Genomic DNA, 236275 nt, shown 5'->3' on the forward strand with positions numbered 1-236275 from the left:
CGGCGGGCCGCGGGGACCGAGCCCAGGGGCGGCCCGGCCGCGAGGGGGGCGCCCTTCTCGCCCGGGGGGTTTTTTAAGTTCCTTTTCACGGTCAGCCGGAGGGACAAAGCGTCTTCTTCCCCTCCTCCCCTCCGACCCCGCCACCCTCCCGCCGACCCCGGCCCCGCGCCTGGGGGTGGTCCTTCCTCCACCGTCCGGTGTCACCGTCCCTCCGTTGGGTCTCTCCGTTGCCGCCGCCGCCGGCGCCCCGCCGGGTTCAGCTCTGACCCGGCGGCCGCTGCCGCTTCCTGTACCGCGGATCCGGTCCCTGCAGGGCCCGCGCTCCTCACGGAGGGCGGCCTGTATTTATTATTAATTAATTATTATTAATTATTATTATTACACGGTCTACGCAGTTTTTAGGCATCTCCGTTAGGGTTTTCTAATTTTATTTTACAAGGCACAAACTATAGCCCTTAGTTGAATGTCGCCAGGTATGCTTTCTCTTTTTCCGTGTCTTTCTACAACTGTGTTCTGTGACTCAACTGTATAGTGTTAATATCAGTACAGACTTGTCTAGTTGACCGTAAAAATAATGTTTTCCCTTCTCGTAGTCTCTATGGCGTGTCTTTATGGAGAAATAAGGCTCTCACGGGTTCGGTTCCCTTTGCGTTTAGAGAGACCAGGTTCAGGCAATTATATATATTTTTATTATTGGTTGCATGTCGTCTCATTTTTTTTTTTCTTTTCCCTACCTGTTGGAATATGTTTGTGAGCATAATGGTCATAAATTATGTTCAGGGTTTCCAGATTTATTTATATGTGGTTAAAATGAATGCTTCTATTTAAAAGGGGAAATATTTCTACATGTGCATATAGTTTTCCAAGAGTGTACCATTAATTGATTGTTGATAATAAAAGCCAAAAGCAAACATAGTTACGGTGCTCTTCTGACTTCTTATTAGGGCTTTATTTGGGGGGAGGTCTCGGGGTTATTTCTGAGAGACATCCAAGGCGCATGTCGCAGAACCCGAACTGTGTCATCAGGAGAAGATTTGCTCAGTAGCGTCAGGAAGACCGTAACTGCCCGTCCCATCATTGCTGCCTAATTGTGCCCTTATTAATTATTTGCAAACAGGCTGACTGGGGGGAAGAAAATGTATCAGATTTGACCTTTTGTCACTACCTCGGAAATTGGAGATGGACAATATTAAGCGATATCCGTTAAAAGGAAAAAAATCAGGGCAAAACCCCCAGGCCCGGTTTCGCTTTCCGGCAGAGAGCCTTCGCCACCCTTAGAGCAGCACTTCTGCTGAATCCCTCTGCCCGCAGCGAGGGCAGAGAGCGGGGCGGCCGCGGGCTGGGCTCCAGCCGGGCCAGGAGCCACCGGCGGCCCCACACGCCGGCACTGGGCTGCGTTTAGCGCCCGGCGGCGGCAGGGAGCGGCACGGGGCAGCGCCCGGCCCGGCCCGGCCCGGCCCTGCCCCGCAGCCGGAGCCGATGTGCCGGGGCCCCGAGGGGCACGGGGCGGCTGAAGACACCCGGCGCTGCCGAGTCGAGCAGGAGACCCGTTCCGTCGAAAACCCCCGGGCAAGGACAGGTTCCCTCCCCGAGGAGAGCCGGGGTCTCCTCTCGGCGCGCCCTGCCAGGGCAGCGCTTGAAGCCGGGCACTCGCGGGTTCGCTGCAAGGGCGTCGGGGCGATGAACTCTGTCTGACTCTGGCACAGTCCGTGGAAAAAAAAAAAAAAAAAAAAAAGGAAAAAAATGTCTGTCGGTTTGGCAGAGAAGCAAACTTTGCAAGGGCCTTGTCATCTGCAGCGCGCAACATCTGCATGGCTGGGGGGCTGGGGAGAGCACGATTAAAAATGTGCCAAATGGAGCAAGTGCTGTTTCGCTAATAAAGTACTTGAAACATCGGGTTTAAAATGCTACAATAAAATATGCAGTGCATTTTCTGGAGGAAAACAACTTGAATGCATTTTTTGAATATATGTTTTGTTTTATTGTGGGCAGATTTTGCCATTTTACTTTTTCTTCCAGAAGTGATTCTACGATCTAAGAATACCTTTGTTAAAAGTAAATGGACTGTCTCTAGGAATTAACCAGCTGTGCACTGCCGAGCAGTTCTGCTAATAGTGATCTGCATGTAAGGGTTTTCCTGCTGGAGAAGCTGCAGTGCTCAATCTGCTTTACCATGGCTGAATCAACCCCTGAGCTTTTAGAGAAGGTCAGACCTGTATTACCAGTAAAGCAACCAACCAGCCGAGGGTGATTTAAAGATATCTCTCCTGGACAGGCCTTGCTGTGTGAAGATGATGAGGTTAGATTTTATGGCTTACAGTTGCGCTTCGAAATCATCAAGGGATGATGACACACTACTATTTTTTGGCCAAGTTCACTATTTTGTCTACTAAAACTTGGGCTTTATTTCTAATACAGAGGCTTCAGCTTCCTACAGTGGACCTAGCTGCCTATCTGCTAGACCTCTCTTTTCTCACACTGTAAACTGGCTTGCATTTTGATCTGTCCTCTTCCTGGTAAGTTAAATAGAGTGTGTTCTTTACATCTCCCACAATCCCTAAGGCTCAAACTTCTATGAATTTTCCAGACATGGAACCACTCTCTCCTGTTTCTGAAGATGCCTTGCAGAAGGGATACTAGGTTAGTACCAAACAGTACAGTGTCTCTGCAATAATGGTTCACACAGAGCTAAGATCACCTCTGTATTTCTGATCACAATTTTCCACTTGGGTATTTAAACTTATCATTAGTCCTTTTTGGAAACTTCTGTCACTGACACATTATTCTTTTCCCAAGCCACTGCTTTCCATATTCTGGTCACCCCCCACAGCAAGGGGAACCATGAGGTATGTGACACTCCTCATTTCCAAGGACCAGTGGGCCTGTGGCAGATACGTTGGAATGGTTAATTCATCAACCTTCATGATTGCTCAGTCAGGTAGAAATGGATAGTTTGAAAATATACAAAGATTACTTCTCCTGCCTGTCTGAAAAGGCAGGAGCCTGAAAAAGGAGTTAAATAAATAACCTAAGGATTGCTGCTGGAGGAAGGCCATGGGGTACCCAGCAGGAGCCCAGGCAGAAGGAGGATGCCAAAAGGCTGCTCACCAGCGGCACCGGTGAGAGCTGAACAGGCAAGATGGTCCTTAACACTAAGATGTTCTCTGGGGCTCACAAAGCAAGGAAGTCTGGACAAAAGGACCTAAGAAGCCAAAAGATGCTCCAGTAAAGAAATGAATGTAGGGGGTTTTATTTTCCTTGGGTTTACCCCTTCACATTGTTCAAATAAATGATAATTCGTTATACAATCCAGCTCAAATTCAATATGATCGTATTGCATTTTGAAGAGTTTGGAGGTAAATTCACATTGTGTGTTTGGAACAAATTGAGTGTTTCATTGTTTGCTCTTCTAAATACCAAGAGTTAGAATTCAGGTCTAATGTTGAATTTGGCTCTTGCACACACTCTCACTTCCTTCTCTCCAATACCTGAACAGAAAAATTAATTCCTGATTGCAGTATGAATCTCTTTGATGGATGCATGACAATACAAACATTAATTTTGCTACTAAGGAATACGAGGCCAGCATACAGGAAAATTACAATTAGTAAAAACAATCCCTTTCAATGATAAGTGTGTCTAAATCCTTTAATCTTTATATATTTGCACTTATTTAATAGAGTTATCAAACTGTTACCAACCAATGGGAAGAGTATTTATCATGATAAGTGCCAGTGGTCCATCAATATATTCTTAAATACTCTTTTCCTCCCACCTTTTTTTTTTGACACTGTTGAAGTGTACCTGGCAGGAATCCCCAGTCAAGATTGTCAGCTTACTGCTGCGGTCTGAAGCATGAGCTCTTTCTGAAGTCAAAATCTGGGGTTTCTTTACATGGAAAGCATCCCCACTGTACAGAGGGGGAATGGGACACAAAGCTCACTGGTAATTCCTAGACACCTATGAAACTAGTACCTGTCAGTTCCTCCCAATGCACATTTAGCATGAATCATTAAGAGTCAAAAAAAATTAATGCATAGATTACCCTCATTATCAGTAAAGCAGATCAGCACTATGAAGGCTATATATCAATGGGAGATGAAACTTTCTATTTCTGCCACCAATTTAATTTGTTCTTTTCCAAGCTATCACCCAACAACTGCTATGAAATGAACTGGTGGCTTCAACCGGAGTGCTATTAAAATCTGAAAATTAAATATTTTAAATCTGATTATTTTCATCTTAGAGAAACACCTTTGTCCCTCGTGCTTCACACAACATGTAGGCCAAGGAACAATTTGAGAGGAAACCCATTTTCTTGATTTGTGGGAAATTAATCCAGAAACAGCTGAAGAAATTTTAGACATGAAAATAAAGCTCATGCTTTCATATGTTAGGATGAAAATTTCCTTTGGAGACAGGAAATACTCTTTTGGGTTGATCCTTTTCATGTCTATCATATCAACAGGAAAGAAAAACATTTGCACTTAAAAAGAAGTATTATTCCATACCAGTATGACAGGCTAAGGCCTACTTATTCCCATTTCTTTCTGAAAGAGAGGCAGTAGGGGAATTCCAGTGGCATCTCTTGCTGGTTCAATGAGTGTTTAAATTGCATTTGAGGTCTATCAACAGTATTAGATAAAAGTTCAAGCGGTCTTGGGAAGTACAAGTGAGCAAAACTCTGCCTTTCCAGCAGTCTGAAATCTGATGTCAGCACTGAGGCCTCTATCATCAGGCTTAACACATGGATGGGGTCTTCAGAAGCATTCACTTCAGTATTGTTACACAGAAAGATGTCTATAGAAATAGAATCAATATATTGATTTCCCCTAAGAGGAAAGCCTATCTGGGGAACAAAGCACATATTTTATGAATTTCTGTGGTTATTTATTACAGAAAAGAAGTGGAGGTTGTGAAACCTGTGGCTAAGAGAGCTGGTCATCTGGCATGGACATGGTATTCAGGAAAGTTTGGGTTGCTCCTTTCAGAGGCACACATCACCCAGAGCACCCAGATGGAGCTTGGAGATTCAATGCCTTTGAAAGTGAATTCACTTCTTGAAACATCCTGAGAAAATGCCTGCAGCAGTCCCTGCCCAAGGCATAGCCACAAACACCTGTGCTTGCAGGGCTGTTAAAAACCCACCTATGGTCTGAAGAGCAGAGGGTGGGGCTGCTTCACCTTGGGCATGGCAGGGAGCAGGAGGTTTATGCAGCCCCAGCCCACTACACTTTCCCAGCTCACTGCCTTTTCTCCCGATGACAGGGAGCTGAAGCTGAGCTACCTGCAGCCAGCTGTGGCACCCAGCAGTTACTGACATTCTGGGCTCATTTCCAACAGGAGCCAGGACAGGCTGGGTTGGGCTCAGCACTGGCCTGCTTTCCTTTTGTGATGCTGTCTGCAGCTTTCCACCACTGGCTTCCTGGGCCTTGTAGGACTCTCTTCTGGAGAACAAGAAAGAATTCAGCTTCAGTGAGTTCTTGTGTCTCAGCAGAGTTGCTACAAGGTAGAAATTTTCATTTTCATTGAGCTTTATCATAACTGTGTTAGTGGAGCTCAATGCAATGTACAGATACACAGATACACTCCACAGGCTGTCACAAGCTGCACGTTATTCCTGCTCTTTTTTTCAACTTAAAGAGGCTGACATTACAATTTGAAATAATCTCAAAACAGTATTGTCAGGAGAATTCAGAAGCTCTTGGCCCTGTCTTTATTTCACAATATCAAACAGTTTCTAGAAAGAGCTACCAAAATATTTGTGCTCTATTATCTTTAAAAAGGTTACCAAAAGGTGTGAACTCCGAAAAGAAGCAGTTCAGGAATCTCCATAGATAATATCGTAAACAAAATGCTGCCACAACTAGCATGCCAATATCTGAGGAACTCACTTTAATGACAAAGTCATACACTTTATTTAAAGACTGTGTCTCTTCACTTTTAATAACAAAATCTCCCTACATCTGGAGGAAGAGATAGTTAAAACTCTATCTGCTGCTACTGCATGCACTTGTAATGCATTATGTGACAGCCTATCTAAGAACAGCGATGCCTGAAACATCCAAATCTGATTTTCTCTAGGACTATCTCTATGGAGACAAAAGGTTAGATAAACATGGTGTGGGTGGTTTTGTCTTGCTGCAGGAAAGGAGCATGCTCTAGATGGACATCTAAGTCCTTCACTCCCATCATAATCAATTCCCACTGGGAATGTAGCACTCTTAAAGTACTTCCGGCCTGAGTCACTGATTCTCAGACCTGGTGCCATTCACGGGAAAGCGGTAAGAAGGATCAAGGGCACATATCATTCAAGAGAAGTGGAGAAGTTATTTGAATTAATAATTTGTATTACTCAGTGCTGTAGTGTATAATATGCAGTGTGTGCATACTAAAACACTGGAGAAATTAGACCAGTCCCTTCAGGATTTTACTGATGCAATCTCACCTCTCAGCGACTGCATCACTTGATTTCCTTCCTAAGCTGGTTAGGATGAAAAAAAAGTAGGGTAACACACAACAGTGTGATTGTTTGATTCCTGACTCAGCTTAGCTTAGAACCAGAAAAAGGGGGCACTCCCAATCACCAGACAGTCAAACTGAGACTCATGGCCATAAGATCGGGTTGATGTGAGGATTTTGACTGAATTCTGAAAAAAACGTGAGCTCTTAAATAAGAATATGTGGGTGGTACAACTTCAGTTAATAAAATATTCTGAAGGATTTATGACATAAACTCACCTATTTCAGAGTGGAAGCCAATCTCCACTTATTGAAGGTGAGATCTTCAACAAAAATTTTTTACCAACAAGTTTCTTGTGTGTTCTGAATCAACTGTTGCTTGAAATGGATTTATGAACAGTAGGTCACAAATCCTAGGCTGTACTCCACTCCTTATTTCAGTATTCTAATAGCAAGTTACAGTGTGCCCTCTCAGCTTTCCCTCATTTACATGTCTTTGTCTTTTTGTTTGGTAATAGTCCCTGTTATAGTCACAGGGTCAACTTCAGTCCTGGCCACAGTACATTCCACAGCTGAAGTCAAATAAATCTTCAAAAGTGATTAATTTTTCCTATTATAGCTGATTACTTTCACTGATCAATACTTTCACTGGTGTATACCACTAATACATTTAAATGTCAATGTGGGAATCAATTAACCTCAATTATTTCTTTTCAAAGATCATGACATTTTGTTGTTGTTGAAATTTTAGGATATATACACACAAACTTATGGCTACATTTGTCTTTAAAATTATCCAGAATGATATGTACAAAACCTCATAAATATAAACTGCTTTTAAAGAATTCTTACAAAATATTTAAAGGTAATAAAAATGAAAATATTTAAACACAAAAAAGTTGGCATATTAAATCCTCTGTAAATTCTAAATCCAGTCATATGTGAGTTCTGAACAAAAAGGGGTTTCTCTAACCAATGAAAAAATATTAATGATACAAGAGAAGATTCAATTATATAACTGTGTATTGTAATTCTCTATGATTTATAAAAGACAAAATTCAGATATGCTATAAAATAAATTATCATTATGGCGCGACTACACTTTGGTCTAATAGAATCCCATTATTTAGAAATGGAAAAAGAAACCCCATTAGATTATAGGCTTAATTCCCTGCCAGTGCTGAGGTCACTGCTCTTGCACTCTCAGCCTTGTCCACGTGAAAGCTGCTGGTACAGTTGGAGAATCTTCTTGAGCAGGTCGACATACAGAAAGGCAAGAGGAGTTCTGTGTCGATCTTAGCACTCCCGTGAAGGAACAAAAATAGCTGAAGTGGGTAAGTAATCTTAATTAGTAGTTTTAAAGAAGAAAAATCTGTTAAGATCTGGAGGGCAAATACCCCAAAATGGCAATACACACCAGTATTGGCAGTATGTGAGGATTAAGGGTCAACAGAAGCAAAGCCACAATAGTGCTTTGAAATGAAAGTGACGCTAGCACAGCATGAAGAGCCTTGGAACATACCTGAATGCATGAGATTTTTATGGACCTACAGCTGTTGAGAAGTTTCAGCAAATACTGGTTTCAATGGGATCTACTCAGCATAACTTTTAATAATAAAACCACACACTGGGAATCACCTAGTTTTATCTTGAAGCTGAAATGAAGTAGGAGGAGAAAAGCTCTCTTATAGGCATTTACCTGTAATTGGGGTAGCAGGGAAGAGAGATAGATACAACAGATTAATTCCCCAAAATCCCCCAGCAAAATTATACCTGTTGTGGGCAGAACAGGTGAGAGACCTTTCAAGACTCTCCTTTCTGAGTCCTCAGGCAGAGGAGAAGGTAAGGGGAGATGTGCTGCTGTGTGTCTCTGAAGGACTCTGATCCCACTGAAACTCAGCTGTGCCAAAACCTCTCCACGGCCTCTGTGGGCTCAGAAACTCCTCTGTGTGTCTCTTTTGCACTTCCCAGATCAGTTTAGGTTCTGTGATCTCCTTTTCACGCAGTGATTAATTACCCACCAGGGATGTGCTTTCTGAAGAGGCTCCTTTGGCACGGCACTTTCAGGCAGGGGAGCACTCAGATTTCAGCTGGGAGTGTCCTGCCATACAGGGGGGAGTCATGTCTCCCAGATTTTTCTGCACAGAGGTAAAGGTGAGACATGTGTCTTTAGAGGTGTGTTGGGTTTTTCTTACAGGGGACAGGTGCACTAGAAATGCAATTTATTCTCCTCCACAATAACTATGTCCTCTGTTGCAGCAACCACGGTCTCCATCCACCCACAAATGGCAGCAGGGCTCCAAGGGATTGCCCAGCAGCACATCAAACCTGCTTTTACAAGTCATTTGTTTGCTCGTTGAGGTTATGAATTGTCCCCAAACAGTTTTTCTTCATGAAAGCCATTCAGTTCTCTTTTCCATGAGCACCTGGACCCTCCTTTTCCCCCAGGAACCAAACTGCCTCACAGTTTAGGGAGCTGCAATGAAAGGTGTCAAAATGCCCAGGTGCTGCCATTGCTGCCAACAAGCCTGGGCTGCTGACAAAACCACCACCTCATGCTTCAAGGATCTGTGCAAGAAAAATTTGCTTTCAGCAGAAGGACTTCTATTTGTGGATCATTAAAAGGGATTCGTGACTTTAACAAACTGGGTATTAACCATGCTGCTGGCTGTCAAAAAAGTATATTAAAATGATTGCTTACTATCAGTGGTAAAGCTGTTGAGAAGTAAGTTTTCTGTTACTATGTCAGGAGGCACAAATTGCTTAATCACTTGTGTCATTGAGTGACACTAACATTAGTTATAAAAGCATATCAGTACTGCTGATCAGTGCAGCTCCAGAGGAGACAGTATTTCAAAACTCACATCAATTTCATGCTCTAAGAAAAAAACTTCAAAATGTTTTTTTTTCTATTTAGTTGCCAGAGTATATTTTTAAATTTTTTAAGTCCTGGGTTGAGTAGTTAACTCACTAGCATACAATTCAAACAAATGAGATATCACTGATGGAAAACTGATGGAAAAGAAGATTTGAACAATTATACAGAACAGATAAGCCATTAGCTTCTCCCAGGACCTAATGATGAGCTCTGCAGGATCATTCGGGCTACAGCCATAATTAAAACTCGTTCTGAGTCATTCTGTTGCAGCAGAGAACATTAGCAAAAAGGGAATCTCTGGCAATCTCCAAGCAAGGGAGGACTAGGATGAGACTGGTGTCTGACACAAGTAGGACTGAAATGTTTTTGAAATATAAAGCTATAAAAAAGAATTGGCATTTTATTACTATTTTATTTAACAACCTACTGTTTGGAAGCATAATCACAGCTGAATAAAGACTTGAACATGCTTTTCCACCTTGTGTCACCTGTGGGAAGGCCATTATTCAGTTATGCAAAATGGGTTATATTATTCTATTTATTCCATGCTTAAATTACTCAGCTGTTTCAACGACACTCTTTTATCCCGTTGCTTTAATTAGTTGATATATGTCATCTCTGTATTTGACCTCCTCTTGAGGAAGACACTGACAGCTGCATTTTTGCATTGGTTTCTTTTTTCCAGCTGAGAAAAAGATTTTGTGATACATGAAGAGTGAACCCCATTCCTCGTGGCCAGTTTGTTCAATCCATCTCAGAAGCTCCTTGTGAAGTAAGAAGACCTGCTGGGTCTGTGCTGCCAAAAGGAAACCATTATGACTGTTTATTGAAACCCTGGGCCCCTTTAGAATTGCAAACACAATTGCTTTTAACCATTCCAATTTAGAAAGAATAGGCATGCATGCAAAGGTGTTCCTAGCTGTAGGCTCATTGCTATTTAAGCAATCCCAACCACAATCCTCAAAGCAGGTGGCCTCCTTTTGGGCCACCCCACTATTTTCAGGAAACAACCCAGCTTCCACTGGTAGAACACTATACATAGACTCAATAGAGCTGGTTCCTGGTTTTGCCCAGTTGGTTTTGCCTTCAAATTTTCTGTGTTCTGTCCAAAATTTCATTCTAAATTGCCTTCCCAATGGCTTACCTCTGTGAAACATCTTCTTTATGCACAGTACTATGTAAATTTTACTGCAGTGGCCAGAGTTAAGAAAAACATTCACTTTTATACCATTTCTTCTGTGTTTTGCCAAATCAAATATTTGACTAATCAACAGCATCTGTTAACATGCTAATAACTGGATAAATAAACCGAATGCAGGCTAAACCTATTCTGTAAACCAGAGTACTCCTGAAGGACTTTCTGTTATCTTTAAAAGTGACTAAGGGAGCATTAGGAAAAAAACAAACATGAAATGAGCCCACCTAATGGAATGGTCCCTGCTCCAAGATATATATTTAAAAGTTATGTAATATTTCTTAAATATTTTGATGAAAATGTATGTTTAGTTTCATTCTACTTCAAATAATTCAGCTGGTAATCCTTTTTCAGAAAGCAAATTATTGTTGCTGCCTCACAGTTCAAATTATTACCCAAAGTAATAAGCTTGGCAAAAAAGCCTATTATTTCAATCCTTGAATAAGGACTCCGTTCACATGTCTAATGCCCTGTGTAAGAGCATTAGCAGAAACTCATCTCAATGTGGTTTCAGAAGAGGAAACTAAGCAGACAGCCTTGTTAATTTAGCATATAGACTTGGAATAAAGTACAACATCCATCATCTCTTGAAATTCAATTAAAAATTGGTCTTGTGTCCAAGGAGAAGGAGCCAATTTTCTGCTGGAAGCAGAGTCTTGGAAGATCACTAAAACCCTTAATGGTTCTTTCATTGTGGGAGCCAATATGAAAGAAAAAACAGTTTGGGAGTTCAAATTACCCCTCACATTAAATGCTACAACATGTGCAATCTTCAGTTTGGGCCTGCTGCTGTTGATGCAATGCTTTCTGTCACCCTGCACACACAGGGAATTCCAGCTGTGTGTGTCTCCTGGTCCTTAAAACCTTCCCATGTGCCACTGGATGCTGCAGCAATGCTGAGGAGGCTTTTGCATGCAGGGTGAGACACCCGTCCTTACCATATGTCAGGTAGAGTTCTCATTCTCTCACAGTAGGTTTCTATGTGTGATAAAAAGATGCTTGCAAACACACTGAGATTTAATATCTGGGGAAAGGGAAGCCTGAAAATATGTTAACAAGATTTTCAGCATTAAACACAATTTTGTTTCAGATTTCAGCTGTTAAACATCTTAATTTGTTTTGCTTTTTACTCCAGTAACATAATGCTAATACACTCTGACAGCTTGTGACTCCACGCCGAGGAGGTTTCGCAAACCAATCTCTTTACTTGAAATTTGATTTACAAAGTGCCTCAGTCCTTTAGCTGTGTGGCAGCAGTCACCCTCACAACACTTGCCATGACTTAAAGTAAGAGCACAATCTGGGCAATTTTTCCTTGTTGTTTATTTTGTCCTAGAGAAGGATTCACTGAGATGAAAAAATCCTTTTAACCATTTAATGTTCTCATCCATCAATAAACTCAGTCCAGAAAATAATGCCACGTAATGTCTGGCTAAGTATAAAGGAAAAGGGAGGTTTTTTTGTTTTGAAACACATATTAAACTTCTGGTGCTGGTAGCATCTATGCAGTTTATTTTTTACAATGTTTGTTTTGGATGAGCTGATCTAACAATTAATGCACAAATCTTTTGGATTCCATGTTCTCCTTCCAGCCCAGCCTAGCTTTGGCTACTCCATCCAGCAGGAAGCTCAGGTTACTTTCCAGGTGCTTATCCTACATACAGCTGCAGATGACTACTGAGCCAGCAGGACCACTTGTTCAGCTACCTGCCATAATTTTCCTGGGAAATCAGGTTTTTACATGTGAGGAGTACATGGAGTGGCACATCACATCACAAATCCCTGCAGAACTGGCAACAAAAGCAACAGATGACCACAAACATCTGCTCTCAGAGGCAGCCCCCCAGGCTGCCAGCATCCTGGCCAGTATAGAACCACCTCCACATAGAAACCACCTCCAGAAGATGAGCCCATGTGGACTATTCCTTTAAGTCATTTTATAATTAACTGGAAAAGCTGATTTGGTACCAAAACTTAGAGAAAAACCCTTTCTTCATCTCCGTCAGCAAATAAATGTTTAGATTTTTTTACAATTATTTTATTAAGATAAAATATCTGTTTTTCTCCAGGCAGAAGGTTGTGGAAACAGCAGTTTGTGTGGTTGTTTCCATCTCTCCTTCCCCATAGATGAGACATATGAAGCCAAGGTAACATCACCCAGCTGAGAAGTCAATCTTGTAAAGAGGACCAGAAAATAAACAACAGTTCCTGCCCCACTGTGGCAGGCATCGCTCATGAAAACAGCCTGCTTACAGCTTTTAAATCACCTTTCTTACAGAAAAGGAACATCTTTTGCCATCTTTTCTCTCAGAAGGGCGTTTCCCCAGCAGGGTTCAGCCTGCCCCACTGGGCTCCGAGCACAGGCAGTGATCTCCCAACAGAGCTCTGTGCTCCCTACAGCAGCGCCTGCACGGTGATGCTGCCTGGCTCCAGCGCAGCCAGCTGTCCTGGGGCTCTGCTGCAGGCAGGGCAAACTCTGCTGCTGCTGCTGCTGCTGCTGCTGCTGCTGCTGCTTTGTGTGCTGTGTTTCTAGACAGACTGACTCCACACTGATGGGCTTCTTGCTCTGGTGATTTTGCTGCAGCGCTCAGATAGCCTGGCCATTCTGAACTCCACAGTCGCTGTGCTGTAGTCACAGTAGCAGGTAAATGCATGAAAAATGCTGTGGTTTGGTTTTCCTCTGAGTTTCAAGCACATTTATTGTCAGGTTGTAGGCTAAATCATTCTTTCTCTACACAAATTAAATGGGTTTTGACCCATGTATCCATTTATAAATACAGGTAAATAGTATTTTTCTGTCTTACAGTGGTGTTTTTAAATCTGATTCAATTAACAATTGAAAAGGGTTTTGTTGTTTTCTGGTGATTATGAGCTCTAAAAACCTGAAAAACCAAGGTTAGGTACCCGTGCTTTCACATAAGACCAGTGGCTCTGTACCTGACTTGGGGCCTGATAATGATGTCTGCATATCTGTGAGTGTGCATCAGGTGTCCTTGAACATTCAGCTGTTTCCAAGCCTCTGACATTTTGCACTCATGTGTTGTGGCACTCTAAATTGTTCAAAATCTAGTCCAAGTCATTTTATATTACTGCAATAATAAGGAAGTAACTAATATTTGTATTTAAGCTTCAGCTCAGTACTGTCAAAAGAGACACATATTGTCTTAAAACTGTAAATAAATAAAAATGGTATTTATTCCTTGAAGAAAAGCACTATGGCAGCCATATTTTCTTACATTTGCCTCGCTAGCTACCAGGTTTTAATAAAGAGTCTCAGTGCAGCATGCACACACATCTTTGCCACACTTGGCTGCTCCAACCATTTTGTTATGCACCCATTTGTGCTAGAGCGCTCCCCCAGCAGGCAGGGCTGCCCTGTTTGCAGGAGTCCTTCCAAAGCCCACCAAGCAGCTACGTTGGTTATTTTACAGCCCTTCGTTCTGACTGCACAAGCGCAGGAAGCAGCTGGGAAATGCTGTATTGATCAACTGAAGAAGAATTTCTTGCTTAAAAAAATCAAAATCCCCAGCATCTGAGGGAAAAAAATGGAAACTGTCTGTAGCAGATGCACAGCAAAGGTGCAGAGAGAGCAGCAGGGCCCCGAGTGGGCACCTGTGCAGAGCTGGCTACAGCCAAACGAGCCTCCTGGCAAGCTGGGATGGGCCATGGGGGCACAGCTGGATTTAACTGGTGTGCAGAACAAGACTGAGAATCTGGTTATGTCCTAGGTTGAGAACAAGAGGGAAGAAGTGCTACAACTCCACCATTTAACTTTTGAGAGCTTGATCCTTGTTGAAGTAGTTTTCTCAAGACAGATACAAGTTCCTGGAAGTTAGGATGCTCTCCTGCATCCAATGATTTATTCGTCTTTTCATCTTACCTTGCCTATATCTGGTAGGAACTAAAATTGATCACTTTTTTCATCAAAGTTTACCAAGTACGATGTAAGCCTTCAGCTGCTGGGGTAACAACACACAAGTGTTACTGTCAGGTGGAAGTGTGTGAAAACAAGCTACATGCTTGAAGAGCCTTGACGCAGTAACAAGAAAAATATCTACATGTTTAATTGTATTCATGCAGATTTTAAGCATTCAAGATAGAGATATTGAGAAAACCAAGTATCAAGTGATTATATTCCATCATAAACTGTTTATTTGAACCAACACCTTGTTCAGTTATTCAGCTATTAACACACAGCCCTACATGAAAAAAACAGCTTTGAAGTTATTGTACCACCTACGTCAACTTGAAGAAAAGCAATGACTGTGAATGTCACTGTAGATAACAATGCAGGTTCTTTCCCAGACATAAATCCAACTCCATGGATGACTTGCAGCTTGTGCAAATGAAAATCTTGCTCCTTCCCCTTCATCCCCCACAATGAAAAGAATCACTGCAAAGGCAGTGCCACCACCTGAGCTCCTTGGAGTTTGGCTTTTCCGAAAGTTCCTCAGAAGTTCATTGTCTGAAAAAATGATTTAATGAGGTAAGCCTTGCAATAAACTACAAGCACCATCCTTTTCTGTGTAAAATGGAGTGCAGGGAGTGCCTGTGATGATTTTGATTTTGATTCACCACTGTGCACTGCTACCAGGTGGGATACGCTGGCCCTGGTGTTGCAGAACATTGTGGTGGATGGGCTGCCACCACAGGCAGAAAAGTCAGCTGTCATTTTTTTGAAAGGTGCTTTCAAGTATTCATTATCAAAACACATGTAATTACACTGGACAGTATCATCCAGTCAAGTAAAATATTGTTTTACTCAGAGAGAAAAAACCTTAAAGTTGCCTCTTGGCTAATGACAGGAGGATATAAAAATACCAATCAACAGTTCCAGGAGAAATATAAGAAGAAAGCTACCAGAAAAAAAATTGCAAAAAATAAAGACCTCTATTTATCTAATAAGTATTAGGAAAATGCAGCTGGTTTTCCACAAGGTAAATACAGCTGATTCTACAGCAAAATCTTCCCGTGACTTTCCACATTGCTGTGGGCAAAAGCACATTAGTCACTACTTTTGAAAGAGATAATGGCTTTTCAACTGCTGTACCCTGGTGTATCTGTGACAAATGTTCTGAGAGATAACAGCTTTGGCAGAAGCAAAGTGGAGGGGATGAGAGTTCAGGATGGTTGATTGGCCTCTGCCACTAATTCCCAGCATTGCCATTGTCACACGGATCCATACTGGACATGTAGGTGGCATTCCAACAGAAATGGTTGGAAGTGTGTTTGTGAGGGTGCAAGTTAATTTTAAAATTCAGCTTCAGCCCACTGGAACAGATTTGTAATTATATCAGTTAGTGGCATATATCCCCTCTTAATGTCATCCTACCTGTCAAAATAACAACAAGATACAAAATGCATTTAGGAGTATGGGTAAGATATGTGTTAACTGGCTTCTTTTTTACACAGAGTGCTGTCCTTCTATCCATCCATTTTAAACTCAGCTGAACACCTGTGAATACTTAGAACAAGAAGACAGAATGCATTTCATATGTCTATCTAACACAGCTGTCTTCACATTTATCCTATCTAAAGCCTAACGGGGACATGGCTGGGCACAGAGGGTTTGCAGGGTCATGTCTGGCTTCAGTGCAAGGCTTTTCCTCTCCAGACTCTGTGAGCAGTGTCTTCCACTCCCCAGAGACCATGACAAACCATGGCCACTTCCCTCCGCCCAAGAATGGCTCCAGTATAAACCCATGGAATCAGGAAGGGCACAAAATGCATCAAATATGAGTCAAGCCAAATGTTTTTTAGAAAACCTCCAGAACACCAGTTCATGAAACAGTTCAGAGAGCTTCACCCTCAGGCTGGAAATTATCTGAGTGTTATCACTGTGTACCAGTCAGGAAAAACTTTAAGACCTGCATAATTGCACAAAGTCCAACACAGAAAGCCCATGCTGCAACCCAGTCTACTTCAATGCATTACTATTAATTAATACACCACACAGATGCCAAATCACTCACTGGAATTCATTTTTCCAAAGAAAAATTTGTAATTAGATTTTTAAAAAAACCCTACATTTCACATCTTTTGGAAAAATAGCCACTTTGTTCTCACCAGGCAATGTTTAGATGTGGTCCCAGGAAAGTGCATTTGGAGGTGACATCCTCAATTTGCATGATAGGGACATATTGTTATATTGAGGATTATTGTAACACCCCCTTCGAGTTGTGCACACTCACAAAGTTTTATGAACCACCCCAAAGACAACCAAAGAGCACTTGGCCACTGAAAAAAGGGGATAGCCATTGCAAACCCCCAAGTCCAGGTCCTTGGAACAACAGTTCCAGCATTACTACACATAGTTTCCAGACATGTAGGCAGCATGTCTCTATTTCTGTGCTTGTAATTGGAGTGGTTTTGTCTATAATCAGATGTAACAGAAAAAAGGAATTTTTGAAATCTTGCTTTCTTTCCCCATTTGATAAATTCTGTTATTTCAAGGAAAGATTTGCAGTTTGGTTAGTTTTGATTTAGTTTCTAGACCCATGACTGGCTTCTGCAGTTTTTAACCAGCAGGTCATCTGCTTAGGAAAAAAATACGTCTGTGAACTATGGATGCGGCATTAGCTAAGAGAACTTACAGTGCATCATGTGCAGTGAAGCAGATGGACTCTATGGATGAGTGAACAGTGACTTATAAGATTATCTTGAAAAATGGAGGGTTCTTTTTCCTAAATGACTTAAAACCCCATATGCTTTGGGGTTTACCTAGCTTCACTAGTTACTCTTGCAGAGCATGAGACATTCCATAAGATCTACGGAGCAGCAGCTCCCTCTTGCATGTTTAACTCATGCTACATTTTATAAAAAACACGAACTAGAAAATAGACACCCCCCACAATCCCTCAATTACCAACCCCCCACTGTACTGTAGAAAGAGTCACATCCTGTCCTGTACCTTCTATCTCTTTTTTTGGGCTCTTATTACTTGAAAAACTTGAGCAGCTTCCAGTTTAGTCATTTCCCCTTATCAGGAAATTCAGATGAAATTACATTCCTACCGGAGGCTTTTAAAACTGTATAGGAGACCTGCTTGCCTTTACAGGAGATTTATTTTACTGACATTTTTGTTTTCCCATCCAAATAGTGGTCATCTGCTCATTTCGAGCATTCACAACCCCTTCTGATTTTCACTGCAGATGTGTCTCTGTCATCTTGTCATTTTGTTCCCCAGTTACCCAAACTGGTAAAGGGCAGGCTTCCTCTCTGCAAATTTTATTGAGTAACTACTTGACCAGCCTTCCATTACCAGGAAGGGGACCATCAAGACCCATATCTAAAGCTAATTTTCTAAACAAAGTGGTAGCTGCCTGCTTTTAACTGCGCTCCAGAAGAGTTCACTGGATCAGGATCAATACTCACAAGGTAAACAAGCTACAGATGTTCATCACCTGTGCCTAGAGCCTCCTGCAGCTACCAGCACCTGTCTGTGCTCACTGATGACCTCTGCACCAAAACACCTGCTAAGGAGAGAAAAAAATGAGCAAAACAAAGTGGGTTGAATGGAGGAAACTGAGAACTTGTCCCAACAGTCTATGATGGGGGAGAGGGATGGAAGCATCACACCCAGACAGGATGCAGAGGAGGCACAGAGCTCTCCTGGGGTGCCATGCACACATCCCTCTTTGTGTGGGGTATCCTCTGCTCTGATGTTTGAACTCCGCTGTAACAGCCCACTCCTCTCTCCCATCACCTCCTATTTCTCCCATATGCCCTCAGCTTCATCCCACTGCTCAACAAGCCAGAGTCCTCTCCTGGGGCATGCCAAGGCCCTGTGAGCACCGTGGTTTCCCTCGGGGCCCTCCAGGCAGCCTTTGCCACCTGCAGGTGAAGGTCCTGGGGAGGTGACCAGGTGACACAACTCCCCATTTACAAGGTATTCAAAATTATTTTGCCCGGTGAATGCACCCCAATGGTTCCCTTTTAGGATCATAAATGACTGTGCAGGTCACATTCACCAGGAAATAGTAATAATAAAAATATTACAAAAAATCATACCAGGATTGCCACCATTTCCCCCGGTCATAAGGGTCACAAACAGTGTTTGTCTGTGTGCCAAGCAGCCTTGGTGCAGAGTTGCTGGAGCAGAAATAGCCGCCTGACTGCCTCCAAATCCAGCCTCAGAGCAACCTCCAGTGGCAGCAAGCTGCTCCCACAGACAGGGCACCGATGGCACTGCTGGGAATCCCAGCATGCCTCTGCCAGCACAGAGAATGCTGGCCTTCATGGACACGCAGGAATGGTGTATGACCACCACCACTGCCATTAGGGAACCAGGATAAAAATGAATGAGTGAGTGAATGAATGAATGAATGAATGAATGAAAATTAAATTGTCTGTACATCCCCATGACTCATCTAACAACCAAGATACTCTATTGGCACAAACCCAAACTTGTTATCCACTTAAGACCCAATTAAAAAGCAGAAAAAGGGGCAGTTATTAGTTTAAAATTTTGGATGAACTTTCTGCTGGTGACTGGACAAGTCACACCCTTGTTGCAATTCAAGAATTAGTGAGATACCTCAGCAAGTGCAAAACTAAGCACAAACTCCAGGATCTTTGCTATGTGGAAATGGAATTAACCAAGCACATATTTAGCACTGCCATATACAAAATGCTTTGTTGAGTGAAGGTCTGAACCACAGTCCACCAATACTGATGAAAGATCTGAGGACTTTGAGTTTGCCTCTCCACAGAAAGCCTTTTCTGTTGATATTTTACCACAACAGGCACACTTGCTCTTGTGAATAGAGGGCTACAGCTTTCATTGGCAATCCACAGTGTATTTTGCCATCTCAGCTATGTCTTTTTTATTATCTTATCTCATATACTAATTCCTGGGGAACATAGTTTGGCTCAGTGAAGCCCAACCAAGCAGAAGCCTCTACTCTGCAGTCCCGGTTCACACAATAGAAGTTAGTTAGAATAAGTAAAATCAACACCACCAAAGGTAATCAACATTTTATTTATAAACATACATTTACTATAAAAGCTGTTGAGTTTTAGACAAGTTTTCCTAATTTCCAGAGGCATTTTAGAATAAATAAAATAAAGGGAAGATTAGCATAATTGGTGTTCAATATTAGCCCCAGCTAGGAGAGCAATCCTTGTCCCTGAATGGACATGCAGATAAGGATGGTCCCCTTCTGGTTCACCAACCTTTACGACATTCACTGAAAACTACAGATGTACTGCATCAATAACACTACATAGCAAGAGTGAGGAAAAAATACACCATGAAAATGGGCTTGTAAAATACAGATGGGTTATGACACCTGTTCAGGTTCTCTGAAGTAGTAAGAGGCTAAATAAATTCCAAAACATCTAAAACCCATTACATGTACTGTACTTGCTCAGTAATAATAAATCATTTTTTGGAACAAACACATTTACATTGCAGTTCAAATGTAGGAAAGCATTATTTTTTTTCTGTGCTCAAAGTTCCTGATTAGAAATGTATAATGGTAATGTGTTTAAACTGGAAAAAAAAAAAAGAAAAAAAAAGAAAAAAATCATAGCCTGAATGAATTTTTCATGTAAGATTCCAGAGGGAATATAAAATCAAACATAAGAAGTTGGCAAGTACCATTTAGAAAACTGTTGGAAATTATTCTGTGCTGGTGAATAGATGTTCATTAGGGGAAAAATGGTCATCATTGAGCGCTGCTTCATTTCACTTTGAGTACAATCAACTTTGCTAAAACATGCATATACAAAACTATCTGATAGACACTGGGGTCAATTTCTAAGCATCTCCAGAGACCCAGTGATGTGTCTGCAGTGCGATGCAATATCCCTCCCCACCTCTTTCATGCACTTTATCCCAACCATGCACCTAAGCCCTTTGGGCGCTTACCCCTACATGAATGAGAAGCGGACCTGACCTCTGAGACAACCAACCTTTGATACACTTGGGGACTGATTTGCACATCTAACTCTATCACATGGGTGAAGCAGTGCTAGAGACTCATATCGAATAGATGCACAAGCATGCACAGTCTCGTTTAAAAGTTAGGTTCAGACATTATATATTTACATATCCTTAATGCAGCGTATGCAGTTATACATATGTACCACATCAGTTATGAAATCTGCTTCTTGAATTTCCATGTTACACATTCTTTATGGGAAAATGTTATAACAACCACAAGCAGAGAGTAAGCATCCTGGTTATCAAAACCTTTAAACAGTAAATCATGCAGGTGGTTGATCAAAATATAGGATATCACTTTTAGTTCCAAAACATTTGTCTGATTAATTTAATTTTTGCTTAAAAATATTCCCCCGGTGAAGTCCATGAAGAACTCCAGCTTTTTGGATTTATTGCATCCATAAGTCATTGCTGACTGTGTGCAACAACTTTGCATTTTCTAAGGCACAGTATTAAGGAAGTAACATGTAACTTTCCAGAAGATAGTCACAATGTCCTCCAATGACATCGCATGTGTGTGTTTGATGGCATGCAGCTTTGCATGGTTATGCAACTCACATGCAAGCAACTGTCTAGTATTTCAATAAATAATTGCTATCTAGAGATCAACTCAGAATTATTGCTTCCCTAATAACCACTTCATTTCTATCTACCAACACATCAAAAGATGACAGATACGCACATAGATAAAGGAAATCTCTATTCATTTAGTTTTATAGTGGTTTTAAGGCAGAAAAAGATTTTTTTCCCTCCATTTGAAGATATTTCCAGTAAATGTTTACCAAAAAGTGCTAGTTTACAGTTGCAATACATTCCCTAACTTTGTTTGTGTATTGTAGATACCTGCTGAACCTGTTTCAATGAGCTGCTGGATCACTTTAGTAAGGAGCACATGCTTTATCAAAGAGCACAAAGGAAAACTGTCCCAAACACAGGCAAGGTAGTTTTTCTGCCTGTGGCTCCAGCCTCCTCCCTGCCCATCTTCCACACTTCTGGGTTTTTCTGACTATTTTTGGATAGTGGATGGAGGAACACAGGCTCAAGGATGTCTAATTCTCTACCCTGGGGGGTACCAAACCACAAGTGTTTCTCTGCGTGAGAAACCATTTCAACCAAGTGTGATGTTTGCAAGTGAATGAGCAGATGTCCAGCCCACTCAAATCAACTGGCAAGTTACAAGCCAAAGAGAAAAGCTTCACCACAGCATCAAACTGCAGCTCGGAGACTCACAGCTCCACTGGGTCTGCCTGCTCGGCTGCTCTGCCCCACATCACCTCCCATCGAGTTTAATAACAGCACAGGCTGCTGGACTTACTAAGGATTGCTCCTGATGGGAATTTTCCCATTGTTAATGGTATGCAGTCTTTAGGTTTAATGAAGAAATCTTTATTTCAGAGAATATTAAGCTATAGTCATGAACATTACTTGAGGTACACAAACAAAAAATCCTATGACTAAAGGTGCAATAATTTATTTGTTTAACTTCTACCCTCCATTGAAGGTAATATAAACACAAAATGCTTCAGAAGTACAGGATGTATTATCAAACTAGTCTCTGTATAAAAAAAGTTATAGCTTCAGTTATAACAGAGAAGTCGTGCTGTGATGTTTAGTTTTTCAAATGCACTGATTAGATACTATCTCAAAATTACTTCTCAGCTCAAGTTGGCATATGCTATAAAGGTTCTGTAAACTTAAACTTTTTAATTGCTAGAAATATTAAAACAAAACAGCTTTATTGCATGTTTATTCTCTTATTACTTTCAAAAGAACAAGATAACAGATTGGGTATCATAAGCATACCTGAAAGGTGTTTTGTTTTTTTTTTTATATAGTACTTAGGCTTTGCCTTCCCAAATATGGTCTTACATATTTTTCAAATTTCTTAAGGAAGCAAAAACCAACATATTGCATTTCAAAGGAGCAGGTGCAGCTTTTTTGTGAGTTTTTAAAAACGAGATGAGAGCCATCATGTCCATGGATTCAAGCTTTTACAAGTGATTGTCTGGAGGCAGCCGATACATATGAGAAGAGAGTTCCTTCTTGAAATTTATTAGGACTGAAAGTCATGTCACAATGTAGTTGGCTGTCCAGCAGCTAGGTAAAACAAAACCAAAACAAGTAATTGGTTACAAATTTTAACAAATACAGACTTTTCTCTATATGATCTCCACAATGAAAAAAAATGTATCTGGAGCTACATATATTTGTGGCCAGTTTTTTTTCTTTCTCCTGCAAAGCTGGGGCAGTAACCACTACAAAGATTCAGCATAATTCCAGTGGAAATACATTGCCATGTGTTGAATGCATTCTGCACGAAGTTTTATCTTATTTTATGCCCAAAGTACTCGTGGGTATGTTTATTTCAGGCTCTGAAGTGGCAAAATAATAAAGTAAAGGACTGCTGAGTCATCTTCAGCTGTGCCTAGCTTGTGCTACCTGGTACTACAGACTCCTTGTGTTATTTGGCCATATAGGGAATCTCATGAATTTACTTCTCACCTTTGACACTCATCAACCTGTGACCATTCCCTGTGTTTGACATTGAATAGAGAATTTCCTTCCTTGTGAGGTTTTGTTGTATAGAAACAACCTACTGATAAAAACCCCATCTACTTTTATCTGAAAACTAAAAATATTTTGGACTCTGGACCACAACATAATCCTTAATGCTTTTCTAGTCATCTTTTTTGACTCTTTGAGACAGAATTGTCCATTTTTTCAGATAAGCTTCTGGGAGCCAAAATATTTCATCAAGATGTCCATAAGTGTCCCAAAACAATACTGACTAACCCTGGGTTAGGCAGAGACCATCACTTCTGCCCACTGCTGCATGGCTTTCATGGGGACAGGAAGGCACAAGCCATGCAATCAAACAACTGATTTGACATTTTGCAGCACTATTCCCAGAACTGAAAGGCAAAACACTGACATTGCACCAGTTTATCCTTAATTTCAGGTGTGCAGTGCATCAAATTTTAGTTTAAAAATAACAACTAGCAATATTTGCAGTTCTGTCACAAGCACTCCCTTTGAATTGTCAACAACAGTTACTGTAGCTTAAATTCAACTAACTGGATTTTGAGATTTTGCATGACCAGTGGACACAGCAGGAAGAGGCAATTTGTTGTAAAAATTAAAACCCACTTGCCATTATTATTTTTCAGTAGCCATACATTTTGTCAAAACCTACTTCCTCTGTCATGGACTTGGTTACCATTCTGCTGGGTATGTACAAATACAAAACATTTTTACATGAAACACTGCACACACCTCTCTAATGCATTTTCTAGTAACACTGCTGTAGAAATAACGATGGAGAGAATGATTTCTACAGCATATAAGCAGATAATTTTTGAGCCTTTATCTATCCTCAAGGGACACAGATTTTTATTTAAGCAAAAAGGACTAAGAAGAAAAGGAAATGATAACTTTTAGATATTCCTCTCTTTTTTTTTGTGGAAAGCTGGATATGCAAATCTGCATTTTAAGGGTCAGGACCTCATCCACATGAGGAAGGTTTACAGTATCAAGCACAAAGGGAAAAAGCTTTTTCTAAATATTTCAGGTTAAATAAATAATAAAAAGCTGATAACATTTCTTAGCAGAATTTAAGGAAAAAAATCGCCAAAAAACCAGTTATACAATAGCACCCTCTAGCTCTGCTAATGGAGAAGTATCTCGTTCCTGAAGCACCAGAGCAAAAGTACCCATTTTGCTTCTGGCAAAGGTAGGGAGGTACGTTTCCTACTCCTGAATTTTTACAGCCAGTGCTTTTGAGAGAGGGCAAGGGAAATAGTAGGCAAAAAGAGCTCTAGATGTCCACTTATCATTTGGAACTGTAGGCAATGAATATACCAAATAATATTTAACAGGAAGACAACAATTACTCCTATTGTTTTGCATCTCACTGTTTCCACAAGGTGGAGACTAGCATGAGCACTGACCATCACTGGTGACACTGGAGCAAAGCCAAAATATTCTAGTAATTTGGTATCAGTCACAGAAAACCAGGACTTGGAAAGACATTTATGCGACCTGCTCTAAGGCAGAAAAATCACAAAGTTTTCTTTCTGACATGCAATTGTCTGGCTCATTATTCAAAATTTATGGCAAACAACACTATTTAGCTTGTATCTGGGGATACCATCACAAGGATTCACTACGAGTTACAGAATGTTCTTAATATTTTACATGACCATTTTGTCCACAAAAGGGAGGCCTAGAGATTTTAAAAATGGGAACTTCTCCAAACATGGCCCAGGGTCCTAGATTGGGTAGAATTATTAGCATTGTATCATGTGATGTGAAATATCCAAGCCTCTGGGTCATGCAATGAGTGTGCATAGTACAGGAGTTTATGTTTATGCACAGAAACAGCCTTTAGTCTAATAGTGCTCAGCAGAGATCCTCTGGGAAAATTTAATGGGTTTGGAAATATTTTCTGATATGAGAAAATCATTAAAATGGTGTGGGAAGACTCCTCTTCCCAAGGTGAAGCTACACCTGAGTGTCAGAGCGGAACAAATTGCCAGTTAAAATCATGGCCACAGGACTGTCAGAGCTGCCAGAATTTGGTACTTACTTCGGGATTGGATATAACAATCGTTGCAGTTAAGAAGACCATTTCTAATCCTGACATCCGTGCCACTCGCTGCATCTCCCAGCTGGCCCTTGCAAACGCCACACTGTCAGTTGAAGAACAGAGAAAGTAAGAGAGACCATGCCCTACTATTTGTCACAACTCTTCCCAAATTTTTACTTTTGTTTAAGTAGCTCTTGGAACGGTGAGAAAAATACCTGCCTAGAACCCAGCTCGTACTCCTGGGGAACACTGCAAACCAGTAAGAGGGTTTTTATATATTCAGAAGTGTTTAGGACTGGATTTCAGCAGCCTCTGCTTACACAGAAGTGAAGACTAATTCTTGTATGGGACATCTGACTTTGAGGCTGCATTCTGGAGGCAGGTCAGTTGTAATGGATAAAGTTTAAAGAGGCCAGAGATTTAGTCTGGGTAAATGTCTAAAATCAAGAAAGTCTTCACAAATGTCTAATATCAATTGAGCCAGAGATAATGGAAACAGATACTTTCTGATTTCTCTGTAAAACACTTCAGATTATTTCCAAACTGAAACACTCAAGAACAGTCAAGAAATATTTCTGGTAGAAGCCAGAATTCACCATTCATTCCACAGTGACAGCTTTCCAACTATGGGGCAAATCAAAGATGGCTTTGGGACTGATCACGCTTTTGGAAGGAAAAAAGAAAAAACACCTAAAAAACTCACAAATAAATAATGTTATATTTAAAAACCAATGAGCACAATAGAGAAATTATATGATGCTTCCCCCTTGTAAGTACAGAAGCTAAGTTTGCTTGCGTGATCACAGGTTTTAGTCTAGTTAATGTGTCTGACTACAAAATAACACATTAGTTGTGTTACATCCACTTCTTTACAAACATGCTCAGACATAACAGTCACGTAAATCCCCCGATCCTCTCAGGTTCAGTTTCACATCTACTCTCTACTTGCACTGTGCATGACTTGAGGTTTTCCTTAATAAAGCAAGAACCATACCCTGAAGCACTGAATATGGAAATAAAGACCGAGTGTTTCAATAATCATGGCAGCTCCTTTTCCAAGAGGGAGACCACAGGTAGAACAAAGCTTCTTCCCGCTGACAGACCTAGGAGGCAAACATGGCTGTGAGAACGCTGCAACTGATGATAAAATGAAGCCAAATATTTAGATAGGTTTATCAAGAGGGACAGAATGGGAAGAAGGAGCACTGGAGGAGTTTATATAAATACACATTGACCCTTCAGCCATGTTACTGAATCCACCTGCACATCTACCTTCCAGATAAGCAAGAAAGGGCTTAAAATGCTTCAATGCACAGCAGCTCAGACACATTGCACTGCCAGTCTGCTGTGCTAGATCAAGGGAGATGCAAGCCTCCTAACAGAGGCCTGGGTGACAGGGAACCATGCCTGTGGATTCACAGAATCGTTAGGATTGGAAGGGACCTTAAAGATTATGTAGTTCCAACCCCCAGCCAAAGGTAGAGAACCTTCCACTAGACCAGGTTATTTAGAGCCCCATCCAAACTGGCCTTTAACACCTTTAGGGATGGGGAGTCCACAGTCTGTCTGGGCAATCTGCCTCAGTGCCTCACCACCCTTACAGTAAAGGTTATTTAGACCTAGTCAGTGCCACAGCAATTCACACAAATTACCTGAGTCAGACTCTCAGCCTGGAATTTTTTTCAATTTGTTTACAAATGGACTTGCTCACTGCAAGTCAGAAAACAGGGATGCTATTCTTGCACCCAATCAAGCTGGTGAAGCCAATAGTGACAGCATAACTACAGTAGCACAGACCAGGCACTGGCTGACTCATTTCAGTCTGTGCTGCTGCAGCCACTTAAGATTATAAGTAGACAGGGAAAACCTGAAATTGGATCTCCAGCTGCAATGCAGAAAATACTTCAACTTGCACCTTCAGCAGTCCTGAAGGACTGTCTAGACATCTCTCCTAAATCTGCTGTTGGATGACAGGTGGGTGAAGGTTCAGAGCCCCAGGAACAACTGGTGCCCTTTCTCATAATGGTTTTAATAGCAGTGCAGGTGCCCACTTTACAGGTCTCACGCTCTTCACGTCTCTCCCACTTAGCAGCCTGCCAGAACTGATGCTTGGCCTAGTGAGATGAACCTGAGACCAAAAGGGATCCCCTGTCATTCTGTGTCATCCATGCTTTTTTCAGCCAGGGCTGAAACCGGGAGAGAAACTCTGTGATACTTCATGAGTTTTGAAAAGACAGTTTGATGAAATCCTACTCAGATAAACAAATTTACAATCTCTTGCTATAAGGTTTTGATGCAGCAACATAATAAGCCACCAACAGAGAAAAATCTGAACTGCAGCGTGACAAAAGAGCCATTTAGGGGAAAAAAAAAAAAAAAGAGAGAGAGACAGAGAAAGAGAGACAGAAACAGCAGAAAAACTCATCACAATTAGAAAATTGTCCTTCCTTCCAATTATTGAGCCCACCAGGTACACAGGAGCACAGACATATGACCCTCTTGTTACTTCATTATTATTATTCCTTATTATTATATTTCCTTTTCGAATAACTTTGCTGGGTATTTTTTTTCTCCCCTCCTACAGCCTTAACCCTTCTGCTTCTATGTTATTCCTGAGTTCACTTTTGTTTTTACTTCTTCTCCACTATTAGAGTTACTACAAGGGCAAATTAAAGTCTTGGGTCTCAGGAAATTTTTAAGAGTTTTCTAATGTTTTAGTGAAAAAATGAATTAAATCCCATCTATTGTTTACAAAACTAAGATTTATTTCAGGAAAAGATCATGCAAAAGATTCTCAGATCAGAATATAGCTACTTAATAATGTGAAGTAGCTATCATAACTAGTGACCTGTAGCAGGGAAATGATCTGCAATTCCACCAAAACTGCAGCTACGGTTAGAAAAACATAATAAATTTTATATTGTATAAAATTCCCAATAGTTTCACATCAATGCAAGTGATATCAGAGGGCTTTGCTCTGAAAAGTGAAGAACAATGCAATTTAAAAAGAAAGAAACTTGCTGTGTTCTGTGCTGTATTAATTTATATAATAAGCAAACTGATTTTAATATATCCCAGATTATCAGTGATTTAATCAGGCTACATTTATTTAGAGTTGGTACACATAACTCACTGAAAAATGTACAGATTGCTTGAGAGACTGAAATCTCTAGGAGATTAGCATGATTATGGACAAACAAAATCAGAAAAAAAGCAAATAGGTTTCTAGTTTGGAAATGAAAGGAAAAAATTATTTTTAAATCAGCAAGTGCCAATGTCTAGAACATATCTTACTCCTGAGCATGTGACTATTCATAATGAAGACATTCTTTGGCTTAAGTGCTCTGAGTTCACACTTTGACTGAGGTTTGTACTGTCCCATTTCAATTTTATTGAAACTTCAGTGATCAAGCAGAGTTCTAGAGCTGCTTTCTGAACTGTGTTATTTGAAAATGTAGCACCACTGAAGATGGCAAAAAACATGGGACAGGGAGCTACATGTTTATCCCAAGGACAGCTAGGAATTGCAACATTTAGCAGACTTAATAGTGCATCCACATAATACTAATGTGATTTTGACTCTGGCAACTACCAGATGTGTTTGGTCTGCAAAATTCCTTATTGACCTTTAGTACCTGTTGGGTGACTGACTGAGAGCAGCAGGAGAGCAGGGAGATGATGGCCCAGATCGGAAATTCTCATGATAGCCTGCCCTAAAATACAGCAGAGAAGATGCATTACTACAGCTGAAGAACAAATAAAAACAGGTTTTGTGTGGAGAAATTCCAGTTAGTGAATTTCAGGATTTTTGGTTCTGAGTCTTAGTCTGCTTGCTGCTGTGCAATCAGGTAACTCACACGGTAATCAGCCATGTGGAGACTCCTGCCCACCCCACCAACCCACCAGAGCTCCCACCATGATGAGGGAGGGTTAAGCCAAGTCACGTCACGGCACACTACACTCTCCGTTGGCCCTTTACTGAGCAAAAAGGAAGCTACCCACATGGAAAAGTAGCTTATTTGGTTAATGGTTATTTTGTATCTATGCTACTCTGAAAGAGCTTGGTAATCCAAACCGTGGTTTTCGTTATCAGAAATCATAGGACTGATCCAAACCGTAACTGCTTAAAATGGTTTACAGACTAAATAACAATTTTCTCAAACATACACACAAGCAGTTTATAATGAGGAAGAGGTAATCAAACCTCAATCTACATTAGTTTTGACTAGATACAACCTTAATAGAGGTAACAGGTTCTGCAGAAGTCTGTGCTCATATATATGCTAATGAAAACAGATGTTCCTTTCTCATTGCAGAGCTTCTTTTTGTAAATACCAGGCAAACAGATTTCTTATTTACCAAAATAACTGGTGTTACCATTCAGTAAGACTTACTCAAAAAGCACAGGCAAAGCAGCAAAGAAAAAGACCTCACCAAAATACAGCAGTAGGCAAATACTACTCTATATGTATCTTCTTTTAAAAGGTATAGTCTTTAAAGGACTAGAAAAGTAGCAATCAGTATGTGTTTGGAAGATGGGGAATGAAGCTCTTGGATACCAGAGGCATATATATCCTGACATTCCCACCCTCATATTTAGCTACTTATTAGCTATAAATGTTCATCTCAGGCAATTAAAACACATTAAGCACATGAAAAGTTATGCAGATATGTGCTGAAAGAGCTATAGAGAAAGAAGAGGGAGGCATGCAGGGGGTGTGCTCCCTCCTGAAATTAGTAACCGCGGTGCCTGTAATGAGAAATCAAGTAGATAAACATTAGCAGTCTCTGTGGGAAAGCCAGACATGAAAGGTGTCTTCACACTGCAGGACTCATCAAACCCAACCAATAAAGGATGCTGAGCAGGAGCATAAGGCAGAACAGAGCAAGTAGGACTTTTCAATCTCTTCAATAACCTTTATGTTCTCACCTCCTTGCTTCCCCTGCAGAGCTTGGTTGCTGTCCCACAGTCTGGCCCAGGAACAGCCTCTGTCGAACGTCCTCTGCGCACTGTGGAGATCGCTTTGTCAGCAACTGCTGATTCCAGGAGACATCTACAGCCAGAGGTGGGGAAAACTCAGTATTTGAGGCAAAATGCTTTTGTCAGTATTTATAAACCATCATGGATTGTGGGCACACAACAAAGGAGAGAGATGTACTGTTCCTTAAAACAAACTTCTCAGAAACCCCCACAAAGTCAGAGACAGGTTATGCTACAGCAGGAGACCTCTATGGAACACCATTCCTTAGCATTACCCTCACATACACATGATCTACCCTGCTGCTGAACATGTTTCTGAAGGGGGAAAGGGCAAGGTCAAACAGCCGTCCACAAACAACACTTGGGAAAATACTGTACTGTCGTAATGAAGAAAGAACCAGAGACTGGGAAACATCTATGGTGCTGGAGGATCCAAACTTCTCATTAGCAAGAGTTAAGGGGATGGTGTATAGCCACTGCTCTCCATAAACCTGCTGATGAACAGTAATTCCTTTGTCATTTTCTTCTGTGCTTCAGATGGCTCAGTGACAGCAACAGCCTCACAGCAAAAAGCAACAACCTGTGAGACACCCAGGCAGCCAGCCATCCTGTCTTTGAGAAACAGTGCATTACCTGGACCCTGCAGGATGAATTTTGTGGCTCACAGCTGGAGAGAAGCCTTACCCTGCCATGTGCAAACCATCTGGTTTAGAGAATGAAAACTTTGCTGGGGCCTATGAAAGGCCTGCCACCTATTTTGATATCAAAACAATAAATCCACACGCTTGATTATTTAAGGGCTTAAGGAGGGGGCAAGGATGGGATGCTTTAAGAGGAAAGAAAGGAGCTGTCAGAATACTTGCAGAGGACCAAATTGTTGAAAAGAACCTAGGAAAACCCTGAAGCAGGGTTATTAGCAGACGTAGTTTTAAATTGCAAACCTGTTACATTTGCTTAATTGCTACTACAAATCCCCAAGGCTGCATTGCTGGATAATATACATTCTGCTTTCTTTCTTTCTTTGTGCAACTTTTATCAAAGCACTAGGAATGCAATAAAACTGAGACAAAGAAAACAAACTACTAAGTTTAGTAGACTGAATTTGCATTTGGAGCAAGTAATAACACTGAAAACCTTTCCATCCACAGACACTTAATTTTTTAGAATAATGAATTTTTATGCTGAACTGAAAACAAAAATCTAAAACTTGATTTCAGAGTTTGCATTCACTTTCTGTCTTTAGTTCTACTTATTTACTTTCCACTGATCACTTGTATTAGATAATGATGCTAAATTCATGAATTTGCCCTTTTTTTTAGGGGGACCCTCATGGCAGCAATGCTTTGGGGAAATTCTTTCCTTCAAAAACATCAATACTTATGGGAGCTAAAAAAAAATAAATTAGACATTGCTAATGACAAAATTGAGGCTGATGTCGCTTTAGGCTTGATTTGAAAAGGTTACATATCACATGTCGTTATTTTGACTGGACTGAAATGGACATGAAGAATCTGATTAGCTATAAAAACACAAAATAAGTATTGGAAATATGCTCTTTGTATCAAGATAAATCCCATATGTATGTAAGATTATGTAAAAGATGGAAGATAACCCTTTTAATTGCTAATGTGAACATGCAGGCCTACAAACGAGACACCTGCTGCAGAAACTGTCACCTCTGACGAAAACAAGAGGAGTTTCACCTTAACATATTTATCTTTGCTAACATAAAATAAATTTTTATTCTGAGACATTCCAGTTTTGAAGATATATGCATACTGTCCAAAATTGTTTGAGTTAGGCTTCTGCCTGATTTCTATCTGCAGAAGAACGTATGCACAGGAAGAGTCTTACTGTCATCCTGGGCCAGTGGCAGGCTCAGTCTGGCAGGTGAGCTGCGCTCCATCACCAGCATGTGGTGCTCCTGCTCACTTCCTCCTTTCAGGATACCAGTCGCTGGGTATCCTGAGAGCACTTTATTTCCACTGCCAATAAAAATAAGTCACATTGTATGAATAAAGCCAGGAGACATGTCACCTAGAACATAATGGCTAAATCAGACTTTTGAATATCAGTCTATTTTTTACAAAGATTTTTGTTATTGTGTCAATTTTGCAATGACAAAGCAATGAAAAAACTGATGAATTAACAAGTTTGTCTCCAAAGAGTCAAAACCTTTCTGCTTACCTCAAACTGCCACTTAGATGTGCTGAAGATCATTTTGGATTTGTAGAAAAGGGCTTCTTTGACAGAAAAAAAGCTTTAATCCATGTTCTCTATACACTGCTCAGCATCATCAGATGCTTCTTCTCTTTTGTGAAACCTGTTAATTAGCAGCTGAGCAAAGTCCAGGACTTCAAACACCACCTGGCAAGATTGGGTATGGCATTTCTGAGACAGCCAGGCAATTTCACACAGGTTCTGAGTGAAAACAGCTACTCTCCTTTAGTCCTTCAGATGTCTTGTGAAATGTGAACAAGACACAGCGCAGTGATGTACACAGATGTCTGACCTGTCTAAGGTCTGATCTGGTTGCTGTGACAGCCTCTTTGCAAAGCCATACAAGGAAAATGCAAGACTTCTGATATGCACAACTAGCACTGTGCACTGTCACACGTGCATCTGTGTGTGGGGCCAGTGAATCCTGGTCAGGATATATTGTATCAAGGCCACCAAGTGCTGATGCTCCAGCATCAATTGTGGGCACATGTGATATCCCAGAAGCCAACAGAACACAAAGCTCCACAGGGTTATGAAATGCTTAGGGTTAATACATACCTCCTCTTTTCTTGCCAGAGTTCACTTTCCTTGCTTTTCAGAGATGACATACTGTCCTGCTCCCAGAGCAGCTTTTTCTGCTTTGTAACTTCTTTTTGCTTGCCTTCCCCTGGACAGCTGTTTGAATCAATTGAGCTCTAGAAGACAGATGAAGAAGGAACAAGGATCTCCCTTTGAATTTGGCATTGGTACACACATGGGAAAAGTACAGGCTGCCCCTAGATACATTGTGTTGACACACCTTATAGTCAAAAAGAACACCTCACATTTATACAGTAGAACCATTTGAACCTGGTAAAGCTAACTTTGGATTTAATTAAGATTTTAGCTGAAGCAACAACTGGTTGGACTAAGCTGAGCATGAAATAAGTTAGGTACCAATTATGGCACTAAGGATGGCAAATTAAAACTTCCCATTATGTAATCTTTGGCAGAAATCCTTGAATTATTTTGAGAGTCTAGACAGTCTCCCACTGGACTTGTGAGGACTTTGTGAATGACCTCAGCTTGATGTCACTGCCTAGGAGCAAAGCATTATTCACATGCACTGGGCATACTCAAAGGGCAATGCCAGTACTACTTCCAAAGTGGTACAGGAGTGGTTCATACCTCACTTGTGGAGCTTGAAGAAGCAATGGCATGAGATCCTTTGCTTCTGGGTGCAGGCAGTGTCCTGACTGTGGCATAAGCAGCTCCAGCAAGAAAGTTACTGCTATACAGCCATGTGGAAAATTGGCCATGTCTGATGCCTTTGCACAGGGATGAGTGAGAACAGGGGGGCAGGAAGAGTGAGAGGAGAAACAACTGATACAAGTACTCCTAATCCTGAAGTTCAATGGAAAAAGGCAGATGACTGGGTGCAGGTGCCTTAGGCAAAAGAAAATTACATCTGTGAATCCCACATTTACTTGACTGTGATCTAACCTGGGGTGTCATTCCCTGATCTCTGCAAACACTAACTTAATCAGATGCTAGATGCATTGAATTAAACATTTTTTGCTGCATGAGTGAAAAAAATAGCCAGACAAACAGAGAGACTAAACATTCCTCTGTTTGTTTTGCTGCCTTCTAGGAGGGATGATGGTAGAGAAAAGGAGGAAAATTGGGGAGGTAGGATTCAGTCTTATCTGAGATATATATAAAAAGCACTATTTTACACTCAAGGTTTTGTATTCAGGCAAACCACTTAAGATTTTGTTGGCTTTTGAAGAAAATTAACATTTCACAGCACTGGCTAAGGAACAGAGCAGTTGCAGACAAAGTATCATTCTCTGCTCTTGGTAAAAATGGGATGATAGCAGTTTCCTTGGGAATACAGCTATTCAGTGAAAATCTGTACATTACAGCACTCTGAGGCATCACCAGTTAGAGATGGGACCCAGGGAATACCCTTACCCTTACTGCTCCTGGACTTTGACAGCCTTTAGCAAAGGATTAAACATTGCACTAAAGATGGCTTACTCTTCAGTGCCTTACTACTCCATGAGAAACTTACCACTGTCTTGTTTCCTTCAGTGGTGGAGGAAGAAGAGGAGAGGAGCTCAGCAGAGTTTGAAGAAACAATGAATGGAACTACAGTATCCTCAATTATCTTTCGTTCCTGAAGAAAGAGGATCAGGAGAGAGTGGGGGTTAAATATACAGAATGTAAACAGTGAGCTTATGAAACATAAGAAAAATAAGATTTGTCTATATGCCAAATTTAGGTGGCTAGATAAGGACTTGTGGTACCAAGAAAAATGGTAACACCTCAATTTTTAATTTGCTTCAAGGTTTTGTATTTCCATTCCTTTTACCATTGAGATGGAATTTCCAAACCAGGAAAGAATATTTCACTTGCATAGAACTATTGTTTAGCCGAGCACAAGTATATTAAGTTTAATATGAAAGTATGAAATTACCCTTGGTACATGAGAAACTTATTCTGAAAGTTGAAAGAAATTCTTGTTTAGACCACAAGTATGTCCCTCAAGCACAGATGAGAAACCATACATTTACATAATGCATATACAAACTTATAAACATTTTCCAGTTTCCTTTAATAATGACCCACATACAACAGAAGAAAACCACTATCTTCTAGATTGTTAATATTCCACAACAGCAAGCTTTGAACATCTCCTGTGGATTTTTTTTCTTAAGGCCAGTTTCAAAATTCCTCTATGATCAAACCCAAGGCAAGACAACAATTTCACCTGGAGTTTCACCAAGTCTAGGCAACAAGTATATGCCAAAATACACAGGGCTCTGCCTCTGCAGGGAAGTCTGGGCGTGCCCAGACACAGCTGTACTGACTCACCCAGACTTGCACAGCAATTAGACACCTCCACCTATGTGGAGGTGCTGAGGATATATGTCCAAATATTTAAATATTCTTCCTCAACATCTATGGCAGTGTTTAAGAGAAACAGTCCTCCTCAGAATTTAGCCTTGAAGAGGATTTTCATTAATTAATCTTGGTATGGGATGATTTTTTGGTGGTGTTTTTGCACCCAAAGTGGGTGCATTTAAATACAAAAAAAAGCCCTCCAAAACAACCTCCTCCTTTGAGCCTTATACCTCCTCATAGTATCTACGCTCCTCCTCTTCAACTTCTCTCTGGGCCTTTTCCCATTCCTCTTTCAGCTTGTACTGCTCCTTCTGATACTTCTCCTGTACATGGACACAAATGCAGATAAATTCAGAGCACTCAGTATTAAGAGTAAATTCTGTAGTACCTCCACAGCAAAAATTAATTTGCTAAGAGTGATTTAATCAGAAATAGGATTAAATAAAAGGATAAAAATTGGAAACATCCACAGGTGTCAAAAAAAAAAGCTTCTTTTCCACTTTGCTCATTTTTTCCTAGGACTTACATTTAACACCTTCAAACTTCAAGGAATTTTTGACACATTAGAAGTAGTTTAATTTCGTAGAATTTTTAAAATATTTGTTCAGAAATTAAGTTGGTACTCAAAAATATTAATAATTTCTTGTGTATCTTACTGTATTAAGTTTCAAAAATATTTCACAGAGCCTGAAACACTGAGACAATGGTTGTACATTAAAAACTTCAGCAAAGTAGCATATAAATAAGCAGGTTTTGCAGATACTGGGACTAATTTAAGAGATATGCCAACAGGACTAATTTAAGAGATATGCCAATAGGACTAATTTAAGAGATATGCCAATACAATTTAATGAATGATGAACAACTATGCAAGTTTAAGAGATAAATAGTGTGCAAAGCTTTGAAGAGAGTAAGATTATAATTAGCTAAATATATTATTTTCTCCCTTGAAGGGATGATTTCTTAAGAATGATTTTCACAGAGTTTTGGACAAAAAATTATCTCAAAGAGGTGTTTAAAATTGTTTGCCAGAGCTGGTTTGAATATGGAGAGGAATGGTGACTTCCATTTCCCTCTTACACCAGTTCCAACATCTGTTCAGACTGGTAACCACATCTGCCTATTACAGAAAATAAGCATTTACTGTTGAGAGAACACCCCCCTCTGCCAGAAAAATTATTATGAAAATTTTACACTGTTTTAAGAGGTGCAAAATTAGATGATCTCAAGAAAGCATAGAGATACACAAGTCCTTCTTAAAGGATTAAAAGATTTTATTATTCTCCATCCTTGGACAGTTGTTTGCTTTTCTGTGAGATGTGATATCTTTGGGATCAAAGCTAGTCACAGTTTCAAAAGACACTCCTGACTGACTGGGAGATTCAGGTTCTCATGTCCATTGCATTTCTTCCAACTAGGACACAAATCTAGAATTTTCAGAGTTCACTGTACCATTAGGCAAAACTAATGGTTGTCTTGAAGATATTTCCCTCTCTTACAAAACCCCCTCAAACCCAAGTCCTTTCATGTCCAAGTTCAGCTTGGTATTTTCCAAGAAGAACCTGTGAACAAAGCAGACTCCTATGAAAAGGAGTCCATACCATAATTTTAAAGAAGAGTTAAAGAAGAGGCATCCAGGCTAGCAAATGTCAGTCTTGACAAAGAGGCTCCAAGTAATTAAGAGTTTTGCAGTTTATGCTCAGCATAATTTAAATATAATTGAGGACCAACATATTCCGTTTAACTCTGCACTGGATTGCAGGACCAAGTCCTTTTGGTCTTTCCATGGAGTGGGGAAGGGAGACATGAGAGTCCCTAAACCACACAGAATGTGTGTGGTTCTCATTTATCACTCAACTGCCACAGAATTTGCTCAAGCATCCACAGAGGATGTGGAAAACATGACACAAAATGCTCAACTTTTGTCCAAAGGAACAATCCAACAGCTGAACCACGCAGTGGAAGACATACAGTTTCTTCCCTACCTGAAGCAAGCGTTCTTGCTCATGCTGCCACCTTTCCTGGCGCTTTCGCTCTTCTTCTGGATCCCAGGACCAAAAATTGAACCGCTTACATGAAGGAAAACCAAGCTATTAGACTGTGACACCACACTTCACATGGCTACCAGAGAAAACTGCACTGGGCCTGATTAAGTCATGCCAATGACGTTACAATGGGAAACTGGGAACTAGATACAGGTTCTCTCAGTTAGCAAACAATATTCTTACCTTCACTGACACTTGGGATTGCCCATTTGTAGCCACATGATAAAAGAATTATTTGGTTTGCAAAGAAAGTCTTGGGAAACTTCAGGTGAAGGTGGGCGGCGGGGGGGAAGGTCTTAAAGAAAGCTCTAAGCATTACTGAACAGAGTCACCTCCAGGGACTCAAATTTAAAGAACATAAGTATTTTGCTTCTCTAGAATCTTCTTTACAACATGAAAAGCAACTTTAGGTTGCAAAAAATATTCTCTCATTTTATGTCTGCCAGCACAAAAACCTATATCCTTGCTTTTAATTTTTATCCATGATAAAATAAATCCTCAGGCTTCACTAAGGATCCTATCACATGGTATGTTTAAAATCTTTATAATCAAGGGCAACTTTAGATACTTCCTGCCATAACCCTTTCCACTACAAGTAGTATTTGAATATCATAGGAAGAGATGATGTCTATTTCTATATGACAAACAGAATGTGAAATACTATGTACTTCAGAGTAGAATTTGTGGTGTGTTGGGTTTTTTTGTTTCATTGAGGAAACAGTAGTATTGTGAAGTCCTTTAATTTATATGCATTTAAAATACAATGGATAATTTAGAATTACATATTATTTAGAGATTGTGAAGCTTTAGTGGCTCCAGCCACCACATACTGTATAGCTAGCTCCAGATGAGCGGAGAATGCATGAATTCCAGATTCAGACAATGTCTTGATTTGGGTTGTACTTTTCCTCTTACATGTCCATGAGAAAAAAATTCTCATTCTGATTTAGGGATGTCACAAGAGAGTTTGCATAAAGCATTAATTTCTGCTAAACACAAATCACTAAACCAAACAATAATGCAAAAAAGGTACTCACATTTGATTTATCACCAGTATCAGAATCAGCTATTAAAAAAAAAAAACAAAACAGAACAATGAGAGATTAAATTTAACATAGCAAAATTTCCTCAGCCTGTAAATAAATCTACATTATATCTGCATGTTAGTTTCCTATTTACTCCCACAACCAAATGCAAGGACTAATTGCAAGCAAATAAATCAGAAAACCAGATTATACCCATCACCAACAAAACTACTTTTTATCTGGGTTTAAAGGAGCACAATATTAACTAATATCAGGTTCTACTCTACCACTAGCTAATGCCATCTACTTCTGGCCACAGATGTTAGCAGTGTTCAGACACTGAATCTTACCTACCTTGATCTACTTTTCCCTTCATGATTCAGTGCAAGGAAGGAAAAAGTACAGCAATGCTAAAAGGATGGGACTACACTACTCAAGAGCCACAGTTACGAAGAGAACCATTGCCATTTTCTATCCAAATGTCTTTGAAAATTAGACTGATTAAAAGAAATTAAGAAAAAAGGTATTTATAGGCAAGGGATTTCTTTTGGGTGCCTGAAACCAGAGCATCACAACAATGTGCAACCCAACAGCTCTCTGTCAACTGTGCAGCAGGAACAGATATTTTCTACGAAAGCGAGAGGTAGAACAAGGGCCCGTGATGATCAGCTTTCACCCAGCGCCGTGTCCAAAGACACCTGTGGCTGGAGAGCAGGAGGGCTGGAGCTGTTCCCACGCCGCATTTACCTGACTGCGAGAAAAACTGCGAGCGCCGCCAGTGGTTGCGGACCCTAAGCGGAACCATGGCCCCGCGGGGCGGCTCTGCAGGCAAGGGCACGGAGACAAAACAAGAAACAGCGTGGTGAAAAGGTGATGACGGACTCTCAGACCTGAGCCACCTTGGCCACAGGAAGGATTTGGCTACAGTTGCTTTGGTCCATGGCGATTTATTTACAATGGACTTGAAGATCACACGGACTGTGTGTATTTAAATACACTTTTGCAACATGGCACCTTTTGAGTCTTTGTACGGTGCTTGCAGTCATTCCTACTGCAGATACAGGTTTTAATGCATTTTGTGATCCTTTCAGTGCTCTATATGCTGTGAACACTAGAGAGCAGCCAAGTGTTTCAGCACCAGTCAGAAAACTGACAAGGCAAGAGACCTACAACCTTTTACTTGCTATTTGGTTAGATTTGCTTAACATAAAATGATATTGTTCTCAAAGTCTGCTTGGGTTGCACCTACCCACTAAAACATGTGAGAATTCCATTCCTTTTTAGACAATCATAGAGTGGTTTGGGTTGGAATGAATCTTAAAGATCATCTAGCTTCAATTCCCACTGCCATGGACTGGGACAGTTTCCACTGGATCACATTGCTCAAAGCTTCATCCAGACTAGCTTTGAAGGCTTCCAGGGATGGGGCACCTACAACTTCTCTGCGCAACTCATGTTAAAGAACTTCTTCCTAATACCTAATCTAAATCTACCCTCCTTCAGGATAAAGTTTTTGTTCCTTGTCCTATCACTACATGGCTTCGCAAAAAACTCTTCAGTTTTTTCAAACTGGACCACCTTCAGTAGTTTTAACCTTGCAAACGGTAGGCTGATCAGTATATTACCTACAGATTAACAAGCTAGGAAGTTCTTACGGGGAAAAAAACCCTCAGTCAAATTTTCTCTTTTTCTTCCACAACACCTACATTTATGCATATTTAAAATAAATATAAAATCAAACTACTAAACATTATCAGTCTCAAGCAAAACTTTGTTATGAAGGCAATGAAAAAGGCATTGTGAGAACTTGTGTTGGGCAGTGGTCAAATTCAAGGATGTGGTCAGATATGTGTATTGTTCATCTATGAAGACGAGCTCCACAAGAGCAGCTCAGTGCAGAATTTATCTCCAGAAAATTTTATTGTGAGATAAAGCCAATTGCTAAGTAATTTTCATCTGTGAGCAGCGGTATGTAACACTCATTAACATAATACAGCCTTTACTGCCAGGCCAGGTAAATGCAAGATACAGCTCTCCCTCTGCTGTGTCAAATTCCTGCTGTTGTGTTTAAGAGGAATAGCCAGAAGAATCCTTTTCATCACAGAATCCACACTACCAGTATCAGTCAATGAAATTAGAAAATTACTGTTTTAGCTCCAAAACCCTCCTAAGTGGTGGATTAGGCACCTCTCCCTGAACACCACATGCCCATATTCAGCTGCTGTCTGGCTGAGTTTTCCAAATGCTTTTTGCTCACCTTGTAGACTAGAGTTATGCAGAGTAACTTGGCTGGTTTCGGGTAGTTTCTTTAAAAATGGCAGCACTACACTCCCCTTTTCTTCCAGGGCTTTTACTTTAATTGCCTGTTCAGACATTTGGGAGCAGAAAACAACACTTAAAAAGGAACAGGTTCAATCAAAGGTCAGCTGAAACCCTTTCTACTTATTTTCTGAAACAACATTATCAAAGATGAACCCTCTATCTCCAGAATGACAACGGGGAGTTGCAGTATTGAAGTCCTGTAAGTAACTGGTAGCTATTTCCTGCTGACATTCTCACTGCCCTGCACAGCAAAGTCAATCCTCTATCACCATCTGACTAACCAACATCTGACTTACCTGAAAGAACAATATGGTCACAGCTGTTTACCTCTGCCACCACCAGCACTTGTTCAGCACCTCAGGAGGACTAAGAGGATAAGTTCCACTGTCTGCACCACCTGGATACCCTGCCCTCCCAACAGGTGGTGGGACTGGGGTTTGTAGGTTAAGTTCTCATTTCTAGTCTCACCAGTTTACAGGTTCAAATGCTATAGGCATGTACTGTGGAGTTCCTTTTGAGGGGGAACTCTCTGATGACCACACGATTTGGCAGCTGAAACCATCCTTCAGGGTCATGTTTTGAAAGAACTCCTGAAGTGACATTTTATGGAGAAAATTACCAATTTGCACAATAAGCATTTCTATGTAAGATATTTCTCTTTCTTTTTTCCTTTTTTTTATCCCCACTCCCTCTTTTTCTTGCCTGTACATACCTCCTGTGTAGAAGAGAGCTCTGTTTCCTTCTGCTGCTCTGTTTCAGCTTTCTTCACATCTTTCTTGCTTGAAGCATTTTCCTCTGAAGGGACAGGACTGGGAAGAAATTCTAATCTCTTCACAACAGGGCTGGAACAAGCTGCAGTTGACTTGAATTGCTTTTGATCTAAACCCAATCCAGACACATAAGAGATAATGTTGCAAGGTTAAGATACTTTTTCAAATAAAACATGCCTATTTCTTACAGTCCAGTTTCTTACTGGACGTACTGTGAGCCCATTTACGGTATGTTTTGAAAAAATAAAATTTCTTCTTCAACACTGGAAAAATTAATCTCTCAGAGAAGACAAGACTCAAAGAATGAAATTCACCTATCAAAATTTATACCCTTACACTTGACTTGGGCATCATGGGACACCCTTCATGGTCAACCAAAACAGAGAAGAAGTCCTTGGGAAAGAATCACACAAACTTTTATGTCAGGCACTCCTCTGGGTAAGATGAGCTGTAACCTACAATTGGCCTACTGAGCTAAGATCTCTTTACTTATGTGATGAATCCTACCCTAAGATGTTACAGAGATAAGTAGCTATATGACCTGCTGTCACTATCAGCACTGGAGGATATTTCATATTGCCTAGTTTCACTAAACCTACCACTTCCACTGACAATCAGTTAAGCATCAGACAACAAACTGCTAACAGGCAGCCTTGGACTGGAATAACCTAGTTGTCATCTAATTCTTAAAGAAACCCTACAAGTTGATGCTGGTTCCTGGGAGAAGGGCCTAGAAGCACACAGGTCGACAGCTGTGACAGCTGAACTGCTGATAGCTGATACCACCACTGGAAGCAGAGCTGTCACCAGCATCTCAGGCACTAAATAAGCACCCAGACATCTCTCCAACCTCCTCCAGGAGAAGCTGCAGATCCTGTCCCCTTTCCAACCACAGCAGCATTGGCAGCTTCTGAGTACACCTCTTTGACAGGCTGGGAGAATAAGCTAAGAAAGAGATGCAGCTCACAACTCCACAAAGAATGTGGACAAGAAGAGACAAGAGCTGCTGCTGTCAAGGCAGATGCACCCTCCTCTGGAACCATTCCCCCACCATTAGAGGCACAGGGGCCACAGCATGGAAGTGTTTGGCTTGTACTGAGCAGCAGAGGAGGTTGGTTACAAATTCACACAGTTTGGACCCCATCCATTCCTCCAAGCAGACATAATGAAAACTCCATGTTACTTTATCATTTCGATTTTAGCAATGCTATGTCAGTTTTCCTTGCCAGACAATATTAAAATTTGCTGTCAGTACTTAAGGTTTAGCATTTCTGACAGGTGGGGAGCTGCAGCCAAGATGGCTTTGTGATTTGTAGACAGCACCAGCTCATCACTGTTTACTCTTGAGAGGAGAATTTTGTCATTTCATTACAAGATTGCACCTTCTACATTACCTGCCAGATGCAATTCAAAATTGTTAAACTATGTACTTTGGCATCTAGGAGCCAAAGTAATTAAGGCAGCTAATGAGCCCTTGCTAACAGCCCATGTGCTTCTAATCTTTGGGGAATGGTACCTCACTGATGTTTGAGGGCAAAGCTCAATTGTTTAAGTCACATTTATCCTCAACAAATAGGAGCATTATTCTTACATACCAACTACAGCCAGTGATCTCATTTAAACACCTACTTGACATAGTACTTTTTACTTACCCATTCCAAGCTGAACTTTAATAGACACATTTTAAAAAAATGAACAACAAAAAAATACCATGACCTTGTATAATAGCATACAGCAAATAAAGTGCCTACTCAAGACAATGTTTCAGAAACACACTTTTGAGGAAAACAGCTTAAAATTCTACCAGCAAATTCCTTTCCTCAGATTAGGAATCATGCATAAAGGCTTTAAGGCAGAAAATTAGAAGTCTGCACAATACTGTCCATTTAAAGCCCCTAGGGGAGCGAAGTGCCCCTTCTTACTCTTTGTCCCCATTCCTTAATGTCTTGAGGGGGAAAAAATGTGCCAGAAACTATTACTGACTGGTAGCTTCTGCCCTTGCTGCTTTCTGGTTACAGCATGCTGTGGCACTGTCTTCTCAGTCACACAGATGACAACTCAGGTGTGTCATTTCAACTACAGAAAGACAGAACAGTCCAGGCTGGAAAGGGCCTCAACAGAGCATCTAGTCCCACCTCTTGTGGGAAAGGGAGCCAGAGGAGATTCTTTAGCACCCTGTCCAGCTGCACCTGAAAAACCTCCTGCCACAGGGGCTCTAGTGAATCCCTTGGGAGGCTGCTACAGTGAATGATGTGACAACAGACAACTTCATTTTATGTTAAGATTACTGACATTTGCAGCATTTTCTAATGAGTCCTGTTGGTGCTGCTGGCAATGCTCCTAGCGGATTCCTGCCACAGAGTGTGCCTCAGCCCGGGCCCATAAGTGAGGAAGGGCAAGGGCAGGGGTGAAGCACACCCACCTGGGGACAGGCAGGGCAGGGTGAGGGCAGCAGCACACCCACCTGGGGACGGGCAGGGCAGGGTGAGGGCAGCAGCACACCCACCTGGGGACGGGCAGGGCAGGGTGAGGGCAGCAGCACACCCACCTGGGGATGGGCACTCCGGAGGGGCAGGTGTCACACTGCTGGGGCTGGGCTCGGCTTGCAGGCTGTCAGCTCCATCCAGTTCCACTGGGGAGGCCTGGAGAGAGGAACACAGCATGGAGTGAGTACAGTGGAAATAAAAGTATGTGCTAGTTCCTCAAGGCAGTGCTTGCTGCTCCTTTGTAGTGTGTCGGAACCACATCAGTGTGGAGCTCAGCAGGGCGTTGGGGAGAATGTTTCAGAGCAGTATGTGCCCATTCTGGGATTGAATGGCTGTGCTTTAATCTCCTTTTCAAATCCCTCATCATCAGCCATTAATGTTGTTGGTTTGGAATAGCTCCTACAAGCTTTTAAAACTGTAGGATATCTTGGATTGTGTTAGCTGGAGATAAGCACACATTTCACCCCTAGTTTCCCCTTCCAGAATAACACACAAATGTATGCATTAGTGAACAGATAGCACATACTAGGGTTTGGAAAGTGGCAAAGTAATGAAATACTTCCTTTATTTCACGGTTGTCTAAACAATCTGTTATCTGAAGGGAAAAGCCAGAGTTTGTATTAAAGGTAATGAAATACTTGAAACACTATTAAGAGAGGACTGAAAAAATATGGTGAGACTGTATCAAGCCAATAATTCAAATGCCTTTGAAAAGCAAGCTTCCTGACCTGGACAGGGCTGTTGCAGAGTTAAAACTACACTGTCAAAACAAGGGTAACACTTCAGCTGATCTATTCAGCAGCTTCCACCACACATCTGCTTTTCCAGAAGGCAAACCAAGAAAAATATTCAGCAAAGCTAATAGCGATTGCTGATAGCTTGTGCTTCAAATGCATCCAAGATCTAAAAAATGGCACATTCAATGGAGGAAAATAAAACATGCAGACTAATTTTTGAAATAAAAAGTAACATATTTCAGAAATAGCCTGTTGTATACTCTCTTTCCTGTCCTCCTCCCACTCCTCCATTTTCTTAACAGCTGCAAAGGAGGAAATCTGATCAAATTTCCTCTTTTCTGCAGGCAGGAATCAATCCTCACCTTATGTATGGATCCTGTTTCCTATCCCTGCAGGCCCACATAAGCCTATGGCCCCTTATCTGAACATGCCCCATGAAAAACAGGCCTGGGCTCTCACAGCTCCGTCATAGGAGACATCTGCTGGCAATGCCAACAGGATATCAACACCTGTGGGCACCCCACAAAGCTCCAGGGAACTTTACTGCTGCCAAAGCTTGTGAATCCCTGCCCTGTCTCCTCTGTGGAGGGAGACACGCTCTCAAGAGGGGCAGGATCATGTCTAGGAAGATGCCCTGCAAGGAAAAGGTGCAGACTGGTGTGGGGCCATGGCCAGGGCCAGTGACCCAGGCAAGCCCAGCAGGCAGCCAGCAGTGCTGGGAACAAGAGAAGGGTCCTGCAGCTGCCAAGGGCTGTGCTGCCACCTCTCAGCAGGACAGGCGCCAGATCACAGCCACGAGTCTCTAGAAGCGGCAGCGCTTGCTGGGGCTGGCTGCCTGCCATCCTCGTCACTGCCACCACTTTCCAGTGCACCCTCACCTCTGCCATCCTCAGCCTCTACCCCAGGCAAGACATGGAGACACATCTCCCACCTGCCTAAAAGCTGGTCTTGAACTGGATGAGGCAGAAAGTGAAATAGTGTCTCCAAAAAGGTAACATGGAAAGTTTCAGGACTTCCTCTCTACCATGTCCACCTGTGAATGCATCTATACCAAGAGTGAGGAAAGCACAGACCTCTCCCTCCGAGTCTCACACACTCCCAGGAGGGATGGTCACTGGAGATGAGGCACAGACTAAAACACAGCCCCAGAGAAATGCTCCAAAGACTGCAAGTCCTGTGGCCCAGAGGTTCATCTCTTGCCACTTAGTTGCTCTTTTCTTTCATATAACCCACCTCTCTGTCCCCCAGTTCATCTGGATGCCAGCCTGGTGTGTCACTGGGAGTTTCATCACAAAAACCCCAGCAGAATTCTACTGCAACTAAAGAAAATTCCCCCTTCAGCCTCAGTTCTGGGTCTTGATGCAACAGCTGTCAGGGGAGAAGCTACAGGAAATCCTTCCCAACCTTGCTTAAAGCAGAAGTAAGTATTTCTTTTCTGCATGAGGACAGGCTAGCTGGGTAAGTTGTGCCAACTCTGTCCTCAGAGATTTTCAAGTTTTGAATGATCAAGCCCTTAGCAACCTGTTCTGATCTCATGTATGATACTGTTTTGAGCAGCAGACTCAGCTAGAGACCTACAACCTGAATTATTCTATGTCATTCTACAACCTACAAAACTCTGTTAAACCTAAACAAATGGCTATTATTGAGAACTCAGGATTTGCCTTAAACAAGGTAGGTTTCATGGAAAAGCAAGAGGCTCCACACCCACTGGTCCAAACCATAAGCCCTCCCAAAGAAATTGTTGTAGATTTCAATTACTGATATTTACTTTGATAATATTTCTGGCAAAACAGAGGAATTCACCCCTTCACTCTCAAAAAGGAACTGTCCAAATTGAAAAATTAAATAAATAAATACATTCAACTTTAATTTCAACCTCAGAGGCTTTAAAGCTATGAACTGTTATATTCCCGGGGCCAATACAAAAAGTGTTAAACTACCAAGAAAGTCAATTGCTGATGTCAGCTGCTGCTGGAGAAAGAGCACAGCCACTGTGGCCTCTCAGAGGGGCTAAAATTCACTGTTGCTCAATGAATGCTGCAGGGATGCATGATGCACAGACATGATGCATCTGTATCACCTCTGGGTCTGGAGTTACCTCAGGAACCCAAACACAGTGCTGTCATACAGCTGTCCTGCACAAGCACAATAACTAAACCTACCCATAACCTATATCCAGGAGGCTGAATCAGACATAAATGTTATTTATAGAAAAAAGAGCTACTACTTGCTGCAGGAAAATTGACTTTCCAATGGCATGCTGCAGAAGTTCCGTTCCTGCTCATGAGACTTGACTTTTTCTCCTCCCTCTGCTGAGCAATTAAATAGTAGTGACATACAGCTAAAAATATAAAACTGATTAATAACTAATTTATAAAAAAATTAAGTCAACTTCACTGGGGAACTCTCTTATTTCCATTAAATTTAATTCTATTTATAACACCAAATTAATGTAGTATTATCTAGTACTTTATCCACAGGTATATGATACACTTAAGAAAATTCTGGTGCTGATACAATTGATAAAATATCTTTTCTACCACACATTATCATGCTTCGCATTTCATAAATATTTGTAATCAAATTATGATGTTATCACTGAACATAAAAAAGGTGTACAAACATTTCATTACACCTAAGAGGACTGTATTTTGACTGGAAGACTTGGTAACCTAGTGAGTGACATTTCTGAGGTGCTTCAGTTCTGGGTGGAGCTCTCATGCCTTGGGATGAAGGACTGATGTAACCTCCCAGCACCCTTCTGTCATTTGTGTCTGTGGGGGCAGAGGTCTCTTTCTGCAGGGCAGCAGAGCCATTCAAACACAGGCTCTGCTGAGGTGCCTGTGAGGGAAGGTCACACAACACCACCACAGGCAATGAAGCCTTCAAGAGGAGTACGGAAAACCTCAGTGCAGGGGGGCTGTGATTATCTCTGCCCACACACCAGCCTGGTGTCCAGACTGTCCTATTAAAACTTCTAAATACTGAAGAATGCTGTCTACTTGGATGGGTGTTTTGATTGTCCCATGCATCTGGATGCCTAGGAGTTAAAGTAAGCTTCCCCATTTATGACTTAGCCTTAATTAATGATGGAAAGTTAAATACTGTGATGGCAGTTGTGGTTATGAGCACATCAGTACAGAGGACAAAGCAACACCTGTGCTCTGCTAAAGGAATTATCCGTTTAACAAAGACACAAGCACAAGCATACAGTGTTACCAAACACCTATTAGGCATGAAAATAAATTAGTTCAGCTTGTGAGAGACAGGATTTTAATCACATAAACTAGGATATCAGTCCAAGCATTTCTTTGATTAAGATCATGCAAGCCAGAAATGGCCATATTGGCTACTGCTGTGGCAGAACTTTACACCCTTAATAAAAGCCTAAAAACACAATAAACAGAAATACCTAGCACACAAACTATCACAACTTCTACAAGAATACAAACTCCAAAGGAAGTTGCAGTAGAACTTTATTAATCCTTCTTGTAAATTAAATCAAAATATAGCTCAGTTAACACTGCTTGCACACAAAATCATGTGAAATACAATATATTGTTATTGTATTTTATATGAAAGCATCACAAAACAAGCTGTCTAGAACCACTGAGAATGCAGAGATATCAGACAGAATCAGGTTAAAACTACAATTTAAATTCCGTAAAAACATTCAGGAATGAAAGTGGTTGCAACATCAATAGCCACATGTAGAAATTGTCTGACAAATCACAAAACTTCTGTGATTAGAATTCTACACATATCACTGACTAAAAATTTTTTCTACAAAGATTTCCTCATCAAAATTAATGCTGGCAGCTGATGTGAGTGGTAATGATGGCACAGCCTTGGGCTGCCACAGCTTGGTTTCTTGCATGCTATGCCAGATATAGTACTACAGCCAAAACACTGCTTCAACAGGTTAAGTCATCTGCCAGCTATATAATGCTATATTCAGGCCAGCTATTTACAACAAAAGATCTGGGCAATCAATAACTGACAGAGAAGTCTTGAAAATGTTGCAAGAAAATATGAAGTACTCCTCATAGTCATTAGAGTTATTACTGCTCAACTGGGGTGTAAAATCAGCTTCTTTCACTGACAGACAGTGAAAAGTACATGGCTGCCTGAAGGACAGGAGACAGGCATGTTATGCTCGTAACCTGCTGAGCAGAGTTCCCTTCTAGCTGCTTTGAAGCTTGCTGCTCTCACTTCTCATCCTACACCTTTTTCCCTTCAGGTAGTCCAGCCCTCCGTGCATCTTTTCATGTGTGGTTCGAGGCAAAGCTGTCAATCTGGAACAGACAGACTTACTCTACGAGTGTATCTCATAATGAATCAAAGAACAAAGACTTGTCTTACCGGATATGTACAAACCAGGATTTCAGCCCTGCTCTCCTGTAGCTTGGGCAACAATCCTCAACCACAAGAAAGCTTTTACTTTAATCTCAGTTCAATCAGTGAATTTTTCCACATGAAGGAGAGTGTTACTTGGATAGAGAAAACAAGTGCACTTTTTGCCAAGCGTGCAGTGAGTAGAAATGGACAAGTTTAAGTTAGCTAGAGAGAAATTAAAAGAAAGCTGTCTCTCCCCACCACCACCTCACCCTGTCTCTTTTAGGTTGCTGCCTATATTTATTTTATTTTTTTTTTTTGGTTGATCTGAGCAAAGTTATAGTTAGAGCTGTAGGAAGCCAACAATTTCTACGTGCTTGCATAAAGATTGGTTAAAATAAAGTGATGTTACTTACTTACTGCCAAATTAATTCCCCTACACTAAAATTTGTACAAACACTGTTCTAAAACAAAATATTTACTTTGCCAACTTCTAATTCAAAGAGCTAGCAGATACAACTTCTCAGCACTGGTAGTGTCTGCCACTATTCTGTAAAATGGGAAGAAAACACAGCCTAAATGGCTAACAGGTAGGACCAGGATGAGGAGATGATTTTCACCTTATTGCTGGTATTGCCACTGATTGATCAGTCTTTGGGCTCGTGCCCCAGTTTTTCCAACTGTATTGAGAGGTATAGGTATGCTTTACCTACCACCACTCTTAGCACCACATTGCTCCACAAACACCAGTGGGATATTTTCCTCCTGTTTGTAGGTCAAGTTTATCCTTTTTAGCCTTTAATCATAGGCAAAATTTCATAAGCTGCTTTAAGCAAAGGTAAGTCTCCTGTAAAATCACTTATACACTACCTATACTCTACCTAATACCTATACTCTAGAGATATAAGTAAATTTTTTGATAATATTTTTCTTTACTGTCCTGCCCACCTGCTGCAGTTTTTTGCATCTCATTTCATAGTAGATTTAGGCAGGATGTACATATGTCTCCCAGTCAATCTCTGGTTGCCAAACATTATTTGATTCACATATAGATGGAGTCCTTCTCTTCTCAAAAAGACAACTGACACTGAGGTCTCACCCACAGGAAATGATCTCTGCACTTCCCTAGCTCCTCAAGAGCCTCAACAGTATTAGTGTTTTAAGTGGTGCAACTTAAATAAACTTCAGACCAAAAGCACTGTTGGAGTACAGTTGCATTGCATCTTCCCTTGTTGCAGACAATGCCTGAGGGCAGCCAGACAGATTCAAACTAGGACTACAGAAGGGACTTCAAAGGGAAGCCTGCCAGGCTGAGAGAAGACAGAACTCATCCGTTTGACAAATGAACAGAAACAGCAGGGGAGCAGCCCTATGAGGGATGAAGGAGGAGGAAGGAGCATGTAAAGAACAGGAAGAGAATCAGAAGGAGCGGACAGGAGTGCCATAGGTAAGGTGTATATGAAAAGAAATAAATATTTCACAAAAGAGACCTGGAGTAGAAAATTAATGAATAAAACACAAAACCAACTCAAATCTACAAGCAACTAAAGGGGGAAAAAACAAACCTCTGACTCATAACTTCTTAACAGAACTATTGCCTGTGAATCTTATTCAAAGCCTGGGAAGGACACAGCTAACAAGAACTGAAATATAAAATATACAAATAAGCACAGTGAAAGCAAGTTTAGAAATGGCTTTGAAAATATGCTTAATTTGTAGAAGTCTTCTCAAGGCAAAAGAGCTTCAGTAATTTCTTCCACTCTAGACAGCTCTTCTTCATCTCAGCTGCTTTTCTATGCTTGTTTCTGTCATTTTCTCCTCCTCTTCTGGAATGTCAGAAGGGTTAAGCATCAGATAAAACCTACAGCCTTATTTTCTCCTTGTGGGAGGTGATAGTGGAGGCTTTCAGAAGGCTTCCTTACTTCTAAGAATATGTAGCTTGGAAGTCCCATCCCTGGAGCAAACATCACACCTCTTTTTCTCTTCTGGAATGCTGACAGTGACAGGTAGATGCAGCATCCTACTGATCAAGAGGTCTCATTTTATGGGGAGTGGAACAAGCCCAGAAGGATTTTATACTTCCTAATCTGGATTCCCAACCTTCCTAGGAGGGGTTACATCATTTAGCCTTTCAGGGTCTGCAGATGAGGCTGACATCATCTTAGTTGTCCAAAGTCTGAAGTAAAATAAGTACAGGGAGAAGGCTGAGTGAAGTGAGTCCAGCGTAGCTCCCTAGTTCTTTCAAACAAGGCCCCAGACCAATCACATCCATACCAAGGTGTCTATAGCAGTGCTCGTCTGTGTCCCAAGACCCACAGTGGAGAAGCCAAACCAGTACCCTGTCCCATCTCTGTAACCTTGCATCTAAGCCCTTTCCATCAACAAACCAAGGCTCTCCTGTATGCTCAATAGCTAAGATACTGCCCATGCCTTAGTCTGAGGCATGGAGACCTGTAACATTAAAAAGAAGCATTTGGGAAAAGAGAAGTAAACTTCCAGAAGAAACAGAACCTGAAATCTTATTTTAGGCTGGTAAATTCTCTTCCAGTGACAGGCAAATCTTCTTGTCTTCTCTCTCATCACATTCATTACATTCCACCTGTTTTCCCATGCAAGATCCCCCTCAAAGCTATCTGCTCTCCTTCCTCTGTCCTTGACACACTTAACACACATACCTTTGCTTGAAGCTGAAGTGCCAGGAGTAATTACAATAATTTGCACTACCCAATCACATTGTTGATGGATTTGTGAGGCTAGTGATATAAAATTTGTAGTTAGAGCACAGACACTCTGTCACTAGCACCATTTTGGTGCACAGTCATTCTCTCTTGTAGGCTTCATCATTAAGTGCATTCAAGCTGACAAACCAGGAGCTATTCTGTAAATGTCAAGAGTCACAAGGAATCTGAGTCAAACTCTTCTGCCTCCTTTGCCAGTATCACCACAAGAGCTAAGAATTGGAAGGAGAAACTAGACACAGAAAAATTTGCATTCAGCTGGCCATATCATCCTCAAAGCTGTAGAAAGGGGAGGATGATAGGACATCAAACAGATACAAGCACACTCAAGAACTAAGTGACTTCTGCTGCTGAGATTCCTCATAACTCTAACTAGGCCTGAAATTCCTAAAAAAGGAGACATTAACATTTCCACTTTGCTACTTTTCTGATTGTCATTGAAATTCTAATCTCCAGCAAGCTGAGGTTCTTTATTCTCCAAACACTCCCATTACCTGCTCTTCTGTATCAGATGCAATGCTTACCTGGCTTTTCCCTCGCAGCCAAACTGTTGTGACAGGAGCAGCCTCAGCCCTGCCCTCCCTGCAAATCATTAACTTTTGACTCAATACTAGCTCTCTCTGACAGAATCAAGTCTGTGCTCATGACACATTCCAGTTGCCATGATTGCTGCAGGCTCCATGGTTTGGTTGTCCATCGCTAGAGACTGGCATTAAGCAGGGGAGTAAAACACAAACCCTTTCTCATGAATGAGCCATCATGCCCCAGGACAGATCTCTGACTGCTCCCTGTTATCCATCTGGCCAATGCTTGGATGAAATCAGAGATGAAAGAAAAAATTATCATACTCCAACTCTCACCACATCTCCAATTCTCTTTGTTGTTACACAGGAAAAAATGGTGAGAATTCCCTCTGCTGTCTCTTGCTTGCAGCCTTTCACATGCTCTCTTTTCAATCCTCTCCTTATTTCTTGTTTTGTTTTTACTATCTACTTTTATTACAGTTTTGTAGCATCTAGATGCCTGCTGTGATATGCTCTAGTTTTACTCCTGCCTTTTTCTCTGGGGAAGAGGGGGAGAGATAGATGAAAAGGTAAAATTAATTTGTTTCTCTGATAAGACAGTTAAGAAGCATGTTGGCCCCTCTGAGCATTTCAATAGCTTATCCCCTTTTCTAATGTTTCTGAGAGGGGAATGAAAACCAAATGCTCAAAACTGCCAGCACATCCACATCCTCTTTTGAAAACTGAAAACTGAGACTAATTATAATGGCTCACACAGTCCAATTATGTTGCTGATCTAATCAGCTTACATTAGAAGAAGCGCTGAATAAACTTGCACAACGGCTGGGACACTGAATAAATTTCTCCCTGGCCCAGCACATTTAAAGCATGCTTATCAGCTGCATGGCATCTGAAAAAAACTCCAAAACAACAACAAAAAAGAAAAAGACAAAAAAAAAAAAAATCCCTCCAAAATCCCCAGTGGCTGCAAAAAGTTTTTTAAAATTTACCCTCCTATTTCTCTACCCACATACAAAAGGAAGAAGCCTTTAATTTACAAAGGACTTGGGGTTTTGCTTATAGTTTTTTCCTGGTCTGGGCACACCCTTTTGCAATAAGGCAAACAGAGGCACTCGGGTATCATTAGTTAGTGATTAAACACATCATGAGACAGAAAATTGGCACAGAAAGTAAGGCTGGTTTGTTCGTGTTGGTCTTACTGTTGGCTCTTTGTGCACACTCTGAGTGGCAGGCCTCTGTAAACTGAGCTCAACACTTGGGGGTTCCTTCTTCAACTCTGCCAGGGGCTTGTCCCCTCTGGCTACTCCATCAAATTTCAGAGATCTGGTTGGTGAAGGAGTAAATATTACTGTTGTACATTCTTTATCCTTTTCTTCCATGCCGTTGACATTTTCTCCATTCATGCTGACTTTTCCATCTACCTGCAGAATACAGTTAAATAAATATGCTGAGACAAGTAACATTCAAAGGAATTTAGGAAATTAGGAATTCAACATGATACTACAATCATGAACACCGTCTGTGTTATCAGTGAGGGATGAAGCCAAGCACATATCTCATTCAACAGGCCAAAACAGAAGAAGACCCTGTGACCCTAGAGGGCTCATAAACAAAATACAGGCACAAGGAAATAATTTTTCTGGATTTCCTGGTTTCCCACATTCCGTTCTCCCAGTAACATACAGACACTCTTTGTGGGCATCACAGATCAAAGGATGCTTAAAAAAATCAATTTTTATGTTAAATTTAGACCAAAACTGCTGGGTTTTACATGGCCTTATGCAAGGGCTAAGCAGGTTCTCCAGGACTAATTATGCTGATGAACCGTTTATGTACCTCAATGACCTCACCACAGTATTAGCAGTCTGTACTTTTTTGAAGCACTGCCATGTGAACTTTGAAGGGACAGGAGCAGCAGAGTTCATCTGCTTGTTTCCTTATTGTTCATAACAGGGAATCAAGGCACCAGCAAATGAAACTAGCCATTCCACCCTCTCCATAAGGCAGTCAAATAGATAGGTGCTTTCCTAAAAATTAATTTACTCAATCTCCTTGAAAATGAGAGTGTCGAAACAGTTTAACTACCTTTTTCTCAGGGTCAAGCCAGATCCTTTGTGGCCATATATTCCTGCTAAGGAACTTTTAAGCAAAGAAGAAAGCACAAAATATGTTTTGGCTTCTTCCTCTGAATTGATACAACTTCTTGGCACTTTTACACTGGACTTCTGAATGGAGGTGGCAGGTAAAGACTCCCTTCAGTTTGAAGAGCTCTTTGTAGAAGCATATAGGAGAAGTCTTGCTACAGAGAACTCGCTAGCCATTCACCTTAAGTGGGCCCAGGTGGAGAGAGACCAGGAAAGGACCATGTCTTGTACCACCACATTGCTCCTGTGCTCCTATCTGGCCACAGCACAGATGTTTACAGGCTTGTCAGCTGGCCTAAGGAGGAGTAAGGAGGGCTTTGCTACTCTGTGCACAGAGGTTCTTCCTTATTTATTGAGTGAACAGCTTGGATACCTCAAGAGTGGCACTCCAACTTAGTATATATAATCAGAAGCAGGCTAAGGGCAAACTCCTTCCATTGACTTCTTGTACATGTGCATCCAGAGGCTTGTTCTTTATAAACATGATTAACTAAGAGGCCATCTCTGAGCCATCCTTAGCTCTGCCAGATGTGCAGGAAGGTGGAGGCAGTTAGCCCTTGCACAATCAGCTCCACCACCTGTTTCACTCCTTCTGAGTGTTTTTCAGATGAAAATGTTCCCTCCCTTTCTACACTGACATCATCCACTTAACACAGTACCTCTCTTAGGGTTTATTTCCAAACACAAGTGTGAGCCCCAAGTCTTCTGGAACTGTGTGCTGGATTATCTGCTAGAGAGCCAGGTTACGAGAGATCTCAAAAATAAAAAGTCCAGGAAAACACTGGCAGGCTGCACCATCCATTTCAGTGTCTCTGTTTAGACTAAGGCATTTCTCTATTTATATTAAGGAGGAAAACCAAATGTTTGGATGAACAGGACAGATGTCCTGGCTGAAGAGTTAAACAAACATACTCCTTTCCTTCTGATCTGGAGGAAGTCAACACATTGTCACCAGAGCCAAGAATCATTGACAGACTGGTGTTTCAAGGGAAAATAATGCAACAACTACATGTGCTAGGGAATAATTCCTACTGAGACAAATCAGATTTTTTCACATCATGTGAACAAGATTCAAACATTTTTTTGTGGTGGCTCATGGGGCGTAGGAGCCTTCATGAGTTTCTTCCCACATATGTGAATTATATATGCAATAACATTATGATGATATACATACATATCTTGGTCCCCTGTTGAAAAAAGTGGCAAGGATCAGAAAAAAACCAAAGATCCATGATTCACTGATATCTAAAAAGTAAACTCGGGGCATACCAACCAGGGTATAGGAGAAACAGGAATTATCAGTTTCTTGTTTCAACTAGGAAACATGGTGGAGTGTGGTTTCCACAGGAGCTGGGACAGACTTCAATAAATTATACATCACAGCATACTTTTTTCACTAGCTACAAAGAGCTGACTTATTTTTTAGAAAGTAAACAACCTCAACATACTTAGAAGCAGTGCTACTGGGATATCAGCAGGCCTTCAGGGACCCTTGAATGCCACTTGCAAAGTATGTGCAATGGCAGACAGAAGGGAACACAAACTCTAGAGACAGGGGGCATCCATGCCAGTAGGATTCATTCATGCTGTTCACAACATGACTACTATGAGACTTAGGTAAGCTCCAATTTTGGTACAGGCACTGTGAACAGCAGATGTTTTCAAACTTGATTTATTCTGGTCTGTTCTTTTTAATACATCCCAGTTTTTTGCTTTTTCCATCATTAGTTCAGTATCTTACTCTCATTCTCCACAACCACCCAGTCAAAAGATACACTCATCAGATTTCATATTCTGGTTTTAGAATATTGTTTCTTATTCTTCTCCCACAAATCATAGCTGACTTATTCCCAGCACACTGCTTTCATCCAAGTTTTCTTACTTGTCTTACTCTCATAGTCTGCTCACGGTTCTTGCGATCCAATGGAGCCACTCTCCCTCTCTCACCATCAATTTCCAGTTACTCTGCTACCCCAGAACCAACCTGCTTCACTAAACCTCCATGCACAAGCTAAATCCTCTCTTTATGCCTCTGAAGCAGATTTCCCCACTCATCCTTGATGAGAAGCATGTTTAAGACAGCATATCTTTGGGCAAGCTGGCTCTCGGCTCTGAAGGAGTACACCAAAATTGTTTGGTTACACCAAAATTGTTTGGGTACACCAAAAATCAGACCCCTGACACAAAAGTCAGTTCAGGTCTTGCTTCAAAAATCAGGGCCTCCATACTCTCTGCACCTTCCATTTTGCTCAAAACCAAAAAACATGACCACATACTCTTTACTAAAAACTTTTTGAGGAAACACCTTGCTTTTTTCTTAAATTCCCCCTTTTCCCAATCAAATTTAGCCTGATTTAAAATGATCAGTGCAAATATTTCAGTCTGAAGAGGTCAAGATTCTAAGAAAGCTGGTAAACATGAAGAAACCATTAAACCAGAAGCTGCACAGAGCATGAAGCTGAATTTTATAATATCAGAATGCTGCCACCATTTCTACATAATTGTATTAAACATTTATATGTTCAGATGACTCAATCAAGATCTCTTTGCCTCCTGGTTGACTTTGGGGCATGTGATGTATCCTACCTTAAAGTTCTTTAAAACTTCCTGTGTATTTTTGGGTTGTGAATAAGGCTTGGGTGTCAGCATAGGCACAGCCTTGGAGATACTTTTGCTGGGAGATGTGCGTCCTGTTGAACTGCTGGGCTCTAGTTCAGTGGTGGGAACAATGGTTGCTTCAATTGTGGCAGTGAATTTTGGAGCAGGAAGTGACTGTTGCCTTAAATATCTCAGAGGATTTGGGTCTTTCAGTGGGGAATTTGGTTCCACTGAATGGCTTCTTTCTAGAATTTTTGGCATCTGCAAACGCTCAAGGACAGCTTCACTGATAGTGAATCTTTCAGTGTACTGCTGGAGGATGCTCTCAGCCTCCTCCTGTGTCTTTGCATTCTTGTATGCCTCATGAAGCTCCCGCTCCCTTCTCTCTCTGCAAGACAACACAAGAGAAACCATCACATTAACACTGGAAATCACAGCCATTTCCTCTGCTCCATCAACATCCTCCCTCTCCCTCGCTCAGGTCTGCAGGCATGGCTGCCCACAGTTACCTATCACCTATGGAGCACACAGCATTTTCAGACACGCCACTACGCTCCACTAAAACAACGTACTTCTCCTCCACGATTTCTCGGTAGGTTTTGATGCTTTTCCTGCGCTCATTTGTTCCATCTCCAGCCAATAACCTTTCCATTTTCTTTCTCTCAGCTTCCTTTTTAATCAAATCCTGTGAAGCACTCCTTCGACGACTCTTCCACCGAGCCAGGTCCTGTGAAAGAAGGAAGACATCAGAATGCAGAGCTGCAAATAACTAAAAAGTGGCCACAGGTAACAATGAACCCAACCAGCTGGTTGCAATACTTGTTCTTGCCTGTGGACTAGGCTCCCATCTCCTGCAGGCAGCACTGTTCATTTCAATGACAAAAGGAGATCATAAATGAAGATGTTGTCTGAATTTTCTGCTGATAGAAGGATACAGTAAAGATTTCATAGCTTCACTGCTTACTTTGCTTTTGGCAGGAAATTTGGCCTAAAAGGACCAGTCAGGACACTCATTTTCACTTAGGCCAACACTAGAGACAAAATTCAATTCCACTGCTTACTTTGCTTTTGGCAGGAAATTTGGCCTAAAAGGACCAGTCAGGACATCATTTTCACTTGGGCCAACACTAGGGACAAAATTCAATTTGTCAGGAAGATTAAGTAAATACATTATGTTTGGTGGAGAATTTTAATAATCAGACATATGGGAAGTAGGGGTTCATTAGAAGAATGGATGTTGTTTCACCATGAGCTACAGATGCACTGTTGGCCTTGGAGAGCTTATAGTTCCATACTTTGCCCATGCTATCAGTCAGCTACATGCAAATATGGTTGACCAATGATGCTGGGTTTTTTGATAGAAAAGTCCAGTGCAGCATCCAAATTAAATTCTTCATCATGGCCACCCTGCACTATTTTGGATCCAGATGTGAGCAACAGAGATTAGGGAGTGATGAGGCTTGTATCTGGCTGGTGTGAGGGATGATACAGTAAAAAGCCTATGGTTTGTATCTAGCTATATAGAGATGTTCTTGTTGAAGTAACCATCTCAGTCTTTTTGGAATCTCCCTGCCTGAAATTGTGCAGAAGATTGATTGAATCTGGTTCTCTGCCTTTTCTGAAAAACTAGTCTGATACTAAACCACAGAGTCACAGGAGGTACCTGTTATGGGCCCCTGTGATGTCTTGAATCCTTTATGAATTCACAAATCCTGGAGGATACAGAAGCAAGATCTTTTTCACAGTACAAGTATTACAGCAAAGAAGTTTTCTAAACTGCAAAATTTCTTTTCAGACAACTAGCAAAAGAACAAAATTTTACATGTAAAAAGTAAGTACTGCAGAACTTCTGCAAAGAAAAATAACTTCCTAGGAAACTGGAAGGGAACATTTGTCATTAACTTTTCCACATCAGGAGACTGGTATACAGATTACATTTTGTGCACTCTAACAATTTTTGGTTTTAATAAAACCCAGATATTCATAACACATACTCAATTCAGGAGCTATTTCATTAATTACATGGTTTCCCAAATATTTTAACTGCATTTTTATTGGTAAACAGCAGAAGGTACTGCAAGTATAACTTATTTTATTAAAATCAGGAAAAAACATTGTCACTTTTAATTTAGCTTAAATCCACAAATTATTGATGTTACACTTAAGGGAATGTTCATTAAAGTACTTCTTCACATGAACTACATATATCAGTCAATAATCCCCTTTATGAAACGTAGGCCTATCATTTTCCTCAGTTACTAATTATTCTCATTGAAGTACCGAAGTCTTTCTTTATTCAGCTACTTCCACTGCTCTCTATTGTTTGAAAATTAGTTTTTCATTAGCAAATTTTCTAGCATAAGCCTTCCTTCTCTTTTCACAATTAAAAACCAGACATGTTTATATTTTCCAGTTCTGGTGCTTTAGAATAACAATAATTTTACAAACCCATGAAACAGTTAATTGTTGGCAAATTCATAGCATGGGCATCTAAAATATCAGAGCATGACACATGTCTCTATAAAGCCCTCAGAATGCCAAGGACATTCTAATAAAGGCATTTTCAGTACTTCTTCAGAACTTTTAGTTCATGGCAGAAGGTGCTGAGGGCCTGAAAAATGCAAGAACTTTAGCTCAGAGGATTTTCAATTCAACAGCAGAGTTCTCAAACTTCTTGAATGCCTCTGGATTTATTCTTATCTCTGCTGGGAAATTATGGCTTCCCACACATAAGGACCTTTCAGCTGAAGTCCTTCATTGTTCTACTATAAAAAGTCACTTCTTAGCTGTATATACAACTTGTTTTTAACTTTTCCTTAAATTTTTTTTTCTACCAAAAACCTCTCTGAGGTGTTCCACAGAAGCTTTCCTTATAATGAGAAACTACCATACTTGAACTTCTTATACTAACTTACCTGCAGATCATGTTTTTCTGTCTTTGCTAATTTGCTGTAGACAATACCAAATATTTGGACAGCTTAACAAAACACATCAAGGAAAGAGGGTTTGGAAAGGCCTTATAAACCAAGCAGGATATAGCTAACATGAAGTGGTATTTGTTTGCTTGGACAAGATGGAAAACATTAACATCTTCTGTATCTACACTAATTTATTAAAGAAAAGGCCAATCTATTTATTCCCTGTCCTACTTAGTCTTGTATTTTGTCACTTTGGACACTGACTGATTAGAAAGGTTAGAGAAGTCAGCAGTTCAAAGTTGTTCCTTCAATTTTTTACCTAATCACAGTTTCTTTACATTTTTTTTTTTTAATCAAAATGCCTGGTGAACAGGCAGAGGGACTGGAAGATCTTGTATTCGATTTACAACACATTATGAACTTCTATGGTTAGCAACAATCCACTGAGGGGAAAAAAAAGCTCTCATTATTTTAAGCACTTGACAGCAAGTGCAGATTTAGCAGGTTGTCCTGTTTTTGCCCAGCTGTCTGACCTCAGTGCCTGCCAGCACTGCAGACAATGTTGAATGTTGTATACTCACATCTTGCCACCTGGTCTCGTCCTCTTTCAGCTGGTTGTGTATATTCTGCAGCTTCTCATGGCGAGCTTTGCTGTGAGGTTGAGCCACAGCGTCTTCTTCACATCTCATGTCAAACATACTCATACTCCTAAACAAGGGAAAAATAACAACAGGCCCAGTCTTATTTAGAGGCTTATACTCCTTCAGCTTGTAAGAGCTGAAACCACATGAGGGTGCTACAGCAGAATCAGACACCTGCTCTGTTACAAAGCTTCCAAAAGCAGCAGTCCTCAAGTTGGGCTTGTTAGCATCCCTATGGCTCCCACACAGTACTTCAGGCATTACATTCCTCAACTTCCCATTTTGTTAGTCAACTACAACTTTATATCTCACTAAGAAACACTACTGACTTTACACTTCCATCAACAGCTCTTATTAAAATAATTCTATCGTTCAGAACATTTTGCTTTCTGAAGATTTGTGCCCAATGGGTTTTCAAGATCACTTTGATTAACACCACAGACAGAATTTTCCATTTCAGGGTAAAAGAAGTCTTGAGAAGTACATCAGGGGCAGCATAGCCAGCTAAATGCTATTGCTACAAACTCAGAAAAGTACAATCAGTTCAAACTGCATGGTACTTTCTTTTATTCCCTTTCCTCCCCTCTATGCCTTGAAGAAATCCAATGCTACCAGCACCAACTTATTAATACAGCTAACCTAACAAGGAAAATATGACGTCCAGGACAAAAAAAAAAAAAAAAAAAAAAAAAAAAAAAAAAAAAAAAAAAAAAAAAAGTTTTTTTCTATTTATGTCTTTGACCTTTAGAGAGCTAAAGGGAAAAAAAGGTTATGGTTTGATGTTATACATCTCTTTATATTATATAAAGATTTTCACACAAAGATAACATGCTTACTACTCCACCTCTACTACCTATTATTAGTAAAACATGACCTCAGTTGTGCCATTCAAAGCAAAAAAAAAACTTAAAAGAAAGCCATGCAGTTCCACATGAAGTGATTTCACAGCAGTCCTCAAATGATCACCTGCAGCTTTACGTGAGCCAATGAACCAACTAGCAGGAGAAGCACCCAATGAAGATAAAATTGTCGGCAACTGTGTCCACAGTATTCAAAGTGAATACTCACGGAAAGCTGTGCATATATTTATGAGCCAGCATTTGTATTCAGGCAAGCAAAGACGGGAATGCCACTCTCAAGAAAACAGTTGAAAGGTCTGGACAGTGTATGCAAAAGGACATGCACAGATTCCATCCTGCTAAGTAGGTATTTACTCAGAAATGAAGGACAGAATAAACATCCTATTGCCTTTAAGCATGAACAGTGAAGTTAACATATTACTGCGCTTCACCCCTTAAACAGAGTGCTGAGGGTTACACTAATTTGGGTCGTTTACACTAATTGTGGGTAGTTTAACAGTTGCATTGTCCAGGATTGGATTAGAACATTCCTAAATAACAAAACCTAAAGAGATGGCAAGTGCTGTTTTTTAAAACTTAAACATCAGTCATATTGGCAGACTGGTGAGGTAGGTTGGGAGATGCAGAACTTGCAATAAAGTCACTCTTATAGGGTTTATTCCAGTTTAAGAGCTTTTGAAACTCACACTAAGAATGCCTTTAGTGTTCAGTATTTGATACCTTGTGCCTACTGGGTAGCTACTTGTGTAGCTCTTCTCTTGTACTCTTTCCTCATGTCAAAAAATTTTTCATTCACATGCAGTAGGAGAAAAGGTAAGATTTGAAATGGTGGTTACTGGTCCTAGTAGAGTGCATGAGTACACACTCTCCACCATTTGGGATGGAAGCATTTTGTTTTTCTAGCAGGAATACCTGGATTTCCTAATTTAAGTCTAATATATGTTCCCTGATTTCATGCAGGTCTCACAGGGTGCACAAAGTCAGCAACAGGTTTTATAACTATTAACAATACAGTAAAAAAAGTTCTCTGGAAAAGGCTTTAGCCTTGGCCAGGAGTCAAACTATACACTACAACCCCAGATGCACCTCCTACTCCAGCAGTCACCTCCAGTTGCTGGACCTTCATTGTCATGGATAAGCAACTGGGTGGGTTCAAACTTCAACTCTGCAGCAACAGGTTCTTCCACAACAGTATCTTCCCAAGACAGCAGCCTGAAGGAATTCCACCTCAAAGCACTGTGCTCCACTCTGACCAACATGTAATAAACACTTAGAGGAAAAACCTCCTTTTCTGAGTATGTGGACAAGGCCAGCTGAAAGGTCTACACCAACTTCTCTCTCTGACAATTTCATCCTTAGAAAATAATCTAAGAGGCCAAAACTCTGAGCTTCTATCCAAAGACACTTTTCACTATGAGTCCCACATAATTGCATTCTATTTCTGTCTTGTACAATCTACAAATGACTCCAGACAATCTCTAACACCTCCATGAACAGAACTAGATTTACTTCTCCCTTCAACCACATGTGGGGCCAGCAGGCACATAGCACACAAGTAGACAGGGAATACATAACTGGACCAAATTCAAGTTCATTGACTTTCTGCCATTAGCACAGCTCCAGAGATTGTATACTAACTCTGTCCTGAAGCAAGAGGCCTTTCTGCTGACCAGTGTACCAGACCTGCCATTCTGACAATGATCTGGGAAAAAGCACTGTGCAGACTGATAGTGTATTTGGGATGTTGGGATTTTCAAGCTACACTGCTTTATTATCACAAATTACAGTTGTTGCTGTTAGTGATATCATGCAACAATTTCTTTTTTTAACAAGTCTAAATAAATTTTGAATTAAAAAAGAAATCTGAAGTACTTCAATGTTCAGATTAATTAATTTAAAAGTGAGAGATAAGGTAAAAAACCTTCTTATGAGAATATGTTAACAATCCTTATGTAAGGCATTTATTATGTGGCTGCATTACCATTTTACAGTCATATTAAGACTTAAGAAACTCCAATAAAACATAAAAAACATAAACATAAAAAAGGGACAGACTGGCTCAAAATCAGACTAGTAAAGAAATACTCAAAAATCTCGGCTCACTATGAGCCTACACTCACGTTGGACTATCATGGTACCACCAGAATTCTCTCTCTTTGGGAGATGGGAATGGGCCTTGTCAGCAGCAACACACTAAGTGTTGCCTCTTCTGGACCCTGAGACAGACCAGGGCTGAAGACAATATCTAGTCTTCCTCTAACTAGTGAAGGGAACTTTGACAGTCTAATAAGAGAGTCCTCAGTTTTGCTGCTGGAATAAAGAGCATCTAGTCTAAGACTGAATTCAAGTTACAGTTTTCCATGGGGACTTGACAAACATTTAAAAAGTATTTTAAATGTCAGTTCAATTTATTTTTCCTACTTGAGAACCAAGTCTTAGAGTCTTCATAAATGCTTTGTCTTCAGAAGGGAAAACAGTCTTACTTTTACAAAAACTTAAAAGACAGTATAGGAAAATAGTTGCTCTGTAAACTGTAGCACATTTGGAAAGGATGACAATGAGGCTTGAATATTAATTGTTTTGCCTTTTAAAATAAAATAATAATCAGTATGGAATAAGCAATATGATATACTGATCTTTGCTACTCTCATGTTATACCACCAAGACCACTGCAACGCCTCTTTGAAGGCATCTCCATGTACCTTCTCTCATTATTGCACTTAATACAGACATACATAGATGAAAAAATCAATCATATAAGCATAATGTCCCCACTGTTAAGTATAACACTTCTATGTTATATTACTCTTTTTATCTCCCCACTTCATTTGACTGGACAGATTCCTGCTGCTTGAAAATGATCATGCTTACTCTGTAGTCAGAAAACAGAGGTTTTGCTCAGCGTAAAGGTATTAAATAACTTGTAAAGAACACTTAGTCCATGATTCTAAGTTTTATCATTAGAGGAAAGAGTGAAAAATTGCATATAAGTCTCTGTGTACGCTCATTATAAAACCCCACAACTCTCCAAAATGTTTATATTTTGGGATTCAATCTGGGACACAGACAAGGTCATGTGCATTTCTGTGAACAGAAAAACATTAAGGATATTATTGTGTGTGTAATTCCCAACTATTTCTCTTCTAAACAGCTAATACTTCCAAAGAGCTTTCCAAATGAATTGCATACTATTCTGTACTATAGTTTGTATGCATACATGAACAATTAAAATGTTTGAGTGCAACAAATGTCAATTCTACTCCTTCTATGCATCGAGTGATGCATCGAGGTGAAGAGCTTAAAAACTGAAATTTAGTACATTATTAAATTGAACCTAACTTGGAAAGGATTGAATATAAAGCTTTAAAAAGAGAATAAAGGCTCAGTTAAAGATGTATCTTTCTGGTAATTATTCTGAAGTTCACAATGACATTATTTTGCTTTGGGCTTTCTTTATTTCTTCCTGTTCTTCCTCATACTTCTTTTTTTTCTTCAACACCCAGATTCAACCCAACTCCTTTACCTGTAGCTGATTAGAGGCAATGGAAATTCAGAAGAAATCCAAGACAAAGTAAAACAAAAAAAGAAGAAACAATACTTTAAGCAACAGCTGGACATTAGTGTTATGCTTAGTTTTTAAGGGCTTTTATATAGAAATTATTTTAACTGCAATGTAAGCCATATCGCATTCCATTTTTCAGTGCTGTCTGAAAAATTTATTTGCCAAAACACTGCAAAATAATGATGATGCATCAACTGCATTTTAAATTAGTAGAAAGATGGGAAAGCATGCAGTGTAAGTTGTTTAAAACAGAATCTTGTGAACACAAGACAACTTACTCTGCGTCATCAGACACAGCAGTTCTGGGGCCGAATCTACAAGACCAAATATAAAATTAGATTGTGGATAAATTCATTAAGTAGTAATTTCAAGTGGACCTGTGTAATTTGCACAACTGTCACTTCTACTAGTAAAGCTGACCAAAATAGAACCATACTGTTCAGGGATTATGTATTCATCAAACAAGACTTACCTGATCATCCTGAGGTCAAACTACACGAGAACACCACCCATCCCTCCTTAAACACATATATATGCCCCACATTATAAAAATCTGCTGAAGTATACCTAAAATGTGTATAGAAAATAGTTATTGAAAATAGACTATGTCTTAGCATTTACGTTGTGACATACATGCAATTAATGGAGACAAAACATAACAGTTACATTCCACAGCAGTGCTTAGTACCACTATTACTGAAGCATGAAAGAGACAAATATTATAGTCAGAAAGCGAGTCACAGGATTTCCTTTTTCTTTTTGTATGTCTTGTTTTTGTGCTTGGGGATTTCCTTAGTGTTTTTGTTTGTTTATTTGGTTCTTAGTTGCTTTTTGTTTATGGTTTTTCTTTTGTTCATTCGTTTTGTTATCGTTTTTGTTTGGGTGGGGGTTTTTGGGCTTTTTATGGTTGGTTGGTTGGCTTGGAGTTTTTTATTGTTTTGTTTGCTTTTTGGTTGGTTTTTTTTGTTAGTTGGTTTTGGTTTTCTTTCCTCAGAGTGGGGGAGTATAGCTGAAAAAAGTTACTGGTAATACACAAACCAGCAGCATTCAGTAAAATTGTAGTCTTCTTTAGAGCAATGCAAACCACATATATATATATGGGATTTATCAGAAAAGAGCATCATGTGCAGAAGTCAATACTACAACATTAATCATGGGAGAAACAGAATAAGCATCTCTCAATGAGCAGAGTCCATTTCAGCATCTCCTCTTCATAAACTTTTCTCACAATTCAACATATATACTGTAATCAAACATTCCTTTCACTTAGCTTCAATTAAATATTTTTTAAAAATCAAAATAAAATGCATTACACTACTATTATTTTTGTTTCTAAAGTGTGTATTACTGACATACAGTGTTGTAGTCTGGATTGAAAACACACCAGGCAATGCACAATCTGAACTCTGAAGAGTGCACACAGGGGTTTACAAGCTGCGTGATTCACACCAGAAAGCTCACGTTTGCAGATGCTCATCCTTGGATGAAAGTGCTTCCATTTTGTTTTCCTCAGGGACCTCCTGAAGCTTAGATGTTTGAACAAGGTGGACTTCGTTGTTGCCATCTTCAGCCACTTGGGCAGTACTAATAATCTCATCTTGTCCTGCAGGTGGGAGACTGTCCTCCTGCCCTTGCTGCTGTTCTTGTGGTGGTTCTATTGCAGGTTTTCCAGAGCTATTAGTGTAGACTTGTGGACATTTTTGAGGCCTGAGTGAGCCAAAGGCAGTAGTGTAAAGGGATGTATTAAGCAACATTTCAAAAATCACACATACATAATGAAAAGCATGACTATAAGTTAACAAACAACCAGCACCTCCAAATCCAAATAGCTGACACAGGACAAGCTAAGAGGGGCAGGAGCAAACCCCATAATTTTAAGAGTTAAGTGTTTGTAGTATTCTGTTAAATCAGAAAATAAACTGTCCAGAACACCACTGAAAACTAAACACCAAGCCGCTGTTGAATTCTATGGTAGATGACAGGTTTGTTTTCTCCTGGCTGAGATGAAAGCTAGTATTTCATCCATGTCCGTACAGGTGCATGCCTATTCTTCTCCTCAAGTACTCTGAAGAGGCTGATGAATGAGAACCTTCCCACTCTTGCTTGCATGTGGCTCAACCACCAAATGATAACTCTGTTCCAAAGCTTCAACACTCACACAGCCTCAAACATTGGAACAGAGGTGCTCAGAAAGACATTGAGCATTATCAGGAAGAATCTCAGAATCTCTACATTTCCTGTTCGGAAGTCACTGACACCAGTTAAGCCACAGACAATCATCTAACCTACCAGATCCAGCATCTCCATTTCTAGCTGGAAACATTTGTAATGATTACCTCATATTTAACCAGAAACCTCTACAAATGTAATGCAAATGTAATTGCTACACAGATCTGTTTCCACATGTTGTTACAATTTTGCATCTGTAGAGCTTTGGTCTCAGTCTCCACATGAGTTTTCTAAAAGGGTCAGAAACCTTCAACTGCCTTCTACTGAGCAGAAAGAATTAGCAGAGAACTGAGGACAAGCATGAAAATAACCACTACTGGGCCACCAGCAAATCTTCCTGATAAAGAGATCCTGACAAACAGCCCACGGGTCTAGCTAAAAAGGACAGAGAAAAACACAACTTTCTTACCTCGTGGTTTTCTTCAAAAGTTCTGTGGTTGTGCCCTGCTTATTCTGCTGCTTTGAAAAGGGCATGGGAAGGAACTGCTTAACATTGGGCCCAAGCTGTTTAAGAAAAGCTCCAGTTCTTCTGGCTAACATGTCATCTCTTTGAGGGTCTGGAAATTTCATTTTGTTTTCTGTTCCATCACTCTGCAGCTGAGGGATTTCAAGGTGTTCTTGGCTCTCGTCTTGTGTGACAGTACTGCTCAGAGAGACAAGTGACACTGTTCCATGATCATGCTCACTTGTACAGGAAGTGGCTGCTCAGGCAATGTGAGGTACTGTTACTCAAAACAAAGCTGAGAACGATGGACAACTAGACAAACCAGGCATCTTTAGCCACAGCACAAGGAGTAAGAGGAAATTATGTTGAACCATACTTATGTAGGTGATTTGTTAGAAGTGGGAATTGCATACACATCTATGCAACGACTTATTCACTTAGGAGCTGGCATAAAAATCCACACAAAGCACTATGGTTTGCAAAAGAAATCCCCCCAAAAGATAAAAGACTATTTTCATGCTGAACAGCAATTAACAACTGAAGTACTTAAATATTATGAAAGAAAACAGGCTGTTTTATATTCATAGGATACATTCTTGTAAGTGATTTTACAAAACAAAACACAGGCCATGATGATTGAGTAAAACACATCTTTAAAGCCCATGTGAAGAATGGGACAACACTGCTGACTGATCCAAGCTAACACCACACACAAACCAGGCTCAGAGGGATCTGCTTTTGTTCTCTGACCTTTCTCCTTCCTGCAGAGTCTTCATATCCTTTTCACGAGCTACAGCCTCCTCTTGCTGCTGATGCTGCTGCTGCAGCAGATAAGGAGCTACTGACAAGGGAGGACAATTTACGGGAATGGAGCTTGTGGTACGCCTTGGAAAAGTTCCCATCCTTCTAACCAACATATCATCTCTCTCTATATCTGGTAAATTCCTGTCACATTCTTCCTTGGCACTTTCTTGCTGTTTGCTCAAACTCCGTGGGGTTTGTTCCTCAGAGATGATATCAGAAGCTGGTACAGGTGATGGAATTCTCTTGCAAGAGTCATCTGTACCTGACTTGACTTCTCCCTCACTAGTGATGAGAATGAGAGGAGGGGTGAGACAGACAAAACGTTCTCAGGTCAAATGAAAGGTATGAAAAGGAGTCATCTAACTCAGTTTGCAAATTTTTTATATACACACAAACCTAGCTGAATGAATTGCTTGCTAAAAGCATTCATTAAAAGTTCTTGCTGCAGCCACAGATTGATTATGCCAAAAGAAATATAAGATCTGTTAATGTGTAAATGACCCAGACAATTCTTCTCCAGATAAATGCCAGAAACAGAGAGCAGCAGTACACCATCTTCAAAAAGAAAGTAAATCCATTAGGTTTGAAAAAAACATTTTTTTGAAGATCAGTACGGCCAGCAAGCTGAATGACAAATTCCTAATGTGCTGAAAGCAGGCAGAGCAAAACTACTGGAATTGAAGCAGCAGAAAAATCATGAGTGATAGCTCATCCTCTGAGACAGCAGTGACTTCACTGCCCATCAGAAATTCTGAGCAAGCGTTCGGAAGACCTGTGCACAGCGTTTTGTGCAACCCTAAACATGTCAAGATACTCTGAAGACATCAGATGTTTTCTGAACAAGGCCGTGCGCATAAACAGCTCTTGGGTTTATGTTGCAGTTCACTCCCATGCAGATCAGCATCTGGCAAGAACAGGCCTCATTTACAGCTCAGCAGCACTTCCTAAACCACACCAAATACCTGGACCCATTTTCTGGCTCAGATACTCCACTGCTGTATTCAGCAAACCCAAGACTGACAGTGGTTGGAGGAGAGCTTTCAACACCAGAGAGACTTTCCACACCATCTTGCTTGCTTTCCTCTTCTGTTCCACTCTTGGATGAAGCTCTGCCAATAACGAGCTTGTCCCATTTCTGTTGATCAATCTCAGTTACTGGCCCAAAATGCACAAACTTCTGCTTGGGGCTACCAGCCTTTCTGTTTGCTCTGGTTTTGCGGACAGCAAAATCATCATGGGCTACCGCTTTCACCGTGGTATCAGACGGTGGCAGAGTGTTGCTGGAACATCTGAAATCTTCTTCACTGGTCATAACGAGGAATAAAAGAATGCCCCCAACATGAGACCCTCAGAATAAAACAAATTAAATGCTCCTAAGGTTTTGAAGGGGTTTTATTTTAAAATTCGAGGACACAGGTATAAACAACTGTGGCATACTGAGTCTCAAATGACATATGAAATGCAAAGATACTGCAGACCTGAGGGGAAAACATGGAAGCACTTCCTAAGGGCAAGGAATGTAGTATATGGCTGTTCCAAATTCAGTTCTTCACCTAACAAAGCCACAGTTTCCTTATGTGCTCACATATACCCAGGCCACACACTATATGTTACTATGGCACTAGAACGCACTTTAGCACGAGGGAGTTACAGTGGCATGGGAGTAGTAGCAAGGGCAATTCACTTACCCTAAACCAAGCAGACTGAATCCTGATTTTAATAAATCACCTCAAAAGTAACAGAGAGATTGCTAATACCTTCAGGACGAAAGATTGATTGAGTTTTGATTTATTAGAGCTAAAATCACATACAATAACCACATTGTTAGAAGAATGCCAGAACAGACAGCCATCTTTAATTGCAAAAGGGCATGCACCTAAACAGGAAGGCCAGGAGTTGTTATCCTTTCCTATTGGAGTCACAAATCACCTGCCTATGGTTATAGTCCACCTCCACAGGGAAACAGCTTAGAATAACTGCTTCATACTGGCTCCCTTTGTAGAGATTTTGTTAACAACAAGAGCATACAAACACCATACAGTGAGGCTCCTGAAAGCCCTGCTGCAACAAGAAACAGTGGTGGTGTACAGCATTGGAGTACTATTGTTGTGCTGATGTATCAGCTCAGGTCTCAAAATAGCACAGAGACATTAATGCAAAGATGCTGATCCTCAGATAATAGTCCCAAGGTATAAAACACCCCGAGTCCTGAAGACAGCTTGGTAAGGAGCAATGTAGTTGCTAGCGTATTAGCGGGTACCACTTGGAACTTTGTCCTGTTAAACTTCAAGCACTTTCGAAGCAAATTCAGCCACATGACAAGAGGGACCTTTCTGATATTGTATTAAGAATATCTACAAGAAAAGTGACTGTGAAACTACTATAGTGCTCTAAATGATGGACACATTTTCTTTTCATGACAGACAGCATATCTGTACAGATTTTTGGACTCCTGAAAACGGAAATAGATAAGGACTGGTTGTCAACAAGGCATTCTTCAAGTTTAAAGTCACAAGTACACACAGCATATTTTGGCAAACTAAACATGCTTCCCAGGGTGCCAATCCTGTCCACAAGCAGAAACCATACCTGGGCTCTCCTGACAGTTTCAATCTTTTCCAGGTCTCCAGATCTGCTTTTGTTATAGAGGCGTTGACAAAAAGCACATCTTCTTGTAGCTGAGGAAGGATGCTTTGAGATTTCTGTTTTGCCAAATCATTTCTCTCATTATCAAGCTCTTTCACCTGCTGTTCCTCCTCTGACTCAGTCTTCTCATTTTGCAGAAGTGGGCTCTCTTTGCTTGTAACTGTTTGCCTTACTGATGTCATGTGCACCCGTCTTCTTCTAATTTAATGCACATTCCAGTTCAGCAAGGAAAGATATTTTGAGGAAGCAATTATAAATCAGTGTCAAAAGAAGAGGCTCAGAGCTCAAGAATATAAAACTGAATTTATAATATTACTTTCACATTAATTTTAAGAAGTAAACATGGAATGAATCATTTGAAGTTCAAACCTCTCAGCTATGCTACCCCATTCATGCACTACTGAGACCACTTCTTCATGTGAACTTCTATTCCCAGCTCAAGTAAGAAAAATCTTTATGTTATTACTGAATTAAGCATTTCTGCAATAAGCTTTCTCTTAAATAGTTACAAATATCTCATCTAAATATTATTCACACAGTGAATTCAGGTTTTGCTCTCAAACATACTACACAATTTCTTTGATCTTAAGAATCATGTCAATAGCACTGGACTATTAAAATTTTGTTAGGTGCTCCTCAGATGTCCTGCCAAACTAGTAATTAGAAAATGTTAATATAATCAGATGACCAGCAATTGAATGGCACATTTGACATTTGAAAATTGAAAAGAGCTCTTAAATATTAGAAGAAGTTTTCTGAACATATCAGTTGGTACAGTTAAGGGTCCCTGTAATGTGTATATAATGGTTTTATCTAGAATCACATCTGTTTGCTCAAATAAAACAGTTTCCTGAAAAAGATCTCTACCTAGCAAATATTTGTGTTCAGCAATTTCTTAAAGGTCTGTATCACTGAGCTGAAGAAAAAAGAGATTTTCTAGGTTGAAGTCTTGTAACCCCCGATCCACTTCCCAAACCAGTGCTGCATAACACACATTAGGACCAGGTGCAACATTATTCAGTGCAGTGTAGCAGGCATATATATTCAGTGCCTTCACTAAAGACTCATCTGGTCCGCGTTTCATGCAGGGTGTTAAAAGAGCGTGAGATGAAAGAAATGGATCGAAAAACGGGCACTGAATGTGATCAGAAAAAGAGCTGAGATGCAAAACATATTTTCTAAGTTTATTCTCCAGTACTCATGCTCGTGACCTGTCTTACGAGTTTAGATAACAAAAGTGTTCCACCTTTATCTTATTTACACTCACAGGCAATTAACACTTCTCCTTGTACTGCAACAAAAAAATAGTTTGGTTCACTTTATGATAAAGCATTTGCATTTACTTTAACCTGTAAGGTGTTTTTCGTAGCCAAGACAGCTTTAGGCCTATACAGCAATATATCATGGTGAAATTAAGCATTGTAATCAAAAGAATAAGACTATGAATGCACACCTTGCATGTTCCTTTTTTTCCATCTGCAATGGCTTTTTAGCATCTTCCGGTTTCCCTTTCTCTTTACTTGTATAGGGTCCGACTAAAAAGGAGTTAAATGGAACTATGTGCTTGGGTTGATTCATTCTGGCTCTCCGGGTGGCAAAGTCATCCTTTTCTAAATCAGGAACTCTGCTGGCTGCTTCATCTTCTGAACCAGAATCCTTTCCTTGGTAATGTGTCATGAAGGGGTTGTCCTTGCGAAGGATGATGTCTGGGGTGCTTCCGCTGTCTTCGCATATTGGCTTTTTACTGACACAGAGCAAAATTAAATAAAGCTCTTGATGCACCAGGGGAGGAGCGGGCAGTGCAACACTCATCTCCAGGTCAAAAAACAAGCATTGGCAATCAAATAAGCTCTGAGCTGCTGTTAGATTGCACAAAGCCTAGCTAGAAATAAAATATATCATATAAAGTGGCAAATCCACAAAGACTTTACATATAAAAGTCAGCATGTTGGACCTTTACTTTTTTTAGCTATAGCTGGAAGAACCAGTAAGAACAAATTTTAGCATATGAGATGCAGTGAATGTAGTACCATAACTGGCAGTATTAAACTTCTTGAGCATTTCAAACAAAGGAAGAAATGTGATGCAAATATCTGATCCCTGGCAAATGTTGTTGAGTTTTGAAATACCAGATATTTGGCACTTTTCTTAATAGTTCTATTAAAAAAAAAAAAATCCAGAAAAAAAAAAAAAAACCCAAAAAAAACCAAAAACCCATCTGAGTAATCACAGAGCCTGTCTACCCTAGTATTCTTAACTGTTTTCTTCTCACATGCATCATGATTGATTCTTTTCCTAACTAACCTTTCCTTTCCCACAGAATAAGCCCTCTATGCCAATCCCTCTATGCCTCTGTGCCATCTGACATACAGTAGCTGCAATGATAGCACACCAGTGATATTGGCATGCCAGAAAATATTGCCACCTGCCTTCGTCAGAAACACAACTGCTATCAACACAGCCTTGCTGTTACTGAAGATTATGACAGTAAAGACACTTGACAGCTGGTACCCATAAATATTAAGTTTATTTTAACTTGTAAGGGTCAATACTCTTAGGCAAACTGAAAAGACATATGGCAGGAGCTAGGCAACTCTCACATTTAAAAATCAAATTGTTCATATTGATATTTTTGGAAGTTGGGCAGCAAGGACTGTTCCATGCAATACTTTTGTAGGCATTTGCTCATTCATGCAGCACACCTTGCTACACAAAGCAAAACAGAGGGGATCAAAAGACTGGCATTAAGAAAGCGAATCTAAATAGCTCAGAGGTTGCTCTGACTTTCTTTACTATCTTAAATTTAAAGACTGCTTTTTTAAAAAACATTTTAAGTCCCTGCAAGCCCACTACATACACCACTTATTTTACATTCTCAGCTGCCCTTTCAAAGTACTGTTCCACAAAGTTGCTGGAGAAAATTATGGGGAAGCCATAAACCATGCCTGGCAGACCAGCCTGGCTCAGGCTCAAAGGACATATGAAACTGTCTGCCTTTGCCTTCTCATGCTGCAAAATACAGGATCCCCTGTTAGTGATGTGGAGAGTATGGTCTCAAATTAGCTAAAGGCAAATTTTTCCTTAGATCTCTCTGAAGGATGAAAATTTCACTTAAAGCAACAGAACAACACTGGCCAATAGCATTCCAAATGGGAACTGCTGTCCCTTTTCCTCATGAATATTTGTGCTCACAACAGCTTCAGAAACAGCTGGCTCACCAAGTGATTATTTAGTAAAAACTGATGGATTTTTCTGTCTCATGTCCACCAACAGCAGTGAAGATTGAGAGCATCAAATGTAGCATTTCTGAGAGCAGTGATTTTGGCAACAAAGATATACTGAGTTATAGTACTCAAAAGTGCAACTATGAGTCATTGCAATAAGAAACTCATGGCTTTTAGTATGTAACTAGACTTCAGTAATCACTTCCCAGGTTGAGAATATTTTCCATTCATTTACTATTTTTTTCATGGAATCAAAGATTAGCTGTGACATTTTGGTGTCCCCTGACACAGTTTATCATGATCTCAAAAGGGTTTTTTTAAGGTCAGTTTACCGTAGTATAGATAGCAAATACTAAATAGGAGATTTAGCTGCAAATTGCTCTTGCACACCCAGCCCCAACTGTTGCAGAAACAGTAAATGGGTCGATGCTGGTATAGCAGGTGCTTCCAAAGGGACTTGCAGACATTTGCACTCCCTGAAGCAAGGTCTCATACAGGCTTGTGGATCCTTATATTGCATTTCAGAACAATGGAGGGATATTGGATCCCTATGCTCTGTCAAGGTAAGAGTCCATGTTATTTTAACGAACATATCATAAAAGCTTGCTCACATTTCTCTATTAAATTCCCCTCTCCATCATCGCTTTAAAAACACTTAATTATTTTCTTTTTAGGGCATCGCCATGAATGGGATCCCTACCTTTCATATACAACACAGTAATTAAGAGACAGATGTGCAGGCAGTAAGCAAGCAAGGAGGATCACATATCAATAAAACAACATGCAACAGAGACAATTTACTCTTTTGGGAAGGGGAATTACTTTTTGGCATGCATTTGTATCACATCTAATTCAGATAACTAAAGCAGCTCTTTCCTAGAACATGTTACAGCAATGGAGATAAGCACTTACACTTCAAGCAAAAAATACATTTGCATACAAGTTCAAATCTTTCCTGTTCAGGACTCAGAAAAGTCCCCTACTGAGTTTAAGCTTTAGGAACAATTAGATGCCTTGTAGAACTCAAAAGTCACAGTGGGTGTCCTCCAGAGGCCATTAAGCTGAGAGAAAACAACTCACAGGAACTAAAATAAAACTGACAACCTCAGGTGAAAAAACAGAAGAGAGGCTGGTATCAGAGAAAGATGAGGAAGCAAGAAGGGTGAAAGAAAAAAATCAGAATACATAAACAAGAGGGACTGAGAATTGCTGAATGCCGTTAGTGCATGGGAAATTGAACTTGATGCCAAGAAGAGAGATAAAATGGAGATGTTCAGAGAAGTATAATAAGACATTAAGAAATATGGTTAAATGTATCCTAAAGTGTCACTACTAAATTCTTCCCTTCTCCTCACCCACTATTCTTCCACTTTCACATACAAAGAATTTTCCTTACAGACTTCTGTCCCCTGTGCCTTTTCTGCTGTTTCTTCCTACAATCCCCAGAAGCAGGCTCCTACTTTGCTCCAGTGATGCTTGGGTTACAAAGCTCTGCTCTTTGACCTTTAGCTGGAACAGAAAACGGTCATCTCCTCCTTCTTCCAGCTGCCAAATTCCACAAGTCATTTCCACTGAGAGCAAGGAAGAAAAATTACTTGTTATTTCTCCTCCCTTCTCCATAAGGGCTGTAAGGACAACAGATTATCCAAGGAAAGAACCACACATTTGTTCACACATCCTTCCTTTGTGGACATCAAAACAGCAGATCAAGCACAGAGTTGGAAAAGGGTCTCTCAACATGGTGAGCATCCTCCAAATGGAAACAGACCTATTTGCTATGCACTGCACTGCTAAACACAAGCAATGACTACATTTTATTACATATTACTACATTACCACCATTAATATTACAGCCTTGGACTCGGAATAGAATTATGCTAATACCCCTCTGGTTTATGGACTCCCAATCGACTAGCACACTAAGTGAGGTTGAAGAACTAATTTATGCCAGACAGCTCCTCATCACTGGTACTGGGCTTTGACAAAAGTAACACCACACAACCAGAAATAAACACTGGTTCAGTACAGCTCAACAACAGTGAAGTAGACCTGAGAAGAGGACCTGTGAGAGCATATATTCTGTGACTATTTTACCTGCATATGGCACATCCGTATGTGGCTGCACAGTAGCTTCACTGCACCTACAAATAAACTGTACCACATATGAGCTGCATTTCTTCCTACTACATTTCAAAGCCCAGACTGTAGACCAGCAACTGATAAACTACTTACTGTTAGGATTTCATCCCACAATCCACAACAAAATGTTTTGGACAGAAGGACATTTGGACACCTACCCTTTCGCCAAACCATTTTGATTGTTTATAAATGCCTTATCTTCTGACATGTTAGCTAAAACTCTGCTTTGCGGGTCATCCCCATGAGTAGAAGAGATTGAGATGATGGAAAGGCATGGACTGTGAACCTAGCCATCATTCAGCTCTCAAGTTAAAGAATAGGAAATATCCAAATTGAACAACATCCAAAAATAAATAACACAGGTAATAACTGAATAACTACATATATTCCATTCTATAGTCAGGCAAATTATGTCTGCTAAACTATGCCTAAACTGGTACATGTGATAACAAGCACTGTGTTTTTATAGTTCCTGCCATCAAAAATAAATGTATCATTTACTAACACAGCTAAAAATATCAACTACCTAAAAAGGGTGGTTCAGTAAACTAAACCATCCCACAGCAACAAGTAATGTAAATTTCTGAAACTTTTACCTAAACTAGGCATTTAATGTGATTTCTATATATTTTTATTAAATACAAGAAAGGATTAAGTGGAAGGTGACAAGAAGTCTGTGTAGTAGTTTTCCTGGAGCCTGTTTACATTATGCCGTAAGACAACAAAATTTCTCAACACAAATGCAGTTAGCATCATACAACTCTGCAATCCACAGCTGCCACATCACAAGCTTTTTCAAACCAAGACCTTCACTAGCAATTGTGAGTGCTTAGCAGGCTGGATTTTTGTTAGATGTGAAATCGCAGCGGATCAAGGAAGCCCACACTTCAACCAATCCTACAACCGTGAAGCGTGCACGATTTCCCACACCGTTGGGCTAACCTGCCATAGCGCTGGGCTGCTGACATGACCTTAATACCAGCTTGTTCAAGTCTTCTTAACTTTCTGATCTCTTCCAAATCTTTCTCCTTGGGTGCTGATGTTTCTTTTGCACTACATGAAGGAGACTGATCTATGGAGTTTTCTTCACTTTGATTTACACCTAATTGATTTTTAAGGGAGCTTGCTTCAGGAGCCATGGAGCCCACTTTCTCCTTCTCACACAATCCTGATGTTTCATTCAGCTCTTCTTCTATGGTTTCAGGGTGGGGTTTGCTATTGAATTATACAAGGTAGTTTAATGTAGGCTGTGCTTAAAACATACATACTTATAAGCGTATTTTGCTGAAGTCAAGATGCCAAAGGATGAATTCTGATGAGTAATCGGGGAAGATAATTATGCTCTTTAAAGGAGGCTGTTTCTTAGTCCAAATCAAAAGTGAAGTATTAGTTGACAAAACCAGCATGCAGAGTCACACACAGAGTCACAACTATATAAACCATACTGGTGTATTACATACAACATACAAATAAATTTACTTTACAAAAAAACACCCACAGCAAAAATATTATCTATTTTGATTAAATATATAAAACATTACTTTTAATTATCATTTGTCAGTAGTTGTCAGTAGAGAACTGAAACAGATTGTCTAGAACAGTTTTTCCAGCCTTGGGTTGAGTCAAACATCCACGTTACTTACATTAACAATATTTTCAAACAGAAGCTATACATTGCATTGTATGGTAAATCACAACATCACAACAATGATTTTCCACTTGTTGCTTTTCTACTAGCTTCACCAATTGCTAAAAACTACTTATCAGTACCACACCAGCAAGAGATTTATTATAGCATCATACACCTTGTGAAAAGAATGAAAACTGGGCAAGTGTTAGAGTATCATCAGTGAGGAAAGGAGGAGGTGGGCGGGCTGGTCTTACCTGAAAGGTCTGTCTCCAAGCGGTGACGTCGCTGTGCTCCAGCTCTTTCGGTACTCCTCTCGCTCAGCTTTCTTCTTCCGCAGAGGAGCAGGTACATAGAAAGTCTGATTGCTCTTGTTTGGGAGGTACTGGTTAAAAGGCACAGCTGATTTAGGTTCACCATGTGAGGTCCGCCTCGCCAACATATCATCTTTTTTCACATCCGGCATCTTTCTGTGTGGCAGGTCAGTTTCCGAGTCACTTCCTCTCCCTAGTGAAGAAGGAAAAAAAAGCTCCTTCTTATTTTCACTTACATCCAGTTGTTCAGATTATTTTTAAACTACAAATCAGAGAAGATACCACCAAAAAATTACATTTAGCCACTTTTACCTGTATTTGTATTTTAAGATCAGTCACTGAAGTTAGTAGCCACAATATCTATATAGCCAGTAAACTTTTTTCCACCATTCCCTGAAAAATTCAATTTCAGCCACAGACTACATCAAAAAACCTTAGGTTAAAACTCAGCCAGACTTGCCAATCACATAGGACAGAAGTTTACCTAAAGCCCAGATGACTCCTAGTTGTACATAAGGGCATGTCTGATCTGATTCACGGTCTTGAACCTAGACTAATAGGTGCCTCACTCAAGCACAATCAAAAAAAGGTTCCATGTTGTATAGCTACAGAATGGCAGGAATATGTGAATGTTCCTACACACACATTAACACAGCAATTTGAACACAGACAGCATCAGCTTCGGTCAAGACCTGAGAACAGTAGCTGCTGCTGTGAACCAGAAGGCTCGATGGTCTCTCTCCAGTGTCACTGGTTGCCTAGTCAGTCAGTCTAGCACACTGCAGAATAGACAGAGACTTGATCACCAGATGGACAGATGCAAGGACAGAAGGAAGTGATCTCAGGATTTAGATGTTAGATCAGTACAGTGAAGAAATAAAGTGGCAGAGAAAAATTGAGAGTTTGGGAGAATAAGATACAAGGCTAGCAGAGCTGGGCAATCATTTGATTTTGTTCAAATGAACTAAACTTCCTGATATTTACAATGCATTTAAAACACTGAAACTTAGGCAAGTTTCTGACTTGAAACTCCCAAATTGTAGGAGAAACACCCTAAAGAGCATTTGCAGTGTGGAACTTCCCATTTTGAAAGCCTAGATTCCCTGCACTATCACGAGCCTTTAAAAATAATTCACAAAGAAGTTACGCAAGTAGTTTTCTCCCAGCAGTGTAACCTTACCACGGGCCCTGATATGAAGAGTGAAACAGAGTGCATTCAGCCATTTGTCCCATCAGCACTTGCATGTTCTCCAAGCTCTGGAGAGCTGGATGTCTCCGGTCCTTGGCCCCTTTGCAGCACTTGCATCTGCAATTAGCTGTTCCCCTTTTTAGGGTGAAGGGAAGCCACTCAGGTTGTGTCCTCTTGTTAATTCAAAACACTAGTGAATTAATAGCTAATTTGCTGTGCTACATACTGAACAACTGCAAACAATGAAGTCATAAAAATCACAAGTAGTTTGTGTATAATTCAAAGTGGGGGAAGAAAAAAGAGGTCTAAATATGCTAGGAATGTTATTTGCAAAGAGCTTTTACAGTAGATTGAGTTTTTAGTGATTTTCTTGGAGAGAGACGAAGAAGAGTGAAAAGGAACAGTAGAAAAAGACCTGACACAATGGAAATGAATGTTAAACAGAAATCACAATGCATTTTTTTGTCAACAATCTTTTGCTTGAACAATTTTTATTAAGAACTTTGACAACTAGCACCACAATTGATACTCTGAATCTATGTCTAAACAAAAAGTGGAGATACCATCACAGAATCATGGGTGTCTGAGGACAGCTGAGGTTTAAAGGGCTGTAATGTCACTACAGAAAGCAGGGCACAGAGTAAGTAAAATATAAGAAAAAAATCCCTCACTTTTATTTGCTATTCTGATTGCTTTTGACTTTGCTCTGGTGTCTATTCTTGTAACACATCAAAACCAGCCTTGAACTGGCAGACAGATAGGCTGAAATAGATAACCAGAGCAGCAGAGGAATTAGAACACATTCCTCTTGTTACTGATGTGCCTACCAGCATCCCCAAGTTGAGTACTTCAAAGAAAAGAAGCTTCTTTAATTATTCATATCTTACTCATGAAATTATTTTCAGCTCAAATTTGCAAAAGAAGTACTTGAAGCCAAAGTACCGAATGGAAGATGCAGCTGTGCTCTACATTTATAACCTAAAGTTTGTTGTTCTGCATTTTCAAGTAGAAGCAGCAGCAGTTTCCACAACTAGTAACAAGCAATTATACACTACAGACATGCAAAGATCCTTCTTAAAAGGATCCATGCACAACTGCTGGCCAAGCAGAGCATTTTATTAATTGGCAACTCTAAAGACAGTTCAGTCTGCAATTCTACTGTGTTTTAAATAACTGTTTTACTCTACCACTGGTTTTGTTTGTTTTTTGCTAAGGGACAGGCTCTCCATGGGACACCAGAGCGGTTCCTCAACAGTGAAAGTAATCACAGATGGCATTTCTGAAGGTAGTATTATGTACTGCTTCCACGTAAACTAATCACCTTAGCATCATTTAAATAATGTCCATTCAGGCTTTTATTTCTTCTAGGAGCAGAAGGAATCATAGTTTTACTTCACAATAATATTATGTGCTTTATAAAGCTCCTATTTGAATGGAGAGAGAAGTAATGAAAGCAAAATGTTTTCCTCCATCCAACTTTGCATATGGAATCACAGAATTGTTTAGGTTGGAAAAGACCTCTAAGATCATTGTGTCCAATATACTGTTTCTGTCAAAAACTACTAACAGCTGAGTAAAACTGGCCTGCTGGGACCACAGGAAGAGGTTCAACATAAAAGAGGTCAGCCAAGTTACACCTCACCTGCAACTGTTGGAGGAGACAGCTGTGAAATTATGGCAGTAGTAAGCAGGGAAAATAGGATAAATTAGAAAGTGTTGGCTGGACAAGTCGTACATGTGCGCACAGCATCTGCACGCACCCTGGTTAAAGACTGATTTTTCAGAACAAGCTTTGTGTGCTTTCATCTTATTTTGTGTTTGTTACGCACTCAGGAATGTGACAAGATAGTATGTCTTAGTAAACAATCTGTGGCAAACAATCACAAAACCTTTCTAACATCTGATAATATGGCAGAAGTTGACAGGAAGCATCTACAGGACACATGTAACTGGCTGTCTAGCAGATCCAAGTAAGCAGGGACACTGGACATCCCTTGAGCACCCAGGGTCTAATTTTCGATTAGGACATGTGAGGTGTTCCTATTTGCCAACACCATGCTTGTCTCATTTGAGAAAGCAGAAAAGCATTTTATAATGTGGAGCCTATACTCTGCTCAGTGTCTGAAAGGTCATGAGGCTGTTTCAGGGAATCAGCCCCAGTAGCTACTTCTGGATGGTCAACCAGTAACAGCCTAAACACCACAGACTACTCAGAGCAGCAGAGCTGATCTTAGCTCTGATTTTCCCAGGGCTCTTTCATAATTCTACTGTGACACCAGCTCTCTCTGCCAGCTTTCCAGTTCTAAGGAGTTCCCCATCACCTCAGGAAATCTTTCATGTGTCCGGTTATGATTAGCACCAGTTTCTTTCAAACTGCCAAAAGCAGTATGAACATCTGGTTCCTACCAAAAAAATCTTCCTGCCTTTCCTTTTTAAATTAAATAAACAACATTACTAAGGAAAAGTGATTCATGTGTGCAACATAACTTCATCTAATAAAGTTTGACTTATTCATCTGTTTATCAGGAATGTAACCGCACAGAAAGAGCCTCAATCACGCATCCTTTTGTCCTAAACCAGAATCCTACTCATGACAGGTCACCTAAGAGCATGCTCCACACCTGTTCCTAGCAAATCCTTCTTCATCCAGCGTGCTCTGTTTACAAGCCTCTGAAAACCTGCTGGAATCAGAAATTAAAGGCAGAGAAGCAGCAGCCCTTCTGTATGCCTAGAGCTGCCTGTCCTCTCACAAACGTGTACAAAGCTCTGATGCTGGGATGCATTAATTTACCCAGTTTTCTAAATGCCATAAAAAGATATATGACATTTGATAAAGCGCTAGCATTCAAACCTCTGCCAAGTATCAGACATTCTCAAGATATTTCTATGTCATTTATCTACCCTGCATTTACTTAAGCAAACATTTTATTCACTACAATTCACTATACCCTGTTCCTGTAATTTTATGTCTTGCTTCAGCCTAGTTTGTAAGTTAAAAGAGTCTGCATAACATCCTCTTACACCAAAACCCAGAAAAACACTCTTCCCATCATAAAATTACACTTCAATGACGTAACTTGTTTCCCAGTGCTACACTATCTTGAGAGAAACTTCAGGTAAGCTGTTAGCAAAGTCATCTACACCTCAGGGAACACAGATCAGCATTCACAGAGAAGTTCTCCCACCGGATTTGCCCGATTCAGAGGCTGTGTGCAGCTTCTGAATAGCACATTTATTCCAGAAATGCTACTTCTATGTCACAATGTTATGCACGTGCCCCACTGTGAGTGGTACTTACCATCACTACTCCCTCTGAGCACTACATCTGGAGACGGTGTCTGCTGCGAGCGGGAGCCAAAGGAGTCCAGACTGTCAAAGGAATCATCTCTGCCGTGGCGAGGCGGGGAGAGGGAATCACTGCGTTCAGAGTCCCAGCAGTCTATATAGCCGCTGTCACGAATGCTGCGCTTGGGGCTCTCAACATCCTCTGTTTCCTACATGGAATACAGCAGGAACCTCTCCATAAAGAAGGTACTGACATACTCGTGAGATGCATTACACACTAAAAGCATCTTCCCAAATATTAAAAATCTCCTCCACAAAAGAGGGTTTTCTTGGTTCTTGCCCCTTCTTCCCTTCAAAACAAAGTGCAAGCTTGCAATAAACCAGTTTTATGCTGTTTAAGAAGAAACTACTCTCATTAGATTAGTACAATGAACTGAGACAAAGTTCCAATAGACCAGTTAATAAACTGATCAAAAGCGAAAGCAACCTGAAACTTGACTTCTCGTCCACAGTCCATAGCATAGCCAAAGGCACTACAATTTTAACATCGTGCCTGCATCAGGTTTAAGTTTGTTGCTTTCCAAAAGATCCCCCCGCCTCTCCTTGCCCATCTATTGTATCTGGCCAGGACCCCAGCAGACAGCATTTGTTGCTGCTTCAGCTCGGCAAAATAATAAAGCAGTGTGCCCCAGCCTCCGTCTACCTTGAAGAGAAATTCCTGTTATGAAAGAGGGATGTCTTTCTCAAGAAATCAGCAACGAAAAATATGCAAAATGCTTTTCCCGATGCCTCAGAAGAATTCAGTTGTGCTCTTTACTCTTTGCCAGCTCCTGGCTCTGGGGGATATGAAAGCACTTGTAGCTGACCCACATGTTCAGAGCAGGGAGAACAATGGTTGTCTTTGACAGCCCTGTGATTATAAATTCTTTCCAGTGCAAGCAGCACATACTAAAACACTGAAACTCCAGCAGAGGGAAAGGTCAATAGAAGCCATCCTCACCCTTGCATTATAATAAATTCCTTGTTTTAGAGAGTGTCTTAATATTAATTACAATCGCAGACTGAGAGAAAACAAAAATAACTAAGTTTGTTCAGAGATAAATCTGTTTTTTTCTTCCCCGACAGTAAGTAAAGTCAGAGATGTGGGTGCCATTATCAGACTGACATTTTGTGACCCAAAGAGTCTGGAATGTGGTTTTTTTTTTTTTCCCCAGAAGCGTTTGAATATTAATTCCTAATTAAGAAGCACCCCCTGCTTACCACAAGCTGAAGCACAATGGCTATATTGAGCAGAGCTCCCAGTGTCCCTGATTGCTGAGGTTTTACCCGTCACTAGTATTGCCAATGAGAAGATCAATCAGGAATATCACAGGATGCTATGGTGGGCCACCTCCACAAAAAAGCAAACAAGTGATGGAGAGTGGAGAGCCCTGCAGTAATTCACCAACACTCCCCTGCCGAACAAGAGGGAGGCTTGAAGCGGGACTGGGACATCAGACCAAACGCCCTGCAAACTTTTCAGGAAGAAGGCCTAATTAGTGCTACTCACTACTAATCTGCCAAAATACCACATTAAGGCCAGCGGCAAAGGTCGCCTAAGGCCAAGCTAAACTGTGGTAATGCCATTAAGTAACCTCCCAGTAAATAGAAGTGAAAATATATTCTAAAAACAGATAAAATGCATCTAAAAAAAGCTGTAAAGAATCCTATGTATTTTCCTTTTCCAGTTCTGCTTAGTGAACTAAAATGCTGGTAGAAACAATAGACAACAAAAAATCTGTCTTCCTGAAATCTGCACGAATTACACACAGCCAAGAATAAATCTACAAATCCTATCAAAATCCCGTTTGTGACATGATCCAAAAATCTTTTAAAAAATCCAAATTCCTTAAATCCGCTCATCCCTTCATACCAATCAGCTATTCTCAATCTTTAGGCATACTTCCATTTTCCTAAATTACTGTATTTGAATGACACAGAACTGCTCAGCAGCTACAGGGACTTCAACTGGGCAAAAAGCCCCATCCCGCATTCACTATCTCCCAGAGTTTGAAAACAGTCCAATTGTGAACTAATGAGTTCTGCAGAACCTACTTTCAATGGCCTGTTTATGTTAATTTTGCTGCTCACTAGGAATTAGGAGGCAGGCACCAGGACAGGATCCTAGACTTCTGTAAACATGTTCTTTACAGCTTTCCCCTTGGCAAAGACACTCTGGCAACACAATGCCATCACACAGACCGGTACTTGTGCTGCCTCGAGCAAACGTCATCTCCCAAATGCTATCAGTGGGAATGCGTTTATCTGTGGGACTGATAACACCACGGCATGACACACAACAGTGTATTAGTCTTTCATATTATCTAATTAAAAACACAGTATGTCACAAAGCAGCAGTTAAAGTATGATTGCCAAATACAAGATGCATTTGTCCAGGAAGTTACACCCACTGAATATAATCAAAAAGCCATTGACATTTTGTCATTGGGAATTTCTAGTTTTAAAGCAAAGAAGAATGAGTACTCAAACAGTTAACAAAATTAAAAACAGAGTAGCATGAATAAAATTAGAAATTAATATCCCCTTCAGCATGAGAAGTAGAAAAAGATGAGTCCAAGACAACTTACATCAGAGCTGTCTTTTGATTTGCTTATTAAAAAATGAGGGCAGAGACGATTTACAACAGAAAAACTAAACCACACTGAATTTATGGTCGATTTAGTTATTAAAATCTGTGGAAAAAACGCCAGTAGAGAATTTGATAAAGTGTCTTTTCATCACTTGAACTTAGCTATAAAGAACATCAGAGTGTTGCACAGCATGATTAACATGTTATATTTTACAACCAAATCCTCTTCAAATCCGGTAACATACAAACCCACAATTGCCAGTGGGAAGTCCTGCAGGGATACAAGAGTAGGGACGGGATAAAAGAAGTTACCAGCATCTGTCACAGCAGCATCACCCTAAATAAGACTATTCAGGACTGCAAAGTGCTCTGTTCATGCATTAAAGGCATATATAGCTTTCAGCTCTTATGAGACCTCTACTCTGCTCCCAGCTCCAGCATTTGCAACAAATCAAGTACCAGCCTGTTGCTTAATTTGCAGCACTCTGCAGTGCCCAGCCAGGCACTTCACGACCACCAGCTCTTTGGAGAACACTTCCTTTTGCCTCTAGCCTATTTCATCCCACAAAAGGGTTCAAGATAGGACCTCCAAAATGCTCTGGTGATTAGTTTCATAGGTAAATATCACTTGGAAAAAGCGGAGCCTTCTCGTGTGAGACTAAACATTAAAAAAGAAATCATGATACCATGCAGCACTAACATTGTGGCTACCTGCGCTTCAGCAATTTTTCTGTGCTAGCTATCCTTTTTTTGGGTTTGTTTCACCTTTCAGACCTTTTGGAGTGCAAACTGTTCCTCCCCCGCATCTTCTACTTGTAAACTACTAACTTAACTACAACTACTAACTTAATCTTTTTATTGCTCAGGCTCAGTCATATCACTCATGAGTCCCAAAGTCCCAAGTGATAAGCACAGGTCATTAAAATGAAGACTAAAATAAACTTCTCCAGAGAAGCAGGATGTTCTCTTTTCCTTTCCATTTTCACCTGCTTGTTCAGAAGAAGTGGGCTCACAAACAGGAATTTTACCCATCTAGTTAAGGTTCTCTGGTCACACCAGGGTGTAGGAGTTGCTATCAGTCAGACAAGCATTTCTTCCTCTCCAGGGGTGCTGGCCCTGTGAGATCCCAGAATGAAGACCTGCAGCCAGCACAGCTGCAGCAGCACAGAGCTGAAGGACAATTCATGTCCACAGAGTCTCCCACGGTCCCCAAACCCTACTGCTTGTGATGACATGGCTATTAGATGAGGTGGGGAGGGAATAGCAGGCACAAGGCTTTTTGTGGACTACAGAATGTGTCTGCACAGCCTTTCTTGAGCAGTATGTCCTACACACATGGTGCCAGCACATGGTGTTGCCAATCTTCTTCCACACCCGCTCCTTGCCCCTTCCATCCCAAAGAAAGGCAGGTTTGGTTGTCAATACTAACCATTAGCATTAATCATGAAGTTAAGTGTCTGATGTCGAGGTTCAGGGCATGCTAGAATGCTCAACCAAAAATCCTCAAACCGTCCTACAGCAATCACAACTTTTCCAACAGAAATCAGTTCATCATAAACCACCAAATATGATTTCAACCAGAATTTAGAGCTTGGCAAAAACAGATTTATCCTAACTATGCCTTTGGTGAAACATAATCTCCTTCTCCTCCACTTCAGCTTTTTTTAAATCCTTTGGTTTGATGTTTTATGTTGCAACACAAAACCAAAAAGCTGCCCATGAGACTGAATGTTTTAAAGAAGAAAAAAACTATGTTCTTGTGAGTCCTACCACATTACTTTTGAATCTCAGCTCTTCAAGCTGAAACTTGGTGTCATAAATGAAAATAATTCAAACCAAAACACATGGAAATTAAGATGAAAGAGTCACATGACAATTCTGAAGTCCTATTTGACATCACTAGCTGCATCACTGATGCCACCACAAAGCTGGCTGCCAAAGTGGTTTTCAGTTTGGTAGAATCAGAAACATTTTTTGATGTAAGTAGAGGCTTACTAAGGAATTTGCATTCCAGCCCCCCTTCTCTCATATTTAGAAAGAAACAGTTTATTTATCAGAGTAATAATTTGAAGTAAATTTCCATTCTGAAAACATAACGAAAAGATACCTTTCTCATTTGTGCCAGGAAGCCTTCAAACTCCTTCAGGTTCAGGGTTGATCCACTATACGATGTGCAGCTGTTTGCTGCTTTCCCTAGCCAATAAATGGTGACTAATACCTGCAGAAGTTAATAAGAATTAATTTCAGCCATGTACACAGTCCTGTAGCTAAATTTACTTCCCTGCAACATCCCTCATTTATTCTAAACTGCACAGCAGCACAATATTTTTTTTTTATAAATCAGAACTGAAAGGGAAGTGTCTGTCAAATGTTAAACATAAATACATCAGGAAACTATGAAATTTTAAACAGTTCTAAAAAATATGTAACAACATATTATCTCTCTGGTATTATAAATAAAAATAATGAAAGTGTTATAACTGCCTGGAAAAATAAACAGAAAAGATGGATCTGAGTAGAAAAACTGGACAAAGAGATGTGAAACTTCTAGAAGGCACACATAAATACATTTGTTTGTAAATTCAATACAAAAAACTCCCTAAAGGCTGCTAATATTAGTAGTCATTAATGAAAACCATTCAGACCAAGGTAATAAACAAAGTACCTAGAATGTCTGCCTGCCTGCCTAAAAGCAGCTCAAATATGTGTCTATTTCAAGGTCAGAAAAGGGAGTCCCATTTTTAATCATCAGTAACCAAATGACACAGGACCATTTTTTTCCAGGCTTCTGCTAGTTTAAGAATTTCTTAGCCCAAGATTAATCAAAAGCCATAAGCATCTTGTTGTTTCTATCAGACTACAGCAGAAAAGTTAGTGATTTATTTCAAGTTCTGACTTGATACCTCTCCATAACTCAAAAGTCCCTTCAAAACTAGTGAGGGAAAAGACCAAGAATTGCTCTTGCAAGTAGCAAAGATACCTGACCTGACACTGATGGTGTTGCACTTGTTTTAGAAAACGAGAAATTAAGATGCTTAGGATGGTCAAATCCAATACATCCAAAAATGCTGACATGTGTATCATGCAAGGAAAGGCCTTTTCTGCACCCACATATGTCTCCACTTAGAGTTATGTCTTTAATAATACCTGTGCAGCTGCTATTTGGACTGGAAACTGCTCATCAAAGGAAATTCAATTCAGTGTTTTGCACTGGTTAAAAATTACAAACCATCACCCTAGAACTGAGGGCTTTTTCTCATTTAATGCTCATTATTTTGGTATATTCCATGGCATTGCAAAGTATTTGACTGCAGAATGAACAGGAAATATTTTGATGAGGAAAAGAGATGCAACCAATAATAAATAATAGTTGCCACTAACTGTTTCAAAAAAAGATTCATGAACTGAAGTATAGTATTTCATGCTTTGATGGGACAGGACCATATACTTCATGCTATATAGTGAACTAAAGGAAACAAGACTAACAGAAACCCCAAAGGGCGATTTCACTGGGAACAGACATCTCTTGGACTCTTCTTCCCTAAAACATGCTTCCACATTCCTCCTCAGCAACATGATAGAGTTTTCTTATCAACTTGCACTAGCATCCCCATTTTTCATTTAAGTGCAATGTCCAAAATTATGCAGCACTGCAGCTGAGGCCCTGTCAGAAAAGGATGCAGCATCATACAAACCTTCTGTTTAAAAGCAACTGTGGTACATAACGTAAAATATGTATTTGATATATAAATATAGTTTATATTTTTCATCAGTTTACAAGTAGTATACATGTAAGGAAATAACTGAGTCACATTTTTAATAAACTTCAAAAACATTTCCCTTTTTAAAAAAATTTCATCCAAATCAATACTACTGTGCTGAATGAAAGGAGGTGGTGTTGCTAGTCCTGATTTTTTGTCTTGAAACAACCTTTATCTGAACTGTTTTCCTTCAACCAACACCACTTGACAAATTTAATGCAAAAAAGTCTTACAGTATATGTTCTCAAATTAAATGAAAATATTTGCAAATAACAGTATTTCTAGTAACCAGGAAACTGCCATCAAGTCCATTGATGAAGGTTACGGTATTTTTTGGTATTTTTATTTATTTCTGCTAGCATTTAATCACATTCTCTCCTCTTCCTTTCTTTATTTGGAAAAAAAAAAAGGCAGAAAATTTCACATTTGCAAGCAATTCCGGCTGGCTGCCAGCTGAGGCTGCAGGATCATGCACCTGGAAAGCATATATTGCCTACAAGCACATTCTGGAGGATACTTTTGAAACTTCACCTTTAAAGCAACATATCTGTACAAAGTTGTTTAACCAGTGCCCACAAAGAGTGTTAAAATACCAAAGCTGGATTCTTCCCCGAAAAATCTGTATGCTGGGTGCAGAAGATACTACTCTACTGCTTATGGGAAAGACAGGATGAAACAATTTGCGGGGGGTGGGGGAGGTGGTTTTGGTGCTGTTTGGGCTTTTTTTTTTTACCTCCAGTTATGGAAGTTATGATTACTGGTTTTCAAAGTTATTAAAAAAGATCTTGGCATTTCCTATCACGATATAGGGATGTGAGCCAAACAAAAATTATACCAGTCTACAGCTAACTAAGGACAGGCAGCTTGCTAGGTTTTAAAATGAGACCAGCAAAGGTTAGACATTTTCTTTTCTAGTTAACGAGCACAGGGTGCCTTTAGTTTAAATTAAGAGGAAATTGAAGTTAAATAGAAAGACTTTCTGGGGAAACACTAATTTATTTGGAAGAACAATGAGAAAGCTAGCTAACCTCATGGTAAGGCCTTGCATCCCAATTTAATGGCCATTTTGCTTCATTTTAAATGGTTTGTGCAACTGTACTCTCTGCCTATATATTTGGGAAGGGCTACAAAAGTGTGGCTTCATGGTCGAATCTGACCCTTCCCAGCAAACACCACACTGGACAGTACTCATCTAAGAGTATCTAAAAAGAGACAAATGTTCTCCATTTTATTTCTTTTGTAAGGCTGCTTTGCCATAGCAGCTCTACCTAAATTTCCAAAAGAACTCAGTTATGTTTGTATTAAGAAGGACTTTTCAGCAATACTCATGTACTCAGTTTTTACTGACATAATTCTTGATCAGGCCAATAACAGAATTAACCAGACAAAAATAACAAATCCAAATGATGTACTTACATTTTTCAGCTTCCTACTATAGTCAATGTTCCTGGTTGCACACACAAACACATACAAAGATAAGAAAAAAACAAAAAAAGGGGAAAAAAAGGGAAAAAAATCAGAAAGTAGACATACTTTCCAAGAGGCTGTATGCAGCAGATCACATTTTCCCTAAGAAAAGCCTGCTGAATGCTTCTGCTGTCTGGAAATACATGAAAGCTAAGAAGATGTAGTTCACACATTCATTTATTCATAACATGGAGTATTTTGTCACCATTATTTCAATCATTAAATTAGAATTCTGCAAGTAAAAGAAGAAAATGTGTTTATAATGCTCCACAGTAAAGTAGGACAATGCCAAAATATTTCCTTTAAACAGAGTTGCTGATTTCTTAAAAAAGGAAGACAAAAGTCCTCACTGCTAAAATACATTCTGCAGTTATCCAACAGTCAGATTCTGCTCTGCAACCCATACAGATTCTGGAAGCAACTGAACAAGCATAAGAGGCATCAGCAAACATTAAGGAAATATTGCAGGTGCTTCTGTGGAAACAAACATTACAAAGAACAAAGTGAATGGACGAAGCAACAAAGACCCTGCCATTTAAAACAGAATGCGGCATGGAAAACATTTATTTTTCAGACGTATACTTGAGCATTCAGACTGAACATTGGCATCATCCTTCTCAATTTATTTTTTTCTCTTATGTTCGTGGAAGAGTGGCAGTTTTGTGTTAAAAACAACAAGGTGCAAAGTTTGTGCAAACATAAGCAACATTTCAAAATTCAGCAAAGAAAGCATTAAAAAAAGGAAATACATATCATATTTAGGTGCTAAAACCTAAATAAGACTATTTGAGATTTAGTAAAGATTGTGTCCTGAATATTTACAGTGGAATTGTCTTATACTCTAACAGTAAGTCCACTCCATCATTAGAATTTATCTGGCAAAACCAAATAAATAATCTGTTATAACAACAAAAGCCTAAATATAGGCAATGGTAAACAAAGTATTTTTGATATTATCTTTTTAAGCCAAAATTTTGTCCACTAATACCCACATGATAAGAAAAATAGAACAGTCCTGGGTTTTTTTCTTAGAAAAATAACAGTGGAAAAGACACTTGCTTAACTAGTCACAAAAAAATTCCTTACAGTCTTAGCTCATAACTTTTATAAGCAGTGTGATCCAAAAAACATATCTAATACATGCCTCAATTAACATCTGTATGGAAAAAAAGAAGGGTAAAATGTCATCATCTTAAGCATGTGCAATAATGTCATACTTATCCTTTACCACAAATAATATTTTCACCATGTTTAAAAAAATCATGCAAAAGTCTTCAAAGAGGGAAAAAATCACCTTCATGCTTTGGGAACTAGCTAGCAGAACACAGCCTTCAACATATTTCTCTAAAACAGTCATGGACTTGGCTTGTACACCTCAACTCAGTTACTCAGTGTGAACTTGGACAGTGCTAGGAAAACATTTGGCTCATTTCCACAGCTGCTTTCTCTGAAGTCCTCATATGCAGTGGAGGCCCAGGCCAGCTCTGTGGGGTTTATGATGCCAGGTTTAACTTGGTGACAGCTTTACTTTGACCTTCACCCTAGTCAAAGCCTCTCAACCTGCCTCCACCAAGGTACTCCATCCATCCTCAAACCCAAAAGATGAAGGTTTTTATCAGAAAGACTCTTCCTCTCTGGTTTCATATGGAGATTAGGGTTTTATATGAAGATTATGGATTGTTTTGCAACTCTCATCAATCAATCATCATAATGATTTTACGGGGCGTCATGAAGAACCCATTTTATCAAAGTATTATCAGATTCAGAAGAAATTAATGACATAGCCTCCACTCACTGCCATGTAGAGGGCAAGAAGAACCTCATGTTAGAGTCAGAAACTTGAGAAAGATCAAAAAATGGTATACCTTAAAACAAGGACACTGGCCAATTCAATTTCTCTAGAATAGATATGTCTGATCAGGATTTCATTAGTGATCTTTTTGGCCAAATGAAATTAGACCATTCAATCAACTCGGCAGCATTTGATTGTCTGTAGAGCAATAACTTCTGTTATAACTGTAACATGACATGATAGACCCAAAACTTTCAGGAAAACTTCTAAATACCAATTTAGAAATTAAGAAACACCAATTATAAATTTTGTTAATTTTGTGAAAGTGTGGGGTGGTTTTGCTTTTAAAAGGTGGGGGCCTGTACAATTTGTGTGGTAGTGGGTGTGTAGTTTTGGTGAAAAACTACCTAAATTGTGGCATTTCCAGTTCACACAGACTTCCTCAGTCCAGTTACTGTGGGTCTCAAGCCATAGCTGTTGCAGGGAACTGAAGAGACCATGCTTATCCCTGCATCTCATAGAATCTGAGAGGCCTCTAACTGTCCTATATTTCACCATCAGAACAATTTAATCTGAAATAACAGAACTGTGCCTTTTCTCCCAGACTACAATATTTTATTAGTTGTAAAGACAAAAAAAGAATGTCATCAATTTAGACTAGGAAAACCCCTAAGTCCCTCAGAATCTCATTGCCTAACTAAGACAGTATTTTCACAAAATCACAGAATAAACTGAGTTGGAATCCACAAAGATCATCAAGTTCAACTCCTAGGCCTGCACAAGCCATCCCCAAGGGCCACACCACGGGCCTGAGAGCATTCTCCAAGTGTTGTCCTATTTTGCAGAGCTGTGGTTGATGTCTCTGGGACAAAACCTGTTGAATAGAACAATCTATTCATCCCAACACTGAAAGTTTGCCAAACTTCTGCTTCCTATTTGCCTTACACTAATTACAGTTCTATAGCCTTTTTGCTCATTCTTAAATATTTGCTATTGCATCACATGCACTTGAGGCTGTAACATGCTAGTCACAAACTGCTGTTGTACTTACTTGATGGTTGCTCTGTTTGATGTGTCCTGCAGATCACCAGGATCAAAAAGCTGAGATTCTTTAAGTCCCAGTTCTTTGCAGCCTCTTAAGAATAATATGATATTATCCTGAAAAGAGACAAAAAGCATAAAATCTCAACACTTCAAGCTCTCCTTAATTGAAACAAAAAAAAAAATTTACCAAACCAACTTCTCCTTAATTCACTAACTGCTCATGAACAGTCATACCATTAACTAAATGAAGAACCAAAGACATTTCCAGTCACATAATTTAAGAAGTCAGTGTAGATTTTGTTTGAAAACCAGATACCTACAGATGTTGGCAACTTTTTTAACTGAAAAAGGCCCACTAATTTCTCCACCTGGAGGCTGCCACACAACTTCAGCATGTTACAGAGTAGAAAAGGCAGGATTTTTGAAGGGAGCAGGAAGAGTAGATATGAAACAGCCTGCCACCATTTTAACACGCAATTTGTTCAGAAAACACTTTTGCATGTCAGATACAAACAAGCCAGTTAACACAACTGTTCTCTTGCCTCTCTAAATGTAACCAGTCATAAGCCACTGAGAAAAGAGATAGGTGCTTTCTCCTGAAATAAAAAACTTGAAGCTACACTTCATATGGCCACTGTCTCTAAGAAGAAACAACACCAGTTTTGTAACACTTCTTATTGAGGATTTACTCTTTGCAAAGTGTAAAAATTAAAAGTCAGTAATTAAGAAAGGCAAGTAAAAACTGATATAAATCTCTTTCAAACCAAGTCCAAGCGATGACGCTTTGGTGTCATCCTTTGCACCAAGGAGACTGAATCTGCGCATGTGCATATACAGTTAATACAGGTTTTATACATATGCATGTACACCACTCCCCTGTTACAGAACCGGGGAATATGTTCTACACGGATAACTCTTGCAGCTAGTAGAAAACAAGTTTTTAGATATATATGTTTCTAGACCAGCAACTGCAATCAATGGCAGATGTGTGGACAAGTAAAGATACAACGTACAGCTTGACACTCTTTGAGGAGTCTCATCTCAAACCTAAAGCTAAGCTGCCACATGAAGAGTTACCGCGCAGCAGAACCACGGCATATGGTGGAGACCTGTTTTCATAAAAACTGGGAAGCAGAGGAGCCTGGCGGTGTTCAGCTCTTACCCACTGCATGACAGAGCAGGATTGGTGAGCAGGGCTCACACATATCTGCTCCCAGCCTTTCCCGGGGCTCGGGGAGAGCAGCCCTGTTTGCTCTGCGAGCAGCATGCAAATCGCCGTGGCTCTCGGCATGCCAACACTCTTGCACACAAAGCTTGCCAGCCACACCACAGAAAACAGAGACTTAGAAATTCAGAGGAGTTCAAATCTCCCTTTCTTCCCTGGCTGAAACTTAACAGCTCTGGAGGGGAGCCAGGGGGGAAAGGAACAGCAGTTGAGAGAGCAGAGAGCCCATAACCCAGAGAGACAGCATCATTCATGACATGAAAAGATGCCTGTAAAATTTTCCATCTGGCTTACTGTTTGCATTATACTTTTTCCAACTGCATCATGAATAACTCTTATGTTTAGTCTTTGATGGAGGACAGTCCTGGTCATTCTCAAATGGTTGGTGGAGCAATGCATAAATCTAATATTTCAAATAAAAATGCAAAAGCATCAAAAAAAGTTCCTAACAGTAGTTGCAAATTTAACAAGAAATATACTGGACATAGAGATCATAGTAACCTAGTAGACTTATAAAACAATCAGAGGAGGAATGCTGAAGATAACTAATTGCACCTATCTTTATGCCAGAAGTTCACATCTGAGTTATGATAAGCAGTAACAAAAATACCAGTTATCTGGCAGCCAAATAGTTTGGGAACTTGGCTCTTCTGCTGATGAACAAATGCCTGCTTCTCAAAAAACCAGCATCACCTACTCCTGCTTGGCTACATGCTTTTATTTGATGGTCATCATATGAATAATGTTTGCCAAGTAACTAACACTATGACCCGAACAATTCCTCAGAAAGCTGGTATCTTGTATGGGCACAAATAACCACATGTGCCAACAAGATGCAATCAGTGAGCCCTGAAAGAAGCTTCTGCTTTTGCTAAAAATCTCATAATTTTTATTTCCAAATGGTTCTAAAAATGGCACTTGTTTAAAAGGACTGAAGAAAAATCCAACAAAGAAAATGCTTCCAAGTGATATATTTACTCAAGGACACCTGCCTAGGCTGCCTAACCCCAAGCCAAAAAACGTATCCCATACTACTGCAACACTAAACTTTCCCTGGTTTGCTATAGTACAGATGAAATTCACATTTGTTAGTTCCATTGATTCACTGGAGAAAAGCACTCCTAAGCCACTAAGGGCAGAAAGAGTCTTACAGTTAAGACACAGCTCTCAGCAAAGCTTTCTCTCAGGATTACTACACTTTGCATTGACCAGGTCCTGATTTCTTCAGTTCTCAGAAAATGTTTCTTTTCTCTTTCAAGAGGATTTATTGTTCAATGTCTGTTAGCTGAAATTATGCACTTTTTTAGTCAAAAAGCCAGTCTTTGTCATTGCTGAAAAAACTGAAGAAAGCAGAAAAAACAGGTTTACAAGTAGCAAGATATAAAAACCATACTTACTTTAAATAGGTGATTGAAAAGACACATTTAGTGTGCCTGCCCAGTTCCTTACAATTTGGCAGAATTAAATAGGTCATGCAAATGGGTCACACTGCAGTGGCAAGGATCTCAGGGTGGCCAGCTGCTGTGCCTCAACTAACAGGGTGGTATCTTTTACAGTGGTCTCAAAAGACACACGACCAGAATTTGGTCCCTCTGGCAGTCCCTATGAGGCACTATTACACAATTTCCTCAATATCTTAAATGGAGATGATACTGCTTTTCTCTCAGCCACTACTTTCTGCAGCTGCAGTGTTGGAGTAGACAGAGAATTGGTCACTTGGTCAGCACATTATTTCCTACAGCCCCAGAGGACCTGCAATTGTCTCTTGCTGGCTCCTCTTGGTTTCATCCCACACCACCGTATAATCAAAAATCTTCTTCAGGCTTTTGTCCTTCATAGACACAGAGGAAGAAAAAGCTGATAGTTTATAGCCTAAATTTATTTTGCAAATTTTCTCTATCACTTTAATATATAAAATTTTATGGCCATAAATATCTATATTTATATAGATCTGTAAGTTATAAATCTGTAATCTATAGATATCACAGATAGCTATACAATTTTATCTGTGCTTAATCTACAAAATGACAGAAAGCCTAAATAGGCTGTATAGAGAAGATAAATGCTTCAGTATGGTGACAGACACAGGGATACAGTGATATGTTAAATCCCAAGCCTTTCCTGCTTGCCTCAGCAGAGTCCTGACAGTTACTGTTATATCAGCACTACAAGCAATGTCATTTACTTGTAAGTACTAAAAACCAAAAATTATTAATGTAAATGTTTCAATATACTGAATTTCAGAAACAAAAAATTAACCAACACAAAACTGCAAACTCCCAGGCAAACCAGCCATGAACCAGTAAGAAGGTTCATGGACAGATAAGGGGGCAGAGCAGCCAGCTCCAGGAGAACTTCATCAGAAGGATGCATGGGAAGGAAGGGAGAAATGCTCCTTCTCTCGCAACTGCATTTCAACACCATCACCTTTTCATCCTTTCTGGTGTGTAATCTGACAGACTCACCACTACAAAATCACCTTGCCAGGACAATCACCTGAAGATAATGCAGAGAGAGTAGGTGGCAGAGGAGTTACACCTTTATGAAGGTTGAGGGAGGGAATAAGAGAGGGGGAAAAGACAACAGACTTCTAATTTTTTTTTGTTTTGTTTTAACCTGAGTGTTATAAATATGAAAAAATATTCGCTGTATAGCATTAAGTAATTTTCCTCATGCATGAAGTGGAGCACAAAATCCTGAACCCTGTAAAAAAACCCCAGAAATTGGCAGTTGAATAGGACAGACACCCTGGAAAGCCACTGCAAATTCACACAGTAGCACTGCCAACACACAAGACAGTTCAAGCTAGCGAGAATCAAATATTCACAGCAGGCAAATTCTCTCCATAGGATCTGCTGATCAGATGCAATGGCAAACAGCTTGAATTTGGCCCACTTCCATTCCTTTCATCCTCCACAATACATACAAAACAGTCTCACTGTATTCGCACTGCAAATCGATTCTACAGCTTAGCACTGTGGAGCCATCTTTTTTCAGATGTGCTACTGCATGGCCCGGATGAGATATTCAGATAAACTTGGGGAAAATAAAAGCAAGCCAAGCTGTATATGTGTCCAGAATACTGAATAAAATGCCAAATACATGCCACTTCTGCAAGCTGGAGATATTATTAGCTGCCAGTAGCACTGCTCTGTTTTACAGGACAGCTGCAGACAAACAGGTGGCCTTTTTCATTTCTGGAATGCTGATATTTTCCCTGCTCCAGAATAAATGAGAAGATCTCTAAAATTAAAAAAAAAAAAAAAAAAGGCAAAAAGAAAATTTCCAAACTGCTTTTCTGAGGAGTTTCCAACAGACTCTCAACAGCCTTTTGTTTGGTTTCAACATTTCTTCCTAATTCCCTTATTTTTCCATTTTATGTAAGTAAGTAGTGGTGATAATTTATCTATGTAAAAGCAGTGGTTCTTGCCTGATTCACAGGTTCATAGAAATACTGAAATATTCGATTCAAGTCCAACAGGAAAAAAAAAAACTTCTATAAGAAGCGCTGGGAACTTTTATCATATATATATATATATGAGAGAAAAAATATATCTACATATATTTTAACATACACATATATGTGTGTGCATATATATATATATATATACAGAGATACACATATATATACACATACACATATACATGTGTATATGTGTTATTGTTTCTCCAAGATGCTCTTCTGTGTATGTTTAACTATATACATATGTTTGACAATATATATGTGTGCACGTGTCTATGTGTGTTTTACTGTTTATCCAATATGCTTTGCTGTATATATATAACAAAACTACATAAAAGATTGTTTTCTGTGGCAAACCCCAAATCAGTAAATTTGGAAGGAAATGGATCATAGTTACAACACATTCACTTAGAAGCTCAGGATGGTTAATCTCCAGACGAGGAAGGCTGACAGCACATCAGAATTGAAGGCACCTCCCAGAACAGCAAGTGGAGACAGGGCTGCTCACATCCCCAAAGGATTCTGGAGCACAACAGCCTCACCCACGAAAATTAAACGCTAGAGGGGGAAAAAAAAAAAAAAAAAAAAAAAAAAAAAAAAAAAAAAAAAAAAAGCCAACCAGAAAGAGATGATCCCTGGGAGCAGGGAGGGGAAGCAGGACTTACCAGCCCGCCAGCCGGAGCGATCCTCGCCTGCCCCGGGCCGCGGCCCGCGGGGCGGCAGCGGGCCCGGGGAGCCGCAGGCCGCGGCCTCCGCCCTCCGCACGCCGCTGCCGGCAGCCGGCCGGGCTCCGAGCGGGGGGACCGGCACCGCCGGGCGCGGGCCGTGTGAGCCGCGAAGGCAAGAGGCAGGACCGGAGAAAAAACACCGCGATGATCAGATTGAGTCAGGAGGAGCAGGGATCACCGGGCGGGCACGGCACTGCCCGGCTCCACAGGTAGAACTTTCCAGCGCACCCCGGACAAGCTGGTGAAGGCTGCCTTTGCTAAGAAACCCCAGCCTTCTTCTGCTCCTTTTTAGGCAGTCAAGAAGGAAAAGATGGGTCTCCTTCCACAACAGTCTGGCTTTCTTGTCAGAAAGGCAAAAATACCTTTAAAATGTTGTGAAGAAATGGACCAGTTGGTGCTGTAGTTCAACTGCACAAAACACACCAGAAACCAAATGTGGCTCTAAGTGACCTTCAGGTAATATCTAAGTCTGCCTGAAGATAAAAGTAATAGAATCATAAAGTCATCAAGGTTGGAAGAGACCTTCAAGATCATCCAGTCCGACCATCCACCCAGCACTGCCCTGTAAACCCTGAACCACTAAACGACATCCCCCAATGCCAGATCCAGATGCCTCCTGAACACCTTCAGGGATATGACTCCACCACAATGTGACTCCACCACATCCATGGGCAACCTGTTCCAATGCCTGATCATCTTACAGTGAATTTTTTTCTAATACCCAATCTGAATCTCCCTTCTCTCACCTTAAAGTCATGCCCTTTAGCCCTCTCACCGTAGGCACAGCAGAAGAGACCAGCCCCCACCTCACTACAACCTCTTTTTGTGAACTTGTAGAGAGCAATGAGGTCCACCCTGAGCCTCCTCTTCTCCAAGCTAAACAACCTCAACTCCCTTTGGGTGTCTCAGTACCTGATTCCAAAGATAACTTAGCTGGAAGTGCCAAGGTGCTTAGATCCTGCTGCTCCCAGCCAGGCTCACTAGGGTAAAAACCTGCAAGTGCCTAGAGCAAGGAGATAGTGCACAACTTTGATGCTGCTATTGATAGTATAAAATCTTATAATTTTTCAATAATGTGAATGGAGGCTGAGCAGAGGAGAGAACATGAGCAAGAGCAACCCAACAGGCAAAAGCAAACCACAGGAGGGTGGGAGGGACACACAGAGCATGAGCACAAGGCTGACCCTATGACTTCACTAGTGAAGTAGGTCCTGATATTACCCCTTGCTACATCAGGTCATTATCCCTGAAGGCATGAATTAAACATTTAAACAAATGGGGGCTCAGTCAACTTCCATGTCTTTGGGAGAGAGAGCAGATGATGATCAGATGATGTGAACTCCCTCAGATTTGCCAAACCCAAGATACACCCTTAAAGATGGCTTTGTTTACAGCAGTGAAGACAGAACATAGGCAGGCAGGGAAAAAAACCCAAAACACTTCCAGGCTATTCACTGGCTCTGATGCTGATGAAATCACAGCCAGATGTCAAACAGATGTTAGATTGTATCAGGTCATGAAGAGGGGATGCCTATCTGATGCCATATTCTATGGTAACAGCCATGCTATGGCCAAGGAAGAGGATAACATTTCCTTTCCACCCCTCCTCTGCCATTCACTCTCTCAGCTTTTTAATACAAGATGATAGTGTTTGCCTTGTGAGAGGGATTTGGTCTCAGTTTTACGACTTCTTCTGTTACCCACCTTTCACTTTTTTTTTCTTTTTTTGTTTTTTTTTTTTTTTTTGGTGAAAGATGTTCACAAAGGGTTAAAAACAAGTTCTCACAGAGTGAATTGTAGTGAAGCACTCCTAGAAGTCACTGTGAATTCACCTTGAAAATCCAGAGCCAGATGGCCAAAACACAAAACCAGCAAAAACGTAAGGCATGGTTCCTTTTGCTGTGATAGAAATGACTGTTACTTATCTCACTCTGCCTTCTTGGTGCAGCTATGAAGTGGGTCAATGGAAAAGTTATTTCAGAGTGGTTGGGAAAAGAGCTACAAAAGAGAGAAGAATGAAAGAAACATCACAACACCATGCTCTGAGGGCAACCTGTGCTCTGTGTGAGGTACTTCTCCATCCACCGGGCAGTAGTTGTGTTGTCTGTCTGTCTGAAGGGGAGGAAGAAAGGTCCTGAATACAAATCTGACCTTTATTTGCACTCACATTATGAGTGCAGGAGTATGACTAACTTAAACACAGATCTCTACAGTTTCAACCCTAAAACCACAGCTAGTGCCACAATGGTTCTGTCAGAACATCCTCTGGGGAAACTGGACACTTTCCTTTCTCAGTACATCCCTGCAGCTGTTGTCCCCAAAAATAAGGTCTACAGCAAAATATAAAAATGGCAAGAAATTCACAACTAAGTTCAGGAGACATGCTGTTACCTAAGTTTGGTTTATTTGTTTGAATAGACCCAAAGTGTCAAAGAAAGTACAGAGTCTGACTATGGATTTATAAGTACTCAAGACAGCCATCCCAAACAAACTGCTTAAAGAAAACAAAAATACATAAACTTTAAATCTAAAGTTCTAAATCATACGAACTACTACACCAGATACTGTGAAAACAAAATTTAAGTAAAGGAGACCACCAAAGAAATTAACCTGAGCATTGAATATGGGAGAGTAGTTGTTTTGGGTTTTTTTTTGCTAGACATACTGTTAAAGTTTCTCATTCTGCATACAAAAAAAAAAAAAAAAAAAAAAAAAAAAAAAAAAAAAAAAAAAAAAAACCCAAAAAAAAAACCAACAAACCAACAAAACCAAAAAACCACATAAATAAAGTTGAATTACCTCATGAACAATATACCCAAAAGGTAAAGCCCTAGGGTAGTCCAAAGGAGCACCACAAATAGCTTAATCTCCAGCACAAGTAAGTCCTTCATATGTTACATATAGTCATCAATTAAACCAAGCAGTGCTGAATAAACCTGTGCTTTTCCAGACCACTGTCAGGGCAATTGTGTGTTAATCCATGGCAAAAAACATACTTTTAAAAAACTATTTATGTGTTTCTGCTAAAAGGGGTACTTTTTTGGTAAAGATGATTACCTATGCAAAGCAAATATATGTGCTAAGAGTTATTCAATGTCTACATTAAATATACTAGCAAGTCTACAAAAGATAGTACCTTTTTTTTTTCACATAACCTGTCTTCTTTTCTCTGCCTGCAGAGTCCAAGCTTCATGGGATCCCTTTGATCACATTTGATATCCCAGGGTACTGATACTCAACACCTGCTTTCTATATTTTGACTTGACTGTAGCGAAAATAACCTTGTTTTCCAGGAAGAGCAGTGTTGACTATTCAAGGGACCCAGCTCCAGGAAATCATCAGATTCAACTTGCAAAAAACCCTTTGGGATGGAGTGGGTCTTGCAGAGAAGAAAATGAGGAAAAATGTGCATCACAAGCCTGTCCACCTGAAAAGGTGCGTCTGATGGTATTATTAATTATCTGACCAGCATCATCTATTATAAACCAGTACAGGTAACACAAAATATAATCAGTGCATCTGCATGCAGCTTCAGAGATTACTATCTGAAAAAATACTTCTCAAGCTGTGATCACTATTGACTGCTTTTATTTTTTCACTGTGACTACATCCAAAGCAGATGCAAGGACGAAAAAATAAAGGAAACAGAAATGAGCAATAGTGAGAATTAATTGTAATGCTTTTCAGATACACAAGAACCTGATGAATTAGAGATGCAAAACTGTATTGGAGGTATAGCCTCAATTCTTACCTTCCCCGTGTAATTTATCATCTGTCTTCCCAATCAGGCACAGAAGCAGATTTCATCACAATTGTATAATCCCCAAAATACAGTTTTAAAATATGTGCATGATTAACATAATCTGAAGTTTTGTGACATCCAGGTATATTGGGCCAGCTGAGAATTCAGGGCCAGAAAACAGCTGAAATTTTCTAAAGTTTATTTAGAGAGGTTTAATATGACATCAAACCTCTAAAACTGAATGTGTGACCACCACTTGGCAGCGTCATAGCACTTTTTCTAATTGCAGTAACTACTCACTTCTAGAATGACTTTACTTTCTTGCCCCTTTTCTTTTACATGGTATGTTCCCTTTTGCTTAGTATATTAAGTAAATCTATCTTCCATTTAAAGCCAGAAAATTGTAATACTTGTCAATATTTGGACTTCTCTCAGTAGACAACAATTCACCTCAGGGATCAGGACACTTTGCATCCTGAGCTGTTGGAGGGCCTCTTTATCCCTCTGTCCAAGTACAGCTGCTGTAGGTGGGCCTCAAAAGATGCAAGAAAGCTGCTTGTGGGGGCCAGGGGCCTGGCAGTAGCTGTTAAAATCAGACCAAATCTCTATTCCCCAAGGCAAACAGCAAAACAGTGAAACCGCCAAGGAGGACTCATTCCTGGTCAGTTCACGACCTCTGCAAAAAAAGCAACAAATTCCACTTCTCCTTTCAAATTAAACATCTACTCTTTATTGCCAAGGAATATGTTTTACTAATCTGTGGTGCTCAAGGTTTGATAAACATCAGAAATCTTTTTGCTGCTGTTACACGATACATGACATACTTTTTCCCCCCACTCACAGCTTTGCATTTTCATGCTAACATTACATAAAACATATTGGACTTCTTAAATGTACAGGTTGGGGTCTCCTTAAAACACTTCTAAAAGAAGCTGTTCAAGTCCAAAAATCACTTTTTTTTTTTAAATTGGCTATTTCTACTGAACGAAGTTCCAGCACATTCCCCATGAAAAATCTACCTTGTTGGTTTTACTTCCACTAAAAAAATAAATAGAAAGCTTTCATATTGAGGTGTCTAGAATTACTTTGGTGAAGAAAAGGAAGGGGAAGAAAATGCATAATTTTCAATTTTCTGCAAGTGAATTTTACAGACAATCAACATATCTGTGCAAAAATATGCTCAGTAGATCAGTGTCCATTCGTGACTTTGACCATAACAGCTTGAATTATTGAGTACTCAATACTATATCCATGTATATGTTGTTTACTTCCCAGATATGAAAACATACATTTGGTGTCTAGATGGCATGGCCATAATTGTCAGTGATCTTGAATATCTGCAGCCTTGGTGGGTTTTTTAATGGTAAATATTCATGGCAAGATGAGCTACCCAATAGTCTGGCAGTGATTTCATTTCCACTCCTTTTCAACTATCAATAAGCAGTCTCTAGATTCAAGAAATAGCATGACTATTCCTAAAGCTATCGTAACTGCAAACCTAGATTAACTACACAGAATAGCCTACTTAAATTACTTAAATTGCTACTGTTCACTAAGTCTATAGTGGTCATGCAAGCATGCCTTTGAAGAGGCATTTGGAAATCAGGATTCATGGATTACATCTGGAGGCCAGTGTAATTTGCAGTTGGGAAGACTAAGTTTCAGGACAAATAAAATGTAGCACAATAATGTAATGTATTTAAGAAGCAGAATTTCCTTAAATTAATGGAATAAAATCAATGATTAAAGCAAGAGAGAATGAACAGAAGTTTTCTTTAATATGGTGCATTCCTATTGCAAATCATTTTCCCAGCTCTTTCACAATGTCTTTGTTTTTTTCCTCTGGACAGCAGAACAGAGGATGGGAAAGGATGTGTCCTCTTACAGGACTGATATCCCTGCTGTTCAGTTTTCTTCTACACATTAGAGGTGTACTACTGCAACACTCTCTCTCCCCTCAGAATACACAAAGCAACAAAGGTGGGAAGATGTGTTCATCACATGGATCACACCAGTCTTTAGAAACTGGATCTAAGCAGCAAAGATGGCAGAAATAACTTGTATTGTTTGTTGGTGAAGGGAACAGAAAAGGAACAAAAATTGGCTATCACTGATAATTTATTCTTAAAATTTCAGTTAATACCCTACTGTCTGTCCTTGCCAGACCTGAGAGAAACTTTTGTTTGTTAGAAGAAAAGAGCCAATCATGCTTATAATTCAGCTTACCTGGATATAACCAGTGGCTCCTGCTCACAACAGTCACAAATAAGGCCAGCAGAGATGTTCATATACGATCAAACAACAAGCTTCCAACTCCTCACCTGCTAATTCTGAAAACTGTTTCAATTTAAAGCCACATAAAAATGCAATAAAATTTAGCTGATGTGACTGTATAAATGAAAATGATAATTTTAATGTAAATATGATTTTTTTCCTTTCCCCAACCAAGGGCCAGCACTCAGAGTTGATCAGAGAGAGGTATATCTAGACAGCAGAACCAGTAGAGTCTAGCAAGATTATTAGGAGAGGCATCAAAGACCATGAAAGCAGCTGTACTAGCTCCAGCACCAATAAGAAGTTGCCAGCAAATTAGCTGATTTAAAGCACTGCAGAGTCTCAGTCCCCGGCCAGCTCACATCTCCAAACCACTCCCATAGGTGCAGATTTCTGGAAAATGCAAATGTTACACATGGCTACCCAAAATCAGCTCAAGGCCAGCAGCACTTATTGGCTTTGGCAAGCACTTCTACACTGCCCTTCCTAGTGACTGGAGAATACATTCATCAGACACAGGACTGCTTTGCTTCAATGCACTGACCCAGCTCAGCACTGTGCTGAAGCCAATCACCCCTTAAGTATGGAGACCCTACTGGGAGCTGCCTGGGGTTTACAAGGTCAACAGATGTATCCCCATCCAATACAGGGGCTACAGAGCTATTCAACCACCTTAGGTGATGCAGGAACACTGCCCATACTGCAGCACAGGAGCCCACCCACTGAGGAGGCACCAGACTCTGGTCACACATATTCTGCATGCTCTTTGTGTACATGCCAGCCAGCCCAGAGCTGCTCAGGGGCTTCAGCATGCCTGTGACTGCAGGGACTGTGAAGAGTCAGCTAGCACCTGAGAAGCACCAACTTTCTGGGGCTTTTTGGCTACTTGGAAAGGCCTAAATGTGCTGTGCTGCACTGCTAAGGCCATTTGGGCCATTTGCCCTCAAATGGGAAAGGTACTGGCATCAAGCTGCTCTCCTGCAAGAGTTGATGTGGCTGTCCTGAGCAAGGGTGAGAGCTGCCAAAGCCAAGTAGACTGTTCTGTGAGTTGCCCACACCCACACCACAGAGGTTATCCAGGGTTCTGCATTCTCTGGCATATCCTAAACTCCACCTTACATTATTCTGAGTAGTTGACTGTTTTTCCTTTTATTTACTTCCCATCCTCAGTCTGGCATTTTTATTTCTCCAACTTGCAAAGTTATAGAAGACAAGAATATTTCTATGCTGCTTTTAAAAGAGAATAAATTATATTGGAAGCTGTGATGGAGAACACTGACCACAATCTTTGAAGTTCTTGGTGTGTAATTTACTTACATAATAGTTTGTATTAAGATTTAAGTGCTGGATTTCTAGTATTGCTCATCAAATTTCAGCCAAATGAAAAAGAGCAACAAGGTAAACTACTCTTGGGAAGATAAACTATCTGCAAGAATTTTTGATTCAAGTGTGAACTTGAACACTAAGAACTCTCAGTTCTTAAAAAATATGTAAAGGTCTGGAATTCAAGGAGTTTCAGTTCTCTAGGATCATAATTTAGAAAATAAATTTTAATCAGGATTGGGTGGCTCAACAGATTGGGTAATAGTATTTAAAAAAGCAAGTGATTAATCTCTGATCAACCAGAGAGTAAGGACTAAAGAGCATTTAAGGTCTCAAACACCCCTGGGAACTAGCCAATTTAGTCTAATTCTGTGGGTGCTGACTCTAGGCAGATTTTGGTTTTTCTAACACACAGTCCTTGTGCTTATGACTAGGCACCTCTAAATTTCATTAGAACTATTCCATCATTCTCCCCAAAATTCTGCAGTAGTTATGCCTTTGAAATGCCAGTGTCAGATAGATACTGAGTTTGCTGATAACACTGTGCTGAGAAGTTCCTTGTTCCTCTGTTCCTTTTTACTGCACCTATGTGTTTTTTCTTAATTACAAACTCCTGAATCGACTTGAGGTGCCATATAGCATAACAGGGAAGAGGAGATTCATATCAGCAAGGTGATACTTTGCAGGAAAACGGATTTTGGTCAGTGCTGACTGTGTCACTCAAAGACCTGAGGTGCACAAAAATGGAGGCCGGGCAGGTCTGAAGATACAGCTCCTAAACTCCCTTCAAACGGATCATAACATTGGATTGAATCTTGCTCTTTGGTTTTTTTCAGACAGAATGAAAGAACAAGGAAAAACTGGTGTATTTTTGCTGAAGATATATCATCACCCATTCTAAAATAATTCTGCTAATACCTTGCTTACTCAAATTTTTGTTAGACTGCACCAGTTGTCCAAGAGGATGTAATTATCTTGCTCCTTCCTTGTCTAAAATTCTTGTCCACTGACATATCAGATTCCACCCAGTCACTATTCAGCAGTATAAAAATAAAATACAGGCATGTACACTATGGGAGAACAATCTAGCCTGACTTCTCAAAACATACAGAGCAAAACAAAACTCAGCCTCCTGTGACAAACTTTATGTCATGCTACTTTTTTACATTAGTCTGTCACTAAACAGTGAATTTAGTTACAAATTTTATGTCTTCTTTTGGCCCACAACATTTACTTATGTACTTACTTCTCTTTATCTCTTTAGAGGCTTTTGTAAGAGCTCTAACAGCACTCCCTGGGAACCATACTGTTTTATTTACCAGTTTGCAACTAGTTTTGTCAATAATTGATGCAATTCCTGCATTTGTTCATAATTTTTTTTCTGAAATATCAGAAAATACATTCTTTCCAATACGCAGTATCAAGCCTGTAGTAGTAGTTATTAATTTTTTTTTAATCTGCTTGTTTTTTCTTTGAAAAGAAACAAACAGTACAGCCGAACAGTGTATCTGTGTCTCATGCATGTGGCACTCTCAGAACATTTCAAGTTTTCCTTTTCATGCAGTTGCTATAGTTTAAGAAGCAACTACTATCTGACCTCCCCAGGGGTAACTGGAGAAACTTAATGAAAGAAAACATCCAGGAATTGTAAAAAAATAAGGGCTTTTTTTCTGCTTCTGCAGATGTCAAGTGAAAGTTGCATGAAATATTTTTTTAGATCAAAAGTTGAGGTATTTTATTAGCTGGTGCTACTGACCTGTGCAGACAGTCTCCTGGCACAATTTTCACAACTCGTTTACAGTATCACCTCAGTTATCTGGAACTTTGTGTTATCCCCACAAGGGTCAAAATCCTGACATGTATTAATTACACTGAAAATTGCCCTGGATTACTTGAAACCTCAAATAGCTGAACCTATCCACTATCCTCCCTTTTAAATAACAGAGGACAAACTGTATGGTGGTGCTAATACTTCGTGGCTGATCCCTGTAACTCCAGAAATTAATACATAATCATCACACTTCTTATGTAGCAGGTCTGTCAGCTTTGGTCTGAAAACCAGGCTTGAGAGGCAGAGAGCATTTACAGCATGGTCCTATTCACTGCTGTGGGCTGCAGGACAGGTGGAGATAGGAAGGACAGGAAGGTTAAAACCAAAAAACCATTGACCAGCATTCCTGATCCATGCACTGCTGGCCAAGGAAACAGACCTGCTTCACAGTTCAGCTCTCTTTAATTGCCAGAATGACCTTGGATCCCTCCTGTAATCAGCCAAAGACTGGGTGCTGCCTGCACAGTAAGACTATGTCTCACTGACACTTGAGGTTTTTATTGTGCTGCATCTTCTTGTGCCCATTACCAGCAAGTCAGGGCTGCAGCTTCTCCCTGAAGGCTGCACCAAGCAGCTTCACAGGAACCTCTATAACTTCATTATATCAGGGCTTGAATGGAAAGATAACAATTCAATGACCTACAGACAACTTAGGTAATTTAGCCAACAGCAGGCATTAGCTCTAAGATCCCTAATGCCGTTGCTAGGCAGGAGTGGTAAAGTTAGGAAGGGTTTTGGAAAAAAAACAGCAAGCCTCTTTCCAGCCAAACTAGAAATGGTATTCAAATGACAACAGCAGCGAGGCAGCTTTCTTTAAGAAAAGGTATGAGAAATATCCAGGAATTTTTGGTAACACCCATAGGATTTGCTGGCTGTGCAGCCAAGCTACACAGCACCCATCCAACCCAACAGTTAAAAATGGCAAGCAGCAAGAGCATCAGCAGCCTGGGCTATCACTTTATGGCCTGAAATTTGTTGCCCCACAACAGGTGCAAGGGTAAGTATCACAATCTGGCACTCAGTCCAACATGCCTCCCAACACACCAACGCCACTTTGCAACATACTAAGTCAAGTAACATCTCTTTAGCAGTAAAAGGAAACCAAATAATACCAATACTATGACTAAAAAAGAAGAGAAAGGGGAATGGGGGAAAACATCATGTTTACCATTGGCCTTATAGGGTAACACAAGCTTGGTTCTAAACTGTGCATGAGAACTACTAGAGTTCAAAAGAGAAAAGCTGAGGTAATGGAATAGCATAACAGAATGAACTGAAAAAAGCTGAGTTGAACTCAGTACACACTTGGATGCATGCACACATTTAGCAAGTTCAATACTCTCCCCTTATTGAAAAGCCTGAAAAGAAACTCCCTTTCACACATTATGCAGTAATAAATCAGTGTGCACTATTGCTCCAAAGAAAAACAGACATTCACCATTTAATAGTGCTTCCCACATGATGATGAGGAGGCAGAAACAAACAAATACCTGGCAATAGTGAGGACTTTAACAGAAGGATACCACTGCTAAGAGCTGAGGATTGCTTCTGTATTGCAATATTAATTTTCAAGACCATTAGTTATATTGCTTGTCTATAAATGAATGTGCAATTCTCCTAATAAGCTGTGGGGCAGATTTGCACATGTTATCACAAGGTTTTTCAGCTTTCAAAAGGTTAATAGTTAATGATTTTGATGTCCTTCAGTCAGACAGTTCAGCCTATCTCTGCATTTTCCATAAGCAATTAACTAAGCTGTTTCCTCTGCAGCATTAATTTTAACAGGTTTACAATAGTATCATTAGACCTCTGCGCATTTAAGAGGAAATGCATTACAATTGGAAAGTACCATGCCAAGCAGGAAATAAGTGGCTTTAATCCAGGAGCAGAGAGGAATGCAGAGACAAGGAGAATTCAGTGTCAGGTATTTCAGGCCTCTATTAATTCTTGACCACAACACCAGACTACAGAATTTACTGGGCTCCTAAACTGAAGAAATCACTTTGCATGGATCTTTAAGGCACCAGTTTTCCATTAGTTTGCCTTTTTGCTTGTTTGCTTTAAGTCAGGGAAACAACTGCAATGTGATCTTTGGAGCAAGACACGTTCCATCATCTGCATTCAGCACGTAAGGCTCCTGCTAGCAACATGCACATCATCTAAAATAAATCCACTTAAGAGTACCCAGAAAGGTTTTCAGCATAGAAACAGTACAAACAGTTGCTAGCAGACATTAACTGCAATAGACTTCATCAAGTTGATTTGCAGCCAGGGAGGGGATTAGAGACAGCATTCTTCTGCCACCATCTTCAGCCCAAGGGCCGGGGTCACAACAGACTGTTGCTTGCTCTCTTTTCACAAGAGAAGGTCAAGGAAGCTTGAGCTTCCCTGGACCATTTTGAGGGGGCCAATCTGTTGGTCTGACTAGACTGAAAATTCTTCCTGCTTGCCACCCAGAGAGTTCTCAGGTTAAGAGCTTTTGGGAAGGTATCCTCCCTTTTCACACTTCCAGTGCTTCTGTTATCTGGTTGTCAACATTGATCTAGCTGTTCCCTGCAGCAGAGGCTACATGTCACTGAAAAAGACAGTTGGGGATCAGAGATGGTATTTATAGCGCAGACCTACAGACTCCAACCTGTGAGAGGCTTTCCAGAATTAGGGAGTGAGAATACTACTAAGTATAATTTTAAACACGGACAACCTTTAAATGATGGATTTAAGGTTGAGACTTTCCCGGATTTCTGTGTCCTTTGCTTTTGGCCAATACCTTAAGGAGTGCATCTAAGTTTAAACTCTGCAGCTGCAGTTTCGAAACTATTTTAAACTGATGGAATGACACCTCTTTTCCCACCTTTGCGAGTCTCTACCTTCCCTCCTGCCTGCATTTCTGTTCATGCTGTAAGATGAAGGGTATTGTTTAGCCAGGTCAGTTGCCCACTCCAGCTAAGCCAGGGCTGTCATTTGTAGGAATGCCACATTCAGGGTAGCTGAAAGGAACCATAACCTCAGGTCTAGTTTTCCTTGCTAAGGACAAAAGCTGATACTTATTTAGCTTCAAGACATGGACAATTGTAGCTCTGCATATTTTATGTGTGTTGGCCTAAACACTTGCAGTACACCAGCTCACTGCTTCTTTTTATATCCTCATTGCAAACTAATCAATTTTTCAACAGAAGACACACAAAAATTGCAGGCGACTGGATAAAACTGCTACAGTGCTACGTTCCCCACAGGACACAGGTGACACATTCACAGACTCAGGGCATCCAACTCCTTCACTGAAAACTCCTGAAGATGATACATGTCTCCAGAGCATGTGGTATTTGTTCAACTACTAAGAGAAGTCATAAGCTCCAACAGTGGGATTTGTTTTGAAGAGTATAAATCATTGCTCAGGAGGCTCTTTGTTTCCAAGACAGCAGCTCAAGGAAGGCACTGATCCTTCACTTCATTAAGTGGAAATTTAAGCTACATGGCAAATGGCATTGGTTTGTTAAACTATTATATTTTCTGATATTTACAGATAGTTAAGAGATTATTCTTCAAAAGCTTGCCATTTCTGAAATACTCACTCACCTCAGTGTCATTAAACCAATGTAATGGAAGTCCTGGCTGAACTTGCAGAAGGACTCCAGCATCTAAAAGCAAATCTAACAGTTGTTCCCGTAGGCAACCTACATTTTTCATGGCTACAAAATGAGCTCTTCCTGGAAGCCAGCTGCCCTCCCCAAATCAAGGAAAGACCCTGTCATTTATAGTATAGGTTAATGCAATTATAAGGTCAAGTTTACAGTACATTTCAGCTGCCTAGAATTATCACTTCATCACTTTGTTTTGCTATTTTCAAATGTTATTCCTGGTATCCTTCAGTTTACTAAACTTCCTATGCAAAAAAAAAAAAAAAAAACGTCGCCCCAGTTTTATATATATCTTCTAGGAAAAAAAAAAAAAAAAAAAAAAAAAAAAAAAAGTAAACAATCATTATGATATTTTATAAGTAACCTCTTTGAGAAGTCACTTGATTGCCCTAAACAGGTAGACTTTTTGTTTTTATTCTGACACTTTTTCCTAAAGCATGCTAAGGCTGGGCAAGCAAAGGGTGTCTTCATACAGCAAAAAAAAAAATTCAAAAAAGGACATCCTCTGCAGTGATCATCCTCTCTTGGTTTTATCGTAGAAAAGGTTCCCTTTGCCTCCAAATTTGCATATTAACATTCTATATTATTCAGTGTAAATAAAACGAATTATGAACCTACTGATTAAACTCACAGGTGTTGAGAGAGCAGTCTAAAATGAGACTGTGAATGACATAGGAATGCTTGTGATATTTTTGTAGCTGTTATTTATTATTTGTATTAACATACTGTCTAGGAGTCCTGGCCATGGAGCAGGACTCATGGGGTGAGGTGTTAGACAAAAACAGACTAACAGATGATCCTTGCCACAAAGAGCTTACAAGTATTATTAGCATTTGGCCAAACCAAGTCCTGACATTCTCAGCAGCAGAGCTCAGCAGGCCGAGGGCACAGCCTAAGCTGTCTGTGAAAATGCTGCACCTTTGAATCCTAACCAGTCTTGCTTCAGAAGAGGTCTCAACAACATAACCAAGTTTGCACATGTCCACAGCAGCTATGGATCACAGCCATCCTTCACGTGTCCTACAAACATTTACCCATCTTGGCTGGTGCTGTTCTGACTCAACAAGGAAACTGTTCAGAGCACCCTAGGTACTGAGAGACTTCATCTTGTAACAAGAGATAAACTCCTGAATACTGGCAGAAAGGGCCAGTATCCTCAGCGTGACAAGGAGTGGTCCCAGCCAACAAAAAACTCAGCTTATTGAGTGCACTGTAAGCACTGCAGCCAAGGAAGCATCCCGACGATGGGACTTTAGGGCCACCAGTGAGATTGGTTTGCCAGAGTCCTGCCTGGGTTCTGGCTGGGGCCAGTGGTGCAGGAAACACACAAAAACCCCTGAAGGATCAATAATGGGCAATTTGGAAGCAAACAAGGTTCTTAATTTCAAGTTTCACCTCCAGCCATCATAACACAACAGTGCAGCTGGCAGCTGGGGAAAGAAGTGATTGCCCATGGTTGTTAGGGACAGCTCATGAGCCACACAGAGGTGGTGAACATGAAGACTACTAGGAGTTGGTTGAACTCACTTCTCTGAGGGTGTGTGTTACAGCTAAATGCAGCTCAGACCTTCACAAACAAATAAATAAGGCAGGATTGTTTACCTCCCTTTGTTTTGCTTGTTCATTTTTCTAGAGTACATGCCTTTTATTAATTTTCTATTATTTCAGCCTCTCTTGCATGCATACACCAGATTATAGTACACCTTGGAACCCAGGCAACACAGGCTGAACCCAAGTGCAGCAGTGGAATATCTCCAGTACATTTGCTGTCAGATCAATTATTAGTTTCCAGCATCAAATATTTGAGAGTTTTGGAACCAAACCAAACACACCAGAGTAAGCACAGCCATTTTAATCAATAAAATACTAAATGAGATGCCAGCATTGTATTTTCCATTTGTAATACTAGTTTAAATGGCAGGAGAGCAATGCTTCCTGGACAGCATTTGTATGGTTAATCGGAAGCAATAAAGACCTTCAATCCATTTTAAAAAAGAAAAATAGCTGAATTTCCATATAAACTTTTGGGTTTTATTTGTCTGCTTCTCATTTCCACCCCCCCCCCCCCCCCCCCAATACTGCTTTCTCTGTGCTTCCTGACAAATTTGAACTGATGGCTGTTTTCCTCTTCTGGGATGAATTAGCCACAGCTTCACTGCAGATTGTTCCATACAGACTCTGTTTACAAACAATGTGGTTAAGAAACACCTGTTAGTTTGCTTTTATATTATTTGTGTAACTTAGAAATGTTTATGAATACAATGTACAGCTAAATTAATTTAACAGGAATTTCATAAGGTAATTCTGTCCAGCTCAGATGACACCCAAGGCAAGAAAGTCTGAATGAAAAATCAATTTGAAGGCAGTCTAGAAAGCTAGGGGAATAAAAAAACCCAAGTAACATAAAGAATATAAGGACACAATACTAATCATTAATTTTTTTTAAGGATACTCTTGCTTTAGTAAAGAGATTCATTATATATTACACTGTGTGATGAGTCAAAGCACACAGTGCTGCTCTTAACTACTGGCTAGACCCTAAATATTGCATTCATCAAACATTCAGATTTCAGAACTGAAAGCAGGCACAAGAGGTATAGAGAAACCAATTACTATTTAGCAAGGAAGATCCACAGAAAACATGGCAGAATGGTTTGCACAGTATTTTGCTATGCTGTTGACACTTTATTTTACGTCAACACCCACAAAAATGCTTTTGGAATGTGAGTGCCAAGAACTTATTGTTTTTAGATAGACAGGAAATTTTGCTTCTGTTTACTTCACATGTACCACAACTTACACAAGCAAGGCTTTTTTATGAATACAGTTTTGCTGGGAAATGAATATGTTCAGCAGAGAATAGTAGTAGAAAACAAGAAAACAGAAACTATCATATATTATGAATCAATATATTACAATAGGAGCAGGCTTTTTCTAGAAAGTACTAGAACTAAAGGGAGAGTGATAAATTTAAAAGAAAAAAAACCAAGAAGATAATTCTTCAAGAAAAAATTAGTAACAAGGAGGTATGAATGAAGAGAGTGATAAAAATAATGCACATCTGTTAAAGTTTTGTGTATTTATATTTGCTAATTATTTTTAATGGTGTGAAACACACTTTTTTTGGGTCTTGTAATTTTATTTTGAGGTTTATATCTGCATGAAGAAACAAGATCTCATTTGCTGAATTTAATTAGTAGCTCAAACTCCTGAAAGCTAACATAAGGACAACATTTCTTTGGAATAACATATAAGATAGAAAAACCCCAAACTTCCAATTTGTGCAATATTACAGCATAAGAGCAAGCTAACAGCACCAGCAGACAGATAGCTGTTCTTAGTACGGGTAATAGCAAGCTCTCAGTGAACACTTTGCCAAAAGAAACTTCCTGGGAAAATAATGAGGGGAAAAAAAAACCAACCTCGCTTTCAAAGGAACAAGTTTTCTTAAGCAGCACATTACGCCTCTGTTCATCTTGGTGCAATAACCATGCAACCAGGTGACTTCTGCAGGTCTATTTTTTCCAGTGCTATATCATACATATGTCACAAAGTTAAGGACCATAAACAAACTGAAAACTGGATGCCACAGTAAACAGATTTTTTATTCAGTAGTGCTGAAACATGAGCCAAGACCCAAGCTAAAGTTCATCTCTCCATCTTTGTCTTCACTACTTCCTCCTATTATATGTGAGAATCGTTCACACAGCCTCTGAAGTAAGTGTCTGAGCTCCTGTGGGGATTGTTCAAGGAACTGAAGTAATGCTATAAACTCCCCTAAATCCTGTCAAACAAAAGATAAGGCAGAAACCTTTTATTTTCTCACAGAGTGACATTATTCAGGGACAGGAAGCAAAAGCTGGAATCTTTTTAAGGGAAAAAGAAAGTCAACATACAGTAGTTAGTATTATAGAGCAAACCTTACCTACGGTGATGCTGGTAATTTTTCATAGAATAGATAATAAAGTACAGAGGTACAAAATTACAATTAGTAGAAACCTTAAAAATTAGTTGTATTCACTGTGAATGTCATACAAAATGACAGAAACCAACAGCAACTCACTGAAAAAATTGCTGGTTTTGTAAAAGTCAATTATATTCATCGTACTCTAATACATCTTTGCAAGTCTTCTTCAGCTCCAGATGGTTTTTTTTATTAATAACTCAGCCCACTTCTCCAGCCTTCTACAATTAAATACATTAAATGATGGTGCTGGAAACCTGACAGTCTTAGAACAAAGAAGCTCAGTATCAATTTTTTACATGAGAAAATGTTTTCTGTTACTTCTACCTAGGCCTAATATGTTCTTTGAATGCTTTGTGAATTTGCTATTTGGTGGGAGCATAAGCTTTCAGGATTAATGAATACTGAACAAGAATGAGAAAACACTTCATCAGATTTAATACTGTAAGTCTGAATACCAAAGCAGTGGTCCTACATTTTCTTTCATTAAAGCAATGTATCATTTCTGCTGTGATAACAGAAGCAGTCGGCACTTCTGGAGATCAAAGCAAGTTACAAACAAGCCTGCCAAGCTGAACATATGTAATTCTATATGTAATGCTGCATACAATCCACATCCGGACTTAGACTTGCAACTAGACAAAGATCATCTTTGTGTATTTGTACAGCCTGTGCTAAGTATGGTGGTGTTCAGATCCTTGAGTTCTTACTTTAACACCACAGCACTATAACCGATAAATTTTACTTAAATGATTGGTGTTCTGGTATGCAAGATCTGCAAATAAATTATTCCCTCTTAAAATACATGAGCAAGTCACTGGTGAGAATTTCAGAGTAACTGCAGATTCATCTGGTTTTAAATGCCAGAAAAGATTTGAAGAATTCAGTCTGTCAACACTGAACCATTTATACATAATACTTACAGAAGTGTTGTGACAAGTCACTCAAACTTGAAATATAGGCAAAATTTTTACACCTGATAATACTTCAAAGCAAACACCTCAGTGTGTGTCTGATATGGGCTTCAAGTTCATTGTTATTTTCCTTCAATAAAGGACACTTCCTAATTTTTCCTTACCGTAACTAAGGAGAAAAATAGACTGTCATCTGGAGAATTAGACTCAAGTAGACATTTTGTAGAGGTACGTAATATATAACTGTTTGTGTCTCTGGAGGTTAAGGATGAAACAAAACGCACTTTGAATACTCCACAACTACTCATAAGTTTTAGCTCTTACTGTGCATAAAAAAAAACGTACCTCTCTCTCCTAGTGAAATAAAAACTTTTTCTAACAGATACAGGAAATACATTAATTCTGTTACAGTAATTCGTTACACATTTTAGGCAGAAGAAGCATCTAGGATTTAAAAGCACATATCTCATGCAAGGAAGAAAAGGTACTGAAGCTTTCACAGCATTTCTACTTGTACTTGAGGAAATCACACTCACTGGGGTGAAGTAACTGGAAAGAAGTAACTACTTAGTACGTCAAGCCAACCAAAACTAAGATAATAAAGAAAAATCAGCAACCAATAAGGGAATGTCTCACATGTAGGGTCAACTACCTAGGAGATATAACTGCTTCTGAACTATTAATTTATTTTTCAGACACATAGGCATGGTACAGGTTAGTGAAAAGAAAAGGATACACCCTGTGCTCAAACACACCCCTGATGGCTGTACTTTTAAATGATACACCATAAATAAGCATAACAGACTAGATAGAGCACTTGATCATTTAAATTTGCATACAATCCTTAAAGCAGGCACTTACTCACCACTGTAACTACAAATGGCAACAAAAGTCAGCAGGTAGGGAACCAGATGTCTTGGAAAGCAAGGGAAAATTTTGATTGTTTTGTTGGGAGCGATTTATTCACAGAACAGTATATTAAAACATTCATTGGTAATGTTCAAGAACTCAGAAATAGTAAACTTTTTAAATAGCCTAATTATTTATTAGGAAAAAGAAAAGTAGTTACTAAAGGAAATCAGAGGACATGGGTACAGAGATAATAAAGTCACTTTACAACACAAAAAAAGATCCACTGTATCATTAGTAGCCTGAAAACTTATTTTTAATAATGCTTTGAAGATACACATCTTGCAAGAGAGCTTTATCTCAAGGAATGAGAAAAATACACACACATAATGAATTTTTTCTATGTCCTTCCTAATATAACCACCTTACCATTGGGATTTTACATATGAATAGGGAAAAAACCAAATGTAATTCAATATCATCTTTTTAAAACAGTCATAACAAAAATTGAGTCTTTCCTGAAAGCCAGCCAAGGAAAAGAAAACTGCACTACTGGTACTTTTTTCAGCTGTTTATATCAAATATTCCTTTCAAATAGGACAGCAAAGGAAGAAAACTAGATGGGTTTTAGGGCAAAAGATAGGCACTCAGGGAAACTTTAGAGAAAGGGTGGTGGGGATCAAAAACGAGATTCTAAAACCAAATGCTATTCATGCAGAAATATCCTTGTCAATCTACATGCTGAAAGACCCAGCCTCAAAGGCTATGCAACAACACTGTAGAGCTACTTTAACAGCAAATGTAACATGTTTTCTGATACACCAAAACATTTTAATGCTGTTTATACAAAGGAATGTTAACTTCAGCTATTAACAAGTAATGTATTCTGAATCTTGTATAGGCCGCAATGTGGACAGTGCCAGAACACAAATGAACCACATATCCACATGATGAGTCTAAATAGGGGATGGCCACTTTCCACATGCTCAAGGACCCTTTTATTCCCAATTACAGCTGAAGGTAAACTCAATATAGCCATATTTCTATGTATCTAATCCTGTTAGACCCAACAAGCACCCACCTTCTGCCCCAACAGCAAGCACGGGACTGTGCCACCACTTGAGGTGACCCCCGGAGTACCCAGTGCTCCTGACAGCCCAGGAGCTGTCAGCACATCCTCTGTGGTCATCCTTGCTTACAACAGAGTATGGCCAAATTTTGCTCTGCCCTTAAAGTCAACATGAAACAGTTCCCCAGATAGCCCCAGAATGAATGTTATCTGCAGACTGTGGTATTTTGGGGAAAGGGTAAATGAGACAAAATATACAAGTACAGTTTTCTTCCTTTCCAAAAACTATCTTTTTGTGGTGGTGGCTTCTAATGCATGCATTCCAATTTTTCTACAGCTAGTGCCACAACTGAGAGGTGATATATAACCAAGAAGATCATCTTCCTCTAAAAATATACCCTGACACTTGAATACTGCCTACTTCTGGAAAAAGAAAAGACTGAAAGATCTTAAGGTCACTACACAGAGCATTCCAATTTCAGAGGGACTGTTTGAGTTTATTAGGCTAGAAGAGTTCAAATTACAAAAATAACTGCTATCTGAATCCCATAGTCAATGTCAAGGTGTAAAAAGCAGCACTGAAATATTTTCCTCCATTTGATATACTCACCAAACCTGCAATGGGGGTTGGTAGTCTATTGATCTTTTTTACCAATCCTGGCTTTATCGCATTCAGCAACCTGTTATGAAAAAGGAGTATTTTATGAGTGGTAAGTCACAAAATCCAAATTATCAAACATTTTCCCCCAGCACATAAGGATTTCAGTGTGACTGGAAAAAAAGAATTTCCCCTTTCTCCCTTCTGAAAACATACATGGACACCCAAATTTGATCACTGAAATGAAGAAAGATGAGGATGAATATCCACAGCACAGTAACTCAATAGTATTTATTTTAAATTCTAAATTGATCTAGACCACATCAGTGACCCAGGCAGATTCTGGGTGAATTTTGACACATCAGCCTGCCTTACCTGTGTAAGGTAAGGGTCTGAGAGCAGAAACCTAGAAGGCATCCAGGTCTGCTAGTTTCTGTACTGCAGGAAAGTGAGAAAGTATGTACACTTTATGGGTGGCCTATTTTTTTTTTTCATCTTAAGATGAAATTAAATGTCATCCTTCCATATATTGTGTTGAATGAAGGGCCCCATAAATCATAAATGAGAGAAGACAAATAAAAAGGGAATTCATAACCCCCCCGTCTCATCATGAAAACACCATTAGGCCAGTGATACCACAGCTGAACATTGTTCAGTGTCCAAAGATTAGCAACCCCCCAAATTCAAGTTCCTCACCACCCATGAGCATGCTATGAGATGTGCTGACATGGCTCATTGTTACAATACTCAAAAAAATGACCAAGCCTCTAAAAGTTGGGAATTTTAATTGTAAAATCCTGTTGCAACAAACACTGTGTCTTCACCACCCTTTCCCCAAGAGAAAACCATAATGCCTTTTATCCAAAGAAAAATTCAACCAGTTCCATCCACTAAGAAGAAAATCATCAATTCAAGAAATGGACTTAAAATTCAAGATCTTTGAAGAGAAAAAATGATGTCTGCTTAAATTTAAAACTTTCTGAAAATTAGAATAGCTCTATGGAATATAGGAACCTAATTTTGGGCTGACACGGTCTCCATTCAAGAGCAGACTCCTGTGGTAGTAAAATTATTCATACTTAATATTTGAGAGGTCTGGCTGAGAAGTTTATCCAAATGAAAAGAATATTCCTTTCCACTATAGCTAACAGTCTTTGATGGTTTCCTGCTCCCTGCTTCTGAGTTAGGATAACAGGAAGTGTGCCACTGCTCAGAGATCTACCACGAGCCATCTCTCCATTGTAGCACATTATTTGTTGCTTAATTCCTTAGGACTGTGGCAGTTTGCAAGTTCATGAAGGTGTTCATCCCTCCTGGAGTGAACATCTGATTTTATGAACATTGAAGTGATCACTTTTCCTCACCTCTTTTCCTTTGTGTCTCCCTGAAACAGTATATAGGTTGGTTTTCTGCAATCACTTGGTTCTTGAAGTTCCTACATCTCCAACACCATTATGTATTGGGAGTAGCATCAAAACAAATATGAATGATACTTTTGGGAGTTGTGGGTATTTTTTTAATATTCTTGAAGTTAAAAACTCCATAACCCAAGCTCATACAGATGGCTGTACTATTCGTCTTCTGCTTAAGTTACAATCTAACAGTAATGTCCTAAAAACAAATTAATTAATATACTTTTATTTACAAAAATATCACTTTTCCCCATTACATGAAGAGAACACCAATAAAAGAATTGCCTGTCTTCTAGAACCATTATTTTATTCCACAGATGGAAAAAAAATTACTTTTTCTTCCCCCAGAAGATACTATGGTACTTTTCAACCTCACAGAGCAGCAACTTTATAAAACTACTATTTTCCATTTAGCTGCTCCACCAGGCAATTTAATTTTTGTTGTTGTTGTTGTTGTTGTTTTTTTGTTTGTTTGTTTTGTTGTTGTTTTTTTGGGTTTTCTTTTGTTTGTTTGTGTTTTTTTTTTTTGCCAGAGGACTTCTTTCCAAATACTGTAGCCCTCTTGTGATTTCAGTCCTCAGTCATCCTATGCTGTTTCAGGAAAAAAAGAATATATTAGCTGAAGCATCCCATTTTCTTTATTACTCAAATGTGAATGTATCAGCACCACAACCAATATTGCAGATGCAGATTAAAAGTCACAGGCAATAATAGAAGGCAAAATAAAGAGCTTTTATTGGAAACCTCAAATGCCAAAACCCATTCTAAATAAATCTTCAAAATGGCTTGTTCAGACTTCCCTGTGAAACACAGGAGAAGGATAAATTGAGAGGAAGGAAAGGAGTAAGTAACAAACAACATTTTAGGTCACCACTTGGAGGCTGAAGAGAGAGGAAATAGGATGGGGCAAGATGGAAAACCCTGAGGAAGAAATTAAAATTATTATTAAAAAGTTTGTCTCCTATTGGAAACATTTCTAAGCAGTCTGGCACCAAAGCCCTCAGGACTTGCTTGCTGCAGAATATGTCAAAGGGAGGTTTCTTCCAGAGCAGACTGACTGCTTCTGAATTATTGCCTCATCTAGAGCAACAATCCAGTTGCCAAAACATTGAGTGGTTTAAGTTTGCTCTGCTACCAAGCCAGCTGAAAAGTTGTGCTGTTTGTGCAGGGTCTCAATGGTCTTCTTCACTCTCACAGTTACAATCCATCCCCGCGTCTCAAAAATCCACTAACTACACCTCTTGTGACATAGGCTGTATAAACAAACTAAATTTTCCGTGCCAATTTAGACTTTCATAGAGCATGTGTCTTGGTATGTAAAGTTTTATCAGCTCTGGTGAGTTTCTGTTGAAATACTGGGCAAACAAGACCAATCACCATTTTGCATTAGGGACCTGGCACGAGATCCTCAGCCGTGGCCCAAGGGACAGACTCTGCAGGTGAATGAAACCCACTAACTCACACCTTCTCCTAGAAGCCCCTGACAACTGCAGTCCCATGCTTTTTTCCCCACCAATCCTAACCAAGGGACATGGCTGCCCTGGATTTCCTGTCCCCAGCCATGTCCTAGTCTAAAGAGTTTTCAGGAGAGAAAATCTGCACCACATATCTTCCTCTGGCAGCCCCAACTGCATCTGCAGCTCCAGCCTGTGCCCTCTACCCCAGTCCAGATCCTAATCTTTGGCTCATTTTGAGTGATCCCAACAATCCCACCAAACACCCAAAAGACATTAACCCAAACCAGGATACAACTAAGAATCTTCAGGCTCCATCCACAAAACTCAAGTCTCTACATACACACAACCTACTCTCAGACCCTTCAAGCTCTCTGTCGGTATTTCTGCCCACCACCCCCAGCATTTATGCACCTGTCCTGAGTCAGAACAATCCTCTATTTTTCTCAAAGTTGTCTTGTAATTTTCAGTCCAACATAGAGTAATCAAGGTTGGAAAAGACCCCAAAGATCACCAAGTCCAACTGTTAAGCCAGCACTGCTGGGGATGGTAACTCGATCACTTCCTGGGCAGCCTGTTACAGTGCCTTACAACCTTTTCGATGACAAAATTTTTTCTAATATCCAATCTAATCTCCCCTGGAGAAACCGGACACTCATCCTCCCTTCCCCCTGTGCCAGGTGTTGGCTTGGACTCTCCAGTAGCTACCTGTTAAATGAAGCACAGTAAGACACTGCATAGAAGCTAAAACCTTAGACCTGTCTTACATTATGGAAACAACAGGGCATGATGGAAGTGGAAAACTGCTCTAGTCCCATGCATAGGGAGAAGCTAGGTCACTTCCTCCCCTGATAAAAACCAGCTCTCATAGGTACTGAAGAATCAATTGCTCTACTCATGCTGTCCCCAGGGCTTGGCATCCCAGGAGATAAGGTATCTCCACAGCTGGACAGACGAGCTGAAATCAGTGCTAGCCACTGTGTGACTAATTTATTAGACCTTTCTGGGGTTTTTTATCATGAGTTAAGAATTTGAAAAGCTTCTGCCAGGAAGAGAAGGCGTTTCAGGCAACAGTTGATAAAAGATCTAATGAAAAGCACCAATAAACTGCCCATGAAATTCTTGCAAGAAAGCGTCAGTTAAAAAATATTCAGAGGATGGCTGACAAAACCCAGCCTCCAAAAAGACCTAAATTCTAGTAGGAAGTGGAAGAGAAGCATTTTCAGAGAATAAGAAGAAAAGTAATGCTGAAGTGATGTGTGTTCACAGATCAATCCAGGCTGGAGGGAGAGGTAACCAACAGTGCTCTTTGCTCAAGTAACAGATCATATTCCTAAAAAGAAAAGCTGACTAATGATCTGATCTAAAAGTCAAGGGGCATTTCATATTTGAGAATTCAGGAAATTCTATCCACAGTAAACTTTCACAGAGACATTTCTCTCTTCAAATTAAGTTTTAAAGACTTACATTCAAACAAGCAGTCTTTCAGCACTTGATAATTATTAGCCTAAGACAGCTTCAGTATCCACATATTTTTAACTCATGCTCTAGTGGCAGCTCCAAAATGCCCCCAAATATTTTAAAAGGACAGAAAAATCCACTACTAGTCTTAAAGATGAACAAATCACCTTGAAACAGTGAATAATGAAAAGTCAAAATATTTTGTTGCAAAAGACATGGCTAAGAAGTTTCAAAATATAAACATGTTCCTGAGGTCACAAAAATATTTTTGGGAAAACATTCCTGAGTGATTGCTAATGATGCCACTGACATCATTTATTTAGAATCAGATGAACAAGGTGTTTTTATAACAAGCAGGACAGAACTGACTTTGTCTTATAAAGGGCTCACAGTCCAGTCTAATATGTAAAAAGTTAATAAAGACCTATGCAAATATGTAGTATTGAGAAAACAATATTCCAAACACAAGACTGCATTAGTCTTGCTCTGCTAAAAACTAAAAATATGAACAAAATAGAGGCCTTGCAAACAGCTCAAGAAAGACAACAGGGAAGAATGTAACTTCACAAGCTATTTATACAAAACCTACAATCACAAGGACTGAAGATGTGAACAGCATCTCATGCACCTATAAATTTACAATTCATGCATAGTTTTTACACTGAATAGCAATGGCCATGGATGTGCTTTCTAAAACTGCTAAATATGCTTTCTTAAATATACGCTCTTGAAAAGCTGAAACTTCTCAAAGGATTACCTTGCCTTACATTTGAGCAACACTCCTTTGAGTGGATCAGTGTTCCACAATCTCCTGCACTGTCAATAACCAAGCATCAGTGAAAAACCTCTACTATTCAGTCTGCTGAAATGCATTTTTTTAAAAACATAAATACAAGGACAGGTTATTCTGTCTGTTCAAGCACCCCCCTCACTGTCAATTCCCTCTTGTCATCACAGGGTTAGCATTATGTTACCTTTGGCCCCTTATCTAAACCATATTAATAAATAGCTCTTCATTATGAAACAGCAATAAAATTTACAGATTAAGGACTCTGTATTCATATAAAACTGTTTCAAATGTCCTCAGATGAACCTAAATCTTAATGCTTAATGAGCCTTGGGGCCCATCTCTCAAACCTGGAGACATGCCAAATTCATGATGCTGATAATGTTTTGGCTTTACAGCACAGAGCCTGAAAACCACAGGAAAACACCAATTCCTTCACACCTCAAAGCATGGGTTACATTCAAAACTTGAAATATGCCTGTGAAACTCAAATACCTTCTTAGTTTCCAAGAATAGGAAAGTCAAGCAAAATACTAATTAAGCATAAGGTCTGGGCATCCACTCACTTCTCCACTGTTCACTACACAGCCAAATGCTGAACTGATGCCAGACCCATAATACTAACAGACAATTAGAATGATATATCTGAAAAATCCCAAAATCTACAAAGACTATCTGTTCTCCCCTACCAGATGACATAAGTGACATTAACTTGCAAGAAGAATGACTGAAACACCATATATACAGCAAAGGCTGTTCTACATACCTCACAGTATCACTGACTCAGAGCACAGAAGTTTTATTATTCCACAGCATTACACTTGTACATATCTGGCACATAGCCAGCCCTTGTTGAAAACTGCAGTTATGTCAGCTCAAAGCTTGGTCAGATGCACCAGAACCAGGATGCACATCCAAAGAAACTGCTCTTTGAGAAAATGCAGCTCATTCATCACCATCAACATGAAGAACACAAGCTAAGGGTTTTCTTACTTGTGGAAGAAAATAATTCCCTTGACAGAATAAATGATAAATTCCATTAAGCAATTCTTGGTCTTAATCACTTTCAGTTCGCTCAGATTTATAGCCACTCTTCATATTTTCTTTAAATACTATTAAAATAATCTATGTGCATGACTAATTTCTCATCTTTTTTATTTAAAAGTAAAATCTAAAAACTTTCTTGTGTGTTTTAAGAGCATATATTCCAAGTATGCACAGCAGAAGAGAAGTGACTTTTCTATATGTTGTCCTACAGGAGAAAAAGTGTACAACTTTATTTTAGTTCACTGTACATATACAATTTTACCAAGATTACTTAAAAACAGTAGAACATCTTTGTATCTCCTCTTTCAAAAAACAACACAAAAGTTTCAGAGTCGAAGAATAAGCATAGTTTCAAAGAATAATCATAGTTTCTACACATTTTACGAAGTTACATAATGCCATGTGCTAATAGATAAAATAACTCTCTAAAAAACTAAGAAGATCTTAGGAAAGTGCTCATAAGTTGCTTTCCAGAACTGCACAGGAAAGTGACATCCATCTTTAACCACAAACAGTTAGTCCTTTTTCATTTTTATATGTGCATGATACATAATATGCAGTGAAATATTTGTTAGAACTTTCATTCATGAGAAAAATCAGATTTATTTTGCCTGCATGTACTGCTCTAAATTGATTTTAATACATACATAAACCAGACACACAGCTAAAATGTTCTACATACAGAACTCAAGGTATTACACACAATCATAACCTTGTTAGACTCTACTGCAAATAATTTCTGCTAATATCCAACTGGATATTCAGTTTTAGTTCATCCTTTAAGGTCTTTTGCCCAGGATCCATATCCAAATTGTTGTTGTTATTCTTCTTTATGGTCTGGTCCTGTTCCTGACATTAGAATCTCGTTACTACTAATACAAACTTTGAGGGTGACTGGATTACTTGGTTCCAGAGAAAGCTTGAGAGAAAATACGATTCCAATTGCATGTCAGAAGTTCTTAGAGAAATATTGGATATATCGCCTGTTTGGACAATCATATCAAAACAAGCAATTAACTCAAATTTTTGAAGTCTCACATCCCTACAGAGATTTATTTAACTACTGAATACCCAACATGAAGGAAGGAATCCTGCAGTAGCAGAGCTCGACATGGGGAGGTGGGCAGCAAGGAGAAGGGCAAAAAAATTGAAAACACATTTGCAAGGATATTAGAGCAGAAACAGCTGGTCAAGGTTGCAGCAAGACATGCATTTTTTCTTCTTGTAATAATTTTTAAACTTATTAATAGCAATTGTTGCATGGTTAGAAATAAAAGCAACCTTGATTTCCTTACCTGCTCTTTCAAAAAACACAACAGAAATGCCCAAACCAGCAGGGCAGACAGAGAGATGGGATATGCACTTTTTTTGGCAGTCAACCTTCATTCAGATGTCTGAATCCATAGAATAGGAACACCTAAGCATTGCAACAACCAGATCTAATTTATTTCTGATTAATCCTCTAGCTTCTTATGATATCTGGGTCAAACCTAAACATGAAAGCTATGTAACAAGGGAAAAAAAAAAAAAAATGAACATGTGCTGGAGCAGCAATAGGGGATTTCCAGTGATATTCATGCTACTGGTGTTGTATTCCTGCATTATATAGCTTTCAACCATGACCCCAGGAAGGCATATTTGCCCACCCATGCAGGAACTCTTCAGTCTTTTCATACGAGAATTTAATTCACAAAGCATGAACAGAGAAAGAACTGCCTCTGCCTATATAGCTATTATATCCCTGCTGAAATCACCATCTGCACTGATGTCAGACAGCTATGCTAAAAAAACATGAACTCATTTCAGACAAACAGAAGTCATAGTCACTGGCTTCTCAGCACAGCTGGGTGAGCAATTAGAGTCACCACTGTCTGGGCAACTGCACAAGTGGGCTTTCGAACAGCCAGAAAGAATAAAGGGCTTGTGTTGCTCTCATCTGTTGACTTGTTGCTTTATGGCATCCTGCATTGTTTAAATATGCCCCTCAGCTCCTCAGATGAGTGCGTCAAGCTATGAAGTTGTACTGAGGCCAGATCGAAGTGGCACAGCACAAACACTCCCAGAGAGGCAGGTGTAAGGCTTGCAGGTTCCTGTGGCAGGCATACACATCTGCACTGCTCCACAACCCATTCATCCCAAGAGCCTGAGCTTTTGGCATTGCATTCATTTTCACTTATTAAAATATGTGAATGAATCATTTATAACCAGGGTAGTGATGTCTGCTTGTGTCTGTAGGCTGTCTAGGACATCGAGATTGGGATCAAGTGGAGGTGGGCCTGGCATTACTGTGTATAAGGGTCAAACAATCCTGCTACAGAGACAGAGATTCCCCCTGCACCCTTTTGCATAGACCAGTCTCTCTGGGGAATGGACTCTGGCATGGTAACTTCTCCATTCCCTTTTGCAAAACACCTGCAAAGCCAGAAGGTAGTCTGAGATATGTTTGGGACATTCAAGGCATGCTGACTGTGTCCCCACTCCTGACAGCAGTTTCCAGTCCTGTAGCTGCTGCCATCCCTCAGAGCCCAAGCTCGCTTTCAGTCTTCCTCACAAAATACAACAGGAGAGAAAAACCCTGAAACAGTCACATGGAAGTTAAGCACAGCTATTCCACATTCACATGGACATCACCCACATAAATGTCTGGCTATGAGTTGCCAGTTAATGCCACTTGCAGTGAGTACTGTCCTGTGGATGAAAACAGAGATAAGTTTGCTTTTCCCCAAAACTTCAACAAATCAGATAAAACCTGACTAAAAACCATGACTTCTACCATCTTCACAAACCAAGACAGCTATAATTTATTTCTTGTCTGCTGAAGTTGTCAGAGACTTAGATTTTCATCTACTTGTTGAAGTCAGCTGCAATGAGAGCACGACAGACTGACAGGGAATGAAGAGAAAGCTTGTATACCATTACATTTCTTTCATTAGGTACCCTGGTAATTTTCCGGTAAGTCACAAAAAGCCTGTCTAGAAAGACAGTATTGCTTTTGGCAGCTTTACAGTGTTCTTCACTGAGCAACAGATAAAAAATTAACTATCAGTGCTTCACTTGCCAAAATACTTTTTGAAGATATTCTGGAAGTTCTCAGTGACCCAAAAATTTCTGTTCTCTGTTTTACAGTGGACTTGGAACCAGTGAGGAGTACAGTTCTGCTGGTGCTATAGTTTGTTTGTCATCAAGAAACCTTTCTCATTAATGTTCTATAGCCTAATAGAGTTTTACACACTAGTTACAACTTGCTAACCAAGAGCGAGATGCAATACAGACTTCATGGCTTTTAAGATTTGAGGCTGAGGAGACAGATTCCTTTAGGCTGATTTGCACTGATCCACTAGTAGTAAATGAGGACAAGCAATTTGCCCAGTATCACAGAACAGTTACGTAGTATAACCAAGTGCTGTCCCTTGACCTGGTTATTACTGGAGCTCACAACCTTCTAAGAAATACATATTTATTAGTCTCATTAGCAAAACATTAGTTAGTTAAGCCTTCCATCTTAAAGATTTACAGTATTTAAATCAGACTACCTCTGCTTACTTGCAGATAAGATTACAATCTAATCTTGAAATACACAGCCCTTGCTTTTCATGCAACACAATTCAACCTTAACATTCAAAGAGCACTGAGAAGTGATTCAGCACACAGCACTTCCCTTCAACAGACAGAGGAGAGCGATTTTGTGTGAGAGGCAACCCTTAAATACAAAGAGGGTATGCTCCTTCTGAGTTACACAACAATAACAACTATTTCCCTCCTCCCAAAGCCACTCCTCAGCAAAGACATGCAACTGCAATCAAAATAGATCACATCATTTCCTTTATATTTTTTCACCTTTAAAAGCTAAAGTTCAAGCTGTCTGATTAATGACACCAGTGAGATATATAACAGTATTTACACAAGTAGGTTTCGAATCTATGGTAAGCTACCAAGGGCTGAGTTACAGGATATTAGCTCAACTCTACTGCTGAAAACAGCTTCCAAGTTCCAGTACCTGGAATAATATAAAACATTACCAACAGCTGCAAGTGTCCAGCTACACATCTCCTTTGTAAGTATGGATTCACTTCTGCACAAGCTTCATCATTCTGGTGTGCAAAGATGGCTTTTATCAACTTCAGTAACAATCCTGCATATCCAGGGAAAGAAATTGGTCCATGCAGCTGATTCAGATCAGCAGATTCTCCCAAATGCCTGACAACCTGATTTCCTCAGGGCTAGGGGCATTAGGGCATATTTCCAAATTGCTCTTAGAAGTCACCAGCTTTGGCATGTAAACATTAACAAGATTTTGGAAGACTCTTCCTAAAAACTAGCTATTAGAACTAGAGAGGGAAATGTGCAAAAGCTAACTTGTGTCTCTCATCCAAAAATTACAAAACACGTCATTGAAACACACCTTTAGGCAAAATTTAGAGGATACCTAACCTTTCCACAAACTATTAAAGCAGCTGTGTATTGATGGTATTCAGATGGCTAACTCCTGACAGCATTCAGACTTGGAGTTGGTCCAAAACGCCTCATTGTGGCAGAGACACCCACAGGCAGGTGTAGAACACTGTTTGCCAATCTGTGGTTAACAACATTAAATAAAAGGAAACCAAAAACAAACAGAATCTTTTTTGTTTCACATAACTCAGCTAAGGACCAGGGGTGGAGTGAGGGAAGCACTTCATAAAACCTGTTTTCTTTAAGCCACATTTCAACCCTCACCATAACAATACCTTGGCACTGAAATGACACTGCAGTGAAATACCACTGTCCGCAATGTCAAAAGTCTCAAAAGGAAATCAGCAATGGGACATACTAGCTAAGGTTCTTTTCTACTTTAGTCAAGATTGTATTCAAGACTCAAAACTGTAAGCATTACTTACTCACACAGAAGAATGCCGTTTTCTAACCCAGAACGAAAATCTTTCTCACCAAAACTTCTGCCCGTCACTTGCTGCAAAAGAGTAGAGGGAAACAAAAGAGTGACATCTGTTAGAGAATGAGCTTCACAAGTGCAATTCATAATATTCAGTTAGAGCGTCTGCTGTGTAAGGAACATTTGAGCTTTACATGCCTTGCAAAAGACTAAGCAATGTCCATTTCTCTTTCCCATTTCATCAAGCCATTTAACATATAGGACAAGATATTTGCTCCAGCCAGTGCAATTGCAGTCCGCAATTGCAGACTGTTTTCTAGAAGCAAAAACCAAAAATGACGAAACAAAAACTAGAATGTAATCTTCAGAATATTTTAGAAGTTTTATTTTATAGTGCTTTGAATGTTAAAACTATTGCATTTAAACAAACTATGTATTTTTATTGCTTTTTTTGCGCCACGTTAAACATTTTGTATCAGCCTTGAGCTTTAGTCCTTAACTTATCACCTTTATAGAATATGCAAAGACAACTGAAAGCAATGGCAAGAGTTACAGCCCTTCAGACACATGCCTCAATACTCCTGGTTGTATTAAAAGATACTTCATAGCAGCAATTCAACCATGAATGTTAAGAGAACACAAACTCAGTGGAAGCTTAGGTTCTCCCCAGGTACACTTGGACCAGGAGGTACACTTTGCCTCACAAGACCTTAAGCCATTCTATGCTGCTTAGGGATGGACCAGCTAGAAACCTTCCAGCAATCCCAATCTCACCTGAGAGTGCTGGATGCTACAAGCATGACTGAGCCCCCATTTATGACTCCACTACTGTGTTGACAATGTCTTGCCATTCATCCTCATATAATTCTCAACAGATAGTATGTTCAGTTAAAAGTAAAGAATACTTTTTATTGCAATCACAAAAGATATAAAAATAGTTACTATGTTTAGAAAGCACTGAACAGAAACAATACAAAGAAAAAAACAGTTTTAATTGTCCTGCAGGAGGTCTTCTCTTTACCCAGACAAAATATTTACCGGATGCTTAAAGAATTCTCATGGCTTTCATCCAATCTTTCAGCAAGACCCTTGCTCTGGGTGTTGCTTCCACCATAGAGAACAGTGACTTGGGGACATATCTGTCATTATGTCCCTGTTTTCTCCTTGCTGTTATATTCAGATATAAGACCCTTCCCCTCCTAGTTTCCTGTCATAAAGACAGCAGTTTATAAAAACTGACAAGTTGCAACTGTCCCACAGGATTAGCAAATGCATCCGTTTCAGAAATGCTGGTTATAGCTGGGCAGTCTTGGACAGAAAGCAACACTTTTTAAATGGCATATGCATATGCAAAGCCTAAAATCTAATCCTTCACTAAATTATAAACATATTGTTTTGCTCAGTGTGGAGGAAGTTCTCCTGTACTCTGAAAAATGTATCATAACGGCATCAGTGGACAATCATATCTTACACAGATGCATGAAGTAGAAAAATGTGCTCATATCTCTGAAGAAACCACATGTAATTTATAATGACCTTTAACCATTTAAACTATACCTAGTCCTAGAAAATCATCTCTAATCTTGATCTGCTGGGACACGGGGAAATCATGACAATAAAATAATTAGCATTTGGGATGAATTATAGGTAGAGCATATCAAAATTGACTTTTGTTTCATCCACAAGTTGTAGTACAGAAAGGAGCAGGAAGAGCTATTTCATAGCAGCCTGACTCCAAGTAGTTTTTTCATCTGTGAAAAAATTAAAGAAAAATTATACTCATCTTATTTCACTCCTCAACACCAAATGTCCCAGATATGAAGATGAGTCTTCTTATGCATTTGTGGAAGACCCTCATTTGTCAGGGAGCAGTACTGAAACTGTTACCACAATTCAGGTAGGACTCTACCTGCCAAAAGCTGTCACATGATTATCACTGTTATTACTGATGACGTAGGAAGGTTTCATACACTACTTCTGTCTGCACAAATAAAATCATGAAATACAGATGCACAGCTGGCACACGAATTCATCCAGTGAGAGGTACAACACACACTGACAGGAGGTGTGGAAAGACAGGAAGGTCCAGGAACAGTGCACGTCTGTTTGAAAAGGAACTGGAAGCAAATGAGGCATAGCAAGATTTATGCCTGTGCTAGATGATGCAGCTGCAGGGGGAAAACATTAATCACCTACAAGTCTCCTGATTTACTCAATTAAAATGTAAAAACAGTTCAACAGAGAATGGCTAGAAACTAAAAATAAACACAAAGATGACATAATAAATGACAAAGATAAACCCAGAATGGGACTGAGAGAAGCAAGAAGCTGGATCCACCTTTTCCAGAGGAAACCAGAGCTCCGTTGCTTGGCGTATGCACACACATACACCTCCCTCTCTGCAGAGGCCACTTTGGGTCATACCCTCATGAAAAACTACTGCAGGCCCACAGGCCAACCTTGTGCATATTGCTGAGATAACCTCTGCTCAGTACACCCAGAGCAGGAGGAGACAAAGGGACTTCAAGCAAAAGGATTGGCACTCTCATATTTGCACACAAAGAATCTCACATAGCGAAGTGCATACTTTACCCAAGCTCCAGTAAAAATGGAAGTGTGTGCATTAGCCACAATATCACAAAAAAGCTGCACACATCACAGGACTGTGTTCATGTTATTGATATAAGCAGTGGTCTGTTCTTACTAGCTTATCTCCCACCTCAGGAAATAAAACCCTCCAGTTTGCTGGATGAAACTCTGAAAACACTGACAAACAAGAACTAAAGGATAGCATTTGCAGTGCTTCTACTGGGCTTCACTGGAAAAAAAGGAAATTGTTCATTTGCAACCAGGTACAGAAAACCGCAAAATGGAAGAACAGATCTTTAGCCCATCAGCTTTCACAGTACAGAGAATTGGTGTTCAGAGCTGCACCTGCACAAAACCAGTCATGAACAGATGCAAGGTACTCTGTATTCTGGAAAAAAAAAGAACAGTAACATGAAAACCTAAGATGTTAACTGAGAGAACTTTTGAGACCTGACCTTTTTTTGCAAGGCCAGGCTTCCAGACTGCCACATCTTACATGCTTTGGAAACACAATTCCATCTTCCACCTTGCATTCTTCCCATCTCACTGGTACAGACCAGCACACTTAGGCAGTGCAGGAGGACACAGGATAAATGGAAGAGTTCCCTATCCACTCTGCAATGGCAGCATACTGTAATTATTGTGGTGCCAAAGTTAGAACAAAGTGCCTTAAAGACAAAACACAAACTATATCTTGCTAATGATTAGAATAGCCTCTCACTTCTTTAATAAGCTGTATAAAGCTGAGTGGAAAAAAGCTGCATTTCCCTGTCATATTGGAAATTAAAAATAGAGAACAGAAGCAAAACAGTACCATTTATTACTGTGTTCTTCATTTATGTGAGGAGGCGTTGTTTTTATTCATCATCTGGATGATAGTTTCTTCTCTGTAAAAAGCTGCAAGTGTCGCAACCAGGGCAATTATTTGAGTGCCGGGTGCATTTCTTAGTTTCCCTGTCACTTAACAACAGAAAATGAACCTAAAATGAGTAATGAAAATTCTTAATGGCAACAACTTCAATACATATTTGCATACAGTAACACTTGGTATATATTGCATTGTTGCTGATTAACTCTTTTGTTCTTTGTAGTTACATATGCTATGAAATTTATATCATCAATGATGGCTGCCATCCAGCCACTAACCATTGCCATATTGTACAACTTTATTTTCCCAAAGCTTCAGTTTACATTGTTTTCCTTGCATTTTGTATTGCTGCTGAGATGGAGCTTACAAAGCTTCTCGTGTCAAAACAGCTTAGGGGCACGAAAAAGAAAAGGTGACAAATTAGTGAACAGATGCTGGCCCCAGGTGAAGTTTATCTAGGCCAACAAGGTATAAGTAGCTGAATAAACACTTGGTCATCAGGGATAACACACTGAAAACACTTTGTTTCATTTTCTATGTGCACATCTGAAAATACCATGTTATGCAGTGAAAAAAATTAGAGACACAGCAAAAAGAGGTCTTTGTTTCTCACTATGTGTTTTTGAGAGTTTATGAAGCATGACAGTAAAGAGAAGAAGATTTTGGAAGCATTTCATAAGCTGTTCATTGCTTTGTATGTGAGTATGCTGCCTTTCCATTTTGTGCTACTATTATTTTCCCGTAAATATTTTTTTCTTAAGTGGAAAAATCAGGTCCTGCTACTTGACTAGGAAGATGTAAAAGTAAGGCTTAAACTGTAATAATCAGGTATGTATATAGAAAGCATTGGATTGTACAAGCAACAGGGAAAACTAACCACCAAAAGAAGCAAGACAGCTTTTAGGGCATCAGGATTTGGCTCCTCTAGAGTAATGAATTCCTACTTCCCTGTTTCTGAGTTATAATGTGATCTAATAAGATGAATACACAAGTTAAATTCCATTTTCATATAGCATAAGCAAGGAATTTCTGAACTAAACAAACGCTGACCAATCAAAGCCAGCTTTACCTTTGCAGCCCAGAATTGTACTGCATTGCTGTGACAGTGTGATGGAGCCTGGAGACCCTTCACTGGCTCCTGGTTTGGCCACCTATCAATCATGCAATGTCTCTGTCTGCAAAAGTGGACACAACACATCATCTAGGCATGATTTCCCTCTCTCTTATGTCACAGAGGCATTTAAATTGCTAAAATCATAGCAATACAAACCAGTCCCTTTATTACAAATACTAGGAAGCTAGTTGATTTAGTTCAGAGAAACTTGAATATTGCATGAGTGGAGTTTTCCAGGGGCAACAATCACTGGTCTAACATACCTGTCTTCCAGTAAAGCTGAATGATGACAAGCACACTGCTCAAAGCCTTTCAAGGCTTTAGAGTGTAGAGTAATTTACTACTGAAATCAGTAAAAGAGCAAACAAATATCTCTAGTGTGTTATTCTACTCTCAGGGACAAAACCAGCACAAGCTCAGAATGACTAATGTGGCCAGCAATGAATCACCTGAAATTCTGTGATACAGAACTTGAAAATTGAAAGAATGTATGGGAGAATGAGGGGAGATTTTCACACAGGGTAGCAAGATTAATCTGCAAAGAAAGCACTTAACATTATTTTTAGGTCTTCCACTTCCTGGTCACTTAAAAGTTTAACTGCAATTTGCAAAGTTAACTACCTGTACTGCAGTGCCTTTTGCTCTTTTCCTCTGACTATTCATTCTCATATTATTCTTTGATGAGACAAAAAGCTTACTTGCTCTTTTAATACTTCATATAAACTTAATTTTTTCTAGCAGCAATAGAATAAAATAGCATATTCTCCCCCATTTGCTTTAAATTTCCTTCTGCCACACTTCTGATCACGTCAGCTGACAGTTCAGTGTCAACATATAGCATGGAAGAACCATATCCACTGGTACAAACACACTCCCCTTTGGTGGGCCCAATTCTAAGTCCTCACTAAAGGAATAATTTATTTACTTAGGGGTGCTAGTCACTGCCTTTTGTTTTCCATGGAGGGAATAGCAACTGAAAAAACCACAACAGCTGGTATTTTTTTCTGATCCTTTGCATAGATTAATGAGGACATGAGTCTGTGAATGGACACTTGTATTTAAAGTGTAGACTAAACTGGCTCAGTTAGTACTTTGTTTAGGAGACATGACAAAAAAAAAAACTGAAATAGTATATACCACCAGGAGCAGCAGCTATTACCCTACCTAAGGCTTTAAAGCTAAGTCTGGGAAGATTTTGTCTTTGCTAAGTCCTGCCCACCACTAGAGCTTTCCACACTGAAATTCTGCATTGCTAACAGTAGTATCAAACATGTAGGGTTGCCATACGTTGCTTGGATTTATGATCTTACAGAGCCGTGCACATTTCTGCCAGGACATCTGGTAGTATAATCCCGTTTGGCTGGCAAGCTGCTAGGGAGTGTTAAAATTTAATGATAGAGTAAAATCTGCTTCCTTTTCATCTCTTCTCCCTAACACTGTTTGTATACATTTCCAGGTGCATTGCCAGATATTGCAGCCTTCCCTTTGGGGTGAGGCGGGGCAGAAAACATTTCAGTCAAGGTTGAACATTTTGTGAAGAGAGAAAAGAGCAAGAAGGGAACTTTAAAACGACTTCTGTCAGATTTCTCTTGGCTGCAGCGCATGCCCTGAAAGCTTCACCTAGCATCAGGTCATCTGTTACATCTAATTTGTATTTGACAGTCAGTAGATTGGCATTGCATTGTTTTTTATGGGTAACCAGACTCTTATCTCCTGTGTTATCGAAATTAGGTACTAGACGACAGACATGGCAGACCACCCTAGGGTGTTTTTAATCAATTGTTCAATTTTTGTTCAATTTAGGGTTCTTTTTATTACTAAAAAAAAAAAAAAAAGAGTAATCCCTTATAGGAAACCATCATCCCTTTTTAGTTTTAATGAGAATTAAAGAAGGGGAGAATTGTAGGTTTTTGACACAGACTTACCAGTAAAATATTCATTCTACTTGAGTGGGGAGAAGGAAGATGAAGCACTATTTCAGGAAAATAACTTGTATTTGGTGGAAAGTACATCTTACCATAACGATACATTCTTTAGCTGTTTGCTGTTTTCTGTAAAAAAACCACTCCATGCAGATGGTCAGAGGAGCAGAGATCAGAAGAGCACATAGAGCACATATGATGTGAAGTCAACAGGTACAAGAGACTAGAAGACAAGCATGCACCTCCTCAGTCCAAGGCCCTCATTTAATCTAGTCCTGTCTGTCTGGAGAGTCTGGCCTTACTCTCTACACTGCCTGGAGAAAGCTCCCTGCTCAGCTGTCCCCTTAACTACTGCAGAACCTACCCCACTTTGGGGTGCACCAGTACACAATGGCAGCTCCTGCACCTTTGAAGGAAAGAGAAGCAGATGCCTTGTAATTACTATCATGAACACCCTTTCCCAAGGTCTTACTTTCTTACCAATCCAGGCTAAATAAGCAGTCTGCTCACTGACAAATGAAAGTCTAATTAAAGTTATCATGAATTTGCTTTTTGTATGATTCCCTGGAGCTTTCCATGGACAGACAAGCATTCACACTGCCTTTTATTGTACCTCCTCAGTTACATACAGAAAGAAAAGTGTATACAGGGAACTAGTCTCAAATGCAGAAACTGTTGATTCAGCTCTTATTTTTTTCCTAACTAATTCTTCTTGAAGCTGGAATCAGTAGTGATGGAGGAGTAGCTCTCCCACCAACAGCCTATTTGCCTCACATTTCATCACCTAGTCAAAGATGTTTTTTAGCAAAGGATGGAAGAAATTTTTTCCTTTGTCTCAGGTTGATTACATTAGCAACTTTCCAGCAGAACAGAAAATTGGGTTTCTGGTCATGTCTAAAAGAGCAAAGAATTAAAACAGACTTTTTTTTATCCTTTGACTCCTTTTTCTAGGTCTAGAAAAGGTTTCGCATGCTCTTGAAAAACTGCTCCTCCAAGATTTATGCTATGCTCTATCATCTCTATGTTGAAACTGAAGCATCTGTTAATAAAACCCTCTATTTTCTCTCCTCCAGCTTTAGAAAGTTTAAGCAGTCCTGAATCAGAAGTGTTTAAAGCTCTGTCACGACACGACACAGGCAGCAGACTCCTCGTTGAACTCAACATCTTGTCTCACCCTCAGAGCAATGAAGAGATCAACAGCTCTGTAGGAGATGATAGGATCACTGCAGTATCTAGATTTGCTAATCCCCACTTTACACTGCTTTAACCTATTTTACATTAATCGCTGCATTTATATTTTACAAGACCACTGCAGTACTTCTTGGACAAGCAGTTTTTGACACCAGTGTGTTGCTTTCTCCCAGGAATTTGCATCTTGGCAGACAACTTTAAAACTGCACACATTTAAAACTGCACAGAGACAGGAATACAAACATATGAGATGCTCTAAGTTAGAGGGGCCCAGCACTAGAAGCACTTCAGCCTGTCATTAACCACTGTCAGAGAGACCACCAAAGCTCAGCACTGTTACTGAGATTTTGCAATGAAAAATGTCCGGTAGGAGACACCAGCTTCCCTTTCTGAAAAATTAAGTGTTCACTTGAGCAAAACATTAATAAATTTAACCATCCATTTAAAAATGACACTCAGTGTCTGAGGTCTCAGTGAAGCCTCTGAAATGCCAATGATGAGCATCAGTAGGCACCAGTCTACCCTGAAGCTTTTAAATTTAATACCATCCAGTTGTTTCAAGGCAAGTCCACATGTAAAGTGTCCCATTTACAGTCTGTGCAATTTAAATATATATATCTCTATATATATAAAAGTATAGCTCAGCAAGGCATTTAAGACTTGATTTTCCAGACAGTAACTCTGGAAGCCCAGAGCAAGCAAAGCAGGAAACTGTCCAGGGGGAATAGAGACGTGTCATACAAACACTGCTGAAAGGTGTAATTCTATCTGCTATCAATACAACTCTACAAAACTTTGCTCCTTTCAAATAAAAGGGAAAGAGGTAAACCACAAGTCTTTTGAGAACAATATCTGAGCTTCTTGGATGTTTCTTCTGGACTCTGGGTCCACCCTTGGCACATTCTCCAGCAGGAACAGGGCTGCATGCCATAGTTTTGCAGTCACTTGCAAACAAACTGCAGAACTACCAGCAGGTAGCTCTAAACAAGAAAAACAGTGCATTTCAAAAATCACAGACTGAAAAAAAAAATTATCCACTTTCCTGCAGAAAGGAGGTTAACCTTAATTCAGTCATATACTTTTGAGAGCTTTATTAATAACTCTTTGGAAGAAGATCTACTTTGCCTCTCTAGAGAAAGAGTTAAGGAAAAGCATTCCCACTCTGAATGCTTTTCCAGCTAAGCCAATTTTTAAACAACATTTGGCTACCAAGCATGAATAAAACTAGACTCACAAGAATTTAGGAGGGTACAGAGTCAGGACAGCTGATCCCAATACACCCAAGGGCTATCCCATGCCATATGGATCATGTGCAGCACCAGAAGCAGAGGGAAGGTTGGTGGGGAAGCTGCTGCTGGGAGACTGAGTAGGCACTGGCAGGTTGTTGGTGATAAATAGTTTTTTATTGCAAAATTTGCCTTTTTGGGGTTTTATTTATCACTCTTTGTTATCTTCCCATTCATTGCGGGTAGGGTTATTTTATTTCTATTATTAAACTATTCTTATCTCAGCCCATTAATTGTCTGACTTTTGCCTTTCAAATTCTCTTCCCCTGATCTTCCTGGAGGGGAGGAGTGAGTGAGCAGCTGTGTGGTTGCCAGCTGGTATTAAAACACAACATAGCCACAAACAGAATGGTGCCATAAGTGAATAAAACCACCAGAAACTAAATAGGAAGGTATGGTGAAACAGAACAACTATTTCTCTCTAAATTATGACACTACATGCAGAAGGAAATCCCACTGCAGCCTCTACTGGGAAAAACTGGTTTTCTGTTCTCCCCAACTCTCCATGGCTCCTTTGACCCAGATCCTGAAGCATAGGCAATAGCCCTGCAAAAGGGAATACTGACTGCCATTAATGCTCTAGACAAGAGAAACACTACAGACTGTCTAGAATCAGCTGATGTCTTAGAGCACATGGACATGAGATGTTGATAGTTTTGACTGCCTATAAATAGACAAGGAAGTACTTCTGCATTATTTGAAATAACAGCTTACTCTTGAAAAGATACTTCCAAGAGCCGTCAGCATCTTAAGCAGAACTAAGAACCGTTATTTATTTCTCTGTCCTTCTCCTCCTTCTCCCAAAAAGTACAGTTTTCCCCTATTAAAGAATGTTTAGACCTATCTTTCAACAGATTGCTCCTACAGGAGCTAGGGATCTTGCAGTGCATTATGAGTACTAGACTGAAAGCCATTTTTCATTCATCTGATTTAGCTGGAATAGGGCAGCTAACAAATATCAGTAACTAGTAAGAGTTTTCTGCTGAATGGAATTCCTAAATCAATACTGTTGTCCCCTGCAATGACAAACATGCTGTCCACAGATCCCGAGCATCAAATCAAGACCTATTTACAAGGCTGCCCCTGAGACAAAACCCAGCAATGTTACACAGGGTAAGTTGTTGCTCTTTTCTCCCCTGCTGCTGCAGATATAGGGAGCCTTTGTTTGGAGGACACAGAAAGCAGAGGGAGAAAGGGAGGAGGATTGATGATGCATACAACAATAATAAACACTGCTCTTTTCTATTACTGGAGCACCTGCTGCCTCCATCAGTTCAGGCTCATCCATTATGCAACACACCAGCCCTGACCGCTCCAGAAGCACCAGCTCTGAAGACATGATAGACCTGACCAGGAAGCAAGACACAGAACGAGCACCTCTTATGATCAGATCAGTGAGCTGCACTGGTGCTCATTCTCTGCCCTGTTTATTGTTGGGTGAAACAAATACTAGGAACAATTAGGTTAAGCATCTTGTTCAAATATACTCAGAGCAATAAAAGAAATTTGCCTTCTATAAATTGTAACAATTTAGCCTTGTAGAAAATAAATTCCTGAAGAGGAAAAAAAACCCTGACAATTATTTTAACTACTGTTACTTTTATTTTTACTCATAGTGGATATCATGTAAGGTCTAAAATGGATTGAAAGGAATGCAATTATTTCACTGTAATGCTTTAATACTAGAGAAGGAGACTATTAAAAATATGCTTAACATTTCCAATCTAAACAATAAGAACTGCAAGTTTCAAAACATTTGCTACATTTCTACAATTCCAAGAAATCTTTTCAGTCAGCCACTTCCCTGACAGAATTAGACCTGTCCCAAGGACATTTTCACTCTTTCTTACCCATCCAGAGTATCCCACTCATGTCAAGAGGGCAACTCAAATGCCACATTAAACATGAAACACTAGCAGGAATCAACACTGAAAAGAATATTTAAATATCATCAGAGCTGGATTGCAAAGCACTTTTAAGAATTAGTTAATTTACAGTTTTCAGATGTCAAAATGAGAGGAATTTCTTTATCAGCACATTGGTTTTCCATGTACCTCCTTACACTCATGTACAGTCAGCAACCTCCTCCTAATTTGAAATTTCAAAAATCCATAGATCTTGAAACTCATCATTAATTAATGATGTGAATATATAAAAAGGTAAATATTTTCTTTAAGTTACTTTCCTAAATAGGTTGTTTTCAAATTTCACATATTATTCAAAAATATTATATTAAAGGCAAATAAATATCATCAACTTTCTCTGTTCCTTTCTAAAACCATATAGGACTGACAATGTTATGTAGCATTCATCAGTAATATTGTATGTGCAGCCATGGACAAATACTGTTGTCATACAAACTGGAAAATTAACCAGAACTGTCAGAACAAGAATACCTGCCTAATCTACAAGGAAAATTATACACAAAGAAGGGAGAAAAAAAATCAAACAAACCCTACAATTTATTTAAATAATCCAGATATTCTGTGTATCAACCACAACAGTCTTTTGAGAAGGCATTCATTTACAGAAATTGTATTTCTCTCCTGTTGTTTTTTAATGTGACAACATATCTGCATGACAGCAGGAGCTTTGTTGTTGAGTTCACATGCTCAAACAGTTTTTCAATCCTGTCTGCCTGCAAGTGCACCAAAGCCATATTAAAACCTGAGATAACCCCTGTGATGTTTTAAAAGGGAAAGCTCAGGAAGAACTCAAAGCTTCTTTCTCTGGCTAAAATTAAAAGTGTCTCTTGCAATCAGCTGACTTTATTAGGTGCAAATTCTAAACTTCTCATGCTAAATATTGCCCAGCTTAGTCTGGAAGAAGCAGTCACCTACAGCAAGCTACCAGGAACAGCTGTTTGATAACAACCTGTCATCTGGAATTAAGGGCAAGTGTTTAAGACTTCCCATGAGAGGGGGGAAAAAGAAAAGGAAAAACACAAAAAAGAAACTAACACAGGTTTATTTGCTATGAAAGCACCATTGACGCCTCCCTGATATTTGGACAGTTTCACCTTAGCAGTCAATGCAGTTTCTGAAAGTTTGCTTATTTTTCACTCCCTGACTAGGGGCTCAGCAGAATATGAAAATGTTTATATGGAGTTGGAGAGGCTGCTGGAAACTCAGTGTTATTTTTCCAAGACTGATCTGCTGAGACATTTGTGACCACCACATGATTTAACTATGCCAGTTAATCTGTTTTAAAGCTAATTTGTCTTCTGGTATCAAGCCCACCATTGCTGGTTTTGTAGATGATGAGAGGCACCAGGTATCTGTGTATGAGCTGTCTCATTTTAGCTAAAACAGTAATATCAACACACTCTCCAACCATCTGTTTTTGCCATACCCTGCAAAGTTGGCCGAATAATTTTAAGTCCAGTACTTTTGTCGTGTTTTGCATACTCTGCACGCTGACTCCACAATTTAAAAAACTGTTAAGAAAATTTCTCCCAATTAGCTTGAAATTATGCTTGTTTATACTACCTTCTACCTACTACCATTCTCTACCTTTCAAAACACCACTGATTTTTACCACTCAGCCATAAAGGATATTTTATGTTAAAACAAAGAAAGTTAGTTTTCCTGCTGCCTCAACACTTCGTGGATGAGAGGCAAGGGAGCAGAGGGAAGAGAAGGGCAACCAGTGGTCGATGCCTTAATTGCATAGTATTGCATCTCATAACTTTTGTGCATTTCACTTTCAGATGAAGTCTCATGAATTTCTCTGGTTTCTTAAAGTTTTGACTTGGGCAAAAATAAGAGAAGACCCATGAGGATAAAAATTAAGTTGCAGACAGAAAGTACTTTATGCAGTAGGAGCTACACATTAAGTCTGTTTGATGCAAGTTAACTCCTGCAGAAAAGCACAGCTGCTGTCTCCAAGAGTTAGAAATCCCACATTCATACAAACTCTAGCAGCATAAGAAGAGACCTCACATCACCTATTCGAGTGATTTCATTTTTATCTTGATGAGCTGACACCACATAATGCAAAAGCATTTGCATTCATACAAAATTATCAAGTTAAATAAACTCTGTCTCAAGAGCTGATTGTCTCTTACTGCCTGCCTGAAGAATCATTATATAATGGAACAAAATCGGATGTCTACTAATATGAAAAAAACAGATCCGACATCAGAAAAAATAACACTATTTTTGTATGTTTCACATCCAAACCACAAGCCAGCAAGTATTCGAATTTTTTCCAAGACTAATAAAAGTTAAATTACTTTGCGGTCTTTGGTTACTGGGTTAAAACCAGATATAATGCTTTAAAACTTTGTCTTTACGTAGCAGGGCTTACAATTTAAACCAGACAGCAAATTCAAATGAACATTGAGACATCTGAAGCCAGGTTTTCAACACTGTTCGGCACCCCTCTACCTAGGTCTGAACAAAAGCACATTCTATGATTCAGTTATGCCATTTTGTCCCACTCCCTCTCCAGCTTAATTCCATTCAACAAGGCCCATTTTGGCCCCTTATTAGAACAACTGAAGCAGGATTCTCTAGAGACAAGCATCAAATGAAATTATCTTGTTTTTTTCTCATTTTAGTGGTTTTCTTTTGTGCTTCAGATAGCAGGGGAAGATGGAATGGCTCTGTAAAATCAAACAGGCAAATTAAATAGCAAATATACTCTCCCTTGCGACATCATCAACAGACAGTGATGTCTTTTGCAGACATTGTATGTAGAAGCAGGCCACTACATCTAGATGCACAAACTGCCATTTGTGTCTTCTATAACACTTTGCAAGATAACCTTTGCAAAGCTGTGCAGAGGTGCTTACTAAGACAAAAGGCAAGGTCCAGACTTGTGCAGGGGAAGTCAGTGACCCACATGATCACGCAGCACCCATTACCCTGGTGATTTCTTCTTATGAAATAAACTGCATGTATATAATGAGAAAAAAAAAATCTCCAGAAAACAGAAAGACCAGAAATCCAAACTGATGCCTTTAGATGAGCTGTAACAACACTGTGTGGAGGAGATAAAACCAAAACTGAAAATACAAAGCTTGTTTCAATCTATTCCTAATGCTAACTCATGATCCCTTTACCAACATTGCCATGACCCTCTTCAAACAGCTCTGGTTTGCTTTGTCACTCATGTACCATTTTCAATAATTTCATTCCTGCTATTACAGTCACAAATGCATTCCTTCTAGTTATCCCATTTTCTACGCTAAGAATAGAAAATAAGTATTTCCACTCAGGAGAGAAAGCCAATGTCTAGGTAAATATCCCTCGAGCTTCCATTCTGGTTACTTGTTCATTTTGAGTTAGGCATGTGGTATTTGATCCCAAGGTAATAACAACTATCCCAGCTTCTATTAAGATTAGTGAAAACTTAGCTATTCAGTTCTCAATAGGGAGCTAACTGTGCCTGGGCCAGTTCAGCTATTTGCAGACCATTTCTGTATCAGGGTTGGAGAAGGTGCTACGTCTGTAGCTAATAACTCCCACGCAGGGCAAGAAGGTTGAGACTTGCTGCTTCTTTCAAATGCCCTAAAATAAACAAACCCCTTTGTTCCTTCCCCTTGTAGTAACAGAAGTGACCAGATGGGAAAAGTGAAACAAAGGTTTTCCTGATTATATCCATTTTATTATAAACAGCTGTTTTTCTCAAAGTCATTGTTAGATCTTGCACAATTTCATGATGGTCTTATGCACAAATGTCTATCAACAATCATTTTTATATCTATGCATGTAAAAGGCTTTTAAGTCTTCATATTGCTGATTTGCATTCATTCATCAGCTAAATACAACTAACAATTTAGCAGACAAGATGATCTCTACAGCTAACACATTTAACAGGTTTTATCAGTTTGCAAATTCACAGAGCAGCCTCCCAGGGACCAACACGTACATGTCTCACAATCAAAACAAACAACATCTGCAGTCCTCAGAAGATAGTTAGTAAACAAAACAAGGTGTGTGCTGACTGCAGAATTAGAATAAACAAATGCCACTAAAATAATTTTTTCCCATACTTTAGAAGTCAGAACTATTTCCAGATTCTCAGGAACGAAACACAACCTGAATCTTTGCTCAAAGTCACCTTAATGCTGGGAGATCATCTCCTAAAAAAGGATTCTGAACCAGTACCTTTCAGAATTTAAAAAACCCTGCATTTTGACATAATCACCAAACAAGATATTAATGAGGCTGTTTGCAATTAGCTCGGAAAAAAGAAACATCAGCAATAAACCTGCCAAGATCTTAGGCTGACTGCAACCCCAGAGAGTAGGAGAGAGCAGAGCCTCTCAGCATAAAGACTGAGGGTGTGAGAAAGGAGAGGAAGTGGAAAGGAAAAGGGTGATGGTTTGCCAGCCCCTTCCAAGATTTTTGTCTGCAGAGTATCTGTACATGTTAGCGAAGCCCCGAGGTTACACTGCTGACAAACAAAGTGTGACTAAACAGACCCTGATGTACCACAGCGGGCAGCTGACTCAAATCACAAACTTCAGTCTCACCAGTATCAGGGTTGGTTACCACATTTAAGCTGTGTTAAGTAAATTAAGAATGTTTAATTCTATTTTTATATTCACTGAATCATTAAAAGCCAAGCAGCAAATTTACAAAGTCTGAAGAACTGGTTTTGAACATTCAACATAACCTGTACTGAAGATTTTTGAAGGAAGCTGCAAAATAAAAACAAACTTAAATTTTAAAAATGTGTTTGGAAACATTTCAGCTGCTTTTCTTTCTAGTATTTCACATGTAACTACTTGTGGTTTAGCTAGGAATTTTTTAATATTCATTTGATTCAATGAACAGATGCCAAAGCTTCATCTCAAAATTCTCTGTAAGAGTTTAATTTATTTTTTAAAAGGAGGTAATAGGTTTTAAATATCTAACTCTTCTTCAGAAAAAAAGCCCAGAAACAAAACTCAGCCAAAGGTCAGGCTTGTTAAACACATATATCTATGTAATTCAGATCAAAACACTGCTTCCTGCAATTAAAACATATGCCCCATTTCCCACTGGGCTCAAAATTCAGTCCTTTTGCTATTGAGACAGAGGGCAAAAATGAACTCTTTTCTACAACAAAAAGTTTAGAAACATCCAGCTGTGCAACTTTTGAGCTACACAGAGCCACACCAAATATACGCGTGCCCTGGAGAGGTCATCCTCCATGTTACTCATATGACCAAGGGATGAGATAAAAACAGTTTTCTGATCCAGAAGTCAGGAAATGCAATTCCCAATTACACTCTTAGCCCAAACCCACATTCCAGCAGCTCCCTCAGCCACTGCTGGACCAGCCCAGCACCACCCAGAGCACTGCTGGAGGCCTTGCTGAGCCCCTGCCACGCCAGCTCCCACCCCCATCAGAGCTCCCCTTCCCACTGCCACCCCAAATGCTGAAAGGAACTTTGCAGCCACTCCCAGCCTGACTGTGACATTGTTAAGGAATCCTAGAGAAAAGTGGAACTCAGCAGAAGAAGGGCAAACATTACAGCCAGAACAAATTTCCCCTGGAGTTATGGTGCCTAAGACACAGGTATCCAGGTCCAGTTTGCACCTCAGCCACAAGGTGCTTGATTAGACAAAAATCCACACATTTCTATAGCATTTCACAAACCCAGCTTCTTGGCCTGGATTTTCAATCTCTCTTTGCATCTTTGTGGATATTTTTTTTTAATATATTTGAGGTTAGCTATTTAATCAGCATATTGTTTAACAAAACAACGCACCTCTCATCAGCTTTTAAAATCTAATTCTTTTTCTGGACCAGTCTCTCATGTAGTACAGTTACTTTGGACAAATCAGGACACCCAATTTGCAGGTATAAGCACTCACATATTAGAGATGGAGGCAGTCTTGACAACATAAAATCTGTTCAAATCTGTGAGACTACTCAGGACACAAAAAGAATGTAGGAACGCTGGAGTAATAGTTCTAATAAAAACAAATGCTAAATCTCCTCAAATGTGTTTTTAATTAAAAATAAGCCACTTCTGAAAATTGAGTATTTATTTGAAAGTTCCCTAAAACTACAGAAACAAATAGAAAGCTTTTTCTACAGTTAAAAGTTAAAATTTCTTCCCTTACTTGGAATACAGTGATTATTTTGTTTTAAGAAATTAATCTATTATTCAAAACAAACAACTCTCAGTTCCTGAGGCTTTTGTTAGTTGTGCAGCTAAAAAACAGGAATCCAAAGAGCATGAAATACATTTCATGAACCAATTTGCATTTGCCAGCTCAGTTACTCTCTCTGGAGATGATCTTGTCTCTACTTCTCAAATCAGAGACACCAGTAACCAGCTTTTTCCCCCACATTTTTCTTCCTCTCTCCTCTCAGAACAATTCTCACCTTCTGCAATACCACTTTTCAGTCTTTCAGAAAACTGTATAGAATTCAATTCAGTAGATTCTTAGATCAAGTCACAGCTGATTACAGCATCTTATTTATCCTAGTGCATCTGTGACACAAAATGCAGTAAGCTGGAACCAAAAGATGTAATGGCAATCTGCACATTACCTTTTGAAGTAAATGCTGTTCCAGAGAGTTAAAAGGAACATTAACGTAAGTGTTTCCTCTTGCACTATCATGGCAATATTGCTTTATCTTGCATTATTCCCAGATGGCCACTTGTGTCATTTAGAGGCTCTACTGGAAAAAATCCCTTATGTTTGAAAAGGCCCTTAGAGACCAAATAATTTCTGTCTCAAAGTTGAATCAAACATTTTAAATTCAAAATATTTGAAGTTTGTTTAAAATCAAATTCAAAAATATTCAAATATTTTTACATTAGCCATTGCCAAGAACACCCCTCAACAGTGGTGGTCATTCTTCCCTTAGTAAATCCAAAGAAAAGCCCTCTAAAAATAATAATTCTAAATATAAAGAAATAAGTTAAACAATTTTTTCTGTAATTCTGCTCTAAGCTTCTGTACTCTCAGGGAACCTAGCTCTGACATATACTGACTATTTGTTTTATTAACCTAAAAACCTCACACAAGCAGTTATACTGATGCAGAATAACCTGAAATCACGCTACTCTGTCTTAGAAGGAGACCACAGGAGGATGCATAGCAAGCACAGACCACTGAAGCCCATGAGTCCTTGTCTGTTCAATGACATGGAAACCAATAAACAGCCTCTCTCTGTAGCAGCATTAGATATGGATTTATTACAGACTGTATTAAGAATTGGCTTCTATTCTACTCAAAAATTTCACACTGAACTAAATGAGCTTTTTTTATAAAAAAAAATTACTGTTATGCAATAAATTATTTAGTCTGCTATATGCGTGAATTAAAAACTAGCAGCTGTCTAAATCAAGTGTTAGACGCAAAGACGGCTAGCAGCAAAATGCCAAGGCCACTAAGCCACCGGATCAAAACCCACACATTACAGCTATAGCAAGAAAAAACGCCCCCAAACCTCCTTGAGCTTTGAAATGCTACAAATAAATAAGTGATAGAGCAGAATGCATCATCTATGGAAGTCCATTTGCATAACATAGGACTTAACAGGTTTAAAAAAAAAAAAAACCACCAACAAACCACCCAACACCAAGGAGCAAAAAACCCCCAAACAGTATGCTATGAAAATTTAGGAGGTGCAGAGGACTAGCACACCCTTGAATTTCTTCATGGTACCCAAAAACCATGCTGCTTTCACTAGTAAAGAGGCCACATGCCTGATGCTGAGTGTGCCTCGTGCTGCCTTTGCGGTGCCTGGCTCTGGCCTGTCGGGCCGGTTACCAACAGAGAAACAGTGGAGCTCCAAAATGTGGTGACTGCAGACACACCAGGACTGTTCACAACTTACTGATGGGCAATTGCTGGCCAATGAAGAAAAGCAGCCTTGAGAGCCTGGAAGAGACTGCTTAAAGCTGACAGCAAGACAAGGAACAGTAAAAGGCACTTGATCCGGCCTAGGAAGGAAACATCATCCACACCACACAGTACACAGGCCATGGCCTGTAGGCAAAAGGACAAGACCCGTCTCCAGGCTCCACATCTAATGAAAGGACAGGATCTCCAGAACAAGTGGGAGACACGTAAAGGAGTTGTCATGGCAGTGCTGGAGCTGTGCACCAGCTCCTGCTTTCCCACCAGCCGCAAGGAGCTGCCTCTGCACCTGCATGCCCAGAGAGGCTCCCCCGCCCCTTCTCCAGCCAGCCCTGCCACGGCCATCCAGAGCCACACACAGGCGTGTGGGGGGTGTTCCCCCAAAAACTCTGGACTGGAGTTAAATTGAGTTTAAAACCTACTTGTTCAGGAATGTCGTCTAAAATGGTCCTTCTAAAAGCAGATTTTAAAAACTGAGGTACATACAAGTTGCTGTTCCTTTCTGCCTGTCCCTTATGCACGTTCAGAAGTGGAGTTTAGCTAGTCTGTGTTTCCAACGGGAGTCATAAAAACCTTGTGCTGCAAACTCTGGTGGTAAGGGAGAACAGTTCTTACAGATGAATATACTCAGCCAGTTTAACTGCAAGAGACAAACAAAAATACAGAGAAAAAACAAAGAAAAGAAAAAAAAAAGGCTGAGTTGCTCTTTTTGTATCTCATGCAATTCTTATTTCTCCCTTGATTTTTTTGATGACCAATGAACTCTGCAAAAAAGTTCTGGTGGCTACTCTACCCCTCAATTCAAGGCCATAACTGGCAATTTACTAGAGCAATTATAATTAGCTTTGGGAGATATGAAGTATTTACCATGTATATCAGAAGGACTTGCTATTTGTCCCAGGGAAAGAATAGTAAAAGAGCAGAATTGTTCCATGCAGTACAAATGAACATGAAAGAATATCTGTTTAGCAGTCAAATACACCATGGTTTTCATATGACAACCTTGGTCCAAAGTACATGATTAAAAAAACCCCAACAACATAACAAACAAACCTATGCACTTTTCTTTTTTACTCACCTTTCAGCAAATGTTTGCTAATACATTCTGTTTATTCCATGTCAGACAAAATCAAAGCACATAAAGAAAAAAAATCTACATTTTCATTTCCTACATTCATTAAAATCTTACTATTTTTTTCTATCCAAATAGATAACTAATTCCTCTGCCTTGAAGATAAAATAATTTATACTCATTCAAGTGTTCTCAGTCCTATTCTCTCCATCTTAAACAACACATTTAAAATTTTTACTTAATTTTTTCCTCACCAATATTGTTTCACTTAGTTATGATACCCTAAATATTACCTGAATCCAAACCAGCATTTACTTTACTTCCATTCATTTAGTGCTTACTTCCCGAAATCCATGAAGGTGGCTGTCTGATAAAACAGACAGGGCTCCTTAACAGAGGCTCATCTACAGACCATGGAAGTCACAGAGAATTTTCCAATGCCAAGCCAAAAAGAAATATCTTTTCATCCTATTGTCAAATTATCAGGTTAGACTGCATATTTTGCAAACAATTTTACACAATTAATATGTCACCAGCATGCTTTTGTTCTATTACTTGAGGGGCAGTACAAAAGATTTTTCAATTTCAAATTGTCCAGCAGTATCTCAGCCTGGCTAGGCACATCCCAGATTCTCCAAAGTGTTTTATTTAGAAGGCAGTGTTGTAAAATGTACTCTGGCACCTTCAACCTACTTTTCACACTACAGAGCAACACTAAAAGGATTAGAGGATTTTACCAGGATGCAGAGATGTTTACCTAGGAATCATCAGCAGCAGTATAAAAAGACTAAAGCTGTGCTCTGTGTGTCTGTGTGTGTGTTTTCATCCATCTGAGCCTCCTTATTTATGAAATTAATCATCCCTAATAGCAACTTACTAGCGAATGCAAGCTGCTCTTGACAACATGGGAAGGACTAGTGTCTTGATCTCAAGAATCTCTGAAACTCCACACTAAGTGGATGCCCTTTTAGTAATGACTAACTCTTCCCTTTGCCAAACAGACTGTGGGTGGAGGGTGGAATGTGTTGCTCTTTTCTTCTGCATTCAGGCAGTTCTGCTGGAGGAATGCTGAAGAAATACCAAGCTTCTCATCACGCTCTCAGTTACATCGTTCTCTCAGGCAAAGTCAATTGTCTACACCTGCTTTAGCTTGCAGAATAAACACTAAACATATCTCAGGTAAGGATGTCATCTAAAACTAGTAGTCTCAGTAAAATAATGGAATTGATTCTGAGTATTATCAGCTTCATTTTGTATCACATGTTTACACTACCACTCTGCTGATGCATATAAAGGACAAGGTATACTTCCTACATAAAATCTGCCATTTGTCATGTATCACCAACTACTTCATTCAGTTTTCCCCAATTAGCAGTGTTACTCTCCATCCAATTAAAAGAACAGGATATGTTTCATTTATGGACCATTCTAGCTCACCAAACAAAAATTCTTTGTGATCAGTGAGAAGATTTATAAAGAATGCATAAAGCATATTATTTTGCATTATGTGTGAAATTCCAGATCATTAACCTCTTAAGAAGCAAGTCTTCCAGACAGCTTCCCTGGACCGAGCTTCACACAGGTCTTTCTTACCCGCACTAAAAGTAAATTAGATCATCATCTCAGGAAGCAGCCTGCCTACTAGGGAAACAAGTTGTCAACCACACATATGAACATCAACCTATTAATAGGCAAAACCACAGTTGCAAGGCAATAAATACTGTTCTTTACAATTCATGCTGTTACAAGTAAACATAAAAGACAAAGACAACTTCACCTCCCAACAATTCAAAAGCCAGTTCACTGGCTGTTGAAAAGTCTTGCTGTATGAAGAGTCAGGAAATGAAGGGCTTGGTATCCACAAGCAAGATAAACTGAAAAGCAAATTCCCTTGAAACATAATTTCAGAAAAAAATGGAAATTATATTCAGAATTGGAAAGTGGTATGTAATCAATTTTTTACATATAAATGAAGTCTTTAATAGCCGTATATTTTCAATTATATTTCAGGGATGGCCTATTTCTGGTTTCCCATTACAATTCATGTTAATAATTCTCCAATGAGCCTGGGGCCGAGACAGCACCTCTTCCTACATGGAATACATTACACTGTAATAATTATACATACACTCATTCTGTGAGTTCTGGTTTTTTCTCTTTTTTTTTTTTCATTTTTTATCAAAAGATTCCCAAGGCAGGGCTAACTGCTAGCTCACCCAGAGAAATTGTTTCTACTCTTAACTCATTCAGTCTCCTGTTTTTGGAGAGCTACATGATCGTTAAACAATGAGGAGCATTTGGAACCAGAAGAGTTTTAAGTCAAAGGACAACATTAATACAGCAATAGGCACAGTTGTAGATGCAGTCATTGATATATGTTTAAAATATATGTTGAGTTTTTTATCCTCTCTAGTCTTTCATAATGAGATCTCTTCACAAAAACTATCCCAGTGCTGACAGCAGCCAAGATTTTGGCCACATCCATATACAGCAAGTCTCCCCTCACAACTACTGTAGACCCATGAATTTGTGCAGTGCTGTGTGCCTATGCACTCTGAACTGCAACACACTGATTTTTGCTGGTAGTATCTCAAGTCTGAAATTCAGAAGTGAATGAAAATACAATTGTGCTTTAGGTTGTGAAGCACAGTCAACTCCACTGCAGAGGAAGGTCTAACAGGTTAGATAAGAATAGAACCAATACAAGGCAAGCAGTTATTTTTCTCCTGTCTGAACTCACATAACTGCTCAGGGGTACTGAAATATAATAAAAAAGACAAGGATAAAAACTCAAAACAATAAATTAACAAAGTTGTTTTCAGCAACATGTTTGGACACTAAGCAATAATCCTGGAGTGAATACACACACCAAATAAAGATCAATACTGACCAGCTGCCCTAGCTCTGTGCATCTTATACATTGAAAGAAAAAAAGACTACTAAAAAAAAGAGAGCCTGTGATTATGTAGGTAAAGACCACAATTTATGCTGCATCTTAGAAGTAAGACCAGAGAGGCAGACTAAACACTAACACCAGCTTTTAAGTTCTTACCTTCAAATTCACTCCATTTTTTTACTACTGCAATGCAAGTTATGTAGAAATATTAAATATAAATTTAGAGACTTCTCATGAATGTAACACCCATATTAGAATGTTGATTAGAAGTTAATATTGGTAGATCTTGTTTGAACCATGGCAGAATTTGCACACAGAAATCTGAACTATTCAATAAGCCCTAACAACTGCAAGAAATTCAATAAGCCCTAAAACCTGCAAGCTAAATTAGGCAAATGGCTAATTCTTTATAAATCCTTTGAGAGCAACTCCTACATACAAACACATAGCCTCCCAAACTATTTCTGTATGAAGTGCTTGTAATTCTAAGAAAAAATGTCTGAAATAAGCACACATTTCCTAGAGTTGTTCTGAAATGCCAAGTGGACAGCCCATGTCTAGAACAGGTAGTTTAGATATTTTGAAAAGTAAATATGAGTTACCAAAGAAATCCTCAATTCTGCAGCAGTTTTGCTTCATGAAGGACAAAAGTGTTCCTTGAAAGATGATGTGCAAACACAGGCTGAATTGCCAGATCCTAGACATCTATGTTAGAAAAGGTGGTTCAGACAAATTCTGCTGCAAGCAGCTTTAAAAGTTGATTTTAGGCTTTAGGTAAAAGAAACTGTGTGCACAAATAATGAACCTCAAACACTTTACTAGTCACAAAAACAAAGTTGTGCTTCAGGCAAACAGCAGTAGAACAGCTGACGAAGCTGGACATACCTTCAATGCATTTTATGTCCCATTTTGGAACAAACAAAAATCCGTATATGACATCACTGTGGATGAGTTGTATATGAAATCACTAACTCATCAGTTGTGGATCAGTTTACACATGAAAGTGTGAAATCACTTTTATGTTTTATCAAAATAGGTTACAGTAGGCACCACATTCCCTCTGATTCCACATTTTGGTGGTTATTCACAGTAGAGAGGAATGGAGAATCACAGCCTCTTTTTAAATGAAGAGGATTGAATAGACCAAAAAGTTCCTGACCAAGCAAGCCAATGCAGTTGGACAATTGAAAGTCTGTTGCAAAGCTCCACAATCTAGCTCACACAAGGACTCTTGGCCTCATCTCTCAGATTCTGAAGCTGACGTCTGTCAGCTGAATGCTCTGAATGCTCTGCTCTGCTGTTTGAAGACTGCTAAGAAAACCTTGCATCTTTCACTAGCTCGTTCTTTTGCACTAGTCATCATCCAACACGTGCAGCAGCTGGATAAACAGAGGTTTGCACTGAACAGAAAGATTTCTTTTGATTTGCAATGGAAACCATTACCAGCCATCACAGCTCACCTGATATGGAACCAATAATAGTTTTAAATGTCAGGCATCAAAGGAGTCTAAGCACGGAATCGAGCCTGAGTTCTGGCATTTATGCCTCTTAAAACACATTTTCAACAGAGAAATACCTCCCACTTTTGCACATGTAACACTTCTCATACCTGTGTTGCAGTCCTGACTAAAACAGGATCCAAAAAAATACTAGCCCTAAACCGAGAGTTAGGGAGAAGTATTTTGTTTTGTTTGGGTTTTTTCATGAGGAAGCAATAATCCTCCTTAAAGGAATGCATTCTCTTCCCATTTCCTTTTTTTCTGGAATTTTATTACATACCTAATGGACATCTATGGGCAACTGACATCTTCAACCACCTCATTCTCAATTAAAGGCTTAAAGGCTGCTTGTGGACAGGAGCCAGAAAAACCATGTTCTGGTCTTTATGGTCTTTCTTGTCATCCCTTTCTGCCTCACAAAATAGGTGTCCCTAACAGAACCAAGATGTGTGAAGTATCTGTGAACCTATACAAGCCCAGCTAATGACAGCTACATAAAGTCAATGACAGCAGTGAGTCAAGGTGGCTTTTTGTGTAGCATGGTGCAATCAATCCGATGCATTATGTACATCTTCCTCTGCATTTAAACAAAACAATTTTATAAATCGCACCAAACAACCAAAATGAGCTCAGCAAAATATACTAGGTCCTATTACTGTGTATAAGGACTAAAATGTAATGTAAGGCCACTGCAAAGCAAAGGACTGAGGACACATGCAAGATGTACAGTGAAGCAAAAAGCAAAATTCAAAGCACTACCATCACACATGTAAAGAAAGCTGGGTGGCTGCCAGCAGTGATAAGGGAAGAAGAGCAAGCATGGGATCTCAGATGAACCAGTGTTAATTATACTTGTCTGTGGCTGGATGGATACTGAGGTATCAGCCAGGAAGCCCACAAAGTCCCTGACAGAAAGCTACATAGCCATAAATCTAGGCGCCTACAGAACGACACGAAGAATGGAAGGACCAGCCTCGGTCACAATGTGCATCTGCTGAAGAACACCAGCAGTAAATGGCCACCAACTGAACTAAACAGTTACTAGGCAGTGGTTATTCTGTCCAGTCAGTTCTCTACCTATCCAGCAGACTTCACTCAATTGCTTTCTATCTTGACTAAAAGAACACTATGGGAGGCAACATCAGAAATCAAGGAAAAGAACATTCACTGCGCTGCCCTTAGCCACTGAGCCAGTTATCTCACCACATAAGGCAAGCAAGTTAGTCAGCCAAAATTTACCTGTGAAACTTCAAGCTGACTCTTTCTAATCGCCTCCTTGATCTTCATATAGCCTCAAACAGCTTCCAAGATAATCTGTTTCTGCCATAATCTTCCTGCAGACAAAGGTTAGCCCAGCTGTGTCACTCTCCTTCAGATCAGCCTCTTATGGGAGCACTCCTACCAGCTTCCTGAACAAGCAGAAATCTGCTCTCCTGAAGTCCTGTTGGTTCCATTATTATCTTTCTTTTCACTGACAATTTTAAATGTCATCATTTCACAGCTGCAGCTGCCAAATCTGTCAGCCCAAAATCCATTCTTAATTACTCAGGAGTAGTAGGTCTGACAGAACACCTCTGCTTGTTCAGAGGTGTCAGCTTGTTCAGCACCAGTGTCAAAAGACTCAAAAACAATAACCAGGGATATGGGCTGCAGCTTCCAGCAAACAGTTCCATCATATGGAAAACCATATTTCTTTGCTTAAGATCTGGTGAGCTGACAGTCAGAAAGCACAACGCTCTAACTTTGCTCTTCTCTCATGATGCGCAGAGGAACCAGCTTTATGGAATAGAAGATTCAACACCCAGTATTTCCAGGACACATCTTCAGGCATGACTTCCATAAGGGTCCAATGTACTTTTAGCAGCCATCTGAATTCTTTGGAGGATAAAGACCTTAATTTAAGTGCATCAGAAACATGCACTGACATCAGTCTAGCTTTTCAGTATTCTTAAGAAAATGGAAAGAGAAGAAATGAAAGAGGCAGTCATGGAATTTGACAACATAGTCTTTGTTTATCCTTTTGAGAATCTCAATCTCTGGCACACACAGAATTTTCAGAAGGATTTGACTGTCACAGAGGGAAACAGGGTCCAGATGTCCACTACTCAAATAACAGAGCCAGTGTAGAGTTGTTGGGGAGACAGAGTGAAAGAAATCTGGTATATTTATGTTCTGTTTGAATATTAAAATATGATTGTCTAATGAGGAAGCTGAATGAATGTCTGGATTTTGACAACAGAAAGAAGGACTGAAAAACTGGAGACTGCTAAAAACTACACTATGTCTAGACTAATGTTCAAGTACTTTTTTTTTAAGGTCAAGTGTAGATCAAGCAAGGATAAAATATGGAGGTCATCTTCCATAAGATCTTCGTCAGGAATCCTTTCCTCAATCTATTCAAGTGTCAGAGTTCTGAAATCACTTAGAAGGCTGTCTCCTCTGTTTGCATGGACACTCATACTACTGTGGGTCACATTATCATGTTTAAAGGTCCTACAGAAGGCTGCAGCATTTTACATAGTTGGCTGATTTGGGTCTTTGTGGACAACATGTTTCAGCTTCTTAGGGCTTCTGCTCCCTGCCAAGCTGTCTTATCGTTAGCTAGGAGCAGACTGTCAGGAGACATGCACACTCTTTTTCCAAAGTGGTTTAATGTCTGATCTTGATAGTCTACAATACAGACCATTCAGCTGAAGAGAGGGATTTGCCAATGTTATTTTTCAGTCAATACCTTTCCCAACCAAATGCTGGCAGCCCTAGCCATACTGTGAGCTTACTTTCCAAAGCAAGAGAGCTGTATGGGAGTCAAAGGTGAGAAATGAAACTTCATACCATACTCAGTATGAAAGGTTGTGTGACAACACTGAATCATCCAGTTTAAAGTAGACCCAACAGAGACAACAGAAGTCCTCCAAGAGGACTTCTGGAGCAGCTGTGCACAGAAACACTCTTTAGTATGTCCCAAGCTACCTTCCTGCTACTAAAAGTCCACACTTAAGGTCCAAGGTCGAAGTTCAAAACCAACTGCACAGATATCAGTGACAACTACTGAGAATTTCAAGAATGCATAATCTTTACTGACACCTGGCAAAATAGTTGCTAATGCTAACCTAGAAATCCTTGCCAAAGAGGCTTAAAAATAAATAAATAAGGAACTTCAGTCATCTGACATGCATTTGCAAAATTGCTGTAGAAATAACAGAGTTGTCCCTGTGTTCTGCCCTCACAATGTATTCTGTAGCATTGTAAGAGTTGTATCAGGCCCACAGAAGCACTGTAGTTTGGGTGCAGCTCTGGAAAAGAAGTTTAAGAAGGAAAAACACTGAATGAACAGAAGGAAGGACTGGAAAGCTTAATTATAATGCCCAATAATTCATCTAGGTTGTAGCAGAGCATTGCATCAGCATAATTAGTGAGCAGAGCTGGCGACACGTTTCATACAGACACCTTACCAGACCCCCAGCATGTGATAACAGTTCTACATGCCCTTGGTCTTTGCTCTGTGGAACAAATAATGCTTTCCTTAAGGACAGAGTAAGTTTACAATTTATACTCCTTATTCCGCTCCTATACTGCATGTATTTGGTCATTAAAGTAATAGATTATAAGAGATAAAGCTCTGTACATCTATGAAGGTTCATCTGTAATCATGAGGACACAATTCTATTCAAAAGATGTGTAACACCCCTCATACATTTTTCCTCAATAGCATCCCTTCACAATGAGGGAGAGAAAGACATGGGCTTACTTCTACCCAGTGACTGTCCTTCATCCCTTATCTCACACAACCACCCTTATCATGCAGTATTAGCAAACAGTTTTTGAAACTTTCCAGATCCATTTACAAGCACAAATATTCTTAATAAATAGTTACAAATGTGTGGTCACAAAACTCACAGAGAATGTGGTGAAGGGATTGAAACAAAAGCATCAAAGCAAGTTGAAAGGCTACCAGATATAAAGGAACTTGAGAAAAAAGTTTTCTTTCATGCAATAACAGGCACGACTTTTGCAACAGTTGTTATCACTAATTATTGAAAGTCAGATAAATAACATATTTAATAGTATTTCATCTTAAAAATTACGTTCTGTCTACTCAACTTCATCTGAATTTGCCCTGTGGTATTAAACCAGTTGTATGTTTGAGTCAAAGTGTTTACAAACCTGAGAAAGAGATACACAGTATTGAAAATGTCTTCCACTAACGTGGAAAACCTACTAAAACTTGAGATTTTTAAACAAGAAACAAAAATATTGTAGTTTCCTTTTTTAGGAAATAGAATAGAATTTTCTGAGACCATCTTTTCAACTTAGTTATGACTGTAACATTTTCCTGGCTTATACAGGCATTCTGATATCATTACACAGCCAGTTGCCTGTTTATTTTCATTTCGTTAAAACCAACCAAATTGTCTTGGGGTTGTTACATTACCAAAATGCTTACATGGCACAGGAGAAGGCTTCATGTGTATGCATTAAGATGAAAAGAAAATTAAAATAATTCATAGTTTAAAAATTCATGCAATACCATTCAGAAATGAAAAATCTAAATCTTCTAGTTACTAAGCTGTCAGTACAGGGGACAAAAATAAAAGATCAAAGCTCAAATACAGTTTGAATGCAGCACCTGAGAACTATCTGAGCTCTACTTATTAAATTATGTAAACTACACAGAGAAAATGTTGTTAAAATATTTTGATGGCTAGTTAGCAATACAAACAATGTACCTGTCTCATAGACACAGCAACTTCTGTAAAAGGCAGAAACAAGCTATGCCAACATCTGCCCACCTTCAGCCTAAGCTCAAATCAATGGAAAGTCAAAATAAAATATCTTTATTTGGATTTAGTAGGACAGGACTAAAATATACGCTTTACAGTGAAATACAGTTGCTTATTTTTACCCTCTGTAAAGATGTAAGGTAACTCAAAAAAGCTCCAAAACCAAAAGTGCTGTCAATGAGGTCTTTGCTCTCCTGTCTTTCTGCTCCTGCTACGCCCAAGACACAAGTCTTCCACAACATTTTGCATGCAGCCTGATGTACCCCAGAAAACAAACCTCTTCAAAAAATTTTCCCAGGAAATGTTTTTGGCATGCTAGTGACAATTTCCTTTTCTTGACAAGCACTCCCTACCCAGCAAAAACTCTCGTTTGGCACAAACACCAGAAAACACCTGTGCTTTTTGCTCCGTCCAGCAGATCCAACACTACAATCAGTCTCACTGATCCAGCTACCCAAGCTGTACTCAGATGACAAAACAGCTGTTCCACAATTTTCTTCCACATTATTTCAGGTAAAATCAGCAAGTGTGCTTTGCATATTAAAAAACTCAAGAAAGGGTTTCTATTGAATCTCCAATACCCCTATTGACCCAAAAATGGGACATCCTACTGAATTTAAAACAAGTGCTAGGCATGTCTGCTGTCTCGACCTTAAAACTAAATTTAGGATTAACAAACCATACGTTTTAAAAACCGTCTGATGCCAAAACACAGGATTCAAGTGTGGATCAAGGCTTGTCCCTATCATGATGCAAAAACAATGACCAAGCTGCAGAGAAAATAGGTTTGCCTCAGTGATATGGTAACCTTTACAAAATTAACTTGGACAACAAAATGAAAATGTTACAATTTGACCAGGATTTCCTGATGCCCATATAACAGTCTCAGTTCATGCTAGCTCAAAGCTGAGACTTGAAGACATGCTACACACCAAGACATATGTGAACTCAGACTTTCATAAAGTTTTTCATTGTTTATACAGTTGGTAACCATTTAGTGCTAAAGGCAATATGCAGTAAAGGGGTTTTTGTTGAGGTTTTCCTTTTTCTTTTCTTTTTTTTTTTAATGAGTTGATACCACATGTTTTCACAGACAAAAGAAAAAAAATTCTTTAAAAGCCAAAGCAGTCAGATTCATTTTGGAACGAAGCTTGCAAAACCCAATGAACCACATCTGCAGAGTAACTGCAGCAATGATATAAAATGATTCTCACTCGTTCATAGTTCTGTGTACTAATGTAAAAGTTTATCCCTTTGTTTTAACACAGCACTGTCTCTGAAAAATGCTCTTCCTGCCTTGGATACCATCTAATTAGTTTACTCCATACCCTATTAAAACTGGTTGAACATTTCCACTGCATTCACCAAACCAGAGTCTACATCCCATGAGAGTCTCTGTTGACACCTCTACAAAATTTAGTAACTCATAAGAAACTGGGGCAGGCAAATGAATCACAAATAACCTGTAACTCTTGCAGTAAATTTCACTGGCTTGGAAAATTAAATATCTTGGACTAAAGCAGTTCTACAATGATTTCAAGGAGTTGCACAAAAGTGCAACTGACTCCATCTCCCAGCTCTGAGCAGTTAAGCTGTCTCATTTCAAAGCAATTCCACAAGCTGGCTCTAGCTCTAAGCATTCCACATTTTAAGAAGTGTTGGAGTTTTTTAACACAAGCCTGCAATAGGAAGCCACACATATTCAGAAAGTGAACTCTGAAAACAAGTCACAGACTTGACCACAGACTACTCTGAACCAAAACATGGAAGTTTGACAGGAAAGCACAGTCTATCCCTACAAAAGAAGGGCTTCAGTGTCTTACCAAAGAAATCTCTTGGGAAATCCAAGAAGCCTGTTTTGTCTCTCACTTCATCTGTTCATTGTAGGGGGGAAACATTCCATCTGTGCATAGAAAGTTCTCAAATCCGGCACTACAGACTGCATGCTGTTAAATTAGTGCATTCATTAGTAGTGTTTTGGAAATGTGCCTATACATTGTGTGGGCAGGAGGAAGGATCTTTCTTTTTTTTTTTTTAAATAGAAAGAGACAGAAAAGAATTGCCCCAAGCTGATCTATCCTAACATCTCAGCACCACCAAAATTTATCATAGAACTTCCCCTTGTGAGCTTTTACGCAAAACAGATGATCTCAGGCATCAGAGTAACTGGTAGCACAGTTACAACTTGAATATCTCCTGAAAAAAAGAGTGTGTATTATACATCTTCGGCATATTGTTGACTTCTTTGCTTTCCTTTGAGATCTTTTCCTAGCCTTGCACAAGTAAGGACAGCTGTCCCTGCACACACCTGTGGACACATCACAAGGAATAAAGCTAGCTAGATTTTACATTTTCAAAAGCAACACAAGAAAGCCCCTTTCTCAGCACTGCCATAGGTACCTGACCCTAGCTGTCTTTCCTATTGCATTTCACCTACCATCAAAAACTTCTGTTTTTTACACTTTTTTGAGTGTGATCATCTGGCATAAGAAGTCACTTCTCCACTTTTATCCATGATTTTGAAAAATTACTGGTTACTTTCTCATACAGCCATTTAAAATAATTAGTGAACTTGGGTTTTACCACCCCTGGGAGTTGCAACCTCTTGACTATACTGGCTATGTTTTGGCTTGGCAAGATAGGTGACTCCAACCAACTAACTTTGCCAGCTAACTTTAAAGAGTTTTCTGTCAGGAGCTCAACCAAAGGAACCCAACCCCACTGACTTACAGGCTCCTAAGAAAACTAATTATTTCCTTTTCTTAATGCGCCATATAACTTAAGGCATCTAATATTACTTAGCTTTCATTCTTCTCTCCCCAGCTTTAAGACCTGACACTATTGATGTCCATATTTCTATATGCATAAATATGCTTAAGATCTAGGTTTATGTTATTTTTATTTCAGCCTCTGCCTATCCCATAAGTTTAAAACGCCTGCCTCCATGTCTTCCATCTGTGGATCTGAGTTTAAAGAAGATGAAGATCATCAGCAAAGTACTACCCAAGCCTGAATCTGCAAGCACTAAAACACATCAGCAGTTTTCCACATAGAGATAGAAGTCCTCTGAGTGCAGCAGAACTACTCGGGTGTGTAAAGTTTCATATGTACTTAAGCACTTTAGGATCTGTCCTCAGTTTTTAAAGCAAGTTTTCTGCCAAAATGGCAAGGAGTTCCACAACAATCAGCAGTTCTTGGGAGATTTCTTCTTCTTGTTCTAAATCTTACAAGAACAGCTGTTCTGGAGAAAACTTGGCCATTGCTGAATGTCCAGACAGGCTCCAAAACCACAGGTGCAGGCTCCAAGCCAGGGATGCATATGTTAAGTATTTCTGAAATTCAATGAGATTCAGGTTTTCTCCATTCTCCAAGTACAAAGCCACCCACTACAGAAGGCACAGTGATCAACAGCAAAGCTTCAGCAATGAGCAGCAATTTGCTACTCACATGGTACAGCCAACATTATTAATGAGATTTAGAGTTGAGACAGTTTAGCAAGACTTTTTGCACAGTTCTCACTGACTTGTCCTGTTGCACTAAGCTTAGAGTGTTTCAGTGCTGCAGGTCAGTAGGGAAACAAGAAAACGAGACCATGTGTTGTGTGGGCAAGGTTCTTGAGGGCAGAGGGCTACCTTGCTATATCACTAGAAAAGGCATTTGTTCAAAGCTTGATTACAGTCTTACACATAGTATAGTACCATGTTTGCTGTTATCAGCAAACACCGGCTGGAACAGCCCTGAGAGTAATTCCAACTGAAGGTTTTGTTCTTTGTAAGCTTTACAGTCAGCACTAGACATGAAGCAGACACTCCACTGACATTAAAGTCATTCATAAGATCCATAAAGTCATTCATAAGATCTATACAGCTATATTTTTATTTTTTTTGGCTCTAAAAAAAAAGTTTTCTCACCTACAGTTGTAGCAATTTTTGTACCATATTTCAGCATACCTGTCTTTGATCTCCTCCAACAGAAAGTTTGCAGTTAGTGAAACTTTTAACAAGTGAGACATTTTTTCCTGCCTTCTACACTGAGAGCAAATCTGGATAGAGTTCTTTAAATCCTTCTTAATTAATTTATATTAATTTGACAAAAATTATATCAATTTGTCCATATTATCCTATTCATGTGTTGTAAGACTTGAAACCATGTATTTAGTTGCTTATTTGAGTCTTGTACCACAAACACCTTCTCTAGAAGTCACCACAAATATATGTACACAGTCACAATCTAGGAAGTGGAAAAAGTGAAATTATTTTATATACTAAAGTTTACATTATGATATTACTGGCTCTGTGGCTAATTTGTTCCTTTAACCATGTTTTGCTCAGTCAGCTCAAGACCAAATTTGTATTGGAGGGTGATCTTTATAGTCTTATTATTTCACAAGACCTCTCAACCACATTCATAACACTAAACATCACCAACCATGTTTTGTTAAAGGCTAAAATAATATTCTATTTTATGCAATATGACCCAAGCCCGACAAACAGAAGATATCAAAATGGCTTGGTTTGAAATAACCATTAAAAAATCAACCCTGAAAAACTGTTTATTCAAAACTTGAAACAGTCAGGTTTGGAGAACGGCAGGAAAAACTCAAATTGATCAGAAAAATTAATTTAAAATACTCTCTAAGTCACCTTCCGACATCTATGAATTATTCACTCCTATATACAAACCATTTTGAACTCCCAGGTAGCACCAAACTCCAGTACAACAGCAGTGCTGTCTTCACTACATGAGAAGCAATTCCTAGAATTTTGCAACTTGTAAGGTGCAGATGGAGAACATAAAGTGGTCTCTAACGCTCAAACATCCACTTTAAATTCCTTGTCTGTTATTTGTTTGTCAGAGGAGTTCAGTAATCTCTAAGGGAATAACTTCAGCAAGGATCAGAAAAACCTGAGTAAAACCCATGATGTTTTTCATGCTCTTAATTGTACTTTGTCTTCCTTAAGGTGCAAATTGAACTGTATTTTAAGATTATTAAAAGTCAAGAGAAAACAAGTTCTCAACTCTCTAGAGCTAATGGTTCAAAACAAAAGCTTAGGGTTCATGGATTACTATAGAAGCAGCAGATAAATGCATTTACTGACACCTCTATCCCTTGATAACTCCCAGTCAACAGTGACTAGCAATGGACAGTCCAAATATACACAAATAGACTGGCTGTCCATTTATATATATTTACGCTATATATGGCTGGATTTGTCATACCTAATTGCAGTGGGTTTCTCCTGTCATCTTGTAGGTGGGAGCTAGCAAGGATACCCTATGTGGGATGACTAATTAAATTAAAAGGTGTCCAAATAGCCAAATCATTTGTCTTTTCCATTATCCAAACTGATTTTGAATCAGTGTTTTCTTGGCTTGCAGTTTTCTTCCTCTGCTTCACGGAGGCACTGCTAATGGCAAAGGGCAAAATCCACACAGTGTGACAGTAGCACAGGTACTGCAGGTGGGAATGCATGGCAAAACCTACTTCCCTTCTAAAGGATAAAGGTTCTTCAGGAACTGTGGGGTGTGCATTTCTAACAAAGCCTTCACCATAAAACTGACATGAACTTGAGAAGTCATGAAGAACTACAGGAGCAGGTTAGAAAGCAACTGTCTTTAAAGTCAAGAAAGAAGCTTGGTTTTCCTGTCTTTGCTGAACAGGAAAGCACAGTTTGCTATCCCAACACAGCCCCCATTTATTTTGTCAATAGGAAGAGCATTACATAAAGAATGAATCTGATGGAAATAAATGTCAAGATTATGACAATGTGAAGATTATGTCATCTTTAAGCTTTACTGCTAGGGAGGCTGATTTTGTTTCCATACAGAGCTCCAATCATTTCACCCTTTCAAAGCATTAATTCCAAATATTCCTCTGCTTTTGACTTCCATGCTAGAAACAAAACAATGCCACCCACCAAAACTTAGGCATTGGTCTCATTCTAGACCACAATGAAATTCTGTGGAGACATAATGCTAATGGGATGAAAATCAGTCAGGATCTTTCATAATTTTGGAGGGAAAACAAAAAATGCAGACAGAATTGCCCTAAACTTTTTTAAGAGTCGTAAAATTTAAAAAATATGTTCATTCTAGCATTCCCAAAGGTCATCCTGATGTATTTTGTTTAAATACAAGTAATATTGGAGAAGGAGAGAGCAGAAAGGAAAGTGGACATACCATGTGCATATATCTACAAGTGGCAACACTCCCAAACCTGCCATATAGATTTATTGCATCATCTGTGGCTCAGTCAAAATTCATTAGCTCCATATGACCGTATGTGAGCATGGGAGAGTGTGCGCGTGCATATTCACACATCTGCTTTCAATCGTTACACTGAGGAAATCCTACACAGTAGACACATGAAATGTCTTTACAACCTGTACCAAAGTGTGAAAGAGACAAAAAGAATGTAAGAGAGGGAGAATTTTTTTCTCCCAAAAGGAAGACTGAGCTGCAAAAATGAGTCACTACATACCAAGATTGTTTCATATTTCTACTAAAGCGTCAGTAAAATTTTGGTTTAGGGACTGAATGCAGTATGTTAGGATGAGGTAAACAAAAAATAGGTGGTTTTTCTTTTGGTAGGAATTAGCAACTGCTATCATACCAGCTTGTTGAGAAACAACTCAAAGGAAGCTCATTTGTGTTAACCAAGTCCTCAGTGAAGCCAAGTGTGGCATGTGATGCAATGTTCCATTGCAATAAGCAAGAAGATTCTATTTTCTATATTCAGCTATGACTATAATAAGCAAACAGAATGTGTAAGGGAATGAGAGAAGCCAAATACATAGCTCAAAATCTTAAGACCTAGAAGAGGCTCCAAACGACTCTGCACTCTCTATTCATTGAATCTTGTGCCATGTAATGGGCCGATTCAAGTTCATGTGCCACGTACCCCAAGGACCTAATGAAGACAGTAGTTCCCAGCTCCAGTCCCCCTGCCACGGCTCTTTGCTCTACCAGAGGTACTAAGTCATTCTGATTCAAAGAACAAGGCCAAAACAGTGCCTACAAATGTTGTCTTTCACACCAGAATGCAAAAGAAATTACTACTTTGATCACAAGCAACCTGCAAGTCAGAGACAGTCTTTAACTTCCATCCCAGCCTTGGTGGCAAGAGCATCCTAGCCACAATTCTTACAAAAGAGTTTGGGTAGATAAACTGAAAGACAGCCACTTTCATCTCTCCATAAGTCATATAAAAGGGAGGACTCCTTCTTAGCTGTAAGTCTTCACACAATGTAATTTTGTAGTTAGTGAAAGGTCAGAGAGCTGTCCCAGCTCTATGTACATTTAACAAACTTTTGTATTTCTGCCCTGATTTGAGTTTTGAAGCAACACAAATAGATCTGAAGAGGAATACAACATATGCAAGTGGTGTTTTACATAATTTTATTGGACAAAAAAAAAATTTAAAAGACAAATAGTATTCTACAAAACAGTAGCTTGTATCTATGGATATCCATGGGTCTCTTTGCTGGTTGTTTCTTACATTAACTGTGTATTTAGCATTGCCATATCTTTTCACATTTGCAGTTCTTTTTGAAGAGCTTCTATGCCAACTCACTTTGAAGATTAAATCATAAACTACTTGGGAGGGAATTTTTAAATGAAACCAAGTAAGAAACAGAAGGCATTTTCAAAGCTACTAGAATTCTACAGAACAATATTCATACAACCATCTCCTCAGTCATTTGCTCTTGTGAAATAGCTTTAATTATTAAAATTTTCCTGGCAGAACAACACTCCTCCTTTAGATGTTTTCCTGTCTCATATGAGCCTTTTAGGACAGTAACTACAATAACTATAAATAATCAGTGTATATTAAATTCTGGGAGTCGGTGATTATTCTAGATTTTTGCCACTGTGTTTTCTTTTGTATTTTTCCAAACACTTTTCAATGTCATGCAGAGATACATTTTCATACAGAACACTTAGAATACTGAAGAAGAAACATAGTTAAGCTGCTGAAAACTGGATACTTCCCAATATCCTCGTGACACACTGTTAGTGGTTTCAGACAGAGATAATGCCACCTAAAAAATGTTATTCTGATAATAACAAGCTGTCACATTTTTCCATATCAGTGTTTTGTTTAGCGCAATTAAAAATTTATTTGATCTTTATTTCCATTTATTATTTGAAGATGATAATCAATATTCCAAACAGGGCAGAGAGAAAAAAATTGATACATTTTTCTGTATCTGCTGTACTACAGATATTTTAGAAGTGTGCAAATAAGGATGATTTTTATAGTAAGGAAAAGGAAGTGGGCAATATTAATGTACTACTTGAAAAGTTTTCCCACAAAAAAACTCTACAGGGAAGTAATTTTGCTTGACTACTCTAAATGGGATATTCTTGTCCAGGTCCTCTATCATAACACCATTCAACACAAAACAAAGGAATACCTTTCCAATCCTGATACTTGTCAAACACAACTTAGGCCAAAATCACACTTTTATCAGCAGTGCCATTTTTCCTGTCCAGTGTAATTTCCTGTCTCTCCCTAAACCTGGGACCCTTCCTGCCAACACGTACTCTGACCTGTAGAGCTGAGGAAAACTAATATACTAGCATAAATTTGTTGATGGCATTTCATAGCAGCCATTAAAAGATGGAATATCCAAGTACATAAAGCCTCCAAATTCTTTTCCAGAGGATTTAAACAATTGTGTTACAGCTGATCAGAAATGTTAGTAAGATACTGATGAGACAAGATTTATGAAAAGTCAAACTACTCCAAATTTAAAAATGTGTTTTAATTTATAGTCAGAGACCAAATATAAATCTATCCTTTTTTGTTTGGCTGCCCCTTCCCCAGCAGGAGATTTGCACAGTGCACTGCAAGAGACCATTCATGGTAGGGCCATGAAGAGCAGCAGAGTATTTCTTGAATTATTTTTTTTTTAATGAAACTGAGAGACAGATCCATAAGATTTTACAGGAACTATTTGCAGAGCATCCAATCTCAAACTGTGTTTCCTCCATGCTCTTGACAGGGCAGATGTGTCTGAAGCAGAATAGTTTCTTTCCATTGAATTTCCAACGTCTCCTTTCCTTTCCTGTTGCAAAATTTGGAATATGTAAAATTTACTTGGGAAATAGTGTTCTTTGATGTTAGATATTTGTGTGCTTTCAGGTCTGATCAGCAGGAAGGAAGATTAACACTTGAAACAGAGAGAAGGTAACAAGTAAACTCTAAGTGATGCCTGGGTGTTAGAAAATCAAATTACTTTTTGGTAGAATTGCCATATTAAGGTTAAAGGATTGATGTTTCAATGATTTCAGACCTAGGCAGAGGTTAACAAAGCTTGGAAAGAAGGATGCCCACAGATGATGGACACAAAGAATTCAGGGGCCACAATGATATTTGGCAAAACTCCCAAGATAAGGAAGAAACTACTAAAGCCAACTCAGCAACTGTGCTGAAATCAGCTCTGACTTGGTAAAAGGTAATTCTGGCAGGTGGAGATCATCACCACAGGCTTGTGACCACCAACCCAAGAAACTCACTGACTCAGGAGAAAGACTGAGCATGGGGACTAAATATCATGAGAAGCAAGTGGCCAATGAACACTAAATCCTTTATTTGCCAAAATGTATAAATAATAAAAAGTTTAATAAAAAGTTGCTGTGCTTGATTTGTGGAATACCCAGGCTGGCACCACTCCACAAGAAATAACCAATGTCTCTCTCATGTGTGTACTTACTGACTTGTTGCACACCAGGTAACAAATCTGATTTTTATGTGGGACTCAATGCCAAGAGCAATGTTGCTAGGTAAAATCTGTTTAATAAATACAGCAACCTTCAGCCTTAAAAAAATGAGAAAATTCAGCAGCAACAGGGCTGTCCCAAAGCCCATCCAACCTTCATTAACAATGAAAATGTATTAATGTTATGGTTTGAAAAAATACAGTAAAATTTGGTTGCTAGGAGTACCCTTTAATTGATGAGCCCTGTAAAGCTGAGTGGGAAAAGTGCACTTTTGAAATGAGTCTATTGCTAATTTCTAAATTAATCAGTGACAACCCTTGTGTGAGATGGCTGGCACCTGTATATCCTACAGCTATAAGTTAGAAGAACTCTTCCAATAAACTGATAATATTCAACAGTCAAGGAAAAAATAAAATAATTCTTTGTTCAGTAAATCTGTGAACAAGAGCTTTTATTTCCCTCTTGCTTAAGTAAGAAGAGTTAGAAAGCAAAAGGATCACAGCATCAGCCACAGGGAGAAAAACTGCATAGTAATGAAAGCTTTCAACATCCCACAAGAAAGCAAGCCAGGAGAGCGCAGGAAGGTTTAAGTAACTGCAGCTTAAGAGTGGTTTTTCACATCACAGACTCAACACAAATGCTCACTAAGGATGTCACTTAGCTCCAAAACCCTGATTTACAGCCAGACTTTTTGAATTTCTGAAGGATTTGATTTTTTCTTTTTTTGGTAACATAGACTTTAACATCACATTCTGCAAATAGGAAACTTTTGCTATCTCAGTCTTTCAGTACAGTATGTGCATGATTTTGTTGTTTTTAGGAACTGGCAGAATATTAAACCACTAGACAGGTCTATAGGAGTGAGGAGGTTGAAACATGGAGAAGAAACTTGGGGGTGTGTAGCATTCCATAGATCAAATGGTATCAAATATATCATTGTGCAGCCATTTGTTCCCAGTTCTATTGCATGCCACAAGCCACAAGCAACATGATAGCAGTTTCTAAATTTGTCCAGAAAGAAGCAGCCATTTGGACTTGTTGCAAAAGCTTAAGGATAGAGGACTGAAAAAAAACCTCCAAACAACAGAGTTGAGACCTGAACTATTTTGAAGACCTCCGGTAAAAGATAAACAACGCCCTTTGCTACCAGATTAATTCCACAACTAATTGAGATAACTCAGCCCAGCAGCTGTAAGCAATGTCACAAGAGCACACCACTGGGCTTGGCACAAGGCAGGACTACCTCAGCTGCCCTCCCTGGCACTGACAAAGTAGTTTCGTGAACATATGTATATATATGCAGGGGGGGAGGTGGTTTCAGGTAGACTGCTACAGGAACCCTAACCCTTCTTCTTTGCTATTCAGTGATGAAAATGAACCACACATATCAACTGCATATAAGAATGCCCAGAAATGACAAGAATTTCATAACTGCCCTTTAAAGGGGGAAAAATTAAAGCAGAAGAAAGGGGGGGGGGGGGGGGAAGAAAGAAAAAGCCACATGCAAACACAACTTTTAGAAAAAGCCACATACAAATATAGATTTCAGAAGGGATGGGGAGGGGAGCATGTTGATTAAGAAAATGTAGAAAAATACAAGACCAAACCCAAGAATTCCAAAATGGACTGACCCTGTGGAGTGTTTCTTGAACCTATTGCAGGCACTCACTTCACTGCAAAATTGGAATCCCTGAATATACATTGCCTCCAAATGACTGATGTGCAGAAGAAAAGGATGGAGATATCTTTACCTTCCCTGAAAGAACACTGGGTTGTTTTGTGAAGACAAAGCTGTAGTTTTCAAACTATGTTTCCCTTAAAATCTGTGTATGCCAATCATCATACTGCAGTCCTTTAAGTTCTGAGTTTGGGTTTTATTTTTCCCACAACTAATTTTTTCTCATTTTTTAACTAAACAGAAAAATCCAGAGAGCCCACTTGTAGCCCCAGGAGCCCTGCACAGAGCTGAGCACCACAGCTGTGCTCTGAGGTGAGCCTCAGGCACTGAAAGGCTGGGCTGAAGCAGCACCTGACAGCTCATTTGAGAGCAGCCACTCCTTTCAACCAGACTGCCACTGCAGCACAGCCTTCACCTCATAGCTCTGAGAACAGCCAGAACACACCATTTTTCTGGCTGTACTTGAACACAACAAAACTTTAAAAATGCAAATTTATGTGCCCTTTCTTTGAGCCCATTGCCCCTGGGAAACCTAGAGGCTTAGTCAATAATCCTGTCCACCATGTTCCCTCCTTGATGGATGGCATTACAGCAGTGGAAACAATCAAACCAAATATCAGTTGCAATGGAATCAGGCATTAAATACTCATTCCGGTGTATTTTGACCTATTAGATGATCTATTACATTTCCAGTTGACACTTTTTGAATGATAAAGCCCTGCCTGGATGGTGTTGCAGGGCCTGCTTAGCATTAGAGTGGATCAGCCCATCTCCAGGATGGGTTTTGGCTGAGCTAAAAAAGGTACTGAAGAGTGCAAGCCATCTCCATGGTATCGATTCTGATGGCAGTGTGGTCAGCACTTAAAAACAGAGGGGAAACACTGCGAGTCTCACGGTCAGGAAGAGTGGCTGACACCAGGTCTTTCTTGGGGCCAGCAAACCATTTGGATGAGACAGAGGAGGAGGGAGAGAGAGAATCAGGAATTGGGTAGAGAGGGAGGAGGAGGAGGAGGGAATTCCAGGAACAGTTGGACGTGACGGGATATTTGGTTTCAGTGTATGTTTTAGAAAAGGAATGGCATGCTTGAAGATGGCCACAGGCGTCACTCAAGCTGTGCTCTCAATATAGCCTTCCCCTTCCAGAGTATTCCCCATTGAGGCGCATCAGTGATACAGCTGGATGAGTTTTGTCACCAAACTGACAGGCCAGGCTCTGCACTGCAGGCACTCAAATGTCCCCCTTTATTATAGAACATTTTCTGGGCACCATAGCTGGCTCACCTCAGATATCCTAGTTCAAAAGGCACATTCCTAGGTCCAGCTGGAGACAGTACCCAATCACCTGTGCGCCTACCCTGGAGGCAGACTGTACACAGAATGCTGGAGCAGTACAGCTGTTCCCATAAATGATGCCATTAGTGCTGTTTGGACAATGTCAACTAGGAACAAGTGTTTCGTACTGATTATCTGTGTACGTACACCATGGGGTAACAGTTATCAGGAGCTAAAGGACTCATCTACTTAGCTGTGAACTAGGACCTATTTCCACTCTAATATGAACTAAAATCTACAAAGCAAGAGATAAGGAAAAGGTGGGGAAAAGGGGCAATTCTGACACAGAGAAAATTACGTCCCAGAGGAACCGGCCTAATAACACTCTTAGGGGTCACAGTTGCAAGCCCTGAAACCAACAGGGAAATAGTGCCACAGGGGTTCAGGGGCTTGGGGGGAAGAGCTGCACACAAAAGATATCCTTAACCTTACTGAAGCATCAAAGCTCTTAAAAGTGCTATACAAAAACAGCACCTAGGGGCCTTTTGAGAGCCAAGTTAGGTCAGAAATCTGGCAGATGCCCGGTTAGAAGCCAAGCATGTTCAGGTTCAACAATGATGAGGAGGATCTCTGCTACAGTGTTAAAAAAGAAAATCCACAAACAAGCTATTTTCCAGGATGCCAGCCAAGTACAATGGAAAAGGTTGCTGGCTATGCTCAGACAGCCTCACCTCATAGCAAAGGCCATCTCTGAGGTCAGACCTCAGAGAGACAGGTGGTCTTTTGGCTAGAGATGAGGGCCAGCCTACGTCAGGTGACACAAGCTGCCTCCAGCTGTGTGAAGCTGGTCACCATCTTCATTCCTCTAACCACAAATTCTTAATGTAAGGGACAGGGATGAAATGGGCAGGTATCCTGCACCTGCACATATTCAACATTGTATACATGGCTAGATGGAATAAAACCCAGCTGAAGACTGACAATCAAAATCCTGCTTCAGTCCCTGTGTGTCATCCTGACTCATAAATGCCTGTGAACAGTTGTAAAATGAATTTCAACTCAATTTGTCATAACATTGTTATGTTGAAATTCATTTTCCCCTGAAATAGAGATGGCGATGCTCCTCATGCTGGCAGTCACAGTAATCTCCACAGGAACTGAATTTGCAGAACAAATTTAAACTTCAACACCATCTTGCCCAGTCAAAAATTAATATGCCAAGCAAATATTTTACATAAAGCTCAGATATTCAGTTCATGTGAGACAACAATCTAGTTTTTGACAAAGCCAATGAAGAAAAAATCTAGTTTTAGAATTTTCATTCACTGCCCTTATATAAGTACTGGAAAAAAAGGTCATCAAGTTCTTTGAGAGGTGATAAGATACTACAAAGTTCTGAATCAACTTTGTTTACTCAAATCTATCACTAAGAGTTTCTTAGCATTTTTTTTTCATGTGTATATGTCTGCTTATTTATTTCCTCCCAATTTATATTTGTTTTCAGAATCTGGGATTTCAGTAGCATCTAATGAGTGAAGTAAGTATCAATGAAACACAGATTTTTACTCAAAATGCTTGAGAGACAAGATTCTTAGGTAAATGCTGTGAGACCCTATTCAGAGAAATCAAAGGAAAAATTAAGAATGCAAAAACATATCCTATTGCCCTAAACCACGACCCTCAAGTTTTAGAGTAACTAGATAAACCCTGGTAAATTGGGGCTGCCTTCCATAAGGATTTCTGCAAGGGCACCCAAGAAAGCACTTGGGGAGTTAGCCAGCTGCCCACTCCCACGCTTTGCAGAACATACAGCCTGATTTTCAGATGGCAAACTGATGGTGCTCACACAAAATCAAAGAACAGGAAAAGCAAAAAAACTCCAGATATGATGATCACAATCTTGCCAGCAAGATGTAAGTACCTTCTTTACTTTATATGAGGCTTTATCTAGAGACCCACAATATAATGTCTGGATCAAATTAGTGCAACAGGCACACTCCAGCTTCAAAAATCCTCCTTCAGGTTCATTCTGCCAGCTCCTCCCCTTACTTCATGGTCAGATACTTTGGGGAAAAGGGTATATTTTCAGTTTTTCAGAAGCCACCTGGACCTACAGGATTTAACATAAAAAGGCATTTTTCTTGGTGCCTGGTTATCAAGTGTCTGCCATGCAACTTTCCACGTTCTCTTTGCCATCAACAGAAACTTGCACAAAGCTACCTTGTGCTAAAATCTCAAGTTTCTTCTCTTTTTCCACAAGAGACACTAGCTGCAAGCATTTTCCCAGGGTTCCAGCCAAAACTTTTATTCTGCTTACCTGTGTCCCCATTTGGGAGCCTATCCTCCACTTCTACCCACTGTCATAGTGCAAGTATTGTTCTGAGAAATGATTTCATGCCAACACACCAAAAGAGACTTGTATGATGTAGACCCTGTGCTTCAAAGACAGACAGATAAGGTTTCCTTTCTGATCAACACTTATCTTGTAAAAATGGTAATAGGAGTCTTACAAATGCCATCCTAAAACTTAAATATATAGCTTTCTGATTCCCTGGAGCTTTTTATATCAGATAAACCAGCTCCTGTTACAGTGACAGCACAAAACCAGATGCAAACTCCAAGCTTTTATCATAACATTTAAAGGGTCACCATGTCCTTTGCAAATAGACAAATTTTTTTAAAACTTGAAGGGTCTCCAAGGCATGAATGATTTCACCAAGATGAGCCAGAAGTTTACCTTCCATCTGAATGTGATACTATCATTTTGTTGTCCCTAGAGCCTTCCAAGCAGCAGAGAAACAGGACATCACTTTGACTGCATGGTTGTTGTGCCTGTGTGCACATTTAACCCACACTTTCTCTTTAAGTCTCCCAGTTCCATGAAGAATCACCAGCTAGTAGGACCTGAACTTATTGACAATTGGCCTCAAAAATAGGTGGCATATTTTACAACTAAAGGGTTTTATGTTGAGACAGTGCTATCCCTTCAACTGCATTGACCTTCTGAATTGTAACAGAACTTGTACATGCTCAAAGTCCTATGGGGTGAAAAAAGCAAAATAGCCAAATAGAGTTGTTTGGATTATTTTGCACTATATTCCTTTAGGGATCCTTATTTTGCCAAATACCCCTACCTATGAACATTTAGCACATTAAGCTCAAAACATTATTGTATTGTGGCTTATATCAGACATACCACTTAGACTCTAAGTCATCCTACTTCCATGACACCTAATTGATTTACTGTTTACCAATATTAAGTCAAATTTATTATGGTTCCCAGTCAAATTTACTATGTACCCTTTATTATAGTGCAGTCTCCATTATTGCAGAGAAATTAATTAATTTCTCATTTAACCACTATAAAAAATTAGATGCATCTATTTATAAATGTGCGAAACAGCCTTAGGCAATTTTTATGCCTCATAGCTTGATCAAAATGCGAAAATTAAATTTGTAGATTTTAAAATTTAGAAATAAAGATCCCTACTTTAAATCTGCCACAAGACAGATTAAATGCTAGAGAATTCCAAATGAATACTATTATATGATAATAATGGGCATAGTGGGTATTAACTGAATCATTTCATTTTGATTTTTCATTCTAATCACAGAAGTTACCTACGATGTTACTGAGATAAGGCAGATTTAGAAAAGCACAGAGATAGCAAGCAGATTCACTACCAGGGCCAACTGGCAAAATAAGCTTCCACAGCCTTTGTGAAAGAAAAAATTTGATTTAATAACCTTCACATGTTGAATTTCAGCCAGAAATTCAGACAACGTGAATACCAAGGAGCATTTGACACTACACAGTAGGACAGATGTTATGGGCTGGCCTCTCCAGCCCTCTCTCCTACCACATGCCTTTTTAAAACTCCTAATGTATGAACTACTAATGCATCATGATTTCTTACTTCCAAAAAGTGATCGTAAGCATGCAAAATGTTACATTGAAATGTATATAGCAAACGTGCTGGACAAGCTCTTTAATTGTCTTTATCCAGGGAGGTGAAGACAGAAGATTTGCAATGCTAGTCAGGAAAGTACTTATAATTACAGCATTTCATTATCTATTAGCAAGGGAAATAAGTCACTAGGACTGTATCCAGATAGAATAAAAAAAGGTCTCCTAGCTAGAGGCATTTCAGCCCCACTTCTTCCCTGTTAGAACAGTCCCAAACCATGGGATTCAACAGCACCCACCACACTGCTCCTTCACTTTGGCTGGTGCTAAGTTTAAAGCAAACAATCCAGTCAGGTATGAGAGTAAGGGAAATGAGAAGACAGGAGAAAAGGAAACTGCTTGAGAATGATTAAGAATAAAGAAGTGGTATTAAAACAAGGCAGATTTATTATGTCACTTATATCACAGAAGACCGAGACTGAATGCCTTAGAGGACAGCATTTCAGGCAAGGACAGTGATATTTCCTTGCCTGTATAGTTTGTAGGTAGGCAGCAAAAGCAGGAAAGAACTGCTGGGAGATGAAAAGATGATATATGAAATACAAATAGCTTGTATTTCAGCCAGCTACACGCTTGATCTGAGATCTGAGTACTGTCCTGGCTGATGCCACTGTACTCAGTGGTGTCACCAGTGCAATCAGTGACACCAAGATTGGATAGCTGATTACCAGGCACACGCTGCTCATGTGCTGTGAGTGCCTGGCATCCCAGCACATGGAAGAGAACCATAGCTGTGCCTCTATAATGCCACGGAATGCTAAGTACATGGCAAAGAATACAAGGCCTTAAGAGTCTCAAATTAGCATACAGTCTTGAATCAATTTCTCTGTGCCACAATTCTGATACTTACAGTGGAGGCATGAAATAAGGCTCATGTTTGCACAGAACTTTTTTTGCAAAGATACTTTAGTGATGAGCAGCACAAAAGTCTGAGAAAATAATTCCATCCTTGGAATTTGGTTTGAACTGCAAACAAAGAACATGGCATAGGACTGCATGTTGAACAGTGAGGAGAAAATGAAACACTGAATAGCTTGTTCACTGAGAGCTGCGCTATTCATTCTGTGCACTAAAGAGATACTCAGGAGAAACACAGCAGTGACCACGTATTTAATATGCATGCCCATGAAGGGAAACCGAGCTTGCAGAGACAACACTATTGTGTTATTTTAGCAGGCCTGACCTTGCAAATTTCATCACGTTCTCCAAGACTGAAGACAGAAACATATTACTGAGATAATTCTTATTTCACTTGCATTTAGCCGTCTTCAGTGAGATCAGGCCCTGAGATGCTGGGTACTGTGTGAGGGGGGTAAAAAAAAAAACAAAAACACCTGCCTGTTTTCCAAGGGAGAATACAGCACACCTCTTGATGATTTAACATTTTTAAGTTTGTACATGCAATTCAGTCTAACAAATGCTGCAAGCAAAGGTCAGGAGATGAAGTGCCAAAAGAGTGAACAGACAAAATACACATTCAAATTAAAAGTAGTAGTAAGAAAACAATTGTAAAAGCCCAGTGGAAAAAGGTTCGTTGTGCTCTCCTGAAATCAAACACTTTGCCTGTGCTCTAGTGGAGGCTAAACCTCCAACATCACCCCAGAAATATCCTACATACACAGGAAAGCATCATTTGCATTAGTATTCCCTTGTCTTCTTACAAGCTCTGCTGTTCATGGGGTGTGAAGCTGGATTTTCTGGTACTGTATACATGACAGCTCTTACTGGTGTAGAAAATAAGGTATTCTTGGAGGAATGCACAGACCCTTCCTCAGCTCTATGCAAAATTATACCAACCTATTTCTGTGGTATTTGAAGTTACCATAATGGATTTTTTAAAAACATGAATACTTAAAAATGCAAATAATTTTGTTTGTATTTGTAAAAATACAAATAATTTTGTTTCCCATTTGGATGATGAAATTTACTTCTGCTACCCTAACTTGAAGCCGTGACAAAAGATAGAAAACTGACTAATGCCAAGTTACTCTTAGCACATTAGATTTCAATGCAAAATTATAAGTCTCCTGTAAAAATTTAGGTATATAATCTTATGGTAACAACAACTACCAAACAATCAGAAGGACTCAGTCTATCTAAAGTTTAAAAATTTACCCTAAAATTAGAGTCCTAGAAAACAAAGCTAGTAAATGTCTGGACTCAATACGGAAATGAGACACTATCACCAAGGGTGAAAATATACAAAATATGGTCTTTCAAGACACACAATTATGAAATCTCCCAACCAGGAACTAAATAACGAGATCATCTTGAGCTATAGTCTTGGCTCCAGTCTGGACCACTTTCAAAGGCTATCAAATTCCAAGCAGTATTTGTAGTACAAGTATTACAGAGTAATCTCTGTAGTCTGCTCTATAAAAATGAAAATGGAAGCCAGCTGATGGACTTTAGGGCACCAATGGGCTTTGGCTTTGTAGGGCAGGGCTGGCAGTTTTTCCTTTAACTGCAAAAACAACAAAGGCCCAGAAAGTTCTGTTCCAGTTCCAACAAGCTTAGCTGGATCATCTGCTTGGCCTGCAATGTGACCCTAAACCAGCCTTGGGATAGCAAAGTACAACACAGGACAAAGAGAAGGAATGGGATTCAAATTATATGAACTTTGAGAGAAAGATGGATATATAGATTGATTCTCTTATTAAAAAAAAATACTTCTCAGTACTTATCTAGTAAATCTTTTTGCTGATGATATTCAAAGGAGCAGGTAATTTTTGACAGTCTTAAGATGAACCTTCATCTACAGCCATGATATAAGGATTTTTATACTTTTTCAGTACTGTTTAACACTATTGTGTCATTCCAGAAACAGAGTTTTGTTGTGCCAACTCATACGCATGAACACATCTGCTTTTCTAAAGATTTTCTAATATAAATTGGACTGGTATTCAAAATTAGTAGACCAAAGTCAGTTAAGTCTAAAAATATAACATGCATCAGCTGAACAGTGTTAGAAATTTATCTCCACTTGAAAGGGACATCAGTCCTTTTGCCCTTTTATTCAAGTCTTTGTTATTTTTAATAATAAAAACCACTTTTTTTTTTTCCTTTCATTCCTGTGAGTGCTCTCACCAGAAGCTTACCAAATTCATTCAATGCCCTCTGGTAGCAGGACAAATAGATGAGCCAAGGGAAAGGGTATAGATATGATAAAAATTAAGGGGTTATCACAATTATTTTAGAATTACACCAAACATTATAGATACCATGTGTGAGTAGGTGGCACTAGAGCTGAAATTGGATGCAAACCATGAGAGACACATAGGCTCAACATTACCTTCATTATGCAATAGATCCAAGGCCAGTAAGAAACATATTAGTAAAGAAAGAGATGTTCTGAGAGCATGCAACCCAGTCAGAGCCCTTCCTTTTACCTGCTTAGCAGCAGTAAAGAAGCCTGCAGAGTGAAACAGCTTCTCCATCCAGTCTGGACCAGTGCCAGGACAAACTAAGCTACAGATCCAAAAGAGAACTGATCCTTGATTTTAATTACAGGAGGATTGCTTACACATTAGCTTAAAACTGTAACTCTCGAAGCATAAGACAAGTTACAATCAGGTGACTGCCAAGAAGCAGGGAAGTGAAAGAAATGGCCATTCAAGCACCAAGTATCCACGAAACACAAAGCACTCTCCTCTCGCTTCACCCAGCCTGGCTGTGCGGGCAAGAACCACTGCTGCCACCTCCTTGAGAGGTGAGGATATCAGGCTGAAGGGACACCACCACTAGCAGAAGGAGGTAGTACCAGTGCCATCATCACCACCATTACAAGTACTCTCTTCCCAGGATCACGCTACCCATGGGACCAAATCTGGAAACCACAGTAATCATCTTCAGAGAGTGAACAGTGCAAATGAATGCTGAGTGACCTCATTGCTCATGGACTTCACTCAGTGTTCAAGAACGACTGCACACAGAGTCCCAAGCCCACACATGGTACCTGTGTTACCTCAGGAAAAAGCAATTCTTACCAAAATCTGGCTCTTAAAGTTTTGGCATGAAAATATTGCAGGGAAGGGGAACAGAGAGAAAAATTAGGGTATTTATAGTAAATTTTTATTCTTTGCCCACAGAGCAATTAAGCTGGAACTCCAAACAGGAAGAATGTAGGGCAAATTAAAATTTTTAAGTGCTGTAGAATTACTGGTTTAATGGTCTGCCAAATGACAGCACACTCCCAGCAAAGAGTTCTGGCTGCAGAAAGCCCTTAATCCCAATGAATAACTAACTGGGAATAATGTCAGCAAAACAGCTGTCAGGATGAAATGCTGTTCAAGTTGACTAGAGGAACAACTGCCTAGACTTGGAAAGCAATATGTTCAGCCCAACCTCAAAGCAAAACCAGGAGCTCACACTATAGTTTAACTAAAACCTGCCTCCCGCATCTTCTGTCTTAAAAACAGGGTTTGTGCAGGACAAAGACAGAAGCAGTAAAGGAAAGAAGCAATTGTTCTTTTCAGAAGCAGAGCAGGGCAAATATGGAATTATTTTGAGAGCTGAGTTCAAGTGTCTTCCAAAGAGATGATCTGGCAATTTGGTATCTGTCTGTACTCATGCTTCTCACTTTCTACTGTGATAGAAGGGAATACTAAATGCAGAAATCCTGAAGACACAACTTCATGGAAACAATGTACCAGGAAATCTCTATTAAGCCCTGCTGAGCAACTCACTCTAGTCAAATTGCTATCAAATATTTCCAGTAGAAAGAGCTACATCTTGCCTGCAACATGATCAGGGCCTGAGATCTCCACTCCAACGAGGACGTCCTGGGGAAAAGGAGATTTTACAGTGGATTAGACATGCCTGATCTAGCTTATATTCTCTGAAGTGCCTGTTACAGGGTGTGTTCTCTTGAAGTTCTTTATCCAGACTCTGCTAATTCTCATTTTTTCCCTTCTCTCAACTAAAATTCCTATATTTCTTTATTTCTGTGCAAGTTTAGAAGAAAAACCTTGAAGTTATATGCACCAGGATACAAAGACACAAGGGGCATGGGTGACCAACTGCACATCAACTACTCAAGTAAGCTTGCAATAACCATTATCCTATATAAAGATATTTTAAGCCCTTAAGGCACATAGGAGGCAGAGACCTGGCAGAATCCATGCAGCAAATTCATCAAGTGAGTGCCTGTTGCCACCCATATTTCTGTGCATTAACAGATGGATTACTGGCCAGTTGTTTACAGACAAAAAAAATCCCCCAACACTGCTCACACAAGCAGCAAGCAAAATGGTCTGAAGCCCTTCAGTCAAAAGCCATATTTTAAGTTAGATGGGCTGTTGATGAAAAAAAAAAAAAAAAAAAAGCCATTTTGTTTTACTAGTAAGAACAAATTTGTAATTCTCCTAACTTGTATTAGTTCAAATATTTTGCCACTGCACTGGGAGTGAAAGAGCTATAGTTACAGCAGTCCAGAAATTCCCAAAAGTGCTCTTTCCCTCCAACAGCCTCATTAGACTTCTGGCAGGAAGAAATCATGGTTGTGAGGAGTAGGACAAGTGCACAGGTCAACACACTTGGCTTCAAGCTCAGTCGTTTACAAGACATTTTCATGGCAACCTATAAATGCAATTGGTTGTGGAAGATTGTCAGACAGCAGCTCTTTTCGTTTCATGCCACTGTCCTAAGGAATTCTGCTATGATACACCTCTGGACAACAAAGGACACAAGTGTGCACATTGGAAGTGACCTTCTGCCCCTGTCAGCAGCTTTCTACATTGTAGAAGAGCCATCTCTCTAACTTGGTTTTTGTTGAAGAAATAAAAGCTTATCCTCAACAGAGTAGCAGCAAGAGTTTTTGACACGTGGAAGCATCTCAACTTTGTTGACTCTGTCACATCTGCTTCACCAACCATTTACAGCTTTCATGCTGTTGCAGTTCTAAGATTAAAGCACTCTCCCTCCCCACCAAACACAAAAATAGGAGCTTATGTTTCGTTCTTTTCATATGTTTTTGTGTACAAGACGCTTATGTTTTCCCTCTTGATCCTAAAAGAAAACTTCTAACTGGCTGAAGTTGCATGCCCTAAGAAATGTTCACTGCTCATAATTAACACTGACAGTCCTTTACTCATGAGCTCTTTTTCCAACAGCACCTATCTCCTGGGTGTACTGGACACCAGGTCAAGCCATGGGAAACCATTGCTTTGATGCTTCCCATTGGAGCTCCTCATCCTGTGCAAAGCCTGCCCCCACTGCTGCTTGTGAAAATCAGCACCTTCTCATCACATAGCCCTGCACCCCATGCATGCAATGATGGCATGCTCCCCTTTTCCTACACATAGACCCCCTCATGGTCTTCCTCCTCTTGGGAGATACCAAGAGACAGGAAAAAGGCAGAAAACAAAAGCTTTCAACACAGTTTGAGATTGCACCACTTCCAGCAAGTCTGCTCTGGCTTTGATCTATTGATTTCAAGGCCCTTAATGTGGGAAGCTGAAATGCAAGTTTTTCCACACAATTTATTAAAAAAAAAAAAAAAGAAAATAAAAAAAGAAAACCGGCAATGCAATGGAGAACTAAGCATTGCATTGAAAAACTAACAAATATTGAGGGTGGATGTAAAAACCACAAATATCAAATCTGCCTATGACCAGAATTTGCACTCAAGAGTCTTGGTTGAAATCCAAAAATAAAAATTACAGAATCAAAGCTATTATTCAGCAGTGCATCCTCAGAGACAGTGGAAATTGAATGGAAATTATTGGATAAAATCCTGCAAGCACCGGTAGACAAGTTTTTTATTATATCTTACTGAAATGTCACCCAGAGCTACCCCTGTGAATTTTCATTAAATTGTCCCATAGCTATCTATAACTGCTTTGCTTACTTTCTCCCCTGAAGTTACTAACATGAAGCAAAATGAGTGAAAGGAATGGAGTTACAAAGCATTTATTACCAAGATGCATTTTTACATAAAAATAGGGATCTTTTCCTGTTTAGGGTACTCAAAGAAGGTTCTCTCACCAATTGCAGTGCATCCTGCATAAACTGCATATCCTTCAGATCCAGCCCTACTACAGATCTAGTTTGATGGGTTTGATGCTTATAGTTGGAGGGCACCCATAGCAAGTGAGCATCTGCAAATCTAACTGAGTCCTGCTTCCTGGGAGAAAATAACTATTGAAAGACAAGGGAGGTAAAACTACTGCAACTTCACCGGCTTGATCTTTAACACCCTGTGCTGCCTTTATGCTCATCTCCTCACAGGATATATCTCACCCTTTGCTGTGCTGTGCCAGTGTGAGAGTCTCTGGATGTCAGGAGCCGCAATGCTACAGCCGCCTGTGCTGGAAGCAGCAGCTGGAGCCACCCCACAAGAGCCACCACCTCCACTCCGAGCAGTGGCCGTGCCCCTGGGCCCTCCTGAGAGATCAGTGTAGCACTGCCTACAGCCCTTAGCACCAGCAGGCAGGAGTGCCTGCCTTGCCAGAAAGTGCCCTTCAGCCCAGCACCCTCAGCAGAGCAGTGACATGGGCAGAGTGGCTCTGGTCTGAGAGAAGGAGAAAAAAAATCCCAGCAAGACCAAAGACCTGCGTGTTCACAATTAAAATGTTTAGAGGGTACTTTTGCTTCCCTTTGGAACAGGCAAGATGTTTCTAATAAAGGATCATTTGAGTCAATTAAACTTTGTTGATTTTTGGTTTTTTAACATGTTATTCCAAAACTGAAGGTCCCCTTGTTGAAATAAAAATTGGGTTTGGGAGGGGTAGGACATTACGCTAAGGTTTTATATCATTTTTGTGAACTCAGGCAAGACTCACTTTTGTGACTCACTGATTATGGCACCTTCTTCTCCTTGCAAGCATAATTTTTTCTGGAAAACAAATTATTTTCTTGCCTATCTTTAATTGATCCAAACACTGTCAGATGATAGACACTGCACACACATACTCCTAAATCCACAGCTTCCTTTTTCCAAACCACAACTTCAGAAAAACTCATCAGAATCCGGAAAAGAACAAACCGAAAAAAGATACTTACATAGTTATTCTCTTCTTCTTTTTTCTTTTTTTTTTTTTTTCCTGTTTAGATTACATAGTTACATTTATGTCTCTGGACTGAAAAAATTTCCAAAGTTGTTTTTGTTGCAACAATATATGTGAGTTAGCCCACTGAAATGAATCACAACAATTGCACAGAAACAAAGCCAAGGGATTCATGGCTGAACATCCTGGCACACTGGGCATCCCTGCCTACACCAGCCTGACAGAGACAAGGCAGCCACTTCTGCCTCTTCTCATCCCTCTCCCTTTCCCAAACACACAGAGTCAGAAAATGTTCACTGACAAGTAGCAGACTTCAGCTAACACACCATGACTCTTTTTAAAATGGAAAAAAAGAAAATGGAAAATACAAGCAAAATTGCCATCAAAGGCTTGAAGTTAATATTCAAAACCAGGAATTCAGGGGAAAAAAATGGGAAGGACAACTTCAATGCTTTTCCTCAGACACAAAATCTTCCCTTCTCTGACAGCAGACTTAAAAAAAATAAATCTCTTAGTTAAGAATTTTCTAGATCAGTAGACATTTGGACAAAGAATTTTCAGTATTTGCTGGAAGCAGAATTGAAATGGCGTGTCCAATACACCAATATCAGATATAAAATTTGCACAAGAAATTAAATCATTATGAGTTCCATAATTTCCTTAAATATTTATATGCAGGCAAAGGTTAAAGTTAGAGGTTTGGATTTGGGAATTACATTTGCTTTAAGACACATAGTAAGACCTCTAACCTCCACCAGAACCACAATCTGCTGTCATACAACAGCATAAATTTCTGCATTTCATGGAGAACAGTGCTGGCAAAGCCCCACAAAGAGATTTTTAACCACAACTCCGTGTCCCCTGCAGCCATGCAGGCATTCTGCTCCCACTTGAAATCAGTTATTTATGGGTATCAGCCTCTGCTTTTGCAAAAGCAAGGTTATGCTTCTCAAGTAGGAGCAACAGTTAAAACTCTTTATGCCAGTCTGTGACCTGACGCTGAGCTACAAATTCCTTTGAGTTTCTTGGCCTTCTGGTTTTAGTGGAAAAATCATTTGGAGCTTTTTCCTGCCACTCTGGAAATGAAAAGGTCCCAGAGTCGAAGACAATACTTTTCTCCATCCTCAGTTCACAACTTCTCCTTCCAAGCATCCCATCCCATGTGAAGGAATGCAGATGATGCAGTGCTATCAAGCATTACCAATATGTTATGTAAAGCCCTTGACCTGCATTTTTGCTGTATGTATGTATCAGAACTATAATTTTTTTGAACTCTTACATATTAATCTTTCCATAGATTTTGCTTCTTCATTGTTGGTGAGAAAAACCTGAGACACAGCAACGTATGTCTGAGGAACTGCAGGTAACAGCTAACTTTATTTTTTAAATTATACCGAAATCCACCCAGACATTTGACTGCTCCTGATTCAACACTCTGCAGAGAGCTAGCAACACCAAGAGGAAAGGAAACCAGAGGGAATGTATTTCCAGTATCAGGATGAGGTCTCCTGGGTTTTGTGCATTACACAGAGTATGTGCAGCCACTTTCCATATAGCTTGTAAATAACTGAAGGGCTGGGATTCATCTGAAGACTGTGGAAAAGTCAGATGGAGGTAGAGAGAATTTGGATGTTGGAACGGCATAAGGAAAAAAGCCATCACAGAGAACTTTTCCTTTGATGTTCTTTCTGAAACTCACAGTGGGATCAGATCACACATTGCAAAAATCCCTGTCTTATTTCCATTATGAACTGGGGGTCATGCAGAACACTCTGTGAAGGAGCAATTAATGAAGAGCATTTCTCTCTTACCTTACTCATCCATCCATTCAGAGCAGAATTAAAGAATTACTTCCCCTGCCTCCACCATGCTGCTCCTTAGCCTGTGAAGTGCTCTGTGAATCACTGACAATGATGCCAAAGCCAAGAAGCCACAGCAGTATTATTTTTCATAATCTTAGCTTGTCAAAGTTGATTTCAAAATCAAGCTGTCTTTGGTACTAGGCATGAGACCTCTGAACAGCCAAAACCAGCAAAATAGGGTTTCTCTTCAAATGAGCAAATGAAGAGGATTTTCTTCTCCTCATCAATCCAGAATTACTAGACTGCTTCAAGTCAATTTTAACATCAGATGCAAGCTCTATTATTAACCCTATTGTTGAGCTAGACATTTTTCTAGGGTAAGGATTGCTGGTAATAATCATCATATATGCACACAATTAAAGGAAAACCCTAGTTAACAGTAGCAGGTTATACTGGAACTGAGCAGAGTGACTATCAAGGTAAAGGATTCTTGTAAACAACTAATGCCACAAACAAAAAGCCTCTTAAGGATTTAGCATCTAAATTCTAGAGAATTAAGCCTGCATGTCATCTTCTCAAGATCTGGAAAGGAAGGGAAATTTAGATTCCTTAATGGTCAATTATAGCAGTGCACAATGAATTAAATAATAACCAAAAAAATTCTAACCAAGCCAATAAAATTAGTAATTTTTACAGTTTCCTATAATAAAACAGGTTTAGCAGAAATAGTTAGATTAGAAGCCAAACATATTTCATATTTCCTTGATGAGTTTCTACAGAGAAAACTCAGTAGCATACCCTGAAGATGCCTGCCATAAACCATAGGGGTTTTGCCTTTGTGTAAAGAAGGATCTTTGTTATATAAACAGGCTCTTCACTGCAATAACACAAATGGCCTATAAAGTAGCATTAAAAATAAAACTAAGTGATGCTTACCCACACACTGTCAAGGAGTCATAGATGCACAGAATAACCAGGTTGGTAGGGACACCAGAAGGCCTCTAGTCCAACCTCCTGCTATGTGCAAGTGCAGCTCTTGGGTTTGACCAGGCCATTCCCAGCTTTGTCCAAACAGGAATGAAACATTCCAGGCATGGTGTTCTCCCAGCACCTCTGGTCAACCTGCACTCATGTTCAGCTGGCTTATGGTGAAGAAAGTTTTCCCTCTATCAAGCCATAATCTTTTCTATTTTAATTTATGACAAGTATCTCATTTTCCTGTCACATACCTCTGTGAAGTGCCTGAATGCATCTTCTCAAAAACCTGCTCACAGGTACAGGGATGCTGCTGCCATGTCCACACAGAGCCACCTCTCCTGAAGAAGCCCAGCTCCATCACGCTCCCTCTCATGACAAGTATCCCAGCCCAATCCAGCCTGGGGGCTCCCTGCTCCATTTCCTCTAGCTTACCAATGTCCTTCCCACACTCTGGGCTCCAAAACTGGATGCAGTATTCCAAGAGGGGCCTAGCAGGTGCCAAACAGAAGCAAACAACCACTTCCATCACTACCAGCTCTAGAAGATCATGAAGGGGTAGCCTCTTCTTCTGCCAGAACACCGCAGGCTTGTATCCAGCCTGTTTTTCCACAGGTTCCCCCAGTCCTTTCCATCAGAGCCGCTGCCCCAGCAGTCAGTCCCCACCCTGTCCCAGGTACAGGAATTACATTTATGCTGTTTATTTTAAGCTGTGGTACATTACTGTTCTTCACATTCTGTCGCAAGGACACAGGCCACAGCCCTTTCACCCACAGCAGTGGTTAACATAGCTGGGAGAAGTTTCAGCTATCAATTTTAATGTCATGTCCCTGCTGCCATGGTATCTGTTGTACTCGCTGTGATCTAAGGGCCTGAGTGAGGCAAGTCTTCCTTCTTGAAGTGTTAATATTGGAAGGAGAAATGAAGGAGAAGGAGGGAAAACTTAGATCTTCATGGCATTCATGCCAAAATGTTCATACCTTCCCCCATGCAGATGTCCTTTTAAGTGATGCTTTCACCCCATAAATGTCTTTTTCATTAGAAAATTGTTCTTCTTGGAATGTTTGCAGAAAAAGAATGCCCAGAATTTTTCATCCATGGATGAAAAGCTCCTAGACTGCTAGATTTTCCAAACAAACGATAATGCAGTTTTATAACCTCATAAGCCACAACATTTTAGAATGTTTAGTTTAGAATGAAGCTAAAAATTTTTGCTGTATCAGCCTGCTATTTAAGCTCCATACTCAGAAACGATTTCACCTTCCTTTCTAGGGGACCAAAGTTTGCCTTAAAAAAAATTAATTTTAAAAAATGTACCTACTAGCAGAAGAAGCCCAGTGACATGACATAGCTGCGCTAACTGGCCACCACCAGCAACTGCATAACAGCATCCCAGACTGGTGTTGAGGTCAGATTTTTTACCTATTTTAAAATGTCAAGACTGAAAGTAGAAATTAGTTCAGGTTTGAGACAATTAAGAGTTCAGTCCTGCTTTTCCTGACATTATCCCTTCAACAAGAGTATTGTTGTTCTGATTATTTTCACCCCTGTGCCAAGCGCTACTTGTAACATGGCTTAAACAGATCTCATGACAAGGGAACTGGGTTCATGTATACAGCACAGGAGGTCGGCTGCCAGGCAACTGGAGAGGAAAAATTTTCTAGAAGGTGGTAGTCTGACAGGGTCAGAGAGTTTGGGTGGGTTCTACCACCCCCATTAAATCAATTTAGCTCTCATTCCACCGAATGACTAACTGAGCCAGAATGAAGAGCATCCCATCTGTCCTGCCTGCAGTCCCTAAACGCTGCCCAGGAGGAGATGCAGAGATAGCAGTGAAGAATTCCTCTCCAAGTCCCGTCACTGTAATCACAGTAAAGTTATCCTGCATCCACATACATCTAGGGCCTGATATCAGCCACACACCTTTTGACTCTTCATGGTTACCTTACAAACACTGTGGGAAGTATTCTTCTGGCCTATACTTCAGCTTGTCCACATAGCAGGCTACCTGTCCAACACATTTACATAGGTTTCTTCTTCATAGGTCTGAGAATACACTTGCCCACCTTAATATATTAATTCCCAGTACATTATATAAAGTATAGAGGTAAGACACTCTACCAGCAGAAGAAAAAGAGCTCAAAAGAAAGAAAGGCTAAAGGCTGAGAAATTTGACCTGCAAACACTGCTTGGAGGCTCATTCAACAACTATTCTACAATAATTGATTAATAAAACCATTCAGTTTTAGAGCTTGGTGCAACATTCTGTGCTTAAATGATTGTATTTAAATACTCTCATAAAGTAGTTCAACTGAAGTCTCTGGGAATGCTTGCTAGAGAAGATTTCTGTTGGATTTAATGCATTCTTATCCAAATAATGGCATGACTGTAATGGCACCCAAAGGTGCCAGTTTGACTGTAGGTACCACCATTCTAGGAACTCTGTCAATGGTCAAAGGACCTGGTGTCCCTATTCAAGGCTCTTACAATCAGCTTCACAGAAGAGTAGATGTCTACACATGTTTGGAAATAGAAACACTCCTGCAGGACACAGGTCGCTTGTGTACACTCAGTGAATCAGTCAGCTTCCCAATACATTTCACCAAAAGAGCTTTATCTCTGATGTTCCTCAAAGGCCACACTGGATCCCAAAGATCACATAAACAAACTTGCTTATTGCTCAAGTTCCAGGACCGCTGCAGATACTCCAAACAAGTCCTTCACCATCAGGAAAGATTTTGCTCAATGAATTACCTTCAACTCCTTTTAAGCTACATTTTTGCAGGGGGAACCTCCTCTCTGGCTGAGAGAGACACCTTGTTTCTAGACTCCAGGCTCAAGCAAATGACATGAAGTTTATTTGCCTGGGTCACTTCCCTGAATTTATGCCTCCCATACTCTTCCATAGAGAAGGTAGTGCAGGAGTGTCCTGCCTGTTCTGTTGTATGTTGTGGCACACCCAGAGGCACTAGGGAATGCACGTGGTCCTACAGCTTCTCCTAGAAGCAGCACCACTGTTACCAATTTAAAACACCACCTTAAATACAAAAATCTAAGAGGTGTTTTTGCTAGAAGGCAAAAAGAAGACACGAAACACCCAACAAACTTCTCTGGCTGGCAAATTTCTCCATAACACAAGAATTCTTATGGGGAAAGTATACAGGGAAAAAGCAGCAGATTATTAGAAGCTGATGGGGTTTAGCTTGCACACATCTAGAGGGAATGATAAAGTCAAGCACTGGTCACAATGGACAGAAAAACACAACCTGTTTATTATTGCCATACAACTATGAAGGAAGTCTTCTTATCAGCTAGCAAAGTTTCTAAGGAATACAAATCTATGGAAAACCCATCCCTAATTGAACCAAGTCACAGCAATGAAGAGAGAGCATATTAATGAGGCAAGGCCAGGAGGCACGATGAGGAGATAACAATACCCTTAGGAGTTACACCAGTATTAAATGTGACTTTATTACAGTATTATTCTCCTATGAGTCTTTACAGCAAGAATAACTCTGTTTATACAGATGTTCTTTCAACCACCAGCTATTCCAGATTAAACACACACACAGAGAACCTTGATATTTTAAGATTACAGGCCATTAGATTAAATTAGATTTGTTATTTTGCTATAGTATGCCAGTAGGCTTTACAAGGTTGATATATTCTTTCAGTGAAACTGAGATGCATTAATTGAAATGAGATACCACACCTTTAATAATGCAGACTGATGCAGCTCTCTCACAGGATTTCTCATTCAATGCCTTTATTTTAATTCCTCTGAGTGCTACTAATAAGGTGCATTTTATCATTAAGAGGGCATGCTTCACTTAAGTAGTAGATGCCAAGCTAAACTAAAATAATAGGCTACTTTGCTGTTACAAGGGGGATGCAGAGTTGATATTTATGCAAAATTAAGCAAGCCTGAACTCTGGTTTCCTACCCAAAGGTATCCACCAAAACTTCAGTGCAATTTAGACCACCCTACACTGCAGCATCCAGATTAAAGTAATGCTGGCAGAGAAAAAGGAAGGCTTCTGGCACCCAGAAGGCCATCTCTGGTGAAAGGTGACAGGCCCCTAAGACCTCTGGAGCAGTGGAACGGAAGCTCCTTAATCCTTGCAGAGCTAAACACTCATAACTTAATGTCTTGGCTGCCCATCTGCAAGAAGAGGAGAAGCCTCTCTTTCCAGTCCCACCACAAGAGAAATGTACTGCAGACCACGGGGTGGATTTCTGCAGCCTGACAACAATAGTGACAGCACTCACACAAGGATTTAAACCAGATGAGAATCAAACACAAGCAAGCCACACAACTTAACTGTTAGAAATAAAAATGCACAGTAAGCTGAGAGAGTTTTCAGTTTGTCCATTTCTACTTTAATTTCCTTGCATGGCACTATATTACAGCCTAAGACAGTTTTTAAGCTGTTTTACACTGCTAACATTCTCACTAGCTTGTCTGCTCCATACAGGAGCAGGTTCAATAGCTCTCCTTGCAATTATAACAATTTCTTTGTTTTTCATGTGGGAGAGATGTAATTTTAAATGGTCAGAGGGGAGCTGGAAGAAACAACACACTGGATATTTCCTGACGTCTCTAGGCCAGGGAATAAACTGGTGAGACACAAGTACAGAGCCAGCTGAAGCAGATGGACTTAGTAGCCAGACACAGCATGACCCCCATTTCTGCTTTTCACACAAATTGATAGGGCTTGGCACACTGAATGTTGATACCTTATCATTTCCTATTTTTTAAATTTTATTTCTTTTAAAGACTGACATTGCTTTTCAATAATTTTGACCTAGTATATCAAGTTCTGCATAATTCAATCAGTTCATATCATCCAGATTTAGAAGGGTGAATGCTGACCAGATTTTTTGAAGAGGTAATAACCCTCATGCTCCAGAGCTTAAGCCAAATTGGGATTAAAAGGAAATACATGTTAGGCAAATTAAGCCACATTTGCTTCAGTGGCAGCTTCTTCCTTCTTTCTCTTAGTAGAAGCATCAACTCTGGGCACTGCTGGAAAGGCAGATGCTTCCCTCTCACACCACAGCTGTGGAAATGCTCCAGGCTCCCGACACATTCCCCCCAGGCAAGGGGACATTTGCAAAATTAACAGTACCTTACAGTTCTGTCATTCAGGCATCAAGCAGACGATGCTTTAAAATTTGGAGGAAGCACGAGAAATTATTGATGGCTTCCCCTGTACACATTGAACTCTTGGACTTGCATGGAGGACAAGGAACTTAAGCGTTCTGCTCTGCTCACCAGGGCCTGTGCAGCACAAGAAACAGGCATGAATGAGACCTCCTGCCACAGTGAACTGTGGAATAAACTGCCCAGGAGAGAAGTTCCTGCCTGACCCACAAGGTTCTGTTCTAATACAGGAAGACTTATAGTCCCTTAATTATTATCGTGCCTGGAGTGGCTGATGACAGCTTTGTTATCTACAGAGAATGCTCCACCATTGAGTTTTTGGCTTCATTAGCAGTCAGCAGGACTCATGGTCACAAGGTATTTTTATACCATATGTATGATGGAGTCATGTGCCTCTCTTCCCTGGTCCTCTGTCATAAAGAAGGATATAGAGAACCTGCTGTATTGATCTTCCCAAGGCAAATGGTGTTTATGTGCACTTCACTTTTCCAAGCTGCATGCTCAACTTTCCTTGGCACAAAAGCCCTTCTTTTCACATTCATCATGGTTCCTCTGCCTCTGGTCCTACACCAGCCAGATTCACACCATGTCAGGGCAAATTCCCTGAAGACTGACACAGCATTACCTTTCCAATTGCTACTGGACTAAAACATCACAGTCTGAAATTCACAGGGCTTCACAGAATCTTAAAGTCACAACGATTTTTACAACCTTTTGCCTAGTCACTTTCAGGAAAGAGAATCCACTGAGGCTTTCTAAAAGCTGCAGATTAAATTCAAAGCCCACAGCTGAAGGGAGCAGCTACCCTGGTATCTGGGTTTATGCCACCTTCATGCACGTTCTGTACCGGAAATCAGATGGAGAGCTATTTTCAGCGGCTCTATTGGCACATGCCAAAATATTTAACTATTAAATTTGACCCACCACCTGCCCATCTTTCCGTTTTACGGCGTGAGCAAACAGCAAGCACATCTATTTTTTCTGCCCTGCTTGAACAGCCAGACTAAATATCTCTCCTGGGTCGGCCGAGAGACGGGAACAGGGGCGGCAGGGCTGTCCCCGGCCTCGCAGCGGTGACGGCCCGCCCCTCCGCGCACTGCGGAGCGCTACCTGCGCGGCCGCCACCGCCGCCCGAGGCCGGGGAGCCGGCGGGCCGCGGGGCCGGACGTTTCCCGGGGGGCGGGGGCCCTGGCCGCGCCGGGAGCGCCGGGGCCACGGGGAAGCATCCGCGTCCGCTCCGCAGCTCCGCGCACCTGCCCGGCTCTGTTTACAGCCGTCCCGTTCATGCCAGCGCCGGGGGCGGGGAGGGAAATGCGATTAACAGATTAAGTTTGGAAGCGATCGAAGGGGGGCGGGGGCCCATCCAAAGGCGCGCACCCTGCGCGGCGGCTGAGCGGCGGCTCGCTCGGCCCCGGCTGCTTTCCCCGCAGCGAGGAAAGCTGGGGAGAGAGGCGGGAAGGCCGGGATAGAGATCGGCGTGGAATAAAACGCCCACAGTCCCCGGGGGGACAGCGACCGGGAGGGAGGGAAGGACACCGGGTTGTCCCGCGGGGTGTCCCCGATGGGGTCAGGCGCCCGCACCCCTGCCATCCCGCGGGCTTACCTCGATCCATTTCTGAGCCTCGGTGAAGGCCAGCTCAGGCTGGGGGGGCTCGGCCGGAGGCTGAACCTCTCCCAGCTCCAGCCCAGGACTGGCCATCTGCAGGGCCCCGGCGCGGCGCGGCTGCGGCGGCGGAGAAGCCAGGCACCGAGTCGCCAGCCCGGGCTGAGCCGCGGCCGCAGCGGGGGGACGCCGGAGGCCGCTGCCTGTCTGTCCCTGCCTCTCCCTGCTCGCAGCCGCCGGGGCGGGAGCCGGGGGCGGCGGCGCTCCGCAGCCCGGCCGGCTGCAGCTCGCCTGCGGTAACCTCTCTCCGCCGGTGCCCCGTCCGCTCGCCCGCCCTGCCGGCTCGGTCCTCCCTCGGCTGCCGCCCCGCCCGCCCCGCCGGCGGAGCGGAGCTGCGCTGCGCTGTCCTGAGCTGCCAGCTAAAAATAAAACAGACGGGCGAAGCCGCTTTGCCTTCAGCCCATGCAAATGCCCGCGCCGCCGCCTCCCGCCGCGAGCATCGCATCGCGGGCGGCGCTGCGACCGGGGGGAGGGTGGGCGGGGGACTCGGGCACCCCGCCATGGGCACGGGCACGGGCACGGGAACGGGAACGGTGGATGGCAAGGCACTCCCTGCTTGGGAAAGAGCCGCTCCCCTCACCCCGCTGCTCCCGGGGAGGGGGGGACTCGATGGCAATGCTCCCCTGCTTTGGGGGGCAGCCTGTCCCCCACCCTCAGCTCTCGGAGGGCACCGAGCCGCACACGGTGAATTGCTGTTTGCTGCCTTAAACACCTCAGTAATCGATGTTGCTACGCGGAGCACCGAGAATGTCCGTGCCCGCGGCGGGAAGCGCTGCTCCCGGCCCGTCCCGCACCTGCCTGCGGGCCGGGGGCTCCTGCGGCGGCACTGCGGAACAGCTCCTGGGCTGCTGGGCCGACACCGGCCCTGCCAAAACGCCTGAGGGCTGCGCTGCCTTAGTCCTCCTTGAGAAGCAGAGCAGGCACCAAGGTGTGCTTGAAAAGATATACCATGGGTGAATACTTCCCGTGTTTGTCTTTATGCAGAGGAAGAAATCCAACTCTGTGCTGCAGAGGCTTGCATGCCTAACTTACACGGTGTGAGCAGTCCTAGATCCAGCAGATGCTTTTTAGCCTAAGGTTAAGCATAGAAGTTTCTAGAAACAGAAGGAAATTTTTTTTTTTCACCAGGCCTTTTAAAAGACAAATCCTAAAAGTCTCCTCTCACGAGTGTTCAAAACACGAGCCAAAGTTACTTGCTTATGTCTATGAAAGCACAGAAAAGTATCTGTGTGCTGGAAATGCAGGTGTGTGAACTTTAACCCCTACTACTAAGGTTCTTTTGTCAGGGGTCATAGCTGGCCACTTCTTCAGCTTGTGATAGGTGTCAACAAGTTTTGACAAGAAGCAAACTGTAGGATCTACTTTTCAACATGCCCTTAGTTTGGGCTTATTTCCCCTCAGTTCAGTAGCTGGGATTTTAAATCTTGTTTATTTTGATATTCAACAAAAATTACTAACTCTTACAATATAAATATACCACAAAAGTGCGTATATTTAACTCTGTTTCCATTCTAGGAATTTGTCTTTATTGTTCGCTACCTTTTTTTTGGTCTTTGTTTATTGCCTCAAATATGGAGTAACAAAGGGCCTAAAAACAGGATATAAAGTTTATAGGGATTTTTCTGAGAACTGCAACAAGACAAAAACTAAATGAATGGGCAATCTAATCTCAAATATTTAAAGATAAATAAGAAGTGTATTTTGAAATACTTATGCTAACAATCTATTTTCTGATTCTTGTAATATTTAAATAACATTGATGTTTATCAGACAACAATTAGATTCATTCTCCTGGGGCAGTAAAAGACTAACAATTTAAAATAATTATCCTACCTCTTTTTTTTTATTACTGTGCAATATCAAATGCATGATTTTCCTGTCTGGTGATCTCAGCATCACCTCTTGGAGAACTAGAAGAGCCGGATTGGGCTGGGATAAGCCCTTGTCTAGAAGTGAGGGGTGGACATTCATTTCCCATTTATGCAGTCAATTTTCATGGATCATTAAAGAAAATGTGCTCTGATACACACTTCTTTTTATACTCTTACAGTCAAGCACACACAACTTTTTAAATTTACTAAATCCTCACAGCACCACATGGATATAGAGCTAGTGCAGTCTTTAAAGAGCCCTGTTATGTATTTAGGAGTGTAAAAGACACTCTGACTGCCACTAGGAATCTGGCCACTTCTTTTCTAATCCTAATCCTGAACCAGCTTCTCATTCGGTCAAGTACGAGGCAGCATCCGTACCTCCCTGTTCCCATGGAAACACACTTCTAGCATCAGCCCAGCTTACTTTCTTTTTTTTTTTTAAATCACCATCTGCCTGGGGAGTTGCAGAGCTTGCTCTAAGCCCCTTGAATACCAGTCACAGGTTTTTCAACGATTCTCCGTTCCATATAACAACCACCCTGATTACTGCAGAAGACAAAATAAGAAAAATAGAATGTTAGAAACTCCAGCAAGGTTTTCCCAAGGTCACTCAGTTGCTCCTAACCAGAAACATTGCTAGAAACTTAGTGGTGGAATTTGCAGCAGAAAAAAAAAAAAAAAAAAAAAATTTGGTGAAGTTCTTTTCAAAATTCTCTATTTAAAAGCAAGTCCTTCAGTTTAACTTCTTCTTTTTTCTTTCCAGAAAAAAAACCTTCAAACCAGCACTTCAACTATCCTTATCAACACTCTCATATCTGTATTTATTAAACAGGAGAAAACCTGTGGGGGTGCAGGTATCAGTGTCAAATTGCATACCTTTGTCCAGGTTCAGTTACCCTTCCCAAAAGCAGACTGTGCCTGTGCAAAAGTAAAGTAACTGTAGAAAAAATACATAATGCAGTGGTTATAGGAGAAAGCAGAAACAGAGAAAGAAGGTCTCTGGTTTGCAGGGATCTTTATGCTGCTGTGCACAAATGGAAAAATAGAGGCTTTGAGGAAGATATGTTTTAGGTATTCAGCTTATATTAGTTGGTTTGGTCTTCTACCTTGTCTAGTTTCCTCTCCTGGGAACAGGAACTCTCCTGTTTCTTTTTGCCTTCAACTAGCATCTAAAGTTGTTAAGCCTCTTGAGTAGCAGGAGCAGAGGTTTAATAAGGCCTGACTGCTGTTCTGGCAGGCCTGATCTTATCCCATGGCAGCAATGAGCAGCTTGCTTCAAGGAAGCTGTGTCCTGAACAGCTTCTGCCACTATGATCTGTCTCCCTCAATGAACAGGTCTGGTGTTCAAGACCAAGCTCTCAGCAAAACTACTCCTAGATGTCGTCTTTGTAGTCTTGCTAGTCTTTCTGGTTGTATTAGCCTGACAACAAACCTTTTCCTTCAAAGCCAATCTGTCACAAATGCTTCCAGCAACATGTGTAGCCTCCATTTGAAAAACATTTCTTTTATCAAAAAGCATGGCACAGAGAAAAAAATGGGAAAAACACCCAAGGATCATATATTTCTATTCTATTTTACCTTGCTCATTTGTCTTTTCTGTGTGAGCCAATGTACCTTAAACCAGCAAGGCCCCATGGCTGTTTAAGAAAGGAAATTACCCTGCTGGCATCAGAGCTTTTCTGCCTCCTTCTCTCCTTCACAATCTGCCACTCCTGGCTGAAATTCTCTGAGCAGTACTTCTTTTTTTCTCCAGACCATAATGGTCTGGATGTTGCACAGTCCTGGGCCAGATCTCAGAGAAATCTGAGCTGAACCACAATCATACTGTTCTGGCTAACTATCTTCCCTGTTGTTTGCTCAAGGACTTCTATACATTTCTTTGGTTTGCTTGTCTTTTTTGTGCCTAAATCACTGAATAGCATGCAGAGACCTTGAGGTTGTATGGTATTTATTGTAAAAATTGTGCTTGGAATTCCTTCATTTTCTAAAGCATGAGCCAGGGGTAGGCAGACCCAGCAGAGCTCTGTTTAACCTCCAGATCATTTCAGAGCTGCAGTGTCTGAGCTGCCATGGGTCTCACAGTTGCATGGCTGCCTGGTGATGCTGGACAGCTCTGGCAGAAAGATGTTGGTACTAATGCTTCTCAACAGGTCTTAACCCTGCCAGAGGGTATTTGGAGATTTCTTTACTGACTTTACTGCCTTTAGTGACAAAGGCAGGCTGTGCATTTTCATGGCCTGTCCTGTTGGAAGGGTGAGTTGAGAGCTGAGCTGAGTGAGCAGGTGAGAAGATCCCTTGAAGCAGCATCTATCAAGGCAGAGGAGGGTGGTGGAAAAGATGGTTACCAAGAGTTTAAAATTCTTTTCCTTGATAAAACAAGATTCAGAGACAGTTCTACTCTCAATAACATGCAAGCTGTCTTGGAGAGAAGGCTGGTAATAATATCCACTTGGAAGCAAGGCATAGAAAATCCCTACTTTTGAAAAATTACTTTTAAAATGAGCTTTAGTTATTTTTAATTCTCGTGAAAAATCAATGATCTGTGACCATGAGAGCATGTTGATTTTTTCCAACCACTCAGACAAATGTTGTGACTTCACATTTCATTTAATCAGGGCATCTGCTGTGGTATATTTGCAGTGTTCAGCATTTGGCTGACAGCATCTGTTTGTTTATCCCAGCCATGCTGTCTTCTATCACAGTCACTTTCTCTCTGGTACCACTCATTCAGCAACATATTGTTAGGCTTGGCATTGATGCTCTGTGTCATTCTGGGAATTACAGGAGTAGATGAATCGTCTGAATTTGCTCTTTCCTGGAAGAATAGCATGATTATCCCTTCTCACACTGTCCTGGAAGAAGGTGAAGCCTTTTTTTGAAGCAGTTTTTCCTCTATTTTGAACTTTTATATAGATTTTTAAAAGTTAGTGCAGCCAATTGTCATCTGGTAGCTGAGCACCATTTGATATTTTCCTATTTTTCTGTCTTTGCATTTAATTAAATTTTTAGATTTTAAAAGCTGTTGAAAATCCAGGTTTGGCTATACCACATTGCTATTTAATGAACTATAAGCCTAATGAATCTGAGTGCAGGTGATTCAAAATGAGAGCTCACATGCATAAATGCATGTAAATATTCAATATCGTTTACAAGCTGTAATTTTGAGGGGGTTCCCCATCCTCTGTTCCCTGTCTAAGAAATCCCTGATCAATATCTCTTTGTTTTAAATGTTGCTGTGCCTTTAGTTGTGAGGTTTTCCTGCCTGGCCTTCCTTTCTGGCTCTGAGACTTGATTCTACCTCTCCTGGAGGCCTCCAGATCCCAGGCTGATAGCTCTGCTAATGGCACAGAGCCTGGCTTAGCTTCTCCTTTCATCCACAGCCATGGTGGATTCTCCTACTCAGCCAAACAACCATTTCCTTCCTTCTTTTTATTGTTCTCATCAAGACCTGCCTTTCCTCTGGTGTAGTTAATTCCTATATCCAGCCTCCTCTTTAACAAGCATCTTTTTTTTTTCCCCTCTGTGCGCCTGCTGTCTTTTGTCCCAGCTTGCCATAATTTTGTGTCTTTCAGCTCCCATACACATCTCAGGTACTTCTCACTTCCTCTTGTTCATATGTAGTATGTGGATGGAAAACCCAATACTCAAAAACCATGAAAACCACTGGGAAAGAAAAGTAGAAAGAAGGAAGATCACAAATAAGTGATTACAAGTTATGCAAGGTTAAAAAGACTTAAACTGGGTTAACAAGTGAGCAGTAATACAAAAAAGAAGTGGAGGAGTGGTGAAAAGGAAGCGAAGGAATCCGAAATAAATAGGTATCAAGGTAAAGGGAAGAATAAATCTGAGCACAGCACCATTGAACTCGTCAGAGTATCCTTTCATTCTGCATTCATAGCTACCAAGCATCTCAAGGTCCAGATCCACATATGGATCTTCTTTCCAGATCCTCTCATAAAAGATATGCCAGATTACAAGAGGAAAATGTCCACATGCCCAGACCAGCAACTGAAAGGCTACTCTGAAGGAATGTGTGTCTCTTCCACCCTGATCTCTGCCCCCAGAGCTACAAAGCTCTAACCTCCTGACAGGTCAAGCCTGGAAAAGGATGTGGCAGAACAATGGGTCTTTCACCAGCTGTTATCAAAGATCTTTTTAGCCCATTAAAACATAAGTGCATTGATGGGGAGCGGATGCTCATAGGTTTGTGTACCTGCCAATATGACATCCTGTTTCTTTAATGTAAAGACAACAAACAGCCTTCACTTCTCTGCTGAACTGGAAGTGGCACAGAAACTCAAAACAATATTTCTCCTCCAGTATTCTTTCAATTTTGACTGCTTTTCAGCTACTTTCTTAAAATCTGCTGCATTCAAAACTGGAAGTGGGAGTGTTTTTCCAAACACAGTCTGGTCCAGAGCAGGACTCTCCACTTTCAGGATGTATCTACAATAACCTTCCAGCTGATTTTGCACTCTGCTCATTTGAATGTAGCACCTTCCCCCCCTGCCACACACCCAGTATACATATTACCTACTCCCTTTTACCATCCAGAGTAAATTGGCAAATACATGGAACTACTAAAAATGTTCCCAGTGAGGAATGTGCTTAAGGGGTTTCAGTGCCATCAGAGAGATGTTCCTCAACACATCTTTCATAGTGCTACCACCAAGGAAGAGGGTCTTTTAAGTCAGCTAACCTGCTCAGAGAGCACATGCCAGCTTCAGGTTCCATAAGTGCAGCTGAGTCTGACCAGGCTCAGTCAGACAAGGAAAGACAAGGAGCCAGAGCAGGTGGTTCAGGGGTCTGCAAACTTCTGTGGCAAGCTGTGGCTTCAAATGAGTGCTCCAGAGTTGTTGTATTTGGGGGAAGGGAGGGGGTGTCGTGTATGAGACAGCTTGCAAAGAATGCAGTCAGAAACTTTTGCCAAACTGGTGAAAAACGGGATGAAAACCAAAAACTGTATATGGAAAAAAAAAAGGTGATTTGAAAACCAAGTCCTAGCCTCCAAAGTAAATTCCTGGATTTTTATATTCAATTTGTTGGTGTATAATAAATTTTATGTAGTGGTGGCATAAACATGTAGTTCACCAAACCACATTATTTTTATCAAATGTACCAAAAGAATAGCAAAACTCCCTCTCACTGATGTTAGAACCGCTGTTTGCTAGGTAGCTGCTTGTGAAAGTTTGATAAATGTGGGAAAATCCACACCACATTCAGTCTTTAATTTTAGTAGTGACTTGCTTCATCCAGAAAGAACTGGTGAATAATATCTTCCCTCTCCTTTTCTTAATAAATATTTCTGTGGAGAAGATCAAAAGGGAAAACCTGTACCTGAAATTAACACTGGGCTTTATCCAAATTTGTTTGGAGTTTAGCTGGTTCACAGAAACTTGGAATATTCATTTACTCAGGATAAAGAAATAGGCAAAAAAAAAGTGAAAATGGAAAGGAAAGAGAGAGGCAGGGTCAGAAAACAAGAAAAGCAATAAAAGACTTGCCTCTGTGCAGTAGGACAACACTATATCTTATTTAGCAACAGTATTATTTAGTTCCATGGCACAAGAAAATTAGGGGTGGGTTTTTTTCTCCTTTGATTGAACATTTAAAGGACAGTATTTAGCAGAGGTTCATGTTCAACTAGGAGCAAGAAAAAGCAGTGCAGTGTAGGATATAGGTGATTTTTTTCTCTGTAAGTAGGCTCCCATGCTCAGTGATCTCCTCTGTCATGACAATTCTTGCAGAACAAGACACTCATCAAAGCCTGTGAAGGTGCTTTTGTACCACAGGTACCATTTCTGGGACAGATGGCATCTGCAGTGCCATCACAGACATGGATGGTCACATATTCATAAGAGTCAGGACGTCAAAATCAGCCATCTCTCTAAACTCTATTATGTTTTCTTTAGTATGTTTTCTTTGTTTTGTTCTACCCATCCTTTCAAAGGATGAAGTATAATTTGTAACCCTGCCTAAATTACTGTGAGCTATGAGATAATTTCACCACTTAAACACACATACCAGCTAAAAATTCCTTTAAAGTAATTTTCATAGCTTTCTTTTATTATTACTTCTGTAATTATTCTTTCTTTCCAGCCAGGAAAAGGGCCTGAAGTTTTTCCCCAGTTTGGAGGCCCCAGTGTTCTTCTATGGGCCTCCATAAGAAGCCCAAAGGTCAGGAAAATCTCAAATGACCACTCAAGGGAACAGAAAATACTTTCTGATAATCAACATTGCTGAAATGGTTGCTGATACCTGTTGACTCTTGTTCTCAGGCACTTTTTGGCTTCTGGTGGGAGTGTCTATCACAGGAGCTCCTGATCTAGCCAGAAGAAAGGACAGATAATCCACAGATTGCAGAACTGTCATGGTTGTGGCCGATCCAAGCTTTCATTAATCATTGCTTTTTAAAAGGGCCATATTTACTGAGCATTTTTTCTTCTTGAAATGTAGTACTAATTGTATGTATCCTCATTTGTCCATTCACTTCAGGGTTGGACTTGATGCTCCTTGTGGGAACCTTTCAACTCAGGACATTCTAAGATCTGTGACTGTGTGGATGAACCACATCCAGGAAACTGGATAGGGATTTTGATAAGATGTTAAAGAAGTTGGATGCCCAAATCTCAGAAATTAATAGGGTCAAGCCCCTATGTACCTTGCAATTAAAGAATTCCAGTCCTAAGACACTGGTGACCCCATGTTTGCACAGCATGCTAGTAGGTGAGCAGAAGGTCAAAATGAGGGTGTGTACTTCTAAGTGATTGGAGTGTTACAGGTAAGGAAACATTTGGAAGTCATGGCTGAAAGTTCAGGTCAGCACAGGGAACATTTGAGTAATTAATCATTTGGCAGACTTCAGAATCAAGGTTTTCTAAGCGACAAGGGGCCTCCAGTTAACTTTAGACAGCATGTAAGGTGATGTTTCTCTGAGAATTAGTACTTGAATCAGGTTTCTGTGCTGAATTAGAATATGCCAACTTTGTGTCTGTGAACTACTTCCAGACTTTTCAATCAAGCTTCTTTGCAAATGTTTCTCTTTATAGACCCCTCTGCAACCACAGTGTAGCAAAGATTGTTGTGCAGGAAGAGATTATCAGCCTGTGGAGCACCTTGTGAGGCTGGTCAGCATTTACAGCCTCTGGGAAACCATGAGCCTGTCAGGAATAAAGACTCAAACCCTGTTGACAATCAAGACCTGTGGGATCTTCATCCCTGTGTGTAAGGGAAGTCATGCAAGTGGTTCCACAGAATGAAGATTTTCCAGCCGTACAGAGGGACTGGGTTGTCAGCTGTGGGGACTCTTGTAACAAGAAGATAATTCTACTTTGAGGTGTCTGGTGTCAACATAGCACTCAAGTTTTCCTGATCTAAACCTAGAGGAGGGAGACATGTCTGCAAGGAAAATGGAGTCTCATGTGTGGGGTGTATGACATCTTAGAGGAACAATGGTTCTTCAAGGCACGTACTGTGTCAACCTGTGCTGTGTCCCAGCATCATCAGGTGGCTATAGTCTTCCCTTCCACTTTCTAGAGCTGGTAATTTCTCCAGCTTCGGAAGTGCTGTGAAAAATTTTGAGTACAGAGCACTGAAATTGGCCTAATAGGAGAAGCCAGCTGGAGACCATCATAGTGTGCATAATCACAAGCTGGAGGTGCTGTGCAGAAGAGGAAGAACTGTACATGTGCTCCATTAAACCTGACACTTCTTAGGGCTGCTTCATTGCAAAGACTGTGATGGCTCTTATTTTCTGAGGACTTGAAAGTGCTGGGGCCTCCAGGAGCAATGCAGGGGAAGGAATACACTGTGAAGAAACTCCAGCAGGTGAGGAACTGTGAGGGAGGGAGAGAATCTGTTTTTCTGTAGGTAGATATGGACCTCTGTTTTTGGGGGTTTTTGGTTTTTTTTTACTAATTCTGCTGCACTCCCCTTGTGAACTTGGCAAGAGCACATAGACTTTCTGAACACATTTGTATTTTTCAATTCTGTGAGACCCATAGAAGAGAGGTGAGGTTTCTGTACCCCATCCCAGAGAGGAGGCTGGGCAGTGGGAAGATCACATCCTAACTTCCAGAATCAATTTCTTATCTCCCTCTAAAACTTCTGGTCTCCCATGCCTGAATTGAAATTACTTAATTGAAACACTCTGCATTGAGAACTTGTGATAATACAAAAAGCCATCCCCTGACTCATTTCTTCTTACAGAAACACTGTGCGGAAGCACAGAAGTATGGAGGGAGATGTTTACATCAACAGATATCCTCAGTTTATAACACAGTGAATGAATATGAAACTTAGGACTGACTTTCCAAACCTGTTTCAGTGATTGCAACCCAGTTAATACATCCTTTACACAAAACATGCACAAAAATAAGGAAATGAATGCTTAAACACGTAATAAATTTCTTGCTGTCCACCAAATAAATACACTGTGCTTATCAGTTATAAACTATGGCCTATTTCTTGAAAATTGTAACCATAAATCTGCCTCAGTTACTGTATACATTCTACTATCCATAATTTAATTTTGAAGAATACAACTGCAAATTTCCAAAAGATAAAGACAGATATTTACAAGTTATTAGTCAGGGTGATAGCAGGAGAACTGCCAGAAAGGAAGTTATATAATGACAATTCATTCTAAAATTACATTTGCAACTGAGATTGACAATGCAATTTGATATTGCTTTTGTAACGTGCATATATACTGAGGTTATTGAAAAAGGAACATAAATTTTTGGGGACCAAAAGTTATGCAAAAATATTTCTTTCATTAGAGTTTAAAAGTGATTGGTGTGAATGTGTCACTACTTGTTACTTTGCTTTCAGTGCTGTGGTGGTTGTTGGTGCTATGGTAGCTCTAAAGTTGTAACACTTAAAAAGGCCACTTTGCTGTAATGGGAGCTCCAAGTCCTGAGGAAAAGTCAGGCTGCTGGGCTGTCCCTGTGGATTTCATGAAGTGTTTTGACTCTGAATTGAGGTAATTTGTTGATGCTCCTGTAAATTTGATGAGCAAATCTTTCTGTAGAGGTTGTTTTCATTCAGTGTTATTTTTGGAAATGTTCTGTGGTCACAAACAGAGTTTATTGAGTTGGTGCATTTGACCTGGTTTTATTGACAATGATGCTTGCTAAACTACCAATGGGCACTAAGGATGCTGACAGTGCCATTTATCCAAGGCAGAGTTGAGACTGAAGTTGTTATGTGCAAAGAGAAAGATAATGGAGGGAATCGTATATGACTTGTCATGTGTGAGCAGCTGTTTTTCGTTAGTTCCTGCTCCTAATGATAATAATTTCCACATTAATTGCTTCAAATGTCTTACAATGCATTTGAATTTATGTGTTCACTCTGGAAATATTCAGAAGTTATATTTCAACAAGGAGCATCTGATTTGCTATGGATGTTTAAAGTTTATGTGGCTGCAAAAGAAATTGAAGAAATTCACCGAAGAAAAATCTGTCAAACATCACTGTATGTTTAGTCTCCTTTGACATTCTACCCCAAGCTCATATTACTGACCATTCACAGATCCTGAATGAGGATGCTTTTTGATCAGATCCTGTAAAATGTTATAATGCTCTTAAGACTGGAAATCACACCCGTGACCTGCGGTGCATCTCTGTATTACTGATGGTTTTGAGGGATTTTTTCACCCCCAGTGTGCTTTTTGAGACGGCATAATGCTGACAGCATCAGAAAAATTTTGGGCAGGGAAACAAAGCATTCGGTAAGTTCCAGCGCCATCTATAGATCTACAGATCGGTGTGCATCAGTCTGCATCAGCGATGTCTCGCTTCCTTCAATTACCTTGTTTTGTACCTTCAGCAACCAGGGCACTGCTTTAACCATCAGCTGGGACTAAACACTAAATCCAACAGGAAGATCTAACCACTGCACTCACTCTTTAGGCACTACTAAAATCCTGAGAAAACTTGTTCAGCTTTCCTGCCCAGTTCAGCGTTCCTGCCCTTAGGCCATATTTTTCCACCAGTGTTGTCGCAATTTTGCATTTATTTTTTTCTAGAGGGTCTCCATCTCCTGGTAACACAGAATTGCTTGGTGATCTCAGTTAAGGGTCAAGGCAGTCTTAAACTCAGCCTTCTTCTTGCCAAGTGAGTAGGCTAGTAAAGTACTTAAGTGAGGCTTTGCACAGAACAGAATTGACTAAAGTCTTGTAATTCTTAGAGGGCACATCTGTTGTCACCTAGTGGGAAAGGCTCTGATGGGAGGCCAGGGGTCTGCCTCCAGCTTCCTGGGTTTTTTTTGTTTGATGCTCTGTGTTTAAGGAGCTGTATACCACCAGCAGTATTACCTTGTACAACAAATTGTACAGATCTCTCAAACACATTTTGCATAAAGAAATTGGATATACATTAAGGCAAGGAGAGATGGCGAGATGTTGCCTTCATGCTAAGAAGTTAGAAACGGGTGTGAAAGAGTGACAGTCAAATCCCTATTCCAGTGACTATTTATTGCTTTCAAATGGGAGCCCACTGCAGGAAGAGAGAACCATTCATCATAATGGGCCAGATAGTAGTTAAATTTAGTTAAAAATAGAGTGATTCAGTGTTTGTTTTGGCAGCAGAGCAGAAGAGAACACCTAGCCAGAGAAGTGACATAACACAGGACAGCCTGTCATGTCTCTCTTTTATTCAAAAGGACACCTAACAGTAGGAGATTATTCACTGTAAGAGTATTAAGCAAGGATAAATATCTCCTTCTTGCCATCACAATGGGTTTAAGTCCTTTTGGGGAAAAACTGTGTCTAGACTCAGTATTCCCATCACCTGGTTTAAGCAATGCCCTCCTCTTTAGGTTTACAGCTCTGTGCTCCTCAACCATAAGCCTCTTGTTCTTCCCATTGGTTTTTAGAGGATCATGCTGCCTAACTGAAGGCTGAGATTTCCTTGAGTGACACAATGTGTGGGAGCAGGGCTTTGCTTGTGCAGTTTGCTCAAGAACAGTGGTGGCAGAGCAGGCTGTTGAATGTGAGACTCTGGTACCTGGTCTGACCACCCAGCCCTCCTGCTTTTTCTACCACTCGTCTTGTTCTTGTACTGTGGCTTGTCAGTGAGCATCCTCATTGCTTTGGACAATAAAGGTTGTCTTGCCTCTTATAGGTCTGTGGATTTTTGTTAGGTGAGCAAAAGAAGACTCAGGATGTAAGCAGTACAATGTGCCATCCCTGGGTGCTTTGCCACCAACTTAGCTGGCTCAGGAGTTGGGTTTATAACCCTGAAGGAACTGGATGAACTCTTGTAAAGCTAAGTGAAAGGAATGTTTAACTCCAGTTACTTTTTACTGTCTTCTTGCCCAAACTTGCTTCATTCAAACCCTGATTCTGGAGGATATAAAACTGGTAAAAAAAGCTTCCCTGTGCAAGTTAATTTCTTGTGCCTATTTACATCAATGTGGTTCCTTTTTCAACACTGGCAAAACCCTACTTGCAAATCAACTCTGAGAAAATGAAAACAAAAAACCACAAACCAAAATTTAACAGACATTTTCAAAAGAAAAGTTTTAATATTTCACTACTGAAAACGACTCTTTACCTTTATTTGGTATTCATGGAAAAGGCTGTTTTATCTTTTCAAAAGCTGCAGACATAAGTTTAGAGAAAATACTTTGAATGGGCAGGGAGAATCAAAATTTGTCTTCCAGCAGGACTAATGCTTATGATCTTAGACCCAGGGAGGTAAAAAAATCACTGTTAAACCCAAAATATGACTAGCTGAGATGACAGTCTATTTGCTGCCATTCCAGGAACATAGACCTATAGTTCTTTCAACATTGATGTTTTTCCTTTGCCTATCATCTCAGTGAATACTTTCTTTTTCTAAATGTCCACCAGGCTGTAGAAAGTAGTTGATACTCAACAAGAATAAGGGCATGACAATATCACTGAGATGAGAGTTCCATGGAATCTCTTGAGCAGAGGTATTTTTTGCTCAATCTAGAGGAACTGTCACTCTTTGAGACAGTGGGAATAGAGAGGATATTTTAGGACAGAGACCTTTCTGGGAAACATCCCCTCACCAGTGTGTGCCAGTTAAACTCCAGTATAGCTCATGTTTTGTGGCAGCTTCGAAGAAATGCAGACCTGGACTACTTCTGTCCATCTGTTGTGTCTCACCCTGAAGGCTTCCCAGACCAGCACATGTAGAGATGTACTAAAACAAACACATCTGAGCCTCAAGATGTAGGTGAAACTCATTACCAATTCAAGTTCAAAATCTGTGTGTTATAATACAGTACATTTCTACATGAAAAGACCACTCCAGACCAAAACGTTTTCTCAGATTAGCTACAGTTCTAAATTAACTATGAAATGAGAGACCTGACCTTCTGTATGTGCTGCATGGGCTTCTGTATGGGCTGCAGTTTTACGCCTGAATACCATGAGAATGCACTGGCTGTAGTTTGGGAAGCCTTTTTCTAGTATTCCATTCCAATATTTTCTGTGTCCTTTCTTTTTTTTTAATGCAGAAAGGTCAACCATAATTCCCTACAATAAATGTCATGAGTTTCAGAATGTTTTCCTACACTATAAGTGATTATTTTTCACAGTTTACAAAGCATATGCATATTAGTACTTGCAGATATTTCTTCCAGCTAGTTATCATATATATGCCGGACAGAACTTTAAGGGTACCACCACGTACCCTTTTTTTTGTTACAGATTTTACTGTCTGTGCTTTATTTGCAAACAGAATGTACAAGGATTTCTTTTGCCCCAGATAAGAATAACTATAAATAAATAAACAGGTGTTGAAAAGCCTTTCTAGTGCTTGCATCTGTGACTCCCTCCTGAAACAAAAGTCATTCTGAAAGCTTTACTGAAAGCTTGCTTTGAAAGTGAGTATTTTTGCAGACTGCTGACTGCAGTACTACATTTGCTAAAGAGATGCAGTCACACAATGGTTTGCTCCTGTATTATCTAGGTCATGGGCCAGAATTCTCCTGGGTGCTAACACTTTCCATTAAGCTGAATTTGTTGGTGCACAGTGCAGCTATTTTCCTTTTTAAAGCTGGTCCTAAATGGGAATGCTGAGTGGCCTGCCTAGTTTAACTGGTTTTTGTTCCATGTAGAGTCAAGGGGTGAAGTCCTTTCCCTGGGGGCCTGGCCACTTATTCTGCCATGGCCAAGCACTAACCAGACATTGAAGTTCCCTAATTTATGCTCCCCACCCCACACATTCACCACTGTTGATTTCGACAGTGTTTGTATGGTGATCCCTGAAGGGTTTGCAACCATCCATAGAGAAAAGCAGTTCAACAGAAAACAGCTAAAGCCGGTTTCTTTGCACAAATTTTAGGTAGCAATAAGCCTAATTTAAATCTTAGAAACGCAAACCCTAGAATTTAAAACCTAGTGTATTCCAGAATTAGTGTATGATAGACTTCCCCCTCAATTCAATGCAGTAACTGTTCTTATTTTTGTTCCTAATCCTCTTCCTCTTACATGTGAATATGCTTGTGAGCAGTAGCTGTATCTCAAGCATTTTAAAGCATTACCTTACAGGAGGTATTAGCTACATTTAGGTTTTATGATTCTTATTTAGCCTCAAAGTTTTAAAAATAATTCTCTGTTATTATCATCCATGATATTTTTATGATATATATACTATGATGATCCATGTTGGATGATGCATATTTTACCCAATGTGCATTAAATCTCTTTTGTACATAACAGAAAAGAATGAATCTGTGTCCAGCCAGTGGTTTGTTTAGGAGAGCACGAGAAAATCTAAACTGTGTGACTGGTTCTGCCCTCATTGCTGCTAGATCTGCTCTTTTCTCTGGAGAGAGCCTTTTCTTCACCTGTTGGTCCATACTGTATGTGAGGTTATTGCACAGATTTAATATGTATACCTTGGCCTGACTACTGAAATACTGAAAGGATAAATATCGAGATATTAGCATAGACATGAAAATACTGTGGGACTGGATAAAGCATATCCAACTTGTTATTGTTTTATTTCTTAAGAGGCTTTATAGACTTATTTCTTAAGAAGCTTTCCAGTAGCATTCTTATGAAAAAAAGAAAAAAAAAAACAAAAAACAAAGAGAAGGAAGTTGCACTGTTGGTGGTCACTGCTGGTGAAAAGTCCAAAAATCTTCTGTCTGAGAATGAAGGCAGAGACAGCCCACACATGTCTGCATTCTTTTAATACACACAAATATTCTCTATTATATTACAGTGTGCAAATAAGCTAAAAATGCATACATTATTTATACAAACTCATGTTACTGCCGTGGTAAAAAGTATTTGGGAAAGAAGTTGAACTTGTGAATGCTTACACTTCAGACTATAGTTACATTGTTGAGATTCACATTTTCTGCCTTGTTATAATTTATAAACTTTGGATTTAGGCCGGGTAAGTCTTCTTACAGCTTAACTGTAATTTCCTGTGCTAAATGGAGTCAGATGAGTGAGGATATGAAATCTTGGAAAAGTATAATCATTCCCAGGAAAGTTGTCCCACTTGATGTAGTAGAATTGATATAATTTTGTAAGAATGACCAGCAGTTTGTTAATTCCCTGTCCAGTCCAGAGTGAAAAATACCAAGTGAGGGGCTTCTGCTTGAAAGCAAATGGACTTTTTGCCCTTCTCATGCAATGAGTCCAGGCTCTGAGTCTAAACAGATGTGGAAATATCATCAAGTGTCTGACTGAGGAAATCACTTCAGCCTATACATAAATTCAACCATGTGCTAGAGCCTAACTGAAGGCTTAATTTCAGTTGAGATCATGGATTAGCCATGAGCTGAGGTGCTCTGTAAAATCAGACCCCACATGCTACACAGTACTTAAAAATAAATTTGCCTGTTGCAGCCTAGGAGCTGAATTTAGTGAAGGTATTTGAGCAGGGAACTTTTCCATGCCCCATCAAATCTAATGAACCAAATGACATTTCCTGACATGCATATATCAAATGAGCAAGGAACAAAACCAGTGTTGCTATGGAGCTAATGGTTCAAATTTTTGAGCAGCAATATTTATTTTCCTTTAATTGCACTCACAGGGACTCAAGTGCAGTTGTGGATTTTGCTTTCAAAAACACCCACTAAGTTATGGGGTAAAAAAAACCCCACTTACAAATTGTTTGAGGCTGGCAGGAGAAATATCTCAAGCCTTGAAAATTAAAGAGATTTTAAGCTAATTTCTTCCTACTGTTTTTTAGTCTGTCTATGACTGTGTGGTGCTCAGCCTGCAACATAGCAAGCACATTCCCTGCAGGAAAGTCCTGCAGCAATCCCAGGCTCTCCTGGGACCATCCCCTACTACAAGCCTCAGGAGTGACACTCACAATCTACACACATCCACACTGCAGCTAAGCAAAGGATTAACGTCTGTCACCTGACTGACATGGATCCCTGCAGCAGCTGCGGCAGACAGACCATAGAAATGAAACAACTTTTGTAAAACACATTGTGCTTAACCAGCAGTTTCTCATTTCCCTGAAACACTGCATTTTCACAAAGGGCAACAGTTTTCCTAAACCCTCATAGCCCAGTCAAAGGCCATGAACATGCATTGGACTGATACAAACCAAACAGGATTTTGCCATCTTTGGTAAAGGATTTGAATGATGTTTTACAGGGAAGTTTGTTGTCACTGCTCCTGGTACTGATCATTGCTAAAACGCAGCAGAGATTACTTTATGACTTCTCAGTCTAACACTAAGCTTTAGCCAATAAGTCCAGCTAAGAGGGAGGGTGTATTAACTCAGGCCCAAAGCCAAAGTAGAGTAAATATAAGGACTGTCTCTGCAAAAAAAAAAAAAAACAAAAAAAACAAACCAAACAAAAAAACAACTGAGTGCAATCTCAATGCACTAAGCTCTTCTGCTAAGATGTCAACATGCATACATATGAAGGCTTGGAAAGAAAATGCAACTCAGTCTGGCCGCAGTGCTGTAAGTAATAGTACCTCTTAGTATGGTATTGAGTGTTCCTAAGCAAAGGAATTGACTGTATTTGAATTGAGCAAAGGTTTTTATGGTATCCTGCTGGAAATGCTAAACTAGCTGAAATACCTTTGCCTAGTCTGGTTCTTCCAACATCATGCAGATCTCACTTTTTCTATTTTGCTGCAGGCCTTGCAATGTCATCTAACCATGTCTGAAGCTCATCTAACCAAAAAGTACAGAAGTTTCAAATCAATTCTACATAGCTCATTATTTGTTCACTGAGCTTCATCTAGCACTACATTTTTGATGCACAATTATTTAAAGGATTGGGAAACTTCATTGGACAGTCTTATGGTACTGCTGGAAAGATGACAAGTGAAAAATGTTCAGGAATTCTCTCATTTTTCCATTTCCCCCATCACTCACTGCTCTTTTTCCCGATAGGGTACCCCTAGGGATGTTGCACACATCCTCAGGGAGGACTCCTCATACTTCAGTTTCTGACTCATTGACTGTGGAAGTGTTCCTTCAGGTCCTTCTGTGGCCTCTCCTTCCCTAGCTCTCTGTGAAGCGACAACCCTCCCATCAGGAACAAAACCTGCACCTCCCCCTGGATGCATTGGCTGCTGCTCCTGCAGCCATTCTTGTCCTTCCACCTTGGACAGAGAAGGAAACCAGCAGTCAGCAGCACCAGCCTCCTGCTCCTCCTCCAGGGAACAGCTTTCCCACACAAAGCACTTGCGATTTCACTGGTGATTAATTGGGCAGGCTTTGGTCCATTTCCCTGCACTTGTTATCCCATTCACTTTTATTATTTTCACTTGTTTTCAGAATTTTTCCTTTTTTTTTTTTTTTTTTTCCTTTTTTTTAAAATTTTTCCTTTTTTTTTTTTTTTTTTTGCCTTTGATTTCTTCAATTTCTTCTTCTCTCTCTCTGTTTACCTTTCTTCCCCAATTTCAGGATTTGTATTGGAGTAATTTTGGCAAGGTTTGGTCCTTTTCACTGCCCCTCATTTCACTTCAGTCCATTTGGTTGTAGTCACTTCATTTACAAATTTTCTGGATTTTTTCAATTGCAATTTTTTAATCATATCTCCTTTCCAGAGCATTTGTTAGACTTTGTTCTCTGAATTCAAGATTTTGTTCCCTTTCCTGAAAGGGAAAGAAAATTCCTCAGTTCCTGAGGCTGGAGCAACATTGATCACTGCTCTATTTTTTAAATACTGTAATAGGTAACCTCAGTCAGCTTAACAGAAGATGATTGTTAATTACACACTTGCAAGGCTGGAGATGCTCCCATTTCCCTGACAACTTGTTCCAGTATCTTACTTTCCCATAAAGAAATATTCTTCTTGTTTCCAAATGTCCTGAATTGAACCTTCCAAGCTGCAATTTGGGGTTACTGCCCTTTGATAGAGCATCTCCTACTACCGACAAAATATGGCTTTGTCATCTTTGTTATCTTTGCAATTGCCCTTGACGTAGTTGTAAGCTACCATCAGACCTTGCCTTAGTCTCCTCCATGCCAGACTATGTATGCTGAGCTCCACCAGTCTCTCCTCATAGGCCTCACATGCTCCCTGCCTCTCATGCCTGCTGCTGGACCCTCTCCAGATTCCTCCACATCCTTTTTGGACTGGGTGGGGGGACCCAGAACAGAACTGCTATTCCAGGTGCTACCTCAGCAGTGCCAAGGAGTAATGGGTAAAACTTCCCTCCACCTGCTGGTCTTGTTCCTCCCAATATAACTCCCAACACAATATGTGATTTGCCTTACAGGAAGAGCACTCAGTATGTGGGCTTATTTTCAATTTGGCACCTGCCATAATCCCCAGGTTGCAGAAAGACTGAAACTCAGCCCATCACCTCGCAACCACAGGGTGCCTCCAGCCAGCTGCCAAGCTCTGCTCCTCAACTTGTTGAACTCTATAAGGTTTCTTCTAACCCATACTCTCATCCCTTGAGGTCCCTTGGCTTCAAAGCATTTGGAATGTCAACCAGTCCCTGTAACTCAATATCATCCTGTACAATATGTAAAAAGCTACAAAATGTGAGTGATATTTTATGTCCTTTGGTCACAAAGGAACTTCAATGCTGTTACTCTGCTTCTGGCTCCATTTTTCTCAATTTGTGTTTGTTCTCATTTAGTTCACAGCTTCACTGAGCTGAAGTCCTGCCATCAGCCTCTTCTTGGCTGCTGGCAGATCTAGGAGGTTCACAGCTTCACTGAGCTGAAGTCCTGCCATCAGATCAGGGATCCTCGGACTACAAGGTCTATTGCCAGTCTTGTCTGTTCCCAATGCCTGCCACAGGCCCTGCTGTCTTTGCATTAATGGCAAAGAGGATATGAGGCTGTCTAGATCCTTTTTCAGCTAACTGCTTCTTCATCTTAAGTATCTGAGATTGATAAACTGGTCTGTGTGGAGCTAGTCCCACGCCTTCCTTACTTCCCCCAAAAAGAATTCTATTTAACATGGAAATAGTAGTGTATATAGTGCACAGCACTATATATTGGACAAAAGTTGTGAATCAGCTGCAAGTAAACTGGGATCTAAGCCAAAGACTATTCATACGTGTAAGAGGCTTTGCATGCTGCATTGTGCCTAACTTTTGATTAAGATAAGGATTGGCTGTTTGGCTCTGAAATCAGAAGTGTGCTTAAGCATGTGAATGATCCCACAGAAAGCAATAGGGCCAGCTGTGGACTTAAAAATTAAGATAGTGTCTGGATCTGTCATTGGTCCTAAATCAGACTTGTTGCTCTAAGTTTTCCAATGCTGCCATCTACAGAGTAAGCTGACTACAGCTTTCAGGCAGGCAACTAAATGGTTATGAAAATTATAGATTGTACACAGTCAACCCTGGTAGAGCTCTAAATTAGCTCTAAATATGCATGTCTAAACAGAGAAGCCGAAAATCCTACCTTCAATATTTCTCAAATATTTCCAAGGATAGTTCTATATACTAACTGTTGAATGTCCACCTCTGGAAGGCAGCACAAAAATGGCAGGAACCTGTTAATTCAAATTAATTTGCTCAATAGACTCCTCTGTCTGGAAGAGAAGCAGTCACTGGTTTCTTCAGAGTGGGCATAAAACACAGCAGGCTTTGCAAGCTCCTGCCCTTCTCAACACTTTTCACAGGGAAATTCAGGGGTAAATTCAGGAAAAACATGAAGGGCTTTAGATGAGAAGTAGAGAGGGTCAAATGAGCTAATTTACCTAAGAAGGACACACAGGAAATCAAGGAAAAGTAACAGTTCAGAATGGAACTACAGTTATAAGAACAAGGAGGAGAAAACAAGGAGGGAAAAGAAATGAGCCTCACTTCAGATAGATGTGCCCAAGAAAAAATGCTAAATTATAAGAGCATCTTCTCATGAAAAGTGTTTTGATACACAGCACTCTAAAAACAACTCTTGTCCCAAACAGTTCTGCCAAAGTATGAAATAACAGGCAAAAATAAAATTAAAAAACTGGTAAGTAAGTAAAATAAGCTAGAAAATATGAATAAGAAAAAGCGTTTCTTTTGAGATTATACATGCCTGATAGGGCTTTAAAACTTCTTCCTGCTTTTCTGCTTATGGCTTATTCAATAGAATTTTAAATACACACTTCTATGCCTTGTGACTTTTTTTTCTGAATGCAGTAACACATTTGGAACAGCTGCACTGCAATATCGCAACATCTTCCATCTATTCAGCTTACAGATCACCACCCATGGTTTGAGATCTCTATCCCAATGCCCAAGATCTTTGCCATCCCCAATAACTCATCTTCCTATTTCTGAAACCCAAGGTGTTTTAAAGTAAAGCCCAGCTCTTTCCTAAGCCCTTGTCATAATTTCTGCAGGGGACAACAGCCTTGCTAGTGGATGTTAGACATTAAGTAGATAGATAACATTAATTCTTTAGTTTTTCTCTTTATTTCCATCCTTTGAAACTGTATCTGGGACCAGAATGTGAGATAAGAAAAGTCTGGCAAGAACAACCCTTTCCCTATTTTTTATGAGGTCTAAATTAATAAAATGTTGCCTTTTGGTAGATTCTTAACTCAGAAGCTTGAGCAGAATGATTAAAAAATTTGTGAAACACTGAAATAACTTCAGTAGCCCCATTTGTACTGCTAATTAAAACAAAAAGTAAAACACAAAATATACAGTAGTATCTCAAAGGCATTTTCAGGTGTCTCCAGCATTGACTCCAGACAGGCACAGCATGTACCCTCAGAAAGTGCCCCAAGGGCCAGGAGGGGGGCCTGTGCAGCACTACAGCTCACTGCCCCAGGGAAGGCAGACAGCTCACTCGGCACCTCTCACGCTCCCCCTCCTGGAGCTGGTTTTTTTCACCTTCCACTCCCCCGTGCTCATGGCCCTCGCCTTTCCCCTGCTGACTGTGTTGCTAAGAGCCTGAGCCCCAGGCAGGGCTGCAGCAGAGGTGCCCCAGGAGGCCTCTCCCCCCACCCTGCCACAACTGCAACCACAAAGAGGCAGAAGATGATGCTGTTGTAGAGGACAATGACACACAACAGACCTTTTCCTAGCCATAGTTTTCACCTCCCTGCTAACAGAAACTGAAGGCACTGATATACAGAGCTGGAGTATCCTGAGGTTCAGCAAATCCTTAGACTTCAAATTAAAATGTGTTGCAACCCTTTGCCAACTTCAGCTACCAGGTAATTACATGAGCAGTAACAAGGCCCAATACAAAACAACTTCAGCCCACACAGAGCTTCAATAAAAGCTCGAATTACCCTTCTAAAAAGCCCTGAGACCATCTACAAGTAGGTTACCCAGCACTGTATAAGATGGTTGCCAGGGACAGACTGGGACTGCATAAAAATAAAGATGCATGTTTAAGGGTGTTTTATCCCTGCCTACAGCTACCTGAAGTATCAGCAGGGAGCTTCAAGACCAGAAAACACCATTGGACTCAGATAAAAACAGTTTTCAACACGTCATGGCTCATGCCCAAGAACATGTATTAATCTCTTTCACTTGAATCCAAAATTTTATTAGAAATTCATGTAGCGTGGGTTTCTCCTTTTTAGGTCATTTTGGATGGAACAGATAAGTACAGCCTCTTCAAAGGCGTTCATAAGAGAATGACAAGTCCATAAGCACACGTGGCCTAACCCAGGATTGTATTCTGCCTCAGCCAGCAGGTTTGGTTTAGTACAGGCAGGGAAAATACTTGTTCTAATACTGTCCCCTATAAGGAAACATAACACCAACTGACTCGGGGTATTCTATGGCTTGTAGCACTAATGCAGACCACATTAAGGTGACATTTGAATGGTAATTTATCACACCTTATCCCTCCAAACTAAATGTATTCAGGGTGGCAGATTGCAGCTTACAAGTTTCAGACTGGACATTATGAAAAGTCTTACTGGAAGGGTAGTGCAGGATGCAGCACTGCAGTGTGTTACAGACTGGTGTCTCTCCATCCTTGAAAGCCTCCCAGACACTAGAAAAATCAATTGCCCTGCTACCCTGAGGTTAACTTAACTTTTTGCTCAGAGAGCTTTGAAAGTCTTTTGAAAAGAAGACTTAAAGAGGATGCCACACAACTCCTTTTGCAGAAAATCAGTCATCACTTCAGTCCATTTAGTCTTCCAGCAGAACATTTTATTCTCATTAAGGACAAGGAAATATCAACCAACAACTCAATTAACATAACACTGATCAAACAAGCCCTGTTAAGCATTTTCTACTTAACATGTGAAAAAAGAGTCTAAAGATATCTGATGTGTCCAAACCGTTCACATTAAAACTTGAGCTCATCCTTTAGCATAAGCTCAGCTGATGTTGCTTCTGTGTATAGCAAAAGGTGGAAATAATTTAAGTTACCAGAACAGCTGTGTTTAACAAGTACTGAAGCACTGGAGTTTAAACTGCATTTACTGGTGTGCTATTAAACTGCTTTCCTTGCATCTCTTCAGAGTCTTAGGCAGACTTGCAGAAAGCCACAGCAGAAAAACGAACTTCCCCTTTTTCACGCTCTGTAAATTGTCTGCAGATCTTAGCAGAATCCTAGGGGATGAAAAGATACAGCTGCTTAGACTAACCAAATACACTTCCTGTAGAGAACAAGCCTTTGCAGCTCCTCTCTGAGTCCCACCACCTAAGTTGCATAATCTTACAGCACCAGCTAATAAATACACTGAACAGGTGTCTAGCTCTTAGAGACAATACCTTTGGTAGTCACAATCTTAGATTTAAGCACAGATTTGTACAACAGCTAGGTACTGCTATACACCACATGCAGACTTCTCACCTCTTTATAAGGCTTTTTATAAGACTTGTTTTCAGGGAAACAAGCAATGACTTACCTTCAACAGCAAGTCATCTGAGCTCGTGCCATGGTTTACAGGAAATGGCATACGGCCATCTGTGAAAGAATTAGCAGAACTGAGCATAGTAGACCCAAACAAGTATGATGATACTGGGGAAGTCAAAACAAATTGTCAATAGTCTGAGTGAGATGGAAACAGTGCTCTCAGCTACACCAGTGACAATATGCCTTAGGCCTTCAGTGTAACCCATCATCACTTAAAATCTTCAGATTAAGATACAAATTGTGTTTTGGCACTGAGAGCCTCAGCAAACAGTTTAACTAGCTCAAAGTATCATGCTTGAGCCCCCAGCACCGCTGTGCAGTGTGAAGTCCAGTCCAAACACAGTTCATAGGACCTTACCCAGTTCATACAGGTGTCCATCCACATTGACAAAAAGGATGAAATGGAAGTTCACACTGTTGTCCTCAACCTTAGGAGACACCATCAGATATATTTGTTAGATTGAAGCTAGTACTGCACACTCAATTTGTGACTACAGAACAAACTTCAACAAGAAAGCAAAGGACTGAAAACTTAAGTTCAGCAGAAGAGGTCTGTGGCAAGACTTTTACAAGGTCAAGCACCAGAAATTCTAATGTAAAATGATATTTTACAACTGGGCCTTGATCCAAATTTCAATCCACGTTGGAGGAAGAAATCCTGAGCAAGCATTCATCTGTGAGTCATTCATTTCTCCTTCCTCATGAACTGTAACAGCTATCTGACAGACTAAACATAAGTGTTGCTCTGCCACCTTCATTAAACATTTTCCCAAGATTTTACACATACACATCTTACCCGACACTGTCCTTCTTGCGCAACAGAGTTGTGGACTTCTTGTATAGCCTTAAGAGAAAGCAGGTACAGGTTACTACATCTTTAAGTGCTCATAACTGCCAGCAGTTTGTGGAGTTCATATACCTTATTATTTGCCAAATGCTTAGCTCTTTCTTCAGGAGACAAATCAGCTGTTTCATCAAGAAACTTCTTCAGGGCAGACCCCTCCTCTGCACAAGATGATCAAACACTTTATTCAGTATAGGTGAAAAACATCAGTCATAGTTTAGATGCAGCCCACAGAAATCAATGCTTTTTGCACTAACTACAAGTCATTGCATTCAGGCTGTAACTATCTCCAGTATAAGCACCTTGTAACTACCACTTAAAGTAAGCTACTAACACAGAAGATACTACACAAGATACAACATTACACAGAAGATATCTACACAAACAACCAGAACTGTTTCAGGGAGGAGTGCTTCACTGTACTCTGGATGCTCGTTTTGGAAATAATTTTCAAATGGGATTTAGCTTCTCATTTCCCTACTGCACATTTGGCAAAAATGTTCAATCCTCTTTTGAAGAAATTCAAGAAAGGTACCAGCTGTAAGGACACATAACTAACAGAATATGGGTAGATGAAATTGTCTCACTACCTTCAAATGAAAGCAGCACTTGCTAACTTTGGTTTGCCAGAATATAAATTAGTGCAGTACTAAGATACATAAAAGATGCGCTGAGCACATAGAAGATATGCTGCATCATTGCTTCACTCATCAAGAGTGTTACTCCCGTGAATCCTTTTTAAGAACAAAGCAAAACTATACTTAAATGCTCACTATGACTTCCACATGTTCTCATTTGTATAAAAAGGAATCCCACACCACAGAATGGGTCCGAGTTCGCTTAGATTCTTTTGTTGTTCAGAGACTAGATCTGCAAAATACAACTACCGTTATTCTTTCTCTATAGTAAAGAAACCATCAAGAACCTTACCTTGGTAAGAAAAATCTCCTTGCAAACCCTTATCTATACAACCCCTCCAGCAAAAAGAAAACATGTTTTAGACCGATTTATAGGCTACTCTGAGCACATCGATTTACATTAGACATAAGCAGCATGAAGAACTCCATCTCATCTATTGACATCAAGCTTAATGTCAATAACTACTTCTGAACATGGTGCCTCCTAATTACAGATAGACTTTGGTCAGTGCTGCTAAGTGCCCTTTTCCTCTTGCATTGCTTACTAGGACAATACCTCTGCAGTTAGCAGACAGGAGTTGAAGCACATTCCCTTCTGTGTTTCAGGCACTCCACATGCCCCTCTCCCAGAGCTGGAAGACCCACTTACCAAGTGAAACAGTACAGGATGCCTTAACTTAGCTTGCATGAAAGCAAGCTCTCTTCCAACAGCCCATATCCATTCAATCTGCTGTCAGAAAAATAGAAATTCAAGCACTTCAGAACATTCACACTCACCAAGTTTCAATTTGTCTTTGTTATTAGCAACTGCATGTATCAGACCAATTGTCCCACAGGAGTTACTGACGGTCTGCTTCAGGAAATACACTTTAGAGCTGATCTCCTGGTCCTTTATTTTCTCAGTCTGCTGCTTCCTGAAGTTTTCATGCTGTAAACACATAAATGTTTTAGGCATTTCATCACAGTCCTATCCTTGTATTGTGCACTGGACAAGTAAGTTGTTGCACTAGGAGACTACTGACAGTATCAGAGACTGATACTGATATCAGGACTGGACAAAGATTTATTCAGAAAGTCATCTTTGTGGCACCAGCAAAGCACCATATGCCTAAACTGGATTCAGGCCAACACTTAATGGACTGGCTACCTGCATGATTCAGTCATATCCAAAGGCACTGCTCTTAGCTTCTCCATCTGTGCCATACACTGGAAATAGCTTGGGGTGGGAAAAAAATATAATGGATAGGCTCTTGTATATCCTCTCTCAGTTGCTTCAGTCCATTGAACAAGGCTATTCAGCATGTCTCTACAATAGGTCTTTAGATTTGCCTTCATGAGCCCCTCCCCATCAGAACAACGTACAAACAACTGCAAAAGCCATCGCTATTGGAAAGTTGTAATCCTTCTTTTTAAGAACCTTTTAATTGAATTTGTTTTCATCTCATTCACTTCCTTAGCATCAAGCCAACTGAATATATTAAAGAAGCAATGTAGGCCTCTCTAGAGCCAATGATTCAGCATGGTAATGGAATTGTATTCCTCATACTCAAGGTCACTCATGTTTTTTTCCTATCAGCCTGATATACAAAGCAAAAATCTCACAGGAACATTGGGATGGAATGAGAGCCCTTGTTTGGTCGCTCGGCTCAGCTGAGGCTATTTGGAGGGTGGGACCAAGCGTAACACCGTGCCAGTGCCAAGCCCCATCCACGCCCAACCATCTGATGCCTGGATGGATGGCAGCGGCGCTCCAGACAGCGGCCAGCGCTACCCTGCCGGGAGGGACACCCACCTGCTCCGTGAGCGGGAACAGCAGCAGCAGCGCGCAGGCCGGGGTCGGCACGGCGCGCAGCGCCTCATCCTCGAAGCCCAGCACGTCCACGAAGCGCCAGCCAGGACCCACCCCGAGGCGGGACAGCACCTGCACGGGGCACAGACAGCGGGTGGCCCGGCCGCGCGGCGGGGCGGGATGCCGAGGGACGGAGGCAGGAGCCGCTCCGCAGGTGCGGGCCCGTCCCGCGCAGCGGTACCGCCACCGCGGCTGGCGCTCCCCGGCAGGGCGGGATGCCGAGGGATGGAGGGGGAAGAGCCGGCGCCCTCCCGCCCGCGGCGGTCCTCCGGCGGCGGCAACTCACTTTGTTCAGCATCTGGAAGACAATGCGGGGGGGAGGGGGAAGCGTGAGTGCCGGTAAGAGACGCTGTCCCACCACCCGCTCCGCAGCCCCAGCCCTGTCCCCGCCGGCCCTCGCGCACCTCGGGGTTGATCTCCATCGGCTGCCAGGCCATGGCTGCAGGGCGGCGGGAGCCGGGAAGAAGGCAGGCTGTGCCCCACGCACGACGATGTCCCCCGCGGCAGTTCCGCTGCCGAGCCGCTGGCGACGCTGGGGCGCGGAGCCGCCCACCCGGCTCTTATATAGGGGCGGGCTGGCCCACTCGGCGCGGCGGCGGGGGGAGAGGGAGGAGCAGGGCCCGGCCCGGCCGAGGCGGGGGGGCGCGCGGGGCCGTGGGGCCCGGGCTGGTGCCGGTGAGGGGGAGCCGGGCCGGGGCCTCGGGGCCGGGTCACGCCGCCTCCGCGGGACCGGGGTGCGGCCGGGGGGACCCCGGCCCCCTGACGTTGGCGTGGAGAAAGTGCTGGAAGCGAGCCGGCAGCGTGGGCAAGCGGCTGGCATCACCCTGGGCAACAGGTTTCTCCTCCACCGTCAGCCCAGCCCCTGGGCTCCCGAAAGCCCATGTCTACATTTGTGTGCCTAGCCGCTCCTAAGCATCAGACCCTGTCTGGTGTATGTTGCGTAAAGTGTACCGTGGTTTTGATACTCAACAAAATCATTAAACACTTATTTTTAAATTTCCAGTATCATTAATCTGACATGAAAGTCTCCTGTGTTCTGATTGTATCTCTGCATTTAGACCAACCCCTGAACCAGTCCAGTGAAGCTGGTTAAAAAATAGCGGGCTTTTTATCTTTTATTCATGACCTGACAGTTTCTGTGCACAATGTCTTTGGACTAGAACATGTCTGAACAAGGAAACAAAACCAACCTGCTCAAAATACTGGGAATCACGTGGACTCCCAACAGCTTTTCAGATTTTACTGGTAAACAGCCTGATGGGAGCCTTGTGGATAAGCGAGATGCTTCACAGTTGTCTTTCAAACAATGCATATACTGAACAAAAGAGTCAGCTGAATGTCTGCAGTCTGTTTGGTTTTGATGACTTTCTTCCTTTGGTTTTTCACTGTGTTTCAGAACAATTTGAGCCCCAGCACAGCAAAATTTCTAAGATTTTCTTGAAATTTTCATTTCAAGCACATTTAAATTAACTTTAGATCTATTGCACTGTGATTTAGTGGAGAATCATTCACATCAGGTGGCTGCACACATGCGTTTTTGAATTGAAACCTACTCATCAACATTACTCAGTTTACCGTGAACTCCTTGGGAAAAAAGCCTAGAGTAAATCTTTGAAATATGGCCATAAAAGGTTCAAGATGCAGTCTCACACTACCTCTACCTGTAACAAGACTTAGTGAAGAAAAAAACAGGATAGCAAGGCAGGTTTTGTATTTTGTGGCCAAAGCTGAGATGTTTCCAGACAGGATAAGGCCTTGAGCAACCTTGTCTGATCTTTTAGCTGGTTGTGCCTGGAGCAGCAGGTTGGTCTACAGATATCCTGAGAACCCTTCCTGAAGTACCCCATGATCCTGTGATTTAGTCTATCACAGTAAAGAGAAAAGCAGTACACACTGTTCAAAACTAAAGATTTCTGGGGAGGTCAGGGGAAAGTTTCACAGTAAATCACAGTACCATTATTTCTGCTTTTTCCCCCCTTTACTGTAGCTGAAAACAGTCTTTGATGCCTACAAGCAAGTCAAAATTGGCCCAAAATATTAACTCCATATATGATATCTTTTACTATCTTTCCTTTTATGATGAACTCTGAATGCACTGTAAGATGCAAGGATATCAAAGCAACTGGAATGAACAAGTCCAATGCTAATGGTCCCTGACAGATATGTAGGAGACTCTGCATGCAGCTTCTCTTAGAGGATAGCAGAACACTCGTCTTGCAGCCTACAAAAGAGAAGGCTAAAAAAGGCAAGAAAATCCTATTTCTGAATTGTGCAGCAGCAAATGGTGGTTATGACTCCAGCCTGCCTCAGCAATGGCAGTGCTTAGATCCCTAGGTTAGCCATCCCTCGATGGCTCCTGTGTCTAGGCTGTTGAGGGGACTGCAAACAGTTGTGCCAGTGTAATTTCAGGCTCTGCATGCCATGTGCAGCATGCAGGAAGTGATAGCTGTGGAAGAATCTGTCAAATTTATCAATACACTAAACAGTAAGTGTAACAACATCAAACTTCTAAAAGTGCTACTGTTGCATAAAGATGCCTACAGAAAGACACGTAAGAATTGAGCACTGTGTCATATGCAGTCCCCATCCACCTCACTGCAAAGATGAAGGAAGCCTCTAGACCATCTTTCTTCAGGGAAGAAGATAGGTGTGCCTAACACATTTAGTCCAATTAATTTCCATTACTTCAATAAAGTTAATACTCACCAGGAAAAGTGATTGGACATACTTGTGAACTTTCTGCACTGTCCAAATGTAATAATAGTACTTGTGGTGTTCAACACTATTCACAGTGTTAAGGTTTTGCTCAGATGTTTAAACTAGAAACTGTGGACAGAGGAATCTTTGCTGTATATATGATCTTTTGGCAGATTGCTTTCTCTTAGATATAGGACTTGGTGTCAGGATTTACCTTTTCACCATATTCCAGTTGAAGGTCTACATAAGAACCAGATCTATAATTAGGGCCTGTTCCTGAGTTCAGAGGATCTCCAAACAAAAGTACCTATAAGAAGTAGGGTAGTAAAGGAGGCAAAGCTGGCCTTAGACAATGCAGAACTCCCAAAATGAGGCTGTATCCTTTAGAAAACAATTTTCCTATTGTCCTGCCAAAACCCAAGCCCCAAGGCAGTCCAAGTCCACATCTTCTGCAGTGTCCTCACCTGCCTAGCAAACATCTCAGACATGTGCTTTTCTTCATTTTCTTATAATGACTCATGTCCCAAAAGAAAATTTCCAAACCCATTCCTAGAAACATCCTTAATTCCCTACTCCCTGCCTTCAAAACAAACTATTATTGTCCATAGCTGGTAGCCCAGGCAGCAAGATGCAGGTGCCTGGCTGTGCAGGTGCTGGAGCCACAGGATTTACTACATGTCACCCTTCTCCTGGTGACTGCACATTGGCTTTTACCCTTCCACGAGCAGAACGTGTTTGAGATAACTGTGCTGACTTACAGTAAGTACCTCCACTGCCTTGGGGGTAAATCCTGCTTGAGGTAAATTCTGGCTGAGGTAAATCCTGCAGTTAGCTTAGTTTTACCATAGGGATGTGCTAGAGAGGGACCGATTTACACACAAATGCAGCATCCTTGCATGTGGATGGAGCAATGTTGATGCAGTACCATGCTCCCTTTGGCTTGCCTCCTGCTGCAGCACTGGCCCTGAAGCTGGAAACTTTGTGGTTCTCAACTCTAGCTCTAATGGCAGCTCTGGGCCGAAGCTGTGGCCTAGAGAGAAAGGTGTGGAGGGAACAAATGTGTCCCTGGAATGGGAGGATTATGCTGCCCTAAATCCTTATCCTAACCCAGATCCAAAACACAGCATTATGGCAGGCGCTATGGAGAAAACTAATTTCATCCCAGCCAGAGCCTGTACACTCTGTCACAAGGTATCAAACATAACACTGAGGCCACTGCAGGGACAGTGGGTGTCAGGGATCTGTGCAAGGCTGTAACATCCCCCCTTCTCTTCTGGTAAATTGTCCGGAGTACTGCAGCAATTCCTGCATGAGAGTGCCCCAGCCTTTAATTAGAAGATCAGAGGGATCAATAGGCCAAGCAATTGAGTGCTTTTATAGAGGGCCTGGGTCCATGAAAGATTTGAGCAGGAAGAGAGACATTTGTTTGTATCAGAATTGCATCCAGGTTAATTTAAGTACTTATGTGAGGAGTCTTGGTGACTGCAAATCATGCAGCCCAGCATGTGGGGAAGTCTAAGTCCAGTCGCTTCTCAGCACCTGGCTGTCAGCTGCTGCTCTCCAGGTCCATGGACCAACAGCTCTGGGCTGGAACATCTCAACTGTCAAGAAGGAGACTTGCAAATGAAAGAAATTCAAAGCAGCCTAGAGCTGAGTTGGGAATGGGAAAAAAAAAAAAAGAAAAAAAAGAAAAAAAAAGAAAAAAACCCCTAAGTCTGGCTTTACTTAATGTAAAGGTTGGAAAATGTATGTTCTTGTACTCCCTTGTCCACAAGACAAGGACAAAACAAGAAGCATATGTTTTGTCCAGGAAATGGAATAATTAAGGGCTTCTGAGGTGGAGACATACTGAAGGATGTGAACTCTGGGTCTGACCTGAGATGAAGACCAGCTGGAGAGGGGTAACAGAAGCAATGCAGATAAAAGCGTCAGGCTGATGAAGGTGGCTGCTCTGCCAAGGACTGCCTGTGTGTGTATTGACTGCTAGCAGTGACTCTGCAATTGCTCTGAACTACAGCCAAGTCCACCAGCAGGTAAAGAATGTGTTCTACAGAATGCAAGAGCTCTTCTGGAAGTCTGTAGGTGGAAGTGTTAAAGTGCTGAAATGTAGCTTTGAAGGCTTGCCTTGAGAGTCTCAGTTCTAAAGAGTGCAGTCATGGTTTCCTTGATTTCAGACCTGTCTGGCAGGATGCTGATGATTCTTCACTTCATTCCTCTGAAAAATTGCATCCACAAAACAATGATGGTGTATATCAGAAGCACATCAACAGCATGCTTTGTTTCATGGTAGAAGTAGGACAAACAATGGGACAAACTTCTTCCTCTTTTCACAAAGAATGGTAGGAGGGACATCATTGTTGACAAGGGTCTCTTAATTTCCAATGAAATTATATTCTGTCTGGCTATGAAAGATATGAAAGCTTGCAAGCCTTGTCTCAATGGATAAGAAAGACAGTATACTGGCACCTGGGCAATCAGCATCTGTCTCCTTTCCCTCAAATGCTTTCTTTGCTGATGTAAGCCATCTGTCCTTTTTCCTTGATAGGCAGGAAGAAACCATCTTTCTAGTCCTGTAGAAGAGAACAGTCCCTGCTTCCTTCCTCTTTGTTTTGTTGACCTAAACATTCTTAGGATTAGTGCTTTCATCTAGAGATGTAAAATATACATTTCAAGAGGACCTCATTCTGTGCAACGATTTAGCGTAATACATGTAATAGCTAATAATAATGAATTTTAATTTTGGTGTAATACTTGGATGATCTGTGATTAGGACTTGCATGCCTACTTACATTTTCATCCAGAGAATGTTTTCCTCAGATTAACAGGCACAAAATGAAACAAGATGAGCCATGTGATTTTAAACTACCAGTTGTGAGAAACATAAATAACAGCACTTGACTCTTGTAATACGCTCCCTAGTACAGCACTGTGCCTCTTTTCAAGCACTGTGTGTATCAAGCCACCCTGGAGTGACCCCAGTTTGCTTCTCCCCTGCAATCTTCAGTTTCTTCAGCAAAGATAGCAAAGCCTATTCTTAGATTTGTTTCTGAATGCTCAGCAGCCATACAATAACACCCAAAAAGCATTAATCTCTCCCTGAGCTCTGGGACTGCTGGAAGAACTTATTTTAGACAGGATGAGTTTCTTGTGAAACAAAATGAAAGGCTGCTTCAAATCAGCTCTGGAGCACCAGCACTTCCAAGCTGGAGGAGAGTAGCAGAAAACAAGGAGAGATGAGAAATGTCAATCAGTGGAAAGGATATCAAGACACTGACTCGGAAGTACTTTTACAGCAGTAGAGATGCACTTCCTCAGGCTTATGGGGTGCTGGGGGAAAGGCACAGGCCACCTCCCAAATACCTCCTTATGTCAGCAGTCTCCAACCTCTAGAATTAAACCTTTTCAGGGAAAGGACAGAATATACGCCTTAAAGAGCTGCTGACTGTATCCAGTCTATTGTCACCTGCACTCTCTTTACATGCTAGTGTAGCTTTGGTGTTTCTGGGGGAAATGTGAGGAGAAAATGAAGAAATTGGCTAGCCTGTTTTTGGATAAAAAATGGAGAAGTATGGCTCTACCAGAAGGGAATAGCAAGGCTTTTTGTGTCTGTTGAAGAAAAAGGAAAAAGGGGCTTGTCCAGCTTGCATGACATCAGAGGCACCTGTAGACAAGAACTCTCATGTGCAGGGGGTTTACTGTGAAAACTTGTAACTACTCCAAGTCAGCAAAACAAACCATCTTACACTATGTCCTGGATATCAACTATCTTCTTTTGGGGAGAAGGAAAAGCAGACTGATAGTGATGGGCAGATGTAAAAGGCTTTTTATCCTGTCTTTTTTATGCAAATAGAGATCTTAAGCAGAATTTAAAGTAGCTGACAACTGAAATCAGTGAACAACAAAGCCACTTCATGAAAATACATAAATAAATAAATAATAAAAATCCCCAAACCCCCATGTTTGGGGTTTTTTTTCAGAATCCTGAAAGATGGTTGCTTTTTCCACATAGCTGGCATGGTCCTGTATTCTTGTATCTTATGAACAGTCTTCTGGTCAACTGCCTCCATCTGATCTTTATGGATATATTCACCCTCACTTACAGAAATTCTGAAATAAGTTGTGCTCAGCTTAACATGCTCTCTAAAATCTTCACTCGCATAACAAAAATGTCCTGGGTAGTACAAGCTACCCTGAACTCCTACACATCAACAAGGATGGATGAAGCACAGTATTTACACTAACTTGTGCCAAAGGATTTGCTGCCTAATCTGCATGCGCACATTCTTGAGAAGTGTGGGGATTTTGTTTTTAATTAGAGAAATGCTCTGATCTAAAGCTTTAGCTGCAGACAATCTGTGAGATGTTCAAGCATGGTTCTTCTGTTGGAGCTACCTCGCCTGGAGAGTGATGTTGGCACAGAGCTGCTGTCAGTCCAGTGAGTGGAACCAAGAGCTTGGGGTCCCTGGATTGCCATGAGTCTGCCCTGAGCCTGCCTAGCTAGTCCTGTCCTGAAGTGGGCTGCATGGGAAAGATATTTTCTGCATCTGAGACAGTGTCAAACTACCTCTTCTTAATCACTGCTAAGGCATACCTTAGAGTTCCCAGCCTCTACATATACTTGGTGTGCAGGCCTGGCAGGGTAGTGACTCAGAAGTGACTCAGAGCAGCACAGCTTTGACTCTCTCACTGTGACCATGACAGATAAGAAGCCTCACAGACCTAGATTTGAGCTGCTCTTGCTTCTCCCTCCTGTAACAGCATATGAAACATTAAATGCATCCCTTAGTCATGCCAGCAGATTGCGGTTTTTAGGCAACAAGATCTCCAAAGTCTTTGCTGTACCAATTCTGGTGTTAATTATAAATAACAGTAGTTATTCATTTGTACTTACAAGTCAAGGCTTTGATTTCAAAATGTGTAAGAATTAAGACTTAACCTTACATTAATAGCCACTCTCCTGAAGTACATCTGGCAGAACATATCCTTTTGGTTAAGTTATAATGCTGATACAAAGTGTTTTACACGTGGTGACCACCCAGAGTCTTGCTAATGCAGAACAGTTGTCCTGTACATGCTGCTCGTACCAGCTGGGCCACGCAGCAGCGCAGGGGCCCAGCTGCTCTGACACTGCTGGGGATGTCACTGGTGGAAGGTTATTAGGCCTGGCTCAAGTGCAGGCAATTAACATTAAAAACACAGTGAAACAAATCCAGTTGGGAAACATCAGCCCTTCCAAGCCGCCTTTGACCCAGTCATTCTTAGAACCTAGTACTACAGTGCCTCCTGTGCATCTTCAGATGCTGCTCTCAGAGCACCAGCTGTGCAGAGAAAGGGAGGATTTTTTTTCCCTCTCTGTTTCAGGAATTTTTTCACACTACACAAGGAGGAGAGTATTTCCAAACGTCCAACTTTAGAGAAGTGTTTAGACAGTGTTCGTCACTGACAGAGAAGCTTGTTTTCTGAAGATCAGTTTAACAAGTGCTGTTTTGAATTGTTTACCCAAAGCACAGGTTGGTATGAAAAACACCACCATTTGGACCTAGTGCCATACTGTCTCAGTGGAGGAGTTTAGCTTATGAGTATGTATGCTGCAAAAAATCCCTGTCTCAGTGGAGAAAAGTATTTAGATTGTGAGGAAAACTACACTATGGATCAGAAAAACAATGGGGCTCTATCACATTCTACAGCTGCAAATATAAACGCAAAACATGCTGCTCTTTCCTCTGTATGTTTATACACATAGGGCAAAATTCCCATTGAGTGCATTTGCAGCCTGGGCTTTTCTAGCTGTGTTTAGGACATTAGGCACTGGACTTTTGTCTCTCTTGTTTCAGAGACAAAGCACTGGCCTTCTACTGTTAGCAAACCTAGCATTTCCAACTTTATCTTAGCTTTCTGTACCTCTTAACATGTAATAGTGGATGTGTGTGTGTATATATGTGCATATGAGTCTGTGCATAACACAGACTCATAGAATTCTAGAATGATTTGGGTTGGGAGAGACACTAAAGATCATCTAGGATGATAATAGAATAATGTAATATCCTGAGTTGGAAGAAGCCCACAAGGATCATCAGCATCTAGCTCCTGGCCCTGCACAGGACAGCCCCAACAATCATACCATGTGTCTGAGAACATTTTTCAAATGCTTCTGGAACTCTGTCAGGCTTGGTGGTGTCTTGGTGGATCTCTGGGGAGCCTGTTCTAGTGCCCAACCACCCTCTGGATGAAGAACCTTTTCCTAAGATCCAGCTCAAACCTCCCCTGACACAGCTTTGTGCTGTTTCTTTAAGTTCTGACACTGGTCACCATAGAGAAGAGATCAGTGTCTGCCCCTCCTCTTCCCCTCATGAGGAAGTTGTAGATTGCAATGAGGTCTCCCCTCACTGTCCTCCTCTGCAGACTGAACAGACCAAGTGCCCTCAGGTGCTCTTGTATGGCTCCCCCTCACGACCCTTCACCAACCTTCATAGTACTCCTCCGGACACTCTCTAAGAGCTTTAGATCCTTCTTGTTATTGTGGTTTCCAAAACTTCACACAATATTCAAGATGAGGCTGCCCCAGCTCAGAGCAGAGCAGGACAATCCCCTCCCTTGTCTGGCTGGTGATGCTGTGCCTGATGTCCCGCAGGACAGGGTTGGTCCTCCTGGCTGCCAGGGCACTGCTGGCTCATGATCACCTTTCCAGTGACCAGGACACAGAGGTCTCTTTCCAAGGTGCTACTTGCCAGCATCTCACTCCCCAGTTTGTATGTATAACCCAGGTGCAGAATCCATCACTTCCCCTGGTGAAATTTCATACAGTTGGTGATTGCCCAGCCCTCTAATGTGTCGAGGTCTCTCTGCAGGACCACTCTACCTTCCAGGGAGTCAACACAATTTAGTCCTGTTGGTAAACTTACTTTACTTTCAGGTCCTGCATCCAAGTCAATGATAAGGATGTTGAGAGCACTGGCCCTAAACTAGAGCCCTGTGGAACCCCACTAGTGACAGGTCCCGAGTCTGATGTCACCCCACTCACTAAAACCCTTTGTGCTTGATGCATTAACCAGTTGCTCACCCATGTGTTTATCCAGCTGTATGCTAAACATTTTGTCAGAAGGATACTTCAGAGACAGTATGGAAAGCTTTATGAAATCCAAAAAGGTTACATCAACTGGCTTCCCTTGATAACCTAGGTGAGTTAACTTGTCATAAAAGAAAATGAAGTTAGTGAAACAGGACTGTCACCTCATGAAACCATGCTGGCTGTGACCAATGACCATGTTGCCCTTCAAGTGTTTTTTAATAACTCCCAGAATAATTTTCTGCATAATTTTACCAGGCACTGAAGTAAGAATGACAGATCTTAGTCCCTAGGGTCATCCTTCTTGCCCTTCTTGAAAACTGGAACAACATTTGCCAGCTTGCAGTCAACTGTGACCTCTCCAGATTTCCAAGACTATTCAAAAGTCTTTGAGAGAGCTCTCAAACCCCTGCCATGGGCAGCGACACCTGCAACTATACCAGGCAGGTTTCTCAAAGCCCCATATATAGCATGAGGCCATTCTGGCCTGAAGCATGGCTTTCCTGACAGCTTCCCAGGGAGTTGGACTGATCATCATCCTTGGCTGCCTGTTGGGCAGAACCTGCAGTGAAGTTCTTCCAGGGAAAGCTCCAAGATGGCAGAGCAGCAGGCCTGAAGCACAGCAGCTGCTGGCAATGGAGAGGTGTTTTCCTAAAACTTCCAAGCTGTGCTTTATTTTGTGCTGTTTGAACAACAAAATAGTTATAGTCTCAAATGCAACCTACATTGCAAAATCTCTGTTGTATTCCTATTTCTCAGTTGTAGGAAAATGTTGGTGATCATATGTTTCAGCTCCCATCCAGGCTATAGCTCCCATTTTAAGCAGCCAAGGCAAGAAAATCTAACTAGATGTCAGCTTTGAAAGTGTGACTTATTCTCTTTATTTGACTACCTATAATTACAGGCCTTGCTCTGTGGCAGCTTTTGAGTATTTTTGTTCACCAGAGCCACATAAAAGAGTGAGCGGAGTTTGCAGAAAAGTCAGTTCTGAAAGCAGCTATTGGCTTCTAGCAGTGCCTAAGCACCTACTGTAGCATTTAGAAACTCTGCATTAATAGCAGCTTCTAATAAAAGCTACAAAGAGCAGCTTTCCCCCATCTGGCCCTTTCAGCTAGAAGGAAGTTCCCAGTGGGCTGTTTACCTGCAGTGGTCGGCTGGTATATTCTCCTGTTTCAAATATGGTGATTGTTTGTGAGCAAACACAGTTGCCCTGCTTGCACTGCTCAGAACCTGTCTGTAATGATAATAAAAAATGGAGCTGCCCATGTTTAGATGAGTGGGCGGGCTGGGTAAATTCATCACATAACCAAGGAGTTTATATGCTTGGTGGCCAATCAGGTCAGGCCATGTTTCCATCACCCTCTCTGTAGGAAATCTCAACATACTGCTGTGTAACAGGCAGAGAAAGGAGAGATCAGAGAATCACATCTGGACAGATGACTAAGAGATAATTTATAATTACTTTACAACCATTCCTATATGCAAGGCTTTGCATTCCTGAAGAGCTAGAGAGAAACTTCAAAATTATCATTCTGCCTTGCTTGGCATGCCGAGATATCAGAGAACTGCCGGCCTACAAATTGCTCCACTTGCACTTGTTCCTATAGAGCCTTCATTAAGGTAGTGGCAATGTGCCTCAGATAGCTAATACAGCAAGTGGGAGAGGGCTCCATGAGTATAGCAGGAGGCCTTGATTTAGTTCCTGGTTTGATTTAACTACTGGAATAATCTTATCTGAGACTGATGTCTTGTGGTCTTTGCTTCTCTATAAATAACACAGGGAAGTTTGTTCACGGCAGAATTAACCTTTCACTATATGCTAGCCCAGGGAGCACTAAGGAAAGAGGAATTCAAAATAACGGGAGTGATACATGCTTTTGCACAGGTCCTGAGAAGCAATCTGTCTGGGGGACAGGCATGTTCAAGCCTGTAATGAAAATTACATGCTACGAGCCTAATTGTTAAATCTCCTAGATGCAGGTGCACTGTGTGTGGTGGTTTTTGCTTTTTCTGGAAAATTATTAGATTTTGTATTTTAAATGAAGACTTACTGTAGCTGCACGAAAACGTTAGAGATAAAGTGTTCCAACCATTCTGCTATAATCGAATTTTCTTAGTTAAGTTTCTGTGTTTAGGACCGATATATTCAGCCAAAGATGGTGTGTGTTTCTCTGCGCTATGGAAGAGCAGTAGCACCACTAGATGGTAGCCTTGCTTATTTCATAGGCACCACTTTCCTACTGCAGAGTAAGAGTTTCTCGAGATGGGATCATTGAGTGCTGTAACCATCCCTCTACACGGACTAAGTAAGTAAAAAGCTACTACACAGAAGAAAGGAGGGGAGAAAGGATGAACTCCTCCTCGGAGCGCACTGCGGGCACAGTCAGTCCCGATGCAAGGCTGCAAACCCGCGTGGCGGTGGGGAAGGTCAGTTGCACAGGTTTACCTGCCCATGGACATTCCTATGGACTGTCATTCCTTGTTGCAAAGTTGGAGAGATTTTGACCAAAATAAAATTGTAGTCAATAGCTCACACACAGGAACAGCAAGATGATAATGAAATTCTTTTGGTATGAGCTGATAATATAGAAAGGCCTCTCTTTTTCTTCCACTGTTGTTTATAAACACTATTCCACAAGATGTTTGTGTCTTAAGTAAAAGAGTAAGTGCCCAAGAGTTGGATTTTGATTATCCTTGTGGGTCCCTTCCAAATAATGATATTCTGTGATTCTAGGAAATATTTGATGAGACTTGCCAAGCCTAGGCAAGCACTGCATCCACATAGAAATGTTTCCAAGGAGTGTATTGGGTAGCAGTCCATTTAGGATGCATATGAAATTCCTTATTTTGCTTCCCCCAACACCTCATTTTTATGGCACTGCTTACTACATTGCAATCCAAAGTGCATTCTATAGAACAGGTAACTAAATATTGATCATAACTCTAACCACATAGTGAAAACCACAACGCAGTGTTATTACATCTATTTTTATTAAAGGGACATGAATTTCTGAGTATCTTGCCTGAGCATTTCTGTCAGGGAAATTTATTAATAGGGTGTTCACTAATAACCTTGGTAATTTGCTAGTTGTCTTGCATCTCTAAAGTAGTTACAGTGCATATTCCCGGGAGAGTTCTTCTCCAGTATGCTGTCAAGCATAAAAGCTTTCCCTCCTGCTGGATGATGTGCTTTGCTGAAGAGGGAAGCATCCTGATTTGCAAATGCTGGAATTTGATTAATCACCTTTGGATGTCTCAGGAGGTCATAGGTCCTTCTGAAACTGATCTGGATAACATGATTTTATTACAGAGTATTATAACTATTTAGAGACTTTTCTGGGCCATCATCATAGTCTTGAATCTAAAAATATCAATTAAAATGTTAGTTTTAGCTTATAAAAGTGTTAGGAAATTAAATTATGTCAAATTTTAAGACAAATGGAAAAAGTGGGTACCACTACAAAAAAGAAAAATACATTTAAAAGTAAGTTATTAAATATTAAAGTATAATTTCTAGGTGTTTTGCTCGGAATTACTTTGCCTAACTGTTGTATGTCTTCGCCTAATTGTTGTTTCTTCTTGTTCATCAGTGTAGCACTTATAATTACAAATATTTTTTTCTCTTCTTTTGGCTGATGGATGTCAATATGATCTTCTAAAAACATAAACATTTTTCATTAAAGACTTAATATTACTACTAATCTTAATGATCCTTCAAATTGTTCTCAGTTCATGAGTGTTCTGTTATTACCAGGAGCACAATTGTAAAGGCAGGGAATGAAACACAGAAGAAGGTTATGGAATGCATAGGAAAAATCATTTCTTGCAGAAAAATAGGTTTGCTGTTATAAAATGTGTGATAAATTTTAAAGCAGACTTGGGCACTTCAGTAGGACTACTAAATGTGTTTACATTTACAAGAACATGTCAGAAAATGTATGAGATGCCAATTTTATTATTGTAATAGACTTCTTGACCTCCTTATACGTCTTAGGTCACTCCAATATGACACTATTTTACTGCTGATTGTTTTGCATCTGTTGCAAAAAAAGTTTCCAGGAACCTCTTAAAATTGTTAGGAGGTGTAGAAGTAAAATGTCTCTTACATGCTTTCCACTGAACTACCATCCTATGTTGAATTTTTTTGCTTTAGCAATGACCAGTTTCTTCTCCTGCTATCTCAAAAGCCTAGCTTCGCACAACAGACAATATTCCACGTATCTGGAAGGTATTAAACAGAAATATCTTCCTACGGGTGTGTTCCATTAAGCCTCATTTCTAACTGTTTGGGATATTGCTGTTATTCTCTACTCATCCATCTCAAGGCGTGCCCAGGGATTCAATCTGAACCGTAACCTATAGCAGTGCACGCAGCTTAGAACAGTGAAGTTGCCAGGCTGGGATCTTTACTTGTTTGTTTTCTGCACATGAGAACACCTCGTTCCTTTCCATTCACACTGGTTACCTGAGTTTTGAGACCAACCGGAGCACAGCTGCCTGGAGCCTATGCCCGTGCCAAGCACACTCCATTAATCTGTGACCAGATGGGGTTTGCTAATGTTCATCAGCCATGTGGATGTGTAACCCACTGCCGTGTTGCTACTTGGTGCCCATATCCAGTGTGAAAAACAATTCTTAGAATCACAGAAACATACAATTATTTGGGTTGGAAAAGATATCTAAGATCTTGAAGTCCAGTCATTAACCTGTCACTGCCAAGTCCACCACTAAACCACATCCCCAAGTACTACATCTACTCCTCCTGTTAAAATACCTTCAGACATGGTGGTTCCACCATGTCCTTGGGCAGCCTGTTCCAATGCTTAACAACCCGTTCAGTGAAGAAATTTTCCTTAATATCCAGCATAAACCTCCCATGAAGCAACTTCAGGCTGTTTCTTCTTGTCCTATTGCTTTTTACCTGGGAGAAGTGACCAACCCTGAGTGGTCTACAACCTCCTTTCAGGTAATTGTGGAGAGTGATAAAACCTTCTAGGGCTTCCCAGCCTACTTGGCTGTCCACCTGTCTGTCTCTCACTGTTGCCAGAGGATCACTGGGATACAGCAGGTGGCATTTTAGGAGAGTCATTGTCACTGCCTCACTTTGATATGGGCATTACTACACTTGCCAAGCACGAGTCTTCTTTTTCCCCTAAGGAGAAACAAAAAGATTTTTTTTTTGTTTGTTTTCCCAGGGGGTAGACCTGCCTCACACACAAGCTCTACTCCTTCACAGAGGTACATCTGCTCTGCTGTGAGCGGCTGACCCCGGCGCGGCCCCGCTGAGGGGCGGCGGGCCGGCTCAGGCGGGCGGGAGCAGGCCGGGGCGGGCACGCACGCGACATGGCGCCGGGGCCAGCGCCCCCTGGCCCCGCCCGGCCGGCCCCCTGCGGGCCGCGGCTCTGGGCGGCGGCCGGGGCGGAGGGAGAGGAGGGGCGGTGGCGGCCGGCGGCCGGAATCGTTTCCTGGGTAAGCGCAGCGGGCTGGGAAGCGTTTCCGGAAGGCTGGCCGCATCCCGCAGCGGCTTCGGGCGCCTCCGGGGCGGTCGGCGGAGCGGTGCGGCGGGCAGGTGCGCTCCAGGGCGGGCGGCGGGAGGGCACGGCAGGGCAGGGCAGCGGGTCCCGTCCCGCGGCAGAGCCCCGGTGCGCGGCCGCCCG

General features: G+C 40.4%; 3 protein-coding genes across 11 annotated transcripts in view; 1 reads left to right on the forward strand and 2 right to left on the reverse strand.

Annotated features, from left to right (window-relative positions):
• Positions 1 to 19499: 19499 nt before the first annotated feature.
• On the reverse strand, positions 19500 to 193723 carry LIMCH1 (LIM and calponin homology domains 1). 4 transcript variants are annotated; one of them, XM_041403123.1, is made up of 34 exons: positions 193332 to 193723; positions 130113 to 130183; positions 119087 to 119156; positions 93464 to 93570; positions 90570 to 90600; positions 87500 to 87610; positions 82777 to 82972; positions 78233 to 78482; positions 77291 to 77563; positions 72439 to 72729; positions 70929 to 71183; positions 69302 to 69643; positions 68286 to 68621; positions 67500 to 67733; positions 66323 to 66568; positions 65140 to 65175; positions 60380 to 60506; positions 57453 to 57607; positions 56869 to 57268; positions 53338 to 53559; positions 43872 to 43957; positions 41258 to 41426; positions 40481 to 40586; positions 38236 to 38264; positions 37139 to 37222; positions 35384 to 35476; positions 34321 to 34425; positions 32826 to 32962; positions 31902 to 32032; positions 29997 to 30120; positions 28702 to 28779; positions 26061 to 26169; positions 25067 to 25169; positions 19500 to 22578 (listed from the first exon to the last, which is right to left on the reverse strand). In XM_041403123.1, the coding sequence occupies exons 1-34, from the start codon at positions 193425 to 193427 to the stop codon at positions 22553 to 22555; spliced, it is 5229 nt and encodes a 1742-aa protein (XP_041259057.1). In that variant the 5' UTR covers positions 193428 to 193723; the 3' UTR covers positions 19500 to 22552. The 4 variants fall into 4 exon arrangements, with proteins under 4 accessions (XP_041259057.1, XP_041259055.1, XP_041259058.1 ...); XM_041403121.1 differs by having other exon boundaries at positions 41258 to 41424; positions 43864 to 43957; XM_041403124.1 differs by lacking the exons at positions 68286 to 68621; positions 69302 to 69643 and having other exon boundaries at positions 41258 to 41424; positions 43864 to 43957.
• Positions 193724 to 216790: 23067 nt separating this feature from the next.
• On the reverse strand, positions 216791 to 221382 carry UCHL1 (ubiquitin C-terminal hydrolase L1). The gene is made up of 9 exons (XM_041402790.1): positions 221260 to 221382; positions 221142 to 221153; positions 220799 to 220927; positions 219784 to 219934; positions 218444 to 218529; positions 218321 to 218368; positions 217883 to 217952; positions 217517 to 217575; positions 216791 to 217217 (listed from the first exon to the last, which is right to left on the reverse strand). Exons 1-9 carry the CDS (start codon positions 221290 to 221292, stop codon positions 217131 to 217133), a joined length of 675 nt encoding a protein of 224 aa, XP_041258724.1. The 5' UTR covers positions 221293 to 221382; the 3' UTR covers positions 216791 to 217130.
• A 14662-nt stretch (positions 221383 to 236044) lies between these two features.
• APBB2 (amyloid beta precursor protein binding family B member 2) overlaps positions 236045 to 236275 on the forward strand; it is a 166931-nt gene continuing 166700 nt past the window's right edge. For 4 of the 6 annotated variants that reach the window (XM_041402731.1, XM_041402732.1, XM_041402726.1 and 1 more), the window contains exon 1: positions 236102 to 236187. The gene's annotated coding sequence lies outside the window, so the exon portion shown is untranslated. The other 2 variants (XM_041402727.1, XM_041402728.1) reach the window with 2 other exon arrangements.

This window comes from Onychostruthus taczanowskii, unplaced genomic scaffold, assembly GCF_017590055.1.
Source record: "Onychostruthus taczanowskii isolate IOZ18803 unplaced genomic scaffold, ASM1759005v1 scaffold2, whole genome shotgun sequence".
Classification (NCBI taxonomy): domain Eukaryota; kingdom Metazoa; phylum Chordata; class Aves; order Passeriformes; family Passeridae; genus Onychostruthus; species Onychostruthus taczanowskii.

What these genes read in the sequence shown, in the direction of transcription:
- LIMCH1 (XM_041403121.1), bottom strand. Translation starts at nt 193,427, where the DNA reads ATGGCCAGTCCTGGGCTGGAGCTGGGAGAGGTTCAGCCTCCGGCCGAG. An exon ending in AGCAAGAACGCTTGCTTCAG is followed by an intron (nt 35,477 to 37,138) that starts GTAGGGAAGAAA and finishes GTCCATGTACAG; the next exon opens with GAGAAGTATCAGAAGGAGCA. An exon ending in CTCTGGCAAGAAAAGAGGAG is followed by an intron (nt 32,033 to 32,825) that starts GTATGTATTAAC and finishes TTTTATTGGCAG; the next exon opens with TGGAAATAAAGTGCTCTCAG.
- UCHL1 (XM_041402790.1), bottom strand. Translation starts at nt 221,292, where the DNA reads ATGGCCTGGCAGCCGATGGAGATCAACCCCGAG. An exon ending in TGGACACCTGTATGAACTGG is followed by an intron (nt 217,576 to 217,882) that starts GTAAGGTCCTAT and finishes ATTCTTTCACAG; the next exon opens with ATGGCCGTATGCCATTTCCT. An exon ending in CAGATGACTTGCTGTTGAAG is followed by an intron (nt 217,218 to 217,516) that starts GTAAGTCATTGC and finishes TTCATCCCCTAG; the next exon opens with GATTCTGCTAAGATCTGCAG.